The sequence below is a fragment of the Capricornis sumatraensis genome, chromosome 5 (genome assembly GCF_032405125.1).
Source record: "Capricornis sumatraensis isolate serow.1 chromosome 5, serow.2, whole genome shotgun sequence".
NCBI lineage: Eukaryota > Metazoa > Chordata > Mammalia > Artiodactyla > Bovidae > Capricornis > Capricornis sumatraensis.
Window position 1 is genome coordinate 122,563,906 of NC_091073.1, and position 270,958 is coordinate 122,834,863.

At 46.8% G+C, this 270,958-nt stretch overlaps 2 protein-coding genes across 3 annotated transcripts; one reads left to right on the forward strand and one right to left on the reverse strand.

Annotated features, from left to right (window-relative positions):
- Window positions 1-39,656: 39,656 nt before the first annotated feature.
- Window positions 39,657-72,955, forward strand: RNF32 (ring finger protein 32). Its single transcript, XM_068973414.1, has 8 exons — window positions 39,657-39,671; window positions 40,195-40,462; window positions 46,323-46,465; window positions 50,725-50,757; window positions 51,500-51,624; window positions 51,757-51,865; window positions 71,129-71,296; window positions 72,755-72,955. The coding sequence occupies exons 1-8, from the start codon at window positions 39,657-39,659 to the stop codon at window positions 72,953-72,955; spliced, it is 1,062 nt and encodes a 353-aa protein (XP_068829515.1).
- A 14,278-nt stretch (window positions 72,956-87,233) lies between these two features.
- LMBR1 (limb development membrane protein 1) lies at window positions 87,234-216,590 on the reverse strand. 2 transcript variants are annotated; one of them, XM_068972364.1, is made up of 17 exons: window positions 216,525-216,590; window positions 197,512-197,584; window positions 194,999-195,038; window positions 192,622-192,761; window positions 173,549-173,652; window positions 146,151-146,277; window positions 145,587-145,655; window positions 144,742-144,806; window positions 140,170-140,242; window positions 124,504-124,584; window positions 122,223-122,299; window positions 121,529-121,606; window positions 118,438-118,511; window positions 118,159-118,249; window positions 116,938-117,004; window positions 92,208-92,369; window positions 87,234-89,023 (listed from the first exon to the last, which is right to left on the reverse strand). In XM_068972364.1, exons 1-17 carry the CDS (start codon window positions 216,588-216,590, stop codon window positions 88,938-88,940), a joined length of 1,473 nt encoding a protein of 490 aa, XP_068828465.1. In that variant the 3' UTR covers window positions 87,234-88,937. The 2 variants fall into 2 exon arrangements, with proteins under 2 accessions (XP_068828465.1, XP_068828466.1); XM_068972365.1 differs by lacking the exon at window positions 92,208-92,369.
- Window positions 216,591-270,958: the final 54,368 nt, after the last annotated feature.

Below are 270,958 nucleotides of genomic sequence, written 5' to 3' on the forward strand. Positions count from 1 at the left end.
AACCTCAGATATGCAGATGACACCACCCTTATGGCTGAAAGTGAAGAAGAACTAAAGAGCCTCTTGATGAAAGTGAAAGGGGAGAGTGAAAAAGTTGGCCTAAAGCTCAACATTCAGAAAATGAAGATCATGGCATCCGGTCCCATCACTTCATGGGAAATAGATGGGGAAACAGTGGAAACAGTGGCTGACTTTATTTTCCTGGGCTCCAAAATCACTTCAGATGGTGATTGCAGCCATGAAATTAAAAGATGCTTACTCCTTGAAAGGAAAGTTATAACCAACCTAGACAGCATATTAAAAGGCAGAAACATTACTTTGCCAACAAAGGTCTGTCTAGTCAAGGCTATAGTTTTTCCAGCGGTCATGTGTGGATGTGAGAGTTGGACTATAAAGAAAGCTGAGCACTGAAGAATTGATGCTTTTGAACTGTGGTGTTGGAGAAGACTCTTGAGAGTCCCTTGGACTGCAAGGAGATCCAACCAGTCCATCCTAAAGGAGCTCAGTCCTGGGTGTTCATTGGAAGGACTGATGTTGAAGCTGAAACTCCAGTACTTTGGCGACCTGATGCGAAGAGTTGACTCACTGGAAAAGACCCTGATGCTGGGAAAGATTGAGGACAGGAGAAGGGGACAACCCAGGATGAGATGGCTGGCTGGCATCCCAACTCAATGGACATGGGTTTGGGTGGACTCCAGGAGTTGGTGATGGACAGGGAGGCCTGGCCTGTTGCGGTTCATGGGGTCGCAAAGAGTCGGACACGACTGAGCAACTGAACTGACTGAGGCATATATCCCTTCCTTCTTGGATTTCCTTCCCATTTAGGTCACCACAGAGCATTGAGTAGAGCTCCCAGTTCTACACAATAGGTTCTCATTAGTAATCTATTCTATATATACTACTATCAATACTGTACATGGGTCAATCCCAGTCTCCCATTTCCTCCCACCCCCACCCCTTTCCCCCTTGGTGTGCATATATTTGCCTGTAGAGACGTGGATGGACCTAGAGGCTGTCAGAAGGAGAAAGACAGATACCATATACTAACACAGAAATCTGGGATTAAAAAAATAGATGATCTCATGCTGCAAAGCAGAAACAGAGACACAGCCATAGAGAACACCTGCATTTGTAGAAGATTCTTCCCAGAATTAAGAAGAAAGTCTGTGGAGGGAAGGAGGTGTGGGGCAGGCTGACCCCAGCTTCCACAAGGTCAGCGGCACCAGCACTCAACGGGGTGAGCGCCTTTGCCCGGCGCCCAGTGAGGCGGGAGCGGGCTCGGGACGTGGGTCCCGGAGACGGGGCCACGGTGTCCAGGGAGCCGGGATTCAGTCTAGTTGAAGTCAGTTCAGCCACGTTTATCGATGCCCTTGCTGTTTTCCTTGGGGAACCCCGAGTCTAGCAGAGGTGCTGCCACCCACAGTCACTAGACACCCCAGTGCTAAGAGCTGGGGCAGTCATGGAGCAGGCAGGCAGGGAGCTGAGCAGTCTCGTGAGAGGAGGCGGCTCTGGGACTCAAAAGATGAGGACTTGTTGGGGGCGACACAGGCCCTCGGGGGCAGTTCTGACTGTAGCTGCTTTAGAATGGACTGCTCCCTGACTTCTTGGTTCACTGAGTCCGCAGCGGCCCAAGAATTTGCCTCTCTGTCAGTTTCCCACCTGACCCGACGTCACTGATCTAGGGACCAAGCCCAGGAAACACGGGGGCACAAGAGCGGGCACGAGCCAAGGCAGAGGGCCCCGCGACAGGAAGACTGCTGGGCACAGGTGCCTGGGCCCCTCCCCAAAGGCCTGTGAAACCCCCGGGGGACCGTGAAGTGCCCCAGAGGTGACACCCGAGGACCCTGGTCAGGGCGTGAGCTGCCTCTCCCTGCTTCATGTCACTGGTGACACGAGTATTCTTTTTTTCCCAACTTTTTATTCTAGGTGGGAGTCCAGGTGATTAACCATATTATATTCACTTCAGGTGTACAGCCATGATTCAGTCATACGAGTATCTAGTCTTTTCCCGGAGAAGGCAATGGCACCCCACTCCAGTGCTCTTCCCTGGAAAATCCCATGGACGGAGGAGCCTGGTGGGCTGAAGTCCATGGGGTCGCTAAGAGTCGGACACGACTGAGCAACTTCACTTTCACTTTTCACTTTTATGCATTGGAGAAGGAAATGGCAACCCACTCCAGTGTTCTTACCTGGAGAATCTCAGGGACGGGGGAGCCTGGTGGGCTGCCGTCTGTGGGGTCACACAGAGTCAGACACGACTGAACTGACTTAGCAGCAGCGGCAGCAGTCTTTTCCCACTTAAATTGTTACATAATATTGAACAGAGTTCCCTATGCTTTCCAGTAGGTCCTTGTTGGTTCTCCATCTTAAATACAGGAGTGTATGTGTGTCAGCCTCAAACTTCCTGACTGTCCCTTTCCCAGCCATCCCCTCTGGGAACCATAATTCCCCATCAAGGCCACTGATGAGATTTGAACAAGCTGGAGTAAGGAAACACAGCATCAGAGATTTGTCCTCCCAGTTTACACCAGCTCCTTCACAGGTGTCGCATGGACCCTGGGCATGGTACTCGGCCCCGCCCACCTTATCCTCCACAGGTGAGGACCTCCGTCGTCTCCAGCCGCTCTGCAGCCCTCGTCCTGCCAGCACCGGCACCTGCAGGCACTCGGTGTGGGATTTACTGAGAGATACCTGGGAGCCATTAAAATCCTGCCCGTGGGGAATGTCATGGCAGAGTGTGCATTTTAGGGAGATCCTCAGACTGATTTAAACAGGCAATGAGAGATCTCTTTTGCACAGTGGTGACCCTGGTAAAGATAAAGAGAATGTTGGAAGGCAAGGAGAGATGCGAGTTTTAAACTGGAGGTAAGAGCTGCAGGACTCAATGGCAGGAAACTAAGCGTACCGCTCTCTTTGGAGAACATCTGTTGACTCTTAACTTAGCAGTGGAATCCTCAACTGTCTGGTTGATGCAGATTACAGAAACAGCTTTAGGCCTCTCAGTTCTGCCTTTCCCTGTGTCTCCTTTCGTCTTCTTTCTCTCCATCATGAACTGCATGTAGTCTGGCCCCAATGCCATAAAATCGGGCCTCCACAGCAGCTGTCTGTCTTCATGTTGAGGAGACAAGCACTAGATAGACCCACACAGACTCCTGGAAGCACACGTGTGCTTGGTGCATGAGTACCCAGTTCCTGCCCCTCAGCAGCTCACCCCTCACCTGTGGCCTCAGGAAGACCACCCGGGACCAGCTGAGTCAGGAACAGAAAGCTGAGACCTCGTGTGTGAATGGTTGTGTGCGATGGCCTGCTGGTACCTCCCAAAAGTGGGCAGCAGGGGCCCCTGGCCCCACGCAGGCTGCTCCAAAGAGCCATGGTTGAGGGGATCCACCCAGCAGGCAGGACTTCAGGGACAGCGTCCATTCATTCTGCCTGGAAGGAAGCGCAGCTGAGCTTCCCCGAGAGGCGTTGTTGCTGGGCTGGGTGGTCAGAGATTTGGAAGGAAACAGGTGGAGAGTCGACCACGAGGTGTGAGGAGGCCCGTGGAGAGACCTCTGCAGTGGACACAGGAGAGTATCCAGGTTCCATGGAAAGCTTCCAAAGGGCAGCCTCATCTGAGAAGGATGGGTTTGTGAGCATCCGAAGCCTCCTTCCCAGCCACGATGGCCATGTGATGGACGCTGAAGCCGAGTGGCTACAGCAGCAGGGAGGGAGCCTGGGCTGGAGCTCCTCGGTGTCAGCGTCCACTCACAGAGGCCACCGTGGCTATGCCACCCTGAGCCACACGCTGCCAGCAGCAGATGCCAGTGCGGAGTCCTCAGATGGTTCCAGCCCGCAGGGCGACCATCTGCCCCCTGACAGCGGGGGGACAGCGTCTCCATCGTGGGAGAGGTGGGTCTGTCTGTTCTCCGGAACCGACAGGTGCTCCAGAAAGAGATTCGCTTTCTCCGCCCACAATGCTTTTGCCAAAATTGCCATCCATAGAATAATGCAATACCCCTTTCATCCACCGATATTCCTTGTGACACTGCTTCTGGCCAGGGAGACTCATCTTGCGGCAAGCCAGCTCTTGTCTGTGCAGTCCCTGCCCTCAGCACGTCCTCCTTTCCCTGCCTGTCCGCAGGACCAGGGGCGCGGGCCTCCACGCGGGGCTGGGGCAGTGTCCTCCCGGCTGTGCTGGACGCTCTGAATTCGTGGCCAAGGAAGGTCCAGCGTTCGGCTCAGGTCTTTGCTGGTCAGACGGGCCCAGATGTGCATGTCCCGGGCTGAACAGAGTGCCCGCAAATCTCCTATCCCTTTATCATGATCATTACCACACTGGGCTAACATCAGCCACCTACATGTTTGCCCCCCACCTGAAAATCTAAAATGCCCAGGGGCATGGTGCCTGTCACATGCACAACATTTGAGGAAAGGAAGTGAAAGTCGCTCAGTCGTGCCCGACTCTGCGACCCCTTGGACTGCAGCACGCCAGGCTTCCCTGCATATTATATCTCGAGATTCTTCATCATATCCTGGAGTTTGCTCCAAATCATGTCCATCGGGTCAGTGATGCCATCCAACCGTCTCATCCTCTCTTTCCCCCTTCTCCTCTTGCCCTCAGTCTTTCCCAGCATCAGGGTCTCCTCCGAAGAGTTGACTCTTCACAAAAGGTGGCCAAAGTATTGGAGCTTCAGCATCAGTCCTTCCAACGAATATTCAAGGTTGATTTCCTTTAGAATTGACTGGTTTGATCTCTTTGCAATCCAAGGGACTCTCAAGAGTCTTCTCCAGTACCACAGTTCAAAAGGATCAATTCTTTGGCACTCAGCCTTCTTTATGGTCCAACTCTCACATATGTATATAAGTAAGTAAAGTCATTCAGTCGTGTCCGACTCTTTGTGACCCTGTGGACTGCAGCCCACCAGGTTCCTCAATCCATGGGATTCTTCAGGCAAGAATACTGGAGTGAGTTGCCATTTCCTTCTCCAACATATGTATATGACTCCTGGAAAAACCATAGCTTTGACTACATGGACCTTTGTCATCAAAAGAAAAGGTAAGTGACATTATATAAATAGAAAAAGAAGACATGATCAGGGATTTCACAGAAGAGGAAATAACAGAAAGTTATCATATAAGAAGTCAACTTACAAGAATCATTTTTTTGTATATAAGCAATAAACAATTAGAAAAAAATGTAAATAGATATTTACAGTAGCTCCAAAAATCATACATTTAGGTATAAATGCTAAACATATTCTGAAAACTGTAAAACCTTGATTAAAGAAGGAAGATATAATTAGATGGAGAGACATACAATGTTCATGGATTATAAAACACTCTTCAACCATCCTACAGGTTTAATGAAATTCCAATGAACATTCCAGCTGATTTTTGTGTGTGCATTCAAGCTGATTCAAAAACCAATAGGGAGGACTTCCTTGGTCGATAAGCGTCTGCCTGCCAATGCAGGGGACGTGGGTTTGATCCCCGGTCCAGGAAGATCCCACACGCTGAGGAGCAACTAAGCCCGTGAGCCACAACGACTGAGCCAAGTGCCGCAACGACTGTAGCACGTGTGCCTAGAGCCAGGCTCCGAGGCAGGAAAGCCACCGCGGGAGAAGCCACGCACCACGGCGGAGTGCAGCCCTGCTCGCCACAGCCAGGCAAGCCAGTGGGCAAGCAAGGCCCAGCGCAGCCAAAAGCAAACAAATAAACAAGCTTAAAAAAGATAGGGCAAGACAAAGCAGCCAAAATAGCCAAGCAACTGTGAAAAGAAGAGCAAACTTGGAGGACTCCCAATAACCGATTTTAAGGAGGGGGGGCCGGTGGGGGGGAGCGGAGAATATTCGTAAGTCACTTATCCACCAGGAGACTTGTATCCAGAAACCACGATGGATTCAAGCAATGCTTTTTAAAATTTTTTTTAGGTTGTTGAATGTTAAGTTTTGCTTATTTTTATTGCTCGACATTGGCTTCACAATACTGTACTGGTTTCTGCCATGCATCAACGTGAATCAGCCACAGGTCTGTGTATATATAGGTGTGTGTGTGTATCGAGGTACGTGTATATCCTAGGCTTCTGCTGTCTCAGCTGGTAAAGAACCCGCCTACAATGCAGGAGACCTGGGTTCAATCCCTGGGTTCAGAAGATTCCCTGGAGAAGGGAAAGGCCAGCGAGTCCAGTATTCTGGCCTGGAGAATCCCATGGACTGTGTGGTCCACGGGGTCGGACACGACTGAGTGACTGTCACTTTTGTATACACCACGCACACTGGGATGCTGGGAGGAGGGCAGGCAAGCCTACAGCAGCCGGTGCTGGTGAGGAAGTGACGTGGCGGGAACTCGCTGGCAGCATCCCAGGAGGTAGCGCACACTCTCTACCAGACCCCCACTCTTAGATATCGATCTAAGAGGGGAGAGCGCACGTGATCAAACAGAAACCAGCAGATGAGTGTTTATAGGGGCTTTATCCCTAGTTGCCAAAAACTGAGATCAACCCAAATGCCCATTAAGCTGTGAAGGGATTAACAGGGTGAGGCACACTCCCCAAATGGAATGTGTCTCAGCAGTAAAAAAGGAACTCGGCTTGCATGTCGTGACACGGATGAATCTCAGCCACATCACGCTTAGGCCAGACCCAGGAGGTCACATACGGTGTGACTGCATGTACAGGACGTACTGGAGTGGGAAAAGCTGCAGGGACAGAAAGCAGCTGCCTGGCTGCCAGGGGCTGGGGACAAGGGGAAGGAATTTGTTACAATGGACGGAAGGAGACGTTTATGATGATGGGTTGTATGTCTTGATTTTGGTGCTGGTTACGTGATTGTTTGTCAAAATGCATGGAACTGTACAATCAAAAAGGTGTGTGTATTTTTTTACCTCGATATATTTAACTTTATAAATATTCCTGGTGTAGAAATATAAATTTAAAGGAATAGTATTGCTTCAAACAGGAGACAAAGGGAATGCTGAAAAATAATGGTGTGCCTGGATAAATTCTGGTACACCCATACCATGGATTATTTTGCAGCTATTAGTTATATTTGTAATATACAAGCTTGAATTTCCTACCAATAATTAACTCTACAAATGCAGCTTGAAGAGCAGAGCTAAATTTCTTTTACAAGAATCGTAATCTAGAAGAGTTAAGAGTTAAGCATAGCCAAATGTCCCCTGTCCCAGTCCTCTCTCCTTCACCTTTTTATTGATTTGAGCCATTGCTTGTTAAAACCCGAGAGGAAATAGAAGTACAGGGCATCCCAGAAAACAATTAATTTATCTCCCAATATAATCAACACAGGCTCAATAAAAAGAATCTGAAACCAAATGTTCAGATGAAGATTACATGCCTTTGTTTTCCATCCAGTTTTTATGGTGTTGAAACAAGGATTTTTTTTTTAAAGCCTTGACTTTCAAAAGGTCACATGAGCACCATTTCCCTAAATCTTTGTCTGGTCTCACAACAAGTTTCCTTAATGCTGCCGCCCATCAGGTAAAAGCCAGGCCGAGGGGAAAGTTAAATAAAAAGCTATCTCAAATAGCATTTTTAAAAGGCAAACATCAACCTTGTAAGTATTAAAAGCACGTTCTGAAATCCGCTCTGATGACAGTTTAAGAAAGCTGCTTTTATGTGCGGGGAGCCCTGCGGTGCAAGGCCTTTTAAATGCGAGTGTTTACCTGAAGGACCGGCAAGGGCCAGAAGCTGGCCTTGAAGAGGCGCCGTCAGTGGCAGCCGGGGAGCTCAGCCTTGAACTAATAAACTGTCCCGCACCTTTGTCTCGCCGAGAAAGACCCGGCCTGCTCTCTCACAAGAACGTACAAGCCTCTTTAAAGGACTTGGGTTTTCACTCTGCGTCTCTGTACTTGTTGATTTAGAGTTTCTGTGAGTGACAATGCACATCACTGGGTTTTTTTCTAACTCTGTCATCTGTGCTACTGAGTGTACTTTGACTCAGATCAAAGTTGAAAGCTTCTAGAAAGATACACAAACCACAGTGTGACAAATAGCAGGCTATGTTTGACCCGGCAAACAATAAATTACTTTCATCAATCCCGGTAAAGAATCCCATGTTTTCAATGCTAATTCTGAGGTCTGAAATGACAGAACTTTACTACATTCTCAAAGAACGAAGAGCTTTAAATACTAAGGAAAAGATATAAATAAAAGTCACATACTACAAGTACTGAAATTTCCATTGTTCAGAGAACTGTGATTTCAATCTGCCCTTGTCTGAAATCCAGTCGTAAAGTTTAAACGAAGTAGCATAAGTTCCAATAAAACGTGTTAATTTGCCTCTCTTTCCATTGTCAGTCGCTCAGTCACGTCTGACTCCTTGCGGCCCCATGGACTGCAGCTCACCACCCTCCTCTGTCCATGGATTCTCCAGGCAAGAACACTGGAGTGGGTGTCCATACCCTCCTCCAGGGGATCTTCCCGCCCCGGGGAGCAAAACTGTGTCTCCTGCGCTGCAGGCAGATTCTTTATGAGCTGCGCCGCCAGGGAAGCCCTCTCTTTTCTTAGTTGAGAATAATCTGTAGTATGTCCATGGCCACTCAGATGGCATGGAACGACACAACCTTGCTCTCACCCTGTGGACTCACCAGGGATGCTCTGATCAGGAATGGTCATCAAATAATATGGGAACAGGAACACCCGCCACCTGTAACCACTCATCACAGCAAAAACACCAACCGTCCACGAGCACGAGCTACCTACAGGCACTGGGGAAGCGCTCTACACACATTCCCTCAATGATTCCTACAAAATTCCTCACAGTTTGCATATACCACCTAACTTAATCTAATGCAGACATTATTACTCCCATTCACCGAGTGAGGAAACTGAGGCACAGGAAGTTGACTGTGCTGCCCAAGACCACACACACCTCGTAAGGGACAGAGCCTGGACTTGAACCTAAGTCTTTTCACTTCTAAAACCCAAATCTTACTGCATCGCAATAAGAACAGTTTATCAATAATATTTACCGTGCTGTGCTCAGTTGCTCGAGTCAGGTCCAATTCTTTGCAACTCCATGGACTGTAGCCTGCCAGGCTCCTCTGTCCATGGGAGTCTCCAGACAATACTGGGGTGGGCTGCCATGCCCTCCTCCAGGGGATCTTCCCGACCCAGGGATCAAACCAGCATCTCCTGTGTCTCCTGCATTGCAGGCAGATTCTTTACCGCTGGGCCACCAGGGAAGCCCAATAAACAGTCTCTATAACGGTTTAACAATTGACACACGTATCTTTTATTTCAAAATCCTTCTAGAATCAAAGAAAAAAGTCCTTCTTTTTTATCCCTAACTGAAGGTTTAAATTACATGGCTATTCCAGCTTGGAAAAGGATGAAGCTCACACTGGGTTGCTGGATGCCTGCTGTGGGCAGGTTACTGAGCTGTGTGCTGGGAACACCACAGTGAAGAAAACCAAGTAAAACAATCCTCAGTTCCATGAGACTTCTTGTTTTGATTTTTTTTTTTAATGTAGTTTTGGATTCAGATGTCCTGCCAGAATCTAAAAACCAGTAAATTCAAACTGGAGCTAACATTTTAAATTTTGAATAATCCTTGTATCCCCTACAACTACTCAGAAAAATTAGGTGACACAATGTGGGCGACAATTGATAATCACAGAACAAAAATAGGGAAGTTGCAAACTGTGGAATGAAAGCGGCTGGCCCATTTCCATGAGATCAGAAGCGATGAAACGCGCAGGAAGCACTGGGCCGTGGAAACGCCAGAAGTGACAGCAAGGAGCTGCTTTCATTCTTCACTCTCAAGCAAAGTGGACTCACTGGCCGAGCTTAGTGATGCTTAGTTTCTTGGCTGTCGACATCTTTTGTTAAAGTTATTATAGAAATTCCTACAGAAAAAAATAAGCCTCGATTATGAAGCTAAAGCTTTTTTCTCTTCCACATTGAAACCACTTCTAATGAGTCATGATGGTGTGAGAAAACACAGGTAAACCTGGCACTGTGCAGTGAACGTTCTGTCCTGCGCTTCCGCGAACCTGCTCCCAGAGGTCCAGGGTGCCTGGCCCCTCACGCCCGTCCTGGGGGTCTCACAGGGCCCCCTCCTGGCCACCCACGCCCGATGCTACTGCACCCCTTCCCCAAAGCTCTCCCCACCCAGGCTCTCCTATCTGCAGCTGAGCACCTGGGCGGGAGCCCTGCTGCCCCGACTCCTCCCAGCATGGGGCCACCAGGCCTGCCCTTGCGCTGCCCCTCCAGCCCTCCCCTTCCCACCCCGCCTCTCTGCAAGCCTGTCCGCCCTCCCCTCCTTCCATACCTCGGGCCTGGACACACACCTGCCCCGGCTGCTCACCTGCCCTTCCAGGACCTCGCTCTGCACGTGCTGCCCAGATTTCTTCGTCTCTTCTATTCCACTTTCCCTCAGGCCTTCTCTGATCTTGAATTCCCACCCCAAACCCTCGTCATCACTGCCCCCAGCGTCCCCCGACCCCAGCCTCTCCCTCCTCCCCCGAGAGTGGCCGGCAGCTCTTTTTATCTTAATGTCAGTTCTTCACACGCATGCTTTTCTTCTCTTTCTAAACGATAATCTCCTTGAGGGCAGGACTCTGAACTGATTTCACTTCGATGTCACTGGCGTTCTTGGCATCATACTTTCATAGACTAAGCATTTCATAAATATTAGTTTAATGACTAGGCAATCAAACATGTATTTAGAAATAATGGCCATGTAAATTAGTTATGCTGAAAGCAGCACAGGAACCAGCTTTATTTAAAGTATACTATACATGAAAATACTTCCAAACCAAGCCACGCAGAGGGTTAGCATAGAACAGAACAACTTTAGAAAAAGAAAACTCACTCTTTATGTACTATCTTTTATTTAGGAGTTTCTTTTTGTATTTGTACTTACACAAAACTACCTCTTTTTCTGTTAAAGGAGTTTAAGCTTCGTAAAAGTTCTCAACATGACGTTTGTTCCAGCATGGTGTTTATTTCCTGTTCGACACTGCCACAACGAGGCAGCTGGACCCTTTCAGTATTCAACTTCATGCATTGCTGTGTACACAAAACGTGATGTCTTCTTACAAAATTCACACACCTGCTGTACTTAAATATGCTCCAAACTCACTTTCTTTATGATTCATTTTAAGGGCAATAAAGAGACAGTGACAGTTATTATAATAGGATTTAATATGAATGAAAGTATAACGTATGTGTAAGACTGTTGCTACCTAAAGGCTCAGAACTAAGAAATTGAGTGCAGTGGGCAAAAAGAAAAAATCGTGGATACTTCATATAGAAACTTCTAGAGGATTTCAGTAACAGTGAGAATAAGGCGTGTTCCATCTGAATGACACATATGACACTTTCAATTCTCACAAAACATTTACTTCCAAATTATCTCTGAGCTCTGAAGAAACACAGGCAACTGCATAAAAGTAGTTTAATGGACTTGTTCTAAATAATTTCTTGATTAATTAATAAATTCTGGACCCATGAGCTAAGCTTTCACTTAAAAAGTAGTAATGATACGTTTCGCCTGTGTAACCAAATGAACTACCATCAATGAAGCTGTCTTCCCAGACAGTTTCACTTGCCCAGACATAGCGAACGGTGTGGCCCCGCCCCGGGGCCGTGGAGGGGGCGGCAGGCGGGACGCAGAGTCAGGCAAAGCGCTCCCCGCAGCCTGGCCCACCCCGTCTGCGTGCACCCGCGCTGTCCCAGGCGCTCCAGGTGCCACCCTCTGATCCGCGCCCCACCCTGGGCCTGCCCTGGCTGTCAGCGCAGCAGCACGCAGGCACACACGGACCTGAGCAGCCCCGTGGAGAACGCGCCTGGGCCGGCCTGAGAGGCAGTGCTCCTGGGGCAGGACTGAGCGACCCCAGTTGCCAAGGCCACCAAGGCCACTTGAATGAGAGCGCTTTTCGGTTTCTTCCTTAGTAAGTTGCTTGTTCGTGTAAGAAGTCGTCCCCGCCAAGGCCTCCAGCTAAGCCCAGCCAAAATCGCCAACCTGCGGACTTACTCACAGCCCAGATGAGTCTTACTGCTTGAAACCCACTGAGTCCAGGGTGGCAAAGGGCTGTAACGGGTCATCACTGCGACCACAGACTCCGGACATGGGATCGTGGGGGGACTGAGCATGCAGACAGACAACAGCCAGACCATATGTGATAACAGAATGCTGACCCACAGTCTGGCAGCAACCAGCCAGGAAGCCAGCCTGTAGCCTCTGCAGCCATCAGGCCCGGCAGTCAGGACTGATCCACACCGGCTTTGGTGTGTTTTACCCATCCTGTCAAGTCAGGGCAAGGCAGAAAAGCGAAGTGTGCCCCAAAGCAGGCACACCAGATGCCCCGCGTCTGTCGTATGCAGCCCATCCCCAGCTTCCCTGGGCCCACAGCCTCCAGCAGGGCACACTGAGCCTCCCCCGTTTCACTCCTGCCCATCTTCGAGGCTCTGCTGAACACAGTGCTGGTGGCCAACGCCCTCTTGAAAGAAAGCCCTCAGTCAGCAGCACGTCTTCCTGGTCGGTCTTTCTTTACTTCCACTGCACGAGGGAGCAGAGGAGTGTAGACGTCATTACCAGCTCTGAGAGATGTATAACCAGGAGCCAAATGGACAGGTCATAACGTAAATAAAAGCGCCTGGTCAAAAAGCTGTGTTTTCACATCCCTTCACTTCAGCTTTGCCTTTTACAGCAGAGTCTTTCGTCGCAGGTGACTTGAGACATTCCTCACCGTGTGCCTAGGAGCTTCTCTTAACCCTTCAACCTCAAAGCCTTTCTCCTCTGAAGCCCCTTTCCTGGTGATCATCCTCGTCAATCTCCTCGAAAGTCACCACCCAGTCTAAATCCACCAGATCTTCAATCAGCGACGGCTTTCCCCATGAGGCCATTTCCATCAGCCACAGTACGTCCTGGCGCTCACAAGGTCTGTAATCTTAGCTTTGCAATCTCTTTGCCTCATGTCCTTAGAAGTGTTCAGTGTCCGCCCTCAGTCAGAGGTGGACAGAGAAGCTGCGGCAGAGCGGACGGTGGGGCATGGAAGGGACATCTCTATAGAGCTAATTCTGTAAGTGCTTCGGTAGATCAATTCTGATCATGAAGCCAGGAAGCGATACTTCACTGTTTTCATAATCTTCTTGTGTTTTAGAAAGATCTTTTGGAAACAAAAAACATTATGGTAAAAAATTTTATCTAAAAACAACCCTCAATACTTTTTATTTTTTAAACAGCATGTCAAGTGTGATTCCTTGATCACATATTCATTTTTATAGTCTATCTCTTTGTATACATGCATTGGAGATACGGCTAAATGGTATTCACCAAATGTTCATGATAACTACTCCTTATGGTGGGGCCTTAAGTGTGTCCACATATGTTTATACATGTGTGTATATGTTTACTTTCTTCTTTGTACAGTTATATATTATTAGAAGTTGTTTAAAAGGCTCTATGATTTTACAAAACAGTGAAGTTTTTCTTTTTGAAAGCCCAAAAGTTGAAAGTATACAAATAAACATCTATTTATTCAATAAATTACTGACAATTTATAAAAGTAAAAAACAATCAGGGAAGAGTTTAGAAATGTATATATACCAAATAAACAGTAGGTACAAGAAGGCTAAGGGAGTAAGTAAAAAAAATCAGGGATCATATAAAGTAAAAGGTTAAAAAACTGAAAGAACAGATAATGAGGGAGGGAGAAAGAAAAATCACCCAATGAAAGGGAATGGAAGAAAGTAACCCAAGAAGAAGACAGTTATGGGGGAAAAAACAAACAAAACATCTAGATTGGCAATGCTGACTTTTACCTTGACATGTAAGTAGCTTGCAGACATCACTCCCATACTCACAAGGGAAGAGCTGAAAAAAATCAACAACTTTTCTTAGGATGACCAGAGATTAAGATCAGAGGGCAAACCATCACGCAAAAACCAGAGCTGGCTCGCTAATCACTGGAGCGTGGGCTGGCTTAAGAGGTAAAGACCACTGGGGGCCAGGTCTTCCGTGCGCTGTACCTCCAGGAGTTTCATCAGGTTCTCACGGTGAATTTTGCAGGAAGACTCCCCCCCCCCCGCTGGTGTCCATGGCAGTGGGAGGGAACACGCAAGGGAGGAGGCATTTTGAAATACACACGGAGCTTTCTCTTCTTTGATCAGAGACCTGCCCTCATGGGAAGCTTTGCTGTTGCAGCCAGTGACCTGGGGAGAGGACAAGTGGGTGAACCGAGCCCCTGCTATTCTTCCTGCCTCACCCGAGGGAGGGGAAGAAGGCTGACGGGCTCTGCTATTCTTCCTGTCTCACACGAGGGAGGGCAAGGAGGCTGACGGACTCTGCTATTCTTCCTGTCTCATACGAGGGAGGGGAAGAAGGCTGACGGACTCTTGTCAAGTTCACAGCCCGTGGACACCAGCCCATTAAAAAGTGAAGATTTGTCCTAAGACTATAGAACGCTTCTCCTCCCCCATACCCAGCCACCACATCAGCAGGGCTCCAGGATAATCAGAGTGGACTATGACTAAGAAAGACGCGGCAGAGCATCTGTCTAAGAGAGGGTTTCGAGGGAAATCCAACGGCAGTACAGGAAAGGGCAAAGGCCACAGCGGGAATGGAGGTGCTGGTGCCTCCAGCTACAGCAAGGGTCAAACACAGCACAACTCCTCACCAGGTAAGCAAAACCCGTGACGCTGAAGGTCTATGCACCTCCCTTCCTACTACCCAAAGCACATGCCTGGCTCCCACCAAAAATAATAAGACACACAAAAGGCATTTTAAAAACTGCTGTCTGGGACGTCCCTGGTGGTGCAGTAGATGGGAAGCCACCTGCCAGTGCAGGGGGCATGGGTTCGATCCCTGGTCCGGGAAGCTCCCACATGCCACGGACACCACCGCTACTGAAGCCCACACACCCTAGAGCCTGTGCTCCACAGAGGAGCCGCTGCAGCAGGAAGCCCGTGCACCGAGACGAAGAGAGGCCCCCGCTCGCCACAGCTAGACAAAGCCCACAGCCGGCAGCCAAGACCCAGCGAAGCCAGAAACTCAACAACAAATCTGTCTTTCAAAAACCTGAGGGGCAGTCCTAAGATGGCGGAGGAACTGGACGGGGAGACCACTTTCTCCCCCACAAATTCATCAAAAGAACATTTAAACGCTGAGTAAATTCCACAGAACAACTTCTGAATGCAGGCAGAGGACGTCGGGCACCCAGAAAAGCAGCTCATTGTCTTCAAAAGGAGGCAGGAAAAAATATAAAAGACAAAAAAAGAGACAGAAGAGGTAGGGAGGGAGCTCCGGCCCGGGAAGGGAGTCTTAAACAGAGAGAAGTTTCCAAACACCAGGAAACACTCTCACTGCCGAGTCTGTGGCGAGCCTTGGAAGCACAGAGGCAACATACCAGGGAGGAAAAATAGATAAATAATTAAAGCCCACAGATTACGAGCCCAACGGTAACTCCCCCAGCAGAGAAGCACCGCAGACGCCTGCATCCGCCACTAGCAAGCGGGGGCTGGGCAGGGAGGCGCGGGCTGCAGTGCTTTTTGAGGATCGGGTCCGAATGCCCTGAGTGTACCCAGAGCGAACTAACTTGGGCTAGCAAACCAGACTGTGGGATAGCTACCACGCAAAAAGCTCTAACATAAGACACCGCCAGGCCCACGCACAGAACAAAGGACTGAATAGAATTAGCCGGCTGCAGAGCATACCCCTCTGGTGACAGGCAGCCAGAGCCGGAACGGCCGGAAAGGGCCCAGAGAGACATTACCTACCAAACTGCAACCAGGCTTCTTTGCTAACTAAGACTTCTTGGGGTTCTGGACAGTCATCATCCACCTGAGAAGGTGCACCAGTTGTACACCCAGAAAACCGAGCAGCAGGGATGGGAGAGGCGGTAAGTCACAGCGACCACGCTTGCCAAACACCTGAGCTACTCGGACCTGGGAAGGGCACAAAACGCAGGCCCAACCGAGTCTGCGCCTCTGAGGACTACCTGAGTGCCTGAACCTGGTGGCTTAGACCTGGGAGGGGCACGCAGCCCAGGGCCAGCCTCAGACGGTTCCCGGCGGAGCAACCTAGAGCCTGAGCTGTGTGCGCCGTGGGCAGGGGCAGGCCCAGTGTGGCTGAGACACTGCGAGCACACGCCAGTGTTATTTGTTTGCAGCATCCCTCCCTCCACACAGCGCGACTGAACAAGTGAGCCTAAAAAAAGTGTCCACCACTGCCCCCCTTGTGTCAGGGTGGAAATCAGACACTGAAGAGACCAGCAAACAGAAGCTAAACAGAGGGAGCCGCCTTGGAAGTGACAGGTGCAAGAGATTAAAACCCTGTCGTTAGTACCGACTACATAGGAAGGGGCCCATAGATCTTGAGAAATATAAACCAGGCGAAGGAACTATCCGAAAATGACCTGACCCCACACTGCCCACAACACCAGAGAAAGTCCTAAATATATACTATTTTTACAATCATTCTTTTTTTTCTTTTTCTTCTTTTTTAACTTTTTTAATTTTTAAGTCCTTTATTACTCCTTTCGGAGAAGGCACTGGCGACCCACTCCAGTACTCTTGCCTGGAAAATCCCATGGACAGAGGAGCCTGGTAGGCTGCAGTCCATGGGGTCACGAAGAATCAGACATGACTGACCGACTTCACTTTCACTTTTCACTTTCATGCATTGGAGAAGGAAATGGCAACCCACTCCAGTGTTCCTGCCTGGAGAATCCCAGGGACAGGGGAGCCTGGTGGGCTGCTGTCTCTGGGGTCGCACAGAGTCGGACACAACTGAAGCGACTTAGCAGTAGCAGTATTACTCCTTTAATTTTCATTTTTATAACCTACTATTACTTTTCCAAAAAAAAGACCCTATTTTTAAAGCAAAACTTCATATATATATATTTTTTAAATAATTCTTGTGACTTTGTTTTTTTTTTCTTCTTCTTCTTTTCTTTAATATTGTATTTTTGAAAATCCAACTTCTACTCTAGATTTTTAATCTTTGCTTTTTGGTATTTGTTACCAATTTTGCACCTTTAAAAACCCAATCTTCAGCACCCACTTTTACTTGAGAGCGAGATTACTGGCTTGACTGCTCTCTCCTCCTTTGGACTCTCCTTTTTCTCCACCAGGTTGCCTCTGTCTCCTCCCTCCCCTTCTCTTCTCTAATCAACTCTGTGAATCTCTGTCTGTTCCAGACAGTGGAGAACACTTAGGGAACTGATTACTGGCTGGATCTGTCTCTCTCCTTTTCATTCCCCCCTTTTATCCTCCTGGCCACCTCTGCCTCCTTCCTCCCTCTTCTCTTCTCTGTATAACTCCGTGAACATCTCTGAGCGGTCCAGTTGTGGAGTGCACATAAGGAAGTGATTACTAGCTAGCGAGTTTGATTCCACCTCATCTCATTCGGGTCAGCTCTAACTCCCTCCTCCCTCTTCTCTTCTCCATGTAACTGTGAACCTCTCTGGGTGTTCCTCACCGTGGAGAAACTTTTCATCTTTAACCTAGATGTTTTATCAATGGTGCTGTATAGAAGGAGAAGTCTTGAGACTATTGTAAAAATAAGACTGAAAACCAGAAGCAGGAGGCTTAAGTCCAAATTCTGAGAACATCAGAGAACTCCTGACTCCAGGGAACATTAATCAATAGGAGCTCATCAAATGCCTCCATACCTACACTGAAACCAAGCCCCACCCAAGGGCCAACAAGTTCCAGAGCAAGACATACCACAAAAATTCTCCAGCAACACAGGAACACAGCCCTGAGCTTCAATATACAGGCTGCCCAAAGTTACTCCAAAACCATCTCATCTCATAACTCATTACTGAACACTTCATTGCACTCCAGAGAGAAGAAATTCAGCTCCACCCACCAGAATACCGACACAAGCTTCCCTAACCAGGAAACCTTGACAAGCCACCTGCACAACCCCACCCACAGCGAGGAAACTCCACAATAAAGAGAACTCCACAAACTGCCAGAATACAGAAAGGCCACCCCAAACGCAGCAATATAACCAAGATGAAGAGACAGAGGAATACCCAGCAGGTAAAGGAACAGGATAAATGCCCACCAAACCAAACAAAAGAGGAAGAGATAGGGAATCTACCTGAGAAAGAATTCCAAATATTGATAGTGAAAATGATCCAAAACCTTGAAATCAAAATGGAATCACAGATAAATAGCCTGGAGACGAGGATTGAGAAGATGCAAGAAAGGTTTAACAAGGACCTAGAAGAAATGAAAAAGAGTCAATATATAATGAATAATGCAATAAATGAGACCAAAAACACTGGAGGCAACAAATAGTAGAGTAATGGAGGCAGAAGATAGGATTAGTGAAGTAAAAGACAGAATGATAGAAATAAATGAATCAGAGAGGAAACAAGAAACACGAATTAAAAGAAACGAGGACAATCTCAGAGACCTCCAGGACAATATGAAATGCTCCAACATTCGAATTATAGGAGTCCCAGAAGAAGAAGACAAAAAGAAAGACCATGAGAAAATCCTTGAGGAGATAATAGTTGAAAACTTCCCTAAAATGGGGAAGCAAATAATCACCCAAGTCCAAGAAACCCAGAGAGTTCCAAATAGGATAAACCCAAGGCGAAACACCCCAAAACACATATTAATCAAATTAACAAAGATCAAACACAAAGAACAAATATTACAAGCAGCAAGGGAAAAACAACAAATAACAAACAAGGGGATTCCCATAAGGATAACAGCTGATCTTTCAATAGAAACTCTTCAGGCCAGGAGGGAATGGCAGGACATATTTAAAATGATGAAAGAAAATAACCTACAGCCCAGATTACTGTACCCAGCAAGGATCTCATTCAAATATGAAGGAGAAATCAAAAGCTTTAAGACAAGCAAAAGCTGAGAGAATTCAGCACCTCCAAACCAGCTCTCCAACAAATGCTAAAGGATATTTTCTAGACAGGAAACACAAAAAGGGTGTATAAACCCGAACCCAAAACAATAAAGTAAATGGCAACAGGATCATACTTATCAATAATTACCTTAAACATAAATGGGTTGAATGCCCCAACCAAAAGACAAAGATTGGCCGAATGGATACAAAAACAAGACCCCTATATATGTTGTCTACAAGAGACCCACCTCAAAACAAGGGACACATACAGACTGAAAGTGAAGGGCTGGAAAAAGATATACCATGCAAATAGAGACCAAAAGAAAGCAGGAATGGCAATACTCATATCCGATAAAATGGACTTTAAAACAAAGGCTGTGAAAACAGACAAAGAAGGCCACTACATAATGATCAAAGGATCAATCCAAGAAGAAGATATAACAATTATAAATATATATGCACCCAATATAGGAGCACCGCAATATGTAAGACAAATGCTAACAAGTATGAAAGGGGAAATCAACAATAACACAATAATAGTGGGAGACTTTAATACCCCACTCACACCTATGGATAGATCAACTAAACAGAATATTAACAAAGAAACACAAACTTTAAATGATACAATAGACCAGTTAGACCTAATTGATATCTATAGGACATTTCACCCCAAAACAATGAATTCCAGCTTTTTCTCAAGTGCTTATGGAAACTTCTCCAGGATAGATCACATCCTGGGCCATAAATCTAGCCTTGGTAAATTCAAAAAAACTGAAATCATTCCAAGCATCTTTTCTGACCAAAATGCTTTAAGATTAGATCTCAACTACAGGAGAAAAACTATTAAAAATTCCAACATATGGAGGCTGAACAACACACCTATGAATAACCAAAAAATCACAGAAGAAATCAAAAAAGAAATCAAAATATGCACAGAAACGAATGAAAATGAAAACACAACAACCCAAAACGTGGGACACTGTAAAAGCAATGCTAAGGGGAAGGTTCATAGCAATACAGGCATACCTCAAGAAATAAGAAAAAAGTGAAATAAATAACCTAACTCCACACCTAAAGCAACTAGAAAAGGAAGAAATGGAGAACCCCAGAGTTAGTAGAAGGAAAGAAATCTTAAAAATTAGGGCAGAAATAAATGCAAAAGAAACAAAAGAGACCATAGCAAAAATCAACAAAGCCAAAAGCTGGTTCTTTGAAAGGATAAATAAAATTGACAAACAATTAGCCAGACTCATCAAGAAACAAAGGGAGAAAAATCAAATCAATAAAATTAGAAGTGAAAATGGAGAGATCACAACAGACAACACAGAAACACAAAGGATCATAAGAGACTACTATCAGCAATTATACGCCAAGAAAATGGACAACATGGAAGAAATGGACAAATTCTTAGAAAAGTACAACTTTCCAAAACTGAACCAGGAAGAAATAGAAAATCTTAACAGACCCATCACAAGCACGGAAATTGAAACTGTAATCAGAAATCTTCCACCAAACAAAAGCCCAGGTCCAGACGGCTTCACAGCTGAATTCTACCAAAAGTTTCGAGAAGAGCTAACACCTATCCTACTCAAACTCTTCCAGAAAATTGCAGAGGAAGGTAAACTTCCAAACTCATTCTATGAGGCCACCATCACCCTAATACCAAAACCTGACAAAGATGCCACAAAAAAGGAAAACTACAGGTGGATATCACTGATGAACATAGATGCAAAAATCCTTAACAAAATTCTAGCAATCAGAATCCAACAACACATTAAAAAGATCATACACCATGACCAAGTGGGCTTTATCACAGGAATCCAAGGATTCTTCAATATCCGCAAATCAATCAATGTAATTCACCACATTAACAAATTGAAAAATAAAAGCCATATGATTATCTCAATAGATGCAGAGAAAGCCTTTGAAAAAATCCAGCATCCATTTATGATAAAAACTCTCCAGAAAGCAGGAATAGAAGGAACATACCTCAACATAATAAAAGCTATATATGACAAACCCACAGCAAACATTATCCTCAATGGTGAAAAATTGAAAGCACTTCCCCTAAAGTCAGGAACAAGACAAGGGTGCCCACTTTCACCACTACTATTCAACATAGTTCTGGAAATTTTGGCCACAGCAATCAGAACAGAAAAATAAATAAAAGGAATCCAAATTGGAAAAGAAGAAGTAAAACTCACTGTTTGCAGATGACATGATCCTCTATATAGAAAATCCTAAAGACTCCACCAGAAAATTATTAGAGCTAATCAATGAATATAGTAAAGTTGCAGGATATAAAATCAACACACAGAAATCCCTTGCATTCCTATACACTAATAATGAGAAAGTAGAAAAAGAAATTAAGGAAAGAATTCCATTCACCATTGCAATGAAAAGAATAAAATACTTAGGAATATATCTACCCAAAGAAACTAAAGACCTATATATAGAAAACTATAAAACACTGGTGAAAGAAATCAAAGAGGACACTAATAGATGGAGAAATATACCATGTTCATGGATCAGAAGAATCAACATAGTGAAAATGAGTACACTACCCAAAGCAATCTATAGATTCAATGCAATCCCTATCGAGCTACCGGCAATATTTTTCACAGAGCTAGAACAAATAATTTCACAATTTGTATGGAAATACAAAAAACCTTGAATAGCCAAAGCAATCTTGAGAAAGAAGACTGGAACTGGAGGAATCAACCTGCCTGACTTCAGGCTCTACTACAAAGCCACAGTCATCAAGACAGTATGGTACTGGCACAAGGACAGAAATATAGATCCATGGAACAAAATAGCCCAGAGATAAATCCACACACCTATGGACACCTTATCTTCGACAAAGGAGGCAAGAATATACAATGGATTAAAGACAATCTCTTTAACAAGTGGTCCTGGGAAAACTAGTCAACCACTTGGGAAAGAATGAAACTAGAACACTTTCTAACACCATACACAAAAATAAACTCAAAATGGATTAAAGATCTAAACATAAGACCAGAAACTATAAAACTCCTAGAGGAGAACATAGGCAAAACACTCTCTGACATAAATCACAGCAGGATCCTCTATGACCCACCTCCCAGAATATTGGAAATAAAAGCAAAAATAAACAAATGGGATCTAATTAAAATTAAAAGCTTCTGCACAACAAAGGAAACTATAAGCAAGGTGAAAAGACAGCCTTTGGAATGGGAGAAAATAATAGCAAATGAAGCAACTGACAAACAACTAATCTCAAAAATATACAAGCAATTCCTGCAGCTCAATTCCAGAAAAATAAATGACCCAATCAAAAAATGGGCCAAAGAACTAAATAGACATTTCTCCAAAGAAGACATATGGATGGCTAACAAACACATGAAAAGATGCTCAACATCACTCATTATCAGAGAAATGCAAATCAAGACCACAATAAGGTACCATTTCACACCAGTCAGAATGGCTGCGATCCAAAAGTCTACAAGCAATAAATGCTGGAGAGGGTGTGGAGAAAAGGGAACCCTCTTACACTGTTGGTGGGAATGCAAACTAGCACAGCCACTATGGAGAACAGTGTGGAGATTCCTTAAAAAACTGGAAATAGAACTGCCTTATGACCCAGCAATCCCACTGCTGGGCATACACACCAAGGAAACCAGAATTGAAAGGGACACGTGTACCCCAATGTTCATCGCAGCACTGTTTATAATAGCCAGGACATGGAAGCAACCTAGATGTCCATCAGCAGATGAATGGATAAGAAAGCTGTGGTACATATACACAATGGAGTATTACTCAGCCATTAAAAAGAATACATTTGAATCAGTTCTAATGAGGTGGATGAAACTGGAGCCGATTATACAGAGTGAAGTAAGCCAGAAAGAAAAACACCAATACAGTATGCTGCTGCTGCTGCTACGAAGTTGCTTCAATTGTGTCCGACTCTGTGCGACCCCATAGATGGCAGCCCACCAGGCTCCCCCGTCCCTGGGATTCTCCAGGCAAGAACACCGGAGTGGGTTGCCACTGCCTTCTCCAATGCATGAAAGTGAAAAGTGAAGTCGCTCAGTCGCTCAGTCGTGTCTGACTCTTGGCGACCCCACAGACTGCAGCCTTCCAGGCTCCTCCGTCCATGGGATTTTCCAGGCAAGAGGACTGGAGTGGGGTGCCATTGCCAATATACTATACTAACACATATATATGGAATTAGAAAGATGGTAATGATAACCCTGTATGCAAGACAGCAAAAGAGACACAGATGTATAGAACAGTCTTTTGGACTCTGTGGGAGAGGGAGAGGGTGGGATGATTTGGGAGAATGGCATTGAAGTATGTATAATATCATATAAGAAACAAATCGCCCGTATAGGTTTGATGCAGGATACAGGATGCTTGGGGCTGGTGCACTGGGATGACCCAGAGAGATGGTATGGGGAGGGAGGTGGGGAGGGGGTTCAGGATTGGCAACACGTGTACACCCGTGGCGGATTCATGTTGACCTATGGCAAAACCAATACAGTATTGTAAAGTAAAATAAAGTTAAAAAAAAAAAAAGAAAGAAAGAATATTGAGCTTGGCCAAAAGCGCAGAAAAAAAGCAAAAAAATAAAAAATAAATTTAAAAAACCTGAGATCTGGAAAGACAAAGCAAGCATGTGAACCAGACTCCAATATGGCAGAGATTTTGAAATTATCAAATGGGTCTTTTTTAAAACAATGACAAATATGATGATGGTTCACATGGAAAAAAATGAACAACATGCAAGAACAGACAAGTAATTTAAGCAGAGACGGAAATTCTAAGAAAGAATCAAAAGGAGACCCTAGAAATCAAAACTACTACAAAGAACTGAGTGCCTTTGCTGGTTCATCAGGAGGCTGTGGCACATGGCCAAGGAAAGACTCAGCGAGCTTGAAGACATGCCAGTGAAAACTTCCCAAACTGAAATGCAGAGAGGAAGAAGAAGGAAAAAGAAAGAGAACATCCAGTAACTGCGGGACAATTCCCAAAGATTTAACATTTGTGTAGTTAGACCATCGGAAGGAGAAGGAAAGAGGCAGGGAAAAGAAATATTTGAAATAATAATGGATAAGAACTTTCAAAATTAATGGTAGACACCAAACCACAGATCCAGGAAGCTCAGCAACATCAACCAAGATAAATACCAAAAATTGTATACCTGGCATATCACATACAAATTACAGAAAACCAAAGGAAGAGACAAAATCCTGAAAGTCAAGAGAAAAAAAAACTCACCTTACCTATAGAGGAATAAGGATAATATTTACATCAGACTTCCCCTTAGAAATCATGCAAGCAAGCAAAAAGTGGAGTAAAATATTTAAAGCATTGAAAAAAAAAAAACCCCACTAACCTAGAATTCTGTATCTAGTGAAATTATCCTTCCAAAGTGAAGGGGACACTAACAATAATCTGAAAAGGAAATAATTCCATTTTCAACTGCATCCAAAAGAATAACATATTTAGGAATAAATTTATGCAAGGAGGCGTAAGGCTTTTACACTGAAAACTACAAAATCTTGCTGAAGGAAATTAAAGAAGACTGTAATAAATGCAAAGATATCCTATGTTCTTGGATTGGAAGGCCTAATACTGTTAAAATGACTACCAAATGGGTACAGAGATTCATTGCAATGAACCCCTATCAAAATCCCAATAGTGTTTTTGCGAAAATGGGAAAATAAATTCTAAAACTTATAGGGAAGCTCAAGGGACCTAAAATAGCTAAAACAATCTTGAAACAGAAGAGTAAAATTGTAGTCTCCTATGGCTCAATTTATGGCACCTGCATAAGGACAGACACATAGACCAATGTAACAGAATTGAGATTCCAGGTATACATCTATGGTTAACTGATTTTTAACCAAGGTGCCAAGGCCATCCAATGGGGAACAGGTAGTGTCTTCCCAAAAATGGTGCTGGGAAAAATAGATATCCACATGCAAGAGAGTGAACTGTATGTCTGCCTCACACCATATACAAACATTAACTCAAAATAGATTAAAGAACTAAGTGTGAGAGCTGAAACTACAAAACTCTTCGAAGAAAACATTAAGGGGAAATCTTCATGACATTGGATTTAGTGATGATTTCTTTAGTGATGACACCAAGAGCACAGTCGATAAAAGAAAATACAGATGGATGGGACTATTAAACTATGAAATGTCTGCTTATAAAAGAAGATGTGTGAGGGGAGTGAAAAGACACACCACAAAATGGGAAAAAATATTTGCAAATCACATAAATGATAAAAGTTTCATTTCCAGAATATATAAAGATCTCCTAAAATTCAAAAACAAGCATACAAGCCAATTTAAAAATGAGCAAGCAACTTGAATAAACATTTCTTTGAAGACAATATGCAAATAAGTCACCAAGCACACGAAAAGCTGCACAATGTCATTAGGTATCAGGCAGATGCAAATTAAAGTCACAGTGAGATACCACCTCACAACTATTAGGATGGCTGTAACATTTTCAAGTTCAAATTAGCAAGTGTTGGAGATAATGTGGAGAAACTGAACTGGTACATTTCGGATAATGTAAAATGGTGCATCTGCTATATAACAGTGTGGTGGTCATGTATCATATGACCAGTAATTTCCTTCCTGGTATGTGCACAGAAGAACTGAAAACAGATATTGAACAAACGCAAGTACACGTGTGTTCACAGTAGTGCTACCGACGTTAGCCAAAACATGGGAACAGCCCAAGCACCCTAAGAATGGTGAATGGATACACAAATTGTGGCATATACATACAAGAGAATATTACTCAGCCACAAAAAAGAATGAAGTACGGACACATACTACAACATGGATGAGCCTCAAATACATTATGCTAGCTTAAAAAGATCAGACACAAAAAGCCATATAGTGTATGATCCTATGTATATGAAATATCCAGAATAGGTAAATCCATAGAGTTAGAATGCAGACTGGTGGTTGCCAGGGGCTGGGGGAGGAGGGAATGGTATGGGATTTTATTTCCACCATGGAGTTATCAGAATGTTTTGGAACTAATCAGAGGTGGTAGTTGCACATTTTGAAGATGTTAAATGCCACTGAATTGTTCACTGTAAAATGGTTAACTTTATGCTATGTGAATTTCACCTAAATAAATTGTTCTTAAAATAATGGAGAAATATAGACCTTTTCAGACAAACAAACAACAAAAAAAAAAACCTGAAGGAATTTGCTCCCAGGAGAACTGTCTTGCAAGAAATGCCGCAAGTTCTTCAGAAAGAAGGGAAATGACATGGCTCAGAAATTCAAATATACTTTTTAAAATATTTGAATAAAAAAGATGGTTAGAGAAGGAACAGATGAAGGCAAAACAAAATTTTTCATTTTTTTATGTTCTTCACTGATCTAATAGATCTATGGTTTGTTCAATATAATCAACAAAGAGCAATATATTGGATGATTTATAGCTTACAGATAAGTGAAATGACACCAATGTGATAAGGAATGGCAGAGAATGGAGAGTCTACTCCTATCCATGAAGCAACATAATGTTGTTTGAAATCAGATTTAGGTTAGTTGCAAATGTATACAGTAAACTTAGTGAGTGAGTGAGTGAGTGAAGTCACTCAGTCGTGTCCGACTCTTTGCGACCCCATGGACTGTAGCAGGCTCCTCCGTCCATGGGATTTTCCAAGCAAGAATAATGGAGTGGATGGCCGTTTCCTTCTCCAGGAGATCTTCCCGACCTAGGGATTGAACCCGGGTCTCCGGCATTGTAGGCAGATGCTTTACCATCTGAGCCACCAGGGAAGTCTCCACTAAAATAATTTTTAAAGGAGTATAATTGATATACTAAGAAAGGAGAGAAAATGAAACAATATAAAATGTTCAGGTAAAATCACAAAAGGCAGAAAAAGAAGGAAAGACCAAAAAGAAACACAGAACAAATGCCAAAAAAATAGAAAACATATATAGCAATAAATATTAATCCAACTCTATAAGGATCACTTTATAAGTGAATGATCTAAACACATTAAAACACAGAGACTGACAAAGTGGATTAAAATACAACAGTCAACTACATGTTGTTTAAAAGAAACCCACTTTATATAAAGACAATGCTAGATTAACAGTAAAGGAGTAGAGACAGATATACCATGCTGCTGCTACTGCTGCTAAGTCGCTTCAGTCATGTCCGACTCTGTGCGACCCCATAGATGGCAGCCCACCAGGCTCTGCCATCCCTAGGATTCTCCAGGCAAGAACACTGGAGTGGGTTGCCATTTCCTTCACTAATATACCATGCTAGCACTAATCAAAAGAAAGCTGGAGAAACTGTATTGATGTCAAGCAAAGCCAACCTAAGGAGAGGATAATCATCAAAGATAAAGACAGGCATTTCATAATGATAAATGGGTCAACTCTACATGAAGACATAACTATTTTTAATGCGTATGTACCTAACAACAGGTCAAAATATGTGAGGCACAAATTTACAGATCTGCAAGAAGAAATAGATAAATCCACTATTATAAGCCTCCCATCAGTAACTGACAGATCCAGCCTGTAGAAAATCATTAAGGACACAGCTGAGCTGACCAGCACCATCATTCAACCAAATTTAATTGACATTTAAAGAACAGTTCATTCAACAACAGCACAATGTACATTCTTTCCAAGTTCATATGGAATATTCATCAAGATAAACCACATTCTGAAACTAAACTACTAGTTATCAATAACTGAAACAGTTTGAAAATGCTGAAATATTGGGGAAATCAATTACACATTTCTACATAAGACATGAATCAAAAGAAAAAAGTCTCGAGATTTTTTTAAATACTTTACATAACTTTGAAAATGTAATTTATTGAAGTTTGTAGGATGCAGAAAAAGCAGTGCTTAAAGAAAAATGTATAGTATTGAACGCATGTTAGAAAATAAGAAAACTCTAAAATCAAGAATCCTGGCTTCTGCATTAGGAATCTAGAGCAAGAAGAGCAATATAAACCAAAAGCAAAGAGAAGAAAATAAGTAATAAAAATTAGTTCAGGAGCCAATTAAATTGAAAACAGGAAAACAATAGAGAAAAATCAACAAATTCAAAGCTGGTACTTTTAAAAGATCAATAAAATGTATAAACCTCTAATCAAGGAAAAAAGAGAAGACAGAAATTGCTAATCAGAAATTCAAATGGGATGATCAATGGATTGCTACTGAGCCATTGGACATATAAAAATAGTAAGGGGATATTCTGAACAATTTCAACATCCACAAATTTGATAACTTATATTAAACAGGCCAATTTCTTAAAAGATAAAATCTAACAGAACTTTTAAAAAGAAAAAGAGATAATCTGAACAGCCTGTATTTAATAATAATATAGGTGCTAAAAAAATTAAGCAGCAGGTCAAGAGTGTTTCACAACTAGACTTTTAAGAAAGAAATCACACAAATTTTCTACAATCTCAAACAGAAAAACAGAAGCACTACACTGATACCTGCACCAAATAAAGGTATTATAAGAAAGGAAGACTACAAACCAATGTCCCTGATGAAAACAGATACCAGTTTCTCAACAAATTATTAGCAAGTAGAACCCAACAATGCATGAAAAGACTTACATACCACAACCAAGTGAAATTTAATCCAGTAATGCAAAGCTGGCTCAACAGTCCAAAATCAGTTAATGCAATCCATCACATCAACAGGCTAAAGAAGAAAAATCATACGATCTTATCAATGGATGCAGATAAAGCATATGACAAAATTCAACACCCATTCATGACAAAAAACTCTTAGTGAACTAGGGATAGAGGAGAACTTCCTTAACTTGATAAAGAACATCTGTGAAAAACCTAACAGCTAACATCAGACTTTACTGTGAGAAGACAAGTGCTCTATCCCTCTCCTGGGGAAAAAAAAGCAAGAATGTTTCCACATTCCACACCTATTCAACATCATACTGAAAGTCCTAGATAATGCAATAAGACAAGAAAAGTAAACAATAAAAATATACATATTGGGAATCTTTGTTCTCAGAAGATATGATTCTCTACAAAGAAAACACCAAAGAACTAGCAAAAAAGGAAAAAAAAAACAAAAAAAACTCCTGGAACTAATAAGCAATTATAACAAGGCTGCAGGATATAAGGTTAATATAAAAAAGTCAATCACTTTTCTGTATACCAGCAATGAACAAGTGGAACTTGAAATTAAAAACAGAACACCATTTACATTAACTCCAATAAAAATCAAATACTTAGGTATAGGTCTAAGAAAATATGTATAAGATCTACATATGGAAAATTACAAAACGCTGAAAGAAAGCAAAGATCTAAATAAATGGAGAGATATCCCATGTCCAGGGAAAGGAAGACAATGTATTTAAAATATCAGTTCTTCCCCAATTTGATCTATGGACACAACACAACCAAAATCCCAGTGAATTATTTTGTGGGACTCAACAAACTGATTCTACAGTTCATTTGAAAAGGCACAAGACCCAAAACGTTGTTGTTGTCCAGTTGCTAAGTCATGTCTGACTCTTTGAGACCTCATGAACTGCAGCACGCCAGGCTTCCCTCTCCTTCACTGTCTCCTGGAATTTGCTCAAACGCATGTCCATCAAGTCAATGATGCCATCCAACCATCTCATCCTCTGTTGCCCCGCCCCCTCTCCTCCTGCCCTCAAACTATTCCAGAATCAGGGTCTTTTTCCATGAGTCAGCTCTTTATATCAGGTGGCCAAAATATTAGAGCTTCAGTTTCAGCGTCAGTTCTTCCAGTGAATATTCAGGGCTGATTTCCAGGATTGACTGGTTTGATCTCTTCGCTGTCTACGGTATTTCAAGAGTATTTCAGCACCACAATTCAAAAGTATCAATTCTTTAGCTCTCAGCCTTCTTTATGGTTCAACTCTCACATCCGTACATGACTGCTAGAAAAACCAGAGCTTTGACTATACAGACCTTTACTGACAGTGTCATGTCTCGGCTTTTTATTATGCTGCCTAGGTTTGTCACAGCTTTTCTTCCAAGAAGCAAGCATTTTTTAATTTCATACCTGCAGTCATTTGAAAATGCACGAGACCCAGAAGAGCCAACACAAGACTAAAGAAGAGCAAAGTTCAAGTACTACATTATAAAGCTATAGTAATCAAGGCAATGCGGCATTGCTGAGAGGGGCAGATAAATGGAACAGAATAAAGAGCCCGGGGGAAAAAAGGATCTAGACACAGATCGTGAATCTTTCACAAAAACTAACTCCAAATAGATAATACACCTAAATGTAAAATGCAAAACTATAGAATTTCTAGAAGATAAACTGTGAGAGCATCTAGGTGACCTTGGCTTTGGCAATGACTTTTTACTAACAATACCAAAACCACAATCCATGAAAGAAAACAAATTCTAAAGATGGACCTCATTAAAATTTAAAACTCTGTTTTGCTAAAAATGTTGTTGTTCAGTTGCTCAGTTGTGCCCAACTCTTTCCAACCCCATGGGCTGCAGCACACCAGGCTTCCCTGTCTTTCACTATCTCCTGGAGTCTGCTCAAACTCATGTCCATTGAGTCGGTGACGCCATCCAACCATCTCATCCTCTGTTGCCCCCTTCTCCTCCTGCCCTCAAACTTTCCAGCATCAGGGTCTTTTCCAGATGAAAAAGACAAGACACAGACTGGGAGGAAATCTTTGCAAAATGCATATCTGATAATGGACTTATATTCAAAATATACAAAGAACTTTTACCACTCAACATAAGAAGGTATCTTAATTTTTTTAAGTGGGCAAAACATCTAAACAGACACCTCACCAAAGTAAATACCTAGACAGCAAATAAAGATATTAAAGATGTTCAATATCACATGTCATAAAGAAACTACAAATTAAAACAAAAATGTGATGCCATTACACGCTTATTAAAACGCCTAAACTTCAAATAACTTACTATATCAAGTACTGATAAGGATGTGGAGCTAGTGAGGATTCTTTGGAAGACTGGCAGTTTCTAACAAAGCTAAACATGGTCTTCATATAATCCAGCAATCCAAATGAGTTGAAAACTTATGTCTACACAAAAAGTTGCACACAAATGTTTACAACAGCTTTATTCATAATCACTGAAAATACCAGAGCGTCCTTCAGTAGATGAGTGGCAAACAGACAGCAGCATATTGCTCAGCAATAAAAAGAAATGAGGCATCAAACGTAAAAAGACGTGAAGGAAACTTACATGCACGTTGCTAAGTTAAAGAAGCCAGTCTGAAAAGGCTACATACTACATGAGTCCAACTCTATGAAATTCCGGAAAAGGCAAAACGACAGACGGTACAAAGATCAGCGGTTGCCCGTTATTAGCATCCTGCATTTATATGCAACCAATGTTGACACATTCTGATTAGCTGAAGTGTATAGTTTTAAGCATTCACATCTCTTTTTGTATTGTTGTAAAGATTTTGACAGCTGCACCACACCATGTCCACGATTACATTATCACTCAGAGAATTTCATTACCGTAAATATCTCTCCCTCCCTTCTTTGTACTGTCTGTCATTTTGCCTTTTCCAGAATTTCAAGATGTTTACGGTTTTATGGTTTATGAACTCTTAAAACTACACACTTCAGCTAATCAGAATGTATCAACATTGGTTGGTCGTTTGGGACAAACGCAGCAAAGAAATGCAAGATGTTAATGATGGGAAACTGTAAAGAAATGCTCTGTATTATATGCTTAATTTGTCTATAAATTTCATTAAATAAATAAAATGTATTAATTAAAAAAACATACCTGGGTTTGATCAGGGTTGAGTCAGCACTGAATATATCAAAGCATCAGCGGATTCAACTTTCAGAGAAACTGTGCTGTCGCTGCAGTGGTTAGAGACCAGCACGCACCTCTCTTCCAGGCTGCCATGGAGTTTACACTAGAAACCTGGCGATCGTAATGCTTTTAACGGGCTTCCCTGGTGGCTCAGCTGGTAAAGAATCCGCCCGCAATGCGGACGACCTGGGTTTGATCCCTGGGTTGGGAAGATCCCCTGGAGAAGGGAAAGACTACCCACTCCAGTATTCTGGCCTGGAGAATCCCATGGACCGTCTGGTCCGTGGGGTTCACAAAGAGTCGGACACGACTGAGTGACTTTCACTTCACTTCATTAGGGCAGAAAAATCACAAATGTCTGAGCAGCATTGGTACTTGCACCCTCCAGTGAGTAAGCATAATCGCCCTGAAGCGGCTTGTAAAGTGTCTGGGGCAAGAGAATCACAGGGCAGTGGGCACAAATATCTTCATTGTGCCAGCCATTGCATCGTAACAGGACACCCCTCTTCCCCAAAGTGGCAAATCGATTCTAAATATATTGGTTTCAACAACAAAGAATGAATTTGCTCCATTTCCTGTTCAGCAAACAAGTTTTTCAAGGAGCTCTTTGGCTGTGCCCGTGGCTTTAAATTATAGGCAAGGCGCTGAAACACCGCGATCCCTCTCCCACCCTCACCCGCCCCGACGTAGGAGATGTTGCCATTAGTGTCTATCGCTATTTTAACATTAACAGGAATGATGCAATCACTGCACTCTTGTCACAGATATGAAAATACAGATATGCCTTTGGCCAGAAGGGATGAACTAACTCAACCCAAGCTCTTTCTCATTTCTTTATTACAAACAAAACACAACTCTTGTATAATCTCTAGGAAAAGGAGTGTAGAAACTTCCCCCACTGGTGTGACAGCCTTTACAGGATGGCTGCCGCAGGACTCAGAGAGATTGCAACATTTCCAACAGTTGCTGTACCTCACATATTGCAAAATACAGGAGAAGACTTAGTTATTTGGAAAAAAGACTTGGATGGAAGTAAGATAGTTCAGTTCAGTTCAGTTCAGTTCATTTCAGTCACTCAGTCATGTCCGACTCATTGTGACCCCATGAACCACAGCACGCCAGGCCTCCCTGTCCATCACCATCTCCCAGAGTTCACTCAGACTCACATCCATCGAGTCCGTGATGCCATCCAGCCATCTCATCCTCTGTCGTCCCCTTCTCCTCCTGCCCCCAGTCCCTCTCAGCATCAGAATCTTTTCCAATGAGTCAACTCTTCACATGAGGTGGCCAAAGTACTGGAGTTTCAGCTTTAGCAGGAAGTAAGATAAGAATTAGTAATAAATCTTGAAATATTAGCAGAAAGTTAAGGGCGATACTAAAGATTGAGAGAAATATATTGAAGGGAAGGCATTTTTGGTGACAGGTAAACTTGAAAGCTATCCATAAATTAAAGGTGGATTCTGCGCCACTGTTCTTCACTCTGCAGGTCTATTTCCAGCATTAAGGACAGTGCTAAGAGAGGCCGGAGTGGAATATGCATCGAGTGGGACTAAGAATATTCTGCAGGCAACAAAGGAGAAACAGGAGAGCACTAACATTAAATACACAAGGACGCGGAGGAGGTTAAACTAGGAAGCACTGCCCTAAGCCTGCCTAGTGTCCGTCAGCACAGCGTCCGTAGCCTTGGCGGACGGGCAAACTTCACCTGTGTGGACGTACTGAGAACCCAGACTCTCCCACCGCTAGTGCCCAACAGCTTGTCTGCAGTAGTCGTGGGAAAACCTCCTTCTCAACCAGGAGACCAAGTCCAAATGCCACCTGTCATAGCTGGATATTTCCCTGTGTGGAAGAGAAGAACACGCCCAACTCCACACTGACTCTCACCTCTGTGCTCAGTCATGCTGCCTCTGCACGTCTGTAAGAGGACATTGACTATAGCCTGAAATATACACGGGAGCGCTTTCTCAATGCTCTGCCTCCCAGGCTTGACCTTTCCATTTAAGGAGAGAGAAAAATGTGCAGGACAGAAAAATACCAATTATCTGGCTGGAGATTCAAAGGAACATTGTGAACAAAGGATTCTGGCACCAAGAAATATGCAACAAGCCCCTCCTCTTTGGGTTAAAAAAAAAAAAGAACCCTCAATGCTAATTTGGGTAAAATGGTTTTCTGGGACACTAGTCCGCCATCTTCTCTGTCTGTTGGCTTCCCAAATAAAGTCACTATCCCCTTGACCCAACAACTGGTCTGTGGATTTATTTGACTGCCACGCTGCGAGCAGTACCTGCTTGGACTCGGGAATACCTGCATTGCTCCTACACAGACAAAACATAGTATATGATTCCCCCATCACATACATGCTTCTCATCAAAGAGCCAGCCCTTCCCGTCCTTGGCTGCCCCTCCTTTGAGGTGTGTGGACACCACCACCCTTCTCTTCACCGTGTTTATGCCCGGATCACTAAACTACAGCACCACACACAGGAGGCTTCCTTCTTCGGGGCGTGGAGAATAGAGCACAGCGCACTCACCGCAGGCACGTCCGCGTCTTCTCTCCGCATCGAAGCGGAGCGGCCAGCTTCAGCCTGTCCCCTCCACCCACATCTCCTCTCCTCCCCGGTGTCTTCTCCTCAGACCATTCCCAGAACATCCAGTTCATGCTTCTGAAATTCTAAGACATTAATAACGCAGGTGGAAGCAGACAGGGTAGGGGGTCCCCAGAGAAAGGGAACCAGACATGGCTTTCTAGACATAAGAGAAGCCATTTTTGGTCTAAGCCATTTTGAGATCTAAGCCTGGCCACAGTGCTAGCCCTTGAACAGGTCTCAGTCATTAATTATATTAAAAGAAATGAAGAAATGCAGAACCAAAGAAGACGCAATCAAGAAACAATAGTTCACCGATCAAACAGAGTCCGAGTTCCCCCAAAGGGGTGTAGGTAACAATCTGATGCAACCACTGTTGTTGTTCAGGCGCTCAGTCATGTCTGACTCTGCAGCCCCACGGACTGTAGCCCCCCTGGCTCCTCTGTCCATGGGATTCTCCAGGCAAGAACACTGGAATCAGGTGCCATTTGCAACCACTGAGTTCTGCAGGAATTAAGGCCCATCCCCCCACGCCAGTACAGAATAGAATGATGATGTTGACCCTTTAAGACCAAGACTCTGATAAATGAAAACTTGGGCTCTGTTGACCTTCACCTCAATGCAATGCTGAATTCTCCTCTGCTCAGGCCCCTTCACGGACGTGCATGTGAAGTGAAAGTCACTCAGTTGTGTCCGACTCTTTGCAACTCTACGGACTACACGGTTCATGGAGTTCCTCAGGCCAGAATACTGGAGTGGGAAGCCCTTCTCTTCTCCAGGGAATCTTCCCAACCCAGGGCTTGAACCCAGGTTTCCCGCATTGCAGGCGGATTCTTTACCAGCTGAGCCACCAGCTGGAGAATCCCATGGACAGAGGAGCCTGAGCGGGCTACAGTCCACGGGGTCGCAAAGAGTCGGATACGACTGAGTGACTTCACTTAACTCACTTTCACTTAGGCACTGTACTAAGCGGTTCACATACATATGCTGTTTTAGCCTTATCCATACAAGCATGGGGTTCTCCAGGCAAGAATACTGGAGTGGGTTGTCACGCCCTCCTCCAGAGGATCTTTACGACCCAGGGATCGAACCCACGTCGCTTACATCTCCTGCACTGGAAAGCAGGTTTTTCACCACTAGTGCCACCTGGGAGGCTCTGTTTTAACCTCACCAGAGCCCTAAAGCGGCAACAGTATACCTATTCATCATCCGAATTCTTCCCATTACAAGTAACGGAAAGCCAGACCTCAACTGCCTGAAGCTTAAAGGGAAGTTATTCACTCAGGTTAACTGGAAAGACTCAGAGTTGGCTTTAAGCCCCTTCAGGACTTAAACTACCTCACCAGGGCTTGGACTCTGTCCAAATCTATGGCACTTCCTGTTTAATCTCCTTCTGAGGGTTCAGAACAGCCCCCAACAGCTTCGGGCTCTCACCTGGTGAGAAGACAGCCAGCACAGCTGCAGCTTCGCGTCTTTCCTTGCTCCTGCACTCAGCAGGAGGAAGAAAGGAATCTCCCCGTTGCTCCCACAAGTAGGCAGAGTCCGTCTGATCGGACCCGCTCCGTACTACGCTCATGCCAACTGTAAGTCACTGTGGCCAGGACACGGAGACTTTCTGCTGAGCTGAGGCTGGTCATAAGCTCCATCCCAGGGCGCCTGATGGAGCAGGGCTCATGGACGCTGAGGGGAGGAATAAGAAGTGCCCCCTTTATGTGCAGAACCCAAAAGTAAGACCTACTGACTGATCCCAAAGCTCTGGCGCTCTCTCCTCTGTGCTGGAGGGACACTCCCAGTCACAGAACAAAAGGTTCTCAGATCAGTGATCCTGCCTTGCCTCCGAGCCCCATCACCAATCGGAACGTCAATCAAGGTTACAGTGTTTGTTGGAAAAGCTTCCAATAGTATGTTAAGATTAATAAAATTCACTTCATTATGAATTTAATTTGGCTTTACCAAAAAATTTTAGCTGTTTTTAGTCAGTTTCTACAAGCTTCCAAACAAGAGTGGCCACCTTACAAAATTTAATTCCACTAGGAAAAAAATCTTCAATGAAGCTGCTAATTGTCTTGTCTCATCAATATAATACCATTCATCCCCATGTTACATCACTAACGTGGCCTTCACCAATCAACGATCTATTTCCAACCAACTTGGGAAGTTCATTAGACCTCGCTTTCAGGGGAGTGGAGAAAAAGGGACTATTTGCTTTTTGTATGCTGTCTCTGTACTTTCAGCTGAACTTCATTTGAATAAAAGTTGAAATAGTACAACTGAGTCAGTGTCTCAACAAGCTTCTGTTGGTCTCCGGTTGGGCCAGAGTGTGGCGTTAAGTAGGGATCCAAGCTTACCTCTAACAACTAAAAAGCCAAAGAAATGTACGCAACTGGTTTTCAGACGCTGGAAACGGGTAGTGCGTGATGTGATGCTTAGAGAAGGGAAACCAGGGGGCCCAGGCGAGTCCAAGACATAACCGAGGCAGGGCGGCGGCCCGGGGCAGGCGGGCTCCAGGAACCGCGCGGGGCGCGTGGGGAGAGAGCCGCGGGAAGAGCGGCCCGAGCCCGGCCGCGCGCCAGCCCGCCCCGCGCGACCCCGCGCCCCGCGCTCCGCCCGCACGCCTGCGCGCGGGGCCCCAGCGAGGGCCGGGCGAGCGAGCACGCGCGGCGCGGCCTGTGCGGCGCGCGGCCGACGAGCGCGCGCGGTAAGAAAGCCCCGCCCAGGCGTAGTGGGCGCCCGGCAGGGCCGGCGAGCATGCGCAATGCGGCTGCAAGCGGGGCGGGACTGGCGAGCCTGCGCATGTGGCAGAGCCGCGATGGGCCTCCGGAAAGCGGCTCCCGGCCCGGGGCGGCACGGGGCTGATGAGCATGCGCGCTGGTGCTAGCCTGGCGCGGCGGCGGTTGCTAGGCAACGGCGAGCGGCGTCGGTGGAGGGCGTGCGGCGGCCGGGGTCGGTTGCGCCGCAGGTGTGGTCTCCGGTAGGGTACGGGGGAAGGGAGGGGAGGGGACGGCCTGCGAGCGAAAGCGGTCGGCACTGTCCCCAGGACAGCCCACCTGCTCCGCGGCCATCCCTTGGGAGGGCCTGACGGGTCAGTGCTTGAGAATCCGTTACTGAAACGCTTCACGTGTACCGTTGACCCGTGAACTCCGAGTGAGCTGCTGAGTCCTCCCGTGTGCTGTGCGCGGATGTTCTTCAATAAATAACGTGCTACAGCGCCGTACCCTCCCTGGAGGAGGACGGGAGGCGGCGGTGGGCTCCTAGGGCTTGAGCGAATTGGGGACTTGGTCAAACCACTGGTACCCAGGGACCCGAGGACGTCACTTTACATCTGTCTCTGTGCTGGCCAACCTAGGTGCAGTCTCATCAAACACGTAAAAACAAGGGATTCCTGAGTTATAAAACGTAATAAGACAGTGTCCAGTTGTCTTTTTAAAATTGTGTTTCTCTTGTATGCCTGTGTTTTTAACTAGCGTGTTTATAAATTAGCTTAAAGTCACTCAGACAAATTGGTAACTAATTACTTTGGCACCACAGTAGTGTTTTTTTGTTACCAAGTCCTACATCTTTTAACAATGGAATTTACAAAGAAAGAATATTCCTATTAATTTTAGCTCTAAATACTGGCTAAGGATTAACTTTCTAACCCTACCATTGCCACAGACTAATTATATAATTTTGGAGGAGTCAGTAATCTCTGGATATGTTTTCTCACTTTAAAATGAAGTTAGTGTGTGTGCGTGCACGTGCGAGCTCAGTTGCGACCCAAAATGAAGTTGGACTATACCTCAAAAAAAAAGAAATTGGACTAAATACTTGAAAATAGTTTCTAATGCTGAAATTTAATGACACTATAGGACTTACAAGGGGCACCATTTTTAACAGCTCTTATCCTGATGTTAATCACAATGGCTTACACGAGATAAAAGTGTCAACTGCAGATGGTTAGCTGTGATTATTAAACAATTTTCAGGATGATGTAAACTATACTCTGCCAGGTTGTGGGCGTTTTGAAAGTCGAAGATTCTGGGAGTGATCTTTCAGCATTTTAAATGTCTTCTGCCATTTCTCCAGCCTAGACTGTTGTGATGAAACATTGGAAGGAAACTTCCTTCATGCTTCTCTTGATGCCAGCATGTAAGGGGATGAGGTTGCCATGGAAACGGTCACCTCACTTCTAGGGGATCTTGGCAGCAGCTAAGCCCTGACTTTTCTCATTGTACATTTCTCATTCGACACTCTCTCCTTAGGACGTCCATTCTGTGGGACTCACTGGATGTAGGTGTCCATCCCGAGACACACATGAGGGATCGCTTCCTTTCTTCTCTTCCAGTCAGGCCCTCAATACTGCTCCCTAGGTGACCTCAGCAGGATACTGTCTCTCCCCACCCCAATGTATTTTGGTCTCTTGTCTTCTCAGATGGTAAAGAATCATACCCTTGTCTAAAAACTGCCAGGGTCAATTCCAAATTCTTCCTCCAGCTTTGAAGGGAATCGGGCTGTGTCATCTAATCCTCACAGTAGTCCTGCGTGGAAAGTGCTGTGTGTGTGTCTTGAGATGGGAAAGCAGACTCAGATATGCTGCCTATTTCTCAAACAGAGCAAGACTGGAACCTGGCTCACATTCTGTAGTCCGTACTCTAGGCAGGGGGAAGTCACAGAGCGCTCCTCCTCCATCCCGGGGCATCCACGGTTCCCTTCTCCTCTGAAACGCAAACCTCTGCTGAGTTCTGGAGCGTCTTTGCTTTTCTCGTGCTGTGGGGCAGCATGTTCATCGCCCGCTCTCTGTCCTTCAAATCCCAGGTTTAGTATAGTATTATCTCCTTAAGAGGCTTCCCTGATGGCTTAGATGGTAAAGATTCTGCAATGCAGGAGACCCAGGTTCGATCCCTGGATCAGGAAGATCCCCTGGAGAAGGGAATGGCAACCCACTTGAGTATTCTAGCCTGGGAAATCCCATGATCAGAGGAGCCTGGTGGGCTACAGTCCATAGGGTTGCAAAAAGTCATAGCAACTAACACTGACTTTTCAAGAAGTATTTCACTTACAATATTTCAAGAAAGATTTCACTGGTCTTTTAGTCTGAAATTCTGTTGTGTTCACACATGATATCATTATAATTAGCATTGGATTGTTCTTATTCACGTTGATATGTTTCCCCCAACTCACTGGAGAACTGCTTGAGGACAGGGCTTGATCAAAATGCAACTGGCTTGAATTCCTCCAAGACCAGACCACGGAGCACGAGCTGGGGTGGTAGGTGGTCCTGTCACTTCACCATCAATTAGACCCTCAATTGATCTCTTCCCCATAAACTTCACCAGATATTTTATGCACACTCTAACTTTGACTTTCTGTTGACTTTTTTACAGTAGAAGAATTAAAGGACTGGGATATGAAATGATGATATAATTTGATATAGCCAAGCAACAGCTTCTCCTGAATCAGCATGTTAAGAAATAAGGTACTCAATCCTCTTTAAAACACAGACATTGCTTTACTCATGAATATGTTTTAATTCAGCTATTTAATGGTAAAATGGTTTGCAAACCTTGCATCAGTGAGGCACTGTCAGCTGTGGTGCTTGGTGCAAGCATTTCTTAGCTGCAGAGCAATTTTATTTTGTATAAGTTTTCACCAAAGAAACATGCACTTGAATGCAAGGCCCTCTGTAGTATGACAGGAGCAAGCTTTGCCTGGTCTAACCATAGTGAAGCAATGTGCTCGGGCATGCACAGCTTTTATAGGTCAGAACGTATTCACTCTTATTATGATTAAGGCCTTAGTAATTAAGTGAAAAGATGTTACTGTGTCATTAACACAAATGAGACTGGGCTTTGGTCCCCCGACTTGGGTAGCGATAGGTGCAGCATTCTTTACTACTGGGTCTGGTCTGGTATGCCATCAAGGTTGAGGGTTAAAGTGTAAGCTTTCTTGTAACTGAGCCATTAGGTAATGTAACTGTAAGGCTTTTTTCCTGCTTTTAGGGTCGTTCCTCTAGACAGGATAACTTAGCAGTCACTGCAGTGGCTTTACAAGATCACATTGTACATGATCTTCAACTTCAGAATCTTTCGATAGCAGATTATTCTAAGACAAAGGTACAAAAGACAGAGAACGGATCCAAATCTCTAAAAAGAAATGCAAAGGCAATAATAGATACTGGGCTTAAGAAGACCCCACAAGGAGGCCCTAAAGTGGAAGATCCAGAAAAAGAATACGTTCTTGATCCAAAACCGCCACCGTTAACTTTAGGTGAGCTGATCTCATCACTCTTAGAATCTAGTTGAGATGAATAGTACCATTTTCTCTGATACAGAAATTATTTTAATTTACAACCTTGCAGAAAGATACGTGTGTACTAAAGTTTAAAAACAGTGGTGGGGACAGTTTGAGCAAAAATTAAAGATAGTAATGATAAATGAAAGTTGCTTGGTCGTGTCCGACTCTTTGTGACCCCATGGACTAAACAGTCCATGGAATTCTCCAGGCCAGAATACTGGAGTGGGTAGCCTTTCCCTTCTCCAGGGGATCTTCCCAACCTGGGGATCAAACCCAGGTCTCCCGCATTGCAAGTGGATTCTTTACCAGCTGAGCCACAAGGGAAGCCCAGTAATGATAAGTAGACCAAGAATAAGTAAGAGGAGAATACAGTAAATATCCGTTAATCTACAGTGATAGAAGTAAGCCATTGAGTAAATAATAGGAAAGGCTCTTTCTTACAGTCGATTAACAGCTATTAAATACAGTAGGTAGGGGCTAGAAATAGGAAATCACCATCTGGCCAAGACCATAGTGATAAAAAGCAGCCACATCACTTTGCTGACAAAGGTCCGTATCGTCAAAGCTATGGTTTTCCCAGCAGTCATGTACAGATGTAAGAGTCGGACCATAAAGAAGGCAGCAGCCAAAGAATTGGTGCTTTCAAACTGTTTTTCTGGAGAAGACTCTCGAGAGTCCTTTGGACTTCACGGAGATCAAACCAGTCAGTCCTAAAGGAAATCAACCCTGAAGATTCATTGGAAGGACTACCGTGAAGCTCCAATACCTCGGCCACCTGATGTGAAGGGTCGACTCATTAGAAAAGACCCCGATGCTGGGAAAGATTGAGGACAGGAGGAGAAGGGCACAACAGAGGATGAGATGGCTGGATGGCATCACTGACTCGATGGGAGAAAGTGAGGGACAGGAAAGCCCGGTGTGCTGCAGTCCACGCGGGCACAAAGAGTCGGACGTGACTTAGTGACTGAACAACGTCCACAGTGATGGCGGTGGTGCCGGGATGCTGGCACTGGCAGGGAGTGGCGCCGAGACTCGGGCCTGGGCGCAGCCTCAGAGCATCGCCCCAGGGACGCACTCACTGCTCGGAGAAAGCGGCGGCACCTTTCCCGGGTGAAGAAGTCTAGGGCCAGGCTCTCAGAAGGGTGCAGGCCTCTCCTAGACATTCCCGCCAGAGAAGCCTCTCTCAGTCTGCTCTGAGGACATATCAGTTGACCCAGAGGGAGGTTCCTGACCAAGGTGCCAGGCCAGGTCCTGAGGGGCCGAGGGGGCAGGTCTGCTGAGCACATGTGGAATCGGGGTCAGAGCACAAGGGCGTCAGTGAGACTAGAAGGACACCCAGCGGGGCGGACAGATGAATCAACAGCGCTGGATCAACAGGCCGAGCTGGATGGGACCACGGCGCTCAGGTCCCGTGATATGTTAGCATCTGGGGAAGCCCAGTGCAAGGCGCGTTGAGGCTCCTTTACATGGTTTTACAGCATTTACAAACAAGTCCAAACTATTAGAAGCTGCAAACTTAGGAACAGAAAAGGTTTTATTTTTTTTTTCCATTTTTTGCAAGGGAGGTCAGATCCAGCCATGCATACCCAGAAGGAAGCTGGTGAACATCAGCCAGCTTCCGCCATAGATTCACAGGGTTAAGAGGGTCTGTCCCGGCAGTTCCCTGACAGCTCGTTGGTAAATCATCTGGGTGCAATGCAGGAGACCCAGGTTCGATTCCTGGGTCGGGAGCATCCCCTGGAGAAGGAAATGACAACCCACTCCAGTATTCTTGCCTGGAGAATCCCATGGACGGAGGAGCCTGGCGGGATGCAGGACACAGGGTCGCAAAGAGTCGGACAGCACTTAGCGACTACACCACCACCACCACCGAAGAACAGAGGAAGGGTGTTCTTGACGGAGACGGGCACGTGCAGGGCTCTGAAGCAAGGCAGCTTGGGTGGCTGAGTTGCTGAAAGGAGAGTGAGCTGGGGCCTGGTGAGCGAGGGTAGGGCAGAAGGGGAGGCTGGGGAGAAACCGGGAGGGGATGACTAGGAGAGGGTTGTGGTGTGGAACTTTTGCTGTGATGGAATATATCAAGTTTACCCCTTCAGCCATGTTTAAGTGTGCCGTTCAGAGGCAGTAAGTTCACTCCTGCTGCCCAGCGATCATCGCTGCTGTCCGTCTCCAGAGTGCCTTCATCCCCCCAGACTCTGCCCACTTACTCCCCGCCCCTCTCCCACCTTGGCAACCACGAGTTTCCTCTGCATCTCTGAGAATCCGAGCACTTTGGATCAGTCTTGTAATATCTGTCCTTTTGTGTCTGGCCTGTTGCTCTCAGCGTAACGTCCTCAGGGTTCTTTGTTCTGACAGCTGCAGCGCTATCAGAACCTCCTCCTTGTTTAGGCCCGAACGCCATCCGCTTGCCGGCATGCAGCACGTCTGTCCGTTCTGTCGGTGGACACTTGAGTTGTCTCCTCTCAGTTACCATGGATGGTGCTGCCAGGAAGCTTTTTGTACAAGTACCTGTTTGAGTCTCCACTTTCCATTATTTGGGGCATGTGCCAAGAAGAGGAATTGCTGGACCGTGTGGTAATTCTATATTTAATTTTTTGAGGAACCACCATAAAATTTTTTAAATGATGCTGGGCCTGGAGAGGAGGTTTGCTGGGGACCTGGTGGTGGAGGGCAGCTGGCGGGCAGAGAAGGAGCCAGAGGCCTGCTGGCGGGAGCTGCCCTGTGAAGGGGGAGCCCGGGGCCCCCAGAGCGCCATGGACGCTCCGACCTTCTCCCCGGAACTGCTCGCAGCGCTAGTCCCGTCCTAGACGTGGTGTCGCGCGGCAAGTGCGCAGCTTGGAGCACACGACAGTGGTTAGTGACCGCCTTCCGTCTGCACGTGCAGTTTCTGGAAACCATCAGGAGCCTCGGCACCATCACCTGAGGCTGTAAATTACAGCAGGACGAGCGTCCCGATTTGGGATGAAAAAAACAGCTCTACGCATGTTAGCTACTAGTAAGGTGGGACTGTTAGGGGAAGCACGCTGACTGAAACCGCCCTCCCTGGCCAGGCACCACGGTAACCATTTGCATGAGTTGTTTTACGACAGGAGGTCCCAGTAAGGAACACGGAACTGATAAGCCACCTCCCACCAGAAGAGTGCGGGAAAGGTCAAAAGGAGACACCACATGTCCGACCAGAATCCTCCTCTCTGGCGTCCATCTTGGCTGAACAGGGTGTGCACCACCAGGAAGGACCCTGAGTCAGGATGATTGGCTAAAGACAACCCAGAAACTAATCCCATCACTATAAAACCCAAGACTGCAAGCCACATGTGTCTCCTCCGACAATTCATTTCCGAGTGTTAGACAAGAGCCCGGTTTGGGGCCCTGGAAGGGGTCCCCCTTCCTGCAACAGTACCACACGCTCTTAACTGTTGTCCAAACCTAATACTGCTCTGGGGTTCCCACCTTTTCTTGCTGACGTGCTGGAGTTCTCAGCGCCCTCTGTCTGAATCCCGTGTTGACTTTGCCACGGAGACTACCCTCTCCGGGTCTGTGTCTGATCGTACATTTGAACAGACTCTGCAACTACTGTTTCGTCTACCAGTTTTTCTCGTTATCCTTTATGATTTGGGGGGTTTCCATCTTTACCCATCCTTGAGATCGCAAAGATGTCCCTGTCTTTCCTTCACTACTTTTGAAGTTTTGCATTTCACTTAGATCTCAGCCCAGTTTATTTTGCAAATGATTTGGGGGAACATCATTTCATATAACAGTTAAAGTTAGATTCTTCCCTCAAATCATGAGCCATGCCTCCTTAGCTGGCTTGTGGCACCACGTTGTGCGTGCAGTGAGTTTTCTCTGTTTATCTGAGGATGGGGAGGGGGAGTGTGCATGATTTGGGGCTTCTGTTTCTATATCAGTATCTCACTGTTTTCATGCCTAAAATTTTGTAATACGCTATAATAACTCATAGGAAAAGAGCCAAAATCTGTCCCCCAGAATGTCTTCCAAAAATATACTCTCTCAGAACATTAAAATACAATCGGTGACTTTTCATTTTATCCTCATGGAGACATTCCTTCTAGAACCTTCCACCATTCCGCTCGCATCTGGACAGTTGCTCTGCGGGGCTGGTGCAGTGCTGTGGGCCCTGGGCCTCTGCTCAGCGCCCTCCTGTGGACTGCGGCCCTGAGGCTCTCCTGCCCCTTAGCTTTCTGCACCCCGCAGTGCCATTGTAGCAGGGACTTCTGGGAAACAGCGTGCGAGCGGCCACATCCAAGGGAGCAGACAGCAGACTCCTGTGCTCTGCTCGGACGTGGAGTGTGGCTGGTAAGAGACTCTCACGTGGAAAGCGCTGCCTCACAGTTCCGGAGGGCTGCCTCCTGGCGTCTGTGTTGCTGTGGACTCATCCGACGTGCCTCTAGCTCCTGGCACTCTGGGATCTTTTTCTGCCTCTGCAGCATCGCAGTGACCGGACCTGGGTGAGTCCTTCATTCCGGCCTTGCTGGGTGCTCTCTGGCTAGAAACAGGTGTCCTCTTCTGGGAGACGTTTGGGCTGTTTTCTTTAAGTTGTTTACTCTCGAATGCCTGACGTTCAGATGTCAGGCTGATCCTTGAGTTTTCGTATTTTCTGTCTCCTTTGCCGTTTTCTTCTGCTTTCAGATTATCTTAACTTCCTCCTCCAGTCTTTTGGTTGACTCTGGCATTTCTATCGGACACTAAGAATAGAGCTCTTCTTGTACCCTGAGCGGGCCTGACGAGGCCTCCCGTTCTTGTTCCGTGGACCTAGCGCTTCACTCTCCATCCCTGAAGGCAGCCCTGTGGGCTGATGCTGTGTCCACTCAGTGGCCTGGGGCCATGGTGGGGAGAGCGGAAACTGTGCTGACGCCCTCAGCCCCATTCTCCCGAGCTCCTCGCAGTTCCTTCTCCAGAGTGAGTGCTTCTGCTGGCACAGATGCTCTGGTCCTGCTCCAGGATAGACACGCAGAGGATCCTCAAACGTGGCTGAGACAAGGACTAATCCTAATGGGTAACTGTATGTCATAAGAAATTTTTAGCAAGGGAAGAACTGGGTTGATACTCATTTTACAAAGGTCACTGGCAGCAGAAACAAGCAAAATTGGAGGAAGGCAATGCCAAAAGCTGAGAGAGAAGTTAGCTGAGAAATGAGGAGACCTTTGGCCAACACCTATGAAAAATTCGTAAAATAGGATATCAGCCCGGCCTACTTTATAGAATCATTGTGAAAATGAAATAGATATGGGAATTTTTTTGTAAATAAAAACAACATAAGTGTAAGATATTATTCACCTTTGAGGGTCCCTTGGACAGCAAGGAGATCAAACCAGTCCATCCTAAAGAAAATCAACCCTGAATATTCACTGGAAGGACTGATGCCGAAGCTAAATCTCCAATACTTTGGCTACTTGATGCAAAGAGCTGACTCATTGGAAAAGGCCCTGATGCTGGGAAAGACAGAGGGCAGGAGGAGAAGTGGACGACAGACGATGAGATGGTTGGATGGCATCACGAACTCGATGGACATGAGTCTGAGCAAGCTCCGGGAGTTGGTGAGGGACGGAGTGTGCGACAGGGTGTGCTACACTAGGGTGTAGCCTGGTGTGCTACAGTCGATGGGGCTGCAAAGAGTCGGACATGACTGAGTAACACCAAATTATTCTCCTTGACTTCTGTGCACCCGTATAAAAGCAGCATTCTAAATACGGTGGAATGAAGTAAATAATGTGAATGTTTTGCCTTAATATTTGAAAAAGAATGTCATTAAAATGATGCATGAGTTACCACCCTCTAAAATATACTGGACTCACATTCCCTGTTATTTGCACTTCAGCACAGAAGTTGGGCCTCTTTGACCCTCCCCCATTGCCACTGTCTGCGGATGAGTGGGACAGAGTGAAGCAGAGGTCCGTTGAGCAGGGGGACTCCATGCAGCCGTGCCCGATATGCAAAGAGGAGTTTGGACTTCACCCGCAGGTGCTGAACGTGAGCCTTAGATAAGCAAGCCTGCGGGGCGTTCTCCGGTGACTGGACTCTGAACCGGGGATTAAGAGGGTCCATGCTTCTTTTTTCCAGTCTCTTCCTCCTACTTGACCCTCAAAGACTCAACATTTTCTTTTCCATTAGTTAAGTTTGTATATGAGGAAGAGCTAAACACCCTCACTGAACAGTCTTATTTACTGATTGCTCTTAATTCTCAAGTACAGAGTTTGTACAAGACCGTTCCCACTCCACCGGCCGTGTGCAGCTGGCAGCGTGCACAGAGCAGAAGAGTGGGTAACGTTTATGTTGTTTTGATCATTGAAATCCTAAAAGGAAAACTGAGCTCGAATATCTCCAAAGAATCTGTGGGAGGATCTTTAAGTAAAACCCTATAACAATCTTTACTATGGAAGTTTACCATAGTTAAGCCTGATGATAATACAGTTGATACACAGTCTATGTCAAAGGTAGGTTTGTTTTCCTATACATACTTTGTCTAATTATTAAACTTCAGTCTCGTGGAAGTTAAGGGACTCTGCTGTTCCTAGAATCTTTTCTTTGTTTGTTTTTAGAAAAGGACCACCCTGAGTAATTTCTCTCACGTGTAGCATTATGCTTCCTACACAGAAGCACTTGAAACTTTGCTTTAAAAAAAAAAAAAAACACAGCAAATATATTTAAAAGCAGGCTTAGAATTCACAGCCTAGGAATCCCAGGCTTCGTCTACCAACCTAGCACATAAACTCTCAAACTTCATTTGTTTTAATAAGTTTTTATGGTTAATGAGTTAGTTCACAGTCACAAACTTTTGTTCTTTACTAATTTGAACTCACACATTATTTTAAACATACTTATTATGTTCTAGTTCTCTGTCAAGACCTAATCTCTTAGGTACATGAAGGTTGGGTATGTCAGAAAGATTGTGGTCCCTAAAGTGCAGAAGTAGCTCTGGGACGATTTAGCATTTAGTGAAAGAGCTAAAAAAAGCCACGAGGAGTCTTTCTGGCCCCAACAACCTCTTCCTTAATTGTGCTGCAGACACGTGGTCCGACGGTGATGTGAAGAAGGGAAGCTTGAAGCTGAATATCTGAAGAGGGACCAGGGTGTCGCACCCCCGGCGTTTCTCCCGTTCTGCTTTTTATAAGCTTCTCACTGTAACATTTTTGATTATAGACGTAGACGTGTGTCTCTTTTCAATTTCTAGCTACAGTTCTCAGGTTTAGCTTTTTTCTTTGTTGTTGTTTGGTCGTTCAGTCATGTCTGACTCTTTGCAACCCCATAGACTGTAGCCCACCAGGGTCCTCTGTTCATGGGATTCTCCAGGCAAGAATACTGGAGTGGGTTGCTATTTCCTTCTCCAGGGGATCTTCCCAACCCAAGGACTGAATCCCAGTCTCTTGTATTGGCAGGCAGATTCTTTACCACTTAGCCAATCAGGAAGCCCAGTTTTTCCTTAGTCGGCATTTTCCCGACGTTTGATCAGTTCAACTCATGTGTCTCTGAGGTGGGCGTTATATCCCTTAACTGATGAGGAAATAAACAATTCTCATGATCCACAGCAGGCTGCCTTAGGACATGTACTCAGCAGAGCTGGGATCCAACCCTGACTTTGAGGACACTTTCAGTGTGTTTACCACCACTGAGTCATTCAATTTTCTTATCTCAGAGAATATTTGCCAATAACAACTATTCATGAACGTTTAATAGTATATTTTAAAAATACAGAGTTCAGTTCAGTTCAGTCGCTCAGTCATGTCTGACTCTTTGTGACCCCATGGACTGCAGCACACCAGGCTTCCCTGTCCTTCACCATCTCCCAGAGCTTGCTTGGAGATTTGATGGACTCATGTCCATCAAATCGATGATGCCATCCAACCATCTCATCCTCTGTCGTCCCCTTCTCCTCCTGCCTTCAGTCTTTCCCAGCACCAGGGTATTTTCCAGTGAGTCAGCTCTTCGCATCAGGTGGCCAAAGGATTGGAGTTTGACTTTCAGCATCAGTCCTTCCAATGAATATTCAGAACTGGTTTCCTTTAGGATTGACAGGTTGGATCTCCTTGCAGTCCAAGGGACTCTCAAGAGTCTTCTCAACACCACAGTTCAAAAGCATTAATTCTTCAGCGCCCAGCTTTCTTTATAGTCTAACTCTCACATCCATACATGACTACTGGGAAAACCATAGCTTTGACTAGATGGACCTTTGTCAGCAAAGTAATGTCTCTGCTTTTTAATATGCTATATAAATTAGTCATAGATTTTCTTTTAATCTTTAATTAGCTTTTTAATCTTTAAAGAACAAGCGTCTTTTAATTGCATGGCAGCAGTCACCATCTGCAGTGATCTGGAGCCCCCCAAAATACACTGTCACTGTGTCCACTGTTGCCCTGTCTATTTGCCATGAAGTGATGGGACCGGATGCCATGATCTCAGTTTTTTGAACGCTGAGTTTTAAGCCAACTTTTTCACTCTCCTCTTTCACTTTTATCAAGGGGCTCTTTAGTTCTTCTTTGCTTTCTGCCATAAGGGTGATGTCATCTGCATATCTGAGGTTATTGATATTTTTCCCCACAATCTTGATTCCAGCTTGTGCTTCATCCAGCCCAGCATTTTGTATGATGTACTCTCCATAGAAGTTAAATAAGCAGGGTGACAGTATACAGCCTTGACGTACTCCTTTCCCTATTTGGAACCAGTCTGTTGTTCCATGTCCGGTTCTAACTGTTGCTTCTTGACCTGCATACAGGTTTCTCAGGAGGCAGGTAAGGTGGTCTGGAATTCTCATCTCTTGAAGAATTGTCCATAGTTTGTTGTGATCCACACAGTCAAAGGCCTTGGCATCATCAATAAAGGAGAAGTAGATGTTTTTCTGGAACTCTCTTGCTTTTTTGATGATCCAACAGATGTTGGCAATTTGATCTCTGGTTCCTCTGCCTTTTCTAAATCCAGCTTGAACATCTGGAAGTTCATGGTTCACATACTATTGAAGCCTGGCTTGGAGAATTTTGAGCTCGACTAGATGGACCTTTGTCACCAAAGTAATGTCTGCTTTTTCATATGCTGTCTAGGTTTGTCATAGCTTTTCTTCCAAGAAGCAAGCTTAAAGGATGATAATTTAAAAGGACCCACGTTAATGAGTTTTTGCAATTTAGGCTTCTTGGTGGCAGTAAGTTTCAAGGATCGGTTTTAGAACTTTCTGAGTTGTATTTATTTTGATATTTCTTCCATTCTCCCCATTATGAAGAAAAGTATAGACTGAATAAAGGCATGATGGTAGGCTGAGGGGACGATTACTTTAAAACTGGGAGGTTTCCCTCAGGCCAGTGGCCCAGGGAAGGCACGGGCCTGTCCTGTCTCGGAACATGCACTCCTGGCGAAGTTTATCTGCTGCGTCCCCCTCCAGCCCAGCGCCCTCAGAGAGCCTTCAGGAACGCGGAGCAGGGCAGTGGGCTGCATGCTGGCTGCCCTGGTCTCACCCTTCCCTGGCCCTTCCTTCCAGAAGAACCAACGGCCCTTCTCTTCATTCAGTCTAAGCTCCTTTGTTCCAGCTCAGAGTATCTTTAGACAGTCTGGATATAGCATCTCAACCCGGAATATCACAGCATCACCGACTCGATGGACATGAGTCTGAGCAAACTCTGGGAGATGGTGAGGGACAAGGGAGCCTGGCGTGCTGCAGGTCACGGGGTCACAAAGAGTCGGTCATGACTGAGCGACTGAACAACAACGGAATACCATTGTTCAGTGGGAATGTGGGCCACAGAAAGGTGGAATTTTCTGGCGGCCACCCTTGCCCTGCATTTAAAGGAGAAAAAGTAATTCATGTGTCTCTGGGATTTACTGCTCATTAAATTTGAGAGTGCAGTTGAGTTGAACAGAGCCCTAAGAAAAGGTGTTTGCTTTCTGTCCTCTGCACCCCGCCCCCAGCCTGGGTCCCTGCCAGCTGTGCTCTTTCTTAGGATCTGCCCAGAAATACTTCTTTTTTATAATCGTCTGATTTTTAAATATACACTTGTTCTGTAGCAAACTTCGTGTGTTCGTTTGATGTTTCAGATGTTGTTAAGTGTCTCCTGTAGAGCTTATATACCTCCGAATATTGTAAATGTCAAGGCTGTTCATCTGCTTCTTAACTTTTTCAAAGAAGCAACACAGCTTACCTTTCAAAGAGTCAGAACTTTTCTTTTAATTAATGCATTTATGCTGCTTCTCCTTTAAACTAATATAAGCTTCAAACCTCCTTTGTCTTCTCTGAACAGGTGCTGCTCTCCTGCTCACACGTGTTCCACAGGGTGAGGAGCCCCCTCCGCGCCCCCAGGGCCCACGGCGCCCTCCTAGCTCAGAGGGCGGGCCGCCTCTCACTCTGGTGTTTAGTCCCTCAGTTGTGTCTGACTCTTGGCGACCCCATGGACTGTAGCCCACCAGGCTTCTCTGTCCATGGGATTTCCCAGACAAGGATACTGGGGTGGGTTGCCATTTCCTCCTCCAGGGCTCTTCCCCGCCCAGGGAGCAAACCTGCATTGGCAGGCGGATTCTCTACCACTGCGCCACCAGGGAAGCCCTCTCTCACTTTCCGGCTCCTGGAAAGAGCCATTTATGTTATCCAGAGTCACCACTGACGGCTAGAAATATGATTTTAGGCTAGAGCAGGACTCATCCCGTTTTGAAAGTTGTGAGTTCTAGGTGGCGTTAGAGCCGCACACGTCCCTAGGAGAGAGTGTGGTTAGTGGCGTCCGCCGGCGCGGGTGAGCCCCCGCTCCCTCCGAGTTCACTGCCCGGCCGCCTGAACCAGCGACATCCCCCTTCACATGGGGGTTCTCGGAGGTGTTTGATGTGCCTGCATGTACAGTCTTGTAAAATATCACTTTTCATGAGGGAGGTGTTAACGTATGATGAAACTTCTTCCCTTTGTAATCTAAATTGGGCCAAGTCTCATAATTATGCGAGAAAAGAACACTATAATTACATGAGAAGTAAAGTGTGTTGTTTCTACGTAATTACTCGTGAAATTTCAAGTGAAATGTTTTCCTTCAGGCTTGCCTTCAGGCTTTTGAAAAGTTCACAAATAAAAAAACCTGTCCTCTCTGTAGAAAGAACCAGTACCAAACCCGGGTGATCCGCGATGGGGCCCGACTCTTCAAAATCAAGTGCGCGACCAGGTGAGTGGCTGAGCCCGGGACGCGTGCCCGCCGCGAGGGGCAGGCCAGCCCTGGGCGCTCTGGGGGCTGCGGGGTGGGGGGGTCTTCCCTCCCCCGGGGCCGGCCCAGGGCTGACGGCACCCTGTGCCCTAGGATCCAGGCGTCCTGGCGCGGACACGTGGTCAGGAGGTGGTACCGGGACCTGAGGCGGACAGTGCCGCCCGCAGATGCCAAGCTCAGGAGGAAGTTCTTTGAAGCCAAGGTGGGTGTGACCCCGACGCGCCTGCCGGGCCGCGACACCCTGAGCCAGGCTTCAGGTTTAGGCTCTTTCAAATGGTGGAATGCCGGCCCCTTAAACTGGCTTTCTAACCCGGACGGTAAATACTTTCAGATTTCCTTTTATAGTCACCGCATGAAACAGAAGTCACTCAGTCGTGTCCAACTCTTTGCGACCCCAGGGACAGTAACCCACCAGGCTCCTACGTCCATGGGATTCTGCAGGCAAGAGTCCTGGAGTGGGCTGCCATTTCCTTCTGCATCATAAAACTTGTAAAATCGGATAAGGTGAAGTTCAGAGCAAGCTTCTGTGTGTCCACCTTATGACAACGATTTAGATAAGCTCATCTCTTCAGAGAAAAGAAAGGGAACCAGCTCAAGGCTTCACGCCTCCTCCTGAGCAATGGAAGGGCCTCCCGGTGTCACCAAAGTGCAAGAGAGTTTTAGAAATAAGTAACTGCGGTTTCTGTCTTTTCCTTTAACCAGTTTTTACCTGTGTGTGTGTATATATATACATATATTGGTCTGTTTAACAACTTTCCCTTGCACGCCTCATACAGAAAGGCCAGGTGCAGAGGAGGGGCCAGCCCCGACCTGCACCCCAGCTCTGCGGCCTCGGGCGACACCCCGGCTCCTGCCTGGGGCCCCATCTGTGCTGTGAAGGTCGTCGTCTCCCCCGCAGAGCGGAGGGCCTAGCCCACAGTGGGCACCGGAGACCACGTTTACTGTAAACATTACTATATCGTTCAGGTCAGTCTGTGCGCGGCTTTAGACGTAGTGCGATTCCGCATTTTGTAGACGCGCCCTGCATGAGAGGATGGCGTTGTGACAGTGTCACCTGGAATCACTGGGGCAAACCTGCAGTCACACTCCTGTGCCTGTTGTCTGCGGAAGCACCACTCCCGTTTATTTCCATCCTTTCTAAACACATCTGTCTCCTAGCCTGCACTCCCACGTGGGATAATGAGCGATAGGAAGTTACCCTTCGCCGTGCAAGGGGTGCCCTCTCTCCCGCTGTGTGATTCCTTGTGTCCAGAGGCTAAGGACTGAGCCCCGTGTGCTGGGGAGGGGGTCACCGTGGGCCGTCGGCCGACCTCCTGCCCGACTTCAGGCTGCAGGGCTGATGTCAGTGGGTCTCACAACCCCACCATCCTTCTGCGTGCCCAGGGTGGGAAGCTTCTTTAGCTTGACCACAAAACAGCGATCATAACAGATTTTTCTAATGCCCTTCCTGGTCGCTAGGTAACGGTTCCAAGCAAGGTAGCTGTCAGTATGGGCAAAAGAAAATCAGAATCGTGGCTCATGTGACGTCACCATGCCTCAGACTTAATATAGAAAGTGTTCTTGATTTGCACTCAGGAGTAGGACACCAGTAAACGCAGCGTGTGAGCAAGCGACCTTAAAATACCGAGTCTCTTGATGACTCGGGGGTTGACGCAGGTGGAGCGAGCCCTTCTGTGGCCCAGCACGGCCGGCTGGAGCTGCCCCGGGGCCGCCCCCTTCCCTGGCGTGGCAGGGGGGGGGGCGGAAACAGGAAAGAGGCGTTCGGAACCTGGGGCTCCCCCCCCCCCACCTCGCAGGACAGGCGCGGCGGAGGTGGGGCCGGGGCGGGGCCTGGGCGGCTGCAGGCGCAGGGGTGAAAACCCCCGAGTTCCCCGACGCCTGGGCCTTGCGCAAGCATCCCCATTTTACGGGAGAGACAGCAGGTCAGCTAGGACTCCGGATACGGGACTCGATAGAAAGGACACGTGCCGCCCTCGCTGTCCCTGCACAGTGAGCTCAGGGAGCACCATGCTCACCTCCTTAGTAGCTCCCAGCTCCACCGAGTCTACCGGCCTCTCCGGAGAGCCTTGGCCCTTCCCCGCACGGAGCCCCCGTGCTCACCACCCGCAGCCTGGATGGGGCCGCCGTCACTTCCTCCGCAGGCCGCTGCCTCACCTCCGCCGGAGCCGGCGATCCCGCGTGTTGCGGTTCATTCTGAGCCAGTAAGCGACTGCCTCCCATGTTGGCGTTTCCTCTTCCTCTCACGTTCCTGCCATGCTTTTCTGCATTCTTAGTCTGACAGTGAGGCTTATTCTCTGTGCTCCTCTTAATAATTTATAAGACATAATAATAATTATTATATATAATTATTACATAAATATATGTGGGCTCTCAAATCAGAAATTATCATTTCCACTTGGAAGAATTTAATGACAGACTCAACAGTCGTTTTACCTTCTGTGTATGATTTTTTAATTTTCATGCATCAGTTTAACTTTTGAAAGCGTAGACCACCCTTTGCGTTCACACGGAGCTGCGTCGAGTGGCTCCGCCGGCTGCACACACACCTGTCACTCTTCCCCAGAAGCATTTTACCTTAGTGAAGTTATACTCCTACTTAGTTACACAAATAGGATTTTATAATTGCCTCTTTCAGTTTATGAAATCTAGAACCCCCAGCTCTCTCTGCTAGTTTCCTAAATCTTCTCCACAATATTTTCACACCTCACCCCGGCCCACTTATCCCATTTGGCCATGAACAATCGACATCTGTAAACCCAAACCTCACTTTCAATAAGTGAAGACTGAATTTACATCAGGTAGTGGATTGGCAGAAGTACACACGCCTGTCCCTGCTCCTGGTGGCTGATAATGGTAGAGGCCTTGGATACTTAAATGCCTTCCTAGGTGGAACCCAGAGACCGTCCTTTATGATGTAGACCACTTCTTATCATTTATTGAATGACTTGATGGACTCACTTGTTGAGCTGTAAGTATGGTCTTGTTGCTCAGTCGCTCAGTCGTGTGACCCTTTGTGACCCCATGGACTGCAGCACGCCAGGCCTCCCTGTCCTTCACCATCTCCCGGAGCCTGCTGAATCTCATGTCCATCAAGTCGGTGATGCCATCCAGCCATCTCATCCTCCGTCGTCCCCTTCTCCTCCCGTCTTCAGCCTTTCCCAGAATCAGGGACTTTTCTAATGAGGAGTCAGCTCTCCCTAGGGATGGTCTAGGAAATGTTGGCCTACAGCTTTAAGTGCCAGCACGCTTGTGTGGAGTCTGAGAGGTGATGGAACTAGGCCACTGAGTTTCACATCTCCCAAGAGTCTATACTCAGACTGCAAGGATGTACACAGATGGCAGTCTGAGAGCCATCTCAGTAAGTCACTGTGAGCTGCTGGGTGAAAGATCATTGGGGAGCTGCATTTTTCACACACAATCTCGAAGGAATCACCCCACAGATGAGTCAGAATCCATCGAGAGGAGGAGAAGTGCACAGACTGGAAAAGCCCCGTGATCCTCTTCTCAGCCCAGGGGCCACAATGCCAGGCACTGGGCAGACTGACCCCTGAGCCCCTCGTGTGCACGTGGAGTGCTAGGACAGAGCTGTGCCTTTGCACTTACACACCTGGGCCCAGCCACAGGGGCCCCTGTAAGCAGGTGGACCCGGAATGAGCAATACTCTGAAACAGCTGGCTTAACAGAACAGTGTCATAAAGAAAAAAGAGGAATGTTCTGGAACAAAGATACGTGAGAGATATAACATTCAAGTGTGATGAAAAGCCTCTGACCGGCTCCTGGGCCAACACTAAACGTGAAAGGAACATGAAAGCCAAGCAGCTGTGGCAGCAGAGGAGCAGGCTGACCTTCCGAGCAACCGGCTCCAGAGGCACGGAGGCCTGCGGTCCCCATGGGAAAGAACTCGGCGTCTCGAGGAGGCTCAGCGAGCGACCATAAGCACAGAGAAGCCATTCAGCGGTCTCAGGAACACACGCAGAAACACAATGAGAAGCTTAACAGAGTGATAGAAAAAAGAACCAAGCAGATTCTGGAGCTGAAGTATACAATGAATGAAATGAAAAAAAAAAAAGAACTTTAATAGAAGGCCTAAACATTTGAATGGTTCAAACAGAAGAGTGTGAGTTAGAAGACAGAACTTCTGAAACTGTTCAGTAAGAGGAGAACAAGAAAACGAGTGCCGGAAGCACGTGTGACCCTGGGAGTGTGTTAGAAGCGGCAGTGTGTACATCAGCAGAGCCCAGAAGAAGAGGGAGAGGGGGGAGCAGATAGCGTATGAACGAACAGTGGCCGAGAACTTCCCAGATGGGGTGAGATTGAGGCATCCAAGTTGGTAAACCTCACAGGCCACCAAACAAATGCAATTTAAAGAGACGTTCTCCAAGACACATTATAATAACGGTCAAAAATCAAAGACAGCATCTTAAAAGCAGCAAGAGAAAATAAGCTTGTAACTAACTTCAGAAAATGCCCACAGGCTATCAGTGGGTCTCATCAGACTCACAGGCCAGAAGGCGATATATTCAAGGTGCTAAAAAGAGAAAAAACTACCGAGCAAGAATCCTCTGCTAGCAAACATGTCCTTCAGAAATGAAGGAGAGGCAGTAAAGCCTGCCCAAAACAGATGAGAGCTGGGGGCTTCATCTCTAGACCTGCCTCCTGAGAAACCTTGAGTTTTTCAGGCTGAATGCTAATTTCGGGAAGGACTCTGTGGCCCGTGGACTGCAGCCACCAGGCTCCCCTGTCCATGGGCTTGCCCAGGCCAGAACACTGGAGCAGGCTGCCCTTTCCGCCTCCTGGCAATCTTCCTGACTCAGAGATCGAACCCTTGCCTCTTGGCATCTCCTGCATTGGCAGGGGTCTTCTTTACTATTGCGCCACCTGAGAAGTCCAGGTAGTAACATGGGAACATAGAAAAGAAAGCACACTGTCAAATTCAGAATACTCAGTACTGTGATATTGTGCTATATTACTCCCTTGTAAAGGTTAAAGGACAAAGTATTAAAAATAACTATAGCTGCAGTATTTCTCAGTGAATATATTTGTCAGTGCTATAAAAAGATGTCAGTTGTGACGTCACAGACGTAAAAGGGGGAAGTAAAAGGGCGGAGTGTGTGTAGTCACAGTCGTCAGTGTGTACGATGCTGCATGGAAGCCTCTTGGTAACCGCACGGCAAAACCCTACCGTAGATACACTGAGTCAAAGAAAAGGGAAGAGAGCGTTCCACCCTGCAAGACCTTCAGTCCACAAGGGACCAGCGAGGGAGGAAGAGAGGAAGACAGGAACCAGGGTCAGACAGGAGGCAGTAGGGGGCGTCCGGAAGTCCTGATATGAATGCATTAATCTGTCCACTCAAAGGCATAGAATGAGCAGATGGATTAAAAAGCAAAACTGCCTACAGAGAGACTTGCTCCACCAGTAAGGGCACAAATAGGCTCACATTGAGGGGACAGAAAAGCTACTCCGTGCAGGTGGAAACCAAGAGAGCGCAGGGGCAGCTGTGCTTCTGTCAGGTAAAGTAGACGTCGAAGCTGCAGCAGACGGAGAAGGCCACTGCGTGACGGCGGAGCGGCTGATCCAGCCAGAGGGTGCGACCGAGACTAACCCAAAAAGGGCTAAGACTTAAAGCCCGAAACCACAAAACCCTCAGAAAAAAGCACAGGGGGAATCCTGGCACTGATCTTGGCAATGATGGTTTTGGACACAACACCAAAACACAGGCAACAAAAGCAAAAATAAATAAATGGTCCACCTGAAACCACCACAACATTGTTATATCGGCTCTCAGTGCAGTTCAGTCCAGTCGCTCAGTCGTATCCAACTCTGCGATCCCATGAATCGCAGCACGCCAGGCCTCCCTGTCCATCACCATCTCCCGGAGTTCACTCAGATTCACGTCCATCGAGTCCGTGATGCCATCCAGCCATCCCATCCTTGGTCGTCCCCTTCTCCTCCTGCCCCCAATCCCTCCCAGCATCAGAGTCTCTTCCAATGAGTCAACTCTTTGCATGAGGTGGCCAAAGTACTGGAGCTTCAGCTTTAGCATCATTCCTTCCAAAGAAATCCCAGGGCTGATCTCCTTCAGAATGGACTGGTTGGATCTCCTTGCAGTCCAAGGGACTCTCAAGAGTCTTCTCCAATACCACAGTTCAAACGCATCAATTCTTCGGCGCTCAGCTTTCTTCACAGTCCAACTCTCACATCCATACATGACCACAGGAAAAACCATAGCCTTGACTAGACGGACCTTAGTCGGCAAAGTAACGTCTCTGCTCTTGAATATGCTATCTAGGTTGGTCATAACTTTTCTTCCAAGGAGTAAGCGTCTTTTAATTTCATGGCTGCAGTCACCATCTGCAGTGATTTTGGAGCCCAAAAAAATAAAGTCTGACACTGTTTCCACTGTTTCCCCATCTATTTCCCATGAAGTGATGGGACCAGATGCCATGATCTTCGTTTTCTGAATGTTGAGCTTTAAGCCAACTTTTTCACTCTCCTCTTTCACTTTCATCAAGAGGCTTTTTAGTTCCTCTTCACTTTCTGCCATAAGAGTGGTGTCATCTGCATATCTGAGGTGATTGATATTTCTCCCGGCAATCTTGATTCCAGCTTGTGCTTCTTCCAGCCCAGCGTTTCTCATGATGTCCTCTGCATAGAAGTGAAATAAGCAGGGTGACAATATACAGCCTTGACGTACTCCCTTTTCTTATTTGGAACCAGTCTGTTGTTCCATGTCCAGTTCTAACTGTTGCTTCCTGACTTGCATACAGATTTCTCAAGAGGCAGGTCAGGTGGTCTGGTATTCCCATCTCTTTCAGAATTTTCCACAGTTTATTGTGATGCACACAGTCAAAGGCTTTGGCATAGTCAATAAAGCAGAAATAGATGTTTTTCTGGAACTCTCTCGCTTTTTCCATGATCCATCGGATGTTGGCAATTTGATCTCTAGTTCCTCTGCCTTTTCTAAAACCAGCTTGAACATCAGGAAGTTCACGGTTCACGTATTGCTGAAGCCTGGCTTGGAGTATTTTGAGCGTTACTTTACTACCATGTGAGATGAGTGCAATTGTGTGGTAGTTTGAGCATTCTCTGGCATTGCCTTTCTCTGGAATTGGAATGAAAACTGACCTTTTCCAGTCCTGTGGCCACTGCTGAGTTTTCCAAATTTGCTGGCATATTGAGTGCAGCACTTTCACAGCATCATCTTTCAGGATTTGAATCAGCTCAACTGGAGTTCCATCACCTCCACTAGCTTTGTTCGTAGTGATGCTTTCCAAGGCCCATTTGACTTCACATTCCAGGTTGTCTGGCTCTAGATGAGTGATCACACCATCATGATTATCTGGGTCATGAAGATCTTTTTTGTACAGTTCTTCAGTGTATTCTTGCCACCTCTTCTTAATATCTTCTGCTTCTGTTAGGTCCAGACCATTTCTGTCCTTTATTGAGCCCATCTTTGCATGAAATGTTCCCTTGGTATCTCTGATTTTCTTGAAGAGATCTCTAGTCTTTCCCATTCTGTTCTCAGCTATACTCCAACACAAAATAAAAAGTTTAATTAAAAACATAATTAGCTAGAGGGGAAAGGAGGGAAGAGAGGAGAGAAGTTAGGGATGGAAGCCAGATTTCTCTGAAAGTGTTCAGTTTGTGTTTTTATTGATTGAATGTGCATAATAACTAAAAATTAATAAATAAACTACAGCAAAATAAATAGCTTCCGCACATCACTGGAAACAGTCTACAAAATGAAAAGAGACAACCTAAAGAATGGGAGAAAATATTTGCAAATCATAAATCTCATAAGGGGGTTGTATTCAAAATATATAAAGAACTCATACAACTCAATAGCCAAAATAACCCAGCCATCTGATTTTTTTTTAAATGGGCGGAGGCAGTGACCAGGCACTCTTCTGAAGAAGACATACACACAGCCAGCAGGTGCATGAAAAAGGTGTTCAGCCTCAGGAATCATCGGGGAAATGCAAGCCAACACCAGGGTGATAGCACCTCCCGCCTGTTAGAACGACTGTGATGAAAGGCGAGAAAGAACACGTGCTGGCGGGGATGTGGAGGGAAGGGAACCTCTGGGCGCCCGTGGTGGGAATGTGAATAGGTACGGCCTCGGTGGAGGCCGCATGGAGGTGCTAAAGCTTGAGTAGCAGTGGGGCTACCGCTGGCCGCCGCGCCACCCAGCAGCTCCAGTCCTGCGCGTCTGACCAATCTGACCATCTAAGGCGAAACCAAGCGCTCAGGGCGATTTCTGCACCCCCACGTTCGTGGCAGCATTGTGCATGTCGGCCGTGACCCAGGCGCAGCCTGAGCGTCGGTCAGCAGGCGGATGGACGAGGAAGACGGGGTGCGCTTGCAGTGGAATTCGGCCGTGAGGAAGAAAGCAAGGCTGCCACTGGCGCCCGCACGCAGGAACCTCGAGGGCGCTGTGCTAAGCGACGCAAATCAGACCAGCAGGGTGCGATTCCGCTTGTCTGCGAAACCCGCGGAGGTGGAACTGACAGAAGCAGAGCAGGACGGCGGTGGCCAGGGCCAGGCGAGAGGGGCGGGCCAGGGGGGACGCCCGCCAGAGGGCAGCGTCCCGCTGCGAGCCGCCCTGTGCTCAGCCTGGCGGTGGGCGCCGGACGCCTGGCAGCTGCCAGGAACGTAGATCGGAAGTGCCCTCGCCACAGACAGGAAACGGTGCTAACTCGGCCTTCGGTAAGTGAGAGACTCGGGTTGGACCCCTGGAGTGGGACGAGCCCCCGAGGTCACAGCAGCACGCTCCAGTATTCCCGCCTGGAGCGCCCCACGGACAGAGGAGCCCGGCATGGCTGTGCGCTGTGGCCCACGGGTCCCAAAGAGTCGGCTTAGCGCGCACGCCGCCTCCTTGGCCTTTGCTCCCCAGTATGTCAGTGCGTCGCGTCAGCACATCGTACCGGAAACTCACACCACGGTCTACATCAGTTCTGCCCCAATAAGGTGGTAATGAGGTAGCACATCCTCGCTAAACATCAAAATACACATGAAACTTTGGTAACTGAGACTCCTGTGAAACGACAGACGGACGGGCGGTGAACGAGTAGAAAGTCTCCCACCTCAGTGTCCAGAGACTCTAAGTCTACAGGAGGGAGGCACAGCAGAGGAGCGAAGAGAAAGAGCTATTGAACAGGACGGTCGATTGCGGCACTCTTGTGAAGAAGAGAAGCACACGTTGCTTCATGCCTGATCCTCAGAAGAGTCCCGTGTTAATCACACAAACACTTTCCAAGAGAATATATAAAACTGCTAGAAGGCAACAGATGATGCACCGGGCCCTGAGCTTTGCCCGCCCAGGGCCCAGGATAGCGTGGAGACCCGTGTGCACCCGGAGCTTAGAAGACCCTCCTGACGTTGCCGCTGGAGCCGGGGGTCAGCGGCCCCCACCGTGCCGAGGTGCTCAGCAGAAAAGCACCAACACGACGATGGTCAACAGGGTGAAATGATCGTCTTTACCTGAGTTTTTAGTAACATCGGAGCACTGGCTTTTATTAAGACATAGATTGAAATACACATGTTATTCAGGGGTTTTGGGTATTTTCATGTGCTTTTTAAAAGATGTGATCCTGTGAATAGAATAAGTATTTCTCAGTGCAATACCGTAACAACCGAATAAGAGAGATAGTAGACACGAAACAACCGTGAACTCTGAGTAAAGAAAGAAGTCATTGTCCAGAGGTGCCTTTAGGAAAAAGACTTTCATCTCATTTCAAAATGATACCCTATTTTATTAAAGATAATTCAATGGCATTTTTCTAATGGTGGAGACTCTTGAGAGTCCCTTGGACTGCAAGGATTTCAACCCTGAATATTCATTGGAAGGACTGATGCTGCAGCTGAAGCTCCAATACTTTGGCCACCTGATGTGAAGAGCAGACTCACTGGGAAAGATCCTGATGCTGGGAAAGACTGAAGGCAGGAAGAGAAGGGGGCAACAGAGGATGAGATGGTTGGATGGCATCACTGACTCAATGGACATGCGTTTGAGCAAGTTCCAGGAGATGGTGAAGGACAGGGAAGCCTGGCGTGCTGCAGCCCCTGTGGTCACAAAGAGTTGGACACGACTGAGCGGCTGAACAGCAATGATGGAAACAGAATTTTATTATTTTCATCAAGAAACAAACGTGTAAGTTTGAACTGATTGTTTTCCTTTAAGTGTCTATAAAAATACTTTAACTTGAGCTTGTCAGTATAATGAGCCTTTCAAATCTAGAAATCACAGGTTAAGAGATTTAAAATAAAAGAGTAAGTCTTGGTCCTGGATTCTCACTGCCTTTATCTTGACAGTTTTTCAGAACCAGACGTGTGTCCCAAACAGAGCCCAGCTTCAGAGGCATTGGGGTCTGCAGGTTCCAGTGATAGATCCGGTAAAAGATAAAGCCCAGAGCCGCGGCGAGCAAGGGGTTCATCGAGGCCCCAGTGGGCGGGAGGCCAGCCCTGTGGCAGGGACATTCCAGGAGCGCCAGGCGCCTGCACGGGCCTGCCTTCGGCTCTGCCTTCTGATGCCCGCGTGCTCACCCCGTCACCCTCCTCACACAGAAATGTCGACCAGTGCGCCGTTAGGGACCCAGAGTCTGAATGTCAGAAATCGGACTGTTTACAGAGCGAAATGTGCAGTAGCTACGGTATTGAATATAGTGCGTTTCTCATTCTCTGTGGAACCGGGGTCCTTTAAACTGGCGGTGACTTGTGCAACCAGAAGCCGCATTTCTCAGCTGTATCTCCATACTGACCACAGGCGAGAGTCAATGTAAAGTCATCTTAATTTAGTCTAAGAAACTGAAATTGCCAATGACTAAAGAAACCGCGTGACCCACTTCACCACCCAAGGCCGACGGATGGGTGCGTGTCGGCCCCGCCGCCTCTGTGGGCCCGTGAAATCGGGGCGCTGCAGCGGGGTCCCCTCTCCTCGCAGCCCCTGCAGCTCTGTACCCCAGGGGTCTCCAGCCGTCCAGAGTCTGCCGGTGATCAAAGAAACCCTGCCTCCGGCAGGCTCATTACCAACTTTCAAAAACTATTCATTTGGCCAAGTAAGAGTTAAACCCAAGCATCACATGGAGGCCCTCAGAATCATCTCGTAAGACTGAAGGGCTGTTTCAACAGCAGGAAAGCTGGAAGTCCCTGACCACACACTACAGGATATTCCTGGACACTGAATTGTTCAGCTCTAAAAGTTCCACTCCACTGAATTCCCTTTTTTCTCCCCTTGACCGGCCATAGGTGAAAACGCCTCGCCATGCCTGGGGACCACTGGCCTGGTTCCCTTCAGGGAGAGGAAGGCTAACCCACAGAAAGGACAGGCAAAGCAGGGGTGAGACTGTGATATTTTTAGGCACCACACACGAGGAAGAGCTCTTTCCTTTAAAGTTTCAAGACCTCACCAAGATGTATATGTCTTTAATACTCGAGATTAGATTAGCTCCGGCCATTCTATTTTTATAAATCAATCCGTCTTTCTTGTGAAGAACCCTGGCCTTGCCTGCTCGCCCTTCTGTCTCAGGGCGAATAAAAAGGGGGATTTATGAGGACTTCTCCCGCCTCAGTCGTTGTGTGTCTGCCGGGTGTCAGCAGTCCAGCAGAAGGCAGAGGTCATCTCTCTACAGACTGTCACGCTCCCCCAGGCCCAGGCTTTGTCTTGGCAGAGCTGCCTTGCCTGGAATACCCCTGGCACATTCCTGACAAGACGGAACAGGGCAGAGTGAAGCTGCGTCACACCGGAGGTCTCTCAGACACCAGGCAGGGGGTCTAAGGACGGAAGGGGGTCGCCTGCTGAGCCCGAGCCCCCGGGGAAGCGTGCGGAGTGACCCTGCGTTCGCGGCGCCCTCGTCGCAGCGACACTGCAGGCCGGGCGCGCTCCCGCGCCGACGGCTGAACCCAGATCAAAGCAGCCCGGGGAGGTCACGAGAGCCGCCGTGCTCACGCCTGTCACAGTGTGTACAGAACGCCCAAGTGTCGCCCAGAATGCAGTGGTCGGTCCTTGAGTGCCTTTGATCCTTATCTGGGAGTTCTGCTAGCATATGTCATATAGTTGAGGTATGGCCTTTTATTGCGGCAATTAAAACTTTTCAAATGCATTATATTATCTCCACCCGAGCTAAAAGTCCAGGCCATTGTTTAGAAAGCGAGGTGAGGGGTCTGTCAGATGCTGCGGTTGACTTTAGGGACGGCCGCTCCCAGCCCCGCCCCCGGGAGGGTGCTCTAACTTTTTTTTTCATTCCATCTCACCAAACAGCATAATGGTCTTCACGTTTGCTCAGCCCTTCTGACTTCCTTTATCACATAGAGATGGCAAACATTCTGTTGCTAACTTGAAGTGGCTCCAAGCAGCAAGACGGGAGGACATTAAACCAGTAAAAGCTTATCAACGGATTCATTGATACGCTGTAAATTCCAGGCGTTTCACTTTGCTTTTGAGGGCGGCCGTAAGTCAACACATTAGTAAGCAATTGCTGACATCAAGATGGATGCTCAGAGGGGCCCCTGGGCAGGCAGAGTTCACCTGGGCACTTCTGTGAGCCCGTCTTCTTGACTCTTTACCCGGGATGTGCTTGTAAATGACCAGTGATTGCTCTACATGTTGGTTACCTGAAGCCGTAACTGCTTAATTTATCAAATAATATGAAATGTGAGGCTTAGAAAGAGAAATAGAAGATACTCATTTTTAATGGAAAATTTTATGTACTTTGTATGCTTCTGTAGAATTAATATTAACCACTAGCTTGAAAACTAGAAGCCGATCGTCTTCTCGTGTGTGTTCTTGCCTTTCCAACCACTAACAGCCTCTGACCCACGTGACAGTGAGGAGCTTAACAGGGGCAGAAGGATGCTGCTCAGGCAGGAATCTGACCTGTAAGAAATATTTAAGAATAGCTACACTTCGGGCGTGGCCCTGACCCGGCCACAGCATAGTCAGTACCCATTTGCTAATTTAACTTTTTTTAGGATATTATTCTTGCTAACTTTTCAATACTTGAAGCGCATGAGTGAAGTCACACCAGCTCGCTCCTAGAACTGCGCCGCAAGTGCACACGGAAGGCTTTTCCTCGTGTTTATCAACAGGCAAGAGCCCGTGTTACAGGCCAAATACTGATGCTTTACTGAACCTCGGCACTGGAAATTTGTTCAGAATCCTCCCACACCGACAGGGTCCTCTTCTCAGCCCCCCCGAGGAGACGGCAGGGCACTGCTGCAGAAGGTGTACCCTGGGGGCGTGTGGGCCTTCATTCCTCAGCTGTTGCAGATTTCAAGGTGACGTTTTTGTTGAATGCCAAGGGCCTCCCCAAGATGAAGTGGAGGAGCCAAGAGATAAGAAATACACACAGGAAGAAGGAAGGAGCCCCGGCCGGTGACAAGTGTCAGCGGAAGGAGCCAAGAGAGCCCTCTGGGCGGCCAGGCAGAGCGCTAGCCGGGCCGGAGAAGCACGGCGGGCAGCGGGCGGAGGGAGCCGGGCCGGCCCGGGCAGAGGCCGAGCAGGAAGGCAGCGAGGAGAGGCTGCCAAGAGGCCCGAGGAGGGGAGCCGGGGTCAGGGGCGTCTGCCCGCCCCTCCCACCTTCCTGCTGAGCCGGGCGCCCAGCTGGTCAAGGAACCACGTGGTCCCTCTCCCCGCTGGGCCAGGACCCTCTGTGCTTTCACCCCTCACCTGCGAAAGCTAACCAGCAGGGGGAGGGCACAGTGCTTTAGCTTAAACAACCTGCATTTTTTCAATTAAAAAAAATTTTTTTTATTGAAGGATAACTGCCTCACTGAATTTTGCTGTTTTCTGTCAAACCTCAGCTTGAATCAGTCATAGGTATACATACCTCCCCTCCCTTCTGAACCTCTCTCCAGTCTCCTGCCCCATGCCACCCCCCTAGGTTGATACAGAGCCCCTGTTTGAGTTTCCTGAGCCACACAGCAAATTCCCGCTGGCGATCTATGTCACTTATATGGTAATGTAAGTTTCCATGTTACTGTCTCCATGCATCTCACCCTCTCCTCCCCTCTCCCCAGGTCCGTGAGTCTGTTCTCTGTGTCTGTCTCTCCATTGCTGCCCTGCAAATAAAGTCTTCAGTACCATTTTTCTAGATTCTGTATATGTGCATTAGGATATGATATGTATCTCTCTCTTTCTGACTTACTCCACTCTAAATAATAAGTTCTAGGTTCATCCACCTCATTAGAGCTGACTCAAATGTGTTCCCTTTGATGGCTGAGTAATACTCCACTGTGTATGTGTACCTCAGCTTTCTTATCCATTCATCTGTCGATGGACGTCTAGGCTGCTTCCATGTTCTAGCTATTGTAAATAGTGCTGCAATGAACAGTGGGATACACGTGTCTCTTTCCATTTTGGTTTCCTCAGGGTATATGCCTAGGAGTGGGATTGCTGGGTCATATGGTGGTTTTATTCCTAGTTTTTAAAGGAATCTCCATACCGTCTTCCATAGTGGCTGTATCAGTTTACATTCACACCAACAGTGCAAGAGTGTTCCCTTTTCTCCACACCCTCTCCAGCATTTATTGTTTGTAGACTTTTTGATGAGGGCCATTCTGACCAGTGTGAGGTGATATCTCACTGTAGTTTTGATTTGCATTTCTCTAATAATGAGCGATGTTGGGCATCTTTGCATGTGTTTGTTAGCCATCTGCATGTCTTGTTTGGAGAAATGTCTGTTTAGGTCTTTTTCCCACTCTTTGATCGGGTTGTTTGTTTTTCTGGTACTGAGTTGTATGAGCTGCTTGTATATTTTGGAAATTCATCTTTTGTCAGTCATTTCATTTGCTATTATTTTCTCCCATTCTGAGGGTTGTCTTTTCACCTTGCTTATAGTTTCCTTTGCTGAAAAGCTTTTAAGTTTAATCAGGTCCCACTTGTTTCAGTTCAGTTCACTCAGTCGTGTCCGACTCTTTGCGACCCCATGAACTGCAGCACGCCAGGCCTCCCTGTCCATCATGAACTGCTGGAGTCCTTCAAACCCATGCCATCGAGTGATGCCATCCAACCCTCTCATCCTCTGTCGTCCCCTTCCTTCTCCTCCTGCCCTCAATCTTTCCCCGCATCAGGGTCTTCTCAAATGAGTCAGCTCTTTGCATCAGGTTTCAGCCTCAACATCAGTCCTTCCAATGGACACCCAGGACTGATCTCCTTTGGGATGAACTGGCTGAATCTCCACTTGTTTACTTCTGTTTTTATTTCCATTCCTCTAGGAGGTGGGTCATAGAGGATCTTGCTTTGATTTATGTCATCAAGTGTTCTGCCTGTGTTTTCCTCTAACAGTTTTATAGTTTCTGGTCTGACATTTATGTCTTTAATCCATTTTGAGTTTTCTTTGTGTTAGGAGGTGTTCTAATTTCACTCTTTTACATGTAGCTGTCTACTTTTCCCAGCACCATTTATTGAAGAGGCTGTCTTTGCCCCATTGTATATTCTTGCCTCCTTTGTCAAAAATAAGGTTCCCATATGTGTGTGGATTTATCTCTGGGCTTTCCGTTTTGCTCAGCATCTATATTTCTGTCTTTGTGCCAGTACCATACTGTGCTGATGACTGTGGCTCTGTAATATAATCTGAAATCAGGAAGGTGGATTCCTCCAGCTCCATTCTTCTTTCTCAAGACTGCTTTGGCTATTCGGGGTCTTTTGTGTTTCCATATGAATTGTGAAAATCTTTGTTCTAGCTCTGTGAAAACAATGCCATTGGTAATTTGATAGGGATCACAGTGAATCTGTGGCTTGAGCTTGGTAGTATAGTCATTTTCACAACATTGATTTTTCCTACCCAGGAACATGGACTATCTCTCCACCTGTTTATGTTGTCTTTGACTTCTTTCGTTAGTGTCTTACAATCTTCTGTGTAGAGTTCTTTTGTCTCCTTAGGTGAGTTTATTCCTAGATACTTAATTCTTTTTGCTGCAGTGGTGAATGGGATTGATTCCTTAATTTCTCTTTCTGATTTTTCATTGTTAGTATACAGAAATGCAAGGGATTTCTGTGTTTTGATTTTGTATCCTGCAACTTTGTTAAATTCACTGATTAGCTCTAGTCAAATTTATTTTTTAACTGGAGGAAAACTGCTTTACAATGTCATGTTGGTTTCTGCCATCCAACAACGCCAACCAGCTATAACTACACAGAGTGCTGTCCCTTGTGAGCCCCCCTCCCCGCACCCCACCCTCCGGGTATCACAGGTGCCAGGCGGGGCCCCTGTGCTGGCCGCATCCTCTCACCAGCTCTCTGTGTTAATCTGCATTTTAAGTCTCCAACGACCCCTGCAGATAAAGGGATGGCTGTTTTTCTCATTTGTGAAATGCTTCCCATTCAGGCTGAGGAAGTGTGCCCGTTACCAAGTGTGAGAGCGACGTCACGTGAACTGTGCACCCACATCCACACTGACCCTGCCCTCCGTGCCCAGAACTGGGTTCCAGCTGGGGGGCTGTGCCACAGACCCGGCGACACAGGGAGTGCCCCCCGGCCAGGTGCCCCCTGCCAGGCCCACGGCTACCTCTGGGTGTGTCCCGCCTTCCTCAAGGGGAGACACAATCCGTCAGGGTTTTGTTGAAAACATGGATTTCCACCAGTTGTGTCCTGGAGAAAACCCTGGAGAGGTGAAGGGGTGGCAGCGACTTCAGCTGTCCCAGAGCTCCTGGCTGCATCTGCAAAACCGCCACGGCCATTTTCTTCAGCAAGTGCTTCCCCGGTGCCTCGCGTGGCCAGTGCACAGAGCGGCTCACAGACACACAGACGGGGGGCACAAGGGGAAACAGCCCCGCCCAAGCTGGCAGAGAGGATGGAGGCGGTGCCACTGCAGGGCTGGAGGCAGGCAGGGGACGCCGCAGGCGTCCTCACGGGGCCACTGGGACCAGCGCGCACAGCCGCTCCGGGCACACCAGCTCCAGGCATCTCAAGCCGTGAGAGCTCACGCAACACGAGGACAGGCGTGGAGTCTCGCCATCGCCCTGGGCGTGTGTGCAGGAAGAGGAACACACATGTCTCGGCACGCACATGTGATAATACACACACATATGTAAGAAAATAGAAGCGCCCGTGGCCTCCACACTTCCTCTGCCACTCCCTGAAGTGACCCTGGGAAGCTCAGGAGGGCGCCGCACACTTGAAGCTGGGTGGTCCCGTCTCAGGGAAGGGAAGGGAGGTGAAAGTCGCTCAGTCGTGTCTGACTCTTTGCGACCCCGTGGACTATACAGTCCATGGGATTCTCCAGGCCAGACTACTGGAGTGGGTAGCCTTTCCCTTCTCCAGCAGATGTTCCTGACCCAGGAATTGAACTGGGGTCTCCTGCACTGCAGGCGGATTCTTTACCAGCTGAGCAATGTCAGGAAGCCCCACATCTCAGGGAGTAATGACTAAATCAGTGTTAAACGACTGTGACTCCTAACCCTTAATCGGGCAGCTTCTACGAGAGCAGTTCCCATCGCCAGTGAGCATCAGTCCCCTTGCCCCAGGGGCTGTTAGAACACGGATGGCTGCCTCCACCCGCAGTGCTGACCCAGGAGGACTGGGGCGGCCCGGAATCGGCACTGCTAGCAGCTCCCCGGTGAGGCGGATGCTCTGGTGCAGTGGCCTCGCCTGGAAGAAGACTGCAGTCCCCCCACCCCAGCGGTGGGACACCCCGGCACTGCCGTCCCTGCAGGCAGCACTTCTGCTGAGAACTAATGTGAGAGCAAACCTCGGCATCCCAGAGACTGTGTAAGGTCTGCACTGGCAGGGGCTAATTCTGGAGAAAGAAATGATCTTACCTCTCAGCTCTCTACAGGGAATCTCTCATGCTGCATGAAAAGCCAACTCAGAGAAAACCTGACTTATAAGACATTAATTGGAAGGCACCTGTATATGCATTTCCAAGGAATTCTTCCTTTTATAAAGTATAGGGACCTCTTCTACTTTTAATAATAGAGATTATCAGATATTTGAAAGGCTCAGGAACAGAGAAAATGAAGCATTGCCAGTTGGAGCCCATGAGCTTGGATCCAGCTGCCGGCTGGATAATTAGTCAGCAAGAAACAGAACTGGACTCCAAAATGGAAAAGCATCTTCGTCCAGGCCTCAGACACGGCTGAGAAACCACCGCCGGCAAGACCCCAAGACGTAGGCGCCTGGATTCAAGCCGTGGGCTGCCGACCACTTCACAGGCGGCCTTCCCCTGACAGTCGGCACCCGCCCTGTAAGCCCCAGGGACCAAGGCCGGGGAGGGTCAGTCCCCACAGCCCTGCCCCCATCCTGCCCAGGCTCGAGGCTTCTTGAGGGACGGAAGGGAGCTAGAAGGGACCCCTGGGGCCACGAAGGCACCTTCTGATGGAGGTGACCGGCACGGACACGCTGCACACACGCGGTGTCCCGTAGACCGGAATACTTGACACTGGGACATCTTCTGGGCCCGTGGAGAATGTGTTCCACGCATCACACACCTGAAGGACCACGAGGCCAAACTGAGTCCCGAGGAAGGAGGACATAGCTTGTGCTTTGCAGTGAGCCACCGTTAGCCCCCAGTGCCGCGAAAGGCGCGAGCTAAGGGGCGGCACGCCCAAGTCCACGCGCCTCCCACGCGACCTCGGCGCATAGCATTTTACAAACCGCACGTGGCCAATTGCGCCCAGCAAACGTGTGCGCTCATCTTGGCAACCCTGGTTTGCTCAGAGCTGTCGCCCTCAGCGGACAACCACGATTCCCATTACCTCGTTTGTCCTGAGAGCAGAGTGCTTTTCTAGATATCTCTGTACCAAATGCAGACCTTTATAAAGAGGCCTGAGCCTGGGGGAACGTTAGAGACTGTATTTGAGGACTGTGCCTTCAAAGCGAAACCAAAGTTTGCAATAAGCTGTGATAAGCCGCCTTCGTATTTAGGCTGGCAGTGAAATTACGACGGGTAGGTAAGTCCTAAAAATGCGTTCTGTAGCATAGAGACACATGATCATCCATAAACTGATTACCTCAGCTTATTTTTTTTAGCTCTTTAGGCAACAGCGGTGGGTTCAAAATGAGGATTTCAGAGCTTGGTGAGAAAGGCAGGATGAGTAACCAACTCAAAGGGAGGAGATGGTCTTTCCCGTGGATCCCCTCTCTGGAAATGTCCACACTGGAAGGACGGCTCCTGGCCTGCAGCTGTGAGGGACGGCGCTGCGGAGCCAGGGCCCGTGCCATGCTAGGCACCACTCGCGACAGCCTGGCACGGGCCTGGGGGTGGCACTGCCCAGCGGCGGGCCTGTGGGGCTCCGGGGGCGCTGCGAGCGCAAAGCGAGCGTGCGACCCACTGTACCCGGCTCTGGCCCCTCCTCATCTCAACTCCTCACCACCGTGCTCCCTGCCACCAAGCAAGTCTCGCCAGCAGGTGCCCCTTCCTGAAACCTCCGCCCACGCCCTCTGGGCTGGCGAGTGTGAGGGCAGCTGGGGGGGTGCGGGGGACCCCGGGGCGCTGCCCAGCGTGGCTCACGGTGGGCGCGGGCGCTCAGTTCACAGAGATCAGCCAGCGCCTGCTCTGCTCCTTCTGCACGGATATCGACGCGCTCTTCTCTGAGGTGGACCACTGCCTGGCCGCCAACCGCAGTGTCCTGCAGCAGCTGGAGGAGCGCTGTGGCCGCCAGCTCTCCGAAGAGGAGTGGGGCGAGATCCAGACCCAGGTAGGCACGCCGGGCCGGCCCTGCGGCGGGCAGGGAGGGGAGGGGGTGAGCTGGGCAGATCCAGACCCAGGTAGGCGCGGCCAGCCTGCCGGGGGCGGAGGGCCATGCACCGCGTAGAGGGGCCTGGGATGTGTGTCTGCCGCCAGAGGGCCCTGGGACCCTCGTCACCCACTCTGGGGTGAGGCTAAGGGCCTTGGGTGTGGAATTCCGCTTTGATGAAGGCGTCTAGTGAGCAGGGAAAGCACCAAGGTCAAAGGCCTCCCCACGTGCCCCCACCCTGAGCTTCCTGCCAGTCTCAGCCTGTGCACCCCTTGCATCTGAGGAGAGGGACTCCAAACCTGGCAGGGGAAACACTTACTTCAGTTTAGTTCAGTTCAGTCGCTCCGTTGTGTCCGACTCTTGGCGACCCCATGAATCGCAGCACGCCAGGCCTCCCTGTCCATCACCAACTCCCGGAGTTCACTCAAACTCATGTCCATCGAGTCGGTGATATCATCCAGCCATCTCATCCTCTGTCATCCCCTTCTCCTCTTGCCCCCAATCCCTCCCAGCATCACAGTCTTTTCCAATGAGTCAACTCTTTGCATGAGGTGGCCAAAGTACTGGAGCTTCAGCTTCAGCATCATTCCTTCCAAAGAAATCCCAAGGCTGCTCTCCTTCAGAATGGACTGGTTGGATCTCCTTGCAGTCCAAGGGACTCTCAAGAGTCTTCTCCAACACCACAGCTCAAAAGCATCAATTCTTTGGCACTCAGCCTTCTTCACAGTCCAACTCTCACATCCATACATGACCACAGGAAAAACCACAGCCTTGACTAGACGGACCTTAGTCGGCAAAGTAATGTCTCTGCTTTTGAATATACTATCTAGGTTGGCCATAACTTTTCTTCCAAGGAGTAAACATCTTTTAATTTCATGGCTGCAGTCACCATCTGCAGTGATTCTGGAGCCCCCCAAAATAAAGTCTGACACTGTTTCCACTGTTTCCCCATCTATTTCCCATGAAGTGATGGGACCGGATGCCATGATCTTCGTTTTCTGAATGTTGAGCTTTAAGCCAACTTTTTCGCTCTCCTCTTTCACACTCATCAAGAGGCTTTTTAGCTCCTCTTCACTTTCTGCCATAAGGGTGGTGTTAGAAATCACAAAAATAGTAAAATGCATAAAGAAGTTTAGCGGCTACGTAGTGTCAGAGACCGCTTAAGTAAAAGAAAGTCGGTCACAAAGGCTCAGCGTCTGAGAGGCTGTGTCTGAAGTGGGCTCTACCCCAGGTGGGCTGCGGCCCTCCCATGTCTGCAGGAGTGGCACAGCACAGATGTGACCAGCGCTATTTCAGCCCAGGGTGAAACGCCTTCACATTCAGAAGGCCCTCGTCTGGGGTGCCTGGCTCTCACTAAACTCAGGGCACTGCCCGCCGCGGCGTGGCCCGCACGTGTGACCGCCCGCCCCTGTGTTGCAGGCCCTGTGCCGGGAGGCCCCCGACTGCCCCATCTGCCTCGCCGCGCTGGCGCCACGGGAGAGGGTCCTGCTGTCCTGCTCACACGTGTTCCACCACGCGTGCCTCCAAGCCCTGGAGGAGCTCTCCCTGGGGGACAGCGCACCTTTCCACACGTGTCCGCTCTGCCGCTGCTGCTATCAGAAGAGGATTCTTGAATGTTGAATTCACAGGGAAAAAAATTGCATGATTCGGGGGGGGAGTGTTAACCTTATTGTTGGTAGTTGTACGTTAGGAAAGCTGACAATATTTTAAAAGCTCACAAACCCATCCAAGTCTAGTCTTTATAAAAAGAAAACTTCAAATTCATAAGTTGAGTCAGCTGAAGTGAGAAACGGATTAAAAACTTCTATCTTGGAGGCTCTACAGTTTGCTGATTAGCTTGGCTTCTGGTTGGTGGGCTGGGCTGCTCGTGAGAGTACAGAGATTCCCTCCTCAGCCCCTCACAGCGTCTCCCCAGGCCTGCTCGACAGCGGCAGCTCGTGTCCGACTGCAGGCTGAACCCAAACCTCTTAGAGCGTCCAAAGGCCCTCTGCCACTCAAATGCTTGCTTGTAGTTGTTGCTTTATCTCTATGGGATAAGTTACTGTTGATTCCAGCACTTTGAATACATAAACCCAAGATATAAAAATAAGATATTCACTGCTTTCAACATCAGTTCAGCCACTCAGTGGTGTCTGACTCTTTGTGACCCCCTGGACTGCAGCACGCCAGGCTTCACCAACTCCCAGAGCTTGCTCAAACTCATGTCCATCGAGTCAGTGATGCCATCCAACCATCTCATCCTCTGTCATCCCCTTCTCCTTCCGCCTTCAATCTTTCCCAGAGTCTTTTCAATCTGGGTTCTTCCCATCAAGTAGCCAAAGTGTTGGAAGCTTCAGCTGCAGCATCAGTCCTTTCAATGAAAGTTCAGGACTGATTTCCTTTGGGATTCACTAGTTTGATCTCCTTGCTTTTCCAGGGACTCTCAAGAGTCTTCTCAACACCACAGTTCAAAAGCATCAGTTCTTCGGCACTCAGCTTTCTTTATGGTCCAACTCTCACATCCATACACGACTACTGGAAAAACCATAGCCTTGACTAGACGGGCCTCTTTCAGTAAAGTAACGTCTCTGCTTTTTAATATGCTGTCTAAAACAGCACATCATGTATTAATAACTCAGAGCCACATGTTCATGGCTCACATGTAAAGAAATCCATGAATCTTCCTGGGAGCCTGGTCATTCACAAGCACTGACCATAGAGTCCTGGCGAGGTGCCCCAGCTGCTGGGACAGAAGAGGCCCCAGATGTTAGGGACAGAAGCAGCAGCCTGTCCTCCTGAACCTGCCCGCCCGTCAGCAGTGGGAGAGGCCCGAGGAGCTGCCCTCAGTGGCTCCTGGCGCTCGGCCGCTCTGCCTGGGGTCTCCAGCGAACCCTCCCCCGCGCTGAGGAAGAGCAGGCAGACTTTTCCTTTTAACTAAAAAAAAAAGGTTCTTTCTTTATTTGGGTCTTAGTTGTGGCTTGCAGGATCTTCACCGTGGTGCCCGGAGTGTGTGGGATCTTAGTTCCCAGACCGGGGGTCGAACCCACATCCCCTGCATTGGAAGGCGGGTTCCTACCCCTGGGCCACAGGCAGGTCCTGCAGGCAGGCTTTGCGGCCACCCTGGTGCTCCTGGCAGGTCAGTGCAGCCACAACTAACAGCCAGGCCGGGAGGCGGGGACAGACAGGTGGCCAGGGCCAGCTGCACGCCTGTCAAGGTGCACAACAGCCCCAGCGTCGCCTGGGAAGGAACCCCACCACGCCTGTTCCTGTTTATTTCTCATCCCATCTGGGGCGTTTTCTTTACATAAAGCCCATGCACACATGGAACAACAGACTGGTTCCAAATAGGAGAAGGAGTACGCCAAGGCTGTATATTGTCACCCTGCTTATTTAACTTCTATGCAGAGGACATCATGAGAAACACTGGGCTGGAAGAAGCACAAGCTGGAATCAAGATTGCCGGGAGAAATATCAATAACCTCAGATATGCAGATGACACCACTCTTATGGCAGAAAGTGAAGAGGAACTAAAAAGCCTCTTGATGAAAGTGAAAGAGGAGAGTGAAAAAGTTGGCTTAAAGCTCAACATTCAGAAAACAAAGATCATGGCATCCGGTCCCATCACTTCATGGGAAATAGATGGGGAAACAGTGGAAACAGTGTCAGACTTTATTTTTGGGGGGCTCCAAAATCACCACAGATGGTGACTGCAGCCATGAAATTAAAAGACGCTTGCTTCTTGGAAGAAAAGTTATGACCAACCTAGATAGCATATTCAAAAGCAGAGACATTACTTTGCCGACTAAGGTCCGTCTAGTCAAGGCTATGGTTTTCCCAGTAGTCATGTATGGATGTGAGAGTTGGACTGTGAAGAAGGCTGAGTGCCGAAGAATTGATGCTTTTGAACTGTGGTGTTGGAGAAGACTCTTGAGAGTCCCTTGGACTGCAAAGAGATCCAACCAGTCCATTCTGAAGGAGGTCAGCTCTGGGATTTCTTTGGAAGGAATGATGCTAAAGCTGAAGCTCCAGTACTTTGGCCACCTCATGCGAAGTGTTGACTCATTGGAAAAGACCCTGATGCTGGGAGGGACTGGGGGCAGGTGGAGAAGGGGACGACCCAGGATGAGATGTCTGGATAGTATCACTGACTCTATGGACGTATGTCTGAGTGAACTCCGGGAGTTGGTGATGGACAGGGAGGCCTGGTGTGCTGCGATTCAGTTGGACACGACTGAGCGACTGAACTGATGCACATATATCCCTTAATGAGCACATCCACATATCCTGGGGTATGTCCACTTTGCAGTGATGGAGAGTCCCATGAAACAATCTGGAGCCTGACTTGGAGATGATTTAAATGGTGAGCAGACACTCGTTGGACCATTAAGAAGGCTGAGCACCGAAGAATTGATGCTTTTGAACTGTCATGCTGGAGAAGACTCTTGAGAGCCCCTTGGACTGCAAGGAGATCCAACCAGTCCATCCTAAAAGGAAATCAGACCTGAACATTCGTTGGAAGGACTGGTGCTGCAGCTGGAACTCCAATGCTTTGGCCACCTGATGAGAAGAACTGACTCATCTGCAAAGACCTGATGCTGGGAAAGATTGGAGGCAGGAGGAGAAGGGGACGACAGAGGAAGAGATGGTTGGATGGCATCACTGACTCGATGGACATGAGTATGAGCAAGCTCTGGGACATGGTGAAGGACAGGGAGGCCTGGCGTGCTGCAGTCCCTGGGGTTGCAGAGAGTGAGACACGGCTGAGCGGCTGAACAGCAACAACAACCCTGTCATGAGAGCTGGGGAAGGCTGGCTCCCAGACACGGCCCCTCCTGCTTCCCGCCGGTGGCCCCTCCAGCAGAGCACAGCCTGCTGAGGACGAAAACCTGGCCGACCTGATGCCAGCCCCATGCCCAGAGCCTGCAGGGGGGCAGCCAGGGGGCCCCAGGTGCTCAGCGAGCGCGGGGGGCCACTCAGGGACGGCGTGACCGCGTTCTGGGCACGCTGCCCACACCTGGTGACTCTGCCCGCTTCCGCAGCCCGCCTCTCACACTGTCCCTGACTCCGTGAGTTGTGCAGATCCTTCCAGGAAAGGACACAAGCAGCAGCTCCACAGGAGCCTGGGCTGCCGTGGGAAGTGGCAAGTGAGAACCCCGTGAGGGCCCCGGGGCATGTCTCACTCGGCCGGGACTGTTGATGGCAGATCAGGGAACTTCCTTACTGAAAAGCTCTGGAACATGACGCCCGGCAAAGGCTGCAGAGGCCACGCTTACCGGACAGGAAAACGCCACAGTGGGGCAGCCGCTTCTCCGGGCAGACGTGCGCAGGGCAAAAAACCACAGGCACCACGCAGAGGCTATACAATTACATCGCAGTCTCTCTGCGTCTCCTTTGAAAACTGCTCACTGATCAAAAAAGAGTGGCAGCCCAGAGAAACGCAAGTTTGGTGGAGGACTCACTTGTGAGGCTGCCTAAATCCATAGATAATCCCTAAGTTTCATCTCACCTGTCCAGGCAGCTGGGTATTTGGTTTATTCTCATTTCAGTAGTGAATTCCAGTTTCGTTTCATCTGATATATATATATATATATATAATTTTGAAATAATCTAGGTGCACAAAGAGTTGTAACAGTTCCCAGGGAGCCTTCACCCAGCTTCCCTTCATGTTAACACGCCTTAGTAAAACTGTCAAAACCAGGAAACTAGCATTGAAACAACAGTGTTAACTGACCTACAGATTTGATCCACCGTCTCTGGGATGTCTTGTGAACAAGAATTTTCTTTGCCAACAAGAGTGCTAATGTCTAAAAGAATGCATCGTCCACGCTATAAGCCAGGTGTATGTAGGGATGTCACCGTGTCCTGTGGGAGACAGAGGGGAATGAGTCACTGATCAGGGCCCGAGAAGTGAAGAGGGCGAGGAAGTATCCGTAACTCAAAACACACAGTGTTCAGTACATGAAGAGGTGCATATGCTTCAAAACAGTGTGAGAAATACTAGTTAGAGCTCTGAGTTACAGAGTTTAGACGTCAGCCCGATCCTTAAGGACACTGGGTTTATGGAGAAGGCACGAAGGTCACACACTGTTCACCGTACGATTTGCCACAACCCACAGCAGCCTCGTGGGGAAGCAAAGCTGATGGGCGGGAGCTGCGTTCGGGGCTCCGAGCAGACTGACAGCGGTGACCTATTCAATGCCCGCGGGGCGGCCCTGTCCTTGGGAGCCCCGGAGGGCAGGCAGCCAGGTGTGCCCCCAGCGGCTGCCCAGTTCCTGCAACTGTCCCTCCGGAGGGTAAGTTCATGCTTGGAAGTGGCTCGGAGTCCCAGGGGTAACTCCCCTTCACATCCACAGAGCTTCTCCGGGTGGACCCGCTTCTTTGCAGTCAGTCACCTTCCCAGGGCCCCACACCACACGGCTTTTGTTTGCCCCTGAACCGCACGGGGCCCGGGCCCCGGCCGCCTTGCGGGAAGCCACACTCGTTGCTCTGAGCGGCTGTGTGGCAAGTGACAACCACGACTGCATTCCTTTCCTCAGAAGAAACCGGGAAAAGGATGACTGATTTCCACAAAGGAAGCCTTCCAAGCAGCATGTTTGGGCTTCCCTGGTGGTGCAGTGGCTAAGAATCCGCCTGCCAATGCAGGGGCCACAGGTTCCATCCCTGGGCCAGGAAGATCCCACATGCTTTGGGGCAGCTAAGCCTGTGCTCATCAATGCCTGAGCCTGGGCCCTAGGGCCCGGAGCTGCAACCTCTGAAGCCCGTGCTCCGCAATCAGAGACACACGCACACCGCAGGGAAGGGTAGCCGCCGCTCGCCCAAACCAGAGCGCGACCTGTTGCAGCAAAAATAAATTCAGAAAAGTAGGCTGGTTTGAGGAAACGGAAGTGTTCTGGGATTGATTTAGATGGTGGTGTTTGCCCAACCCTGAGGATATACTCAAGGTTAGCCACCTGGGTCACCGGGCTAAAGCCCGTGCTCCCTGGCCTAGCGGCAGTCTCGGCCCCCACCGGAAATGTAACCTCGGCCCACTGTCGGGGGCCTTCCGGTCCTCACCAGGTGGCCTGTCGTGTGGGCCCCTCTGCCCAGAGAGGAAGGGGCAGCCTGCACAATGGCACCCTGGCCGTTGGCCTTCCCCAAAGATGCCTTGGCTTGAAAACGCTCCCTCCTCCTCTGGCTGGTAGCCCCTTGTCCTGCCCCCTCCCTATAAACGAGCACCTTCCTTCTCCTACAACCCTAGACGCTCCCTCTAGCCACAGGACGAGATGCTGCCCGAATCATAAACCACCTAATCAAGCCTTCAGATCCCTGGCTTTACTTGAATTTTGGTTTTGAACACAAACCACCAATGGACCGTACACTGTGGGAGTGAGTTTTATGGTGTGTGGTCAGGTCCCCCCCGCAAGATGGCCATTCTCTTGCTTTCTTGCTGGCCCAGTCCTTGCCTCACCTGCAGCCTACTCACCCACACCCCTTCCCTCTTCCTCGCAGAGCCTGATCAGTACCTGCCCGCACGGCTGCCTACCAGCCCCAGCTCCTGAGCCCCCCAAACTTCCGCCCAGAGGGGCTCCTTCGTGCTGTTTTCCTGACACCCAGCCAGCCTGACATCCCCCACCACTGACGTCTACCCCCCGTCACCCATACCGGGCCCTACCCCGGGGCCAGCCTGTAACTGATCCACACCCCCTGTAGCTGACACGCACCCCCACCCTCCACTCGCAGCCTGAAGAGTCACTCTAGGACCTTGCTTCCGAGGTAAGATCTCTGATCCAACAAACCACTGAGGTCTCTGTTGCCGCCGCCAGCCTCCTCCTTTGGTCTTGTGATGGGGCAGTTACAGGCCCTGTAGGCCTGTGAGGTGCAGCTTGACACGTGGTATGCGAGGTACCGCTCAATGAAAGGAGTTGGGCAAAATTCGGTAAGTACTTTAAAAGCTCTTAGGGAAGTCCTACGTACAATATCAAAAAATTTATGGGATATTATAAACTTTAACTACTTCAAAATTTTAGATTTCCATATAGCAGAAAACAATGTGAACAAGGTAAAAAAAGCAGGGAAAATATTTATGACGAAAAGATAAGCACTTAGCACTGGATAACTGTATAAAAGAATCAGGATGAGAGATATCAAATGTCGGCTACGCATATGTAATAGCCCATATAAGGAGAAATGTAAACAGCGGACTAATGTTGACGCTGAGCTTCCAATCCTTTGGCCACCTGATGTGAGGAACTGACTCACTGGAAAAGACCCTGATGCTGGCGGGAGGAGAAGGGGACGGCAGAGGGTGAGATGGCTGGAGGGCATCACTGACCTGATGGACATGAGTTTGAGCAAGCTCCGGGAGTCGGTGATGGACAGGGAAGCCTGGCGTGCTGCCGTCCATAGCGTTCCAAAGAATTGGACATGACTGAGCGACTGAACTGAACTGAAAAATTCTTTTTAAAGTTCTCCCACTAGTTATTAAAACTGCAAGAAAAAACACCTTTTGCCCATCAGGTTGTCACTAACTTGAAGACTGGCAAAATCCAGGGTTAGCCAAGTGCACACATCTCAGACGCGCTGCTGATATGGTCTTTCTGGAAAGAGTGTGCAGTATGCATCCTCTTGGAACCATTTTCATTTCTAGGAATGTAAGACATTGTGACTTACAATAAGAAATACACATATGGTCTTCCTCCATTTCTGGCACAGAGCTCTAAAGAAAGACCCTCAGAATTTCCTAAGTGATGAGTGTCTTTTGATATTCCTAACAAGCCCCTTTCAACCACACCTGGGCTTATGTGAATGAAGTGACTTTTAATTTCAGGGAAGCTGATTTACAAAACTGTGTTCGTTTCACGAGTACAGCAAACTGATCTGGTTATTCATACATGTGTGTATATGTCTGTATTTACACTTTTTTTCCAGTCTTTCCCACTACATCAGTAACTTGTCCAAAGAAGCTGAATATACCCCCTGTGGTATACCGTAAACCCTTGCGGTTTCTATTCTGTCTACAGTAGTCTGCGTCTGTTAACCCCAGGCTCCTATTTTGCCCCCCGCCCTTCCCTTTGGGTAACCATGTTTCTCTTCTGTGCCTGAACACGTTTGTTTCATAAATAAGTTAATGTGTACTCCTCTTTGGTATCCACCTATATGTGGCATCGTATCTTTCTCGGACTCACTTCACTTAGTATGGAAATCTCTAGGTCCAACCATGTTGCTGTGAATGGCATTATTCCATTTTTTATGGTTGAGTAATATTCCGGTACTTTGGCCACCTCATGCGAACAGTTGACTTGCTGGAAAAGACTCTGATGCTGGGAGGGATTGGGGGCAGGAGGAGAAGGGGACGACCGAGGATGAGATGGCTGGATGGCATCACGGACTCGATGGATGAGAATCTGAGTGAACTCAGGGAGCTGATGACGGACAGGGAGGCCTGGCGCGCTGCGGTTCATGGGGTCGCGGAGTCGGACACGACTGAGCGGCTGGACTTAACATTCCAGCAGGGCCTCCCTGGTGGCTCAGATGATAAAGAATCTGCCTGCAGTGCAGGAGAGCCGGGTTTGATGCCTGGGTTGGGAAGACCTCCTGGAGGAGGGCATGGTAGCCCACTCCAGTATTCTTGCCTGGAGAATCCCAGGACAGAGGATCCTGGCGGGGGCTACAGTCCATGGGGCCACAGAGCTGGACACGGCTGACGGTCGCCTTGCTTCAGCGCTCCACCGCGTGGGCACCGCGCCTTCTTGACCCACTCCTGTGCTGACGGACGTCTGGGCTGTTTCCACGTCTTGGCTGCTGTCAACAGTGCTGCCATGAACACTGGGGTGCATGCAACTTTTGCAACCAGAGTTTTCTAGTTAGATGCGCAGATGCACCCCAGGAGTGGGGCTGCTGGGTCACATGGTGGCTCCGGCTTGTGTGCTTTTTAAGGAACCTCCACACTGTTCACAGCGGCTGCACCGATTTGCCTTCCCATCAACAGTGTAGGAGGGTTTGCTCTTCTCCACACTGAATGGGGTGACTTTTGTAGACTCCCCGAGGATCGCCAGGGGAACCAACCCTGTGATTAGGGGCTGAACTGTCAGCCCCACTCTCGTGACCTGTGGGGAGGGGAGAGGGGCTGGAGCTGAGCTCATCACCAGCGGCCAATCATTTCATCCAGCACGCCTGTAGGGCGGAGCCTCCTCCACACAAACTGCCTCCTGAAGGCATCCTGAGAGCTTCCAGTGGGACCCCCGCCGACGGTGGGGAAGTTGAGCGCCCCCTCCCCAGACCTGGCCTGGGGGTCTCTCCCAGCTGGCTGGTCCTGACCTGCACCCTTTATGGGAGGCAGGTCATCCAGAGAGTGAGCTGCTGCCCCGGGTCCTGTGAGCAGCTCTGGAAGGAGCTGGACTGGATGAGGGAGTCCTGGGCTCTGCTGTGGAGCGGGCCAGGCAGAGCGTGACGGCCTCTGGGCTCCGGATGTGCGTCTGAAGTGGGGGTGGGCAGTCAGGCTTCCTGAGACTGACCCCCTCGGGTGTGGGGCTGCACTCACCAGAACTGCAGGACACCCAAGCAGTGATGCACAGAGGACCAGAGAAGCGCCTGGTGAGGGGAAACCCACACTGGCGGCCAGAGAGGAGACAGAGCAGACAGCGGAGGCTCCCACTGCCAACTCCACGAGCAGTGCCCTAAGGCGTGCAGAAAGCGATTCCTCAGATTCCATGGCAGCTAAGGACCGGAAATAAGCTAGACCCACACGGAGCTGACTAGATGCGGCCCCCACACATCAGGAGGAGGGCTATACAGACATCCCATGGAACGACATTAACCTACACGTCGGTAGGAAAAGAAGTTCATGAGCAAAGGATGTTCCATACACATACGACAATCCCGTGGGGGCATCTGGTGTGTCGCAGAGCAACCACGTGGAATTACTGCGACAGGCACGCTTCCTGCAACGTAAGAGCGCAATTCGGCAGAACATCGGGAACATTTCAACCATTGGACGTCATCGCCATTTCTTTTACCAGCTGTGCCACGTGGCTTGCGGCACCGCAGCTCCCCAACCAGGGACTGAACCTGGGAAGCGAAAGTGCCACGTCCTAACCACTGGACGCCAGGGAACTCCACACTGCCTTTTGTAGACCAAGATTTGACGTCTATGTCAAGGACAAAGCCTCATAAGAAAACTGTACTTAATTTAACACATCTCAACTTTCAAGTTTAACCAGAAGAATATAACAAGGATGTACAGACTCAAAAGTGTTTTCTTGTTTAAAGTTTTCAACATGGCCTACATTGTTCCAAAATCCTCATCACAATTTTAAGACACTAAGCCTTTAAGCAACCCAGTAGCTGAGTCATTTCTGTAAGGATCAGCGAGGACACATTTAGAAAAGCCAGGTGGACCAGACAGACGCGGAGCAGCTTCCGCAGGCTGGTCTCAGCTGTTCCTACAGTGACCACGGCTAACGATTTAAGGCCCACCTTAGCTCCTTATAGGCTCTGCCACAACTGTGACATCATCTTACAAATGTCAAGCCATCATGACGGAACATTTAATTATTAAGAACAGCGGCCAATACTTAAGAGCATCTGATGTTTTGGGCCCTGCGCTACGACAGTGGCCTGGCGGCCCCACCCAGAGCCCTGGGCACAAGGCACACGTGTGCAGGTGAGAAGCCGCCCGGGTTCCCCTACACAGCTCACAGGTAGGATGCCCACTTTCTGACTGGCACAGGTCACGGCTACCGCTGCCTAACCCTTTTCACAAGCACAGGCCCTGCCCGTCTCATGCATGGGAAGGAGTGTGGGATCGTAAGGAAGCCGCAGCTCTGCTCAGCTCACAGTGGGGCTCAGAGCCCAGGTGCCTGCCCAGCACCAGCGGCTCTGCTGAAACCTCCCCAAAGGTGGAGCTCGCTGGGCCACGGGAAACCCGCAGGGCTGAGAGCTGGGACGGGCACAGCAGAACCAGCATCTTTAAGAAATTTTCCCAAACTGTTTTCTTCCTTCCGAGGTGATCAAGCCGCATTCTTAAAGCCTCGACGTCTCACTCGTGGTTCCTTATCTGGCTCACTGTCCTCACTAAGCACCGTAAAAACAGGTAACAATTTTAAACAAGCCCCTTAGTTTGTCTGAGGCTCTGATATTGCAAGGCTCTGTCAACTAGCACAGGGGCTCCCCGTGAAGACAGGTGCCCTCCATCGGCTGTAACTAATCAGGCCGTCTGGGAAGCAAGGCTCACGAAGTGGCGACGGGTGAGGGCTCAGGAGCCAGCTGGCCCGGGGTTCAGACCCTGTGCTCCGTGGGCCCCGGGCGGGTTACCCAGCCCCTCTGGGCTTTAGCTTCCTCATCAGCAAAGCGGGAATACTAACAGTGCTCCTCCCCAGGACTGTCGTAAGGATTAACCGAGCTGTTGTTGCTCAGCTGCTCAATCGAATCCGACTCTTTGCAACTCCATGGACTGAAGGCTTCCCTGTCCTTCACCATCTCCCAGAGTTTTCTCACACTCACGTCCATCGACTCGGTGACGCTGTCCGGCCATTGCATCCTCTGCTGCCCCCTCTCCGCCCACCCTCAATCTTTCCCAGCATCAGCGTCTCTTGTATTAGGTGGGCAAGTCTTTTTAAAAACACCTATAAAATGCTCAGAACAATACTTGCCATAGGGAGGCACTGAAGTGCCTACTGCTATTATCACTGTTGTTACCAATTTAAACCAGTAAGTCTCTTTGCAAGCTATATACGTAAAACTGGTCTCATCTTAAAATGACATCTTAGATACCTACTCATGCTGTCTGTGTAATCTAGACAGAACTAAGTCGGCTTGAGTTTCTGAGGCCATGCCGCACTTCTGCACCTGAGACAAGAAGGCAGTGTTCAAATGCTTGACTCGACACCCCGGTGTTGGAAAATCCCGAACCACCCGACTGGAGTCACTGGGAAATCAGAACCCTTGGAGCAGGCAGAGGGGAGGCGGCAGCGACGCGGACCTGCGCTCACAGCCAGTGCTACAGCTCACCGGCGTGTCCCCAGGCCGCGTCCTCACCTCCCTGTGCCTGGGCCCCCGAGCTCTGGAGCGGAGGGGGGCATCTCCCCTGCCCCCAGGTCTCGGGCTGCTGACAGCAAGGACTCTGCAGCAGCCTCCTGACTTTACCCCCTAACTTCGAGGCCTGATGAGATGCCACGGTGAGGACTAGAAAGAGCAAAGAAGTGGGTCGCTGCTGAGAAGCAGAGGCAGGAGGGGAGAGTGCAGGTGCGGCCGGGGAGGGCCAGGCCCGGCACTGGCGGCTGACCCGTCGCCTCAGCCTCACGCCCACTGCTGAGCCGGCACAGGGGCACTGCAGGCCCCAGGAGGCCGCGAGTCGGCGCGCTGGCTCCGGGGGCACCCCGGTGCGGACGCTCGGTGCCCCAGTCTGCAGGCAGGCCATTCTTTTAAAACAGCAGCTTTCCAAAGGTGAGAGCCACTGAAGCAGTCGCGTCACAGAACACTGCACTCTGAGGAGCTGATACAGCTCTCCTCCTCAGACCCACAGCCGACGTGCGGGCGCCAGCCCCCCGCGTTCAGACGCCCTGGCCCTTCGCTGCCTCTGGTCCTCAGGGAAGAGCCCAGCAGCGGTGTCCGCCTGGCTCCCGTGACCCTGCTCGTGAGAAGCAGGCTTCTTCACGTGCCGGGAGGAGCACACACCAAAGTCACAGCCACAGTGACTGGGCTGTCTGAGTGCCTACCTGATTACGCCTGAACTTGGAAACAACTTTCCTAATTGAATTACAAAGAACTGGAAGTTAAGTAACTTCTCTTGAAAATGAGCTCCCAGCACTACTCCTTCAACACATATGGATCGCTTGGTTTTGAAACTTTATAATCCACGTTTGAGAGTCAGCAGTTTCTACTGACTTTAATGACATTCGTTGCAGGGCAACAAATAATTTTCATACTCAATCTTTTCGCTTCAGAGCATCTGCGATAATGGATTTTACCTGAACAATATTCAAAAGCCAAAACAATTCCTTGTGTTCATCATTCTTTCAGCCAGGAAATGACTTAGTGGTTTCTATCTAATTAAAAATATATATATGCCAAAAAGACACCAAAGAAAACAGGACAGAAAACGGCAGCATGCGTCACACCCAGTAACAGCAGGTCCTATTTCCTTAGATTTTTGCTTGTGTGCATGGAAGTGTGTGTGTTACGCTGTGAAGTGGATTTCTTACTGTGGTCAGAAGTCTGAAAGTCACTGCCAGAGAGGCTTCTGTCAGTGAATGAACCAGATGCTAAGGGCATTTGCCTTCCAAAGACCCTGGATTAAGCTGCCCAGACCACAGTCAAGTATGTGGCTCAGTCCTTCAGTGGAAAAAATCAGAGAAATCGTATCTAAGTAAGTCAAATAAATAACATAACATACATGATATCAATCATTTTAGGTTGCAAGAAACTGACCTACCAAAAACTCCCCAACAAAAAGGACACAAAACATCCACTTCTTCCTCAACTTACCGTTCCATCAGAACAACTACCGCCCTTCGTAAGACACAAATGAACGCAACCTGTACCCTTAAGTTTAGCCATGAGGGTATATAAGATAAAAAACAAAAACACAAATATTTGAGTACTTGTAGACCAAAATATGAAGTCACTTTTTGTAAAACTTTAATTTCTGAAAGTCACACTGAAAGTAATCTCATAGAGACAAACAAGACTGACGATCTGTAAACAAAACACCCTGTAAACAAACATCGTTCGCCAGTGCATCCAAACACTATCTTCAAAGTAACATCATTCCAGTTTTTAAAAGCGTCAATGGTCAGGACTGCATGGATCCGCATCGCAAGCACTGCCTTTATACACTCAGTACACTAAACTGTGCTAGCAACACAGAGAGCCGCCAAGGAGCATGCCGCACGCCCGTGCTGTGCGCAAACAAGCTGACCGCCGGGGCCACAGGGGGCCACCTGCACCCCAGCGAAGCCAGGCGGAAGCCACCACCCCAGGTCAGGGGTGTCTGCACCTTGGACGCACCCAAGTGACAACCACCAGTGAGGTTTCGTTCTCATCTGCTGCCCACCCCTCAGCGTGGCACAGAAGCTGCTAATGTGTGTGCGCAGAGTCTTCACATCAAGTCACACATTTACAGCAGATTTGTTTTCATAGAGAATGTACACAAAGCTAAATAAATTTTAAACCTAAGAAACACCTTGGAAAATCAGTGAAGATCATTACAAATGCTGTATGTGTAAAATGTGTATCCAGCATATTTACATACCACAGAACCAGGAATGAGAAAGAACAGCAGTGCCCACTGCCCCTTTACACTGGTTCCCGGAACTGAGAAAATGTGAGCGGAGCCTTATTAAACCTGTCACTGACGCACCCCACCTGCTCAGGAGCAGGGCAGTCTGGGCGTCTGACTGCGGCACAGGGCCCTCGGGCCTGAGGCCTCGTGGTGCCGCCCCCGGCCACGGCGCTCCTGGCTGCAGCCCGGCTCCACGTGCTGCCCGACACCCCCCTCCCAGCACAGGACCACACACCAGCCTCCAATGTGTCCAAGAGAAGCGCCTGCAATCAGAATGAGCATCTCACTCAGGAATGAGGTTGTGGACATGACCAGGAATACACGGGCTATCTGCAGTCTCAAGTGGTTGTCATTACGTGCAGACCGAGGATATAACAACCTGTATTTGCTCACACAGAACAGGTCTGAGACCCAAGGTTTAAAACCATCCCTCTATTCCACACAGCAATGAAGAAGCACCCAATGAGAGCTTGAGAAATCCACTATACATTTCACTCCTTACCAACCCAAACCTGGCTTAAGTCCTCTGATGGAAAGAAACTTTCAGATGAGCAAAGAGTTGATACAGACATTGAAAAGTTTAATACTTTACTCAAAATTTTTCAGACATCTTACAAATACCCAGAAGCTCTTCTGGATGTGTGCCCTGAAACTGGTGTAAGTTAAAAGTGATATTCTTTTATTTAAAGGAACTTTTTTCTCTTCTCCCCTTGACCTGGTCTGCTCAAAGCAAGCCAAGTTTCAGTAAAAATCAAAACCTCTAACTACTGCTTAAATAGGTATAATTACCAGTAAAACTGAAGAAAGCCATTTTTTATAAATTTTTCTCAGTATGTGGATCTTATGCTAAGAAATTCACCCATACTAGACTGCTTATATTTACTGAGGGTCATTTAGAATCACAAAATGTTCTTTTGTTTTAAAACTAAGCTGCATTTTAACAAGAGAAACTCGGAAGGAAATGGAGAGGTCTAAATTAAGAAGTATACACATGGAGCTGAGATTACTTTTTCTTATAATTTTGCTTCTTCATGGAAATTTTTAATGTCAAATATATACAGCCTATTTTTCATAAATTTCTCTCCCCAAAACCTTTAGATTCAACAATTTGAGAAAACCATTCTTTTGCTTTTGTCTGAACACAGACTCTACTGCCACACACCCAGTGCACGCGGGCACACGTGGGCACACGCGGGCACACGCATTTCTGGAGGCCTCGTGATATGAGGCGCGTGTGAGGGGCCCGCCGCCTCCTCCTGCGTGCACAATTTCTGGCGCTCTAACCTAGCGGAGGGTGACACAGAGTATCATGGCATAGTTTTTACTCAGTGGACTTGAGGTCAAGAACCTGTCCCCGTAACTATTTACAATTTAATAACTGAATGAGTGTGAGGTCATGATACACTGCAGAACTGTCCTGACACCACGAATGTTGGCGGATGCTGTGTGTTCTTGCGTTAAATGATCACTTTTGTAAGTCTGAGGTTTAACTTGGCGTGTGCAGAAGTGACCGAAGGCGAAAGAAGGGGTTTCTACCACAGAGGATTTACGGTTCCATAATGGACACAGGAGCACAGGGAATTACGGGATTCCTGAAAAAAATGTTTTTAAAAAACTGAGTGTACATACAGCCTATAAGGCAAAATCTAAGTTACAAGTGTCTTCAACACTGGCAACTATGTTGTGAGAGGTAATACTGAACTATTTACACATAGACTGTCAGAAAGCATGGTGACATAACCTATCCTACCATAGCTTATTACACTGGGCAGCAGACGGATTCCTGTGGCATTCTACCAAGGCTCAGGTTAGAAGAGTTTTGTATTTTCCCCTTAACTCAAATTCCAGTCAGTATCCGGTAACATAAGTCAGAACTATGCTTTCGTTTTTTTCTTGAAGGAAGCAGAAAACGTCATTTGCAACCATTACAGTTTCAATGCAGCCACTGCGACAACACCGATAAACTTCCATTTTTTTGCAGAAACTGCCCATCTGAGGACTAAGGAAGGATGCCTTTCATGTAGGTGTCTACACTTTGAATGGACTATATAATGAGATTTAAATGAATCCTTAGAAAGCCCCAAAGTCGCCTTTTCTCACATTCTCATGGCTGCACAGCAAGCAAGCATGTCCCCCAGAAGATGCGCTGCCCAGAGGAGCTGTGCTTGGCTGGAAACGACAAGGTCCACCCAAAGGCAAACAAAGAGGAGACGACCTGCGGCAGCCACGCCCTCAAACTGTGAAGACGGGGACACAGACAGGCCCAGGCCCGACACGTGGACCACGGCCAGCGGGACGGCCCAGCTGGCGGGAATGTCACGAGTGTGGAGTGCTTGCTCTCGACTACAGAGTGGTGCTGCGGCCTCACAGTGCTTTCTGATGCCCATTTGCAGAAGGCTTTGCTGTGTCTGAATCCCTTGGCGTATCTGATAAGTGCAGTTTATGAAGCCCTGCAGAAAAATGAAGAAAACGTAAGAACTAACGCACTGCTGAGAGGCTGGGCAGAACATGAGGTGCTCCTGAGGGGACTGCCGCGTGGCCTACTCCCTGCACCAAGAAAGGGCTCTGTGTCCCACTGGCAGCGCCCAGGGCCTCCGCTGAAGACAGCTGCCCAGCGGGAAGCCAAGCCTCCCCTCATGCAGGAGCTGTCCCCTCACCCAGCCTCCCACAGGCCCGGCTCAGCTTCCTCCACTGAGGGCAGAGCCCCTGCCCTCCACACAGCCCCCGTCCTGCCCCACCCTCCACCTCGGTCCCAGGAGCAACTTCTAATGAAACTGCTCCTGCAAGCGTCCTCAAGGGCCCTTCTTGGGGAATAACCTGAAACAAGGATGATCCCGTTTTTGTTTTAAAATACACTCATACATACACACTCACAGGAAACTGCAGGGAAAAACACACTAAGACATTAAGCGTGCAAGTAGAAGAAAAGCAGTGGAGAATATTACCAAGAAGAAGGGAAGGACAAAGAGCAAGCTGAACACAGAGCACACGATTATCCCTGCCTCGTGAGCTGCACTCCTTCCCCTCTATCACACGGCGATTACTCAGCGGGGCACCCGGCACACTGAGCAGTGCTGTGCCTTCCTGGGCAGCAAAGGCAGGGATTTTTAAGAGCTTAACTGGTATTGAAGCTCTGAGCACTTTAACAAAACAAAGTATAAAGATGTTTAAGAACACATAAGTGGCACATCCATGGAAAAGGTTTCCAGGGAACGATTTTCATGAGGCTCAGACATTTGTAAAAATATACTTGGATGACTTTTCCCCTAAAATTTCAGGTAGTTTTCTAGCTAACTTGATATATAATTTTATACCCCTCCCAAGCCAACACAACATGCCAAATTTTTAAATTTCTATCACCTGCACATCTTCATGGAAAAAAAGTGAAACTGAGCCTGTCTATGATGGATGACTGGGAAGGAAAATATAAGTCAGTCAAAAACATGCACGCACACACACGCAAACACAGTCAGTCAAAAACGTGTGTGTGTGTGCGCGCGCACACACACACACACACACACACACACACACAGTTCTGTTTCAGGAGTGGCCGAGCCACTGAGTGACAAAAGGCGCCTCCAGCTGCAGCTGGACATGGACATGGGGCAGCACGCTAACTCAGGCCGCTGCGGGTGGCGGGCAGGCGCACGGCCACCAGGCGGTCAACTCTCACGGAGACTCAGCCCCTGCAGGGGCCATTATTCTGATGAGCTACTTCTCAACCCTGGGGGGGTGGGGCGCAGGGGCACAGGTTATCTATTCGGAAAAACTACAGTGTCTCTCTTCTGTAGAAATCATCACCGGCTCCACCATCACGGCAGCTGAATTCCCAGTGGCTGCCATGTGCCAGAGGCTCTATGAGAAAGACTCTGTGATTCTCAACCCACAGCAGCAGAGGAAAAAGCCCTCCCGTACCACCCCCAACACACAAAAGAAGAAAAAGAAAGGAGATGGTTGAATTTTATATTTTCTGATCAAATTATGATTCTCAGTGAAATCATATTAAGATTTCAGATCACTCACACATAATACACACTTAATGAGGATCTTTTTCTAGCTATCAAGCACTGCCTCCTTAGAGCACTCCGAAGAGTAACAGGAAGCATTAGGAAAGCTGTGCCTATGAGATGTTCTACATGACTCTTGATACCACCACTGCCTCTTATGGTCAAAGAGCCAATACAACACACACAAGCTTTACCTCCGGTTAGATCATATCTTACTACTTTAATAAAGACTTCTTTAGCAAGATGATATCCAAAACACCCAACTCAAATGCTAAATTCACTGCAATTTATTCACCACCATCTCATTTTAGTGACTGGTAAGTAGGAATTTATCTAAGATTATGGGTAACTAATATTGCTGATGCTACAACAAGCTAAAATACGCTACAACAAGCGAAAATATGAACTTATAACTCTAAACATCTGGCTAAGAGGACTGTTTGATTCCCATTTCATCTTTAGATTTTAATCTGACCGGCATTATGGAACCTGGGCATTAAAATCCCCAAGGTGTCTGGGGCTTCAGCTGAAATGAGATGTAACTCTTCCCTTTCTGCCCAGTATTTTATCAGCCACTCTCCTAGGATAAATTCACAGCAAAACAGACATGAGTAGATAATCTGAAGTCCTTTTTCCTTCCCAATGGTCATCCTTTCAAGCATCAGGATTGGAAAGCTTGGTGGTGTGTAAAGCTTTACTGCGGTCTGCCTGGCAGACATCCCTGTACGTGTGAACAGGGCCTCAAGGCACCACCGCCCGCCGCATTCTGCAACAGCTCAGAGCCACAGAGGTGCACGGAGTCCGCGTGCTCCCACGGCGTCAATTCAGGCAAACGGGCTCATGGCAGGACTTCCTAGCAATGGATCACTGCCTTTCCCTCTTTCACAAAATTACACACCCTAACCCAAGAAGGGTTAGAAACAAGACAGTTTACATTGTCCTGGTATTCCCAAAATACAAAGCCTGAAATATGCTTATTACTAATGTTGAAGCAAGCATGAGAAATATGGTCATGGGTGACACCTGTACCTTTTATAGCTTAGCCAAATCTATGAGTTTTTAATACTGGCTCAATGCATATGTCTCAATGCACATGACTCATGGAATACGTAATAAATGCCCTCTCTCTTATTAATGCCAAACACTAATGCTTTTATTCCGAATTATTATCTGACTTATGAAGAGAAGTGTAATTGTGGGTCAGCCTGAAACTTACAAAATCCAATTCTCAAAAAAAATCTTAAACTACTAAGAGGCATCATTACCAGAATGTAAGCCTTGCACCTCACGCTCAGTTCACCGCCACTGCCCTCATCCTCATGAAAGAGCTGCTGCTCCCTGAGCTGTCGCGGGCATCAGGACTTCCCTTAGGCTCTGACGAGAACTGTTTTAGTTAATATTCACAGCAGTTCTGAAGATGATATTATCACTGTTTTATAGATGAGAAAGAGGAAGCTAAATGAAGCAATTTTATACAGGTACATAACCAATAAGCAGTGGGTCAGGAATGTGACCTCGAAGGTCACACATTCGGAAAATGAACAGGTGAAGACTTAAAATCAGCTGAAAAGTTAAAATTATTACAAAGTAGAAGGAGAGAAAAAGTCCCCATAACCCTCAGGATTACCTAGGGCCTTGAAAAGCTCTTCTCGCACAGCGGAGGTGAACTTTCTGACCAGACACAGTGTGGTCACAATGGCAAACAGCAGATTGTAGGATAGCACAATGTAGAAATTTCCCAGCCAATTAAACCTTCCGAAGTCTCCAAGCAGATCGAATCGAGTGATTCCTGTTAAAATAAACAAAACAGCCCTTAATAAATCAGGTACAATATATTTATATAAATTATATTTACCAAGATAAAGTACAAATCAGGTCAAATTCCACGGCCTTCCTCATTTCTGTGAGCGGGAATCCTGGGCTACCACACAGTCATGACCCTGCGGCCAACCCCAGTCAGCCTAAGCAGCTGTCCGTGTCAGTCTCTGGCGGCGGCGAGCAGCGAAGCTGCAACGGGCCATTCGCTCAGCATTTCCCCACGTCCACAAGAAACCCGCCGTGCTGCTCCTGTGTGGAAGCTGGGTGCGGCCCATTCCCCGAAACAGGGAATGAGGGTTGTGTGGAAGAGACACTGACAAACCCCCTCCCGCACCAACCCTCGTCCCACCTCCCTGCAGGGCCCTGCTCACATGCCACCTCCTCCAAGAGGCCACCTGTCTCCTCTACCCTGAACAGCTGACCTGCCAAGGTCCTCCCCCCTGGAAATGTTTCTTCAAGGCACACACTATCTGAATGTTTCTTTTCCTTTGTGGTTCATTTACTGCCTACTTTCCCCGAGAATTATAAGGATAGGGACTCTGTTGTTTTCAGCCCTATGATCCCAGAACCCAGAGCAATGCCCTGCACACACTTAAAACTTCCCACTTAACAAGTAAACAGACAGAGTGGCTCCTTTCCAAGGGGAAGAAAACACACATTCATACGTGAACTGAATGCTGCGGTCTTGTAGAGTGAGTGGCCAAGGCTGACATGCAGTGTCACGCTGCTGTGTATGCTAGAACTGCAGTGCAGCTGGATTATACATGCATCACCACTTAAACACACCTGTGACATGTAAAAAGCAAGCCTTATGTTTTAAAAAAGGCTGAACAGTCATTCTATTCAACGAGCACGTGCCCTAGGCTCAATACTTCTTGGAAAGTTTGCATATGGAAGGATTTTTCTGACTACTGGAAGGTAAATAAATAAGTAAAAACAGCATTCAAATGGTCAGTCAAGTGAGAGATGACGGGACTATTGATGTTCTTTAAGGAAGAAACTGGAGAGCTAATCATGGCCATATAAAATTTTAACCACTAAGGACTTGTATATCCAAAAACATGCACCTTTCATTTTGTGGGTGGCCTAAGAATTTCAAGAACAACTTTGACTAAACTCAACGTCACCTCATCAGCTAACTTTCAAACTTAACTCTCATCCCCACTCAATGCAATCCCATCACCTCCTATCTGGACACTCTACGAAAGCAGCTTGTGCAGATGACAGAAAAATAGCAGGCATCAAAAAGCAGGTCTTGTGTGACCACATGTATCCAGGGCCAATGTATCTGAATCTGAGAGACAAAAATCTGCCAAAGTAGGTTAAGGAAATGCAAGATTAACGGAAATGTACAGTGACATACTGTTTCAGAGAAGGCAGAAGGGGCCCAGACCCTAGTAGCATGCATAGCGCAGGTCACACCACGAGGTCATGGCAACGATCTGGCGGCAGTTTCTCTGAGTGAAGATTTACTAAGACTAACTAAGACTTTGTTAAAAGGAACATATGTCTAATTACATGTATTGTTTTTCAAATGAAGTATCACTTAATCTAACCTAGGGAGTTATCTGTAAACAAGAAGCAGTCCTCCCAAAACACACTTCAGTGGTTTCACGGCCCGGGGATCCCACATAAAGCATCTGTGATCTTCAGAGCCCAAGACTCCTGAGCATCCGTGGAGGGACCCACACGCGTGCACACACAGCTGTGCACGGCATGAAGGGCATGTACAGAGCAGCGGACAAACCCCAGGATAAAAGCCCTCGCCAAGATGCTCTATACGAGTCTGATTTGGTCTCAAAAAGGTTTGATCACACACCACCATTAGCAAAAATGAAATCAGAGCATATATGCCCACTACATGTGTATGTTATTTGTAAACTATATACTCACTGACCTATATATTATTTTATACACAAAATTAAGACTTAAAAAATCACAGCAATAACAATAAATACAAGTTCTGACAGCTTCTCCACACAGCCCAATGACTTACTTTGTGAATTCATGGGGAAACCAACTCCACTTTGGAAACCTCTGCTACATGGAAACTAGTAATTCAGCGTCACCCAGAACTTGCTCTGTGTCACGCACCCCATCAGAGGAAAGCCGGGGCAGTAAGTGAGAATTCACACAGTCAGACTGGAAGGTACGTTATCAACAACAGAAAGGTGCTTTCACTAGAACTTTGCAGTGGGCTCACCCTGGTATCTGGAGAGTCAGGTCAAGACCCAGTGGGAAACATGAGGAGAAGAGCAACCCCTCTTGTTAGAGGCTCTGGCCACAGACACCTCAGGTTGGCCTCAGACAGAAACCCAGAAGCCTGGTGTTACTATGGAGGCACTGAGGCTTCAGACGAAACATCAGAGATTATAGGAGCAAGTTCCAGAAGACACTGTTGTTCAGAATTTAACGTTTTAGAAATATAATATCAGCTAAGTACCCCCAAAAGCTCTTGAATTCTGAAAATCTTCTAATAGACAAAAAGAAGTCTTAAATAAACACTTATCTAAAATGTCTGAGGATTTTGTCACAGTAATAATTAAACTGTAAAATGTACTTATTTCTTTTCGTTTTATTGAAATATAATTTACATATCACTGCATGAGTTTAACATGTACAGCATGTTTTAACTCACATACACCATGAAATGATTATTAAGATCAGTGAACATGCATCACCTCCAACAGATACAAATTTTAAAAGTTTCAAAATTTTTTTCCGTCTGATGAAAACTCTTAGGATTTACTCCCTTAACAACCTTCCTATGTAACACACAGCAAATAATTATATTAGCCATGTTGCACATCACGTTCCTACGGTTCTTCTCGTAACTGGACATTTGTACCTGCGGATGACCTTCATCCAATTCCCCCTCTTCTACCTCCTGCCTCTGGTAACCACACATCTGATCTTTCTTCCTCGCAGTTTGCTTTGAAGTGTCATCAACTGAAAACACTGTGTAAGTTCCCATGGTGTGACACTGTGGTTTGCTATTTCTGTGCATTTCAAAGTGATCACCATCTAGTTACTGACTATATTTCCCACACTGTGCATCTGAGATCCTGTGAGCTTTGCAAATCTCATCTCCTGCACCTATTTCCTTCTTCCACTCACCACCTAGCCCCGGAAACCACCTGTCTGCTCTCTGTATCTGTAACTCTGATTCTTTTTTGCTGTTCATTTTTGTCTTCTAGAGTTCATATGTAAGTGAAATCACATAGTATTTGTCATTCTCTGACCTATTTTATCAAGCATAATACCCTCTAGGTCTACCCATGTTGTCACCAACGGCAATATGTTAGTCTTTTACGCCTGAGTTTTGTGTGTGTGTGTGTGTGTGTGTGTGTGTACATGTACCACATCTCTATCCATTCATCTTTTCATGGGTACTTAGGCTGCTTCTGAATCTTGACTACTGTAAGTAATGCTGCAATCAACACAGGGGTACATATTTACTTTCTAATTAGGGATTTCATTTTCTTCAGAAAGTAAGACTGCTGGATCATATGGTAGCTCTATTTTTAGTTTTTTAGGGAACTTCCATACTGTCCTCCACAATGGCTGCACCAATCAACATTCCCATCAATGGAGCAGGAGGGTTCCTTTCTCTCCACACTGTTTGATGATGGCCATTCTGGCCAGTGTGAGGTGATGCCTCAGTGTAATTTTGATGTGCATTTCTCTAATAATTAACGATGTTGAGCATCTTTTTACGTGTCTTTTGACCATCTGTATGTCTTCTTTGGAGAAATGTCTATTTAAATCTGCCCATTTTTGGACTGGGGTGTTTGGTTTCTTGGCATTGATCCTTTGGATATTTTGGATATTAACTCCTTATTGGATATATCATTTGCAAACATCTTTTCCATTCAGTGGGCAGCCTTTTCATTTTGTTGAGTTTCCTTCATTGTGAAAAGCTTTTTAGTTTGATGTAGTCCCATGTGCTTATTTTTGCTTTTGTTCCCCCTGCCTGAGGAAACAGGTCTCCCAAAAATACTGCTTAGACCAATGCTGGCAAGCACGCTGCCCGCGCTTTCCTCTGGAAGTTTACGGCTTCAGGTCTGACACTTGCATCTCTAGCCTGTGTTGCGTTTACTTTCGTGCGTGATGTGAGAGCATGGATCAGTCTCTTCTGCATGCAGCTGTCCAGTTTTTTCAACATCATCTACTGAAGAGGCTTTCTTCTCCTCATTGTGTATTCTCGCCTCCTCTGTCACAGATTCATTGACCATAGGTGGATGGATTCATTTCTGGGCTTTCTATTCTGCTCCATTGATACATATGTATATTTTTGTGCCAGTACCATGCTGTTCTGACAGATGTAGTATTGTAGTATAGTTTAAAATCAGGGCACACTGACCTCCTTAATCTTCTTTCTTAAAACTGTTTTGGTACTTCAGTATCTTTTGTATAGTTCCACATGAAGTTTAGAATTATTTGTTCTAGTTTTGTGAAAAATGTCATTGGTATTTTGACTGTACTGAATCTGTAGATTCTCTTTGGTAGGATGGTCATTTTAACAGTGTTAATTCTTCCAATCCATGAACACTGTATTTCCCTTCATCTGTTTTTGTTGCTTTCAATTTCTTTCATCAACGTCATGGTTTTCTGAGCATGGCTCTTTAATCTCCTTATTTAGAAATACTCAGGTATTTTGCTCTTTTTGATACAATAGTAAATGGGATTATTTTTTAAATTAATTTTTCTGATTGGTTTTAGTGTGGAGATGTGCAACAGATTTCTGTCTACTGATTGCTATATATTACTATTACATCCTGGAACTTTATGGAGTTCATTGATAAGCTCTAGTGGTTTTTTGGCAGTGTTGGTAGGATTCTATTAGTATATGTCATCTGAAAACAGGATGGTTTTACTTTTTCTCTAATTTAGGTTCCTTTTAGTTATTTTTTCTCATCTCACTGCTGTGGCTAGGTTTTCACATAGTGTGTTGAATAAAAGTGGCAGGAGTGGGCATCCTTATCTTGTTCCTAATCTTTAATGAAATGCTTTCAACTTTTCAACACTGAGTTTGATGTCAGTTGTGGGTTTATCATATACTGCCTTTATTATGTTGAGGTATGTTCCCTCTACCCAATTTGGGCAGACTTTTTATCATAAATGGATGCTGAATTTTGTCAGAAGATTTTTCTGTATCTACTGAGATAATCATATGATTTGCATACTTGAAGTTTCTTAATTTGATATGTCACATTGATTTGCAGGTATTTAACCATCCTTGCTTGCATCCCTGGAATAAATCCCACTTGATCACAGTGTGCGATCCTTTTAATGTACTGTTGAATTCACTTTGCTAAAATTTTGTTGAGGATTTTTGCACATGCTGACTCAAGTGATATTGGACAATAATTTTTTTGTGTGTTGTATCTTTGTCTGATTTTAATACCAGGGATACCAGGGTGGCAGTGTGCCTTCCTAAGCAACTGTTTGGAATGTTTGAAAAGGGCAGGTGTTAACTCTTCTCCAAATGTTTGTTAGAATTCACCTGTGAAGCCGTCTGGTCCTGGGCCTGTGTTTGTTGGAGTTTTCATTTCTGTTTCTATTTCATTACTAGTATCTACTGGTACGTATTTTCTGTATCTTCCTGGTTCAGTCCTGGGAGACTGTACATCCCTAGGAATTTGTCCACTTCTTTCAGGTTGTCCATTTTATTGGGGCATACAGTTCTTCTTAGTAATCTCTTATGATCCTTTGTAGTTCTGTGGTGTAGGTTGTAATGTCTTCTTTATAATTTCTGATACTTGGGCCCTCACATTTTTTCCATAATCAGTCTGAGTAAAGGTTTATCAATTTTGTTTCTTTTCAAAACACCAGCTCTCAATTTCATTGATTTCTATCTTCTTTTTTTTTTAAGTTTCATTTTATTTATTTTTGCTCTAATTTTTCATGACTGTTTCCTTTTACTAATTTTGTTTTTTGTTTGCTCTCCTTTCTCTGTAAGATTCTTTATTTGAAAATTTTCTTGTTTCCTGAGGTAGGCCTGTATCACTATAAATGTCTCTCTTAGAATTGTTTTTCCTGAATCCCATAGATTTTGGCTCACTGTTTTGTCTATAGGTATTTTAAAATTTCTCCTTTGATTTCATCAGTAACCCACTGGTTGCTTAGGAACATGTTGCTTAGCCTCCATATGTTTGTGCTCTGGGAAGTTTTTTGTTTTTTATACACTTTTATTTTCTCTGCAAAGGTGATTCAGAGAATTTATCTTTTGGCTACACCACACAGTATGTGGGGTCTCAAGCAGGGATCAAAACTATGCCCCCTGCAGTGGAAGCATGGATTCTTAGCCACTGGACAAACCAGGGAAGTCTCAGGAATTTTTTAAAGATTGTAGTTGCTTTCTAGTTTCAAAGCATCGCTGTTAGAAAAGGTGCTTAATATGAATTCAATTTTCATAAATTTACCAAGACTTGCTTTGAGGGTTAGCATGTGATCTACTCTGGAAACTGTTCCTTGGGCACTTGAAAAGAATGTGTATTCTGCTTTTGGATGGAACAGCCTATATAAGTATATATAAATACACACACACACATATATATATATACACATACATACACACTCACACATATATATACAGGAGGGAGGCCTGGCATGCTACAGTTCATGGGGTCGCAAAAAGATGGACACAACTGGGTGACTGAACTATAATGTCCATTTGGACTAGTGTACTTTTTTATTAATACCAACACTTAAGAGAAAACAGCAATACTTAAAAGTTTTAACAACTTATTGACCAGAGATGTATTAATATATCTTTTGTTACCCAAACATTGATCAAAGTGTTTCACTATTCACTTACATAACAAATAGTCAGCCACAGGCACAAATTTCTGCAAAAATCCCCTGGGTGAATAATATGTTAATAAGACTTGTACAAATGTAAAACACTTCAAAATCTCTATTTCTGAAAGACATAAAAAGGTACTAAGGCAGCAAATGTTAAAATACTACTAACCATAAGATAATTTTAATTATTTAATGTTATTGAACTGTCCTTGACATGGAACAACAGACTGGTTCAAAATTGGGACAGGAGTACATCAAGGCTATATATTGCCACCTTGCTTATTTGAACTTATATGCAGAGTACCTCATGTGAAATGCCAGGCTGGATGAAACACAAGCTGGAATCAAGACTGCCAAGAGAAATATCAATAACTTCAGATATGCAGATGACACTACCCTTATGGCAGAAAGCGAAGAGGAACTAAAAAGCCTCTTGATGAAGGTGAAAGAGGAGAATGAAAAAGTTGGCTTAAAGCTCAACATTCAGAAAATGAAGGAAGATCATGGCATCTGGTCCCATCACTTCATGGGAAATAGAAACAGTGGAAACAGTGGCAGACTTTACCTTTTTGGGCTCCAAAATCACTGCAGATGGTGACTGCAGCCATGAAATTAAAAGACGCTTACTCCTTGGAAGAAAAGTTATGACCAACCTAGATAGCATATTCAAAAGCAGAGACATTACTTTGCCAACAAAGGTCCGTCTAGTCAAGGCTATTGTTTTTGCAGTGGTCATGTAAGGATGCGAGAGTTGGACTGTGAAGAAAGCTGAATGCCAAAGAATTGATGCTTTTGAACTGTGGTGTTGGAGAAGACTCCTGAGAGTCCCTTGGACTGCAAGGAGATCCAACCAGTCCATTCTGAAGGAGAGCAGCCCTGGGATTTCTTTGGAAGGAATGATGCTAAAGCTGAAACTCCAGTACTTTGGCCACCTCATGCAAAGAGTTGACTCACTGGAAAAGACTCTGATGCTGGGAGGGATTGGGGGCAGGAGGAAAAGGGGACGACAGAGGATGAGATGGCTGGATGGCATCACCCACTCGATGGACATGAGTCTGAGTGAACTCCGGGAGATGGTGATGGACAGGGAGGCCTGGCATGCTGCGATTCATGAGGTCACAAAGCGTCGGACATGACTGAGCGACTGAACTGAACTGAAAATATTCTTCACAATAGACCACAAAATCAGCTCCCTGCACTAGGATTAAACTGAAAATGTCTCATGCATAGTTTCTTGAATAAAAATCTTTTTTTTATCCATACCTTTAAAAGAACTAAGGTACAAAACCTCACTTCAAGAAAGACCTGATTACTCCACCTGCAATATGAGTCAAGAGAATTTACGTTTGTTAGCCCACCTGAGTCAACTTTGACTTTTAGCAAGCATATTCATGTTCCTTAACTAGCAAGAAGTTGTGAGAGAATATATAAAGCTTGACACACTAAAAGGACCATTAAAGTCACTTTCTTAATAAATCATGTTTGCTGGCATATCATACAAATGGCTGCCATGCATATCCATGGCTTTAATGAAAGACTGCCAAAAAGAGCATATACATTTTGCTATTGAAAGCAAATTTATAAATTGAATGTTCTCTGATAAAATATTGGGATTAACATATTTTCCCCTCTCTGGATTCCCACAGTAGTATAAATTATTATCTTGACTAGATTTTTAAATTCCCTTCTCTAAAACCAGGCTTTTGATATAAAATTTACCTATACAGTGTCAAGAATTAAATGTGACTTAAAGAATATAAAATAATAAAATCCATAATTAATCATGAACATCATTAATTTCAGGACTAATGTAAATAAGCTCACTGTAAATTGTTTTATTTATTCACACACAAAAATAAATTCTAAAACTAACAAGAGGTCCCACTTTTTAGGGGTAATGGAAGACAATGTTGTTAAAGGAAAGACTTTAAATCTGACCAGTCTTACTCTGCAAACAAGTTTTCACTATAGTACATCAATTAGAAATATGTTCGTTGACATCAGAGTCCAGCCAAAGCTAAATAAAGGAGACAGCCTCTCACACTGTCATTAATCAAAAAACTGGACAAGATATGCAAACTTGTGGTATTCAAGACCCTGGACATCTAGCAGTGAAGGTCAGTGATGCCAAGAGATGAGAAACAAGCCAAGTGGTCCTCTGTCTGCCATAGCTCCTACCTAAAGAGGGCTTCCTGAATGCAGAGCGGAAAGGAACAGGGACAGAATCCAGCCGCCTCACCGAGGTAAAGAGGTGCAGCTGGAGCTTGGGACAGCACAGTGGCTAGACAGCTGCACAGGGTGGGAACCTGGGAGGGAGACAGAGGACTCTTGAGCATTCAGCTGGGAACTGACGAACACACTGGCTTGTGGAAAAGCAACCAACCCAGAGATGACACAGGTGACAGCACGGGCATCAGGACAGCTGTAGCTGTGTTTCTTACACTTCAGGAGCTAGGAGACTGAACCTGTTAGACAGAGACATGAAAGATATAGAACAGACCTAAATTAACCTTCTGCCGAGAAAAATTACAAGGCAAGACATGACCAACACACGAGATGGAACTAATGACAGATTAGACACTGCAAAAGAAAAGATCAGTAGACGTGAAGACACGATTAACAGACGCTATTCAAAATGAAACAGAAAGGAAAACAAAATGAAACAGAAAAAAGAACACGGCACCAATGACTAAAAAAGAAAATGACTATCTCAACAGAGGAAGAAAAGCATCTGACAAAATCCAATATCCGATCCTGATAAGAACTCCAGCTAAGCAGGACAAGAAGGGAGCTTCCTCAACCTGTAAAAGGCGTCTACCAAAACAAACTAACGAAAACTACAGCTAATAACAGTTAGTGGTAAAAACCAGAATGCTTTCCCACTACAACGAGGAACAAGTCAAGAATATCTGCCCTCATCATTCTATTCAACACCGTACTGGGGGCTCTACACAGTGCAACAGACAAGAGAAGCAAGTGAAAGCGTCTGTACTGGAAAGGAGGAAGTAACGCTGTCTTTATTCACAGACCCATAAACATCCAAGTAAAACATTCCATGAACCCTATAAAACAGATTCAATAGAACTAATAAATGAGCTGAGCAATGCCGAAAAAGATCAATACAGAGAAATCAACTGCATTTCTATGTACTACAAATGAACTATTGGAAACTAAACTTTTTAAAAACACCATTCACAAAAACATCAACTGCGCAAGACGTAAACAAAAAGCTACAAAAACTGGTGAAGACAAATCAGAGAACTAAATAGGTACAGAGTGTTCAGGGGCTGAAAGACTCAATACTGTAGAGATGTTAATCCTCTCCAATTTCTTCTATAGACTAAACACAATCCAAATCAAAATCCTAACAGACATTTATTTGAAAAATGACAAGCTATTTTTGAAAGTTATATAGGAATGGAAAAGGCCTCTGAATAACGAAAACCACTCTAAGAAAAAGAACAAGCTGAAGGTCTCTCAGCACCTGGTTTCAGGTCTCATCACCAGTTCCTCTGCAGTCACTCAGTCATGCCTGACTCTCTGCGACCCCATAAACTGCAGCGCATAAGTAGTCAGTGGTCTGGTGTTCCCATCTCTTTCAGAATTTTCCACAGTTTGTTGTGATCCACACAGTCAAAGGCTTTGGAGTAGTCAATAAAGCAGAAGCAGATGTTTTTCTGGAACTCTCTTGCTTTTTCCATGATCCATCGGATGTTGGCAATTTGATCTCTGGTTCCTCTGCCTTTTCTAAATCCAGCGTGAACACCTGGAATTTCACAGTTCATGTACTGTTGAAGCCTGGCTTGGAGAATTTTGAGCATTACTTTGCTAGCATGTGACATGAATGCAATTGTCCGGCAGTTTGAACATTCTTTTTGGCATTGCCTTTCTTTGGGATTGGAATGAAAACTGACCTTTTCCAGTCCTGTGGCCACTGCTGAGTTTTCCAAATTTGCTGGCATATTGAATGCAGCACTTTCACAGCATCATCTTTCAGGATTTGAAACAGCTCAACTGGAATTCCACCACCTCCACTAGCTTTGTTCATAGTGATGCTTCCTAAGGCCCACTTGACTTTGGACTCCAAGATGTCTGGTTCTAGGTGAGTGATCACACCATCACAGTTATCTGGGTCATTAAGATCTTTTTTGTACAGTTCTTCTGTGTATTTTTGCCACCTCTTCTTAATATCTTCTGTTTCTGCTAGGTCCAAACCATTTCTGTCCTTTACGGAGCTCATCCTTGCATAAAATGCTCCTTTGGTATCTCTAATTTTCTTGAAGAGACCTCTAGTCTTTCCCATTCAATTGTTTTCCTCTAGTTCTTTGCAGTGACCACTGAGGAAGGCTTTCTTATCTCTCCTTGCTATTCTTTGGAACTCTGCATTCAAATGGGTATATCTTCCGTTTCTCCTTTGCCTTTTGCTTCTTTTCTTTTCTCAGCTATTTGTAAGGCCTCCTCAGACAGCCATTTTGCCTTTTTGCATTTCTTTTTCTTGGGGATGGTCTTGATCACTGCCTCCTGTACGATGTCATGAACCTCCGTCCACAGTTCTTCAGGCACTCTATCAGATCTAATCCCTTGAATCTATCTGTCACTTCCACTGTATAATCGTAAGAGATGTGACTTAGGTCATACCTGAATGGCCTAGTGGTGTTCCCTACTTTCTTCAATTTAAGTCTGAATTTGGTAATAAGGAGCTCATGATCTGAGCCACAGTCAGTTCCCGGTCCTGTTTTTGTTGACTGTATAGAGCTTCTCCATCTCTGGCTGCAAAGAATATAATCAATCTGATTTTGGTGTTGGCCATCTGGTGATGTCCATGTGTAGAGTCTTCTCTTGTGTTGTTGGAAGAGGGTGTTTGCTATGACCAGTGTGTTCTCTTCGCAAAATTCTGTTCGCCTTTGACCTGCTTTGTTTTGTACTCCAAGGCCAAATTTCCCTGTTACTCCAGGTATCTCTTAACTTCCTACTTTTGCATTCCAGTCCCCTATAATGAAAAGGACATCTTTTTTGGGCGTTAGTTCTAGAAGGTCTTGTAGGTCTTCATAGAACCATTCACCTTCAGCTTCTTCAGCATTACTGGTTGGGGCACAGACTTGGATTACTGTGATATTGAGTGGTTTGGATTACTGTGATATTGAGTGGTTTGGATTACTGTGATATTGAGTGGTTTGCCTTGGAAATGAACAGAGATCATTCTGTCATTTTTGAGATTGCATCCAAGTACTGCATTTCGGACTCTTCTGTTGACCATGATGGCTACTCAATTTCTTCTAAGGGATTCTTGCCCACAGTAGTAGATAAATGGTCACCTGAGTTATATTCGCCCATTTCAGTCCATTTTAGTTCACTGATTCCTAAAATATTGATATTCACTCTTGCCTTCTCCTGTTTGACCACTTCCAATTTGCCTTGACTCATGGACCTAACATTTCCAGTTCCTAAGCAATACTGTTCTTTACAGCATCGGATTTTACTTCCATCACCAGTCACATCCACAGCTGGGCGCTGTTTTGCTTTGGCTCTGCCCCTTCACTCTCTCTGGAGCTACGTCTCCACTCTTCTCCAGCAGCGTGCTGGGCACCTGCCGACCGGGGCAGCTCCCCTTTCAGTGCCACATCTTTCTGCCTCACCATCACCCCACACTAACCCAGACGGTGCAGCACTAGTGCAAAGACAAGGGTATCAACAGAACACAACTGAGTGCAGAAAGAGCCCCACAGTCACACACAGACGGACAACTGGTTCCCAACGAAGTTTCAAAAGCAACTGAGTGGAAGAGAATTCTCAAGCAGTGGTGCTTCAATAATTGGTTACCAAATGCCAAGAAATAAAGTTTAATTCATACCTCATACTTTATACAGAAATTAACTCAAAATAGGTCATAGACTTAAGTATAAAGCTTTTAGAAGAAAACACAAGGGATAATCTTTGTGACCTTGGTTAGAGGAAGACTTAGTATATATGACACCAAAAGCACGATCCATAAAAGAAAATTTGGTAAATCTGATTTCATCAAATTAAGAATGTCTGTACTTTCTAAAATATTGGTAAAAGAATAAAAGGACAAGCCACTGAATGGGGGAAATATTTTCAAATCACATATCTTGATAAAAAACCTTTATCCAGAATATGTAAATAGCACAAAAAAACTCAACAATATGAAAATCACCCTAATTTTTAAAATGAGCCAAAGATCTAAATAAATATTTCATCAAAGAAAATACACAGATGGCAAATGAGCACATTAGTCATCTGGGAAATCCAAGTTAAGCTCACCACACACCTATTAGGAGGGCTGACAGTAAACTGACTGGCTGCACCAAGTATTCGTAAAGACGCAGAGGAAGCAGAGTTTTCATGCGCTTGCGATGGAGACATAAAAACGGCATGAGCCCTTTGCAACAGTCTGGCCATTCCTTTAAAACTGAAGTACATGCCCAGCCATTCCACTCCTAGTAACAGTTACTACGCAAGAGGAATGAAAGTCTAAATTCCTACAGAGGCTTCAGGTGTGAATGTCCACGGCAGCTTCACTTGTAATAGTGGCTAGGAGCTGTGAACAACCCAAATGTCCTTCAGTGGGTGAGCAGGAAAACAAGCTGTGGCATATACAGACACGGCAATAAAAGAAAATGAGCTGCTGACACATACAAGATGGATTGATCTTAAGTGCAATGAGTTAAAGAAACAAAAATAGTTCATAGCGAGTGATTTTACTTACAAAAAGTTCTAGGAAATGTGAACTGCTTTTACCGTGACAGAAAGGCCAGTGGTTGCCTGGGGACACTGGGGTCGGGGAGGTTGGGGGCGGTGTGAAGGAGGGACTGTCCAGGGCCGGAAGGAAGCATCTGAGGGAGACAGGCTTGCTCGCCGTCCTGACTGCAGTGACAGACTCACAGCCATACACAGTAAGGCAAAACTTACCAAATTACACACTTTAAATGAGCACAGTTTACGATACGTCAGTTCATTTATTTCAATAAAGCTGTTAAAATGTATTTAACAGGCTTCACACTATATCCTCCAAACCGTGCATGGGTATATTAGTGTCTGGCTGCGCCAAATAGATTTAATTAGAAATTCTTTATTTCTGTACTTGCTGTTGTGGTATGAGTCCCATTTTGCAGGATTTTTGAGTTCGTATCATATTCCTAACCCTACAGAGTACTGTAAGAGTCACAAGCAGGTATGTGTGGCATTTATTCCCTTCGGCACGACTAAAGTCCCTGTGCAGTTGAGTAAAATGGAAAACTCAACAGCACACGAGGTCCTCGCTGCATGCACATGTCCTAAACGCTGCACGCACACGTCCTAAACGCTGCACGCAGACACTGGGCACACCCGACCACGACTTTCCTTAAGGAGACCAGTTTCGTGGAGCGAAACGTGAGCAGTCAGAACACAGTGATGAGTGACACGGCAGATGTGCAGAGGACTGAGAGAAGTGTTATGGGAGTGTGCAGGAGGGAGCTTAAAGGGGGAGAAGTTCAAGGAAAACTTTATTTGTGGAGTTAATGGCCGAGATGACTCTCGAATGACATGTTAGGTCATGCCAGGGAATCGGTGGTGATGAAATTATTCACCACAGACAAAGTGGCACATTCAACGACATAATGGACAGAGCTGTGTGTGCTTCCTATGCCAACACATCTGAAGAGCACCCCTGGTACAACCTGAACCAGGCTGAAGCGGGACACAGGTGGGGCTACGTATAAAGGTCGTGTTGTGCCACCTTACAGAGGCTGGAGATTAATCTAAGGGCAGAAGCCTCCGAAGCACTGGGAGTAGGAACACATTTCCACTGCAGGAGAAAGAGGGGTGCTGAGCTATCCGTCAGAGCAAGGGGTGCTGGGCTATCCGTCAGAGCAAGGGGTGCTGGGCTATCCGTCAGAGCAAGGGGTGCTGGGCTATCCGTCAGAGCAAGGGGTGCTGGGCTATCCCTCAGAGCACGAGCAAATGCTGAGAGGGGAGATGGGAGAGGGGTGAGGATGTGCTCCAATAAGATGAGCCCAAGCAGACCCAAACCAAGCCACATTATTACTAAAACATTGAACATTAAAGAAAGGCTCGTAAAAGCAGCAAGAGAAAGATAACTAGTCACATTCAAGGGAACCCCCACAGTTCAGCTGGCTTTTCAGTATGACCTTTACAGGCCAGAAGAGCCTCGTATAATATATTAAAAGTACTGAAGGGAAAAGACTTAAAACCAAGAATACTCTAACCAGCAAGATTATTAGAACTGAAGAAGAAATAATTTCCCAGATAAGCAAAAGCTAAGAAAGTTGGTTCATCATCACTAAACTGGCTTAACAAGGGACTTCATTACAGGGAAAAGAAAAAGCCATAACTAGAAACCAGAAAGTTATAAAAGAAAAAAGCCTCACTGGTACAGGCAAACATAAAGGTAATAGGTCAGGGGCCTAAAAAGCTCGCGGGCGCGCACGCAGGCATCTCTCACTCTCTGCAGCCCCATGGACTGCAGCCCACCGGACTCCTCCATGTACAGGTTCTTCCAGGCAGGAATACGAGAGTGTGGAGAAGGAAATGGCAGCCCACTCCAGTACTATTGCTTGGAAAATCCCATGGACAGAGGAGTCTGGTGGGCTACAGTCCATGGGGTCACAAAGAGTTGGACACGACTGAGTACGCCAAGTTTATAAAGATATTGATTCTCTTACTTCACTGAAGGACTTTTATTATTTCTTTAGGACAGATTCTTAGAAATGAAATTACTAAGTGAAACGTATGCAAATTTTTAAGGCTTTGAATACACACTGCTGGATTTTCTTCCAGAAAGTCTCTTCTATAAATGTGTACACCCTGCTTCATGTCTATCCCCTCCCTCCCTCTGGTATACCCTCCAGTACTGGGTGTTTTCTTATTCTTTTCAAATTAGATAAGTTAAACACTAAAAAAAAAAAAAAAAGAATATGAGAGTGGGTCGCCACTTCCTCCTCCAGGAGATCTTCCCAACCCAGGGATCGAGCCCACACTCCCTGCACCGGCGAGCAGACCCGTTACCACTGAGCACCTGGGAAGCTCCAATAAAGCCAGTATAAAGGGTAAAAACAAAAGTAGTGAAAACATCCACAAATAGTCAAGTGATCCACAAAATAGAAAGATATGAAATGTGATGTCAGAAACGCAGAGGAAGAGGAGGGCAGGACGCAGTGCTTTTAGAGACTGCTCAGCCTGTATCATAGTAGCCTCAAACATACAAACAGTAAAAACACACAAAAGCTAAACAGAAGGAAATACAAATATAACATTAAATAAAGTCGTCAAATCACAAGGGAGGAGAAGAAACGAAGAAACACAGAACTACCCAAACACCTGAAAAACAATTAACAAACTGGTAATAAAAAAGTATCATAAAGAATTATTTTAAAACAGATAAATGAGCTAAATGCTCTAATCAAAAGGCACATGGTGGCTAAAAGAAGAATTACAAGGCCCATATATATGCTACTCACTAGAGACGAATTCAGGTCTAAAGGCACACACAGACTGAAAGAGGTGGAAAACAGTACTTCATGCAGACAGAAATGAAAAGAAGGCTAGAGCAGCAACACGCTAATTCAAAATATACATGCACCTCGATGGTCACCGCGGCACTGTTTACAACAGCCAGGATACGGAAGTAACCTCAGTGTCCGCTGACGGATGGACAAAGGACGCGTAACACGTGCAACACATATATGGTCATATACATACAGTGCAACATTAGTCAGCCACTAGAAAACCCCGAAATCCTGCCATTTGCAACACACGGATGGATGGAGAGGTGGCATGAAACAAGCCAGACAGAGAAACACAAACACCATATGATCTCACTTCTATGCAGAAACTAAAGACGAACCGAAATGAAAGCAGACTCACAGATACAGAGGACAAGCAGGTTGAGGGGAGGCAAGTGGGAGCATGGGTGCAAGCCTCCCATTATTAAATAAGTAAGCCACAGGGACTTAATATACTGCACAGAGAACATGGTCAGTAACACTTTGCATGACACATGCTCCCCCTAAGCTTATGGTGGGGACCGATGCATCATGTACATAAGCATCAAATCACTGTGCGGAACATCTGAAACTAGTATTGTATGTCAGCTATGCTAAAAAAAATCAACAAATAAAAACTTAAGAAAAAAATTTACCCTTGGGATTAGATTACAACTCAAACCAGGGGTAAAGAGAGCAGGCACTAGCCACCATCTCGACCTAGCTGCAGCACATGCCTGTCACTCCCCAGCCCTCTCCACTGCCCCTCACCTCTGGCCACGGCTGGCCCACTCCCCGTCTCTACGGGCTCCCCGCTCTGGATGCCCATGTGAGCGGAGCCACAGGCTATGCAGCCTTCTGCGCCTGGCTTATCCACTCTGCACCGTGGATTCTAGGGTCAAACACACTGGAGTATGAGTCCAACGCTTCATTCCTTTTTCTCTTTTTAATTTTGGTAAAACAAGTGTAACACAAGGCTGAAACAAGAATCCAATACACCTTTCACATGTGACAGAGGGTCTGACCTGTCTTTACAGAATGACAAGACTTGGAGAGGCAGAGCAAAGCTGGAGAGAGGTTTGTGGGAACAATGCGAGCCAGTGTGGGGTTGGAGATGGGAAAGTGTGCTTGTAAATATCAAATCAATTTTAGTCATGACTGTTTATATGCTACAAATGCATTTTGTCCCAATGTGAAGGCAATTTAACTCAGTAGTCCAGATGAACTAATGTATATGAATTTTAATACAAACTAAAGTTAAATATGCCAGCAAATTTGGAAAACTCAGCAGTGGCCACAGGACTGGAAAAGGTCGGTTTTCATTCCAATCCCAAAGAAAGGCAATGCCAAAGAATGCTCAAACTACCGCACAATTGCACTCATCTCACACGCTAGTAAAGTAATGCTCAAAATTCTCCAAGGCAGGCTTCAGCAGTACGTGAACTGTGAACTTCCAGATGTTCAAGCTGATTTTAGAAAAGGCAGAGGAACCAGAGATCAAATTGCCAACATCCGATGGATCATGGAAAAAGCAAGAGAGTTCCAGAAAGACATCTATTTCTGCTTTATTGACTATACCAAAGTCTTTGACTATGTGGATCACAATAAACTGTGGAAAATTCTGAAAGAGATGGGAATACCAGACCACCTAACCTGCCTCTTGAGAAATCTGTATGCAGGTCAGGAAGCGACAGTTAGAACTGGACATGGAACAACAGACTGGTTCCAAATAGGAAAAGGAGTATGTCAAGGCTGTATATTGTCACCCTGCTTATTTAACTTCTATGCAGAGTCCATCATGAGAAACGCTGGACTGGAAGAAGCACAAACTGGAATCAAGATTGCCGGGAGAAATATCAATAACCTCAGATATGCAGATGACACCACCCTTATGGCAGAAAGTGAAGAGGAGCTAAAAAGCCTCTTGATGAAAGTGAAGGAGGAGAGTGAAAAAGTTGGCTTAAAGCTCAACATTCAGAAAATGAAGATCATGGCGTCTGGTCACTTCATGGGAAATAGATGGGGAAACAGTGGAAACAGGGTCAGACTTTGTTTTGAGGGGCTCCAAAATCACTGCAGATGGTGACTGCAGCCATGAAATTAAAAGACGCTTACTCCTTGGAAGAAAAGTTATGACCAGCCTGGATAGTATATTCAAAAGCAGAGACATTACTTTGCCAACAAAGGTCCATCTAGTCAAGGCTATGGTTTTTCCTGTGGTCATGTATGGATGCGAGAGTTGGACTATGAAGAAGGCTAAGTGCCGAAGATGCTTTTGAACTGTGGTGTTGGAGAAGACTCTTGAGAGTCCCTTGGACTGCAAGGAGATCCAACCAGTCCATTCTGAAAGAGATGAGCCCTGGGATTTCTTTGGAAGGAATGATGCTAAAGCTGAAGCTCCAGTACTTTGGCCAGCTCATGTGAAGAGCTGACTCACTGGAAAAGACCCTGATGCTGGGAGGGATTGGGGGCAGGAGGAGAAGGGGACAACAGAGGATGAGATGGCTGGACGGCATCACGGACTCGATGGACGTGAGTCTGAGTGAACTCCGGGAGATGGTGATGGACAGGGAGGCCTGGCGTGCTGCGATTCATGGGGTCGCGAAGAGTCGGACACGACTGAGCGACTGGACTGAACTGAAAGTTAAATGAAAGGGAACTATAATCATAGTCCAAGAACAAACCTAAAGTGCTAATTTTAAAACAAGTGCAAGTTTCAGATCTCCAACAGAGACCCACGCACTCTCTTCCTAGAGAAAGCCTCCCGAGCCGGGGGCCTCCAGGGTGGTCTCAGTGCCACGTCCTCATCTGGAAAGTGAGCTCTTCCCTGGTGCTCTCAGGGCTTGCCAGGTGGCGCAGCTGTAAGGAATCTGCTTCAATGCAGGAGATGTGGGCTTAATCCCTTGGTTGGGAAGACCCTTTGGAGAAGGAAATAGCAACCCAGCCCAGTATTCCTGCCTGGAGAACCCCATAGACAGAGGAGCCCCATCGGCTACAGTCCACGGGGTCACAAAGAGTTGGACACGACTGAGTGACTCACACTGGTGCTTCCGCTTGGGCTTCACTTCTCGCTCTGTGCTCCTCAAAGAAAAGAACGTGCGTTTAAAACCCAGCTCATCAACAACCCTTCACAATGAAATATTAAACTAAACTCATACACTCAACTCTCTGCTTTGATTACTTGATAAATAAGTCTGATTCTTTTCACTTTTCTTTCAGTAAAGGAAATGGAAAGGCAGAGTGAATGTGAGACAATTTTTTTTCTCTGTTGGTGCTCTGTGACATGTGGGATCTTAGCTCCTGACCAGAGATCAAGCCCATGCCCCCTGAATAGAAGCACAGTCTTAACCCCTGGACCACCGATGTGAGAGCGATTAACAAGATGAAAACAGGCAGTGCCGCTAGGTGTTGGCACAAGATGGTAGAGGTATCCAACTCCCAACCCTCTGGTTTGGTGTGCGGTATAGAAAGTGCCTGAGGACTAAAAGGGAAGGACAAGGGGTGGGGAGACAAAGAGCAGGAGGGGGTGAGGGCGGGAGGGAAGGAGCGGGGAGGGCAGACACACGCACAGGCGCGGATGGGCCCTGCTGTGGGAACAAGCCACGTGAGGAGCTGCAGGACGCCACGTGGAGGACAGGGCTGCGGCCGCCTGCCCCAGCTCAGGGAGGGCGGCGGGTGAGAGGAGCGGATCAGGGGGCGGGCAATGAGAGACAGTCGAAGAACGGCCGGAGGAGGAGAAAAAAAGGGGCGCCCAGAAATGAAGAGAGAGGAGATCTGAGAAGAGGGCTTACACAGCGCAAGTGTGGCAGAACAATCAAGACAGCAGCAAAACCCACACAGCTGGGCGACTCGGAGGCCACAGGCGATCTGAGCAGGAAGAGGTACGCATTCTGGTTTGAAATTCATTTTCAGCTGACTGAATTCTGGTGCAAGAAATGAGTTCGAAACCTTCTCTTCTTCTAACTCCTACTGGGTAGACACGGAAGTTAGGAGTCACACAGAGTAATACCCAGGGGAGAATTTTCAATTTTCTACACCGTGCTGTGTCTCTGTGTGTGTGCACCCAGAAAAAGATTTTAAATAACTATCTACATTAAACTGGCTTTGGAAACTCTGAAGAGGGGACTGGGATTGAAAGTGGTGGTCACAAGGAAGTCAAGCCTGAGAGCTAATTCTTAATATCCTTTATAAGTGGAATTTGCTCATGTACATACTTATTAAAAACTAATTTTAAAATAGAACTTCCTACAAAGAAGGAGATAGTCTGTTCCTCGGTCTCAATGTACAGGTGTGCTCTTAAGTATTCTCAGCCAGGTTGGGAGGGTCTTGGTTCTCAGTGCAAACTATAACCTTACTGTGGTTTACATTTAAAAAACTACACCTTCCATCTTCCAACTGAATAATCCTAACTGAAATGATCTTCATATGAAAAAATATTTTATATCAAATTAAAATTCAAGGGCTTTGAATGTATGTCAACAGCCGGCTAAATTCTTTAGAATGTGTGGCCGACACAACCTTCTCTCAGGCAGGAGGGACTCTGGAATAAGAACAGCCTCAGAAGGGCACGACATGTGGACGCTGGGAACGAGAATGCTGAGGGAGCGAGCAGTAGTGACTCTCCGAATTCTTTCAGACATGTGACACAGAATGTTCTCTCTTTACTATTAAAAATCCTAACTAGACATACAAATGTATTGCTCAGTTATAAGACCATTAGTAATCAATCAAAAGTTAGTCACACCACTCATTTATTACTCTCTTCGATATAACAGAATATAATGAAGTCATATACAATTTTTTGCTAAAAATTTTCAATACAGGGCTTAAGAGTTACTTTTACATGAAACTCATAATTAGGAATATATACCATGATTTATACTTTTGAGTTCTCATTTGTCATGTTTAAGGATCGTTTCTTTCTGATTCACACTGGGGAGGGAAAGCTTGGGGTAAAGATTAGTAGTACATTCACAAAATCCAAATAAAGACCTCTCCCTCGAAGGACCAGCGTCTAAACATGCTCCCTCCATCAAGGAACAAAAGAGAATAATCCACTCCATCTCCTGCGGAATGATAGGCTAGAGAGGACCCAGATGAGAAATGCATGGAAATACCAAAAACAGATTCAGATTCCAGCAGACTTGGAAGAATGAGTCGGGGGTTTTTGTTTTAATAGAGTAAGCATCCATTTAAATTTATATATATATATATATATCTGTGCTTGGGCCTTGAATAACTTAAAATTTACAGAAAGAATTTTGAGATGAAACCATAACTATAAAAATAATTTCATAATAGAAATTAGTAACAGTATTTCAAAGTCTATTGGTTGTATCTGAGAAAACTTTTCCTGTTAAGAGATTTCAAATAAAGAATAAGGTAAAAACTGTCAATCCCTCAGTTGTTTCTTGATTAAGAATAACAAAGAATATGTCCGCAATCTCACAAAATTTATTCTCAAATTCACTGCTGCCTTTAAAATATTTTATTATGAAAAATCTGGACATCTATAGGTAATTTATTACATTTGGCCCTCTTCTGTTTTCACTTTGTTAGTCAACCATCTCTAATCATCTTGAGAGTTCATTATATCAAAGAGTAAACTGATTACTAAAAATATGGACATCATAGCCTCAAAAACGTTGGAGTCTTCAAAAACTGCACACTATATATAGGCAGCAAAACAGCACTGTAGAAATCACATCCCCAGGCATGGCGTCACTTGTAAAAGGTTCTAAAGAGTTCGAGTGAAAAGTCTCAAGCACAGATCGATCCTTCATGTTTCCCATGGACAAAACACTATTCTATTAATTTCATTTGGCTAAGAATACATGGCCAAAATGCTCCTCACAACCTAATGCTTTGTGGTTAAGTGATATGCTTCTAAAATCTACTCAGTGGCAATTTTTAAAATTAGTACAAAATCTTCTCTATTTAAACATAAGAAGCTATTTCAGAGGAATTCTGTAATAAGTCTGTCGTATCACACCAGGCATTCAACTCTAAAGCTATATTTTACACTTACGACGCAGCAATAGCAATTGGCAAATTACACTGTTTAAAAAATATTTTCATTTTTGAAGCAAAAATATCATCAAATGAATTATTTATATAGGATTCAAAATATTTCTAATTTACAATTAAACTTATCATTACTAAAAATGATTAAAATAAGAGAAAAACTGAACTCATACAGGTAAATGATAATTTCCCTTGTTCCTTGGCTTCTTATTTAACTGAGAATGCTGGCTAAATTCACAGAAGCAAATGAGAGCACCCCAAGGTCAGGACTCCCTTGTGAGAGGCAATGAGAAAGAGCGAAAACTTTCACAGCTTGGAATTCGGTTGTTAAATACATCCTCTATTCTAGTCTTATAAGCTTTTCAGCTAGTAAATCAAAATCCCGTTATACACTAGGATAATATTCATGACAATTCTCTATATTTTATCTTCTTAAAATCAAAGACTCAATTCTGAAGGGTTAATAGAGGAATGAAAAGTAACTCTCTAGTCTGCATTTCCCATAAGACTAAAATGAAGCTTTCTCTTTTAGTCTAGAAATGTGCTTTTTCAATACTGTGAAAAGCCTCTATGAATCTGTTTAGCGTATTTATTTCTTTTCATCTATTCAGTGCCACCGGGCATAACATGTAATGCAGTGTGTGTTGATATTTTGCAAAGCGCCACATGACTCACTGTACCCTAATACACTCCATTAATCCTGTTTGGACAGCTGGGGCCAGGCGTTTGTTAGCTGCATTTTAATTGTCCCATCTTTCTTTTTCTTCTTTTTATTTATCTCTATGGCAAACTACTCAGGAATTTAATGTGTTGATCTTCAAAAAGCACATTTTGCCATTAATTTGTTTTCTTTGTATTAAAATGGTACTCAGCATGTAATTTTCTTCCATAAAATCAGTATATGTTACTATTAACAATTAATCTTAAATAACAGTGCACAGTGAATTTCATACAGGATAAAATGGTAGGTTGGCTGTATCAACAGAGATTGTTGGACTTCCATAACAAATGACAACAGCTACAAATCAACTTACAAAAGTGCATTTTTTGGCATTTCCAAGATTAGCACACGATAAGCAGACGTCAAAACAATAACAAGTCCTATAACGCAAACACAAAGGAAATAAGACCTCTTAAGTGAATGAGCTTTGTGTCAGTCTGTGGAAAAGGCAGTCCCTTTGACACTTACACTTAGATTCCACTTTTTACTAAAATACGGAATTCTCTGTAAGAATCATGAAGATCACTATGACGCTTATACTTTCTTGGCACAGCCTGCGTCCCTGAGAGCTATGAGTTTTGAATAAATAATGGAGGCAACATAAGAGCTAAAACAAAAGCAATTTAAAGTTACTTGCAATTTTTGTCATTAGCTAGTTGTTAAGGTTGAATAATGGGATTTAAAAAAATAATTTGTGAATACTCAAGTCAAAATCTTAAGACTAGAAAATGGAACAGAACTGCCTAGTGGAAACTTTTGTCTGAAATAATATTTAGCCAATAACTGAGAATATAGTCTGCTACAGTGTTTTACAAAAGAACATCAAATGAAGACTTATTCAACTATTTCAACGACAAAGTGGAAATGTTTTACTTTTAAAAGATGACCAAAATATTCTTGTACATCAAAAAATTAAGAAAACTATATGAATGGCAGCAAGTAAAAACTAAGGAGCTAAAGTATACCCTTTAAGTCCGTGCGGGCATGCCAACGCTCTCAAACATCTCACCACTTTCAAGTCTGTGCCCTGGACATGAAAGCAGCGTAAAGTACATTCTACAGATTATCAGTTTTTTAAACCACATACTAAATTATATGTTTTTAAAAACATTTCATGTAGGAAAAAATTAGTTTAATATTTTCTAGACATTAAACATTGTTTTATTCAAAACAAAAACTTAACAGTTTCCTCACTAGAGGACTCAAAAGTTTAACCAGTCAGTGAAAAAAAATAAAGGCTACTGTTTGGAAAGGAATATTTCCAAGCAGTTGAAAAAATCAATGGTCTTTATTTGATAAAAGTGCTTGTTTTGGTACAACCCTATATACAAATAAATTATAGAAGCAAAGGTATAAAATAACGTGGGAGGAAATAATATATTTCAAAGAGTGATCTTTTGGGAAAAGTTTAGAAGTCTAGAAAGTTTAGAAAAGACACTGGAAAAGGTACAGACTTTACGTGAAAAGTTCTCATTTAAACTTACCCAGTGTTCTTGACATCACAGGCAGCGCAGAGCTCAAAACCAAGATTGACACACAATTCCCAATGATCTGTTATGAGAAATCAGGAAGAATATTGGGCAGCTACACAGTACACGCTTAAGTAAAATCCACTCACATACTGGCAAGTTACTGTACATTCTAGTTACCTATGGTACTTTGCTAACTTCTTAATGATACTATTCAATACAGAAAATAAAGAGAACCAGAAAGTTTTTCTACAAGCATTTAAAGTTCTATTGGTAAGTTCTAGAAGGTATTTACAGTACCTGACACAAAGAGAAAACTGCATTTTACATTACTGACAGAGGTTGCTGATTTCAAAGATTCACCTTTAAAGCCAAGACTACTGCTCAAAATATGTAATATCTACTTCTAATGTAAACTAAGATTTAAAGCCAAAAAACTAGAAATCTAAAGCACCTAAATTCTAGCAATTCTATTTCAATATATCCTATGCTTATTCTTTCATATAAATAAAAGATGCCAAAAGCACAGATTAGTACTTATGTTTAATTATGCTAAATATCTCAAGAAGCTATAACATTTTAAATAGACAGATAAAGATATGTAAAAATAACATCTCCCCTTTAGAATATGCTGAAAATAAGGAAAATCTGATAAAAGAAGCCAGCCGCTCCTGTGATTCTTCATTGTCAGCCTGTGGGAATATTTTACAAATGCAGTCTCTATATAAGATAACAGCCTTTGTTACTCAGAAGCCAATGACATATTGTAGAAAGTCAAATTAGCCTCAGACTACACAATGTTTCTGAACAGAACTCTTCCGTCTTGCTTTAATTATTCAAATTTGAAATACTTTGTCTCTACTACTTGTAGCAACTAAGTTCTTCAGATTTCAAACAAGCTCCCTGAAGTACAGTCAGCGCAATCAAAGTTACTCATTAGCAATACGTTTTCTTTGCAGGAAAAAAGGGTCCTTTCAGGAGCCTTCTATAGCTGGTTAACAAGCTCTGCGGTTCTCTGCATTTACAAGTGAATGGACACCATCCAAATTAAACAGAGCACATCCTTTTCCCACTCATTCAGCATTTTGAAAATCTTCCAGTGTGTGTTTACGCAACTTACAAACAAATACCTAGAACCGCAAATGAACCATTCAGGGCGATCACTAAATAAAACAGTCCGTTTGTCTTGGAAGGCAAAAGAGGGGCACAGCCACCTCAGACTTAAAAGTGCCTTACCTTTGTCATAGTCGTGTCATCCTTCTTGGGAATAAAATTTCCAAAAAATCGGAGGCTGTAGAAGCCGACGACAGAGGACACCATAAGATAGCTGTGAGAATCAAGGAAAAAACTCTCCAAAGAACGTTTCCTCGAGTTCTCAACAGGCCCACAGGAAAACAAAACCTGGAGTGCTTGAGGAAGACTTAACTTGCTTTTCTTCCAGGGAAGTGTCTTAGTGAATTACCACTGTCCCAGAAACCTTGTTAACAGGCAGAACTTTAGGTAAAGAAAGGATACAAAATCAAAATGATTTCAAGCGCAGCTCCCACAAAACCAAAAGCAGAAAGAGAAGCATTTCCTATTCCAGGCCCCTGGAGGGGGGAAAAAACACTTTTCAGAATTCAGTGACACTATTACATTTGGTTTCCCTAAAATTGCTGTTCCATAAATATAGGACAGTTGAAATTAGAAATGTTTAATACCCTGGGATAACATCTAGACTTTCAACGGAGAATAAAACACGGCATGAGGCTGAATTCACCAACGAAACCAGCCACATGTTAACACTTAACAAGCTCTAACATTTGTTTCATCTCAAATATAATTTAAGTCGCTTATCAAAATAACATGATTACATGTGTGTGCGTGCGTGTGTGTCCAACTCTTTGCGACCCCATGGAATTTCCTAGATGAGGATCTAGACTCTCCTCCAGGGGATCCTGCTGAACCAGGGATTCAACCCGCTCTCCTGAGTCTCCTGCATTGGCAGGTAGATTCTTTATCTGCGTTTATTGTTAAATCCTAAATACTCTTGGGAAAAAAATCTTTAAATATAATAGTACAGTAAGAATAGAACATGTAATTGTCTGAACCCTGAGGCAACATATAAAAAGTATACAATTAAAGTTCGTCAGGAGTAAGCTAAGCAAGGGGAGACAGTGAACACACGCATCCTGTTACTGCTCCTGAAAGTTTCATCTCCCTAAGGAATTCAGGGATTTAATTAACACAGATTTTTCAAATGCAATGCTGCACATTGCTTCCTAAACATTATATCTATTCGCAAAATCCACCTTTATCTGGAACTTAACAAAACAAGCAAGAAAAGCAGTATTTATTAAAAGGCCAGAAAGGCAAAAAATCATTTCCTACTAAAGCAGGGACAATTTTTTCCTAAGCTTACTAATTAAAGAAACTCTCTGAATACGAACTACTATTCTGGTATCAGCTTCAATGACATGTAACAGATATACGAGGATAATTGGGAATATAAAGTCAGCCTAATGAAAAAAACAAAAAACAATAAATAACACTATACATATTATTTATACAACCTAATTTAGGCATACAGAAGTGAGAATACTCACTGAAAATTCATACATAAATAAGGTAAGGGACAAAGAATGTGTCAACTTCTGTCAATCTTTTGAAGAAAAATAAATAATGCTAATAGAAGTCTTATTAACTCGGATGGAAAACACCTTGGAAACATTCTCTGTCTCAAGAGAAGGCCTACAGGCAGGATTAAGATGCTCTGATTTTATTACACAATCATAACAGAGCCTACCATGTGTATGTCCCCGTCTACCATGCACGAAGGGAATGGTACAAAAGTGTGTCGTGGGGCTCGGCCCTTACCCAGTGTGCACTACAGGAAACTGGGTTAGAAAGAAGCCGGAGGTCAACACGGTAGAGGACTCCCTGCTCAATAACTGGACCTGTGTCTAAACAGTGACGAGGACGAGGCTGTGGGTGGGAGAGGGCTGCCCCCTGTTGCTGTCGGTTGGTGGATCAGGAACCTGGAGCAAGCTGGGAGGCTCCAGCAGTGAGAGGTGACCAGGCGCTGAAGGGGCTGGGGGCAGGGAGCTAAACTGAAAATACTGCCAAAGAATTCACTTCTGCATCTCGGACTGAAGGAAAGGAATTAAGATAAATGTTGGCTTTCTCCTAGGAGACAAAAAGTGGGTCATGTGGTGCAGAAAGAGTGGCGTGTAGGGAAGCAAAGTCTGCTACCCCAAAAGGCATCTCTCTGGCAAGGGTCACTTCAGGCTGATTGTTTTTAAGAAACAGAAGACAGCCGGCCTTCCACTTTAGCCTGCTTCCGCTTCACCCCTTAACTGCCTGAAAGAGTGTGGACAGAGGTCCTGGTCCACGACGAGCACCATCGCCAGGCCCTCCAGGGTCAGGGCTGAGTGCGGTCCCAGGAACCTGGCAGGACCTGGAGACCAAAGTCTGTTCTGGGTCCAGTTGTTTACCAAACGGCTGCTTCTCCATCTCCAGGAGAACTGCCTTCATTCCCCCCGAAGTCCCATGCCCCTACCCTCTTCCTCTCTAAGATGGAATAGAAGCCTCAGTTGCCCAACTTGTCCTGGGGTCTCATTATTCTTACAGCGCTCCCTTACACACATAATTGAATAGTTTTCTTCTGTTAATCTGTCTCATTTCAATTTAATTCTTAGACCAGACAGAAGATCCTAGAAAGGGTTAAGGAAATTCTTTTTCCCCCCAAAGAATGAAAAGTCTGGAAAAGTTTTGAAGTCATTTCTATAGGGAAATGGCAAAGGTGCTAACTTCAAAAAGGATAATAAAATGTCAAAATATAAAGGCTACTTTAAGTATCCAAAGGTTTATAAAGACACCTAGAAAAAGAAAGGCTTATATGAGTATTTAGTGGGAACTATTTTCCATATGGAAAATATATATAAATAGACTAACTTCTGGAATTTAATAAAATCATTAATTTTTTAAAATGAAAAAATTAAGTCAATTTGTGAAAAGATGTACATATGACTCCCTCCAGCAACTGAACATTTTGATTCAAGTTCACACAATGTTTAACTCTTCTGAAGCATGAGTCCTTACAACCATATTTGGATCTTTTGCAAACTCAATGAATCCATCTAAGAAACTCTTTCAGTTCAGTTCAGTCGCTCAGTCGTGTCCGACTCTTTGCGACCCCATGGACTGCAGCATGCAAGGCATCCCTGTCCATCACCAACTCCCAGCGCTTACTCAAACTCTTGTCCATAGACTCGATGATGCCATCCAATCATCTCAATATAAACTCTTTATATTTCACTATTTCACAGAATATACATTTTCATAAAGGATCACAAATATGAATTTTAGTAAAACAAAGATAAACTCTAATAAAAAGTATAAAAGGAAACTCTGATACTTGACACAAGGCCCAGACAATCTAAAATAAGAAATCAGAAACAAAAGCATAGTTTATAAACACTGTTTATGAAAGCTCTTGCATTAAGCAGCTCATACAGCTTGAAGTGCATATACGCATGAAGGCGGGCGCTTTCATCCACCTGTTTGGGACACTCAGGCCACACACGGACACTCCATCAAAAGAAAGACAGTAAGCGCTTTACTTTACCCTTGTTCCCTTCGGCATTGCTGTTTCATCGACCAACAGGCAAAGAATATTACAAGCCACCAAGAGGACAGAAATGGACTACAACAGAAAAAGTAAGCCATCAGTTCTGAATCTCGGAGACATTTTGCCAATATACATATATTAAAATCTCAGTAACCAACCAAATGTATGCTTCAAAAATTCTACATATAAACCTGAAACAATGAGACCATAAAAATTTCAGAATAAATTCTCAAAAATTCTGCAAAGTACTGTAATCTCAAAGCTTAAGACAAAAGCTAGTAACATAGGTCCATTTATTAACCAATTTCACCAACTAGAAAGCCCCAACTGCACATACTTAACAGATGGTTAAAGTGTTATCAGAACGAATGCAGTAATCTTCACGCCCTATCACAGAGCTTGAGCCGGGCATCAGCAACACCAGGTCTCTTCCTAATTTTCAATTGAAACAAAAGAATGAACTTCCTGCTTTTATGAGGAACAGATAATCTTGAGAACTTTTTAAAAATTCCCCTTAATTTTAATTCTTGCTCTATTGAGTTTTTACCAAAAAAAAAAGCATACATGGATTTTAAGCCTGTTGACAGAAAATCAGTTGACCTGAAAACATTTAGCTAGGGGAATTGCCATACACAAATGCTAAAGTAAATAGAAAATAATTTGCTTTATTTAACAGCAAATGAACCCTTACTGTCTCAATGAGGAGAAGAACCATAACCGCAGGATACACCAAGTTTCTCTCCCATGCTGAAGCCTTTTTGCGCCTCTCTATTTGAAGGAAAGACAAAATAGAATGAACGTTTCAGCAATTTCTAAAAACTCTCTCCAGATTTACATTTTCATTCCCTACTGCTACAACCAGTATGTATTATTTTTACATAAATATTTTCCTAAAGCCATAAATTGTTTTGAATTTTCTTCCACAAACTACTTTTAAAACCAGTTTGCTACATTAAATACAGCTCAGTCCTATGATGCTCAAATCTTAACACTGCTAGGTGAAGTGAAAGTTGCTCAGTCGTGCCCGACTCTTTACAGCCCCATGGACTGTAGCCCGCCAGGCTCCTCTGCCCATGGAATTCTCCAGGCCAGAACACTGGAGTGGGTTACTGTTCCCTTCTCTAGAGGGATCTTCCCAACCCAGGGATCGAGCCCAGGTCTCCTGCATGGCAGGCAGATTCTTTACTGTCTTGCACCAGGGAATGCTGCAAGACATTTCAACTATTAATGAAATATATTGTGGATATACAGCTTACTCCTGAAAATACAGTTATCTCTGTATATTTTTTAATTTACATATTTACATACTGATAGTCTGACATACTGGCAGAGATCTGGAGTACCAGGTAACATGGGTAAGAATCCCCTCTAATCTCACACCTAAAGATAAACACTCCCGGTTTCCTGAAGGCTGGAAGCAAAACTCTAGCGACTAAGTCTACCTTGTATCACCCCGATCCTGACGCCACAACTGGAAAAGCTGGAGCACATTTAATTCTTTAAAAAGCAGTGTGTGTGAAGAGAGCACAGAGCTGCCATGACGACGGGAGCTGAGGGCCATTCTCTGCCAGGTGAGCTGACGGGGGCCTCAGTGCGCACCACGCTCCCTCGCACAGCGCTTTCCAAACAGACCCACACAGCTCGGGGAGTAACACAGACGCTGAGGGCAAAGCTTCCAGCATGTTCAACAAAGCCAGCGAGACACAGGAGGGCTGGGAGCTACCAAGGCGGCCAGAACTTGAGAGGCTGTGCTCACAGGGAAAGGAAGGGGCAGAAGCCCTCAGCTACTTTCCCCTTCAAGGCGTCAGCGGCTCAGAGGCTGAGAAGAGGAACCGAAGGCGGCAGCAGGAGGCAGAGAAGCCGAGCACAGCCGCTGTCAGGCTTACACTGCATGAAGAAGACGCGGCCAGAGTCGACAACAGGACAAGCAGGCTTTCAGCTGGACCAAGGAGGAAGGACAGATCGGAAACAGACAGGCCCTCACGAAGACCAAAACCCAGTCTCAAATGACTTTAAGCCCAGACAGACTAGACTGACCTGTCCATACTCTAACTGCCCCTACTCTAACTCTAACCAGAAGTGAGAGTAAATCCTCTCAATAAGAACAAAGCATCATGCAGTCTCTACAGCTTTAGATGAGAAGTGCTCCCAGGAGGTAGGACAGAGAAAAAGAAGGCAACAGAAGCAGCCTTTCAGCAGATCCTGACACTGGACACGGAAGAAAACAACTTTACAGCAGCTATTAATAACTGCTATGCTCAGTATGAGCGACAAAATGGAAAATGTCACAATTTGAATCCAGAAAAATAACCAAATGGAAATTCTAGAATGGGAAAACACTGTAACTGAAGTTCAGGGTTCAACAGATAGTTCTGACAACGGCTGTAACATGGCTGAAAAGAGCGAAATGGAAGGCAGATCAGTAGGAAATATCAGACCAAAGCACATAAACTAAAAAGGAGAGAAAACGAAAGATGCGGAGTGAAAAGGTCCAGCACGTCGCAGCTGCGGTCTGGGGATATAAAGGACAGGGACAGCTGCAGTACCTGCTGAGACAATGACCAGCAACTGCCCAAGCGGGCGGAAGGCCTCAAGCCACACACTCTGAAACGCCCCAGATCTCAAGAAGGATACATACGAAGGGGAAAAGGCACGCAAAGACAGGAGTAGCAGAAGATTGCTTACCAGAAACAGTGCAAGCGAGAGAGAGTGGAGTGATGCATCTGAGCAGCAGCATCTATGGAAACTCATTTTGTGCACATACAAAAGAGCGACTAACAAAGTGAGTGAGTCCATGCCCATCCTTCCTCCAAACTAAAAGACATTCTTTATTAATGGCTTTAGGCAGGCTGAAAGCTTGTGACACAGAGATTCCATAACTTTTAAAAGCATTACAGGCTACAGTAAAGTCTTTAATAAGAAACAAAGTCCAATACATAAGTCGAGGAAAAAAGGAAAAAAATGTACAATACCTAATTTTTTCTTCAGAATCTTTACATTTTCAAGTTCTTGTTCCAACTCTGTTACATTATATTCCACTGATGAAGAGAGTCCTATGAAAGCAAGCACATTTTAGAAGTGGAACGGCAGGGCCCAGAACAGGCAGCCTTCATATTTAATGAAAATACAAAAAAACACATTGCCAATCCTGATTACTGATAATGAAAACAAAGGCTGCTGTGATTCACAGAAACATACATCCCCTTCTGTACCCCGAAAAACTTCCAAGTGCTTGCTGATTAAACACTACATGATTCCTAGAAAATGTCTTCTCTGGTAAAACTCTTATTTGATCTATTATTAATTTTTTAATTAATTACAAAAGTATCACATGCTTGTAATAAAGAGTGAAAGAAGATCAAAATTGCCTCCTCATCATCCCACCTCCCGAACGGGACAATTTGCCAGCAGCTTGGGTGAGGCTTTCTCCATCTGCAAGGACATACTCACAGATACGTATTTCATCATATTCACAGTCTTCACTATATATTTCATAAGAATAGGGAAAATCAGACATTATTTCACCACCTGCTTTCCTAGTTAATGATATGTCCATGCTGACAAATAGGCCCAACTTAACAGCTGAATAAATATTTGAGTATGGACATATGTCAATTTTATCCAGAATTATTCTGTTTATGAATATTCAGGTTTTCCTCATTTTTTTTTGCCACTATGAACATTCTACTAGGCACACACAGCACATTCTGGTTTTATTATTTCTGTAGGACAGATTCTCAAAATTTAGACTGCCGAGTCAAACAATATGAGCATTTACAGTTTTAAAAGATATTTAAAGGTTACTTCCCCCTCAAATGTTGTGATTATAGTAAATTATCATAAAGATTTATATTTCTAGCAACACTTCATCGTAACATGTCTGACATCAGATGATCTGGCCCAACTGTAGGCTGACATAAGTGCGATAAGCACAGTGCTCTGAGCACCCATTTTAGGGAGGCCAGGCTCAACTGCGTTTGGTGGGTTCGGGATTTTCAGCTTATGATGGGTTCATCAGGAGGTAACCCATCATAAGTCAAGAAGATCTGTGCTCTCCAGTCTTCCCAGCAGTGGATACTGTGACTCCTGAAGTTTCGCCAGGATGAAGGGTAAATGACGTTTCCCCGGGGTGCCTTTGACGTGCATGCCCTCTTCGTATTTTCTGCTGCTTCTCCAATGCTTTGTACAGCTCCGTGCGTGCATGCTCAGTCGCTCAGTCGTGTCTGACTCTTTGCAGCCTTATGGACTGCAGTCCGCCAGGCTCCTCTGTCCATGGGATTTTCCCTGCAAGAATACTGGAGTAGGTTGCCATTTCCTTCTCCAGGGGATCTTCCCAACCCAGGGATTGCACCCACATCTCCTGCGTTGGCAGGTAGATTCTTTATCACTGAAACACTTGGGAAACTCATTTCTATTTTATTTACTAAATTCTGAAATGAGCAAACTAACAACCCCCTGCTACACCTGTACTTTGGTTGATTAGCTTTTTCTCAATTTTTAAGATTTTTTTTCATTATGTATTTGCTAAGATTTTGGGGCTCCTATAAAACTGTAGCATGTCCCTCACAAATCCCGCCTTTTATCATTACATCCTGATCCCCACTGTCTTTAATGCTTTTCTTTATATTCATCTCCGCCTTTCAGACATCATATTGATAATTTTGATTAGCTCAATATTCAATGTCTACATTATTACAATACAAATTTTATCCACTGCTTACCCATGTAATATACTACCATTAGCTTTCTTTTCTTCCAAAACATTATTACTCCCAGAATTAATCTTTTTTTCCATTTGGTTAGCTTTTTATGCACTTACCACTAATTAAAAGCTAAACTTTCCTCCCAAATGTCTTTATTTCTTCCAGCAGCTTGCAAAGAAAGATGAATGGGAGGTAATTTTTTGAAACTATCCAAGTCAATATTAAAATTTGGTGAAACATAAATTAGTTTTTCATTTAAAAAACATAAATGAGGATGACAAGGCGTGTGACTTACAGAGACTGAGATTCTCATCTTCTGTAGTTGTCAAGCAATAGTTAATGCAGGAAAACCAAGAAATCGCAAGGGAGCCTTTTCCTTTGGTGTTTACAGATTTATTATTATTTATTGCTAAGTTGCTTCAGTCGTGTCTGACTCTGTGCGATCCCATAGACGGCAGCGCACCAGGCTCCCCCGTCCCTGGGATTCTCCAGGCAAGACCACTGGAGTGGGTTGCCATTTCCTCCTCCAGTGCATGAAAGTGAAAAGTGAAAGTGAAGTTGCTCAGTCATGTCCGACTCTTGGCAACCCCATGGACTGCAGCCTTCCAGGCTCCTCCGTCCATGGGATTTTCCAGGCAAGAGTACTGGAGTGGGGTGCCATTGCCTTCTCCATTATTATTTATTAGCCAGGTCAAAACTACTTATCCATCAAGACTGTGATGCCATTGCTCCACCATCTGCCAGCTCCCAGTGATAGCCCTGAGCGGTGTGAAGCTCTTTTTCCTGCTGGGCCTGAGTGTGAACTGCTTCTCATTTCCCCCAGAGAACAGGTGGGCCCTTGTCCAGGTGTCGGGAGTCACTCTTGTCCCCCAGGCTGGGCCCTGGGTGAGCACTTTCAACCCCCGAGTTCCTGTCCTTTAGGACTGGGACATCTGCTTGATTTTGTCATCTCCTCCACCTCATTTTCTCTGCTCTCCCCACTTGGAATTCCTATTAGTTGGATGTTAGATGTCCTGAACTGGTTCTCTGATATTCTAACTCCACCTCATTTCTGCCCATTTTGACCTGTCTTCTTCATCTTCCAATCCTTTAGACATATCACCATTTCTCACTTTCAAGGAGCGCTTTCTTTCGCCAGCTGCTCCATTTTTGCAGGATCCTGGCCTTTCTCGTGGACGCTGCCCCAGTCTCTCACAGAGCACTGATGACAGGTTTGCTTGTCTGCGTTCTCATCCTGTGCGTGCTCTGTTCTCCCCCAGCACCCTTTACTGTGTGTGTGTCTTGGTTCCTGCTTTCCTGGGAGAAGTCTTCCTCTTAAGTCTGGTGAGTCGGAGTTGTCGGTTCATACTTAGGAAGGAAGCATTAAAATGATAATTTGATTTGAAACTCTGCAGTTGCGACAAGACTTCCTGGTAGGTGCTCCAGCGGGTTCTTCATGGGCACCCAACTGCTAGGAGCCTGGGAGGCTCTCCTGGACAGACGGAGTCCCCAGAGAAGATTCCTCTGATCTCCTTCTCAGGGTTTTAGAGCTCAGCTGTCCCAGCGAAGAGAGCCGGGCACCCAGGCATTTAGTCTGTAAGAACTCATCCATCCACTACTCCCTCGACCCATGCCCAGGCCACAGGCTTCCCTTCTCTGGAAAATAACTCCCTCTACTGCTGGGGTGGGGGAGAGGCAGTGCTCTGAGACCCTGGATAGAGGGGAGAGATGGGGGATCAAACTCTTTCATGAGCAGGCTTCTCAGCCAGCCCTCCTTGTCTTAATTCGTCCCATTCAGCCCCATTTTGGCAGGTGTCTGCTGCTGCCACTTTGGGGACTTTCAGGGGTTGGGGTATTAATCAAGGACAGATGGTGTAGGATTCAGCTTCCTGGGGTCTGCTGAATTAGTCACTTCTAAAGTTCTCTCAGGTCTACTAAATTTCAAAACATTTGTGCGGCCTTCTCTGTTCAAGTTCTCCTTCTTTTAGGTCTGTGTTTGTCTGAAAACTCACCTCAAAAATAAGGAGACAGTTTCATGTAACTGGAAGTTTGCACACCGAGCGGGCTGCAAGGCAGGTGTTCTAGCAGCGTATCAGTGACCCCCAGGCCCCGAGCCCCGCTGCCCACAAGCTGGCTGGTGACCGAGTGATGCCCTCCCCCCTTTCACGTGATTTCACGATTCCTGTTTATTTTAGTTTCCTTATCATTTCTTCTTTCCCCAGCAAGTGGAATTTGTTTATTCTTTTCCCTCATGTTAATTTGACACTTCAGTGGTTACTTTCTCATTCTGAGCACACAGACTTAAGACTTATATTTGTTTCAACATAAAACCCCACAGGAAACCTTACTAGGTAACTGATCCCCCACCAAGGTGAAATTTCACAATGCTTTCTACAAACCATTCTCTCACTGCTTTCCACCCACCCCTCCTAAACCATGGTTTGTGCTGAGGTGGTTTTAAAAATACTTAGTTTAAGATTATTACTACATTCTTCCATTGGTATGGAGCTACCATATCCTTAATGACTAGAATAGTACCTAGTCACTACATATACTACTCTAAAATGAATAAATAAGTGAATGCCTTTTTCTGTCCTAATAGGTACATGACATCTTTAGAAATGCATAAATTTTTAATTGCTATATTCCCTGCACCCTTAAGACTCCAGAGTACTCAATAATCCTTAACAGGTGATACATGGGAAGTTTAATTCTTTTCTCTCTCTCCTTTGTAAGTGACTCTTCTATGTGAAAGCCAGTAAACCTTTTTTTATTATCATTATCATTATTCTTAGAATTCACGAATCTAACAGGATAACTGGATCTTTTGAATTTCTTGCTATAATCTTACCTAGGACTCTGCGACCTTTTTGATGTACACTCAACGCTTTCCTCAGCTCATTGACTATTTCTCTATTATTTATGTGCTTTTTTCCTAGCTGTTTTTTCCTCCCTCTGGATGTTACTTAGACGAGCTCTATCAGCTCTGTAGTCCACGTCTATTATGTCATTACTCATTTCCTCCTCTCTGCACTTTCCTTTCTCTCACTGGATTCTACCAGATGACTGATTCCGTTTTCAGAAGGACTGTATCATTTTTCCACTGCCGCTGTAACAAACGACCATAAACTCAGTGACTTGAAGCAGCACAGACGTCTTGCCCTCACTTCCGGAGGCGGGGCAGGACCGCGCCCTCTGCAGACTCCAGGGAGAACCGGCTGGGGGAGACGGCCGGCTCTCCTGGGCTCGGGGGCCTTTCCTCGGGCCAGTCCACCCTCTGCTTCTGCGCCACGGCCCCTTCTGTGGCCGCCTGCCTCCTCACTCACTCCTCACGCTGCTGTGATGACACGGTGCCTGCCCACCGGACCATCCAGGGTAATCGCAACCCCTCCCTGAAGCAGTGCGCAGGCCCTGTCCCCCTGTAAGGAGACGTGCGCACAGGCTCCGGAGCGGAGGACCGGGACGCTTCCGTGAGACCCTGTTCTGTCTATCACAAGGACTACCTCATCTCTCGTCTACTAAATTTTAAAACTTGTCCCCGCATTCTAGGCAGTCTTTTTTTCTGCTCTAGTGATATCTCTTTGATAACCTGTACCGCTCTGGGGGGCTGAGTACGAATTCTCCTTAGTCTCTCCCAACAGCTGACTCCAATCAGAAGCACGATCTCTAGATGCTCACCTTGGCCCTCACGCTCGGCCCTGAGCAAACACCACGTCCAGGTCTGCTGTCCTTGCTCCCTCACCCGTCTCCGGGCAAACCGGCCCTCAACCAGTGATGGACATCTGCAGGGCCAGTAAGTGCAGTTCTTGGGGACTAGGGATGAACCGGCCAGAAATACCGACTCGGGAGGAGGAAGACTCAGTGCTCTGGCGTCTCTCAGGGTACAAACAGCACTCCTTTCTTAAAGGGAGAGACTCAAGAGAGGGTTCAGGCCAACGACACAAGGCAGCGCAGCAGGCTAAGCCCTCCTGTGGAACCAGAAAGCTCCCGTCTTACCTGGGTCTCTGGGAAAGGGCGGGGCCGTCCCACTGCACCTCCGCTCTCGCCACTGCCCATCACTAAAGAGACAGAAACCCAATCCTCTCCCCCTTGCAGAACCCGAGGTCTTGAAAGCGCTGAAACGGTATGCACTATTTCCAGAACTCATGAGTTTTTTTGCTTCCCAATGTACAGTTGATTAGAGAACGGAGATAAAGATAGTAGAGAGGTATTCAGGTAGTGTGCCCCCAAACTACAACACTGCTACTGCAAATCCAGAGCTTCTGGCAACCAAAGCAGAAGACAGAGGCTTAAGTCACAGCATCAATGGACACTCTGTACACCAAAGAGATCTGCAGGAAGACGGCACAGCTTTATAAGGTTTTCAAGTAGCTGTGAATTTAATAGTCTCAGAGGTAAGAACATTTTGCTTTTCATCCCATTTCTTTATAAATTATACGGTATGCATCTGTAGCTAATGCTCATTTAACTTCTACACCTAATAAATTACAAATACAATCCCAAACTATGTTTCATCCCCTATGCTTGTAAAGAAAAGCATAATTCCAGTAACCAGTTCACTGCTAGAAATAATAATCTGATGACTATCCAGAATTTTGAAATGGAATCAAAGTAGATAGTATTCCTGCGGTTAATGTAAAATTAAAAGACATAAATGCCTACTTTGTAGGTGTGATATCTAAAAAGCTCAGTACAGATGTCCAAGCCAATCAAAGTTTTCAAAGGAAAATAACTAAAGTGATGTTTCTGTAACACTGTTTTTATTTTTTTTGATGGCACAATGCTAGGCACACAATAGGTAGTTTAATAAACACTGAGTGACCTGCACACTAAAACCAAGATTACATTCTTATTGTCCTTAAAAGAAATTATCATTTTACTAAGTGACTAGATTTTCATCTGGAATAACAATTTTCAAAGACACCACCACCTTTTACTGTATATCTCATTACCTACGTGAGAAAAGTAAGCTTATTTGGGCAGAATATTCCAGTATAAAAGGAAAAGATGGCTCTTGTAAGGAGTCATGACACTCCGCAAACAAGTACTGGAATGTTCTACAAATTTAAATTATACCAACAAAATCATCAAAATATCCTGAAGAACTATATTATCATTACGTTATTTCAGAATGAATCTAAAATGTTCAATGTCAGCATTGTCTAGTCAATAAGTCAGATTGGTAGGCCAAACCTGTTTGGACTAGCCATGAAAAATAAAAAGGGATTCTCCAAGAAAACCACAAAGCAGCTCATTTAAGGTCAATTTAACGGTATTATTCTGTTTTCCTTCCAGCCTCAACATAAGACTTCACTACCTCAAAGGGAATCGTAAGAGTATCTATTTGCACTCCCCCTAGGTGATTGGCAGCTCACCACCAATTAGTTCAAAATTACACTGTTACTAGCATGCAATAAAAACAACACCTTTCATCTTTCTTACACAGGTAAGAATACCTTCAGAGCCAATAACTTTGATCAAATGAGTATTTTTGATCCTGCCCCACCCGTCTCTTTGGATTCAGGAAAACTAATAGCTGAAGGCAACTTTTCCCAGCTTTATTCTTAAGCTGAAAAACTAGTGTGGCATTGAAAATATTTTCCTCCCAAGATAACAGAATTTCCCAAAGTCCAGCATTTCAACAATTAGGCTGTCTTCACACCTTTTCTTAATATGTAAGACAGCCTTAACGGCCACGTATTCATATATTAAAGGGCAGACACTATTTACTGTACAATATATAACGCTGCATTTCTAATAACCACTATAAATCTCCAAATGATTATGTAAATAACTCAAAGAATATGAAGCAACAGAACAGTCTCCCTAAACAAATCAGCACCCTAAACAACCCAGGGCCCTAAACTTAGTCTCTAATGATTACTACTTGAAAACAGACGCCTCTAGTATATACTGTTTCATTTAACTTTCAAATTTAGTGTACAGACAAAAGAAAGCTCGTTATAAAATCTATTATCTAAGCAATTCTTTAAATTTTTGATTATATTTAGTACTTTGAACTGACCAAAGTTATCTCTGTCACCAAGAATGTGAGGTCACTCAAATACTTTTCATTATTCCTAGTCACTTAGACAAACGAGTTTGTTGTTAAAACCCAAGACTCCTAATAATTCATAGAATGAACAGTCTCCATCCCCTAAGCAAACACCAATTACTATACACCATAAAGCCACTGGTGATTAGACAGACCCCACAAAGCTTTTGAAAACTGAAGCCTGGACATGCAATCTCTAAAACATCTACCTGGGCATGAACAAACACTGTTACCATCTACAGAGGAGACAGACAAGTCATACACTCAAAAATTCTACTTCCATTTCTATTCCATTCGCAATGCTACCATTTGTTAAAAGTTTGTTTACTTCTGACATATGCACAAAAATATGGCTAGTTACTGAACCAAGTAATATGAGATTTTTTTTATATCCAACACAATTTTGAAAATGCAAAATACTTTCATTATAAAATGATCACAGGCAATATGCAGAATATTAAACAACTTTAGAAACATTATATGAAACTGTGTACAATGAAAGGTTTGGCCCTTTTTTTTCCTACTTTAGCTACAAGGCAGTGGTGTACCTCAAGCCAGATGAGGTGTTAAGATTACTTTACACGTTACTCTTGGGAACACCATCATAACCTGGGTGTGGTTACACAAGCAGCTCACGTGCCTTAAACTCATCTCCTGCTAACAAATCTAGACGGTCTACACAGAGCAACCTCTCTCTCTCAGTTTCAGAGAACACACTTGATTCTTGAATTCTGCCAAAGTATTCTCCACCTCCTGGTGCTGTATCTCTTCAGTCACCTCGTTTCATCCCTTCTTCATCTCACTATTTGGGCCATATTTTATTGTCATGGAAGTGATTCTATGGCCCAAGAAGCTGAATAAACTGTAACAAGATGTCTCCTACAGTTTCAGACCCTCGGACCCAAATGTCGGTGTCTTACTAAAAGAAACCATTTAATTAGTATTACCAGTAGAATTAATATTCTTTTCTGTTAGTTCATAAAGTCAAGATATTACTAAATCCTTTCTTCTGTCACAGTATTGCCCCCAAAGGGGTCATTCAGTGTCAACAATCTTTGCTATGCATGTTCTTGATGAAAGTCAGTATCTGATCAACTTCAGACTGTCTACGACTCCCAGAGTCTGGTAATCTGAGTTACTCTTATATCAGTGGTATAACCAAAACAATAACCATTGCTAGACTATAAAGAACGCTGAGGGCAAGTCAAGATGAAAATAGCGCTGAGGACCTGAGATGAAGCCCAGCGTGTCCTTACACCGCGGAGGGTGGCATGTGAGAGGCATTCCCCAGCCAACCACGCTTCCCGTGACGACGGGAGAGCCTCTGACAGGATGCCGCCACTCTGAGCAAGCACAGACTGCCTGGTAAACTTGGCTGAGGGATAAACAACAAGATTCTAGGACTACAGGTTACTGAGTTCCACAAAAAATGAGGACGTGTGGGAGTTTTTTTCGATCTTTTACTTTTCATAATACAAAAATACAGCAAAAATGAAATCAGTACATCTTCTGTGCTCTTGAGTAAATAATTAGTACAAACCTCAATGGAAAAAGCTTTTAAAAAGATTAGAATGAAGCAGGAAAAGTAATTGCCACCAAAGGTGATATACTAACATTTTATCATGAAGATGAAAATAGTACATAAAAAATGGAACTGAATCATTAAGTTCAAAGGCTATATTTTAAAATAAATCACATTAAAAGAACTGTGAAGGTTTTGAACTTAACAAAAAATAATTCCTGTTCATTAGGTACTTCTAAAGTTACCCAGTACACCCATAGGCTATACACACGAAAGCTAATTATTTCAATTAATGCTGCTGTGCGACTTAAACATTTAAACAGGCTAATGTATATGTATCTTAATCCTGGGAAGGAATTACAAAAGATTTTCTACTAAGATTAATGTAATGGGACTTGCTGTTGGGCTACTCTTCAGGGGTCCTGGAGTAGAAATGGGTTGTGACTGCTCCAATTTCATGGCTTAACAATAGAGGGAAAATGGCTCTATTTCTCTTCCTTCACTAACACCAAACACGCGGCCTCCAGCTCCTCCGTCTTGGCTTGTCTCCAGAGGTCTCTACAGTGGGCTTTTCTAAACACTGCTCCACGCGGTGGGTTTCGTGCTATCACCAAATTTCACTTCTTCATTCTTCACATCCTGGGTAAAATGACAGATCACTGTGTGTGCTTTTCATCTGTCCACTTACTCCCAACCCACCACACGCCTGGTGCTATCAGAGGGTCAGGAAGAAAACCAGCCTACAGCCGTGCCTGCTGAGTTCCTGTTCCAGGCAGGGAGAAGGGCAGTATGAGAAATGAGCAGTACATCAGTGACCAGAAAGTGCTGTGCAAACAAGGAAGGGGAAGGAGAAAAGAGGTGCCGGTGGGGGAGAGGCAGGCCTGGCAGCACTGGCCCGGAGGCTCACCCACGGGAAAGCCCATGGGGAAGGGGCCCCGCAGGTAAAGAGCTGAGAGGCAGAGGCAGGGGCAGCAAGGCGTCTACAGGAGTCGGGGCAGCCGGGAGCCCGCGAGTGAGGGAGGGCTGACCCTCAGCGCTCTCCTCCCTCGCAGGCCGAGGATGGGTGCAGGGAGGGGATGGGCAGCGGTGACTGGCCGTCGCTCAGACCCGGGAGGCGGCAGGGCAAGGGGTAAAGCGTGGTCAGATGCTGGAGAGGCTTTGAAGCCAGAGGCAAGAACTTTGCGAAGGAATCCACACAGGAATGAAGAGCCGCCAAGGAAACTGCCTGGGCACCTAAAGATCGGGTCTGCCACCTGCAGGGACAGCTCCGTGTGAATAGAGGCCGACTGAGCTGATTTCGAACGAGATGTGTTCAGGACGCCAACTGGACAGCCCAGTGGAGTGTGCACAAGCCACCCGGCTCTACAGAGCTGGGGGCCAGCAGCCGCGGCGCCGGAGGGCCGGCCGAGAGGGCGGCAAACAGACAGGCGCGCCAGGACCGAGGCTCATGGCAGCCGATGTGAGGGAGGGGGCCGGGAAGACCCAGCCCCGCAGGCTGAGCAGCAGCAGCCCATCAGGCAGGAGGGCAAGGAGCGCGTCGGCGGAGCGGCAGCATCCCCAGGAGGACGGAGCAGGAGGGGGGCTGCCGGTCGCGGCCAGCGCGGCGCCGGCACTTCGGTAGCCTCGGAGGTGGGAGGGAGCCAAGCCTCACCTTTGAGCAAGGCTGTGTATGTAAACTGGCCCTAACACGTCACTGACGTACCGCCCTGGCTCAAAACTCACACAACTGTGCTTTGACCTCTAACAGGAGGGAAGGAGCTTTCTGAGAGACTGTTGCGAAGGTGTAATCCTCCATCGGGCTCGGTGAACGCTTTCCGCTTCCTTCTTAGATCAACTGTCCCTGAGGACACTTCCTTTCTTACTCCTTCCCTTGCTCTTTCATTCTGTTGAGAAAGATCATGGTACTTCCCTGTGCTGACGGCAGTGGGCCAGCTGCCTTTGGGAGAGGCGGCAGCCCAGCCGGAGCTCCGTCCTGCAGTCGGGGAGAAGGGGTGCGGCCCGCTGCACCGGGGAGGGCCGGCCGCAGCCTCGGCCCAGCGGCGGGGCGGCCAGGCGCCGCGCGCGCAGGCAAACCCAGGCGAGGGGCCAGAGTTCTGACACGAGAGCTTTTCTGCTTTCTCGACAAAACAGGAAGCAAAGTATCAGCTGAGAGTGACAGCGAAGGAGGTCTGAGAAACGAGAAGACGGGAGCAGTCGTCTAGAGACTGTCTGCTCAGACAGGCAGAAAGGTCAGGCGGCCACAGTCAGCGGTGAACCGCCATGCGGGCAGAGGACGTGCAGGGCGGGCTGGACCGAGGCCGCGGTCTCGCCAGCCGTGAGCACAACACGGGGAGCGCGAAGGGGCCTGAGAGCGCACACGAGGCACTGGCTGTGACGACAGCCTGGCACTAGTGTAACTGTGGTGAAGCCTGGGGACGAAGGGAATGCGGGGGCAAGCGGCGGTGGCGAGAAGTTATGAGGGTGAACACACAGCATGTGTGAAAAGTGTCTGCTCTGAGCGGCTGCGGGAAGTGAGCTGGAGAAGCCAGAGCTGGGCGGCAGGTGCCGAGGTCACGCCAGCACAAGCGCGTGCGCACGACGAGGCCCGCGCTCGCATGGCGGCAGTAAGCAGCTGGGCGGCGATTAAAAGGGAGGGCTCCAGGGGCTTCCCAGAGGGGGCACGCCGGAACCACCGAGGACTGGCTGGCCCGGCGGAGAGCGCGCTCGTGAAAGAGCAGACAGCGCGCGTCCTCCCGCAGGGAGCAGGCCGAGCCTGGGAGGGGAGGGTGGCTGGAGAGAGGAGATGCGCTCAGTCAGGTCAGGGTCTGCAGACACGGATTCGGCGTCTGACACAGCAAGGGCAGCCCAGGCAGGCTCCAGGAGGAGTGCTGGCGGGCGGGCGGCAAGCGGGACCCCGCTGGGGGCTTCCGGGGAGCCGAGACTTCAGACAGAGGGGAGGCCGTGCGCTGTGGGCCTGCGGCCGGCCTGTCCGCGCTCCACCCCAGAGCTGGCGCAGGGTGTCCCAGGGGAGGGGACAGCAGGAACCGGGGGCCGAAACGGCCCCAAGGAGACGTGCGGACCAGAGTCTGAGCCCACAGGACAGCCCCGGGCCGGACCAGAAGGAGGCCAAGGGAAAAAGGCACTGTCACTGCTGCCCTCTCCAGTGCGGGTCTGCAGGCTCCCTCCCGCTCCAGAAACGCACACAACACCTTCCTCCACGTCTTGTCAGGTCCTTCAGCACTGGACGCAGCCTTCACGCAGTCTCACCACGTCTCTTCCTCTTCTTCAGTTAACTAGCCCCCGATCTCAAGACTCGGGTTCTAAATTCACCTGCACGATGTCTGGTGCTTAGAGAAAGAAGCGTGGTGAACAGAAAAGGGAGGAGAGAGTGGGGCAGGCTGGAAGCAGGCCTGCTTCTCCATAATAGTGTGCCAGTTAGCTTTGTTACTGTCTTTTAAGCAATAGCAACACTATCAACAAGCACAAAACCTCTAGCACCATCAAGTGTCAAGGAGGAGCAGTGGAGAAGTCAGAGGCAGGCAATGCATGCCAAAGCTGTGCTGATAGCTCGGACGCCAGCATGGAAGCCGAGCTCAGGCACATGATGACTACAAGTCATCTTATCCTCCAGAGCAAAATAGTGTTAGTCCCACAATTAAGTCCCTTTTGACATCAAGTATCATGTTTCATCAGGTAACCACAAAGCTGGGATCAGAACAACCATGCAGATGTCCCCAAGCTACACACAATGCCCGTCAGCCAACGCGCGCCAAGCAAGCACCACCAGTGTGCCCTCAGCAAACAGCACCACGAGTCCTGGGTAGACCAGCACTGTAAGCAAGCACCGCCAGTGTGCCCTCAGCAAACAGCACCACGAGTCCTGGGTAGACCACCACTGTAAGCAAGCACCGCCAGTGTGCCCTCAGCAAACAGCACCACGAGTCCTGGGGTGGACCACCACTGTTAGCTGCAGTGTTTAAAATCTGTTACTCTACCCTGAAATTCTTTTTACTAGCCCAGAGTAAAAACTTAAGCTTCACTATTTAGGCATAATTTGAAACCTACGACAACCATCACAACACAGCATGCGTGGCCGAGTGCTGTGTTATACACTCCATGGGGTGATCGCCGTCACTAACCTCCTAGCAGTGAGTGTGTGTTCAGTCGTGTCTGACTCTGCAGCCCTCCGGACTGTCACCCACCAGGTTCCTCTGTCCACGGGATTTTCCAGGCAAATGCTGGAGTGGGTTGCCACTTCCTCCTCCAGGGGATCTTCCCGACCCAGCGGTCAAACCCGCACCTCCTGGTCTCCTGCACTGCAGGCAGACCCTTTACCCGCTGGGCCATCAGGGAAGCCCTGCCAACCTCCGATGACCTATGTTTTCTTAAACAGCAAATTACAGAATAGGGCTTTGTGCCATCGTGGCTTTTCTTCCCTCCGCACAACTGAAAAATATACTTACTGAAGCTCGTAATTCTTAACCTGTCTTAATCAAAATGTCCATTTTGCTTCAGAACCCCCTATGTTCCACCTTCAACAGTCCACAGTGCTAACCAGCTGCAAAGAGCAAAGCGACAGCTTTATCCCAACATATCCCAACACACAGTCTCACTGGAAAGATTCTTAATGACCACCGACAGAAGTAGTGCATCGCCTCCCAAAATGGCAGAAAATAAAAGTACACTTATCATTGGCAATCATATCATCCTTTTTTTTTTTAAGTCTTTACTGAATTTTTACAATATTGCTTGTTTTACCTTTTGGGTTTTTGCCTGCAGGGCACCTGCAATCTTAGTTCCCCGACCAGGGATCGAACCTGCGTCCCCTGCATTGGAAGGCAAAGGACTGCCAGGAAGTCATAGATCATATTATTCTCAATCCCCTGCAAGCTATACCATTACTGTGTTAGCTGGGATTTTGGCTTTGGCTCATTGTATACTACCTTAAACTCCTGGCAAGTGTTTCCTCTTCAATTTCTTTAGCTGTAACGGAGCCACTTTTTATTTGAGGAGCTAAGGATCTAGAGAAACTCTGGAGAGACTTTTTTTCTCCACTGTTGAAGGACAAAGTGAGAAAACCCTACATTTTGGCGTTTCTTTTGATTAGCCTTATTTCAAATTCTTTAATTCACAGAGCTCTGTATTTCACCCTTCCTAGATCTGAGCCTCCTGATCTGTAAGACAGAAGTGGTATGTATATAGGATGAGACATAACCCCATGCTGCAGGGGGCAGCTAGACATGGATTCTGAATGATCCAGGCAGATTTAGTATACAATGGCGTGCTTATCTAGATAAGACAAGTTCATTACAATATTAACTACTTTAATGAAATATCAGAAAGCTGACAGTATTGATTAAAGTTATAATTCTTAAGTTAAATAGGTTTAAATGTTAAAATAGCTTTAATAAAGTTAGAAGAATAAAAGATACATGTAGTTCCAGTCTAAAAGGTAACAGTATCAAAGTATATAATTATTACCGATAAGAATTCTCTAGAATAGATACAATCTGAAATTCTTTGATCTAAGAATAATATCTGATATCAACATTTTGGGGTTGATGATTTAAATTCACTATCTATAACTGAAGAAAATAGGTATCTTTCTTCCCATTTCTCAATATTGTGTAGTTAAAGTAACCTTCCATTTTATACCTACTCTTGAATTATGATTGTAAAATATAGTTAGCTACTAATAATCTGATCTCAGTGGTAAGTTTTCAACATTTAAAAGAAAACTGCGTAGGAGAAAAGAGTGCAGGGTGAAAATCATCTGAGTAAATAAATTTTACCATGTCATTTCTCTGTTAAACTGTCATTACTCTATTCTTCACTGGTTCATCATTTGAAGCTAAAACTGATCAGTAATGAAAATTTAAATTTTAAAGTCTCTGACAGGCTTATGTGGTTATCAGTTGGTAATGAACAGAATCCCTAAATGAGGACAGAGTTCCTGAGTACAGCAATCTAATCTGGCCCCTTCTTATAGAAGAAACACTGCTTCCTACCACACATTCGCGATTTCAACAGGAGAGACACAAGGAAGGGATGTTACAGCCGCTAAGACAAACCTGCAACACGCCAGGAACTCTGAGTCCTGACACGCATCGCATGTGAGCATCTGGCGGAGGACAGGCACGCCGAGTAGCCAGTGTCTAGGCACTGAACGGACCCTGCCAGATCACAGCGACTTTCAGTGAGGGGGGCCTGGCCCGGCGCCGCTGCTCCTCAGCACTCGGGCCTCACCTGGGAAGTGCACAAGCTCCTCCGCCGTCTCAGCCTCGGGCACCAGCACAAGGGCCTGAGGGGCTTGTCTTTCTCCCCTCAATTATCTGTCTTTTTAGAATTAACTAATGTTGTATTCCGGTCTAAATACGCAATAAATATAACAAATACATACCACTGAGTCGTCTCTGGAGTGCTTCTTCCTCTAGGGTAATGATATAAATTTGCTCATCCAGGTCTTCAAGAATCTAAATGTAAACACCACACTATTGAATAATACATTACAAAAGCAGTGTTTATGAGAATATTTAAGCTACTTGGCCTATAATTTAGACAATTATTCAAATTAATGGGAATCTAAAATAAAAATAAACTATTCTACTTGCAAATTAAGTAAAAAAGTCTTGGTACAGAACTAAGCGAACTGAAAGCTGATTCTCACAAAATCTACAGACACCTAAATTGGGGTTGTTTCAGTTTAAAGAATGAAAGAACTCTGCAGCTCTCTCAAAGGCACACAAATGCAAGCATTCTAAACATCCAAAAAGCTGAATGCAGTGGTCTCTTCGTGCCCAAGCCCGTTCTCTGGAGCTGGAAGGAGCGGATCTCCCAGTCCAATAATGGCTTCTCATCTATTATCACTTCAGCCTGTACAATGTGTAGAACAAGAAGTCCGCACATGAAATCGCTGCCATTCATACTCTCCATTTACATCATCTTTATATACTAAAAGATGTCCACAAATATTAAACACTGGGATTATGAAAATCACCCCAGACCGAACCCTACCGAGTGCTGAAAACACACTCACTACCAGAGCATACAACATTAGTAAAGTCAACCACCAGAAAAACCCACTAATCAACAGCCAATTTACACGGGCTATTCTCTGCATTGTCTTCATTGCTGATAAAATCTAAAGGCTTTACTATCACAGGTGGGAAATTTATTATCACTCTGGCCACCTGATGAAAACGACTGACTCCTTGGAAAAGCCCCTGATGCTGGGAGGGGCTGGAGGTGGGAGGAGGAGGGGGCGACAGAGGACGGGATGGCTGGATGGCATCACCAACTCAACGGACACGAGTTTGGGTACTCTGGGAGCTGGTTATGGACAGGGAAGCCTGGCGTGCTGCGATTCACGGGGTCGCAAGGAATTGGACACGACTGAGCGACTGAACTGCACTCATCACAGCTGGCCTCCCTGAGCCAATCCTAAGTATCTTCCTAGCTCTGGGAAAACTCCAAAAGAAGCCCAGAGCTGTTATTAATGTTGTGTGCTTCAACCCCAAACTACTTATTTCTCAGCAAAACAATAAATTGTGAGTTGATGGACAAAACAAAATGATGGAAATCCTATATATTAATACATATATCCTTTCAGAACCCTGATGAGGCATTTTCAGAAAAAGGAGTTTCAATCATGCAATCCCTATCAAGTATCAAGCAATCCAATAATTCCCAGGATTTGAACAAATTTATGGCCAAGAGCTGAAAACAAAATAAAATAATAAAATAAGGATATATAGTAAGAAGCAAGTGATTATAAGAGATGGCCATCTCGCAAGCCCTGGAGGAACAGGAAGAAAGGGGGGTGGCCCTCCCGCAGAAGCCAAGGCCCTGACACTCCAGTCTCTGGAGGAAGAAGGGTCCACGGAAGCCCCAGGGGGAGGCCAGGAACGGGGCTGAGTCATCCAAGGTAGATTTTGCCTGAGGAGAGCATGGGCCACACCTCTGTGGGCCACGATACAAAATTCCTTTTCCATCAACGTTCTCACCACTTTCTACTGTTTGGACCACAATAGACACTTTCTACTCTTCTCAAGGTCTAACACATACAAAGGGGCCCTCCCTGGTGGCTCAGCCAAAAAGAATCTGCTTGCCAAACAGAAGACCTGGGTTCAATCTCTGGGCTGGGAAGATCCCTTGGAGAAGGAAATGGCACCCCACCCTGGTAATCTTACTGGGAAAATCCTATGGACAGAGGAGCCTGGTGGGCTACAGTCCATGGGGTCACAAATGAGTCAGAAATGACTGAGCAATTAAAGGACGGTAACACACACGAAAGGATTCCTTCTGGCTCTGCAGCTGCCCACTGATGGCTCGCCACCACAGGGACGGGCTGGTGTGAGTGAGCGACGCAGATGAAGCACAGAGAGGCACAGATGTCTGCGTGACGGCTGGCATGCTTCATCCCATCACTCCACAGCAACCCTGTGAAAAACAGACTCTTCTCACCCCACCCTGTAACAGCCACCAAACTAAGGTCTGGCAAAGGAAAGTTATCTGCCTTCAAAGCCTGTGCTCTTAGCCAGTCTGGGCTGATGGGGACCTAACTATGGATCTGACTTAGTCCTTGACCTCAAACAGCTTATATTCTATGTTCAGGACAGACATGAAAAAAAATTATAGAATTGAAATCAAAGGCATAAATGAAGCTAAAATAAAATGTTACAGAAGTTCACAGGAAGAAAGATTCCCAGCTTCTATTTGGGAAGAAAAAAGTCTTCACAAATGTTTTTGATGGTGGTAGCATATTACCTGGTAGCTTCATTTACCAAAAGGAGAAGAGGCATTCCAATCGGAGCAGAATACCCAGGTGGGGAGGTGCAAAGTACACTCAGCAACAGAAGGGCTCGACTCGCGTTCTTCATGCAGAACAAGCGGTGGCCGGAGTCCCAGCTCCGAGAAGAGCCTCTGGGTTCAAGCCCGCCCCAGCCTCTCAGATCTGTGATCTTCTACAAGCTAATTGATCTCCCTAACTGCAGACAATTCAACCATAAAGTAAGAACACCATCACCAAACTTATGGGCTTCTCATCAGGATTAAATGAAGTTATGAAAAATGAAATTAAATGAAGTACTCAGTGTACACATACAGCAAATACTTAATTACTAAATAAATAACCATTATTATGAGATGTTAGGAATAAGAAGTCTGAAGATGTTATTAATAACTGACAAGTTTGGGAGCAAATAAGCTTGCGGAGGGGAGATAAATGAGTAGTTTGATTCTTTATCTGTTGGGTTTCCAACTCCATGGGGCATTCAACTATAGCATTTAAAATAAACTGTAGTTTATGCTCGTTATCTTTTTCTCACTAGAAACATTTAGAAGTGAGGTGGAAGTGGCAGAAGGCTCAGGAAAGCAGAGCAGAGCACCATTAGCCCAAGGACAGAACTTGAAACATTCACCTATTTTAGGAGGCAGAAAGTAGAAAGGGAGAGAGAGATAAAAAAAAAAAAAAAAAAAAAAATCCAGAGAATTAGGAAGAAACTAAACGAATACCATGTCACAACCTCTTTAAGAGGAAAGCAAATTTCAAGATTTAACAGTATATGTATTATATTTGAGTGTGTGCACATTTACATAGCAGGTAAAAAAATCCGTTATTTTAAAAAATATGAAGATTGCCATTAAAAAAAAAACTTTCAAAATTAAGCAAACATTTCCTAAAAGAATGTCTACTATGATATTCTCTGCTTCCTTCCCTTGATGAATCACCCTGACAGGGAAGAAAACATATAACCATGATAATTTAATAAGTACAACTAGTGAAATACAGACAAAGGGGCATATGGAAATGCAATTCGAGAAGCTTCACTGTTGCAGCTGAGAGAAGTGAGGCAGGGCTCGGAGCTGGCGTCAGAGCCAGGGCTCCAGGACGCTGCCAGGTGCCCGAAGCAGGTAGGAGGCAGTGGCGAGGGAAAAGGGGAGAGCCCAGCATGCTCGGGCACAGCACACCAGCTGGGAGGCTGACCGGAATCACAGACACCGCGGAGGCCACGGCGGGAGGGGTGGCTCCAGGTAAGCTCAGGGCGGGCCGGTGTGAAAGGCCTTCTTACATGTGCACAGCTCAGACGGGAATATGCAGGCAATGGTGAGCCATGAAAATGGTGGGCGTGACAAACTCTCTAGGCACAGGTGAGGATCATTCCAGATTGTCAGACACTTGACACAACAGCTGGAAGCCAAAGCGTGCGTGTGTGTCCAGTCGCTCAGTCACATCCAACTCTTTGTGACCCCATGGACTGGAGCTCACCGGGCTCCTCTGCCCATGGGATTTTTCTGACAAAATACTGGAGTCAGAAGCCATGCCCTCCTCCAGGGGACCTTCCCAACCCAGGGATCAAACCTGCGTCTCCTGTGTCTCCTGCACTGCAGGCAGATTCTCTACCGCTGGGCCACTGGGGAGGCCCCGAAGCCAGAGCAACTCAGGAACAAATCATCAAAACTACTATCAACTGAGAATTATTCTTAAATGAATATACAGTATTTCTGAGATTAAAGGGGAAGGTATAATTCAATTAATCAAGATACAATATGCAGACAAATTATCAGGAAATAACTGCTTTGTAATTCGAAGGATATATATAGTAAACTTGGAAACATAAAAGAGTTTCCATTTGATATTACATCAGTTCCGTTCAGTCGCTCAGTCGTGTCCGACTCTTTGTGAGCCCATGAAATATAAGACAATGGACACTTAAAATACCTCTAAATATTTGTACATTTTGTCTTCAAATCTGTTAGAAGCATTTTCACCTGTGTGCCTCCACTTTGCATTTTAAGAGCAAAAACAAATTTGGTTTCCAAAGATGACAAAGATGAAAACAAAAGAGTAGCAATTGGGGCATCAATATATAAAAATATTCTCTGTTTCTGAACGCTAGATTAGAACCTGGGAGGTGTTCAAGTGTGGAAGTGTTCATTTAACAGACAAGACGCTTCACGACAACATACTCACTGCTGGCTTCACCAACAGCTGCCCCATGACAGTGAACATGCGGGAGAGGCCGACCGGAGTGCACACTGCGGAACAGAGAGAGCTTCCTTCAGAGTCAGGGGAGGCCGCGGGCCTGAGGCGAGCAGCTCAAGGGCCGCTGCCGCGCCGAGACGCGCATCGCGAGCCTGGGTTTTCTCCGTGCCTGTCCGGGCTCCTCAGTATCACCGCTAGAGAAGCTCTGGGGGCTGGCCCGCGGAGGGTGGGCATTCTTGCACTTAAGGGAGACTTGTGAGGACCAAGGAGGGGCAGGAGATGCCAGAGTCCAGCTCACTTCAAAGAAGTCAAAGAAAACCAGCCAGAAAACAGGCTGCATTTCAAGCGTCAATGCTGACTAGCTGAGAGTGGCGCCAATAAACTGACGCCGTTTTACCTGCACTCATCTGCTTCGAACACTGCTGAGACGTGATGTGACGCTTTACGTGCAACAAAACAGATTGTGAAGGAAAAAAAGACCACAAATGCATCAGACAGAATTTTACAGCTACCACTCAGAGACAGAGGGCAGTGCTGGGGCCGGGGCAGGGGCAGCAGGGAAAGCTGGGGAGCCTGTCTGATCGTCTCCCTCCCATTCGCTCTCCAACTCCGCGCAAGAGGCTTTCTTTAGAGAAAACCAAAGGTATCTTATTGGTTCAAGGTTTCAGTGTATCAAAATTTATCTTGAACATACAAAAAAAGTTAAGAGCCAACTTAAAAAAAAAAAAATCTCCAAGCTGTTAAAAGAATCTCATCAGGAAACTTGCCCATAATTTTCTAGAACACAGAACAACTCTGCTTTAACATCAATATTATGTCAGAAAAATACTTACAAAGAAGTAACAAGCATCCCATCAATGATATACAGGAATATAAATAAGGTAGGTAGAACTCCCAGAGATCTGTTAAAAAACGTAAATATTTTAGTACATCTGAAATACTGTGCATTCAGACATAGGCTGACTATAGATTAATGCACAGCAAACACCGTAACTGCCCATTTCAGTCCACTAAACCATGTAATTTCTCAACTGGACAATAAAAAGATCTAAAACAGAAGAGCAGGAAATAACTCTTTTGCAAAACCTGTTTAGAGGGAGAAAATAAGCCTCCACGGAATTTTAAGAACAGAAACCAATTAACCAAAGGGGGGAAAAAAAGTCTGAAAAGCTGCTTGCTCATTCTATATACAAGAAACACAAAAACATTCATTTCTTTCCTTAAACATGTCAAAAGACTTCTTAATTCTGTAAATTAACAATATGGATTAACTATACAAGGATTATTGCATAATAATATACAAAGAATTATTAAAATGTTTTAAAAAGTGAATGTGTAATTATATTCCAAACCATAGTCTCCCTTAGAGAAACTGGTTTACACAAGTCAATCCACACCATATAAAGATTCCATGCTGGCAGCGTCATTGTCAATGAGTGCTGAGGCTACCCACACGATCCCGAGAATAAGCAAGGCCAGGAGGATGAGCATGACCAGAGTTTCTAAAATTCGGGCTCGGATTCCCTGAAAAAAACAACAAAGATTTAGTTTTTTTACTTTAACACGTGAACAATTGGGCTTCTGTCTATGTGAAAACAAAAACTCTTTGGAAGGGGAGGAAATTTATACTTCTCAGCAAGACAAAACACACTAACTGCTTACTGTTTGTAATGTTCAGACTGACTTTCTTTTGAAAATTATGTAAAACACCATTAAGCTTTGAAGAAAGTACCCAAAAAATTCTTTAAAAAAACATTTTGCAGAGCCATTTTAAACAATTAATTACTTTCCTAACACTTTCCACCACGAGAGTAGATTAACGAATTTTCATTTGTGATTCTAATCAAGGGATTATAAGGCTAATTAAGGCATACTGCCCAGCAGTTCTGTGAACACCCAACTTGGTGAGAGCACAAAGCGCCATCTACTGGAGAAGGCAGGAATCCCGCCGGCTCCCCACAGCCTCCAGCGCCCTCTAGCGGCCGGATGAAGGCCTCTTCACGGTGACCCAGCCTCAGAAACCATGGGGACAGACGGTATCCATATTTCTATCAATTAAACATCACTCCTTTGTCCACATTAGATTGAACTTTTCACTAAATCCACCAGGATGGAATATAATAAAGAATCACTGTGTGCAATTTTAAATGTATAAAACAAATTCTGACCTCAGGGCCAAACAAGAGGCCAACTCAAATTTGAAACCTAGGGGACTGGGCAAAAAAGAATCCTTTCTCATATTCTTAGGAAGCCACCAGATGACTGGGTCTGCACTTAAATGCAGATATTCATATTGTTCTTTCATACTGTAACATAACAAAATTGTAAGTATATCCATGCTTCTCAAATCACATAATATTTCCTTTCATATTAAAAAGTCTAAAGATATGAGCTATATATATAAAATCTAAAATATGGACTTATTTCCATTTTGCTCTAAATGTTACTTTCTAATTTCTGATTTACAGAAACAGGTTGCTCCACAAATTCAGTTAAGAAAGGAAATGTCCTAAAGCCACGGCCAAGCGTTCACAGCCTGAAGTGATGACTCAGACTTACCTTACCACAGGGTGGCCCCTCGTAGGTGAAAACATATCTGGTAAAGAATCCGCCTGCAATGCGGGAGACCTGGGTTCAATCTCCAGGTTGGGAAGATTCTCTGATGAAGGGAAAGGCTACCCACTCCAGTAGTCTGGCCTGGAGAATTCCATGGACTGTATAGTCCACGGGGTTGCAAAGAGTCGGACATGACTGAGCGACTTTCACTTCACTTCACTTCTTAAAAGTTAAGAGTCAGTGCCCCTTACGTGCTCAAGGCAAGGGAGGCTGGTGAACCGGAGTGATGGCAACCTGCACCTGGCTGAACACATTAGCTTTCACAGTAGCTATGACTCAAGTGAGAGGAAACAAGAACAGTCACAAAACAAACTACTAAAAGACACACTTCTACTTTGCTGGACACCAAAACACGACCACTACCTTTTAGCACTGGTTTCTTTCTCCCCCTCTTCCTCTAAGCAAGAACTTTTTAATTACACCTTAAATATGATCTGAAAGTCTATAAATAAAACAGATTAAAAGAGTAGGCTCTGGAGTGTATTTATTACAATCTCAGCTTCATCTCTTCCTGCCTCTGAGTGAAGTGAAGTTGCTCAGTCGTGTCTGACTCTCTGCGACCCCATGGACTGTAGCCAACCGGGCTCCTCTGTCTATGGGATTCTCCAGGCAAGAATACTGGAGTGGGTTGCCATTTCCTACTCCAGGGGAACTTTCTGACCCAGGGATCGAACCCAGGTCTCCCGCATTGTAGGCAGATGCTTTACCGTCTGAGCCACAAGGGAAGCCGCTGCAGCCCACATCCTGCCAGCCTCCAACTAGCCCAAAGGAGCACCTAAGCTCACAGAACACGTCACACGTGTCTGAAGCGTCATCATATATGAGCTAAAGAGCAGTGTTACTCAGAACTATGAGACTTGATGTTCAAAAACAGGGCATTTTACTACAATAATATGTTACAATTATACCCAGCAATTACAATAATGTAACAGTACGTTACAGTGAATGCTATAATGATAATAAATTTGGGGAACCAGTCACCAGTAAGACTTACAGACTTCTGACATTTTGGTAAGAACTGGTGGTGATTTAGTCGCTCAGTCGTGTCTAACTCTTGTGACCCCGTGGACTGTAGCCCACCAGGCTCCTCTGCCCATGGGATATCCCAGCCAAGAACACTGGGGTGGGCGCCATTCCCTTCTCTAGGAGACCTTCCCGACCCAGGGATCCAACCAGAGTCTCCTGACCCTCCTGCACCTGGCAGGTGGGTCCTTTCAGCAGCTGGGCCACCGGGGAAGCCCACGGGAAGAACTGCTTCTTAGCAGCTCAACCTGCCCTCATCACATCTGTGCCTGTGTTGGAGGCGATGCTCCGTGGTTCTCTCCCACGTCTGAGCATCTCACCAGCAGAGGTGGGCAGTTCTCATTCTGCACCATCTTTTCAAGGATATCTGCACAGCGAACGGCCTGGGAAGACACAGACACCGTCTCTGCAGCAGAGGCACGTCTGCCTCCTTTACAGCGTCAGAGACGAGGTCGCCCCACAGAGCAGAAGCCAGGCAGGTGTGCTGCAGGGTCCCCTCGGCGCAGGGCTCCGCAGCTGCGACACGAGCCCTCTGCGGGAACAGCTCCCACAGGGCCGCGTCGCCCCCGTGGGGCCCAGGGCCTGGGGAGCTGGCAGGAAGAGCAGGCTGCTACACTTGCAGGCTGAGGCATGAAGGCCCCTGCGTCAGACCCAGGAGTCTGTGTCTGCAGCCAGTGTCTGTGAAGCTGGCCAACGAACCTATCGCCTTGGAGGTACCGTAATGTCTCAGATCCCGGCAGTTTCAGACAGCTTTGGGCAGCTTTCTGGGAGGAACGGACAAGGGCCCACACGTTTGGGTTCAGGGCCAGGATCGAGCCGTGAACCCTCTCACCCAGGCCTCAAACAGGCAGAAGTAAGGGGCCCCCACCATGGCCCAGCAGCTGGCGCACAAGGGGGCTGACCCCTGGCCCGTACAGCTCCTTCTCCCCTGAGCGGAGCAGGAAAGGGTCTTCTCGTGACCCGGTAAGAGCAAGCCCTGCCAGGCCGGCTGACAGGAGCGTCCTGCACATGCCACGGCTACAGGGAGCTACTTTTCTGTACGCTTGGTGCCCGGTCATATTTTTCCAACATTTCTAGAGTGGATGTGTATGACTTAAGATACAGGAGAACAGACTAATGTTATCTTTAATTTTCAATATTTTCTTAAAATAATAAATGCCCAAGAGTCTGGAACCCGAAAGAATAACTTTTTAAAAATATCCAAGTTTGGTTTCTGAGACAGACAGTAGAACAGGCTTGTTAAGAGCCCCAACCCAAGTAGCAGACCGCTGAGCTCAACTCCTGTTTCCATGCCTGGCCCACTGTGTGACCTCGGCCTAGCGCCTAAAGCCCGCTGTGCCTCAGCTTCCTGCCTGCAGCATGAGTTTGCTAAAGACGCCCCTGCCTCACGGGTGGCTATCAGGACCACAGGCGTGGACGTGTGCGGCGTGCAGAGCGCAGTCTGGTGTCATGCCTCACACTGCTGCCTCTGCGTCTGGAATCTCCAAGACTTGGGAACTCACCTATCACTCGTGCTTCTCGATCCAATGGAGACCAGCCTTCAGTGCCAGCACGCTCCTCTTTTCCTGTCTACCAGGTACAGCCTGGAAGAAACCAGACTGACTTCCTTGCTATGTGAACACCCAGCTCAGCAGAGCTTCTGAGCGCATCCCCAGCCGCCGAAGGGCCCGAGGAGCTCACACCGAGCCCTGTCTCCATTCTGTGGCTGCCCACGCATCTAACCGGACCCCTCATCTCTCGGGCCCGGGGCAGCTGCCCCCTCAGTCCAGGACCTCCTCGTCTCCTGCGACCTCTCCACCCTCTAACCTAGCTCTGGGTCTTCCTCCTCATCCTCCCCCGTCCTCTGAGCCTCCCAAGCCCTCCAACCAGTCTTGCTCTCACTGGTCTAAACCCCACAGAAAACTAGCACCTTTTAGTGAGAATTCAGTATCAGTAATGTTCTAGTATTCCTGGCCCCTTTAACTTCCACCAGTTCGATTCCACCTGGAAGCTACAGCGTCGTTCAAGAAATTTACAGAATCAAGAGAAACTTTGATGCTACCCTTCACAGTGGGACTCCAATGTCATCCGGCAACCCTCATGGTGATCTGTAGCTACTGATTCCCTCAGACACATGCAAACGTCTTCTTGGCCTTGGTCCTAGCCTCACGCCCTGTGTCCTTCCGTGACAGCTGACCTTACTGACCCTTAGGGAGAGCCAGCTGGCGACCTGCACGGCCCTCAGCTCCCCACCCCTTGGGCTTCGCTGCTGTCTCCATCCCTACGTCTTCCATTCTGTAAAGAGAAGTATCTCAGACCCTTTCCTCTGATGGCCCAGTCTTCAGTGTTCAGCCTTTCACAAGCGGTATCAGGGCTTCTCAAACACTGACATGCGCAGATTTACTGAGGGGCTTGTCAATCTCTGCGTACCAGCCCCTGTGGCTCCTCGGCCCATATTTGTGAAGGTGCTCCCCCAGACAGACTGCTCCCTTCTCTCCTGGAGGATCTTGCCTCCTCACGTGGCCAACAAACCTCAAGTTTATACCTTTAGTCCAAATCACACCACAGAGGCCAAGGTCCATAATCTTAACCACCACCTCACCTTAGACACCTCACAGCAACTTTCAACTGAACCTGAAAATCAAACTCATCACTTTATCCCCTAACCCTGCTCCTACTCAGTGTCACATGCCTCAATAAACGGCACCGCTATCCACTTTGTTGTTTTTGCCAGACACTCTGGAAACATCTGTATCACCTCCTTCCTGCTGCACCCTACCCCACCCCTCCCCAACACACACACACACACACACACACACACACACACACACACACACACTTGATTCTTCCGCGTCACTTCCTTCCTGCTGCACCCCACCCCTCCCCAACACACACACACACACACACTCGATTCTTCCGTGTCACTTCCTTCCTGCTGCACCCCACCCCACCCCAACACACACACACTCACACTCGATTTTCCCATGTCACTTCCTTCCTGCTACACCCCACCCCACCCCAACACACACACACACACACTCGATTCTTCCATGTCACTTCCTTCCTGCTGCACCCCACCCCACCCCAACACACACACACACACACACACACACACACACACACACACACTCGATTCTCCCGTGTCACTTCCTTCCTGCTGCACCCCACCCCACCCCAACACACACACTCACACACACATCTGGACGCTGGGCCAGTCCAGCACCAACTCCTTTCGATTCCTCCGTGTAATTACAGCTCAAATTCATCCACCTCTTTCCACTGCCACAGCATCTGTCTGGATGACACCCAGCCTCCTAGCTACACCCACACTCCTGTCTCTCCCTGACCTGCCGCCTATCTCACATGGGAGTGTGTATCATCTCAGAATGCAAATCTGATCACTCCGCGCGTACTCACAGCTTGCTAGCCTGGGAAACAGATGCATTACCGTGACAACAGACAGCAAGGCCCGAGCCTCCTCAGCGCCACTCTCCACCTGAGGGGCTGCGCAGGCACGTCCCTGAATCTGGGCCTCGCTCCTCCTTCTGCTGTTTAAAGAGTATGCAAGATAACTAGCGATACACACGAACCGTTCATGGCTAGCCAGCACGGCACAGCACTGCCCGACAGCTCTCTCTGTGGTCGCGGAGGCGCGCTGCTCCACGCCAGCCACCGCATGTGCACAGAGCACCAGAACAGCAGAATGCAGCTCCGGGGACTGGAGAGCTGGTGTTTAACTTTAGTGAAGTTTAGTTACCTTAGATTCATATAGCCGCACATGGCTACTGGTTACCACACAGGTCAGAGAGACTGCTGGCAGCCTGCTTCTGACAGAATCTCATGTTTAGCGCACTCTGTACTCTCAAGTACTTTCTGGCCGTTTTCCTAAATTTAACCTTGATATAAAATTCTCTGGACAAATCTCTCTGTGATTAACAACTATATGTGAAAGTTCTTCTTAAATGAAATAAGCTGTATCATTCCAAGAGGATGCTTTATCTATTATACATTTATGAATAAAATCAAGAAGAAACATCTGAAATGTACACTCACATGCTTCAGCAGCCAAATAAGAAACATTTAACCAGATAAACCTCTGCATTCAAAGCACATGCACTCTTCAAAAATTCACTGATCACCGTTTCTTCTGAAAGCAACAACTCATAAAAAGGAATTTTTCTCATTCTCAGTTATTAATCTAAGTTTTTAAAAAGAGTGAATCAAGAATTTCAGAAAAGGCTGCCACAGAGCAAGTCACTGCAATTACAGAGTATGGTTATACTTGTTTATGAAACACTGAAGATGACTGACGTCATCAGAAATAACTGTCACACTGACCTGATCCACTGTGAGGCGAGGATGCCTGATTTCCTTTTGTTAATTCTATTCCCTTTTCATGATTAAATGGGACAAAATCAGCCCAATATGAAATCAATTAAGTATCACATTTATGAGCTTTAGCAAAACCAACAGAAAAGCATAACAAATCTGTTCATTAAATGCAATGTGGCAGATTTTCCACCTTCAACAAAATCAGAAGAGAGAGAGAAAGGGTGAAGGGACTATAAATAATCAGACTTCATTTGTTCATTTAGCATCGACTGGCTCATGTCTCAAAAATACACAAACTGTTATCACTGCCTTTCTTTAGAACACTAAAATAGTGCAAAGCCTAAAGAGTACAGGCTTTGTGGCATGTAGTGTGGAGTTTTTTAAACTTTTGTGTGTGGCTCTGTTTACAAAGAAATGAAAAGCATTGTGAGAGCTTTTATCACTACCATTAATCACCAGCAAGACAGCATATAAGCAAAAAACTAGGCCTACTGCTCATCTTTCCATTAGGAGTCAGAATCAGGGGCTCGGACGCCCCCAGGGGAAGGTCCCTATCAACTTCATTCTTGCATAAGCTGAGCTAAAAGACGTGCCAGATGTCAGCATAAGGGACTGAAGCATCCTGCAATCGACAAAGTGGCAGACACTGTCAGAGCGGAAGCAGGCTCCCACTGTTCATCCTAGAAAGTAAGAAACGTCTCCAAAACATGAGATCACAGGACTACTCACCATCAACAGTAACACTTGCTCACAGAATTCTGAATGTTGTACCATGCCATACAGTACTAGGATTTCATAAACTTTATAACATCTTTATAAACACTTGTCTAACCCAGCCCCAAAAAACATAAACCTCAGTTACCTTAATAAAACACCATCCCTTTTATTGAAATCATAGTATAATAAGCACTCAGTGTATTAGTAAAAAAAAATAAAATAAAACTTCAAAACAAACTACTTTCTTTCTGCCAAGGAAACATTGTTTTTAAGAAAAGTAAGCTATATACTTAATTACTTTAGTTTCATACCAGTTTTATTCTGGAAATTACAATTATCTCAACATTTAACAGTTTAAATTAAATAGGCTAGTAAAGACTAAACACCAAATTTTGGTGCTGGTCAACTACACATTAAATGCTCTGCACTGAACATCAGTCAAGTGAAAACCACAATGTATGTACAAAAGCTCTGCTAGTAAACTGGCATGTTTCTATGGTGATGAACATTTAAACAAGACTCTGCATGGACATCTTGACCTCTTGGAAGGTATGTAAACACCACTTCATATACTATGTCTCCACCCAACAGAAAAGCCTGGGAAAATTTCTACATTCACAGAACATTTAAAATAAATATCAAGCCATTGTTTCCATTTAACAAAAAGGGTCTCTAAGTAACATTAAGATAAGGTTTGCTCAGCATGACATCAAGACAGCACCAAGCATACACGCAGTCGTCTGGGTAAGATCGATAGAAGTACTAATAAAGAACAGAAAATAAAGGCAGGTATTAATTATTTTCAACCATGAAAAAACTACAAACAAGCATCCCTAGAGAGTCAAACATGTCCCCCTTTGCTCCCAAGTAATCATTAAAAGGAGAGACAAAAAGAGGTTTGGTCCCAAGTCAGAGAAAATAGCTTTATGGAAAGCACTGTTAAAACTCTGGAGTGAAATGCTTTTCAATGTTAATATTTTCTGCAGTTTATTATATATACACATATTTATTTAATATAGTCATACAGTAGGAAAATTGAAAATGCTAAGACTCAAGGTATTGAGACTTGACAAAAAGGAAGTATTTTAGGGTAAGTTAAAATAATAACACCAACACTGCCAGTTCATTGAACTAAGTTGTTCACTAGATTTAGATTAATGGGCAGAAATTCTCAGGATTTTAAACAAACAAAATCCTCCAGATTGCAAGTAAAATAAATAGATACAGTGAATTTCCAACATGTAAATGAAAGAACTGAATTGTAAAAAGACTGCAGGGACTTTCCATCAAAATGTTTAAATATAACTCTAAATTGGGGAAAAAAACATTTCTCAGTACACTTGATCACATCAAAATAAACTAACGGTTGGCCAGTAACGATCTTTTCTAATACTAACTCTGTTCTAATAATTCTTTAGTAAAACTTGACGGAAAAGGAAAGAAGGGAACTTTTTGCAAAGCTCCTACTATGTAGTTGCTTTATATGTAATCACTGAATATTCAAAATAAAGGCAAATTTATTATAAATGAGAAAGCTCACACCCAAAAAACAAAATAATCAGCCTATGGTCACTCTGGTCAAGGCCTGTCAGAACTCTTTAATTCAGGTCTGTCAGCTTTTGAAGCCTGTGCTTTCTACCCTCAACAGAAGACAGAAATAAGACCTAAAAGACAAACTGACATGGAAAGATAAGATAGGGGGAGAAGGCTTAAAACACACTAACAGTTTTAGGCAACCTATAATTTTAGTAAAGAAACTAAAGCAAAATACACAAAAGCTTCTTTTACTAGAATACCAATTTTTCAATTCCATTTCATGCTGAGCAAATGCTCAGTCCTTTAACAGAACATTGTAGCCATTACCTTACTAGTCCTTTCATAAAACACCCAGGCACAAGTTTCAATACAAACAAACTGAAAGAAGGATCATTAGGTTTACCATTATATTACATTAGTACAGTAAAATGTATAAGATGCTAAAGGACACATTATAATATGAAAGCAATTCCACGTGATAATTCAGGTAACAGTGTCCTATGGCTTTTGTGGCAGAAAGGATCCTTACACAAAAAGCACCAGGAATTCCCAGAAACCACAGAAAGCTACCCTTAGGGCACTGAACTAGGACTTACAAACTAGAGAGAAGTCAAGGCCTGGCTTCGAAGCTTCAAAGGACAGGATGGCTCTCTTAATGCCAGTGATGACTAAGTTGAAGGCAGTGCTCACTGAGCATCTGAAAGTCCTAGGCCCTTGAGAATGACGCTAAACCTCTCTGCCCATGCTCTGTGAATGGACAAAGCCTGGGTGACGGCACACCTGTCGGCAACATGCTTTAATGAGCGTTTTAAGCCACTGCTGAGACCTACTGCTCAGATCAAAGTGAAAGTGAAGTCAGTCAGTCGTGTCCAGCTCTTTGCAATCCCATGGACTGTAGCCTACCAGGCTCCTCCGTCCATGGGATTCTTCAGGCAAGAATACTAGAGTGGGTTGCCACTTCCTTCTCCAGGGGATCTTCCCGACCAAGGGATCGAACCTGGGTCTCCCACATTGCAGGCAGACGCTTTACCCTCTGAGCCACCAGGGAGGATTCCTTTAAAGAATCACTGCTCACTGACAACGTGCCTGGTCACCTAAGAGCTCCAGGTGAGATGTACAAAGAGATTCCAGCTGTTTTCACGCCTGCGAACACGACATCCATCCTGCAGCCCACGGGTCAGGGAGTAATTGTGACTTTCAACCCTTGTTATTTAAGAAATACACTCTGTAAAGCTTTGGCTGCCATAGACAATGACTCCTCTGATGATCTGGGCAAAGCTATTTGAAAATTCTCTGGAAAGGACTCACCATTCTAAATGCCATTAAGAACATTGGGAAGAGGTCAAAACACCAATATTAACAGGAGACTGGACGAGGCTGGTTCTGACCTTCACGGATGGCTCTGAGGGGCTCAAGGCTTAGTGGAGGAAGCAAGGGCAGATGCGGTGGAGACAGCAAGAGAGCCAGAACCAGCAGTGGGGGTAAGGATGTGACTGAATTAGCGTGGCCTCACGGTTAATTTTCACAGAAAAGCACTGCCTCTTAGGCACGAGCAGAGAAAATGGTTTCTTGAGATGGAATCCATTCCTGGTGATGACGCTGTGAAGACTGCTGAGATGACAGCAAGCGATTCAGAGTCACACAAACTTAGGTAAGGAGGCAGCAGCAAGGTCTGCGAGGCCTGAGTCCAGTTCTGGAATAAGCTCTACTATGGGTCAAATGATATCGAACAGCATTCATGCTGCAGAGAAAGGAAGAGTCAATTAAGGTGGCAACCATGGCCAACTTATTTTAAGAAACTGCCACAGCCACCCTCCTTCGGCAACGTCCCCCTGATCAGCAGCCAGCATCAAGGCAAGACCCTCCAGCAGCAAAGATGTGACTCACTAGAGACTCAGACTATGATTAGCATCTTTTTAGCAAAGAGGTGTTTTTAAATTAAAATACGTACACTCAGACAGAAAGCTATTGCGCATGTAATAGGCTGCAGTATGGTGTAATCATAGCTTTCATATGTACTGGGAAGCCAGAAACTCATGTGGCTCGCTTTCCTGCAACAGTTATTCTCTTGTGGTGGTCTGGAAACAAATCCACAGTATCCCCGAGGCTGTCAACCTGTACATGGTGTAGGTGTGTCTATTAAATACCTTCGGATATCCACCCAACCTAAAGGAACGTCGCCACAACCGCTGTGCACCTGCGTAGCCCTCTGAACCATGCACACCTGCAGCGCCAGCCTGGTAACCCCCCATCTGAGCTGCTGTGCTCACCATTTACTCTTTTTGGAAAGGCAGAGAAACCGGAGATCACAGTGCCACGACATCCACTGGATCACAGGAAAAGCAAGAGAATCCTAGAGAAGCATCACTTCCACTTCACAGACCACACCAAAGCCTCTGACTGCATGGATCACAACAGACTGTGGAAAATTATTAAAGAGCTGGGAATGCCACCCCACTGTACCTGCCTCCTGCAAAACCTGCAGGTCAAGAAGCAACAGTCAGAACCAGACATGGAACAATGGACTGGTTCCAAACTGGAAAAGGAGTACGTCAAGGCTGCTTATTTATATAACTGATATGAAGAGTACATCATGCAAAATACCAGGCTGGAGGAAGCACAAGCTGGAATCAAGACTGCCGGGAGAAATATCAATAACCTCAGATATGCAGATGACACCACCCTTATGGCAGAAAGTGAAGGGGAACTAAGGGGCCGCTTGATGAAAGTGAAAGCAAAGAGTCAAAAAGCTGGCTTAAAGCTCAACATTCAGAAAACAAAGATCATGGCTTCTGGTCCCATCACTTCATAGCAAATAGATAGGGAAACAATGGAAACAGTGACAAGACTTTATTTTATTGGGCTTCAAAATCACTGCAGATGGTGACTACAAGCCATGAAATTAAAAGACGCTTACTCCTTGGAAGAAAAGCTATGACCAACCTAGGCGGCATACTAAAAAGCACAGACATTATTCTGCCGACAAAGGTTCGCATACTCAAAGCTACGGTTTCTCCAGTGGTCATGTATGGATGTGACAGCGGGACTATAAAGAAAGCTGAGCGCCGAAGAATTGATGCTTCTGGACTGCGGTGCTAGAGAAGACTCTGGAGAGTCCCCTGGACTGCAAGGAGATCAAGCCAGTCAATCCTTAAGGAAATCTGTCCTGAATCTTCATTGGAGGGAACGATGCTGAAGCTGAAACTCCACTTTGGCCATCTGATGCGAAGAGCTGACTCTTTTGAAAAGACCCTGATGCTGGGGAAGATTGAGGGCAGGAGGAGAAGGGGAGGAGAGGATGAGATGGTTGGATGGCATCACCGACTCAATGGACGTGAGTGTGAGTAAGCTCTGGGAGATGGTGGAGAGGGAAGCCTTGGCGTGCTGCAGTCCATGGGGCTGCAAAGAGTCAGACACAACTGAGCAACTGAACAACAATGTGTAACATAAAATTTACCATTTTAACCATTTTTAAGCGTACAGCTCTGTGACATTAAGTACATTCACAGAGTCATGCAACCATCACCACCATCCATCTCCAGAGCTTCTTATATGCTCAAGCTCTGCACTCATTCAACACTCACTCTCCATCTGACCCCAGCCCACCCTCCATCTACTTCACGTCTGTATGAATCTGACCACACTAGGCTGCTCATATAAGTGAGATCCTAACAGTATTTGTCTTGTTGTATCTGATTGTATTTCACTCAGCATAATGCTCTCAAGGTTTATCTGTGTTGTAGCATGTCAGAATCTCCTTCCTTATTAAAGCTAATAATATTCCACTGAATGCACAAACCACAATTTATCTATTAATCCACTGATGGATACTGGGGCTGTTTCCAAGTTTGGTTGTCTATTATAAATAACCCTTCCATGAAAATGGTGTATATATTTATCTGTGGAGTCCTTGCTTTCAATTCTTTTGTGTACATACCCAAACCTGGAATATCTGGATCATATTATAATCATATTTTTAATTTTTTAAACAACCACTATACTATTTTCCACAGTGGCTATTATCATTTTATAGTCTGACTGACAGTGTACAAGAGTTTCAGTTCCTCAATATCCTCACCAATACTTGTTAGTTTTTTTTTTTTCCCCTAGTAGCCAAATGGGTGTGGAGAAGGATCTCCCTGTGGTTTTGATTTCCATCCCCACTCCAGTACTCTTGCCTGGGAAATCCTATGGGCGGAGGAGCCTGTTAGGCTGCAGTCTATGGGGTCATGAAGAGTCGGACACGACTGAGCGACTTCCCCTTCTCTTTTCCCTTTCATGCACTGGAGAAGGAAATGGCAACCCACTCCAGTGTTCTTGCCTGGAGAATCCCAGGGACGGGGGAACCTGGTGGGCTGCTGTCTATGGGGTCGCACAGAGTCGGACACGACTGAAGTGACTTAGCAGCAGCAGCAGCAACGCCTAGTGATATCAGGGTCTTCTCCTGTGCTTACTGGCCACTTGTATGTCTTCTTCAAAGCAGTGTCTATTTAAGTCTTTTGTTCCTTTTTAAGGATCTGATAGAGTAAGATCCATCACTGTGTTCTTCAAAATTGTTTTGGCTATTCTTGGTTCTCTGCCTTCCATAGAATTATACTATCTCCTTGTCACGTGCTATAAGATAACCTTAAAATTTTTAGCAGAGTTGTATTGACTCTAAAAAAACCTGAAAACTGGTATTGTTATCATATAAAGAAATTCATAGACATAAAAAAGCTACCTATTTACCTAGGTCTTTAACATCTTTCAACATGATTTTTTCTTTCCGTATATTATTTCAGTAAGTTTTAAAAAATCATTTGTTGGGTTTATTTCAATATACCTTAGTTGTCTTGCTATATAAGAGATATCTGTAATTAGATTTTCTGTTTGTTGTTTTTATTGATTTTTCTGTATTAATGCTACATCCAGCTTCCTTGCTAAATGTTCTTATTTGATTTATAATTTATCTTTAGATTCTACAAGATTTTTCAAAAGATAACGTCATCTGTTAATCAAGACTGTTTCATTTGTTCCTTTCAGTTCTTCCTTTTCTGGCCTAACTGTGGCTGGTAAAGAACTCTCCTACAGCGCTGTCTGTCACTAGAAATAAAAGCACTCGAGATGGCTCTGCCTATAAAGTGACCGCTTCTAACGCCTGACTACTAAGAAGTGCCCGCGGCGGGGTCAGGGCAGACGCCCACGCAGCGCAGCGCTCCCTCAGCTCTCGGTCTGCTCTCTAACCGCGATGGTCGCCCGTTCCACGGAAGTGCTCTGCCTCTTCTGAGGCGCTCACTTGAGTCTTTTCTCTCATTCACTCTCCTGATAGGAATGACAGTCATAGACTTTCCAGTGGTAAACCAGCCTTGATAGCTGAAATAATTTGTTAGAATGATGATCTTTTGCAATGCATAGTTGGATTCAGCTTACTATCTCCTGATTCATAAGAATTCATGAATAAGAATGGCTATAATGTTCCTTTCTCATACTAACCGTGTCTGCTTTCAGCATCAAGATCATACTAGTTCCATAGAATACAACTGTGCGTGTTCCATCTTCAGATCGCTGGACAAATTTGATGCAACTGCAGTTCTCCATTTTTTAAAGCCTGTAGAAACATCCTGGAAACTGTCTCAACTTTTTTTTTATCAGAATGACTTAACATAACTTTCATTTCTGGCAATACTGAGAACAAGGCATCTTAATTCCCTCTGCCAAGACAAGTCTAAACTGCTACATCAAATCTTTTCAAATCTCTCTGAAATCTTCTTTCTATCTATTAACTCCGAGCAGTACATCGATTTTGGTACCTCTCACAATGTTGACTTTTCCCAGTTGTCTGGTCACCTTCTGAGTCCCTGCTCATGTTTAACACACAAACCTTTTGTCCTACTGCTTCTTCCTCTACCACCTCCTGCCTCTGGTGACGCTGGGTCTGAGAGTGACTGGGCGAGGCCTCTCAGGACCCTGTGTCCTGGCGGGCCTGTAAGCGTTTACCGGACGATCAGCCCCCAGGACCACGGGCTCTGTGTAAGTGTTCCTGGAGCTCACTGACGGCAGCTCCGCTCTGAGCACCTGGCCCTTCCTGTTCTTCACATCCTTCAGCACATGGTTTTAATTTCTGTTAAAACCAGGTCTAAGAAGAATTTGAGGAACACACATACTTGGATATCCAGGAATATTAAAATCAACCTGCTAACAGATGCAAAACTGGGTAACACCCTGTGGGACAATGAAATGGAATGCTGGGTGCTATCTTTTGTACAGGGAAGAAATCACTTACAGTCTCTATCAGACAAATTAATTTGCATCGGGCTCAGTTTCCTCCAGCTTCACTCTAAGCCTAAGGAGATGAAGCACAGCCAGGTCAACAGAACGCAAGCCAAGGGGCACACCCCTGAGGGTCGCACAGTCCCCAGCACCCACTGGCAACACCCAGGGCCACCTCCATCCGTTTCCAAGTCTTGGACAATTTTCCCTGGCACTAGAAAATTTATGTACACAAAATAATTTATTAAAATAAAGGCATAAAATACATGTACACACTAATTATGATTACACAATAATCCAAGTACAAATGTTGAAAGGTAATTTGGAATGATATAAAATACAACATGGGGTTAATTGGCTTTCTCTAAACTTGTTTAAATTATAATTAAAATATTAATGAAAAACCGACAGAAGTCAAGATATACAGGAGAATCAGCCAAAATCATCAACCTTGTGAATATGCTTCATGCAAGCAAGTAAGAACCAGGAAAATGAAACGTTAAAGATCCTGGAATACAGACACATTTAGGAAAGGTTTACATACATTTGCAGAAATCATCTTGGAATCCTGAGAAGGATTTTCTAAACACTAGATTGGAAAAGATCTTCTTTAAGCAACTTTAAGGTCACGAGGTCCTAAAGGTCCTAAAGGAAATCAACCCTGAATGTTCACTGGAAGGACTGATGCTGAAGCTCCAATACTTTGGTCACCTGATGTGAAGAGCCAACTCATTTGAAAAGACCCTGACGCTGCAAAAGATTGAAGGCAGGAGGAGAAGGGGACAACAGAGGATGAGATGGTTGGATGGCATCACCAACTCAATGGACTTGAGTTTGAGCCAAGCTCCAGGAGTTGGTAATGGACAGGGAAGCCTGGCGTGCTGCAGTCCATGGGGTCGCAGAGAGCAACTGAGCAACTGAACAACAAGGTCATGAGAGGCCAAAACAGCTACAAAGCTAAAGAGGAGAGGCCAAAAGAAAAGACTGTGCCACACACTTGCTGATGGAATCAGAGCCAAGCCAAGCAGAGACCACAGAGACTCCGAGGTCTGGAAAAATGAACAAAGAATGCCCCCAAATTAACAAATCGCTGAGTTTCACATGAAGGGTCCGTAAAGCTAACAGGTAGAGAGACAGAGGAATCAGGGACATCAATTCAAGCTGACAGTTAACAAACACTTCTTGCCACAGGCAACAGGGAAAACATGTGATCAATAAATGACCGATCGGTTGCACTGTCCCCGCAGCAGCCATAGCACCTAGCATACAAAAAGTGGTCAGCAGGAATTGACTGAATGAGCTAGCAATGCCAGAAGACACTGCCACCCACAGAGCGGCAGCGCTGAGAAAACCCTGAACGACAGAAAGCAAATGGGATCAAGTCTACAGAGAAATGTCCGGGGGGGGATTACTAAAAGATAGAAGGAAAATAAGAAGAGAACAGTGATTCCAGGTAATGCAAGCTGCAAACAGTCCAAAACTATGTGTAGCCATAAGATTTAAACATTAATATTAAAAATAATAGGTAATAGTAATATTACTGTGTACATTTCTTTAGAATAACTGAGTTACAGAAAAATTTATTTAGCTTCTCGCTTTTTAATTACCTCACAAAATTAACTACAGATAGATTTAAATATTAGATCTTCGTAAAAACTCCCAGAAAAGATAGCTAAAATAGAATCGACTATATTACTCATCCTTGGCTTTGAAGGAATAATAACACTTTAATAACTTAAACCAATATCAAATTACTAAGAAAATGTAAGTGTAAAACGGAAAAAAGCGAGGCTAAAATGAAATCAGGTTTTGTTGGCCTAGTTGTATGTTTGTTGTCAAGTAGTAAAGAATCTGCCTGACAAAGAAGGAGAGGCAGGAGACGTGGGCTCCATCCCCTGCATCAGAAAGACGCCCTGGAGGAGGGCATGGCGACCCACTCCAGTACTCTTGCCTGGAGAATCCCATGGAGAGAGGAGACTGGCGGGCTACTGCCCATGGGGTCACAAAGAGTCAGACATGACTGCGCACATATACACACACTACCTGAGTTTCTCATACAGTTAACTGAAAGGCAGTATCCCTTGTTATTAATAGGACCAGCTCAAAAGTTTCTAAGTTTTACGAATCTTAAAGCATATTAAATAAACTTTCTAATGTTTTAGAAACCAACATTAATTATATATTTATAAACACTTAAAATTTAATTAAACATTATGCTAAACTGATATTATACATCAGGCTGGGTGATAAAATGATACATCAGTTCAGTTCAGTTGCTCAGTCATGTCCGACTCTGCAACCACATAGACTGCAGCACGCAAGGCTCCCCTATCCATCACCAACTCCCAGAGCTTGCTCAAACTGATGTCCATCGAGTCAGTGATACCGTCCAATCATCTCATCCTCTGTCATCCCCTTTTCCTCCCGCCTTCAATCTTTTCCAGCATCAGGGTCTTTTCCAATGAATCAGTTCATTGCATCAGATGACCAAAGTACTGGAGCTTCAGCATCAGTCCTTTCGATGAATATTCAGGACTGATTTCCTTTAGGATTAACTGGTTTGATCTCCATGCAGTCCAAGAGACTCTCAAGAGTCTTCTCCAACACCACAGTCCAAAAGCATCACTTCTTTGGCACTTAGCTTTCTTTATGGTCCAACTCTCACAGCCATACATGATGACTATAAAAACCATAGCTTTGACTAGACGGACCTTTTTCGGTGATGTCTCTGCTTTTTAATCTGCTGTCTAGGTTTGTCACAGCTTTTCTTCAAAGAAGCAAGCATCTTTTAATTTCATGGCTGCAGTCATCGTCTGCAGTGATTTTGAAGCCCAAGAAAATTAAGTCTGTCACTGTTTCCACTGTTTCCCCATGCTTTTGAACTGTGGTGTTGGAGAAGACTCTTGAGAGTCCCTTGGACTGCAAGGAGATCCAACCAGTCCATTCTGAAGGAGAGCAGCCCTGGGATTTCTTTGGAAGGAATGATGCTAAAGCTGAAACTCCAGTACTCTGCCCACCTCATGCAAAGAGTTGACTCATTGGAAAAGACTGTGATGCTGGGAGGGATTAGGGGCAGAAGGAGAAGGGGACAACAGAGGACGAGATGGCTGGATGGCATCACGGACTCCATGGACGTGAATGTGAGTGAACTCCGGGAGTTGGTGATGGACAGGGAGGCCTGGCGTGATGCGATTCATGGGGTTGCAAAGAGTCGGACACGACTGAGTGACTGAACTGAACTGATGGGACCAGATGCCATGATCTTAGTTTTTCGATAGCTGATAATTGATAAAACGTTGAAAATTATACATAATACTTGGAAAAAACTGTCAGGCTAATTTCTTGGCTTGGTGTCCCTCAACAATACAGGTAGTAATATCGAACCCCAACTCCTGTGAGGTAGAGGCCTGTGGACTCACTTCTGCTCAGAGCTAAGGCTGACAGACATTCCCTTTGAGAGAGAGAGAGAAAGAGAGAGAGAGACAGAGAGAGAGAGAGAGAGTGTGTGTGTGTGTGTGTATGTGTGTATGAAACAAGTCTGAGAGAGAGACAGAGAGAGAGAGAGAGAGAGAGAGAGAGAGAGAGAGAGAGAGAGAGAGAGAGAGAGAGTGAGTGTGTGTGTGTGTGTGTGTGTGTGAAACAAGTCTGCCCTTTTGCTGAGGGCTTTCAGTGGGGCTTGTTTCAACTCCCAGCCTGAATGTCCTGGACCACCTGTAACTACCTCCCTCCCCTGACAGGATATCACTTTTCCAGTTACCACTTAAGTTTCCTTGTACCTGTTTGATTTTAGCCCTTGGAGATTTTATGGAGGTGAGTTACAGACACAGTATTATTTAAAAGCAATGCTAGCAGGCAGTGTGGAAGCTACTTCGTGGCAGAATGAAACTGGAAGCGGAAAACACGGACAGTGGCTTAAATAATCCAAGTAAACAATGATGAAGCTTGAACTAAGGCAATAACAGAAAGAGATAAGAATCTTGTTCAGGAGACTAAACGTGTATTTTAAAAGTTATATAATGCAGGTTTTTATCACAACATAAGGTACTTCATTAAATCTCTTCTGAAAAAATCAGAAATATCATTTAATTCTAGGCCTTTAAGAAAGAAGCAAAAATCATTAAGAGATAAGATTTTCTGATACTTCAAAAAGGATTTTTTTTTAAATTTAAGTCTTCCACAAGTCTTTTTAAAACCAGACTGCTTAAAATTTAATACTTGTTAATTAACAAGAGAAACATTAATATCAAGTAATCCCAGTAAAATATCAAAGTAAAAAAGCATTTAAATCCAACATTATAAAAACTTAAAATTTCTTCATGTTTCAAGAAAGATGGCAAGAAATGTTTCCTTTAAATTGACCATTTCAGTACATTTAATTCTTTTTCTGCTGTTGATGTATGCTTATTTTTTTGTTTTTGCCTACTCATCTTATTTTTAATGACTAAAAGAACATACATTTTATGTATTTTTAAATAGTTCAACTGCTTTCAAAGTCAATCAGTCTGTAATAACAGTAAGAGCTTGTCTTTCTAGATGAGAATTTCTTTTCCTTACCAGAAAGTGTGCAAATCAATAAATTTTCTAGTGTAACTATTAGTGACTTCAGTTTTAAAGAAAAGTAGATATACTACAACCTAAAAGATTACTTCATATTAAAATTATCAAACAATCCTATTGCTTTGGATGTGTCTGAATACACAACTTTTATTCTGGTACAAATGGGCCAAATAAACAGGCTGTAAAGTGATGCTATCGGGTCCCAGCTGTACACGGTGCACATTTCATAGGAATCACAAGATTTCACTGTGGCAGGCTAAATAAATGACTTTACAGACAAGTAAACTGTTGCTCAGTCGTGTCTGACTCTTTGCAACCCCATGGACTGCAGCCAGCCAGGCTCCTCTCTCTGTGGAATTCTCCAGGCAAGAATCCTGGAGTGAGCTGCCATGCCCTCTCCTCCAGGGGATCTTCCTGACCCAGGGATGGAACCCAGGTCTCCTGCACCGCAGGCAGGCTCTTTATCACCTGAGCCACCAGGGAAGCCCAAATAAATGTGAGTTTAAGTGCCCAAAACCAGAAGATTCTAGCAACCCTAACTAGCCGCTGGGCGAGCTCTCGTCCTATAGACCTGATTATGTAAGACGCTCTCTATAGTCAGCATTGAACCTGGCATTTAACTTTACTTTCAAACAAAATTCACTACAACCAAGGGTAGCCAGTTTCCAACTTTCCCAGAAAAGCTTTAGAAAAGAGACTCTAATTGATGATAATGATTCTTCCTATAAAGCTTTTATGTCTATCAGAAGTATTAGGGCCAGTCTAATTAAAAGTATCATTAGCTTAAAGTCTGAACCTGGTGATTTTTTATTTCCTCCTTACCTAAACTTCTCAGTTAACAGATTATGAGACATTCGTTGGTGATTTAATTATCATATAAAATAAAGTTTAAAATTCAGTTACCTATTAAATATAATACCTTTTTTTATGACCTACACTGTTACAAGATAAAAACACTTCTATTTCAAAAAGTAAATAAAGCTGTGTTGGTTGACGCCACTGTAACCTCTTATATCATTTGCTATCACATGTGAAGCAACCCCACACAAACCTTCCTGATGCCTCATCACTGACTTGCTCACAGCTGGTGCCTCGAAGCCTCTGATGATGGCACTTCTATCTGCACCTCGGTGCTTTACACTCGGGTTAGGTGAGGCACCCGGAGGGTGAGGCCAGACTGCAGTCCACTGTACAGATGGAGACACTAAGAAGCGAGCCTGGACGTTGAGGTCAGCAAAGAAGACTCAGGGGTTGCGTCCGGGTCTTCTGAATGCCAGCTCATGGTGCTGCCACCGTACTACCAGGCAAAGAAAGGGAAAATCCAGCCACACAGCAAAATCTCTCCCCTTCCGATAACTGGAAAGTGTCGCATTATTACAAAGTGTGCGGGAACCGAGCAATGTGCTCTAAAAGCACCGCTGCTCTTTCACAGCAACTGATACCACCACTGACATCATGACCTAGTTGCCTCCATCATGCAAGTGTACCAGGAAGAGTGATGAAATTAACACCATTCCATTAGCTAAATGATTTTTAATTCAAAATCGTTTTAAACTCAAATAAGTTTTAAATAAAATAAATGCAACCTTTTCTTCAAAATAACACTTTTATACGTCTTCCTCTGAGACCCCGCATGTCAAGCTCCAATGTCTGAAGTGCTGTTTATGTTGTTATAACCACACCTTTCACAGCAGAGTCACGATGCCAAAAGGAGCCTTGTACATAACAACACTGCCAGAGCCCAGTGTTCTGAAAATAATCAGTGTTATCCATATTGTTTCCACAGAAAAAATCAGACCCTCAGCTGAAGGAAGGTAGAGGAATTCTTTTAATAAATTAACTGAATGATTTTCTTTTCTTGAAGGTGTTGGGAAAATCAAATTAGCACATAACAATAGCTAGTGAGATATGACTCCATTTTCTGTAATAAACACCAAGATCAAAACGAGACCCAAGGTAAATTTCCTTGAAAGGGCCCCAGCAGGAGCTTCCCCGTTTGCATGTGATTTCCTCTCACCCACAAAAAACAGGCCAAATATGCGCATGTGCCGCTAACACTAAGCAGTACTTCCTCAATCACTCATTCCCAGCAATTTATGGATGATCAGTGGCAAAAACGAGCAAAAATAATGAAAGAATGCAACGGGCTTCCTACTCATTTCTGTGTCTTTTTAAGATGGAGGCCTGATACAAATTAGCCACTGGAGGGAAAAGTCATCTGGTCATAAACTACAGTACAAGGCCCCTTTTATGTAAGTTTTGCCAAAAGGGACACAAACCAGGACGACTTCAAACTGTGACACAGGATAGGAACATATTAAAGTGATGTCTGCTGCTCCTCCACTGTGCTGTCACGGTGCTCAGCTTTATAGGCCTTGCAAGCACTGGCACCCAGCTCTTCGCTTCCACCTGGCCAGCCTAATTAATTAGGAAAGGAAGTTACCTCAGATTTTGTCCTTTCTGCTTTTATTATCAAGCACTTTGTTTGAAGTTGGAGGAGTTAACCTCTTAATCCTGCAGACCGTGTGCTATGTTCTGGACATTTGGGGATGTCTGGATGGCTTCGGTAATTGGTCAGGATGTTGCTGTCACTTATGTTAAATTTTATGCCGCAACTTCAAATCAAAGATGGGCATTAACGTGAGGCACAGTATAAAGTTACTCCCAGAAACATCTTTGGTTCATGAAACAATCTGTCATCGAAGAGATTTTTTTTTTTTTTTACTTTCATTAAGTTGTTAAATTTTTTTCCTCATGACACTTTATTTTCTTTATGACATTTTAATTCAAAGTAAGATGTTAAGATACAATATGAAACAAACATATTCCTAACTCCCATTTAAACTCTGGCTAGAGATCACAAAGAGTCAGACACGACTGAGCGACTGAACTGAACTGAACTGAGAGAGCAGACTGGTTGATTATGCAATCAAAAAACATCTTCTGACATCATCTGAAATAATCCAGAGGTCCCTCTGAGGCAGCGTGGGGAGAAAGAGTTACACAGGTGACCTGAGTACGACAGGAACAGGCGCGCGGTCAGCCCCAAGACCCTCACACTCTGGTACATGACTGAGCGGACAAGACAAAAGCTGTGGGAAAACATCTCCACCACAAAACAAAGACAGAACCCCAGACACCACCTCTTCATCAGAGCTGAGACACAAAATGCAAGCAGAGGACAGGCTCGAGTACACGTGAGCACAGGTAAGGCTCACTGCAGCATAGACAGGTGACCGCGGAATAATCTAAACACACATGAGCCCAAGTAAGGCTCACTACAAGACAGATAGGTGACCGTGAAATAACCTCGGCTAACTACTAACAGAATTCCAAGGTAAAAGTTACCTTCTTACAAAAACAAAACAAAAAAACCTGCTTTATCAAAACCACTTATATTCTCCTACCCTTGAGAATTATATAGAAGGGAAATAGCTAGGAGATGGGCCCAATAAAAAAGAAACAAAGGCCAAGGCCAGGAGAGAGAAGAAAGGCGATTTAAGGCCCTTAAAAGGACATGGTCAATCCCCCAGGCCTAAAATGTCCTGTTTGAATTAACATAGTGGTTTAATTAAAAACTAAGTAGAGAATTCTGCTTAATTTGATTCTCAATTCGAGCTCTGCATCCGCCATGGCCAGTGGCCAATTTCCGCATCTCGGCACGATATGCAAGGGGCTGCTTTAAAATCGACTGCCCAGGGGAATCAATGGGAGTTTGGTGGGGCCATGTGCCATTCAGGGGCTCCGCCAGACTTTGACGCAGTAAAACAGCACCAGGAGGGAGGCCAAAGGGACAAAAAGGAAATTTCACTTAACCATATTACAAGTTTGTCATTACTCAAATTATTGTGCTCAATCTACCAATTACGGTGCTTTCTAAAGCTCTCCTCAAGGTCGCCTTGGAAGTAGATGTGTCAAATGTAACCAATGAACAAAGCGCTTTAAAGGGACCCATGTCAAAATGTCAGCAGCCCACCCCCTGCATCAGAGCAGTGGAGTTCCTCACTGCGGTACAGCCTATGGCAACACCACCTGTGGAAAGCACTGGAGATGCTTCCAAACACTGTTCAGAATCTGTGCAGTAGATACAAGTGGTCGTATATAACGGGACGGCACAGTGCTGCAAGCACAAAGATGCCTAACACATTAGACTGAAACAGACAATGCTAATAACAACCCCTGAAACTTCCCTGTGACTGGAAAAGGTAAACATTGTGAATGACATTCCATGATTACTCAGACTTTGAAGCTCTCTAAACTCCTAATAAGGTCTAGATGACATTCTTTTTAAATTTTACTGAAATATATTTGATTTACAATGTTGTGTTAATTTCTGCTGTATACCAAAGTGACGCAGTTATACATATATGTATTCTTTTCCAAATTCCTCTCCTTAGGTTTATCACAGAATATTGAATATGGCTGGAGGGACTCTTAGGCAGTTTTGATTCTGCTTCAGTACATGCCATTTCAAAATGGGAAAAATGATGTGGAATCATAAAATTGTCTAATAATACGTGAATAATTAAGAGCTGACTGCTGTATTTCTTTGCTTCCCAAATATCTATGCATGTAACACTGATGTGTTCTAGAGTACTCAACAGTCAAATGCACGAAGCTCTAAGACAGTGACACAATACCTAACGTTTACGGAGTTCAACCCTGGGTTATGTGTTTCACGTGGACAACCACTTCTCATTCAGTCTTCCAGACGGAACGGTGAGGTAACTATCATTACTAGACCCACCCCACAGAAAGAAAACCTGAGGTGTAGGTGATGCCGCCAGCCCAGGCAGCCGGACACTAAAGACAGACTCTCCCCCATAGTCCTGCAGCCTCTCCTCCACAGCCCCGCCGCCAGCACCAAGAGAACTATTCTGCCTCTTCTCCTCCAAGCCGCAACCCTCCTTCCTTCAGCAGCATTTATTAAAGACCACACACTTTAACTCGGTCTCTGCAACTCCCATTCGTCCCCCAGCTACCAGAGTCTCATAAACAGGAGCCATCCTGAGCTCTGCAGCCCTCCCTTTAAATCCTGGCTGTGTCTGGGAATTAACAGGATGGGTCAGGCCCACTGCATCCTGCAATCCCTGGGCACATTAGTCCCCTCGGAGACCATGCAGTGTAGCTGGTGGCTGGAGGGACTTGAGGAGACATACTCAGAGATGCACCCAGAAAAGGCACTCTCTTAATCATGTACAAAGAGACTAGAAGTAAAAAAAACTGGAAGGAAGAACTGCTGTCTAACTGTAGGTGCAACATCTCTCTACTTGCCTTCTTACACCGCTCCTCAAGCTGTCTCCCCTCTGACCTCAGTGGACAAGGGGGAACAGAATAGTAACTCCTCACTGGGTTTTTGCATCAACTGTTTTTAATTCTAGAGATGGTGCTACCTCTGCTCCGACAGTCCCTTTTCCAGTTGGTTAGTTCACAGGAAGGGAGGACAATGATCTGGATGCAAGAGGTCTGTCCATACTGCACACTGTTTTTAAAATAATCTATTTAACTAATAACCAGATTTTTACATAAAGCATAACCTAGGGAGCATACCTTTAATCTCCAAATATGAAAATACATTTATAACACTGAGCTTTATGTAGTTTCTGAACTTGATAAGATACCTCATGAGACAGACGGGGGGTGGGGGGAACTCTGCATGCATGAAGCAAGCAGAGACAAGGCCCTTTTAGTGGCTCTGTTTGAGAGCCGGGGCGTGACTGATTTGGGTGGTAGTGTCCCCACAGAGTGCTCTGCATGCGCTCTGCTCTGCTCTGTCCCCCTTCCCCAGGGCGCGTGCTGACACTCTGATGCATGCACTTACCTCTAAACGCACTTAAACAGAACAGCAGATGCAAAAGTCTCGTCAGCCACCCTGTGCCGACTCCCCGGTGTCGACAGCATAGAACCCAGGCTACGTGGCAGAGGACGCAGGCTTCGGGGTCTGGTCCTGGCCAGTGCCCTGTCTCCATTCTCCACTCGGAGTTAAGCGTCGGCCACTCCCTAGTTCAGGCAGTGTCTCGGCCTTTGCTCAAGCCTGGATGCTCGCCTGCAAGTCTCAGCTCATGGGCAGGATCACTCCTCCCTGAAGTCTTCCCAATTCTCTAGGCAAACCAAGACATCCCTCCCAGAGCAGCCTGCTGGGTCGAAGTTCCTCCAGCACCTCTGGCATCTCCCTGTGTGAACCCTCGAGGGCAAGAGCACTGCCTCTCCGTCTCCGTGCCCGCAAGCCCCTCTAGAAGCACAGGAGTCACTGCTCAGCAGGCCTAGAGACTCTGCCGGGTGAGTCCTGCCCCCACAAGGCCCCCACGCTCGACAGAACGCGCTCGCTCGAGCGCCTCCGACCGCCCCGCTTCTCTCCTCCGATGACCTCTTTCTTCTCCGTGACCGAATTCCTTCCTTTCGACCCCTCTGTGACGTTCTGTTCCTCGTTCCAGTCTCCTAGAGCTCCATCTTTCGGTTTCCAGACCACACCCGCTCTGTGCACTACCACCTGCCACACCCCTGCAGCACACCCCTGCCCCCTTGCAGCACGCCTCTGGTCCTCCGCCCCTGGGCCCCTGGCCGGCCGCTGCCCAGCGGGCACCCTGCCGGCTGTGCCCACGCTCCCCAGTGCTGGCCTGTGAAGACCTGCGCACTCTAGGAAGGCAAGAAGCAAGCCGTGGGTCTCAGTGCCAGTTCTGCAGTGGCAGACATGAGGCTCTTAGACAACTCAGTAACATTAATGCCCGTGCATAGAAAAGGAGACTTTGAACTGAATCCCTTTCCACAACAAACCTTTCTATGATTCTTCAAGAAATTATGTTTTTTATTTTTTGGTTTTTTTGTTATGTTTATTTGTTTAAACTGAAACTATACAAGTTGTTCCCATTACATGGATGACAACTAATTTACATATATCATTATAAAAAACAAATCCAATATATAAAAGACAATGTTCTCAATGCAGGTTTGACCACCATACACAACCACTCACTCTGATCTCAGTAGATTCACCAAATATGAAAGCAACCATAGACCACAGTATCAATATGAATAACTCTAACTAAAAGTTAAAAAGGTGTAATGTGTCTGTAAACTGTAACACTAGAACTCATTTCGTTAAGTTTTAAAAGTCACTCAAAAAGTATTAACTACTGAAATCCTTCCATTATAGTCCAAGCTTTCATAGCAAAGAGCTCCACAAGCTATAAATGGAAATGTTCCCTTCACTTTAAAATGTCCTACTATTCAAGGACAGAGGGAGTGATTCCCACTTACAAGGTCTGGGTTGACTGTCTAAGATGCTGGCGGTCTGCTCTCGGCCCACTCCTCAGCCTCCCACACTCAGCTCGCAGGAAGTCACGGATCCTGGGAACCTGACAATCCAGGGCAGCCTGGTAAATGCTGCCCTCCTGCAGACACTGGGTGTGAAACCACTTCTACATCAAGATATAGCTTAAGACTTTTAGAATTTCATGTCATGCTTTACAGTAAATGACAGTATCGAGGAAAAGAATAATAGCTGTTGTATCAGGCTTATTCAAGAACACTCCACCAACTCTGCACATACTATAAAAAGCATTCAAAGGTCAAACAATGACTTCCTTCCTGTGGACACTTTTATTAACTCAATGTGTAACATTATTAACATTATTGTAAGAGCATTATTAATATTAATAAGGCATTGCTATTATTAAATATTTTACATTTTAGTAAAAGTTGCTTAAGCCTACTATTTCTAGCTCAACAATGAATGACATTTACTTCTTCATTTAAGAAATTTAATTCTAAAACATCATTTACTTACCTTTTTCAGACCAGCAAAACCTTCTGATTCCAGAAAGAAAAAGGCAAAGGGCATCAACACAAATAAACAAAGATTGGAAAAGAGAGAAGCAAGGTTCCACAAACCTGTGAGGATAACAATAAAGGAAAGATGAGTTAGATACTGACAACCTTGTCAAAGAAAACTTCTGTGCTAAATTGTGCTATCAGTCAAAGCTCTGTGCTTTTTAATAGTGAAAAATAAACATAAACTTAATAGAGAGGCCTAACAAAGGACCTAAACTGAGCAATCAGAATAATAATTACACATTTCTGTAAAATTTTTATAACTCTGCAACGTGTACTATTGGGAAAAGTCAATAGAAACTACGGATTTTTCCCCATGCTCTAAAATAAATCCACTAAACATATGACATGTGCCACAGTCCAAAGACACAGCCTCTTCAGACACATTGGCACCTGAATATTTAAATGAGAGCCAGCAGCACATACTGAGCGCTTAATAAACGCCAGATACTCCACTAACCATTTTACATGTATTATCTTGTTTAATTTAAGCCTCATAAAACCCTAAAAGTAATAATTAGCATTTATTGAGCCCTCATGTGCCAAGCACTGTTCTAAATGATTTACAGATATTATACAAACTCATTTAGTCTTCACAGCAATCCCCCAACATGACAGAGGCTGGTTATATAAAACCCGCCAAGCCTGCAGAGCCTACGTGGAGCTACACTAATTCCCGGGATTTTTTAAAACGACCGCATCAGAGAAGTTTAGTAAGCAACTCCAAATGGGAAAGAAAATTTGAGAGGCAAGCAAGTTTACATCACCTTTTCCCTTTCTGGCACATTCTACACTCATAAAATCACAATAAAAAGCAATTGAGATGATAGTAAGAGTTGATTTTTAAAAATACAGAACTTTAGGTATCTCACTGGGATATCTGGACCAGCAGCTCACTTTTTATAGGTTATACACCCAACGTTAAAACTGATGGCTATAATCGTCATTAAAATTTATACAATCAAAGATAAAAATTATGCTAAGCATAAATTCAACACACTACATACACTTAAAATCCAATGCTTTTGAAAACGGGCAACTGATGTTCTTCCGAGACCCTTACTTATGTGGCACTGTTCCAGGCATTGGAGATGCAGCAATGGAGGAAAGACACACCGCTGCCCTCGGGGACCTTCCACTTCAGACACACGGAGATCCACACTGAGCCCTCAGGGAGCCAAGGAAGACAGCTCCCAACTGCCCTGGTTACAGACCCACATGCACGTTTCATAACACCCTAAACCCTCTCTGGAACAGCACGGAATGTAGACAAAGGGATGACTGCAGCACTCGCACGAGTTGCCTAGAGAGAGGCCCCTCCTTTAGTGAACACGGCGATATAACTGAAGACCAGTTTGCTGCTTCTTATTCAAAAATCTAGATAGGTTGAATGACTTTACAGTACATATTCATCTTAGCAGGAAACAGAATGTTTTACAAAATGTCTTCAAAAACAATGTCTCATATCTTTCAAAGGGAAAAACTTTAATTTGTACTTGTAAAAATAAAAACTGTTCTAAAATGCTTAACCACTTTTCAGTCTTAAAAAAAATTAAGGTGCTAAAAATCTTAATCTTCTTCAATCAGAGGGGTTATAGTTACAGCCAACTGTATTGTGTTAATAACCAGGAAAGACACATAAGGATGGTGACCAAATGGACACACAAGACCTCCAGACAGACCCGAGTTCGAGCCCCTGCACTTCATGTGACAAGCCTTCCAGGTCACAGGTTCGTCCTCTACACGAGGCTGAGGATCACGTCTGTAGGTGACGCTGAGAATTCAGTGAAATAATGCATGGACAACCAGCACATCTGTCACAAAACAAGCACTTAATGACTTTTTCCGTTTAATAACCATCGCATCCCCAGAGGCTACTAACACACGGTGCTAATTAGCTCCCGTACCAAGCTACCAGACTCTCCGAGCACCCGTGTTCACTTGGTAAAAAAGCAGGACATAGATAAAAAGCAAGAATATTAATCTGTAGCAAATTTGCTGAGTTATTATTGCTATAGTGTGTATAATTTATTGACAATTTATGACTTTATTGACACAAAGTGTACAATGTCATAAACTTTGACAGTTACGTCACCGTAACCAAGACAACAAATGCAACCGTCACTCCCAGCTTCCTTACCATTTTATCATCTCTGCCTCCTGCACTCTCTACCCTACTCCACACTCCAGGAGTCAGATTCTGCACTTTACAAAACACTACATTTTTTATAAAAAAATTAAAGTTTTCTATGCATGGCAAATGTAGTATATGCTCTTGTTTCTGTCTGGCTTTTGCCACCTGGCGGAAGCCTGCTGAGGTTTCTCAAGCTGCGGCACATCGGTAGCCTGCCCCTCTGTATCAGGTTGCATTCAGTTCACCACACTCCACCCAGGTCCCTGCAAACTATCCGAGCTGCGGTTCTCACAACTGAAGCTGTGTTTAGTTGTGTCTCACAACCAAAGTTGTAGTTTATACAACACAACTTTATACATAAACTTGAGTTTTATACACTCAAGCACAAGTCATCATATGGACACAAGCTTTCCTATCTTTTGGGTAAATACGTGAGCGTGCAATGTCTGGGTCATAAAGCAGGTGTGTTTCTTAACACTTAAAGAAACTGCCAAAATGTTTTCCAAAGTGGGTATACAATTTCACATACCCACCAGCAGAGCTGAAGTCTCGTCCACATTTGACAAAAAAGGGGTCTTTCCAGCCTCAGTCGTTCTCACAGATGCACACTGGTATCTCGTCACTGCTGTAAGCTTGCATTGCCCCCATGAATAATCACGTCAAATCTTTTCATGAACTTATCTGCCATCCATTTACAACTTCTTTGCTAAATGTCTCTCCAAATGTGTTGCCCACTGTTTCACTGGGTTGTACTTAGTGAGTCTGGAAGCTCTTTATATACTCTGATTACAAGTCTTTTATAAGGCATATGATTTCCAGATACCTTCTCCCACTCTGTGAATTATCTTTTCATCTTCTTAACACCATCTTTCAAAGAACAAGATTCCCAATGTTGACAAAGTGCAATTTATCAATGTTTTCTTTACAGATCATGCTTTAGCTATCTTGCCGAAGAAACTACAGCCTAACCCAATGGCAAAGACTTTCTCCTATATTTCCCTCTACAAGTGTTACAGTTTTACATTTAAGTCTATGATTCTTTTGCATCACTTTCTGCCAGACATGGACTGAAGTTCATTTTTAAACCTATGACCGACTATCCAACTGCTCCAGCACCATTTACTGAAAACAGCCTCTTCTGCCAAACTGCCTTTACATCTGTGTGAAAATGAATTTACAATGTGTTTGGATGTATTCCTGGGCTCTGTATTCCATTTAGTTAGCCTACCTGTCCATCTCTGTGTTGATGCATGTGATTTTTGAGCCCCCCAAAATAAAGTCTGACACTGTTTCCCATCTATTTCCCATGAAGTGATGGAACCAGATGCCATGATCTTTGTTTTCTGAATGTTGAGCTTTAGGCCAACTTTTTCACTCTCCTCTTTCACTTTCATCAAGAGGCTCTTTAGTTTCTCTTCACTTTCTACCATAAGGGTCGTGTCATCTGCCTATCTGAGGTTATTGATATTTCTCCCGGCAGTCTTGATTCCAGCTTGCATTTCTTCCAGCCCAGCGTTTCTCATGATGTACTCTGCATATAAGTTAAATAAGCAAGGTGACAATATACAGCCTTGATATACTCCTTTTCCTACTGGAAACCAGTCTGTTGTTTCATGTCCAGTTCTAACTGTTGCTTCCTGACCTGCATATAGGTTTCTCAAGAGGCAGGTCAGGTGGTCTGGTGTTCCCATCTCTTTCAGAATTTTCCACAGTTTATTGTGATCCACACAGTCAAAGGCTTTGGCATAGTCAATAAAGCAGAAATAGATGTTTTTCTGGAACTCTCTTGCTTTTTCCATGATCCGGCAGATGTTGGCAATTTGATCTCTGGTTCCTCTGCCTTTTCTAAAACCAGCTTGAACATCTGGAAGTTCACGGTTCACATACTGCTGAAGCCTGGCTCAGAGAATTTTGAGCATTACTTTACTAGCACATGAGATGAATGCAATTGTGAGGTAGTTTGAGCATTCTTTGGCGTTGCCTTTCTTTGGGATTGGAATGAAAACTGACCGTTTCCAGTCAGAGAGCATCTTTTATGACTTCAAGTATTGAAATTTGTTTAATGGCACAGAATATGGCTTTCTTGGTTCACATTCCCAGAGTACTTGAAAAGAATGTGTATTCCATGACTGTTGGGCAGTGTTCCATAAATACAACTTAGGCCAAAATAGTTAATTTTATTCAGGCCTTCTATATCCTTAATTCTTCCTGGCTACTTGTTCCATAAATTATTGAAAAAGGGATAGTTACATATCTGAACATAATTGTAACTTTGACTATTAATCCTTTCTTAAGTTTTTGCTTCATGTGTTTAATAGCGAAAGTCGCTCAGTCGTGTCTAACTCTTTGCAACCCCATGCACTGTAGCCCACCAGGCTCCTCTGTCCATGGGATTCTCCAGGCCAAAATACCAGAGTAGGTAGCCATTCCCTTCTCCAGGGGATCTTCCCAACCCAGGGATCGAACCCAGGTCTCCCACATTGCAGGCGGATTCTTTACCATCTGAGCCAACAGGGAAGCCCGTGCATTTCATAGCTATGTAGTAAACAGGCATTTTTTCAGTAGATGAGCTTATTACTATGTTCTTTTAATGAATGAACCCCTTCATCATTATGAAATGATCTTTATGCCTATTAACATTTTTACCTTTCTCTGATAATAATATACTAATTATTTCATCTTCCTTTTCCTTAGAATTAGTATAGTGAATCTTTTTTCTCCTATTAACCAGTTAACCAGTGTGTGTGTGTTTACATTTAAAGCAGGTTCTTACAGGCAGCATATATTTGTGTTTTCCTTTTTAATTAATATCTCTGCCTTTTAATCGAATGTTTAGGCCACTGATGTTTACTGACATGAGCAGGCTTAAGTGCATCCTTCTGCTCTTGGTTCTGTATTTGGCCCACTGTTTTGTCCTCCCTTTGCCTTCTTTTTCTGTGACCCTTTGGATTAACTGTTGCTGTGATCCCATTCTGTTTCTTCTGCTTGCTTATTGACGGTATCTCTCTTTGAGATACTTTAGGGTTGTTTGGGGTTCATCACATACACCTTTAAATCATCCCGACCTGCCTGCAAGAGGCACAGAAACACTTCACAGACAGCATCTAGGACGCTTACAGCCTGCCTCCACTTCCTTCCTCCCGCCCTCGTGCTGCTGGTGGCATGCGCTTTTACTCACACGTTATAAAACTCACAACATCTTGTTACTGCTTTTTATTTAAACAGCCAATTCTTTTCATAAGACTTGTATGGTAAATACTCTTTTATATTTACCCAAAAATTAGCCGCCTCTCGCGGTCCTCATTGTGTCTTACAGGTCCAGGTATCTGTCTTCTTCCGCTCTGCCTCCGCTTGGAGGGCGCCCCTTATTTTTGGCAGTATAGGTCTGCAGTGATGACCTTTCACCTTCTGTATATCTGAGCCTGTCTTTATTTTGACTCTGTCGGGAAAAATGTCTTCACTGGATATGAGACCAGGTCGGCAGGGCTTTCCTCTTTCGGAACTTTGAGGACGCTGCCGCTCCGTCATCTGCCCTGCATTCTCCCCCACGAGAGATACCCTGCAGTTCTCATCACTGACCCTCTGTACTTTACGTCTTCTTCTCTGACTTCTCCTTATCGCTTGTTTTGATCAATCTGATGATGTATCTTGACAGGTCTTTTGTAACTGGGACAAGTTGAGCTTTTGGATAAGAGGGTTTGCAGTTTTCATCTAATCTTGAAATTTTTCTGCCATTAGTTTTTCAAATATTTTTCTTAACCCTCTCTCCTTCAGGAACATCAATTACATCACTGATGCCCTGGTTTTTCAGTCATTTTTTTCCTGTTTCTTTTTTAGACAGTGTTCTATTGCTGTGTCTTAGAATCCACTGATCTCTTCTACATCTACTCTGCTTTTATCCCATCCAGTACATTTCATGTCAGATATTACAGGTTTCATCTCTAGCAGTTTATTTGGTTGTTTCTCACATCTTTCATGTCTCAATATGTTCAGTCTTTCCTCCAGTCCCTGGAACAAATGAAACAGTCACAAGAAACGTTTCAGGGTTCTTATTTACTAATTTCTAATCTGTGTCACTTCCAAGTTCTGACTGACTTTTCTCTTCATTATGGGTTGTATTTTCCTGCTTTGTACGCAGCTGTAGGCTCATGGGAGGCAGAGCAAATCCCCAAAGATATTCACGCCTTAATCCCTGGAGTTGTCATCCAGTATTATTAGTGAATATGCTACATGGTATATTCGTTTTTAGGGCTTCTGTAACAAAGTCCCACAGACTGGACAGCTTCAAACAACGAGACTTTATTCTCCCACCGTTGTGGAGGCTAGAAGTCCAAAATCAAGGTGTCAGAAGGACCACACTCCTCGCAGAGGTTCTAGGAAGACTCCTCCCTTAGAGGTGGCACACTCCTGGCCTCGTAGACACATCGCTCCAACCTCTGCCTTTGTCTTCGCATTCTTCCCATTGCGCAAGTCTCTGTTTTGTCTTCTTGTAAGGACACTAGTTATTGGACTAGGGCCCACCCTAATTCATCGTGGCCTTAATTTACTAACTATGTCAGCAAGGGTATTATTTCCAAATAAGGTTATGTTCTGAGGTTCTAAGCATTCGCGAACCTGGGGGAAACACTTTCAACCCAATATACATGGAGACAAGAAGCTGCAGACACAATTAAGGCTGTGGACTTTAATAAAGACAGACACGGACACCATCTTAGGATAGGCCAGGTGGGTACAACCTAACCAAAGGAGTGCTTAAAAGCAGAGAACTTTCTCTCAGAGGAGTCAGAAATGCAGCAGAAGGGTAAGTCAGGGAAGAACTTGACACAACTTTGCTGGGGACTGGAGTGGGGGTAGCTGTCACATGAAAGCCTGAGAAAGAGGCAGGTAACCTGCAGGGCAGATGGGCGCCTCGCTAACAGCTAGCCAGGAAACAGGGGCTCAGGCCCACAGCTACAGAGAACCAAGCTGAGCCACAGCGTGAATGAACCTGGAAGCAAACTCTTTCCCAGAGCCTCCAATAAATATGCTATCAGGAGAACCTTCACTTCAGCTCATGAGATCCTAAGGGCTCATGAGATCAAGAGGGCCCTTTTTGGTCTGCCAAAAAGAGAACATCTATTTCACAAGATTTTCTTAAGGGCCATGTTTAAGCTGAGAATATGATAGCCCGTTAATTCTATCCATTTCAGGAAAACAAAATGCTTAGCTGAGCTTCTGACCAGTTTGGAAAACACTAAAACAGAACACTTTTGAACATCCAAGCCTAAAGATACCAGTATGTCTTTCAAATACAGAAGGTCTTTAACCACCCAGACTTCAGTAAAATGCTGAACGGACTCTGTGCATTTAGCTCACAACAAGAGACTCACACGGCTCATGGTTTAAGGCCTTCCCAGGCCTGGCAGCAAATGTCTAAGTGAGGGGCACTTTATGTCTGACCAGCCTGGGTTTGCACCCACCAGCTATACAAGACCTAGAAAAGGGACCTGAACTCTGCCGTCCTAGTTCATGTATAAACTGGGCTAAACATAACTCGCAGCACACTTGTGAACAACAGGAGAGAAATCACAGATGAAAATGCTAAATTATCATCAGTGCCTCTCTCTGCCCTGACTCAACATAATGCAAATGGTTCAAAATCTTGAAAATTCCAAAGTACATCAGCAATTACGCCAGACAGATGGTGCCAGTGTTTAAAAAAAAAAACAAAAAAAAAACACCCATCTGCCAATGCAGGAGACATAGAGATGCAAGTTCAGTCCCTGGGTGGGGAAGATCCCCTGGAGGAGGGCAGGCAGCCCACTCCAGGATTCTTGCCTGGAGAATCCCATGGACAGGGGAGTCTGGCGGGCCACAGTCCATGGGGTCGCAGCTCTCGATCCTTTCCTTAAAGAACAATTCTCAATTACGCCAAAAAAAAGCTTACACATCAATACTCTGCATTCTAATATAGCATTAAAAATACATGAAAACAACAATGACCAAAAAAAAGGCTCAGAAAATAAACTGCAAAGAAATATACCAAATTATTAACAATGTGAACACAGCAGAATTATGGATGACTTTTTCTTCCCACTGGCCTACACGTTCTGAGCCTTCTATAACGGGCATATAAAGACTCTTAAAAATCATATTTAAACTCCTTTGTGAAACTCAAAATCCTCCACACCACAGTATCAAATAACTTCCCCACAAAATGCCTAAGAAAGGCAGAGAGCAGCAAAGCCTAACTGAGATGCAGATGCTTGCTGGGCCACCGGTCACAGATCTCAGATCCTTACTTTTTGGCCTCCCTAAGCACAGCTCACATTCTACCCTCTGCAAAAGCACAAATTATGGAATGGCAGCAGCTTCAGAGGCTGCACTCACACAGTCTCAACCGTGAGTATAAACCTTGAATGCTTCACTATGCTTTTATAATCAGGGGGACAATTTTATTTAGGCTTTGTAATTTGAAACAATTATCATCCATGTTATAAAGGAGACATTATTACTGTTGATTTCTAAATATAAAAAGTATATATACTTCTAGAATTTATCCTTCTGATCATTATGTGTCCCTTTCATATAGTGAAAAATACAAATTCAAATTCTCTAGAAATCAAAAGTTGAAAAACGAAAGTCTGCCTTAGGCACAAGATCACAAATCAGGAAAAATTTATCTATTCTACCTAACTAACACACTTAAAATGAAGATAGCCATAAAAATGTAAACAAAGAAATCTTTATCAATAAGTGAAGAAAATAGGATGATCACAAAGATTCTGAATAACAATTCATTTACGTTTGTAATGAAATTGGTGTCTTCTTTTATGTACTGAACTTTATATATTACTATAACACATATAATTTAATTTTTTTTATTTTCCCCCACTTCCCTCTTTCCAGGAAAGTCAACATTACTGCTGATGGTTCTACCAACCACAACTGCAAAAAGAGATACCCTCCACCACATTTATTTTTGTAAGAAAAATTCAGTTAACACAAAGAATTTGAGAGTTGATGGTAATATACTAGGTAACAGTATAATCACCTATGTAAATTAAATGCAGAAACTTAAATTTATTAACCAGAATAAATGTGAAAGCTTCAGACTCAGCTCATTCTAATTATCAAATTTGCAACATATAAGAAAGTTAAAGTTACTATGAGAACATTTAATTAGAAAAATAATAAAGCTACTGTACACTAAGTTGTCATTTTATTTTTGAAAACTGTAAAACTTAACAAGTTTTCAGCATTCTGCAAACATATATCAGACATACACACATAAACATCTCTTAAGAATATGGTATAATTTTGATAAAATGTTCTTAAATTAAAAATTAGGACTAATACACTAAAGATACTACTACTACCACCTTTATTATATTATATATTATTACTTATCAATTTGTAAAAGAAAAAATGTTAGCTAAATTTCTCTACTTCAGAAAACTAAAATCATATGCTCCAACACAGTAGAACCCTAAAAATCCAGAAAACTTGCAGTTTATCTAAATCAGTTGCAATGACAACTGTTTTGAAAGATATTCAATATCTATCCCCAAAAGAGGTAGCTAAACAAACAAACGCTATTTAACAATTCCAGAATACTTAATTCAAAACTCAACCCAACCAAACTGAACTGCCAGATCACCAATGGATACATTACCTTCTAGCTCCATCTGCTGGAGTCACAAAATATTTCAATACAAAATATAACACTATGAAGCAAAAAAAAATCAATCACTTTTTAATCACACAGACAAAAAACTTCATTCTTTTAAATTAGAAAATTAATTCAAGTTCAGCCATATTCAAAAATTTCCAAAGCGGTAAAACTAAGTTAAAACCATATTTCACTGGAATTGAAGATCTAACCCAATTGCCAAAAAGTGACATATAATAAAAAAAAATCTAAGAAAGCATAAGCTTTAAAGGAAAGACTACAAGTTTGCTCTTGAATAGTGAGTGTTGTGAGAACCTCACAAGCATAGCTTTTGCTTCTGTACTTGGAAAACAAAACAAAAAGAACAATTTCAGCAACAAGCTGTGAAACATTTTAACTTTGTTGTTAAAATTTAAAAAGCAATACGCATCTACTGTAAAAATATTATAAATGCAAACACAAAAACAAAATTTTTTATAAAATATAAAGTTTCTGTATTATATGATCCTACCACTCAAATAAAAACATTTTTTTTCAACATCTTTCTCTATAAACACATATTCGTCTACATCATCATCTATAACGGTAAAAAAGCACTCACTGTTTGGATCTACCAAAATTTACGCAAATTTCCTACTTAGGTTGCTTTTTATTTCACCATTATATATAATAAATATCAAGTAACTATACAACTAGAATAGTGCACATTATAACAAATGGCTGAATTATTGAGACCAATTAACTAGAAACTGTTAGTAATATTTGACTAAAAATGATACCTTAAAATTTAGTAAGAGCTAACTTTTGATTTAATGTTTATACATAAGTAAACATGATACCTATTTTTCCTTTTTAAGTTTAATTGCTTATAATCTAAAAGTTTGAATTGTTTGACCTTCTGTGGGTCTTGAAAATGTATAAAACAAAGATGAATTGGGGCTGTTCTTGGATCATGTCCAAAATATCATACTGGCTCTTCTTGCTGACAGATCGAAATAATGCACACATGCCTTGCAGAGCCCAGCCAGGTTCACCGTGGTTATCCTTCAACAGGCAGAATCTTAGAATGGTCAATCATATTATAAATGTGTATCTTTCTCTGTCTGGTCATAAGTGGGCATAGATAGCTTAGCTGAGAGAAAATGCCTCAAAAACTGAAGAATTATTTCCTTATTTAAGGTTATAACTTGATTATATCCAAAGGTATATGAAAGTTTCATTTTCATTTTAAACTCACATACATAAAAGTATCGTTTTGAAGTGGAAACTTCAGCGGCATTTAGTGTGTTTACAACGCTGGGCAACCAACTGCCTTCATCCAGTCCCAAAGCATTCTCATCACTCAAGAAGGGAAAGTCACTAAGCACCTGAATGGTGCTTCATCTGGGGAATTCCGCACTCCTCCACTTGCTCTCTAATAGTAAAGACTCAGAAAGCGAGCACAATAGACACTTTCTTCTATTTTTATTCTTTCCCTATTTTAATTGTAATAATAAATTAGAATTAAAAATAACACAATTTTAGCTACCATTTTCATTTGTCCTCTTAGTCCCTTTTGGACCATCCTATACTAAACTGTAATCACTGGCACGCCATGGCCCACAGCAAGGGAACAATGAACGCTGTCGCTCTTAGCATCCAGCTGACAGTGACAAAGAGCCCCAGCTAAAACCATCCATGAGCAGAAGACTATCAACCTGACCCACTCCAGCTCCAATACCATTTCTATATTATGTTTTTGAAGAAAGTATTTTCATAATTCTCTCATTGTAGACACAGCTACATCTTACTGAAAGATAGCAATTTAGAACTAAGTTAAATATTCTATTTATTCATGTCACTAAATTTTGGCCCAGAACCCTGTAATTCCAAGGTAATACAGTTAACATGAAGCATTTCAAACACATGTCCAAGATCCAAGCCCTGTATTCAAGCTAAACTGAATACATTTATAGATATCAAAGCACTGTCGACACATACTTTAGCCTCTAATCCTCACGTGACTTACACATTAAAGGCACAATCATTCCATACTGACAACTTTTCAGAATAAGCCGTTAAATTCATTTTCAAATTAAGCCCACTCTGGCAAAGTATCCCTAATGACACAGTTAATGGCTGTCACTCACCCAATCAATGAGCCTTCACTTGTCCCTGTGCAAGGACCGGGGCAGGTGCCCCATGGGAGACTAAGAAAATCTAAGACATGCTCCCAGGCCTCAGAGAGTTTAGCGTGAATTTATGAAACGTTTAACAAAAAAGACAGAAAATGATTCAAGAAAATCCCATAAATGTCACAAGACGGCAAATGATTAACACGTGAATTCGGATACCATCACTGCCCTGGGGTAAGAGAAGTCATCAGACATTCGGGGACTACTAACTCTGACTCTGAAATGACTCTACCTCCAGAGGACCCAAAACATCACCCCGGTCAGAGCAGGGGCTTGTGGAGGTCAGGGGTCAAGGGAGTTTAGCTCAGGCTGCACACGCCTCACAGTGGGTCCCTGAACCTGTGCCGCAGTTTTCCCCAGGTCTGAAGTGCCTAACCGGAATGCACGTGCTCAGATGCAGGCAGAAGCCCCACACAGTTCCCTGACCTGCAGAAAAGAGCTATCACCGTGAGAAAGGCCAAGCAGAAGCCACTAGAACCACCTCTAACCTGGAAACCATAACCCACAAGAAATCCCACGTTCCTGAAGGTAAGGGGGGGAATGAGAGGGGGTTGACTCTCACATCCCCAAGAGGGACCTTGGAGAATGACTGTAGGTTCTTAGCAGCTTAACCAGAGAGCGACTGTCAACCAGCGGGTGCTACGTTGAAGCTGCGGCAGCAGACATGGCTTCACTGTGAGGGCAAATGAATACATGTCCTGGTACCTGGTATGCCTGCTGCTGCTGCTGCTGAGTCGCTTCAGTCATGTCAGACTCTGTGCAACCCCATGGACTGCAGCCCACCAGGCTCCGCCGTCCCTGGGATTCTCCAGGCAAGAACACAGGAGTGGGTTGCCATTTCCTTCTCCAATGAATCAAAGTGAAAAGTGAAAGTGAAGTTGCTCAGTCATGTCCGACTCCTAGAGACCCCATGGACTGCAGCCCACCAGGCTCCTCCGTCCGTGGGATTTGCCAGGCAAGAGCACTGGAGTGGGGCGCCACTGCCCTCTCCCCTGGGATGCCTACCGATGTGACTAAAGCTCTTTCCTCCATCCCTGGCCATGAGGCCTGCACTAGCAGGCGGGTTCTTCACCACTGGGGCCACCTGGGAAAGCCCACCCGTGAGGCCCGCCGGAAGCCGTCTGCTTTCAGCTGGCAAAGCAAACAACTCAGCTTCACCGTCCTGACTTCAGGGCCCAGCTCCTCCTGGCCCTATGTCACAGCTGAGTTTGAGGGATCTCCTTCACCATCCCCTTCCAGGGGACTGCACACCACGCCCCTACCCAGATGACAGGACGCTAGTCAGACCTAGTGAGTGAGCAGCAGCAGCAACCTGAGACTTGTCGGAAGACACTCCAGGGCCCAGCAGTCTGGGTCACAGCTCTTCTGGGTCACAGCCCTTCTCCTAAGCCAAGCAGAGGTGCACTGCTCAGGGCCTTCTTGGGATTTGAAAAAGGAACATGCTCCTCGCATGGGTGTGCCGCTCCGGCCAATTGCTGAGTGATACAGAAGGCTGCTGGTTTTGAGCAGGGCTCAAAACAAGAGAAGGCTCTGTAGCAGGCCCAGGCAGCTCTGCAGGCTGCTTTGCCCTTGGCCTTACGACCCAGCAGATCTAATGGTGCTGGAAGTGTCGGCAGCAGAGAGGATGCTGTTCAGAGCCCATGACAGACCCTGGAGGGGAATCACAGCAAAGGCCCTCGGGATTTTGGAACAAAGTCCTGCCATCCCCCTGCAGGTAACTACTACCTTCCCTCTGAGAAAGTTACTGGCTTGCTGTCAGGCTTGTGGGTCACCAAGTCACCATGCAACCGGAGTGGGCCACCATGAGCTGGCGGGTGTGCCAAGCCATAAAGTGGACGTGCACAGCAACACCCAACTTCAGATGCAAGTGGTGATCGTGCCGAGCAGGCCCTGAAGGCAGGAGTCAGTCACGTGAAAGTGGCCCAGACGCCACGATCCCCCCTTCCCTCCCCTAGCTGGACTGTACCTGTGGCCTGATGGGCATTCCTTCTCATCAGCTGGCAGAGGAAGAGAAGATGGGGCCTGGCTCGCAGACAGGTCTGCCAAACATGCAGACACTGCCCCGGGGGGGTGGGTGGACAGCCCTCCCTGGGACATCTACAAAGGCCAGCAGTGACAGGGAATCCTCCCAGTGGACAGGACTGTGGGCAGTGCGCAGAAACGGCCAGACACATAATTACACATTCATACTGGCCTATGGCTCAGCTGGAAGGTCGGGGACTTGGAAGGAGTGTGACTGGAAACCCGATCACAAGGAGGTTTGGAGAAGAGGCATGCAGACAGCCAACTCTGAATGGGAAAAAAATGTGAACTGATTTGCATCTCATCAAAGGGAGACCTCAGCAGAGGAGCCTCATAGTAAGTGGACAGATGGCCTTGTCCTAGTCTCAGAGATCCCATCAGCCTCCGCCCCGAGCCACCCTGCCATCTCCCAGGGAGCTCATCAAAGAGCAGCCACAGTGCCCAGGACGGAGCTTATGTGCAGCTGCAGCAACGCGGACGTATACTCTCCACAGCCGACCCGGCCCCTGTCACCACCGCCTCAGCCGCACACTGAACCACACCCTGGGTGCCACACCCTGGGTGCTCCCTTGACAGTCTGGCCCCATTAATGCTCATAAGCTTTAAAAAACAAAGAAGCAAACATATCTAAGGTTGGCGAACCTTCAGCCCCAAGACAATCTAAGGAGACAAACACTCCTGGGATGTCATCTGCAAGATTAAACACAGCTATGAATTCAGAAGAGAAAGATAAGACGTGAAGCTTCATGAAAGTCACTGCAAGCAGCTCTACCAAAACACCAGAAGCAGAAGTCAGGCTCATCAAACCCTCGAGAACAACGTCCAGCTCTGGTGGCTAGGACTTCCTAAGACCTACTGCAAGAATGTATCCAGAAGCAATGACGTAACTTAGGGGCTCCTCCTCTAGCTCCCCAACCTTTAGCAGACGTGGTCACTGGAGGTTAAAGCTACTGTTTGCAGCCTACCTACTCATTCAACACGTGTTTACTGGGCTGCCACTATGTGGGGAGTACTTCTCTAAGCCCTGATTCATAGACAAAACACAATGCCTGAGCTTAAACTCTTACACAATAATCAGAAAGGCAACCAATGCAAACAGATACATTTACTTCCAAGGTTAAGACTCCAGCATAAATACACAGCACACCGTGTGCTGATAGTTCTTACTTTCAGTCCATAAAAAGAACAAACAAATGGCTATGACTAGAGCACGGACAGTTCATTAAGTACGTCATGCACTTTCTGTTTCGTAAAACTGGAAACAAAGGCCAGCTCCCTCAAAATTCTGGTTAGCCTGGACTGAGACCACCTGCACGTCCGGGAAAGCACCTGGAGCCCAATCCTCAAAATGCGCGCAGCACAGACAGCAGCATCATGAAGGGGAGGGCCGAGGGAGCAGCCTCACCAAGCGTTTCCGACACGTGCCGAAGCCACGCACAGTCATCTATGAGCTACCTGCTGGTCAGCAGCAGACTGCTGCCTACGCGTGTCCGCCAGGAGCACCACTGGTGCTGAGCCGCGCGACACAGGCCGCTCTCCCGGCTCCCGCGCGGTGTCCCACCGTGCGCGGTGGCCTCCCAGCGCATGGCCTACTTCCTTGCGTCAATTTCAGTAAAGACCTTAATTTGCTTGAGTTCAATTGCTAAGCAACAAAAATGGAGTAATTTCTTGTTGTTCACTTAACAATTAGCCCTGACTTTACTGAGTTCATGTGCTCTTCAGGGCATCAGTGACTCCATTTGTTTCCAGTTTCAAGTCTGACAGAAAGCATAAGCCCAGTGTAAAATACCCGATAGACTAAGGGGTCAAAATTCTTGTCAAGAAACAGGATAAGCAGTATTAAAGGCCAGCTGGGAAGGAAACGTTTGCAATTAACCTGACAGTTAATAATTTAAATATTGCAAAAATGGACACAAGAAATACAGGGGGGCAATTTACTCAAGAACAAATGCAAACGACCAATAAACGTGCTTTGTGAATGCTACCCTCACTAGTAATTAAAGAGATGCAAATTTAAGAGGGGAAATACCTCATCTACTGAATTCCATTAGGCTTCCATTTCATTATTTATTTAGTTTATGTGTTCAGATGCACACACAATATTCAAGGGTTTCAGTTCAGTTCAGTTCCGTCACTCAGTCGTGTCCGACTCTTTGCGACCCCATGAATCGCAGCACGCCAGGCCTCCCTGTCCATCACCATCTCCCGGAGTTCACTCAGACTCACGTCCATAGAGTCGGTGATGCCATCCAGCCATCTCATCCTCTGTCATCCCCTTCTCCTCCTCCCCCCAATCCCTCCCAGCATCAGAATCTTTTCCAATGAGTTAACTCTTCGCATGAGGTGGCCAAAGTACTGAAGCTTCAGCTTTAGCATCATTCCTTCCAAAGAAATCCCAGGGTTGATCTCCTGGGAATGGACTGGTTGGATCTCCTTGCAGTCCAAGGGACTCTCAAGAGTCTTCTCCAACACCACAGTTCAAAAGCATCAATTCTTCGGCGCTCAGCCTTCTTCACAGTCCAACTCTCACATCCATACATGACTACAGGAAAAACCATAGCCTTGACTAGACGGACCTTAGTAGGCAAAGTAATGTCTCTGCTTTTGAATATGCTATCTAGGTTGGTCATAACTTTTCTTCCAAGGAGTAAGAGTCTTTTAATTTCATGGCTGCAGTCCAGTATTCACAGTAATTCTCTGGGTTGTGAAACTGTGATACTAATTTTCTTCACTATAAATTTTGCTTTTCAAATTTTCTACAGAAAATATGTATTTCTTTAAACACAAACACAAAGGGGTAAGAAAAAAGGTAGTTATCTGTATAAACTCCAAATGGATTAAACAGCTACATGCAAACAAAACCATTTTTTAAAGAACAAGAAAAAAAGGAGTATTTGTCATCTTATGAAGGGAGATCATCTTCTAAATACAAAAACAACTACAGAAACGAAAGGAAGAAAAAGACTGGATACATAAAAAGCAAAAATCCTGCAACCAAAAACACAGTTAAAAAGCAAGATAACCAGAAAAACATATTTACAAAAATCTGATAAACAGCTGATGCGTTTCACATATACAGAGATAACATAATTCAATATGGAAAAAGGTGGGCAAAAGACAATGAAACACATAGAAAGATATGTGTGTTAGATCTTTGTACATATTTCACAAATTAAAATGTCCTACCTCATTTAACATTTCCAGAAAATCGCAGAGCCAAGATTGAAATTCAGATCTATTTTGCTTTAAAGCAATATACCACATTGCCAAAATAAGTCATTATTTTTTAACCACATTAATTTTTAAATCAGTTTTCACGCCAATCCCAAAGAATGGCAATGCCAAAAAATGTTGAGAGCTACCATACAGCTGTGTTCATTTCACATGCTAGCAAGGTAATGTTCAAAATCCTTCAAGCTAGGCTTCAGCAGTAAATGAAAAGAGAACTTCCTGATATACAAGCTGGATTTAGAAAAGGCAGAGGAATCAGAGATCTAATTGCCAACATTCACTGGATCATAGAGAAAGCAAGGAAATTCCAGGAAAACATCTACTTCCGCTTCACTGACTATGCTAAAGCCTTTGACTGTATGGATCACAACAAAATGGGAAAACCTTACAAGAGGTGGGAGTACCAGACCACCTACTTACCTTCTGAGAAACCTGTATGCAGGTTAGGAGGCAAGAGTCAGAGCCAGATATGAAACAATGGACTGGTTCAAAATTGGGAAGGGAGTACCTCAAGGTTTTATGTTGTCACCGGGCTTATTTTACTTCTAGGCAGAGTACATCATGCAAAATGCTGGTCTGGATGAAGCACAAGCTGAAATCAAGATTGCCAGGAGAAATAACAAAAACCTCAGATATGCAGCTGATACCACTCTTATGGAAGAAAGCCAAGAGGAACAAAGAGCCTCTCGATGAACGTGAAAGAGGAGAGTGAGAAGCTGGCCTAAGATTCGACACTCAGAAAACGGGAGATCATGGCATCTGGTCCCATCACTTTGTGGCAAATAGAAGGGGAAAAAGTGGAAACAGTGAGATTTTATTTTCTTGAGCTCCAGAATCACGGTGGACAGTGACTGCAGCTCCTTGCCAGGAAAGCTATGACCGACCTAGACAGCGTATTAAAGAGCAGAGACATCGCTTTGCTGACAAAGGTCCACACAGTCAAAGCCATTTTTCCAGCAGTCATGTATGGATATGAGAGTTGGACCATAAAGAAGGCTGAGTGCCGAAGAATTGATGCTTCTGTAATTGTGGTACTGGAGAAGACTCCTGAGAGTCGCTTGGACAACAAGGAGAGGAAACCAGTTAATGCTAGAGGAAATCAGCCCTGGATACTCATTGGGAGGACTGAGGACAAAGCTGAAGCTCCAATACTTCGGTCACCTGATGCAAAGAGCTGACTCACTGGAAAAGACCCTGATGCTGGGAAAGACTGAAGGCAGGAGAAGGGGGCGACAGAGGAAGGAATGGTTGGATGGCATCATCAAGTCAGCCAACATGAGTATGAGCAAACTCCGGGAGACAGTGGAAGGCAGAGGAGACTGGTGTGCTGCAGGCCATGGGGCCACAAAGACTGAGTGAGACAAGACCTCCCAACTCAGCCACAACACAACAGATTTTAAAGTCCGTCCTTGACAAAACAGTTTTTCCCCCTTCTGTCACACATTCTGAGATGACTAAAGAAATGAACAGCAAATAAATAAAATAGAAACTATGGTAAGCTTTTGTTTTTTTAAGGTCTGAAATGGAGGTTGTGTTCTGACATATCCAGATAAATCAAAATTCTCTTGCCAAATAATTAAATGAAAATGTATCTATCAAAATCACAGTATAAATGCTGCTTCCTGTAGAAAAGCTTTTCACAACTAACAATCAGACTAGTAAGTAAAATCTGATTTTCTGATTTTATGAAGGACTCAAATAGTTTACTGAAGGAAGACCCATATTTGTATGGAAAATAAGACATGGAAAAATTCTAAATACAGCGCAGTATAAAATGAAAACACTGCTTGTGATCATATTAAGACACATACACTAACCATGAATCAGGGAGCCATTCAGCCACTGAATATAGTAGTTTTGAGGAAAAGAAAGCAGGATTTCGTTGCTGATTATCGAGAAGGGTAGAAGCAAGACCGCTCCAGCCGACACTGCCAGGGTGAAGGTGCTCAGAAACAACCTGGAAGGGGAGAACAGCGTCAGCAGGGGCTGAACAGGCAGGGGCTGCAGAAGCCACCAGAACGCGGGCCAAGCTCCGCAGCCCCACATCTGGAAAGAGCGAGCATGCGCCTCACTGGGCATGTGCAGCTGGGAGACAAACGGTGTACACACGGTCCCAGAAGCTAACCTAGACCAACTCTAAACTCACCTGTGAAAAGACCACTGAGCCCACCAAGTGGGCCTAAAGCAGACAGGCTGGAGACAGCGCGCTTCACATGCTGATGGAGGATAAACGGAGTCTCACTCCTCTTTCAAATTCAAGCATTTATTTCACAACTGCAGTTAATTAACAATGCTGGCAATATATGCCAGGAGCAATGCAACAGCTGTTTCAGGTGACAAAAGTGCTTGTGAAAACTGTATGAAAAATGACTTGAGCTAAAATGGTTATTTCTGGAAGAAAAACTTCCAAAGCCATTGGTCTACTATCTCTTAAAATAGGTAAAGGTTAAATCAACTATATAATAAATTGTAGGAAACTAACAATATTTAGAAGATGGTTTTGTCATTTTTTAAAATAGGATAGCTCAAAATGTGTAATATGGAAAACGCCTAAAAGTGAAAAAGGAAAGGCACAGACAATGAATATAAGCCATGCTCTCTCCCACCCTCTCCCCCAACAGGTATATTTTCACACAGGAAAAGAGGTGCATTAAAAAAAATCTAGCATGATATATAACACCTCCTAGGAGAGGGCCCATAAGGGGCTTTCACTTTCTCAGTTATACACATCCAAAATGCTTAAAATTTTAAGATCTAATTTTTAAAGTTTTTTGAAGACTATAATGACAAAGGAAAATGGAACCTCCCTCATTAAAATTAGAGATGAAATTTTAATTTAATATCCATTCCATTAAATTTAATGTAGAAAGAATGTGAAAATACATGTAAGGAAAAAAAATCATACTAAATGCACAAAACACATCTAATAGAGTAACTGTGAGGCCAGTGCCATCTTGTGGCAACCAAGAGAAGTGTTTTCCTACTTAAAAGCCATAGATAACCTCCCCTGTTTAGCAAATGACTGATAAATTTTTAATGTAGACATATGATACATGTCAAAAATACAATTCAACTCTGGCACAGGAGAAGGCTTACCAAGTGGTTTTGCTGGATATTCAGCCTGTTTGCTGGGAAAAGTGGGGCCCCAGCTCCACCCCAGTGTACTGCCAGCTCGGGCACCTACCCCCAGCTGACCTCCTGTGACCTCATCTCTGTCCTCCACCTGTGACAGCCACCTCTGCTCCCTCCGTCGCACCCACAGGCCCCGCCCCCAGGTCCTGCACGAGACTCCCAACCCACCCTCCCAAGCCCCCCGGCCACGACAGGGCCCACACACTGGCAGGCTCACCCACCCTCCTCACAGGGAGCGGGCTCTCAGGCCCCGTGTGTCTGGGCAGTCGGCCCTCTCCCTCGGGGCCGCTCTGCGTCCTCTGGCCCATGAAGCGTTCCCAGCCCCTCTGCCTCTTGGCCCTCAGCACACTGGCCAGCAACCCAGCTGTAAAGGCCCACTGTGGCTTCCAAGTCTGAAGCTAGGAGGTGTATGTGACCAAGGAGCAAGTGTATGAGGACATGCCAATGTTTTTGAAATCAAAAGTTACCCAGAAATCCTGAATATATAGTCACCATAAATATAACAGTGAACCTTACATCAAAAACCTTGTAGAAGGTATCGTGACTGGCCTTAGAGATACAAACAGGGTCATACCATCCGCTGCCCTTGAGTGGCCAGAACCAGCCATAAAAGGCTGGTGCGGCACAGCTAAATGCCAACAAGGGGTCCTCAGAGTAGGGCCTGGGGTCAAGCCAGAAAACGCAGACATGGTGGCTGCTTATACAACTGCAGAAGCGCTCCTCAGAACTGAAGGCAGTTCTAGAAGCGTCGCCTTCTGAAATGCAACAGACTCTGGCGACAAAGCCAGCAGGACTTCCTGGTGTGGGCTGAGAGAGGCCGAGGGACGGCCAAGACCTTCTGCTGGCTCCTCAAGCAAGCAAATTTCAACAGGTAATCAGGCCACAATTACCCACGTGTTTGCTTACATGTACTTTCTTGAAAAAGCTGCTGTAATACTTTAAAGTTGCTGTAATACTTTAGGTGAATTTTTTCCATATTTCTGCCCACAGGGCAGTATTAAGTTTTGAAAATTCATGACTCTAGAATTAGAAAACAGGAGAACTGAACATTAAAATACATACGAAATCCTGTTGACTATGGCATCTTCATCTTCTTGTTCATCTGCAAAAATGTTCAAGGCATTAATATTTTTATCTTCCAACAAAATGCTTCATTAATTTAATGAAACATAAAATATAAACCTGAAGAAGCAATTTTCCAACTCTAATCTCACTAAATCAGATAGGATAGAATACGGTTAAAGAACAACAAGAGTCTTTGGACTGATCAATCCTGATTAACAAAACTCTCATATGAAAATCAAAATCTTCCAAATCTTTAGTGCTCAGGGAAGTAAAGCTCAGTAGAGCCTTGGAACCACATTCAAGTTGACTGTTATACGAAGTCAGTGAAATTGCTAATGGATGAAATTTTCTGGTTGATAATGTGTATTAGCAGCTCAGTTGTGTCCAATTCCTTGCGACCCCGTGGACTGTGGCCCGCCAGGCTCCTCTGTCCATGGGATTCTCCAAGCAAGAACACTGGAGTGGGTTGCCATTCCCTGTTCCAGGGGATCTTCCTGATCCAGGGATCAAACTCACATCTCCTGCATTGCAGGCAAATTCTTTACCATCTGAGGCACCAGGGAAGCCCCTGGTTGATAATAGCCAAAAAATAAAAATTTATTATGAAATTAAAATTCAGAATCTTTGAACTCACACACTTTTCTGTACTTTGAGCCTATTGTTAGTAATGGTGAGAATGCGGATTTCACCCTAAACCACCCTGTACACCACTGCCTTGACACGGAGTCATTTTGTTCCAGTCACAGAGATACCCCACGCTGCGTGTCTTTCTCAAGGAGCAGATGGCCCTTGCTCTGGTGCTGCCTCACCCTAGCCTCTCCCTCACTCATGGCGGCTGGCCATCTTTTTAGTCCTCCCACGTAATCTTACCAGCTAAGGAAACGATGATCCGATTACAAAGATATTACACAACACCCCAGCCCTTCTTTCTCCTCAATACCTCACTGGGGTTGTCCTCAAAGGCTCTCTGTGTGGGTCTCTGGAATTCTGAGTACCCACCGGCTTCAGTGACAATGGCATATTTGGGCCATTCTCTTAGTCCAAACTCTATTCTTAATTACTGGCTGCCCAAAATACTTCTACAACCAGAGAGACCACAAAGTACCAATTGTCACAATTAATTTTTATATTGTTGTACCTACATCTAATCAACCACAAAATCTTGAAGAGTGTTTTCATAGCTTCACATCCATTTCAGTTCTATTGCCAATACTCTATCAACCAGGGCCAGGGTCTTCATTACTCTTCTGTGATTACTCTAAAAAACATCTAATAGATCTCCGGTTTTCCTGCTTATCATCCCCTAATTTCCTCTAAAACAATGCATTGTTCATTCATTCTCTCTCTCTCCCTCGTTCAATGCACATAATCTATGAAGCTTGACGCCAAGACATCTTTTAAAGCAGCTAAGACACTGTCTTGGATCCCAGTTCTTCAAAATTTTGAGAGACTAAGGAATCCAAAGAGTATTTCAGTGCAGTCACAAAGCCAAGCAGTGCACTGCAGCAAGCCCTATTTCCTGATTTCTTTAAAAAGTCCTCAAGTTTAACATGATAGCATAAGGAATCTTTAATATATGACACCCTTAAATATTCACATGGCACCTACTATTAGCCTTGCATCACAAGTAGAAATCTTGTGATTTCAAAGAAGTAGCTCAAATTTAACAGAAGTCAGTAAAGTAACTAGTTATTTTATTTAAAAAAAAACAATGGTTAGTTACTTACAAAACTCTGGCATAAAAATCTGTGACTAAATCAGCACAAAATTCATTTATAAAAAAGATATAATGGTCCCCCAGTGAGATAAGGGTACATATGAAAATGAAAGAATAACATGATACACAATCGAATGCTAAATGGTATTATGCGTATGTGCTAAGTCGCGCCGGTCACATTGGACTCTGCGACCCTGTGGACTATAGCCCATCAGAATCCCCTTGGCTCCTCCGTCCAAGGGTATTTTCCAGACAAGAACACTGGAGTGCCACACCCTCCTCCAGGGGAGCTTCCTGACCCGGGAATCGAACCTTGTCTCTTTGCATCTCTGCGTTGGCAGGCGGGTTCTTTACCACTAGCACCATCTGGGTATTATGGACACTCTAAATTCTGTACCACTTTAGAAAGAAACAATATTCTGGTAGTGAGAGAAAGAATGGGGTAGGGGTGACGGGGGTGAGTACGTTCAAATTCAGAGCCAAGGAACCAAACGTCCTCATAAACTCTGGAATTTCCCAGACACTGAAGAGCCCTGGGCTATTCTTAGTTGAATGTAAGAATGAGGATAAAAAAGGGCTCAGGGCTAAGAAGTAGGCCTGGTCTGACTACTGAGCCTGCAAGTAGTCAGATTCCCTGAGGTTATTTTTAGTGCTCTCAGTATCAGGCTGCTGCTTGCTGCAGTCACGGGCATAATGAACACACCAGCCGTGCGGACGGGGCCATGCGGCCACGGGACACGTCTCGACTGCGCGGCACTAGAGGCAGGGCTGTCGGCGGCGGGCGTCTGCTCACCTGACTTTCTCTTGTACCTCGTGATGATGACGTAGGAGACGATGTAGAGAATGGCGAAGAGGAGGAAGCAGATCTGAAACGAAAAATCGAGCGCAGTTACAGCGTTTGCATACCTTCTAAGTAAACCAAAATACATCTTTGGTATTTGTAAGGAAAAAGAATTTAATCTATCACATAGTAAAAATTTTAGCTAATAGAAAGTATTATGAAGTGTTAACTTACACAAGCTAGTCAACTCAGTTTAAAATCATTCCAGAAAAAAAGCCCAATGAACATTTTTCTTTTCATAAATTGACCAAGTTGTTTTTAAATCTTGGAACTATTATTAAGAAAGAGACCATCACTGACAATTTTGAAAAGTAAACTCATGAGATGCTCCTATCCCCACCAAATATTAAAACACACTCTGAAGTTTCGATAACATTTAAAGAGTATGCCGGCACCAACACCTGACAGTCAATGAGAGAGATGCAATTACAGGAGAATGTGGACGTCCCTGGTGTTACAGCGGGTAAGAACCTGCCTGCCAGTGCAGGCGACATGGTTCGATGCCTGGTCCAGGAGACACAGGCGCCGTGGAGGAGCTAAGCCCACACACCAGCACTGCTGAGCCCTCGCTCTCGGGCCCCAGGGCTGCGAGTCCTGAGCCTGTGCGCCAGAGGCTGCGAGGCACAGCCACTGAGCCCGTGCCCCGGGAGCCCACGCTCCACGAGAGGAGTCGCCGCGAGGACAAAGCCTGTCTGCCACAATGAGGGGCAGCCCCTGCTCACTGCAGCTAGAGAAAGCCCATGCAGAGCACCGAAGAGCCCCACACACAGCCAGAATCAAGACAGGATTTTTTTTAACTTTTTTAAATTTATGTACCATGGTTATACATACAAGAGGCCTCACAAATCAATGTGGGGGTGAGGATTACTCAATATTACACCACATATCAAAACAAACAGCAGTTGCACAAAAAAGTTTTTCAATATTAAAGTCCTTTTAATTTCTATCTTATCTAGGGTATGGCAGGCAAAAAAGGATGGGTGAAGGAATGGGACATCTCATGACAGGTAATGACCAAGTATGCTTGAAATAAAGGCTTAATGGAACTGTGGACCACACCAGAAATATTTTGAAGACTTTCAAATGAAACCATTCCAGAGGATGATAAAGCTGAGAGATCTCCCTTGTATGTGGATTTCTGAAGAAGGGCTGGAGGCCATAAGACGAAGAATGACCTTGGACTAGGCAGTAAACAGCTGCGGAGCAGGGTAGTGACAGGATCTGACATACTGCAAAGGGTTTAGTCCAGTTACAGCCTGGAAAATACACTACGAAGGGGAAACAACAGGAGCAGGGAGAACAATCAGGAGTCACTCGACAATCCGGAGGAGAGGTCACGTAGACTCTGCGGTGGAGGTGATGAGGCAGGAGGTTCCGAGAGCAGGCTTGACAGGACTTGCAGGGATGAGCATCGGGCTCTCGGCCTGAGAAACTGCAACGGGAGAGACGCCGCCTCCTGCGTCAGGGAAGATCGCAGCAGGAGCAGTTTGGGGGTAGAAATAGGAAGGCGAGTTTACACTGCTGAACACGCAGCTGGATGTAAAAATCCGCAGAGTCCAGTGGGAGGGTCCAGGCTCGGGGCAAGAAAAGGCTCAGCAGCAGGAGACAGCACTTCCCGCCGTGCGACCGAGCGCGCTGCCCACTGCAGTGGGGCTGCAACGTAGGAGAGAGGCCTAAGGGCAGAGCCCTGGCCCCCAGCATGTGGAGCCAGCTCGACACAAGGACACAGAGAAAGCTGCCGGAGAAGCAGCGGCGAAGAGGCCGAGGCGCTAAAGGCCAAGTGGAGAGCTTATCTAGGACGACAGAACCACCGACCGTGCCCCGTGCTGCTGACAGGTCAGGTAAGATGAGGACTGAGGGCTGACAGCCGGGTTTAGCAGCGTGGAGGTCATGGGCAACCTTGACAAGAGCGGTCCCTCTGGAAGGGTGGAGACAAAACCCTGACTGAAACGAAATGGATCAAGAAGGGAGAAAACCTGGAACAAAATGACAGCAGTTCTTTTCAGGAGTTTTATAATAAAGGGCAACAAACAAAGGCAACGTGGAGCAGACTCCTGAGAGGGGCTGCCTTAAGATGAGAGCAGCTACACAACCGTTGGGATGGCCTACTGCTCACTCGCTGCTGCAGGAAAGGCGGGCTCTCTGCAGAAAGGCGTTCCAGCGCAGGGGCCACAGACACCAATTTACGCACAGTGAGGGAGCAGGAGAGGCAGGAGCCGAGGGCACCGAGTCCCGCTGCAGGCGGCAGGGAGACGGCGGCGGCAGCGCGGGCAGACTATATTTTCTCAGTGAAAGAGAAGCAAGCACGTCAAATGAATTGCCCATGAGGGTGGGATAAGACATACACACGTCACACAGGATAATCGGACGTAAACGCAGTGGAGAAACACCACAGAAGTGGTGTTTAAACAAATGTGTAAAGAAATGGTCTTTAACATTCCAGGCAAGCCCAAGCCAAAACTCAAACCAACACAGGAAGCCTGACGATGTAACACAACATGAGATGAGAGCCTGATCCTCCGATGCTGAGGCAGAAGTAGGCTGAGCTCCCCTAAACCATCACAGGCGTGAAGACTCTAACAGGTACCTGTCTCGCTGTATTCTCCCTGTTCACTGAACCCATGGCAGGCAAGGCGCAAGCAGGGAAGCTGGAAGACAATTCAGGGAGTCGCAGGAACCGCAGACACGCTCACGCTCTCCTGACTGGCAGAGCAGCCGCAGCAGCAGGCGTGTCCTCGTGGCTGACCCAGCAGACACGCCGTAACGCGGGCATGACGCACCACAAGGGCTTGTTCAGGAGGAGCTCATCCACGCTTTCCGAACGACAGCGGCCAGCGGCCAGCGGCCAGCGGCCAGGCGGGCCCATCACGGTGTGCACGTGCAGAGCTCTAAGTGAGCTCAGCTGTTACACAAGCACATGTCTACACAACATGGGGCCAGGAAGCCTGACCACCGCCACCTGGCCAACTGCCCGCTCCCTACATTCCACCCCCTCAGGGCCTCTCACTTCACAATCTACATACAGCCTCTCTTCCGCAGTCTTCCCCTGGCGAGGAACCCGGACCTTACAGGACACGGCCTTCAGAGTACACTGCTCTAGGTCTGGGACAGGCCTCCACAGGACACCTCTGCACCAATCAGCCCACATTTGTATCTGTGTACATGGGCTTCCCTTGTAGCTCACTTGGTAAAGAATCTGCCTGCAATGCAGGAGACCCAGGTTCGATTTCTGGGATGGGAAGATGCCCTGGAAAAGAAATGGCAATCCACTCCAGTATCCTTGTCGGGAAAATCTCATGGACAGAGAAGCCTGACGGGCTGCAGCGCATGGGGGAGAAAAGCGTCGGGCACGACTGAGTGACTAACACTTTTCCCAGAAGGCAACCCTCCCAGCTCAGGCCCCCTTCGGGCTCTTCACACTTTCAAGATGGGGTCTCCCATGCTACCCTCTACTTCTCTCCGTAAGGACCCACTAAACCCTCCACAGGCACCAGGCCCATTCCTTCACCTTCAAAGAGGGGGTTTTTGCGGGATTCACAGCGCACATCACGAGTCTGTATCCTCGGGGTCACAGCCCACGTGGCGAGCTCGTGTTCCCGCCCAGCCTCTCGCTGCAGGCGCTGACACTGCCGCTCCACTGGGCTGCACCACGGGCCTCACTAATAGGCAGGGGTCTGCAGTCTCGTGAAGTTCCACAACCTCTGCCTCAGTGAGGGGTGAGTGCTCATAGACGCCAACCATTCCATTTCATACCCAGAACAAATGATACTGTCCGCCCCTGTGCTGAGATTCACAAAAGCCATGCTGCCAAGGGTTCCCCTTGCCTTTGCTGAGTCCACTTACCCGAGTCGACCAACTCCAGCTGAGTGCATGGTCGACACATCGTGAACCCAGTCACACTGGGGGCCCCTTGAGGATGCCCCCTCGAGGACGCGCCTTGGGCCACAGGCTTCTCATGCTTCCCTTTCTGCTGCACCACAGGCGTCACTGCCAACCGGGGACCCGCGGGCCTCACAATGCTCATGGTCATCGTCGCTCATGACTTCCCTGTCAGAGGAGCTGGGTCCTCAGGGCCGTGCACCTCACGCCCCAGTGCACGAAGTCGCTGCTCCAGCGAGTCTCTGCAACTGGTGCAGCTGCGCAGCATCACAGAGGGCACCATCCAAACCCGCCTTCAGGCCGGTCGGGAAAATCCACCTCAGAGTGCCAGCAAGAGAGCTCACTTTAGGCAGGCTGGTAAGGAGTCCACGTGGGAGGCCCGTTTAAGGAGGAGGTAAACATTCTTTCTATTTCACATTCTTTTACCTTAGACATGCAGGCCTTGTAGGCAGCAGTATCTCTTGTTCAAGGACAGGCTCTTTTGGAACTCAGAACGTTCGTTAAGGGGGACAGTCTGCGTAAAACCTCCACAGCCTTGGGCTCTGGGTTAACCGGTTCCTTCTGGCTAATCCTGTGTTGGTGTCATCCCAGGATGTATGTTACGGGAAAGGGTCTGGGCAAAACTTTCACAGCCTTCAGGTATTTTTCCTACTCTCAGCAGCTAGCAGAAAAGTATGTAATGCTCTGCTTAAACTAGCAAGGCAGGTGATCTTCCTTCCCCCTTCTTCTGTCTATGTCAGCAGCTTTTTCTGCCACTGTCACTCTAATAAAGTTTCTACCACACAAAGCTCTCAGTGACTGAGACCGTCTTTGGTCCCAGAGTTAAATCTTCTCCTCCGGAGACCACAAATTGGGTGGGAAACCGTTCACTGCACGTGTAAGCTATCACTACCATCTCGGAGGCTCATCCGGGATCCCAAGACAAGGTACAGCTATCATTTTGGGGGCTAAGCTATAAGCCACCACCAGCAGCAGTCCGTGCCACCTCGCTGAGCAAACAGGAACTCCCCGCTTGCAGCACCTTTTGAATGGTAGCCAGTGAGCCGTCCGCTGCTCCCCCATCTTGCAGCAGGGGCCGTGCCGAGAGGGCCACGGCCACCTGGCGCCACACCCGCTGTGGCGGCCGCCGGTGGCCTCCATCCGCCGGTGCCTCGGGCTGCTCCACCTGCTGGCTGTCCTGCGGGCCATGCCAACCATCTCGCTGCTCACCCTGTGCGCGGAGCCCAGGGTGAGCGCGGCGCGAGCGGGGAGGCTGAGGAGACGCGAGGAGCTGCAGGCACTGGAGACACGCTCGTTCTCTGATGGCAGCCCAGCAACCGCAGGCAGCCGCGCTGCACTTCCTCGTGGCCGACCTGCCACATCACAGCCATAATGCGCACACAGGGCTCTTCAGCTAGAGCTTCCACATGTTTACAGGACAAAAGCGGCCCGTGACCCAGCAGGTGTGTCACGCCGCGCCCGTGCAGTGCTGTGAGCGCTCTGGGCTGTCACACAACCAGGCACTTACAAAACAGGCGAGAGCGAGGGGCTGTGGGGCAGAGAGCCCGACATCACAACCTGGCCAGCCAGTCCTCTTTCCCCCCTATACCCTGCTCTCTGTCTCCCCTTTACGGCCTCCACTCGTGGACTTCCACTTTTCACACCGCTCACTCACTCACTCTTCCAACCACTTAGCTCACTTCACACCCACTGACCAACTCAAAGCACTTCTGGCAGCAGGCAGTGGTGAACCAACAGCCAAACCACACTTCATGATTTCACCTGCCCTGTGAAGGGCACCCTGACATCAGCGAGCTTCCTCCTTCTCTGACTCTTCTCCCAGACTCCATCACTAACTGGCTTCCCTTTTCCTGCCGGCCTTTAAACATTCTTCTTGCCTATGATTTCTGAGTAGAGCCAGAATCTTCTCCCAGGGTTTTAACCACCAACCCTCAGAAACCCCTAGACCACTATTTGAGAACCACTGCTTTAGGGCATCAGCAAGAGTGAGTGAAATAATGGGCCATAAAAGCTAAGTGGATTTGGGAGAAAAGTGAACCCAAGTGACAGATAGGAGTGGACATGCCAATCCGCTGAGGTTCCTGGGAAAGAAGCAGCTGCAAAAAAAGGACTTGCCCAGGGAAGTTGGAAGAATAGAAAGACATGATTAAAGCACGCTTTAGAATTTTTTAAAATTAGTAAGTAAAGCTGGTAGTAGAAGAGTAGTCTCAGGAGTCCCAAGATGTTTGTGCTGCAAAGTAGTACATGAGAAGTCATGAGCGTTAATGGACAAACAGAAATCGAGGAACCAAAATGCATGGCATGAGATGAACAAGACTAATGGAAAGCAACCCCTCTGAGAGCAGAGTAAGGCTAACAATTATAAAAACAAACGGACATTTTACTACTTTGGAAATAAAAGTTTCTATGAATATAAACTGTATCAGACTGGAACAAAACAGTCACAGAACTGCTCAGACTATTTCTCTAGCTCCAAAGACGGGTCCAGGAGCAGGTGCTCCTTCTCAAATGAGCACATCTTTAGCAGAGACAGACCCACAGGGACGCGTAAAATGAGAACAAGGCACGGCGGGGCCTCCTATTCTCCTCCCTCCCAGGGGACAAAAGGAAACACCTAACAAAAAAGGGGGCACCGCAGCTCCTCGCCACGAGAAGTGAGGCGTGCCGGCAGAAAGGGAGAGGACGGCTCCAAGGGCCCTCTGAGGAGACAGAGCTCCTCTCCCCAGACAGGGTGGGGAGCGCAGGGCTAGCTGAGCCTGCAGCAGCAGCACGTGCGCCTCTGTTCTCTGCCAGCCGCCCCGCAGCAGCCCCCACTGGGGACCCGCGGCCTCAGTCCTGATGTTGAGCAAGAATGGCCAGGCATCTGGAAGCTGAGTTCCCAGCCACAGGTAACCTAATAGAGGTATTCCTAAAGTCTGCTTTATATCACTTCAGCTTTCGGAAAGGAAAAAAAAGTGAGAAGCAAACATCTCCTTCAGCTCAGCATGTCTTACTGAGCTACACAGAGGCAGTGTCCATCCCAACCGTGAGCAGTCCCGCCCAGCTCCTGCCTCCCCGGGAACCACAGTCAGCATCCCAGCATTGAGCCATAGCAACTGTGAACTGTGTCTGTGAGTATCTGGGCTTCATCGGTTTATTCTGTGTGTCTGTGAGCAAGTGACTGCTTCTCTGCTCTGTGCCATTTCAGCTTAGGAAGGCTTTCCTAGGACGCTCTTCTTTCACATGTTGGGAAAAATCTATAATATTAAACTGTTACAAGCAAATATATTTTAATTCCAGGTGTAAGATTTGAACCTAAATTCAAACTAGTGCATTAGAATCAAACTGTACTACAAGTCTTTCATTTAAGACTGATGGGCTTCAGCTAATTTAAGATGACTACAGGCATAAACATCGTTTAAGAGTAATGGGTACAAATGGCCTCGAGGAGAGCTACCACTGAAGGGTTTCTAACAAAATCCTGGGAGAGGAGACAAGTAAACTGTAACTAAGCCAATAGTCTCATTCTACAGCAGGGCCAGCAGACCTGGCTTTATCTTAAAGTTGCGAAATCAGAAATCAGAGATGCTTAGTATCCTTTAAGTGAGCCAAACAGTAACTAAAATTAAAATCATAATGCTTTCAAATTACCTTAAGGGCCAGACTATGTAGTGAAACACAAGAAAACACAAATAGTTACAAAAATAATAACATAATAAAGACGAAACATATTAAAATCATAACTGTAAGTAAAACAAACTACTAAAAGGAAACTCTCAGATTAAGACATAGCTAAAAGAAAGTGACTCAGAAGGATGAAGACAAAACAATAAACAGAGACATACCAAGCTAACAACAAAGAAAGTTAAAATGCCACATTCTTTTCCCCTCAGACAAGGCTGCATTAAGACAAAAAGTGTTAAGACAAACTGGGGCCCTCTGCCAACAATGGGATAACCCATGATAAGGAAAGAGTCTTCATGCACCAGAAGGCGCAGCACCAGAATACACTCTTTAAAACTAAATGTGCAACGAGTAATAAAGCACTGCGTCGCGAGCACGCTGAGTCAGTCCTGGCCGACTCGTCATGAGCCCGCAGACTGCAGCCCGCCAGGCGCCTCTGTCCATGGGGATTCTCCAGGCAAGAGTACTGCAGTGGGCTGCCACGCCCTCCTCCAGGGGACCTTCCCGACCCAGGACTGAACCCGGTCAATCCGCACTGCAGGCGGGCTCTTGTCTGAGCCACCAGGGAAGCCCCACGTGCCCCCCACTCTAGCACTCCACTTCCCAAGCCCCTCACAGCCAGGAGAAAATTCTAGCTCCGTGGACTTGCCTATTTTGGATATTTCATACAGAAGAATCATACAATATCTGACTTTTTGTGTCTGGCTTCTTTCACTAAGCATGTTTTCAAAGTTAATTCATGTTGCAACATGTATAAATACATCATTCTTTCAGACTTTTTATAGTAAAATAAACCCCTACTTGATGAAAAACACATTGCATTCTTGTTGCTAGCAGCTGCAAGCATTCTGTTCAGATCTACTTGCATATGTACACAAGGATATATGTACAAAGATGTTCACTGCTTCGCTGTAATTGCAACAACCACCTTTCAAAACAGAGACGACAAAATGGCCAGGGCTCCATTTCCACACTTAATCTGAATACACAGCACATGCTGATATCTACTCTAACAGCAACTAACTAGGCCTATCACAGTAAACTGCCCAATGCCTTTCAATTTGTGCTTCAACAAAGAATAAACAGTATTTCCTCACAAAAAATAACACTTGAGACATTTAACAAAGAGTAAATATTCCATCTCTCAAGATTAATGCAGCAAATTTCTAGTTCATTAATGTCATCTACAATATTACACTTTATTACTTGTTCTTGAGATTTTTCAGATTCTATACATTCTTACAACGCGAGTCATGAGCAAGAAGTCCTTTAAATCCGTCTGAGAAAACGCGAAGGAAGGGCGGTGTCACTTGTCCTCCGGGCTCCTCCTCCCACTCGCAGCCCTTCCAACCACACAGCCTCCCGCCTCCTGGATCCCCACAAACCCCTCGTCCACAGGCTGGAGCACAGCAATGATCTCTACTGAACGCTTCATGGAAATAAAACCTGTCTCCTAAATCTCCTAAACTATGTATGATACTTAATATATTTTAGGTATACTGGAGGTACTAACACAAATAGGAACGATCTTGACAATCTCCTGAATCCTGCTGAGTGCCCTGACAAAATTTTAAAATAAACTGAGTAAATCACACTCCCTTTCCACTGCTAGTTTCTCAGCCTCAGTCAGGTATGATCAGGGAAAAGGGAAGACACTCTGAACTGGATGAAAGGTGAGCGTTTAGATGAGACTGGACTCAACTGCTCAATAGGTGAAAGTGACTCTAAAGCTGTAAGATGAGCCCCAAGCTGTCATCAGGGGTATGGTACAAAGATCCAACAGAGCCCCGTTGCAAGCAGCAGCAGAATATTCAGCTTCTTTATAACTGTTTCCTAGACAGCATGTTACAAAACAGACCCATCACTTTGCCAACAAAGGTCCATATGGTCAAAGCCATGGTTTCTCCAGCAGTCATATATGGATGCGAGAGTTGGACCATAAAGAAAGCTGACCACTGAAGAATTGATGCTTTTGAACCGTGATGCTGTAAGGAGATCAAACCAGTCAATCCTAAAGGACATCAACCCTGAATATTGGAAGGACTGATGCTGAAGTTGATGATGTTCCAATACTTCGGCCACCTGATGCAAAAAGCTGACTCACTGGAAAAGACCCTGAAGCTGGGAAAGACTGAGGGCAAGAGGAGAAGGGGGCAATGGAGGATGAGATGGTTGGATGGCATCACTGACTCAATGGACATGAGTTTGAGCAAACTCTGGGAGATGGTAAAGAACAGGGAAGCCTGGCGTGCTGCAGTCTGTGGGGTCACAAAGAATCAGACACAACTGAGGGACTAACACTTTTCATAGGTATTTTGCGGATACTCTTTACCAAGCTGAGGAAGTTCCCCTCTACTTCCAGTTTACTGAGAGTTTATCATGAATGGATGCTAGATCTTGTCAAATGCTCTTTCTGATCTACTGATACCATCTTACGGTGTTTCTTCTTTAGCCTGCTGATGTAACAGACGACACAAAGTGGCTTTTGTAGTACAATCCCAACAGCGTGGAGTTCTTTTGTACACTGCTGGAATCCACTTACCAGTATTTTCTTGTAGATTTGTGCATCTATGCTCATGAGAGGCATCAGTCTGTAGTTTTCCTTCACTACAGTGTCTTTGTCTGGCATTAGGGTAATACTGGCCTCACAGGATGAGTTAGGGAGTTTTCCCTCTGCTTCTATTTTCTGTAAGAGATTGCAGAGAATTTATATCACTTCTTCCTTAAATATTTAGGAGAATTCACCAGCCAAACAATCTGGCACTGGTTTTGGAAGGTTAACAGTTGATTCAAGTTCTTTAGTAGATACAGACCTACTCTATCTGCTTTTCCTTGTGTGAGCTCTGGCAAACTATCTTTGAAGGAATTTGTTCATTTCATCTTAAGTTTTCAAATCTGTGGGCACAGAAATGTTCATAATATCCTGCAGTATCGTTGCAATGCTAATGGAATCATCTGCAATAGCTGCTCTTTCATTTCTGATTCTAGTAATTTGTGTTTTTCCTGTTTATCTTAGATAGCTTCAGTTCAGTTCAGTCATTCAGTCGTGTCCAACTCTTTGCAACCCCATGGACTGCAGCACTCCAGGCTTCCCTGTCCATCACCAACTCCCAGAGCCTGCTCAAACTCATGCCCATCGAGTCAGTGATGCCATGCAACCATCTCATTCTCTGTCGTCTCCTTCTCCTCCTGCTTTCAATCTTTCCCAGCATCAGGGTCTTTTTCAATGAGTCAGTTCTTCACATCAGGTGGCCAAAGTACTGCAGTTTCAACTTCAGCATCAGTGCTTCCTATGAATGTTCAGGACTGATTTCCTTCAGGGTTTCTTCTCCTTTCCGAGTACTTCAGAGCTCCCCAATGCTGGGTTACTAATCTGTAGTCTACCTGGACTGTGGTGTGAGAGCAGACGTCGTGTGGTTTCTGCTTTTGAGGTGCGTTATAAAGTGTGGCTCATCTCCGTGAATGTTTCATGCAAGCTTGAGAAGAACGTACATTGTGCTATTGTTGGATGAAGGCGTCTGTAAATGTCAGTTAGATCCAGCTGACTGATTGTATTATTTAGTTTAACTATACATGTATACACTTACTGATTTTCTGCCTACTGGATCTGCCCATTACCAACAGAGGGGGTGTTGCAGTCTCCAGCTATGTTAGTCGGAGAAGGCAATGGCACCCCACTCCAGTACTCTTGTCTGGAAAATCCCATGGACAGAGGAGCCTGGTGGGCTGCAGTCAATGGGGTCACTACGAGTCGGACACGACTGAAGTGACTCAGCAGCAGCAGGAGCTATGTTAGTGGATTCGTCCGTTTCCTTTGGCAGTTCACTCAGTTTCTGCCTCAGTTTCAGTTTGATGCTCTGTTGTTATGCGCATACACATTAAGGACTGTTATGTCCTTTAGGAAAGCTGACCCTTTATCATTATGTATTGCTCCTTTTATTCCTGACAATCTTCCTCGCTCTAAGTCCACCTTGTCTGAAATTAACAGCTACTCCAGCTCTCTTGATTAGTTAACACGGTCTATCTTTCTGTATCCCTTTACTTTTAATGTGTGTGTATGTATGTGTGCGTGCACACGCACGCACATGCTCAGTCATATCCAACTCTTTGCGACCCCATGGGCTATAGTCCCTGTCCATGGGATTCTCCAGGCAAGAATATTGGGGTGGGTTGCCATTTAGGAAATGGGATCTCCAAGGGATCTTTCCCACCCAGGGATTGAACCCATGTCTTTCACAACTCCTGCACTGGCAAACTGACTCCTTACCGCCAGCACCACCCAGGATAACACACTTTTAATATAGCTGTATCTTTATATTTAGTGGATTTCTTATAGACAACACACACTTGGGATTTTTAATTCACTCTGACAATCTTTTAAGTGACTTATTTAGACCATTGAAGTAATCACTGATATTGTTGCTTTACTAGTTATCATAGTTTTACCAATTTCCTATTCATTGGCCATGCTATTTAGATTTTTGCCTTTAGTCTTTTTCTGCCATCTCTGGTTTAAACTGAGGATTTTATGTGATTCTATTTTCTCTCTTCTGTTAGCCTAACAGTTACACTTCTTTATAAATATTTTTGTTGGCTGCCCTAGAATTTACAATTAAATACACTATACTGCTTCATAGGTAGTGCAGCTACCTTGCAGAGTTTTCCCAATTTCTTCCAGCTGTCCTTATAACGTTACTGTCATTCATTTTACTTATCCACAAGCTAATCACTGGATACACTGGTGTTATCACTTTCAATAAACTGCTATATGCTGGATTAAAAATAAGAAATTTACTTAACCTTAATTTATTCAGAATACTTTTTCTTTTTTTATGTAAATCTGAGTTTCTTACCTAATTTTCCTTCTCTCTTTAGAACTACTTTTAAAATTTCTTGTCAAGCAGGTCTATTAGCAACAACTTACCTCAATTTTTGTTTGTACTATATAGCACAGGGAACTATCTTAAATATCTTGTAATAACCTACAATAGGGGTTCCCCGGAGGCTCAGGGTTAAGGAATCCCCTGGAGAAATGGCAACCCACCCCAATATTCTTGCCTGGGAAGTCCCATGGACAGAGGAGACTTGCGGGCTACAATCCACGGGGTCACGAAAGAGTCGGACACGACTTAGTGACTAAACAACAACAGTAACCTATAATGGAAAAGAATCAGAAAAAGAAAAGTAGATATAACTGAATTACTTAGCAGTACTAATTGATTGAAACTCATACAAGACTATTGTAACTTTAATGGCATTTTCGACTATGAAAATCGTATTTTCATTTTGTACTGGGCCCCAAAACTTAGGTAGCCAGCCCTGGAAAAATTTGAAAACATGGAACTTCCTGGACAGCAAGTACAGAATATGAAGGAGAAAGTCCCCATCACCTTGTTCTTTTAAAATCTAGACATTAAGTTAGCAAAGCTACATCAGGTTCTCTTAGTAACTAGAACTCTGAAACTGGCCAGCTACTCACAGCCAGGTACTCCTAGCTAGGACTTGATTCTCCCATGGAAAATAAACAACTTCAGAAAACATTAACATCAGAGAAGGCCACTCTGTGACCATAATGGATAAAGAATAAATAAGATCACTCTGTAGCTATGTCTGAACAAAGACAAAAAATGTGAACTCTGTCCAAAGCATAAAAATGACTGGACATTCCTCACCCTGGCTAATCTGAATGACTTGCAGCTTTACCAACTGCAGCATGAGCCTCACTCAAATCTTTTTTCATCCTGTGTGCTCAGCTGCTCAGTCGTGTCCAGCTCTTTGCTACTCCATGGATTGTAGCCTGCCAGGTTCATCGGTCCGTGGAATTTTCCAGGGAAGTACACTGGAGCGGTTTGCCATTTCCTGTTTCAGGGGCTTGTCCTTCTACATATGACCTATTCAGATATCCAGTCACAGGGCTTCCCTGGTGGCTCAGTAGTAAAGAAGCCACCTGCCAAAGCGGGAGACACAGGTTTGATTCCTGCTCCAGGAGGATCCCACATGCCTCAGAGCAACTAAGCCTGTGTGTGCCACAATCACTGAGCCTGTGCCCCAGTCCGAAGGCGCTGCAACTGCTGGAGCCTGTGCGCCCTGGAGCCTGTGCGCCCTGGAGCCTGTGCATCGTAGAGCCCGTGCACCCTGGAGCCTGTGCACCGTAGAGCCCGTGCGCCCTGGAGCCTGTGCGCCCTGGAGCCTGTGCTCCGCAGCAAGAGAGCCACTGCAATGAGAAGCCCAACTCGAGAGGAGCCCCCACGCTCCCCAATGAGAGAGAAGGCTTTGAGCGACAAACACCCAGCACAGCCAAAAATAAACAAATAAATGTTTTAAAAGAGTGATCTAATTCTGTGCACCTGAGGTCCAAAAGGAAAAGGAAATAAAAAGACAGCAAAAAGAAGAAAGGAACTGGATCATTACCACCTCACAGTAGCAGCTAAATGTGACCATTATAGTAATTGACAAGAGAACTCTGAAATATTCATAATATTAAAGATTCATAATACTAAAGTAAGATTATTACATGAGCTTTTAAAAATTAAATACTACACCACATACAAAAAACTAACTCAAAGTGGATCAAAGATCTCAAAAATGTCAATTAAAACTATACAACTCTTAGAAGAAAACATAAGGGAAAATCTTCATGGTACTGGATTTGGCAATAATTTCTTGGATAGAACACCACAATACAGGCAACAATGACAAACAAGTGGAAAAAAAAAACAGGGCTTCACCAAAATTTAAAACTTTAGTCCACCACCTTGTAGAGTAAAAAGGCAACCCACGGAATGAAAGAAAACATTGTCAGATCACAAAGGGATTAATATCTAGAATATATAAAGAACTCCTAAAACTCAACAACAAAATAACCCAATTCAAAAATGGGCAACGGGCTTTCGATAGACATTTCTTCAAAGAAAATACACAAATGTCCAAAAGCACATAAAGCGATGCTCAACATCACTAACCATCAGAAACACAAGTCAAAACCATAATGAAATACCACCGCACACCCACTAGGATAACTACGCCTTTTTAAAAACCAGAAAGCAGCAGGTGTTGGTGAAGAGACAGAGAAACTGAAGCTCTGGCACATCACTGCCAGGAATGGAAGACGGTCCGGCCACTGTGGGAAGCAGGACGGCGACTCCTCAGAAAACTAAGCGCAGGATTACCATGAGATCCAGAAACTCAGACTCTGGGCATATCCCTAAAAGAACTGAAACCAAGGCCTGGAACAAGTATTCATACCCCCATGTTCGCAGCAGCATCGTTCACAGTAGCCAGGAAACAACCCGAAGGTCCCCTGATGGGTGAACGGATGAGCAAAACAAGGCTGTACACACAATGGAATTTTATCCAGCCTTAGAAAGGAAGGAAATTCTGACACGTCCCTCAACATGGATGAAACCTGAAAACATGCTAAGGGAAATAAGCCAGACACAAAAGGACAAATATTGCACAACTCCACGTACATGAGTTACCTGGAACAGTAAAATTCAGAGAGACAGAAAGTAGAGCGATGGTCACCGGGAGCTGGAAGGAGCGGGGAACCAGTTTTGATCGAAGGGAACAGTTTCAGTCTGGAATGGCGATAAAGTTCTGGAGATGGATGGTGGTGATTCACAGCAGTGCAAATGTGCTCAGTGTCACTAAAGGCACACTCAAAAATGGTAAACTGCAAGCTATGTGTATTTTATCTTTTTGGCAAAACAAAAAAAGTTGAATAATGTAAAGAACTGGCACCATGGCAGTCAGAGAAGAAAACTAACAGGAATCCAAAGTGGAAAAGAAGTTAAAACTGTCACTATCTGCAGACGACATGACATTATACATGCTGCCGCTGCTGCTAAGTCGCTTCAGTCGTGTCCGACTCTGTGCGACCACAGAGACGGCAGCCCACCAGGCTCCCCCGTCCCTGGGACTCTCCAGGCAAGAACACTGGAGTGGGGTGCCATTTCCTCCTCCAATGCATGGAAGTGAAAAGTGAAAGTGAAGTCGCTCAGTCGTGTCCGACTCTTCGAGACCCCATGGACTGCAGCCCACCAGGCTCTCCCGTCCCTGGGGTTCTCCAGGCAGGAGCACTGGAGTGGGGTGCCACTGCTTGCTCCGACAGTGGAACACCACTCAGCCATGAAAAAGGATGGAATGACGCCACATGCAGCAACACGGATGGACCTAGAGACTATCGCACTAACTGAAGTCAGAAGGCGCAAGAAAAATACATTCCACTTATAGCAGAATCTTAAAAAAAAAGATACAAATGAATTTATTTACAAAACAGAAACAAACTCACAGACTGCAAAAACAAACCTACTTTTCAAACTAAATGAAAAAAGAATTGGTGACAAGTCCTAGAGAAAATCAAGCATTTATACTCACTCTAAATATGAGCACTTCAAGGAAGGAAAGCCAAAGACCGGAGGCTCACTAAGCTGGGCCACTGTCTGCACTGGCTCCGCAGCAGCAGCAGAGTCTATCTGCCATCCAAGGGTCCTGGGCCAGGAGAGGTAGGGCTGAGGAGGAGCAAAACTAAGGGATTCTAGAATCAGTGTCAAAACTGAGCTGTTTCCAGGCTAGTGGACCAAAAAAATAAAGCTCCTGGATACTAAAATATGGGTACTTTTCCCAATCCAAATAAAAGAATATCTGATTAATCTAAAATACAGCCAAAACAGACCAATGGAACTGCACAGAGTTTCAATTAAATCCCACAAATATACAGTTACTTAATTGTGTGATTGGGCTTCCCTGGTGACTCAGATGATAAACAATCTGCCTGCAATGCAGGGGACCTAGGTTCAGTCCCTGGGTTGGGAAGATCCCCTGGAGAAGAGAATGGCAACCCACTGCAGTATTCCTGCCTGGAGAATTCTATGGACAAAGGAGCCTGTTAGGCTACAGTCCATGGGGTTGAAAACAGCTGGACACGACTGAGTGACTTTCACTTTCAATTTGTGACTAAGGTCATAAATACTGTTGAAGCAATCAGACATCCAAGTGAGAAAAAAAAAAACATCCCTCCTACTTTATAACACACACAGAAAATGACTCCCAGATGAGCCACAGGTTAAAGAGGAGGTAGCTGCTGCTCAGTCACTAAGGCGCGTTCTGCGCTTGGCAACCCCGTGATGGGACTGCAGCGCGCCAGGCTCCCCTGTTCTGCACTCTCTCCCGGAGTTCACTCAAACTCATATCCCTTGAGTCAGTGATGCCATCCAACCATCTCGTCCTCTGCCGCCCCCTTCTTCTTTTGCTTTAAATTTTTCCCAGCATCAGGGCCCCTCCGATGAATCAGCTCTTCGCATCAGGTGGCCAGATGATAGAAGGAGTAAACCAATGAAGCATTTGGAGAAAAGCACAAGAGAGCATCTTCAGAACCTCAGAGTAACCAAAGATTTTTTTAAACAGGACATAAAAAAAGTCACTAGTCAGAAAAGAAAAAATTCTGATAAAGTGAACTATATTAAAATTAAGAATTTCTGCTCATAAGATATCATTAAGTGAAAAGGAATCCACTGAATGAGAAAAAGACTTACTATACACATACATATATATATACATATACGTGACTAAAGGATCATATCCAGAAAACACAAAGAACTCTTGCAATCACTATTAAAAACATAAACAAGTTTAAAAATGGGGAAAAGACCTGAAGACTCGTCACAAAAGATTTCCAAATGGCCAAAAAAAATATGAAAAGATGCTCAAATTATTATCATCAGGGAAATGCAAATAAAACCTTCTGTGCAATAAATACCATGACACTTATCAGAATGGTTTTTTTTTAATGCTAAGTATTTGTACAGATGAGAAGCAAATCAAACCTCTTCTACAGTGCCAGTGGGAGTGTAAATTGGTACAACCCACTTTGGCAAACTACTTCAAAGTATCTACCATAGATGAACAAACCCCCAACCTATAACCTAGAGGTTCCATGCTGAGTGCAGACCTAACAAATGGATACACACATTCACCAAAAGCCATGTACAAGAACACTGGTAAACAGGGCCTGAACACGACTGAAGCGCCCACCAACAGTAAAATAAAGATAAACTGTGCTAGAGCCACACAGCTACAGCATTATGGATGAATCACAGTCACATACAACACAGAGGAATTTCACAAGCGCTGATGAGTGAAAGAAATTAGACACAGGACAGAGCATACCATAAGGTTCTGTGTCTGTGAGTTCAAAGCTAAGCCCAGCTGTTAAAGCCAGGAGAGTAGCTCCTCCTGGTGGAACAGAGAGGACCCAGACCAGGAGAAGGGACGGGCCTCTGGGACGCTGGCCGCACTGCTTCTCAGTTTGTCTTTGGGACTGCAGCAGCGTGCTTAAAGCGCCTCAGGCTGGGCATGGATGATTACGTGCTTCTGTTTATTTCAGCTTCAAGTCACAAATTTAAACTAAAATGCCGTATCAGAGTCTACCAGTTCAGAACTTACATCTCTTTATTCCAAGGTATGACTTGGCAGAGTGTTCTCAATTTTCTAGATCAGTAAGTACCCAAACTAGGCAATTCTCAACCAGCATTTTCCACCTAAAACCAAGAGACTGACTGAGTTTGAGGGAAGGGAGTTAGAAGAAGGAAGAGGTAACCACAAATACCCCAAGTTTACATATTTTACATTGTTATGAAAACACAAACACACACAACCATAACGTGCTCCAGTGCCATCAGGAAAAGGTGAAAACATCAAAGGAGGTTGCTAAGGCCAAGCCTGCTTCCCGACCCCTGGCAGCAGCACAGGACAGGGGACCAACAATGGATGACTCCCTTCAGATGCTGCTTCCAGAGCACAAAGGACTTCTGCTCGGGGCCCTCAACCCCATAGACCTTGGGTCTTCACACCAAATGCCAGGTTTCGGAAAGGTGTGTGCTAACCAGGACGAGGGTCCCGGCGGGGCTAGGAGACAAGCTTGGCCATCCTGCTGGATGCCCGCCTGCACACTTGCCTACTGTGCCAGGCCACAGGGGGAGCCGGGCCACGGGGGACCCGGTCACGGGGGAGCGGGTCACGGGGGAGCCAGGCCACAGGGGGAGCCGGGCCACGGGGTGCGGGCCACGGGGTGAGGCCACTATGGGGAGCCGGGCCACGGGGTGAGGCCACTAGGGGGAGCCGAGCCACGGGGGTGCGGGCCACGGCTGCAGGGTGGGCTGCGGGGCCGTCGTCCGCCGCTGGGAGGGTGACCGGCTCAGGACGAGCCCGAGGCGAGCAGGACGCAGGTGGCACCGAAGCACTCCCGGGGGCGGACAGGTGATAGACGGAACCGCGCCAGGATAGGGAGCAGCTGGGCGCGCGGCGGGGACGGGGCCTGGGGGAGAGGCGCGCCGCGGGGACCCTAGGGAAGAGGGGAGGGCCGGAGGGGAGGGCAGGTGGACCGAGGCGGGGAGAGGCCGACGAGGCGGGCGGGGGGCGCTCACCGTGGACTCCCGCACTTGGCTGTGAAAGTGCTGCTCCCGCGCTGACACCTCGTCCTGCCCTTCCATCCTCCTTCATGCCCGCCGCCGCGCCGCCCGCGCGCTCCGCCGCACCATCGCCTACCGGCTCGAGGGGCTGGACGGCCGCCCCGCCGGCCGGGACGGGAATGGGCGGACAGTCGGCCGCTACACGGACGGTGACCTGAACCCCGGCTGCTGCCACAGCCGTCGTCTCAACCGCCGCCTGAGGAGAAGCCGCTCGGTGTGCGGAGGGCTGGCGCGTCGCGGGCTGGGGCGGGGCGTGACGTCAAAGGAAGGCGCCGCGCGTCAGAGGAGCGCGCCGAGGCCCCTGAGGGGGCGTGAGGCCGGGGGCGGGGCCTGGCGGGTGGGACTTGGGGCCACGCCCCCCGCGGGAGCCGGCAAATTCCAGCCTAGAGCCTGGCGAGGAGCTAGCTGTTGGGGTCGGGTCTCGCGTGAGCGCGGGCTAACCGGGGCGGGCGGCGCGCCGGGGACGACCCTGTGTGGCAGCTGCAGTCCGCTCCCCTCACCAGCACCGAACCGCCAGTTCCCTGGGCGGTGTCCGCTGGGAGGTCTCCGGCGGGAACCGTCACTCCGCCCAAGTAAGCCCGGAAACGTGGTTTCACTGGATCTGACCAGCGGCCGGGCTGCCGCTGGCCTGGGACCTCTCCACCGGGAAGACGTAGATAGCCCTGCATGTGCGGCCCTTGCCGGTCGGAGGGCGGGGGTGTTCTCGGGGCCCCCAGAGGCCCCCCCACCCAGCAGTGAGTTTGCGGACCCTCAAGGATTCCAAACAGAGGGAAAGTTAATCGCTCAGTCGCGTCCGACTCTCTGTGACCCCACGGACTGGAGCCCACCAGGCTCCTCTGTCCATGGGATTCTCCAGGTAACAGTACTGGAGTGGGTTGCCATGCCCTTCTCCAGGGGATCTTCCCGACCCAGGGATGGAACCCGGGTCTCCTGCATTGCAGGCGGATTCTCTACCATCTGAGCCGCCAGGGAGGCCAAGCATCTGTAGTCCTGTGTGGCAACTGCAGGCCGCTCCCCTCACCAGCGCCACCCCGCCAGTTCCCTGGGCGGTGTCAGTCCCCTGCAGAAGTTCTCCTCCAGTGCGCAGCCCCTAAGTCCAACAGAGCTACCCTAGGTGTCCCGCTAACACAGTCGGCTGTATACCACTGCTTTGGGGGCTGCCCTGGCGGCTCGGACAGTAAGGAATCAGCCTGCAAAGCAGGAGACTCCGGTTCGATCCCCGGGTTGGGAGGATCCCCTGGAGAAGGGAATGATTACCCACTCCAGTATTCCAGCCTGGAGAATCCCGAAGAGTCAGACCCGACTGATCCACTAACACGCAACCACCACTGCTTTTACACTTGCTTCCGGAGGTCCTGGGCTTGAAACAGACGTTCTGTGCCGCTGTACCCTACACAATTTTGTGAAGCACACAAAAGCACAGCCACTTGTACAGGATGCGCGCAAGGAGCAGTGTAAGCCAGACATATGAACTAACATCCCCGACTGGACATGTGAGCACAGTTTGCATTTGGAAAGTTCACAACCGGAAGGCTCAGTGTAGGGGCCTTACTGTAGTTTACCCCCATTCTGCCTTAAATACCTTTTTGTTGCTGTTTTCCAATAAAGATGACTTCAAAGGAATGTTTCATTTAACTTTTAGATTTTGGAAGTATGAGAGCCACTTAAATTGCTATTGTCTGTGAGCTTTCAGCATCTCCAAGAATTCTTAGGAAATGAGACCATCTACAGATTGCTTGCAGATTATTTTTATGATGTAAATTTATTTTGAAGTCTCTTTTTGTGATGTTGAATTAAAATTTTTTTCAAGACTCCAGCTCTTTTTTATGGCCCCTGAAAAGCTTCGAAGGCCTCCAAATACTGTGTATAGAGTGCCTCCTGCCAGAAAATGGTGGTGAGGACTTGGAGAGTGTGAAACTCGTCCTGAGCCAGTACTGCTACTGTCATAGGCATATAACAAACCAGGGACTACTTCTAACTAATTAAATCCTGTGTCATCTTTATTTTGAATAAGTCTCAGTGCCCTAAAGAACCAGGGAAAGACAAAGAAGTATCTGTTTTCCTGAACACCCAGCTTCTGAGAGCTGAGTTAAATACCTGCCTGAAATGACCCGGATAATTTCTGGAGTAACGTCTCCAAAGCAGAGATTAATGAGATCCAATTTAAGATGTGAGATTTAGACACATATTCCAGAAAGTCAATATATGTGGTATTTCTGATCTTTCAACACTCCAGCCATCTAGACCTTTTAATTTCCTTTTATGCAGCTGTCTGCACAGGTTCGCTTACATTTGATCTGAGTTGTTTCCCTGTCTTTGGTACTTACATCACCCAGGGGAGTAGACCTCAAAAATGGCTACAAGCTTTTCCCTCTACTGTCACCCCTTTCCCTTGTGGCTTTCCCCTCCTCCTAGCAAGGAGCAGAGCCTATTTTCCAGCCCTTGAATCTGGATCTGAACGTGTGATTTGCCTGGGCCAAAGGCACATCAGTAAATAGGACACTCTTGAGCAGTGCTTGTGTATTTGGGCTTGCCCCTTCTGACAGTCCCTGGGCGCCCTCCAACTGCCACTGTGCACTGTCATCCCGCCGGGTTGGAGGCATCTCTGTCACTGCAGCTGACACTGGCTTTTCTGCATCCCCCTAAAATAGGAAGCCCACACGCACAGTTTTTCGCCTCTGCTGGAAGCACTGCAATACAGTGTTCTCATTAACTGTAGAGCAAAAATCAAACTCCTTCACCAGCACCCAAGACCTTGACTTTGGGACCCCATCCTGCCCTTCCAAGTCCTCCCCACTTCTCTGCCTAAAGAGCCCTTCCCTGCAGCCTGGCTTCCTCCTCTCACCACCCCCCTGGGTCTTCCCATTGCCAGCCCCTAGAACGTTCACCACTTCCATGCCCTCTTTCCTCTTCTTCAGATTCAGAGCTGCCACTATTTACTGTCCACACCGAGACCTTCCTTCCCCACGAAGTCTTTCCTGGGCAATTCCAGTCTCTACTCACTCATTCATTCAAACACACGAACACACAATGGAAAAAAGACAGCTTCAGTCCCTGCTCTGGGGGAGCTGAGAGTCCAAGAGAACCGAGGGCACACAGCATTCATCTGACACTTGGCACACACGTCCTTGTATTTCATCTCAGCATTTCACATATCTGTATCCACCCACAGTCAGAGTGCAAGCTCTGTGAGGTCTGGAGTATCTCTTCTTGCACTCTGTAAATTTCTGTGTACTTCCTATAAAACTCTTAGAAAAGAAGAAGTGAACGCGAAAGTCATGTCCAACTCCTTGCAATCCCATGGGCTATACAGTCCATGGAATTCTCTAGGCCAGAATAATATTGGAGCGGGTAGCCATTCCCTTCTCCAGGGGATCTTCCTAAGCCAGGGATTGAACCCAGGTCTCCCGCGTTGCAGGGGGATTCTTTACCAGCTGAGCCACCAGGGACGCCCAGTATCTATTGGAATGCTTTGACAAACATAGACGCTTCACAGGTGTTTATTAGCCGGTAGGCTGGTTACCCTGAGAAACTTCAGGAAGTCTTCAGATTTGACAAACATAGACGCTTCACAGGTGTTTATTAGCCGGTAGGCTGGTTACCCTGAGAAACTTCAGGAAGTCGTCAGATCTACCGACATAGAGAATTGTGTGGTCGTTTCCAGTGTGTTCGCCGTGATGACTTACGTGTCCACAGGTGAGAACACTGCTCCTTGCTGTGTACTCTGGTTTCACTGTCATGTCGGGTCTTTGAACCTGCCAAGATTTGGGATGGTTCCCTTCATTCCACTAGACCTTGCTTTGATTCTAACTTGATCAAAATGAGATCAAATTTCTAAGACATAAGGACATAGAGACCAATTTTTTTTTTCTTTATACCCCATACAAAACCCAGCCAAGCAACATTCACGTATAACCCAAGTTCCTTCCCGCCTCTGTTAAAGGGCTTCTTTCTTTCCCTTTCCAAGCATTCACAGTGGAGAGATAAACAAGCAAAAATCTACTAGCAAGCCAGCTGTCTATCCCCAGTGAAAAACACAACAAACTGTGATATGTTCACGAAACAGAATTTTACCCTAGCATGAAAAACCCTCAAACCACAGCTGCAAGCAACAATACGGGTGAGTCTCTATATCAGCACTGAACAGAAAAATCTCCCCCCAGCTTCCCAGCTCACTTAGAATCAAACACTAATTCCTCACTGAGACCTCTAGGGACCCGGGAACCCACCCCTGCCTACCTCTGCAGCCCCCTACCACGCCCCCATTGCCTTTGTCCAGAACATACTTCCCATGGATCACTACTGTGCCCTCGTCACTTAACATCGCAGTGAGGATGTTATCAACACAAACCAACCCAGAGGCTTGTTCACTTCACCTTGTTCTCTTTTCCTCTAAACAGGACTATTGTTTATATATGGTCTCATTTTCTGTCCAGTCTCATTTGTCTGGTTCGCTATTTTCCAACACCAAGCACAGTTCCTGGCAAATACCAGGAGCTCAGTAAATCTTTCTTAGATCAAGAACTAATCGTTCTAATGCAGCTAATCGTGTGCATGAGAGAGAAAGAGAGGTGACGGGGGCGGGGGGGGCGGTGCGGATAAAGAGAGAGAGAGAGATGGGGCGGCATCTAGCTTTTGTAGAATAACCACCACACTGCTGGCTTCTCGCGTGCGTTGTATAACTCAACCATCACGGCAACCCTGTGAGGTAGGTGCTGCTGGCTCTGTTTTACCGCTCAAGACCCTGAGAAGAGGGTAAGTGACCCGACCTGTTCACACAGTCCGCATCTGAACTCAGGTCCGTCCGATCACTAACTCCTGTCCTTCCCACAGCACAGTCGCCCCTTGTGCTGTTGGACTGTTCCTTGGACTATACAGTCCATGGGGTCGCAAAGGGTCAGCCACGAGTGAGACTTTCACAATTGCCCCTTGCCACGCAATAAAACCACAGCCTGAGCTCATCGCGGGTGACCCAGAGGAGCACTTCTAGGCCCCTCTGTTGGAGATTCTGCCCTAACCACTCACCTCCCCTCCCCTGAAGTTTTCCCGCCCTTACGTGCGCCTGAGTGCGCACTGAAACCCACCGGTCCGTCCAGGCTCCCTCTGCCCAGGGCTGCAGAGGTGGTGTAGTGCTTAGGGCTCTCCAGAGGAAAAGAGCCAAGAGGAGGTACAGAGAGACAGACACGGTAGACAGACACAGGAAAGACAGATGGACAGATAGATAGAAGGATAGGCAGATGGACAGACAACATAGATAGACTGATAGACACAATGGAGAGATAGACAGATGGATAGATAGACAGATATGATGAATAGATAGACACGACAGACAGACGGATAGGCCAAATGGGGGGATACACAGATAGACAGACAGATGGCCACATGTGGTTCCTGCCTCCATTCTCTTAGAAAAAGCCAAAGTTCCTTGGGGAAGTGGTTGATTCTAGGGCTGAGGCAAGAAATATACAAGATAAGCCAGGAGCATCTTGTAGGGCCAGCAAAGAAGGTGATCAGGGAGTTCCCTGACAGTCCGACGGCTAAGACTCCATGCTCTCACTGCCAGGGCCCTGGGTTCAATCCCTGGTCGGGGAATTAAGGTCCCACAAGCTGCAGGACACAGCCAAAAGCAAAAGGAAACGTTGATCAAAACCCGAAACAATAAAGGTGTGGGGGTGTGACAGGGGGACATGGGCATCAACCTGAGAGTTAGAGCAAAAATAATCTGAACATAAAAATAAACAGCAAAGTATTGGGTTAGCATCAAAGGATAAAATAAATATTCATGAGTCAGTATTGATACAAACAAATATTAACTTTGTTAAATTCTTCCCCTTGAGAAGTGGAGCTTACCTCCCCACCCCTAAGCATCACTCAGTTTATTGACCTGCCTCCGAAAACCAGACAAAAGGAGGAAAAGTCAAGTAACTGCAGAGGAAAAACCTGGGGCTCAGTGTGAGCACCAGTAGGGGTGAGTCACAGTGGCAGCATGCCCCTTGATGTGCTCAACGAGAATGGCCCTCCGCCCGTGAGGTCTTCCTCCCCGACACATACCCTCACTCCAACCATGGGGAAAATGTCAGACACCCAAATTGACCTGTGTTCTACAAAACACCAGACCAATACACCCCAGAGTCGTCAACGTCATCAAAAACAAGGGCAGTCTGGGAAAGTGTCTCAGTCCAAGGGAGGCTCAGGTTGACAGTGTATCAACACTGGCTCATTGGTGGTGATAAATGGACTGTAGTAAGACGAAGCAAGGGAACTTGGATATGGAGGACACGAGGGCTCGCCATCTTTGCAACCTTTCTGTAAATTGAAATTTTAAAGTTTATTTTTTTAATAAGGAAGAGAAAGAATACCAGGTAGCTTTCAAAATCTCCAGGAGGATCAGAGAAACAGACTTGAAGGAATGATGCCCCAGTCAAAAGCTGGTCCCTTGAAGACACCAGTGCACCATTTCTGAGTATAAACACAGCATGTCCGCAACTTACTTGATGGGAATCACTTTTTTTTTTAATTTGACCGCATCATGCAGCATGTGGGATCTTAATTCTGCAAACAGGAACCAAACCCATGCACCCTGCATTGGAAGCAAAGAATCTTAACCACTGGACTGCCAGAGAAAGCCCCGACACTGTTACAGGTGCAAGCTCACTCTGCTCCCCGCACAGCAAGACCTTAGGGATCTGAGAGACAAGGCGGCCGAGAAGACCACTAGTCTGTGACATTAGACACTAGTCTGTCTCTCAAAATAGCCATCTTACGGGGCTCTGGCTGCCAGGTTCTTGTATAGATCAGAGGTGAGGGAGGTGAGGACACAAGAACGTCACTGTCAGTCACTCGGTGGTGCCCAGCTGCTTGCGACCCTATGGACTGTAGCCCACAAAGCTCCTCTCTCCGTGGGATTCTCTAGGCAAGAATACTGGAGTGGGCAGCCATTTCCTTCTCCAGGGGATCTTCCCCACCCAGGGATCGAACCCAGGTCTCCTGCACTTCAGATGAATCCCTTACTGTCTGAGTCACCAGGGAAGCCCAATAAAGGCCAAGCCTCAGGCAGGAGATGTGTTAATTTCTTTCTTCCTGCCATCCACAGGTGGACACGGTTCTGAACAAAGGCACTTCAGTTTAACAGTTAGGCGGCCGGGCAGAATTCTCTGAGGCGGGCCATTATGTATGATGATAATAGCAACAGCAAAGAAAAGCAGGTTAAAGCCACAGTTCCAGCATGGAGGCCATTGTTGTTGCTCAGTTGTGTCTGACTTTTCAACTCCGTGGACTATAGCCCACCAGTTTCCTCTGTCCATGAAGTTCTCCGGCTAAGAATACTGGAGTGGGTTGCCATTCCTTTCTCCAGGGGATCTTCCCGACCCAGGATCAAACCCGGGTCTCCTGCAGTGCAGGTAGATTCCTTACTGTCTGAGCCCCCAGGGAGACCCAACATGGAGACAGAACCGGCCTTTCCCTGCCTTCTAAGGCTTCTCCTAAGTCACTTCTAAGACCTTTCCTCTCTGGACCCTGGCAAATTGGCAGAGCCTGGGTCATGAGCACACATCTGAGCAGCAAAGGAAGGGAGAGATGTTTTCCCTTTGTCTCACGGGAAGGGTCCCTGCTTCATAGGGAGGGGAAGTCCCCTGACAGGAAGGGGCTTCAAACATAGTTCAGCCAAAAGGAATTCTATGGTCCAAAGACAGGGTTCTCTACTGGCCCAGTGTGACCCAAGCATGAAATCTAAATTGTAAAGACACGAATGGACTTCTGAATTGTGGTAGGTGATGACCATCCAGTGGTTTGCTGGAGACCCCCAGCACTGGTTTGTGGAAGCCAGTGTTTGTTTTTAGGAATTTCGCAGTTATTAAACACAACATTATTTAAAACTAAATTATATAAACTTTGTTGTTTGTTTAGTCATTAAGTCGTGTCTGACTCTTTATGACCCCATGAGCTGCAGCCCACCAGGCTCCTCTGTCCATGGGAGTCTCCAGGCAAGAATCCTGCAATGGGTTGCCATGTCCTCCTTCGGGGGATCTTCCAGACCCAGGGATCAAACCTGGGCCTCCTGCTTGACAGGCGAATTCTTTACTGCTGAGCCACCAGGGAAGCCCTGTATAAACTCACACTTAACTGAACTATATTTAAAAGGTAAAAGCTACTTGAAAGGTCAGGGCGAGGTCAGGACGAAAGGTCAGGGAAAGGTCAGGCGTGCTGAGGCATGCCCGGGCATGTAGGGACATGCCCCGGCAGAGGGCGCTGCAGACACACACCGGAGACGGGCCGGCAACCAAGCCGACCAATCAGGAGCCGACACGAAGCCCTCGCCGTCCAATCAGGAACCGACGCGGAGCCCTTGAACACCAATCACCGCTGAGCCCGCGTTTTCTTCCTTATATGGGAGCCCCGGCCCGGGCTATAAAACCCCTTCCCCGCCCCTCACACCTCGCAGATTCCACAGACTCGCTTTACCCCGCAGACTCCCTTTGCTTCGCAGACCGCCCCCCTTGCTTCCCTGCTTACCCGCCCCTGGGAGTTCTGCCCGAGAGCAACCGCCCAATAAAAGGCCCTGTTCAATGGTCCATAGGGGTGGTTCCTTCTTCCCGAGGCGTTTCTTACATCTGGCGCCCAACGTGGGGCTCGAGGTGAGGGCTTCCGGCACTCGCCGTAGAGGCCCCCTTGAGCTCCACTGCCGCGGTAGACCCCCGGACCCAGGCGGCTGGCCAACCCCCCCCCCCGACGGCAGGATACGGGGTAAGTCCCTTCGGCTTTGGAGCCCGCCCTCCCTGGCGACCACTTCCTGGGACCCGGTAACCAGTGGCCACTTACTGGGTCCTCCCGGTCACCAGCTCGTGAGGGAGACGTCCCGAACGGCTGTGTAGGCCTCCGGCTTCGGCCTTCCTCGGTCCCCCAGTACGGGAGGAAGACGTTCCGAACGGCTGTGCAGACCCCCGGCTTCCCTTGGCACCCGAAGACGTTCGGGCAGCGAGGGTTAGTCTCCGTTTGGTGATCGCCATGGGATCGACGGCCTCCAAACCCGATCCCCAATATTCCACCCCCTTAGAGTGCCTGCTGGCTAACCTGCAGACCCTAAAACTAAAGGGATATATCCGCTCCAAGCAGCTCACTTTCCTGTGTTCACAAGCCTGGCCTCAGTATCCCCTAGATAATGGCTCACAATGGCCAGCCACAGGGACATTTGACTTTGACGTCCTCCGTGATTTAGATAACTACTGCCGGAGAACGGGAAAATGGTCTGAGGCCCCCTATGTTCAGGCCTTTTGGGCGTTGCGCTCTCGCCCCACCCTGTGCACCACGTGCACTCCCTGCCAAATCCTGCTTATCCTGGCTCCCCCTATTCCACTCTCCCGGGCCAAACCAGCTCCTCCCGTCTCTGAGTCCTCTGCTTTCTCTGTTCCCCCGGAAGATCTGGTGGCCCCTCCTCCCTATACCTCTCCCACGGCCCCCTCCCCCTCCACTCCGGCCGCTCCAGCCCCCGAGACTCCACCGCCGGCCCTGGATCCTCCGGCCCTTAACCCTATCTTGTATCCTCCTCTTCCCCCCGTCACTCCCTCCCCTTCCCCGGTTAGCTCCCACACTCGCTCCCGCAGCAACCCTCTGGGAGCCTCCCCTCCCCCTCCCCCAGCCACGCTATTCCCTCTCCGACAAGTAGCCAGAGCTGAGGGTCTAGCCCAAGTCCATGTCCCCTTCTCTCTCCAAGACTTAGCACAGATTGAGGCCAAACTGGGTTCCTTCTCCTCCAACCCCACTCAGTACATTAAGCAGTTTACTGGTCTGACCCGCGCCTACGCCTTGACATGGCAGGACATATATGTTATCCTGGGGTCTACCACCACCCCCGAGGAGAGGCAGGCTATCTGGACGGCAGCCAAGGCTCAGGCCGACCAGCGGCACTATGCCAACCCCTCCCCCAAGCGCCCCCCAGGGGCTCAGGCGGTTCCTGACACTGACCCTGATTGGAACTACCAGGAGAGGGGTGGCGGCCAGCTGCGAGTACGCTATATGATCGAGTGTATCCTCGACGGGATGGAAACGTCCTCTCATAAGGTTGTAAACCTCCTCAAACTAGATGAGGTGACCCAGGGGCCCGACGAAAACCCAGCCATGTTCCTTAATTGGCTGACCGAAGCCCTCGTCCAATACACCAGGCTGTCCCCGGAGTCCCCCATCGGGGCGGCCACCTTGGCCAATCGTTTTATCTCCCAGTCTGCCCCCGATATCCGGAAAAAGTTGGCCAAGGCCGAGGACGGCCCTCAGACCCCTATCCGAGACCTGGTAAAAATGGCCTTTAAGGTCTACCATGCCCGCGAGGAAACTGCTGAGGCCAGCCGAAAGGCAAGGCTCAAGCAAAAGGCCGAATTTCAGGCAAGCCTCCTAAACCAGCAAACCCAGGCCTTGGTAGCGGCCCTGCGGCTGGCGGTGGGCTTGGGGCCCCAAAACCCCCCTCTGGGGGCCTGCCTCAAGTGCGGCCAACAAGGGCACTGGGCCAGGATGTGCCCCAATCCGCGACCTCCTTCCAAGCCGTGCCCGTTGTGCAAACGACGAGGACACTGGGCTGGTAACTGTCCCCAGGCCTTTCGGGCCTCGACCTCTAGGGTCCGGGGACCAGAGCGCCCCAGGGAGACCTCCTGCCCTCCTTCGGCTTTGGAGCTGCTGAACTTCGACGGTGACTGACGCCGCCCAGACTCAGGGACCCCAATAACCCAAGCCGAGCCCAGGGTAACGCTCCAGGTAGCGGGTAAGTCCATCAGTTTTTTGGTTGATACGGGGGCTACCTATTCGGTCCTTCCCTCTTTCGGAGGCACTTTACGTCCTTCCCAGGTTTCGGTTATGGGCATTGACGGCCAACCCTCGTGTCCGCTCCAAACCCAACCACTATCCTGTCAGTTAGATTCCTGTCTATTTACCCACTCCTTTCTGGTCGTTCCCTCCTGCCCTACTCCTCTCTTGGGAAGAGACATACTTGCTAAGCTGAAGGCCACTCTTGAGTTAGCTCCAGGATCGGCTCCCACGTCAGGGGCCTTCCTAATGCTACTGGTTGACCCTCCAACCTCTTCTGTTAATCCTGAGGTCTGGGACACCCGAGTCCCGGTGGTGGCTCGGCACCACCCTCCAGTTCTCATTCGGCTAAGGGATCCTACCTGTTTCCCAACCCGGCCCCAGTTTCCTTTATCTACTCGCAACCTCAGGGGGCTAAAGCCCATCATCGACCGTCTCATGGGACAGGGTCTCCTGATCCCCACGACCTCCCCCTGTAACACGCCTATCCTCCCTGTTCGGAAGGCTTCAGGAGACTACCGGCTAGTGCGGGATCTCCGCCTGATCAACACGGCGGTGATCCCTGCCCATCCACTTGTCCCTAACCCCTACACCATCCCTTCTTCCATACCTCCTCAGACTTCTCATTTCACCATTGTTGACCTCAAGGACGCCTTTTTTACCATCCCACTCCACCCCGACTGCCAATTTCTCTTTGCGTTCACCTGGACTGACCCCGACACCCAGCTGACCACACGACTCACATGGACCGTACTCCCTCAGGGGTTCAGAGACAGTCCCCACTACTTCGGGCAAGCTCTGTCCCGGGACCTGGCTAGGTGCTCGCTCCGCCCTAGCACCCTCCTCCAGTACGTAGACGACTTGCTCCTTTGCAGCCCCTCAGAAGAGACCTCCCGACAACATACTGCAACCCTCCTCAATTTCCTTGGTTCCCAGCGTTACAGAGCCTCACAATCCAAAGCCCAACTGGCTCAGACTTCTGTCGTCTATCTGGGTCTCCAAATCACTCCGACCACTAAAGCCCTGACAGCCGACCAGTGTAGCCTCCTCCGGTCCATTTGCCCTCCGGCCGACGGAAACCAGATATTGTCCTTCTTAGGACTGACGGGATTCTTCCGACACTGGGTCCCAAATTATGCTACCCTGGCCAAACCTCTGTATGCGGCAGCCAAAGAGACTCCCACAGGGCCGCTGTCTTCCCCCACCGAAGTGATTCGGGCCTTCCACACTTTACGCTCAACCCTATTGGCTGCACCCCCTCTCTTTCTCCCAAATCCCAACTATCCGCACCATCTATACTCTGAGGAAAAGGGAGGGATAGCCTTTGGAGCCTTGGTGCAACCGATTGGTCCCGAATTGCTGCCTATTGCTTACATATCCAAACAACTTGACCCCACAGCCAGGGGATGGTTCCCCTGCCTGCGGGCACTAGTGGCAGCGACAACATTGTACGCTGATGCAAAAAAGCTGATTCATGACCAACCCCTGACCATCTTCTCGCCTTACCGTCTTGGCGACCTTTTAGCCTCTAGATTTCTTTCTGAACTCAGCGAGTCCAGGCTCCAACAATTTCACCTGGTATTTCTGGACAATCCTCAGGTTTCCGTGGGCCGCTCCCCACAATTAAACCCGCTTTCATCGCTACCCTCACTCTCTCTCTCCTCAGAACCCCCAACCCACTCATGCTCAGAGGTCTTTGAGTCCCTTATGCAACCACCCCACAACCTGTTCTCCAAACCTCTACCAAATCCAGAGCTAACTTTGTTCATCGATGGGAGCTCAAAGCGAGACCCCAATGGAAACTGAAGGGCGGCCTATGCTGTGGTAACCACCCGGGAAGTCTTGGAGGCTCAGCCCTTGCCACCCGGGATGACTTCTCAGAAGGCTGAACTAACAGCCCTGACTAGAGCCTTACACCTAGCAGAAGGAAAAAGGGCCAATATTTACACAGACTGCAAATATGCCTTCTTGATTGCCCATTCTCACACGGCAATCTGGAAAGAACGGGGCTTCCTGACCACTAAAGGATCCCCCATCTGTAATGCCCCCCACATTACTCGACTGTTGGATGCCTTATCCCTGCCCAAAGAGGTCGCTATCGTACATTGCAAGGGACACCAGAATACTCATGACATTGTCGCTCTGGGTAACAACATGGCAGATCACGTGGCTCGACAAATTACCTTACAACAAGCCCCCGAGCCCCTGCTGACTTTGAGATCCACCCTCCACCCAGATTATTCGAGCAAGGAAGCCAGAGCCTTGCTGGCGCAAGAAGGGGCACAGAGGCACCCGTCGGGATGGATACTGCTCCATAATAAACCGGTGCTTCCTGAGCGCCAGGCTAAGACCATAATATCCCAAATTCACAATACCCTCCACATCGGACCAAGAGCTCTCTTTTCCTTTCTCAGCCCTGTCTTTTCTCCCCCACATCTCAGACAGACCATATATGCTGTCCACCGATCCTGCCTAACATGTGCCTCCACCTCTCCTCAGGGAGGGCTCCGACCCCCACAGGAGACTCACCAGTTGAGGGGACATATGCCCGGGCAGGATTGGCAGATAGACTTCACCCACATGCCCAGACATCGAGCCTACCGCTATCTGCTGGTCTTGGTGGACACCTTTTCAGGATGGGTCGAGGCCTTCCCCACAGCCCGGGAGACGGCAGTGGCAGTGGGTGGAGGTCTTGACAGCCCATCTCATTCCCAGGTTTGGGTTGCCAAACTCTCTCCAGTCTGACAATGGGCCTGCATTCATCTCGCAGATCTCTCAGCAGGTAGCTGCGGCCCTAGGTATCGGCTGGCATCTCCACATCCCCTATCGGCCCCAATCGTCAGGCAAGGTAGAGCGGGTGAACGGCATCATCAAGACGCATCTGACCAAGCTAGCCTCAGAACTGCGGCTACCTTGGGTTGACCTCCTTCCTCTGGCGCTCACTCGCATTCGCACCACACCACACTCCAAAACAGGTTTGACCCCTTTTGAACTGCTCTACAGCAGGCCCTATCTCCTGACTCACCTCCCCGAGGGAGAGGCTCCTCCACTCGCGGGATACCTCCCCCTCTTCTCCCTCCTACGATCCTTGCTGAGGGAACACGCAGATCGGGTCCTGCCACAACCGACAGACGACGCAGGGCCCACCCAGCCTCTGGCCCCAGGAGATCGGGTACTGCTGAAAACCCTGAGTCCCAGCCCACTACAGCCTCGCTGGACGGGACCCCATACTGTAATCCTCACCACTCCTACAGCCGCCAAACTCCTGGGACACGAGCCCTGGTACCACCTGACCCGACTCAAATGAGCTCCCCCAGGTCTCCCAGAGACAGGGGTGGCCCTGGCCCCGACCCCTCCTCCTGATCACTCCTACCGCTCCACCCTCACGGGGCCGACCAAACTGACCATTACCCGAACCCCTCTGTCGCCGATTCCTGAGTGACTGAGAAACCACCGTCCAAATCTTTTATTAAGAGGAGAGGGAGGAACACCTTAGGGAGAGCACCCGAGGGAGAGGGCAGAAGGAATAGGACAGAGAGGAGGAGACGCAGAGAAAGGAAGGAAGACGAGGGAAGGAAAGAACCAAGGGAAATGGAACCAGAGAAGGAAAGAGGAGAAAGTCAGAGAAAGCAAAAGAAAGTCAGAGAAAGGAAAGAGAAGAGCTGAAGAGCAAAAAGGAGAGAAGGCAAAAGAAAGTAGGAGAGAGAGATAGAGTGGCGGAGAGAGTGAGAAAAGGAAGGAAGAGAAAGACTGAAACTGAAAGAGAGGAAAGAGAGACAGAAAGGAATTAGAGAGTGTGACAGAAGAGAAAGGAAAAAGCAAGGCAGAGAAGCAGAAAAGAGAGACAGAATCGAAGGAAAAGAGAGAGAGAGACGAAGGCAGAAACTGCCAGGAAGGAAGGCAAAAGGTGAGAGAGAGAGAGGCCCAGCAGGGCTGGTTCGAATCCTGGTTCCAGAGCTTCCAGAGCTCCCCTTGGCTGACAACTTTGCTATCTTCCCTAGTGGGACCGATCATCATTCTCCTACTGCTCCTGACTTTCGGGCCCTCATCAAACAACGGCTCAACACGGTCCAGCTGATGGTGCTGCGACAACAGTACCAAGCTCTTCCAACAAGCACTCCTTGGCAAGATTAACGGCAGACGCCCCCTGTCATCCCGACCGTACCCTACCCCATCCCGGCCGTACCCTACCCCTCGTCGCCCCCGTTCAGCAGGAAGTAGCAGAGAGAGTCGGCGCCCCTTGTCCTATATCAAAAAGGCCGGGATGAAAGGTCAGGGCGAGGTCTGGACGAAAGGTCAGGGAAAGGTCAGGCGTGCTGAGGCATGCCCGGGCATGTAGGGACATGCCCCGGCAGAGGGCGCTGCAGACACACCCCGGAGACGGGCCAGCAACCAATCCAACCAATCAGGAGCCGACACGAAGCCCGCGCCATCCAATCAGGAACCGACATGGAGCCCTTGAACACCAATCACCGCTGAGCCCGCGTTTTCTTCCTTATACGGGAGCCCCGGCCCGGGCTATAAAACCCCTTCCCCGCCCCTCACACCTCGCAGACTCCACAGACTCCCTTTACCCAGCAGACTCCCTTTGCTTCGCAGACCCCGCCCCCGCCCCGCTTCCCTGCTTACCCGCCCCCGGGAGTTCTGCCCGAGAGCGACCGCCCAATAAAAGGCCCTGTTCAACGGTCCATAGGGGTGGTTCCTTCTTCCCGAGGCGTTTCTTACACTACTGAAAATCCGTCATGTCCTAATTGCTTTATTATGCTTTCCTTGAGTCTACTTACATCTTCTTTACAATGATGTGCTGCCCCTTATGCAGTGACCTCTCACTGGTAGCTGGGAGCGGCCATGCCAGGAGCCTGGAAACCAGGAAATTTACACCATGGAAACCAGGAACCGCTGCAAAGAGCCTTTCCTGACCCCTTGTCAAACTGGTTATGGTTACAGCACACCAGTGAAGCCAGAAAGATTTTAGAAAGAGCCTAAAATGAAGATTTTCCATTTCGTGGGCTGAAGTCAAAAAACAGCTGGTCAGAGTGGTTACCCTTTCATGGAAACAGCGAAACTTGCTGATGGGGGTCATCTCAAGTGTCTGGAGCACTGGACCAAGGGGCCTCCTGGGGAGAATCAGGAAGACAATCCTGAGTCTGAGAGAGCACGTAAACGCTGAGAAACGCCTGTTACTGCAGGCCAGTGAAGCACCCGCAGCTTGCTTACTTACTGGTGTTTTAGGGGGCAAAGTCAAGTCATTCTTCCCTAATGAAGGAGGGCAGTGTGCAAGTCCAGGTGAAACCATGTACCTGAGATTGGGACTTGAACCTAGCCAAAACCCTGTGTGGGACTTGAACCCATGGGACTGGGACTCAAACCCAGCCAAAACCTTGCTTGGGACTTGAACCCACATGGCTGGAACTCAACCCCAGCAAAAAACCATGGTACCTGGTTTCAGGACCTAATGAAGCTCAGGTTCTTAATGTCTCATCACAGAAAGAATTCAGTGAGAGACAGAGCGACAGGTAAGAAGTGGATTTATCCAGATTCAGAGAGAAGCACGCTCCACAGACAGAGTGCGGGCCATCACAGAGGGCGAGCGAGGCCCTGGAATTTGCGTGGTTAGTCTTTATAAGCTGAGTGATTTCACATGCTAACGAGTGGGACAGTTATTGCAACCATTTTGGGGAAGGAGTGGTTTCCAGAATTTGGGCCACTGCCCACTCCTTGGTCTTTCAACAGTGCCTTGGAACTGTCATCTGACAGATGACCATTATATCTACTACTGTAGAAATAAAGGCAGGAATCCCTTAGAAGAAATGGAGTAGCCACCACAGTCGACAAAAGTCCAAAATGCGGTATTTGGATGCAATCTCAAAAACGACAGAAGGATCTCTGTTCATTTCCAAGGCAAACCATTCAATATCACAGTTATCCACGTCTATGCCTGAACAGTAATGCTGAAGAAACTGAAGTTGAACGGTTCTATGAAGACCTATAAGACCTTCTAGAACTAACACCCAAAATAGATGTCCTTTCCATTATAAGGGACTGGAACGCAAAAGTAGGAAGTCAAGAGATACCTGGAGTAACAGGCAGAATTGGCCTTGAAACACAAAATGAAGCAGGTCAAAGGCTAACAGAGTTTTGCCAAGAGAACACACTGGGCATAGCAGTGTGTTCTTCCAAAACACAAGACTCTACACATGGACTTCACCAGATAGCCAATACCAAAATCAGATTGAGTATATTCTTTGCAGCAAATATAGAGAAGCTCTATACAGTCAGCAAAAACAAGACCAGGAGCTGACTGTGACTCAGATGATGAAGTCCTTACTACCAAATTCAGGTTTAAATTGAAGAAAGTAGGGAAAACCGCTAGACCATTCAGTTCAGTTCAGTTCAGTCTCTCAGTCGTGTCTGACTCTTTGCGACCACATGAATCGCAGCATGCCAGGCCTCCCTGTCCATCACCAACTCCCAGAGTTCACTCAGACTCACGTCCATCGAGTCAGTGATGCCATCCAGCAATCTCATCCTCTGTCGTCACCTTCTCCTCCTGCCCCCAATCCCTCCCAGCATCAGAGTCTTTTCCAATGAGTTAACTCTTCGCATGAGGTGGCCAAAGTATTGGAGTTTCAGCTTCAGCATCAGTTCTTCCAAAGAAATCCCAGGTTGATCTCCTTCAGAATGGACTGGCTGGATCTCCTTGCAGTCCAAGGGACTCTCAAAAGTCTTCTCCAGCACCACAGTTCAAAAGCATCAATTCTTCGGCACTCAGCCTTCTTCACAGTCCAACTCTCACATCCATACATGACCACAGGAAAAACCATAGTCTTGACTAGACGGACCTTAGTTGGCAAAGTAATGTCTCTGCTTTTGAATATGCTATCTAGGTTGGTCATAACTTTTCTTCCAAGGAGTAAGCGTCTTTTAATTTCATGGCTGCAATCACCATCTGCAGTGATTTTGGAGCACAAAAAATAAAGTCCGACACTGTTTCCACTGTTTCCCCATCTATTTCCCATGAAGTGATGGGACCAGATGCCATGATCTTCGTTTTCGGAATGTTGAGCTTAAAGCCAACTTTTTCACTCTCCACTTTCACTTTCATCAAGAGGCTCTTTAGTTCCTCTTCACTTTCTGCCATAAGGGTGGTGTCATCTGCATATCTGAGGTTATTGATATTTCTCCCGGCAGTCTTGATTCCAGCTTGTGTTTCTTCCAGTCCAGCGTTTCTCATGATGTACTCTTCATATAAGTTAAATAAGCAGGGTGACAATATACAGCCTTGACGTACTCCTTTTCCTATTTGAAACCAGTCTGTTGTTCCATGTTCAGTTCTAACTGTTGCTTCCTGACTTGCATACAGATTTCTCAAGAGGCAGGTCAGGTGATCTGGTATTCCCATCTCTTTCAGAATTTTCCACAGTTTATTGTGATGCACACAGTCAAAGGCTTTGGCATAGTCAATAAAGCAGAAATAGATGTTTTTCTGGAACTCTCTTGCTTTTTCCATGATCCAGTGGATGTTGGCAATTTGATCTCTGGTTCCTCTGCCTTTTCTAAAACCAGCTAGAACATCTGGAAGTTCATGGTTCACATATCGCTGAAGCCTGGCTTGGAGAATTTTGAGCATTACTTTACTAGCATGTGAGATGAGTGCAATCGTGCAGTAGTTTGAGCATTCTTTGGCATTGCCTTTCTTTGGGTTGGAATGGAAACTGACCTTTTCCAGTCCTGTGGCCACTGCTGAGTTTTCCAAATTTCCTGGCATACTGAGTGCAGCGCTTTCACAGCATCATCTTTCAGGATTTGAAACAGCTCAACTGGAATTCCATCACCTCCACTAGCTTTGTTCGTAGTGATGCTTCCTAAGGCCCACTTGACTTCACTTTCCAAGATGTCTGGCTCTAGATGAGTGATCACACCATCGTGATTATCTGGGTCATGAAGATCTTTTTTGTACAGTGCCCAACACGCTACTGGAGATCAGTGGAGAAATAACTCCAGAAAGAATGAAGGGATGGAGCCAAAGCAAAAACAATACCCAGCTGTGGATGTGACTGGTGATAGAAGCAAGGTCTGATGCTGTAAAGAGCAATATTGCATAGGAACCTGGAATGTCAGGTCCATGAATCAAGGCAAATTGGAAGTGGTCAAACAATAAATGGCAAGAGTGAATGTCGACATTCTAGGAATCAGCGAACTAAAATGGACTGGAATGGGTGAATTTAACTCAGATGACCATTATATCTACTACTGCAGGCAGGAATCCCTCAGAAGAAATGGAATAACCATCATGGTCAACAGAAGAGTCCGAAATGCAGTACTTGGATGCCATCTCAAAAATGACAGAATGATCTCTGTTCGTCTCCAAGGCAAACCATTCAATATCACAGTAATCCAAGTCTATGCCCCAACCAGTAACGCTGAAGAAGCTGAAGTTGAATGGTTCTATGAAGACCTACAAGACCTTTTAGAACTAACACCCCAAAAACGATGTCCTTTTCATGATAGGGGACTAGAATGCAAAAGTAGGAAGTCAAGAAACACCTGGAGTAACAGGCAAATTTGTCCTTGGAATGTGGAATGAAGCAGGGCAAAGACTAATAGAGTTTTGCCAAGAAAATGCACTGGTCATAGCAAACACCCTCTTCCAACAACACAAGAGAAGACTTTACACATGGACATCACCAGATGGTCAACACCAAAATCAGATTGATTATTCTTTGCAGCCAAAGATGGAGAAGCTCTATACAGTCAGCAAAAACAAGACTGGGAGCTGACTGTGGCTCAGATCATGAACTCCTTATTGCCAAATTCAGACTTAAATTGAAGAAAGTAAGGAAAACCACTAGACCATTCAGGTATGACCTAAATCAAATCCCTTATGATTATACAGTGGAAGTGAGAAATAGATTTAAGGGCCTAGATCTGATAGATAGAGTGGCTGATGAACTATGGAATGAGGTTCGTGACATTGTACAGGAGACAGGGATCAAGACCATCCCCATGGAAAAGAAATGCAAAAAAGCAAAATGGCTGTCTGGGGAGGCCTTACAAATAGCTGTGAAAAGAGGAGAGGTGAAAACCAAAGGAGAAAAGGAAAGATATAAGCATCTGAATACAGAGTTCCAAAGAATAGCAAGAAGAGATAAGAAAGCCTTCTTCAGCAATCAATGCAAAGAAATAGAGGAAAAGAACAGAATGGGAAAGACCAGAGATCTCTTCAAGAAAATTAGAGATACCAAGGGGACATTTCATGCAAAGATGGGCTCGATAAAGGACAGAAATGGTATGGGCCTAACAGAAGCAGAAGATATTAAGAAGAGGTGGCAAGAATACACAGAACAACTGTACAAAAAAAAAAAAAGACCATTCAGATATTGCCTAAATCAAATCACTTAGGATTATACAGTGGAAGTGACAAATAGATTCAAGGGATTAGATCTGATAGACAGAGTGCCTGAAGAACTATGGGTGGAGATTCATGGCATTGCACAGAAGGCAGTGATCAAGACTACCCCCAAGAAAAAGAAATGCAAAAAGGCAGAATGGTTGTCTGAGGAGGGCTTACAAATAGCTGAGAAAAGAGAAACTAAAGGCAAAGGAGAAAAGGAAAGACATACCCATCTGAATGCAGAGTTCCGAAGAATAGCAAGGACAGATAAGAAAGCCTTTCTCAGTGATCAGTGCAAAGAAATAGAGGAAAACAACAGAATGGGAAAGACTAGAGATCGCTTCAAGAAAGTTAGAGATACCAAGGGGACATTTCATGCAAAGATGGGCTCGATAAAGGACAGAAATGGTCTGGACCTAACAGAAGCAGAAGATATTAAGAAGAAGTGGCAAGGACACACAGAAGAAATATACAAAAAAGATGTTCATGACCCAGATAACCGTGATGGTGTGATCACTCACCTAGAGCCAGACATCCTAGAATGAGAAGTCAAGTGAGTCTTAGGAAGCCTCACTACGAACAAAGCTAGTGGAGGTGATAGAATTCCATTTAAACTATTTCAAATCCTAAAAGATGATGCTGTTAAAGTGCTGCACTCAATATGCCAACAAATTTGGAAAACTCAGCAGTGACCACAGGACTGGAAAAGGTCAGTTTCCATTCCAATCCCAAAGAAAGGCAATGCCAAAGAATGTTCAAACTACCATACTCATATCGCATGCTAGCAAAATAATGCTCAAAATTCTCCAAGCCAAGCTTCAACAGTACATGAACCTTCCAGATGTTCAAGCTGAATTTAGAAAAGGCAGAGGAACCAGAGATCAAATTACCAACATCCATTGGATCATTGAAAAAGCAAGAGTTCCAGAAAAACATCTGCTTTATTGACTATACCAAAGCCTTTGACTGTGTGGATCACAACAAACTGGAAAATTCTGAAAGAGATGGGAATACCAGACCACCTGACCTGCCACCTGAGAAATCTGTATGCAGGTCAAGAAGCAACAGTTAGAACTAGACATGAAACAACAGACTGGTTCAAAATAGGGAAAGCAGTACATCAAGGCTGTATATTGTCACCCTGCTTAGTTAACTTATATGCAGAGTACATCATGCAAAATGCCAGGCTGGATGAAGCACAAGCTGGAATCAAGATTGCTGGGAGAAATATCAATAACCTCAGATATGCAGATGATACCATCTTTATGGCTGAAAGTGAAGAAGAACTAAAGAGCTTCTTGATGAAAGTGAAAGGAGAGTGAAAAAGCCAGCTTAAAGCTCAACATTCCGAAAACTAAGATCATGGCATCTGATCTCATCACTTCATGGCAAATAGATGGGGAAACAATGGAAACAGTGACAGACTATTTTTCTGGGCTCCAAAATCACTGCAGATGGTGATTGCAGCCATGAAATTAAAAGATCCTTGCTCCTTAGAAGAAAAGCTATGACCAACCTCTACAGAATATTAAAAAGCAGAGACATTACTTTGCCAACAAAGGTCCATCTAGTCAAAGCTATGGTTTTTTCAGTGGTCATGTATGGATGTGAGAGTTGGTCTATAAAGAAAACTGAGAGCTGAAAAATTGATGCTTTTGAACTGTGGTGTTGGAGAAGACTCTTGAGAGTCCCTTGGACTGCAAGGAGATCCAACTAGTCAATACTAAAGGAAAGAAATCAGTCCTAAATATTCACTGGAAGGACTGATGCTGAAGCTGAAACTCCAATACTTTGGCCACCTGATGTGAAGAATGGATTCCTTGGAAAAGACTCTGATGCTGGAAAAGGTTGAAGGCAAGAGAAGGGGACAGCAGAGGATGAGATGGTTGGATGGCATCACCAACTCAATGGACCTGAGTTTGAGCAGGCTCTGGGAGTTGGTGGTGATGGACAGGGAGGCCTGGCGTGCTGCAGTCCATGGGGTCGCAGAGTCAGACACGACCGAGCGACTGAGCTGAGCTGGAACTGTCATGGCGCCTCTGGGTGTGTCGTTTCACTTGCTCACTGAGGACCAAGGTCCAGTGTTGTCTGCCGTCTTGGTCCCATTTGATTCTAATCGGTTTATGTTGCGTCCTTGGGCTATGTCATTCTTTCACAAGCTGTGCCCTGCCCCTTTCCCTACTGTTACACAGGTGCAGAGAGGGGATAGCGGTGCTGGTCTGCGTCTATTCATTTCCCTGGGCCACCATAACAAAGTACCCAGGCTGGGCAGCTTAAGTGAAGTCGCTCAGTCGTGTCCGACTCTTTGCAACCCCATGAACTGTAGCCCACCAGGTTCGTCTCTCCATGGGATTTTCCAGGCCAGAGTACTGGAGTGGGTTGCCATTTCCTTCTCCAGAGGATCTTCCCGAACCAGGGAATCAAACCCCAGTCGCCTCCATTGTGGGCAGACGCTTTACCATCTGAGCCACCAGGGAAGCCTAGACAATAGGAATGTATCTTCTCACAATTGTGGCTGCTGGAAGTCTGAGATGAAAGTGTGGACAGGGTCATTGCTCCATGGCCTGCCTCCTCCTCCTGTCCTCACAGGGCTATCCCTCTGTGTCCATCTTGTCAACATCACCAGATGTCAAATGGGATAGGAATGTGGTCTCAGATCTCACAGTCCCGGGTTTGAATGTCAGCTTCACCACGTCTCAGGTTCAGGACCTTGGACAGATACGTACCAGCTCTGCCTTTTCTCTACAAATGGAGATGGGCTTCCGAAATGACCAAGATGCTTTCCTGCTGTGGGTGTTTTAACTACGTGACACATCCATAAAGTGCGAGGACGCTGTAAGAGTCAGCTGTTGTCAAGTTCACCCTCATCTGAAAAGCCGGGGCCCAAGCGTGGACTGCGCTGATGTTTACACGATGGGTTATGTATTTGTGAAACAGTCACAAATTTCTACGAAACTCATGCCAAACTTGTAACTCTTGTGTAGGAGACTAAAGACTAAAGAATGCTTTTTTAAATTTTTAATAATTTTCGGCCATGCCACGAGGCATGCAGGATCCTAATTCCTTGACCAGGGATTGAACCCACACCCCGGCAGTGGAAGTATAGAGTCCTAACTACTGGACGGCCAGGGAAGTCCCTGAAAGGATGCTTTAAATGGTTGAAAGTAGCTTTAACTTGCCAAGAAATCCTCAGCTATAGATCTGTAAGAGCTGAGACTTACAAGGACTAATCAGAGGAAACAAAGGGGCGTGGATGAGAATTAGCCCCGGGGGACTTGCAGGGAATCATGGGGATTTAAATCCACAGCTAAAAATAGCACTCTCTTCCACTTCCTCTTCAGCTTTTGGTGTCAGTTTCTGATTTTAACAAGATTCTGTCTTAGATAAATCATGTGGATTTCACCCATCCCTCTCTAACTCTCACTGCGGTATAGATAAAGAGATGATCAAGAGTCTACTAGCAGCAGAAAGCAGAGAAGAGGCCTGAATAATTCCTGTGTGCCCAGAACTGTCCTTTATTCCCCCTCTCCCTTCGCCACGGGCTGTTGGCTTTCCTTAGTGTATACCCGCAGGCCCCAGCCTCTCCACAGTAACCATCCGACAGCCCCGGACACAGGACCCCAGGAATTCCAAGACAAGAAGAGACTTGCACAGACGTCTTTAAGGTTTGTCCCAGGCAGTGTACACACGAAAGCACTGTACCTCTGATCGGGAGGAGGGGAGCTTTCCCACCCAGGAGCACGCAGAACGGCAGGAAGAGAAGGAGCAGGCGAAGAAGACGAGGTGCCCCAGGCCAGCGATCGGGGAGGGGGACAGGACGCACAGGGGCGGAGCACGCGTCCTGGGCCCTCCGCAGACCGCCCGACGAGAGCAGCTCCGGCCCCCGGAAACGCCCGCCAGCCAAGAACGGAGAGCAGGCCCCCACTCCCCCGAAGTCCTGTCTGCGCCGGTCTTTTCCGGCCTTGGCACAGGTGACCGCAAAGAAGCGGCCTGGTTGAGAAAGTGTTCTTGTTGCAGAACCAGCTCATAAACTGCTCCTGGAAAGGGCAGTGAGAGCTTTGCAAAATGGATGCTGAACTTTCAGGACTTTTTACACTAGCTTTTAAATTGCTTTCTCAAGAATTGCTTAAATTGCTTTCTAAAGAAGAAAGGGTATACAGGAAGCAGTGACCAAAACCATCTCCAAGCAGAAGAAATGCAAGAAGGCAAAGTGGTTGTCAGAGGAGGCCTTACAAGTAGCTGAGAAAAGAAGAGACATGACAGGCAAAAAAAGAAAAGGAAAGATATACCCATCTGAGTGCAGAGTTCCAGAGAGTACCAAGGAGAGATAAGAAAGCCTTCCTCAGTGATCAATGCGAAGAGATAGAGGGAAAAAATGGAATGGGAAAGACTAGAGATATCCTCAAGAAAATTAGAGATACTAAGGGAACATTTCATGCAAAGATGGGCACAATAAAGGACAGAAATGGTATGGACCTAACAGAAGATATTAAGAAGAGGTGGCAAGAATAAACAGAAGAACTATGCAAAAAAGATCTTCATGACCCAGATAACGATGATGGTGTGATCACTCACCTAGACCCAGACATCCTTGAGTGTGAAGTCTAGTGGGCCTTAGGAAGCATTACTATGAGGAAATCAACTGGAGGTGGTGTAATTCCAGATGAACTATTTAAACTCGTAAAAGATGATGCTGTTAAAGTGCTGCACTCGATATGCCAGCAAATTTGGAAAAGTCAGCAGTGGCCACAGGACTGGAAAAGGTCAGTTTTCATTCCAATCCCAAGGAAATGCAATGCCAAAGAATGATCAAACTATCACACAATTGTGCTCATTTCACATGCTACCAAGGTGGTGCTCAAAATCCTTCAAGTTAGGCTTCAGCAGTATGTGAACAGAGAAATTCTTGATTTACAAGCTGGATTTAGAAAAGACAGAGGAAGCAGAGATCAAATTGCCAACATCCATTGGATCATAGGGCTTCCCTGGTGGCTCAGCTGGTGAAAAATCCGGCCACAATGCAGGAGACCTGGGTTTGATCCCTGGGTTGGGAAGATCCCTTGGAGAAGGGAACAGCTACTCACTGCAGTATTCTGGCCTGGAGAATTCCATGGACTGTATAGTCCATGGGGTCGCAAAGAGTCAGACATGACTGAGCAACTTTCTCTTTCACTGGATCATAGAAAAAGCAAGGGAATTTTAAAAAAACTTCTGCTTCACTGACTATGCTAAATCCCTTGGTTGTGTGGACCACAGTAAACTGTGGAAAATGCTTAAATACATGGGAATACCAGACCACCTGTCTTCTGAGGAACCTGTGTGCAGGTCAAGAAGCAATAGTTAGAACCAGACATGGAACAATGGACTGATTCAAAATTGAGAAAGGAGTACGTCAAGGCTGTATATTGTCACCCTGCTTATTTAACTTCTGTGCAGAGTACGTCATGCAAAATGCCAGGCTGGATGAAGCACAAGCTGGAATCAAGATTACCAGAAGAAATATCAACAACCTCAGATATGCAGACACTAATGGCAGAAAGCAAAGAGGAACTAAAGAGCCTCTTGATAAAAGTGAAAGAAGAGATTTAAATAGCTGGCTTAAAATTCAGTATTCAAAAAGCTAAGATAATGGCATCTGGTCCCATCACTTCATAGCAAATAGAAGGGGAAAAAGTGGAAACATTGGCAGATTTTTTTCCTTGGGTTCCCAAATCATGGCAAATGGTGACTGCAGCCATGAAGTTAAAAGATACTTGCTTCTTAGAAGAAAAGCTATGACAAACCTAGGCAGCATATTAAAAAGCAGAGACATCACTTGCCGACAAAGGTCCATATAGTCAAAGCTATGGTTTTTCCATGTACAGATGTGAGAGTTAGACCATAAAGAAAGTTGCATGCTGAAGAATTCATGCTTTCAAATTGTGGAAAAGACTTCTGAAAGTCCCTTGGACTGCCAGGAGATCAAAACAGTCAATCCTAAAGGATATCAACCCTGAGTATTCACTGGAAGGACTGATGCTGAAGCTGAAATTCCAATAATTTGGCCACCTGATGGGAAGAGCCAATTCACTGGAAAAGTCCCTGATGCTGGGAAAGATTGAGGGCAGGAGGAGAAATGGGTGACAGAGGATGAGATGGTTGGATGGCATCACTGACTCAATGAACATGAGTCTGAGCAAACTCCAGGAGATGGTGGACAGGGAAGCTAGGCATACTGCAGTCCATGGGGTCACAAAGAGTCAGACACGACTTCGTGACCGAACAACAACAAAGAGGAAAAAGAGGGAAGTATGAGGAAGACATGTTTAAGGAGTCAGGCCTTTTCCTGTTCCTTTTTTTCCTCTGGGCGCACCCAGGGGAGTAAAGCTATCTCGGCTGTCTTACAGGTACTCCACCCTTCTCACCACGTGATGAGTCATCCACTGACAAGCCCTTATTGCATGTATTTAACCAGTCATATGTGGATAGACATTCAGGTTGTTCAGAGTTTTGTATTCTTATGTAAATGATGTTGTACAAAGATCCTTGTACATATTTATTTGCACACTTGTCCAAACCTTGGAGGTGGTCCCCCACCTCCCCCGTGGGAGTTTCTTCTCCTTTGCTCCCTCCTGGGAGTTTCCAGATGAAGTCAAAGCAGCCCCGGTGCTTTTGGCAAAGGCATCATGCCCAGGCCGCCTCCCAGGAAAGTGTTCCATGGGGGACCTGGGGGAGTCAGAGCCAGAGCTGCCTGGCAAGGGGGTGGGTCACATCTGAGTCTCCACTCGCCACCAGGTCTGGGAGAGGAGACAGTGCCCATAGGCGAGTCAGGGAACCCACCAGGAGGACGCAGACCTCACCCGGGCGTCCCCAGGGGCTGCAGCCCCAACCACAGGTCCCCTGAGGACAACTGCCTGCCTGGATCCGCAGCCTGCAGTGAGGCTCCTCCCCTGCCGCTGAGCTGTAGCCGTGAGAGCCAGGCTCAGGAGTGAGCGCGTGGGGACGGGGAGTGGGCTGGGCTGAGGCGGCTCCACCGAGAGCCTCGGCTTGTCCCCGTGCTGTGCTGCGCCACGTTCCTTCCACACCTTTACCTTTCCAGATCAGCTTTGCTGTCATTTGTTGTTATCCCCAACCCCTCCACATCCTCTCAGTCTTAGGTTGGATTTGAGTTACGGAGAATTGCTGTTGTTTTTTTTTTTTACATTTGAGTCTTCCTGTTTAAAGCAGGGAATAGTTTTGTGAGCATCTAAGAGAACGGACATCTTTGTGTTGGCTCTTGGCTCTGGGGTTGCAAGCGTGCCCAGCAGCCAGGACCCTGCGAAGCTTCTGCAAGACCCCTGCTCGCTGCAGTCTGGTCTGCCCAGGGCTCCTCGCACCCCAGGGGGCAGCCTTTGCACATAGTGAGCCCAGGGTCACTCACAGCAGAAGATGCCCCACCAGGGCCCCTCTGCCAGGCGTTCCTGAAGGAGCTGGAGGGGCTCACCTGTGTGGCTTGTAAACCTGGTCAGAAATATCTTGGCCACCTTTATGGGCTCCTGGGTACTGGCATCGCTAAACATCCTGCTACTAATGTTCTTTTACAGCATTTTTAAAGCAAGTTTCAAGTGAGTGTCATAAAAATCACTCTATCCAGGAAGTCAGCACCATGATCCCCAGACAGAAAGTGTGAAAGCAAGATGGAGAGTGCCGCGGGGCCACCTGACGTGCCTCCAGTCTGAGCGCAGGTGCCAGTTCATCAGCAAGCCACCAGGGCGTAAAAATGCGCCTCAGGACCAGTGTGAAGAGGGCCCGGGTCACAGGTGGGGCCTGGAGGGCGGTGTGAGGAGCTGTGACCTGGGAGGACAGCAAAACACTCCCTCATTAGCAGCGCTTGCTACTTTCCAGAGCTGACCTTCTCGGGAGGTTTCTGTGATTGCAAACATCGAGACAGGAGACCTCCCTGGTCGTCCAGTGGCTAAGACTGTGCACTCCCAATGCAGGGGGGCCTGGGTTCAATCCCCAGTCAGGGAACTAGATCCTATGCATAGCTAAAGATCTCTGGCATGCGGATGCTGCAGCTAAGACCCCGTGTGACCGGACACATTGATCAAATAGATAGTGCACATTTTTTAAAAAATCGAGCCAAACATACGCGACCAGCCTGAGCCCCTCGCATTGCGTGTGCCTCACTGTGCCGTGCGCGCAGGAATTCCTGACGTGGTGGCGGTTTTTGTGCGTTTGTCTCTCTGAGCATCAGTTCTCTAAGGGCAGCACCTGCGCCTGCAATTTCCCTCTCCAGCGCCTCACACCTCCCAGAGCGTCTCCGCAAAGGCCTGCTGCGGACCACGACCCGGGAGTCACAGTGGGAACAGGACCATAGAGGGGACTGTTGCTGTTGTTCAGTCCCTCAGTGGTGTCCGACTCTGCCACCCCACAGACTGCAGCACGCCAGGCCTCCCTGTCCATCACCAACTCCCAGAGCTTGCTCAGACTCATGTCCATGGAGTCAGTGATGCCATCCAGCCATCTCATCCTCTGTCGTCCCCTTCTCCTCCTGCCTCGATCTTTCCAGCATCAGGGTCTTTCCCAGAGGTAGCTGTTTGTCTCCAAGTCAGGAAATCTCAGGCGCTGGCGGTCTAGTAATTAGGACACCCCGCTTCCTGCAGGGGGCGCGGATTCAATCCCTGGTCAGAGAATTAAGATCCCACATGCCCAGCGGCCGAGTCAAGAAATTACAAAAAAAGCTCAATGCAAGAACCAAACACAAGCGTTGCTTTGGAAGACGCTTCAGTAACCTCGTTTGTCTGATGGGAGCAGTGTGTGTTTGGGCTTGAGTGTCAAAAACGTTAGCAGCGGTTGGGTGCCACTCCGCGACAAGTCCCCCGCGGTCCGCAGTCGGTCCTCGGGAGAGCGTTCTGAGGAGGCGCCCCGGCACCGCTAGGGGGCAGGCGCGCCGAGCGAGACGCGCTCTGCCGAGTCCGCGCCGGGCGCCGGCGGTTGGTCCTCCCTGCTCGTGGGCCTCCGAGCCATCAATCGCTCACCTCGCCAGGGTTCCAGGTCTTGAGCACCGGAGCCTGTCACAAATCACAGGACTGGCACATTTTGCACCAAAGGTGATGCTATGGATCCTACTTATCTTTACACTGCATTTTTCCTGAATCATGGGCGTACCCCGGGTCTTAAGGCGATTTCTTTCAGTGAAATCAACCGACAATGTTGGTTTCACTAAAAGGGACCGGTTGCGAGTGGAGAGAGCTCTGCTGTCCGGCCCCTGGTTCCTCCTTTACAACCCACAGATTCTCCCAAAGTGAAAAAAGCCTAATAAGCTACAGTCGTTCACTGGAGAAAAAGCCTTAAAATGAGAATCTATCCTAATGTATTAGCACTTCCCAAACTGGACTTGATTTATCACTAAGAATGTTTTATGTGGCATTTTGTAGCTCACAAACCACATGCTATCCATTATTTACAATAACCCAACAGGATAAACTAGGATGAGCATCCCTTCTTAACAGAGGAGGAAAGAAATATGATGGGGTGAAGTAACTCCCCAGTTAGTATAGCAGTTAGCAAGTTAAAATAGTTTGCACGGTGAATAAACCATGGCGGCAATACCTTCAGATCTCAGTTCCGAGTCCAGCACTCGCTCTCCCGTTCTCTGCAGCCGTCCCAGGAGAAAGAGTGAGTCAGAGGCAGAGACGGAGTCACGGTGCGGACACAGGCAGATGCAGGACTACCGCAGCCAGGGGTGTGGGCGGAGACGCTGGAGACGTGGTTGTGGCTTGCTGTGGATGTCAGCATAGATGTGGCGATGGTCGCAAGTGTACAGGTAGGTGCCCAGTTGCTGGCCAACAAGGAAGGCTGGCGTGCTGCAGTCCGTGGGGCCACAAAGACTCAGACACAAACTGAGTGACTGAACTGAGCTGAGCGGGCCGCATTAATAGTTCCAGCATGCAGCTAGAAGACCCTGGGCCTAGATGCTCTAGTTCCAGGCCATTCCCTCTGTCCACAGAAGGTCTGGTTTTAGGGAGACAATGCCGTGGAAATGATGTCTGCCAGGCTGGAGGGTTCTGGGAGTGCAATTCTATGTACTGAAAGGGATGATAAAAAATTCCCTTTCTCTTGTTCATCAAAATCAGCCTTTAATATATTTAGAAATTTTGGAGCTTCCTGGCACAGTCTAGGATATTAGTTTATACATAATCCTACTTTTTCCTTACATATCTGAGAATAAAAGATTAAACTCAAAGAAAAAAAAATGAACAGTTAAAAATATGTTATATTTTTTACTAGTATGAAATTAAATTATGTTTTAAGAGTTCCAATACATTTCTAACTGTGGTAGATTTTAAGGTAATTATGTGTCTCTTCGGTAATATATTTGCTATCAACTTATTGCATAAAAGGATTGCTTGTGAATGTAAGATTATTTTTAGATTTATAGCCCTTTCAAGTGAAAAAGAGGTTTTTCAGGAGTACTTCCGATTTCCAGTGTCTGGTGAATTTTCCATTTGCCATCAATAATACCGCCTACAGAAATCCCCCTTCATATAAATCCAGCCTGACATTCCTATAATGCACAGTGCAAAAGAGTGCTCTTAGGGCAAGAAATAATCTGTGTGAATTATATCAGGCCAGCATGTTGAAAACATTCATCCCGCAATTTATGAATTCAGATGCTCCCAGAACACGTTTTGGTACTCTAACGAGATGTAGGTGTTTTCATTGGCTATCTTGATAAATGTTTTTTGTGGGCACAGTGAAAACTGCTGATTTGAAAAAATATTTCTGTAATCATTTTTTTGGCCTGCCTCTAATGTTTATTACTCACATGATCAAAACTGTATGGCACTGTTACCCAGCCTAGGGCTTCCCAGGTAGCTCAGTGGTAAAGAATCCCCCTGCCAGTGCAGAAGATGCAGGAGGCACGGGTTCGATCCCTGGAGAAGGAAGTGGCGAGCCGCTCCAGTATTGCTGCCTGGACGACTCTACGGACGGAGGAGCCTGGCAGGCTACAGTCCGTGGGGTCGCAGAGCCAGACACAGCTGAGCAACTGAGCACACACATTACCCAGTCTAAGGTGGGTTTTGTTGTTTTAACTTTTCCAATGAAAAACACTGGTAAAGGCATCAGGTGAAGCTTTGCAATTTGGCCATCTCTGCGGGTGTATTGGAGGCCTCGGTGTCCATGGGCCGCTCCACTGTTGCCTGGCTTCAGTCTGCCCAGCACGGCCTTGGAGAGGACCTGGGTAGGTTGCAGAGGCCCCGTCAGCGACACCACTGTGCGTGCTGCTGCGTCGTGTTGCCTCACGCGGCCTTGAGTTGCTCTGGGTCCCAGTGCAGCTCCGCTGCGCTGTGTACTATGTGCTATTGCGTCACGTTGCCCGTGCTCTATGCCATCATGTCACTGCACTGTGCTGTTTCAGGCTATGGAGCTATGACTGCAGCATCTAGAAATTCTAGTTCTGTCTGAGTTGAGGGTGGAGTAAGTGTTTGGGCTAAATGGTACTCTGACCACACCGTCTGTATTCCCTGGACAGTTGGTACACTCTTCACCTTCTGGGTTTTGACTTGTTCAGTTGCCTGTTTTGAAAATTAAAGGCTGAGAACTCAATGATTGCCCAGCCTCCTGCCTTTATGTAAGTGTGTGTATGTGTGTGTGTGTGAGTGTGTGTGAGTGTGAGTGTGTGTGTGTGAGTGTGAGTGTGTGTTCTTTATGTAAGTGTGTGTGTGAGTGTGTTCTTTATGTAAGTGTGTGTGTGTGTTCTTTATGTAAGTGTGTGTGTGAGTGTGAGTGTGTGTGTGAGTGTGTGTGTGAGTGTGTGTGTGAGTGTTTTTTATGTAAGTGTGTGTGAGTGTGTTCTTTATGTAAGTGTTTGTGCATGTGTGTGTGTGTGTGGGTGGGTGTGTTCTTGAAGATCTCAGAGGGCTGGGATTCTGTTGGGTTGGCCCAAAAATTCATTTGGGTTTTCCTATCCAGATGAAGATTTTGGCCACCTCAGTGTAATTGACCTTGGTGACCAGCCCTCCTGACTGAGCTCCTGAGTCATCAGCCGTCATTCACACAAATGCAGAGGCTGGAAGGCGCTCTGACTTCCCCTCTAGGGCTGCCCGATCAGTGCTTCTCACGATGGTGGCCGTCTCGCTTAGCTCCTGGCTTGTGTCATGGGAGTGGAATTTAGTCTGTTATCTGAATTACAATTACAAGGAAAAAAGCATGCAAATAGATGTGTAACATAAACTGAGGGGTTATTTTTGAAAGTCACCCAGCCAGCTTCTACAGTCAGGTCACTGAGGAGAAACCATACACTTGTTTGTGAAAGATTGTTCCAGAAGCATTGGAAATCCGAGTAGGAATAAATCAGATTAATTTTCAAAATTCACAGGGATAAACTTTTTATTATGAAATCATGAATGTTCTATTTAAATTCAGATGCGGTTCACTCCTTTTAGATATGTTACAATAGTAAATAGTAGACTGAGGGGGTGGCAGTGAATATCCTTGATCCCTGTAAATAATTAACTTGGTCAGCTTATAGAGCATAATGTCTAACATTGTAAAAATCCCAGTCTTCTAACTCTGTCTCATTAGCAAAAGTAAATAAGTCTGTGTTAGGCCCACAGACTAATACAGGGACCCAGTATTGTCCCAGGACCGGCCAGACAAGGGGAGCATGCTTGCTGGTGGTAGTTATCAACCGGGTTTCTTCCCTCTTCCCACGAGGAGCCGGACGTGAATAGGTTAGCCGCTCTCGCAGTTATTCCGGTGGTCCATAACAGCCAACAGCCGAGGGGCAGACAAAGGACCTGGTTCTCCGGAGCACCCCAGAGGGGTGGCAGAGAGCTTCTCTGCTTCCCCGAGATGGGCCATGGGGCTTCAGTGAGGTGATGCCAGTGGTCAGTGCGAACGTGGCAACGGCCCAGCCAGGCGCAAGCTGCCCAAGCTCCTCACCCTAGTGCTCCCAAAGGCGTACCCACACCCTCACTCTTGCCTCGGGCTGTTTACAGAGTCACGCTGTCATCGCCCGTCCACTGATACCTGCAGAGGAGGAGAATCACGCTCCCTCTGTGCACAGCGTCTGCACATGCCTGATCCATCCTAGGACATAGGTGTCCTTCCTTCGCGTTCTAAGCAGCATGACCAGATGTCTTGCTTGGGGTGGAGAAGACGTTCACAGTCACCCTCTTCTTTTTCTTTCTAGTTTCATCCATTCAGCTCACCAGTATTGACTTTCTCTGTACTCTGCGCTATTCTGCAAAAAAAATAATAGTGAAAGTCATTCAGTTGTGTCACTCAGTGCAACCCTATGGACTGTAGCCTGCAAGGCTCCTCTGTTCATGGGATTCTCCAGGCAAGAATACGGGAGTGGATTACCATTCCCTTCTCTAAGAGATCGGCCTGATCCAGGAATCAAACTCCAGTCTCCTGCATTGCAGGCAGATTCTTTACTGGCTGAACCACCTTAGGCACTTAGAATATTTGCATAAATAAAATTGGCAAATAGATACTTACATAAACAGACAGCAGTGCCTACAGCTCAGCTACCCTATGCTTGAAGCGAAAGTGAAAGTCGCTCAGTTGTGTCCGACTCTGGATTCTTTACCAACTGAGCCAACAGGAAGTCCAAGAATACTGGTGTGGGTAACCTATCCCTTCTCCAGCAGGTCTTCCCGACCCAGGAATCAAAGTGGGGTCTCCTGCATTGTAGGCAGATTCTTTACCACCTGAGCTACCCAGGAAGCCCAAAAAAAGTGAAAGTGTTAGTCGCTCAGTCGGGTCTGACTGTTTGCACCTCCATGGACTGCAGCCCACCAGGTTCCTCTGTCTATGGAATTCTTCAGGCAGGAATACTGGAGTGGGTGGCTGTTCGCTTCTCCAAGGGCTCTTCCCAATCCAGGGATCAAACCTGGGTCTCCTGCACTGCAGGCAGATTCTTTATCATCTGAGCCACCAGGGAAAGTCCCATGCTTATACTTTAGGAAAAGGGCAAATGTAATTGATAATTATAATTCATCAGTTAAGTATAGGTTATGATTGATAAATGCTGTACAGAGAATTAAAATGGGGTCTTGTGATAAAGAGCCGATTAGGTCTAGGAAGACCCAAAGGAGAACTCTGAAAGATGGGCAGAGGGAAGCAGGTTGGTCAGGGGCCCAGGCTGGAGGGACACTGGGCCAGGGGGTCGTCTCACAACCCCCGACCAGCAGCACAGGTGCCAGGCCGGGCGTCTGCTGACCCATAGCCCTGAACAGGAGGCGATCTGGGTAGGCTGGTCCCACCCCCACGACAAACGGGAGTTCTGCCCCCTGACAAGACCAGGTCACCCAGAGCATCAACAGGGGACTGGCCAGAAGTGGCCAGAGGGTACACTCTGCTCACACCTGGAGACACTGGACGCCCAGAGGCCCGGCGGCAGGGCAGGGAGGACCCGCCATCTGGGCCAGGAGACACTCTAGGCTCTGGGGCTGGGGACTCATCTCCTTGAGGCATTGGGTGGCCTGGCCTGGGGAGGACTCCCACACCCGCTCAGATGGCCGCAGCAGGCACCAAGCAACAAGCAGAGTGAGCACGCCAAGCATCAGACCACCGCCGGAACCGCCGCCCAAGGGAGCAAGCCAAGACCTGTGTGTGGACCTAAACGCAGTGACCGCCTGCTGAAATAGGAGGCCCAAGTGGCACCAGCCTCCCAACACCGTGACTTCAGTGTCCTGGACACAAGTGAAGACCGCACGTCATCCAGAAACTAGGAACATCACCACCGGAGTGGGAAACAGCGATCAGACAGAGCGTGCCAAGACCAGCTCAGATGCTGAGGTCATCGGGCAGGGCTGTAAAGCAGCCCTGAGCGCAGACGCACCAGTGAGGAGCCCCAGGCTCTCTGAAAATGGACGGAAGGTGGAAACCTTGGCAGAGAAACAGGCATTATGTTTTAAAAGAACCAAAGAAAATTACAGAACCGAAAGCTACAGTAACCAAAATAGAAAACTCGGTGGCCACCCTCAGTCGTGGAGCAGGGACAACAGAGGCCAGGATCAGTGACCTTGAGGACAGATCAGCAGAGCCTACACGATCTCAGTAACAGAGAAAATCGACTGAGAGACGTGCGCAGAGCTCAGGGCCTGCTGGACAGTACTCAGAGATCCCGCAGGCACCACGTCAGAGCCCAGAAGAGAGCAAAGCGGTGGAACTGAAAGAAGGCTCCCCTGGTGACTCAGAACCTGCCTGCCAATGCAGGAGGTGCGAGAGATGCTGGTTTGATTCCTGGGTTGGGAAGGCACCCTGGAGAAGGAAAAAGCAACCCACTTCAGTAGTCGTGCCTGGAAAATTCAGTGGACAGAGGAGACTGCTGGGCTGCAGTCCATGGGGCTGGAAAGAGCCAGACACAGCTGAGCATGCTCAGACACCAAAAGAGGAGTCCACGGAACGGTGGCTGAAAAATTTGGAAACGTGGTGAAAGACATACACCTGCAGATTCAAGCAGCGGAGCCTGTCCTCACCAGGATAAGCCCAAAGAAAGCCATCCAAGACATGTCAGTTAAATTCAGGAAACTCAAGACAAAGAACCGGGAGAGCAGCCAGAGGAAAAGCGCGAATTGCCGACGGATGGACATCAATTCAACGAGAGCAGCTTTGTCGTCTGAGACCCCAGAGACCAGAGAAGAAGGCACGACACTTGTCCAGGGCTGGGAGAATGACCTGCGAGCCACAAATCCTACAGCCTCAGCAAGGCTATCCTGCAGGGCTGAAGGGAAAGAAGGCGTTCTCAGAAGAGAAACTAAGAGAATTTGCTGCTGATAGCCCTGTGTGCTCTGTCGTGCTGACACTTTGCCACCCCCAGGACTGTAGCCCGCCGGGCTCCTCTGTCCACGGGGTTCTCCAGGCAAGAATACCAGAGTGCGTTGCCGTTTCCTACTCCAGGGGAGCTTCCTGACCCAGGGATTGAACCCGTGCTTCCTGCATTGGCAGGCAGATTGTTTACTATGGAGCCCCTGGGGAAGCCCCAACAACCCTTCAAACATGGCTAAAGGAGGCTCTTCAAATGTTACGGAACTGACAAAAGAAGGGATCCTGGAGCATCAGGAAGGGAGAAGGAATGGCAGAAACAGGGGTCAGCGCAACAGGCTTCCTTTTCCTCGTGAGTTTTCTAAGTCACGTTTGATGATTGCAATAAAAACTGTGATGCTGTTTGATACCCAGAACCAGGATGCGTAACAGTGGAGCCTAAAGGAAAGCAAGGTTCCCACACTTCACCTCCTCGGCACCCCAGACCCTCCCTAGGTGCTCGTGGGAGGAAGCTGACCCAGAGCTATCACGTGGCAAGGTGACACCAAATTGGGGGAAAACGCACTGACGTGTGCACGAGTCGCGCTACATAGCTAAGATCCGATGCTCCTTCGAACCCTAATTAAAATGTGAGTCCTCCCAACATGCGTACAGAAAAACCCTTCATGCTTATCCTTCCTCCGACTCAACATCAGTCAAACCTGCTAATTCACAAGTATCCTCATCTGATTACAGAGTCGGTGCCTTACATCACGGCAACTGCCCAGGTTCGCAGTCATGAATTTAAGACAATCAGGTAAAAAGCCATCCTTCTCCAGCACACACATCCAAAAGGTCTGATTCCACTTTGACAGTGGTTAGTGATTTTCTGTCTTATCTGAAGCGTTGCCTCCATTATTCATTTTATTCCAAAAGCAGTAGAGCTGCTGCTGCTGCTGCTAAGTCACTTCAGTCGTGTCCGACTCTGTGCGACCCCATAGACGGCAGCTGCTACTATCTGCCAAACTGGCCACCGAGAAATGGAGACTTGGCAACAAATGAGAGAATGGGAAAGGAGACCACGGATACTAAGAGAAGATAGGGACCAGGGGGCAGCCGTGACGATGGGGCCCAGGCTGCCCAAGACCCTGGGGTGGAGTCGGAAAGGGAGGTGGCAACCCCTGCCCCCCCCCCGGGACCCGGGGACCCGGGTACAGCCTCTGCACGTGACCTCCCCGCTCACCCCCTCCCGTGACGGAGTGGCCGTTTAAGCGGGTTCTTCCTCAAAGAGGCAGCCTAGGAGGGGACCCTGGGGAGGCTGGCGTAGTCTCAACCCATTCATTTCCGGTCACCCCACTCCTGCAGAGGTCCGGGCTTGTGTGTATCCCCTCGTGACAGTTCAGTGGGTCCCTGCTACGTGAGCTGTTTGTCCCCAGGAGGACCCACCTGCCCCGACCCCCATGCCTTTCCCTGGGTTTATCTGGCCACCTGTGTCCACTGCCTGCCTCTCCCTCAGTGATCCCGGCCCCGAGAGTCAGCGCAGCCCACTGTGGAAGAGACAGTGGACCCAGAGAAGGACGGGTGCTGTGTGTGTGTGTGTGTGTGTGTGTGTGTGTGTGTGTGCGCGTGCGTGCGTGCATGCACTCAGTCATGCCCAACTCCTGGTGACCTCATGGACTGTGTCCCGCCAGGTTCCTCTGTCCATGGAATTTTCCAGTCAAGAAACTGGAGTGGGCTTCCATTTCCTTCCCTATGGGATCCTCCCAGCCCAGGGATGGAACTTACGTCTCTTGCATCTCCTGCACTGGCAGGCAGGGTCTTTACCAGCTGAGCCGTTGGACAGACCCTTGGGTGGTTCCCTGAGCTGGCAGCATGTCAGGCAGCCGTGGAGACTGGCTCTCCTGCCCCCTCTCATCCAGCCAGCACAGGCTGGAGGAGGGACGCCTGACCCCTCGCCTTCTGAACCGAGGAGCCTAGTCCTGCCCCTGCCTGGGCTCGGACGGCACTCCTGATGCCCCAGCAGCTCCAGGCCCCTCTCACCCACGCGCCCAAGGGCTTCTGCTGCCGTCGAGTCCCTGAACCGCGAAGCTCAGGGCCAGAGCCTGAGCCATGGGAGGTTTCCCGTGTGGAAGAAGGTGCCCTGGGAGGCCTTGCCCGGGAGAGGTGCTCTTGCCCGAGCCGGAGGGTCAGCAGGACCAGCCCCTCCGCCGGGGGAGGCTGCCAGGAAATGAGTCTCAGGACCTGGAGGAAGACTGTAGGGCCTGCACGCGCCTCCCTGGGTGGTCCTGGACACACCGAGGGCCCGCGCGGGTCTCGGGGAGCCCGGGCCCCCGCCTGCTCTCCCTGGGCATCCTGGTTGAAAGCTGCCGGCCACAGACAAGCCCTGGGGCCCGAGCTGTGCCCCACCCCCACCGCATCTTCTTTCTCCCCGCTTAGAGCACATCGCCACACTCCATGTGAATCCTCTGTCTCTCCTTGCACAGAGCGGTCATGCCACAACCAAACACTAAAGCGGGAGCGTTTTGGAGAAAAAAACAATCCAGAATATTCTGAGCTGCCTAAGTTCCTCCGGGAAAGCGGAGGGAACAGCTGTGGGAGCATCAGTAGCTGTGCTCTGTTTAGACTTCACACATTGAGTTTGTATGTGATCGTGAAATATGTACAAATGGAGGCATTTCCATAATTCTATCATAATTTACTACTTGACCAAAATAAACTAATAAGATAAATAAATAGAGCCGCTCCTGCCCAACTGACTAATATGACCCCACATAGAAATAAAATATTGGATGAGCTGGAGATGCCAAGTTTAAACCAGATTAGGGACAGGGTCTCAGTGGGCTGTTTCGATATAATTAACGTGATGATTTAATATGTTTTTAGCTCAGAACCATCGTGAGAGGTTTTTTTTTTGCAATAACGTAGAAATGAAGACACAGTCATCTGAGCTGCAGAGGAATAAAAGGTTGTAATATTTTTGAGTTCTCTTGGCAGAGTGATCCATTCTCATCAATCTCAGGCGCTGCAGGAGAACATAAGCATGTTTTCCTCCCAGTCACTCATAGCCGTTATTTAATGTGGGGTAGCCACCACAGTCCTCATTAATATATTAACCTATGGCTCAAAAAGGCCTCGCAGTAAACCAGCTGAAGCCTCCTCCTGGCAGCTTTATGTCACAGGGCCAGCAGACATTAACTACTGGGAACACTGACCTCAGGGATGAGCCCAAAGTTAACAAGCAGTCTGAGCCGGCAAGCAGAAAGAGGGAGCCAGGAAGCCCACCTCGTGGACACGCACACAAGCTGTTCGGGACAGAAGGGCAAGCCCACGTGTGATGCAAGCTCGTTACAGAGCCTTCTGCAGCTTCCAAAGGAAAGATCTGTGCCTATGTGTTGCAAAGTGGAACCAAGTGCTAAATATATGGTTACGTTAAAAAAAAAAATGAAGATAGTACGAGGAAGTACCCCTTCTTTGCTCAGCGTTCTAGCACTGAGGGGTCCCTGAAAGAGCGGCCGATTCCTGGCCTGATGGCCCTGCGGTCTCCCTGGGGACACAGCACACGTTCTGAGCTGCCCTGGACTGGGGTTCGGTCGGGGGAAAGCCGCAGATCCCTGGCAATACGGGAGGAGAAAGCGAAGCTCCCGTCTGGACCCTGCTCCCCCGTCTCCAGATGACTCCCGGGCAGGTGTCATCCCATCGTAGCCCCGGGGCTCCCACCCCACTCCCCTACAGTGAGCCGGGCTCGGGTGAGCCCCTGCAGGACACGAGAGCCAGGGCCTCGTTTGTAGCCTGAAGGTCAACCAAGATGGACCAGACCTAACTGGGAAGCCAGCAACAGGAAGGAGACGAGCGAGGGAAACAAGAAAAGGAGGCAAGAAGCCATATGCACCTATGACCCCGCGCTGACTTAAGATGCACAGAGCGTGTCAGAGGAAGACAAACAGCGCATGATATCACTTGTGTGCGTAATCTAGAAAACAAACCGCACAATGAGCTTGTTTACAAAGCGGAGACAGACTCACAGACACAGAAAGCGAACCGATGTGTATCAAAGGGGATGGGGGGAGGGGTAAATTAAGAGTTCGGGATTAACAGATCCGCACTGCTAGACATAAACCAGAGAGGACCTGCTGTGTGGCACAGGGAGCTATATCCAATAGCTTGCAGCAACCTACAACAGGAAAGAATCCGAAAAAGAACAGAGAGAGAGAGAATTCCCTGCTGGTCCAACGGTCAGGACTCAGCGCTTTCACTGCCGCGTCCCGGGTTCAGTGCCTGGTCAGGCAGCTGGGGTCCTGCAGGCCTTGCAGCACAGCCAAAAGAGGAAGAAGGCATACTCAGTTCCATGTGTGACACGGGAGCAGGGGATGGCAGTCACTCAGGACTCTTGCCTGGAGAATCCCATGGACAGAGGAGCCTGGGGGCTACAGGGTCACCAAGGAGTCGGACACGGCTGGGGGGCTAGAGAGATACGCATAGAACACAAGCTGCTGTTTAGTCGCTCACTCGTGTCCAACTCTTTGGCGACCCTGCAGCCTGCCAGGCTGCTCTGTCCATGGGACTCTCCAGGTAATAATCCTGGAGTGGCCGCCATTCCCTTCTCCAGGGGATCTTTCCGACCCAGGGGCTGAACCTGTGTCTCTTAACGCTGCAGGCGGATTCTTTACCACTGGCCCATATGACCAAATCACCTTGCTATACACCAGACAGCAACACAAGGTTGAAAGTCAGCTCTACTGGAGTTAAAAATAGATGAGGTGCCTCGAATAGCCAAATTCATAGGCAGGAAGTACTTTGGTATTAACAGACACCAGGGGCCAGGGTCAGGTTGGAGGGGGTGCCGGATGGGGACTTAGCGTGTACCGGGTGATTCTGATGCATTGATGTGGCTTCACCTCTAGTAAAGAGTGAGCCATCTGGTGAGTGGCGTCAGTAGAGGGGCGTCTGCGCGTGTGGGAGCAGCTTACTCCAGGCCTCAGGACTCTGCACTCCCAAGTTCATTGCCACATCAGTCAGGATGTGGAAACAGTCTGTGTCCATCAACAAGTGGGTAAAGGAAATGCACGCACACAAGCAACCACAATCCAATCCTGAAAAAGAATGTCCACTCTCGTCTCTTCCGTACTACAACCGGGATGAGCCGGGAGAACACGATGGCAGGTGGAATGAGCCAGTCACAGAAGGACAAATCCCGCGTGATTCCACTCTTCCGAGGAGTCTAAAGTCATCAGACTCGAAGGACCAGAGGGTGGGACGGTTGAACCGGGGGCTGGGGGAAGGGAGACCTATCAGCAAACAGGCGTAAAGTTCCAGGTGTGCAGGAGAAGCAGCTTCCAGAGGTCTGCTGCACAGCGTGGTGTCTCCACTGAACAATACTTTATCGAATCCTCAAAAATTAGCTGAGTGTAGGTCTCATGTCCAGTGTTCTTACCACAAAAAAAGAGAGGGGCGTGAGGAGTTGGGAGGTGAGGGGTAAGCTTGCCGACTGTGGGAATGGGATCCTCTCCAGACTCACCAAATTCAGTACATCACATAGGTGTGTTTTCATATGCTCATCATTCAGTTCAGTTCAGTTCAGTTCAGTCGCTCAGTCGCGTCCGACTCTTCACGACCCCATGAACCGCAGCACGCCAGGCCTCCCTGTCCATCGCCAACTCCCAGAGTTCACTCAAACTCATGTCCATCGAGTCGGTGATGCCAACCAGCCATCTCATCCTCTGTCGTCCCCTTCTCCTCTTGCCCTCAATCTTTCCCAGCATCACAGTCTTTTTCAATGAGTCAGCTCTTTGCATCAGGGGGCCAAAGTATTGGAGTTTCAGCTTCAGCATCAGTCCTTCCGGTGAACACCCGGGACTGATCTCCTATAGGAGGGACTGGTTGGAGCTCCTTGCAGTCTGAAGGACTCTCAAGAGTCTTGCTCATCATTGGTTCCTCAGTAAAGCCTCCCCTGGTGGCTCTGATGGTAAAGCATCCACCTGTAATGCAGGAGACCCAGGTTTGATCCCCGGGTGGGGAAGGCCCCCTGCAGAAGGGCAACCCGCTCCAGCACTCTCGCCTGGAAAATTCCATGGACAGAGCAGCCTGGCAGGCTACAGTCCACTGGGCCACAGAGTCAGACATGACCAAGCAACCAAGCGCGCACACACACAGGCCGACAAGAATGCCTGTCTGGGTGCTGGCGTGATGATGCTGTTGTAGCGGTTCTCTCGACAGTAGCGGAAGGGCAGGTTTAGCTGTGTCCTGAGGCCCCTGGAGCACAGCAGTGGTTCTGCACTGTTGGCACGAAGGAGGGTCTCCAGTTTAGTTAATTTCAGAGGCCACATGACCAGCTCAGCTGAGAACATTCTCAAGTCTCCCGATGTGAGAGTCGTGTAAAACAGAGCCATCTTACCATAATTAAACACGGGATTTGATGTCAGGGGGCCGCTCCTGCCCACTCAGATTTCCTCAGTGACATTATGACAACGGCAGAAGGCGCATTAAAAGCTTTGGATCTATACTGAGGTCGTAAAATCTGGCCCACAGACAGTTCCTGTCTGGGGATTCATATGCCAGAAAAAGATCAATAAATGCTGTGAGAAGTTCTACCAGCCGTTCCATAAACTGAGCGAATACTCCCTAGCTGAACACTACAGTGTTCCCATAATTCCAGTACTAAACATACCACTTACTCAAATGAAATGATTTGTTTTCTATTTATTTCCTTTGGGGAAATCAACTGAGAAACAAAAGGTTCACCTTGCCTCATTTTCCAAGTAAAATCCTGAAAACAGCCCCAGGTTAACACCAAACCCAGAGAGGCGCCCTTCCCCACCTGCCCAGTGGACACCAGAGGCTTTTGGTCTTGAACGCTCAGGTTCCAGTTTGATGCCATGAAGCTCTAGGGGTGATGCGGCTTGTGGTCAGAGAAATGCCTGTCTCCTGGCAAGCCAGCTGTTACCAACTGACCAGAAGGAAGACAGAGAAGCAAAATGCACACCGGTATAAATGTCCACTCTTTAAAAGCCTGTAGAAAGTGCTCTCTGAACGACCGAGGTCTTCAGACAGGTGGCAGGTGGCGAGGGCCAGCGGGCGTTGCCCGGGCGAGGGGGCCTTCGGGTGCATGCTCCCGCTCTCCACAGGGAGCACTTTCCTGGCGCCCGAGAGATGAGCCACACTTTCCACAGAGGAGACCCGCGGCTGTAACACGAGGCTGTGACCGACACTGGTCTCCCGATTCACGGGTGTGACTTTTGCAGCCACGCTGTTTAAGACATGCCCCGTTGAAAAGCTGGTGTTTAGGCAGCGTTTGACTGTTGCTAAAGATTCACTCTATATTAATAAGAAAATTATGTTGTCTACACAGAGTCCCGGATCTCCCAAGCCACGGGTCCAACTTCCAATAAATCGCTTGCCAGGTGACAGATAATGGTTTTCTTCCGGGTAGTTATTATTTCTTTGTCTATTTTTTTTTAATGCAGTGTAAACGTTCTGGAAGCAACATAAGAAAGATGTCTTGCAGCAGCAGCATTGCTGGGTGAGTGCAAAGACTTAATCTTAAACACCTAATAAGTCTTCACACGGTGAATAAGTGTGTTTAGAGGGACCCATTTTTTTGCCAGCATAACACCATTCGAGCAGCGTTTGGTCCTTCAGGGAACACATGGAAAGGCCCCTGTAGTCCCCGGGGAGCCCCAGCCGGCGCCGGCTGCACTGACTTGCCCAACCCCGCCCCCTGCATGCTGAGGGGTGACCACAGTCCTGGTCTGTTGCACCTCCTGGGATCTTGGGGACACTAAGTAAACTGACGGGTTTCCAAAAGTTTAGACTCCTGCCCAGCTCACGGTAAACCCACCATGACTGTGAGCAATTACCTTATTGCGACTGACACGGAACAGTTACAGTCTAAGCTCATTATGTGCTAAGCAGCATTAGCACAAGAGTGTAACACACACACACACAAAGAGTGTAATACGAGACCACTTAGTAACTTTTTTTAAAGGACCTGTTAAAACTTCTCCCAGAGAACGAAAAATGCTGTAGTGTGGGTAATTAAGATAATCACAGTGAGCCCACAGCTTCCCGTGGGACCCTCGAGAGCCAAGCGACTCCACCAGGGATTCCCCACCCTGCTGCTGTGGGTACTGACAACCTCTCCACTTCAGCCCACCCGGGGATGCGTGCTTTCTGGAGGGCTCTAAGGAGTCAGACGAGTGTCTCCCAGGTCCTGTCCTTGGGGGGAGACAGGCAAGGGCCGACATGCAGGCGCCGGGGGAATTCTGACCCGGGGAGACGTCTGGGGACGTGGAGGAAGAGATCCAAAGTCAGTTTCAAAGCAGAGGTCCTGTCTGGTCGGGGCTGGGTGGGTTGAGGCGGTGTCGCTGTGAGCACGGGGCAGGGCGGACGCCCTGGGCAGAGGGAAGACCAGCAGGGAGCTGGGGCTAGGTCTGCTGGCTCTGGGCTCGGAGGGAGAAAGAGCTGCCTGAGATGCCCAGGGGTGTGTCTGTCTGCCAGCCCGGGGGTGAGTCCATTCTCTGCTGGACCCCATCCTCACAACTGGTCCGTTCCCCGGGCATGTGAGGGCTTCGGGAAAGAGAAAGGACAGAATAGGACCCCACCCTCCTTCTCCCCAGAGTGTGTGTGTGAGTGTGTGTGTGTGTGTGTGTGTGTGTGTGTGTGTGTGTGTGTGTGTGTCCTTGGTGATTTCTGGATCACTGTTTGATGCTTAGCAGTAGGTTTTGTTTCTTTTAACTGCTCTGGTGACCTCGATTCTTCCAGAAGCAGACCTCGAGACAGGGACCTCAGCAGGTCAGGTCTGATGGAGGTCTGAGTGCGGTGGGGGTCCGGCCAGGATGGTGAGCACCCCGCTGAGGGTGTGCGCAGCTGGACGTGCCCAGTGACCCTCCAATCCCGCCCGGCTGGGGAAGAAGCCGAGCTGGCAGCTGAGGGCTGCCCCTACCCTCTAGGCTCCCGCTCACCTCCATGCCAGTGGGGCCCAGGACAAAGCCCCTTGCTCGAGGACGCCCAGGCACGAGCCACACACTGGGGCACAAGCAGTCACTGACAGCAGCGGCTTCTCCCGCCTTCTTTTTCAAACTTTTTGATAGTATCTGAGAATTTTACTCTGATAAAAAGAAATCAAACTATTTCCATTTAGAAAAAAAAAATGTCTGGTTATTATCACAGTCCCAGGTTTTCTGAGTGGAGAAGACGGTATCTGCATTCAGGCTGGGATCTGCGTAACCTGGAAGGCTGGTCGTGTAGCCAGTAATGACACTGAGCAGCATTAGGCAGTTTGAAAGGGCAGCCTTCCAGGAGGTGTGCGTGTGTGCGTGTGTGTGTGTGCGTGTGTGTTTTACATCCAAGGTTTACCAGCCTGCTCTAATATGAGCAGCATGCGCTGTGACCAGGATCAGTGTGACGGCTGTCTAGGATATAAGCAACATGCAGTGTGACCAGGATCAGTGTGACGGCTGTCTAGGATATAAGCAGCATGCGGTGTGACCAGGATCGGTGTGACGGCTGTCTAGGATATAAGCAGCATGCGGTGTGACCAGGATCGGTGTGACGGCTGTCTAGGATATAAGCAGCATGCGCTGTGACCAGGATCGGTGTGACGGCTGTCTAGGATATAAGCAGCATGCGGTGTGACCAGGATCAGTGTGACGGCTGTCTAGGATATAAGCAGCATGCGCTGTGACCAGGATCGGTGTGGCGGCTGTCTAGGATATAAGCAACATGCAGTGTGACCAGGATCAGTGTGACGGCTGTCTAGGATATAAGCAGCATGCGCTGTGACCAGGATCGGTGTGGCGGCTGTCTAGGATATAAGCAACATGCAGTGTGACCAGGATCAGTGTGACGGCTGTCTAGGATATAAGCAGCATGCGCTGTGACCAGGATCGGTGTGACGGCTGTCTAGGATATAAGCAACATGCAGTGTGACCAGGATCGGTGTGACGGCTGTCTAGGATATAAGCAGCATGCGCTGTGACCAGGATCGGTGTGGCGGCTGTCTAGGATATAAGCAGCATGCGCTGTGACCAGGATCGGTGTGGCGGCTGTCTAGGATATAAGCAGCATGCGCTGTGACCAGGATCGGTGTGACGGCTGTCTAGGATATAAGCAGCATGCGCTGTGACCGGGATCGGTGTGGCGGCTGTCTAGGATATAAGCAGCATGCGCTGTGACCAGGATCGGTGTGGCGGCTGTCTAGGATATAAGCAGCATGCGGTGTGACCGGGATCGGTGTGGCGGCTGTCTAGGATATAAGCAGCATGCGCTGTGACCGGGATCGGTGTGGCGGCTGTCTAGGATATAAGCAGCATGCGCTGTGACCGGGATCGGTGTGGCGGCTGTCTAGGATATAAGCAGCATGCGCTGTGACCGGGATCGGTGTGGCGGCTGTCTAGGATATAAGCAGCATGCGCTGTGACCGGGATCGGTGTGACGGCTGTCTAGGATATAAGCAGCACGCGCTGTGACCAGGATCGGTGTGGCGGCTGTCTAGGATATAAGCAGCACGCGCTGTGACCGGGATCGGTGTGGCGGCTGTCTAGGATATAAGCAGCATGCGGTGTGACCGGGATCGGTGTGGCGGCTGTCTAGGATATAAGCAGCATGCGGTGTGACCGGGATCGGTGTGGCGGCTGTCTAGGATATAAGCAGCATGCGCTGTGACCAGGATCGGTGTGGCGGCTGTCTAGGATATAAGCAGCATGCGGTGTGACCAGGATCGGTGTGGCGGCTGTCTAGGATATAAGCAGCATGCGCTGTGACCAGGATCGGTGTGGCGGCTGTCTAGGATATAAGCAGCATGCGGTGTAACCAGGATCGGTGTGGCGGCTGTCTAGGATATGAGCAACATGCAGTGTGACCAGGATCGGTGTGGCGGCTGTCTAGGATATGAGCAGCATGCGGTGTGACCAGGATCGGTGTGACGGCTGTCTAGGATATAAGCAGCACGCGCTGTGACCAGGATCGGTGTGGCGGCTGTCTAGGATATAAGCAACATGCAGTGTGACCAGGATCAGTGTGGCGGCTGTCTAGGATATAAGCAGCATGCGCTGTGACCAGGATCGGTGTGACGGCTGTCTAGGATATAAGCAGCATGCGCTGTGACCAGGATCGGTGTGGCGGCTGTCTAGGATATAAGCAGCATGCGCTGTGACCAGGATCGGTGTGGCGGCTGTCTAGGATATAAGCAGCATGCGGTGTGACCGGGATCGGTGTGACGGCTGTCTAGGATATGAGCAGCATGCGGTGTGACCAGGATCGGTGTGACGGCTGTCTGGGATATAAGGAGCATGCGCTGTGACCAGGATCGGTGTGGCGGCTGTCTAGGATATAAGCAGCATGCGGTGTGACCAGGATCGGTGTGGCGGCTGTCTAGGATATAAGCAGCATGCGCTGTGACCAGGATCGGTGTGGCGGCTGTCTAGGATATGAGCAGCATGCGGTGTGACCAGGATCGGTGTGGCGGCTGTCTAGGATATGAGCAGCATGCGCTGTGACCGGGATCGGTGTGGCGGCTGTCTAGGATATGAGCAGCATGCGCTGTGACCGGGATCGGTGTGGCGGCTGTCTAGGATATGAGCAGCATGCGCTGTGACCAGGATCGGTGTGGCGGCTGTCTAGGATATGAGCAGCATGCGCTGTGACCAGGATCGGTGTGGCGGCTGTCTAGGATATGAGCAGCATGCGCTGTGACCAGGATCGGTGTGGCGGCTGTCTAGGATATAAGCAGCATGCGCTGTGACCAGGATCGGTGTGGCGGCTGTCTAGGATATGAGCAGCATGCGGTGTGACCGGGATCGGTGTGGCGGCTGTCTAGGATATGAGCAGCATGCGGTGTGACCGGGATCGGTGTGGCGGCTGTCTAGGATATGAGCAGCATGCGCTGTGACCGGGATCGGTGTGGCGGCTGTCTAGGATATGAGCAGCATGCGCTGTGACCGGGATCGGTGTGGCGGCTGTCTAGGATATGAGCAGCATGCGGTGTGACCAGGATCGGTGTGGCGGCTGTCTAGGATATGAGCAGCATGCGCTGTGACCGGGATCGGTGTGACGGCTGTCTAGGATATAAGCAGCATGCGCTGTGACCGGGATCGGTGTGGCGGCTGTCTAGGATATGAGCAGCATGCGGTGTGACCGGGATCGGGGTGGCGGCTGTCTAGGATATAAGCAGCATGCGCTGTGACCAGGATCGGTGTGGCGGCTGTCTAGGATATAAGCAGCATGCGCTGTGACCAGGATCGGTGTGGCGGCTGTCTAGGATATGAGCAGCATGCGCTGTGACCGGGATCGGTGTGGCGGCTGTCTAGGATATAAGCAGCATGCGCTGTGACCGGGATCGGTGTGGCGGCTGTCTAGGATATAAGCAGCATGCGCTGTGACCAGGATCGGTGTGGCGGCTGTCTAGGATATGAGCAGCATGCGCTGTGACCGGGATCGGTGTGGCGGCTGTCTAGGATATAAGCAGCATGCGCTGTGACCGGGATCGGTGTGGCGGCTGTCTAGGATATGAGCAGCATGCGCTGTGACCAGGATCGGTGTGGCGGCTGTCTAGGATATGAGCAGCATGCGCTGTGACCGGGATCGGTGTGGCGGCTGTCTAGGATATAAGCAGCATGCGCTGTGACCGGGATCGGTGTGGCGGCTGTCTAGGAGACAGAGTTCAAAGCCAGGGCTAAGGGCAGGAGACTCCCTTGTCCCCGTGACCGGAGTTGCCCGCAGCGCTGACTTAGGCTGGACGGTCTCGTGCAAGAGTGTTCGTGGGAAACAGGACGGGGAGCCCCCTGACCACACAGCCTGCTGTGGCGTCAACAGCAGAGGCTTCCTGAACGGCAGTGAGAGACCGGGGACTCCCCAGTCCAGGGGCTAAGACTGTGCACGTCCACCGCAGGGGCCTGGGTTCCATCCCTGCTCTGGGAACTAAGATCCAGTGGCCAAAAGAAAGATTAAGAAAAAAAAAAATAGAAATCTTACATGACTAACAAAACAGGCTTAGCTTTTGCCAAGAAGATACAGTGAGCCACGTCAGAAATGTGTGTTGTTGTTTAGCTGACAAGTCGTATCCAACTCTTTGCGACCCCATGGACTGCAGCACGCCGGGACAGGCTCCCTGTCCCTCACCATCTCCCAGGGGTTTCCCAAGTTCACGTCTCTTGAGTCGGATGCCTTCCAAACATCTCACCCTCTGTTGTCCCCTTCTCCTCCGCCCTCAGTCTTTCCCAGCATCAGGGTCTTTTTCAACGAGTCAGCTGTTTGCATCAGGTGGCCAAAGCACTGGAGTCAGAAATGTAACCTCCCTCAGTTCAAGAGCATTTCAGTCATGTGCGCTCCACAAGGGAGAAGCATCTCCAGATAATAGAAAAATACACTGAAAATGGGTAAAAATATAGAAAGAACAGGAAGAGCTAATGAAAATTGACGACCCAGCTGGACTCCAGCCAGAAGTGGATGTAACTTTATGTTACTCACACGCATAAGCGCTGACCGAGGCAGCCCACGCCAGGGAACAAAGGTTCTGTAAGGACTTTGGTAATCCGGAATGAAATTGATAACCACGGTGAAAGCCGCGACATTAATAAAAAAGGGCTCAATGACACAGACAAATATATTTACAGATCATCGCCTCAACTTGAGGCCTGCAAAGACCCAGATGTATCACTGCCTTCCATTTTATTTATAGATCAGTGTCTTAATGTGATGAATAGTTGGCTTGTAAACTAAAAATACTGAAAATCACAAAGTACAGCTACGACTTTTTTCCCTTTGCTTTACTCGGCAGAGATGTCAGCCCAGGTCTGCGACCTGGGGGCAGCTCCTTGGTTCTCTGTGAGTGGGTGTTGCCTGCAGCGAACAGAACAAGCTACACGCTCTGGCCCAAGGACGAGCTTGGCTCAGAGGCCTGCCTTCATCGGGAGACCCTCCCCCGGGGGTCTCCCAGTCCATCTCACCCCTTTGCTCAAGCTCACTTGGCCCCCACTGCTCTTGGCGAAACATGCAGCTTAACAAGCACGCATGTGTGCTAAGCACTCAGTCCTGTCCGACTCTGTGACCCCATGGACTGTGGCCCGCCAGGCTCCTCTGTCCGTGGGATTCTGCAGGCCAGAATACTGGAGTGGGTGGCCATTCTCTTGGTGGCCAGGGGCTCTTCCTGACCCGGGGACTTGCGTCTCCTGCATCGGCAGGGGCTCTCTACCGCTGGTGCCACCTGGAGAGTCTTTCTCTTAGCGAGGTGAGAGGAGAAGCCTGAGGATGTGAAGGCTCACCTGTCTGGGCCCCAGGAGAACCTGAAGGCATTCACTCGCTCATTTACTCACTCATTCACTGCCTGCTTTCCGCCTGGAGCTGAGGCAGCCGCTGGAGCCGGAAACAGGCCACAGGAAGTTGAAGAAGCCAGAATTAAGCTGCTGCCTCCGCAGACGCAGAGACCACAGGATTCCCCTGGGACGGGGGTCCCACGGGAGCAGCAGGCAGGGAGACAGCTCCAGCCACCGCCGGCAGACAGGGCACACGGGACGCCAGGGAGGCCAGCCCCAGGAGCCCCGGCAGAGGGGGCGCAGAGGGGGCAGCGGCTGTCAGGGGGACCGGAAGGGCTGCCACGGGCTCTCAGGCCGAGAGTGGACTGCAGAGGACGAGGTCAGGCCTGGGCCCGGGGCAGTGGCCGGGCAGCGGGCATGGGTCTGGCTGGACAGTCTCGATCGGAGTCGGAGGGCTGGCTGCTGGGGAGGAGGCGGGCTGGTGAGGGTGCTGCAGAGGGGTTCGCTGACCTGCCACCTGTCAGGTGGGCCAAGAGGACCCCCCGGGCAGGTCCCGAAGGGGACCACCTTGAAAGCGAGACTCCATCTTGGGCTGGACAGCGGACTTTGAGCTATATTCCCAGTATCTATGGAAACGACACACCAGGTGGAAAACCAGACCCCCTGCCCCCCGCCCCTGCCACCATGGAAGAGCCCCAGGGCTCCCACCTAGACTCTCCGTCCTAAGAGAATACCCTAATTATCTGTGTGACCGGATAGAATCTTAAATTCTATTATGCTTATTGGGGTATGACCACAGGGCTATTGATAATTGTCCGCTGTTAACTACCTAGGCTTAAGGCATACGAATCACGGGTTAGCTTTGATTCTTTCTTTTCCTTTGGTCAGACTAGTTTCAGGGAATTTGGGGAGGCGGGTTTGAGCACGTACACTTAGGGTATGGACGGTTTTCACAAAAACTGGTCGTGTCCTTGGCTAAGAGGAGACTCTGCCCTGGGCCCGCCGGCGTAACAAGCTGCTCTCCGCCATCTGCATTGTCCTTCTAGTGAGTTTGCTTTCCGGAGTGTGTGGCTATAAGGCTCACACTCTATTTGGAGGAATTGGCTCAGGTTTCTGGTTGGAAATTGACATTATCCGTTCATTCAAAAAATATATTTAGACAATTTCCCTAAGCATGGCACCCCACTCCAGTACTCTTGCCTGGAAAATCCCATGGATGGAGAAGGCTGGTGGGCTGCAGTCCATGGGGTCGCTGAGGGTCGGACACGACTGAGCGACTTCACTTTGACTTTTCATTTTCGTGCATTGGAGAAGGCAATGGCAACCCACTCCAGTGTTCTTGCCTGGAGAATCCCAGGGACGGGGCAGCCTGGTGGGCTGCCGTCTATGGGGTCGCACAGAGTCGGACACGACTGAAGTGACTCAGCAGCAGCAGCAAGCAGGGCTTCCCAGCTGGCGCTAGCGGTGAAGAATCTGTCTGCTCATGCAGGAGATGTGAGGGATGCGGGTTTGATTCCTGGGTTGGGAAGATCTCTTGGAGTAGGAAAAGGCAACCCACCCACGTGCTCTCGCCTGGAGAGTCCCAGGGGCAGAGGAGCCCGGAGGGCTACAGCCTGTGGAGCCGCAGAGAGCCGGACACGGCTGGAGCAACTCAGCACACACACGCCGAAAAAACGTGTAGGGTGATAACTTCGTAAAACACTGAACGGTCCCCCCCCACACACACAGGAATATTTGTGTGGCACTGTTGGATAGCGCCGTAGGTATGTTTTTAAAAGGAAACGAATATTCACTATTAGCAGATTGGTTCCATAAACTATGCCCATAAACCCACCCAGAAGAGTGAGGGACCCAGAACCAGCAGGTCTCCCAGGCTCAGTGCTGGGGGGTGGCTGGGACCCTGGGAAGCCGGTAGGTGCAGACTCTGGGCCCGGGGTCTGGGAGGACCCGCCATGCCGTGCTTTCAACAGGACCCCAGGCAGCGCTGCTGTGGAGACGAGGTCACTGAGGTGGGAAACCCTGAGCTGTGCCTTCAGGGGCAGATGGGCAACGTTCCGCTGGTGAAGAGCGAGCGTGCCGCCAGTTAACACGTGCACTGACTCTCTGGGAGGAAGCGGGTTTCGGGGAGGAAGAGCTGGAGGCAGCCCCCCTTTCTCCAGTATTTATTTCTGTGCCCGCGCCGGGTCTTAGTCGTCTGCACCAGCTCCTACTTGCAGTCTGCGGGTTCTAGTTCCCTGACCAGAGATTTAGCCCGCGCCCCGCGCCGGGAGCTCAGAGTCTCAGACACCGGACCGCCGCGAAATCCCTGGACGCCCCTTTCTTCATTACACGTCTAACCATGGTATTTCAGGGTTTCATGGTGAACAGGAATTATTTTTGTACCTGAAAAAACAATATTTAAAAATATTTTTTTTTAATTGTTTTTTTAAAACAAAAGTTTGGGAAGCTGAGTGTTCTGGACTGAATGCTGTGTTCCCCTAAAGGCGTGTGTGTTGGGGGAAGGTGTTAGGAGGTGGGGTCTCTGGCAGGTGATTAGGTTGTGGGGGTGGGGTGCGGACGATGGGGTTGGGGTCCTTATTCCCGGGTCCACAGACGGGCCCGTAGCCTCCCCCGAGGCGGGGACAGCGCCTGAGGATGGCCACCAGTGACGTGGGAAGCGAGTCCCCACCAGATGCCAGGCCGGGGCACCTGGACCTCTGGCTCCAGACCCAGAGGCGCGGGGAGCGGACGACTGAAGCCTCAGCCGCGGTTCACGGCGCTCTGTCGCACGAGTCCGCACGGACTAAGACACGGAGTGGAAGGTTAGACTTCGGCTGTGCATCATCTTACTCTTAATAGATCATCCGTGCTATTATTTTAAAGAGCTGTCAGCAGCCAGCAGTTTGTTCCAGGCCGGGGAGCGAGCGTCTGATGCAACAGCCTCCGTCCACCCATCAATTCTGAGTTGCCGCAGGCAGCCCTGCCAGCTGCCCGGCCATAGCTTCGAAACGCAGCCCCGTTCTGGTCACCCAGCCTCTGCCCACGTTTTCAGCGGCTCCCCACTGCACCCAGCATCAAGCCGAGGCCACCCCCCAGGCCTCACCCACTCCTCCAGCCCCACCTCTGGCCCGCACCTGCACACACACATGCGCACACACGCACACACACACACACGCACGCACGCACGCCAGCACCCGGCCCTACCACACGCACACACGCGCGCACACACACACGCGCGCGCGCGCACGCACACACGCGCACGCACGCCAGCACCCGGCCCTACCACACGCATGCGCGCGCGCACGTGCGCACACACACACACGCACACACACGCGCGCGCGCACACACACACGCATGCACGCACACCAGCACCGGCCCTACCACACGCTGTGGCCTGTGTGGCCCACGCATCTGCCTGTGTCATCTGTGGGCTCTCTCACGTTTGCAGCCAGATGCCCAAGCCCCCTCATCCGCCCGGCCGGCCCCTCTCACCAGAACCAGGGGAAAAGGCACGAGCCATCCAGCACCCCCAGGCCTGCGGCCCTGTTGAGGCTCTAAGAGGCGCGGCTCCCCCAGGTGGGAGCAGACAGAAGCGCCACAAAGGCCGCCTTCCCCGAGGATCCTGCGGCTGAAAAGCACCCCCAAGATCCCCCCTACGTTAAGCCCCGACAAGGTCTTCAAAGTCGTGACTTCAGAGCAAGAAAACTCCTGAGCAAAAGCCGGGCTCCGGTCGGAGCAGAGGCGGAGGACGTGGGAGCCGCTGACCCCAAGCCTGGCCAGGTACCAGCCCCTCCCAGAGCACCCAGCGGGAGCAAGTGATGGGAGTCAGGTCAGGTCAGGTCAGTTCAGTCGCTCAGTCGTGTCCGAATCTCTGCAACTCCATGGACCTCAGCACGCCAGGCTTCCCTCTTTCACCAACTCCCGGAGCTTACTCAGACTCATGCCCACGGAGCCGGTGATGCCATCCAACCACCTCATCCTCTGTCGTCCCCTTCTCCCGCCTTCAGTCTTTCCCAGCTTCAGGGTCTTTTTGGTTCCTGTTAAAAGGGGTGGGCGCAAGGCTGGCTGGCGCCCTCCCCCAGTCAGCACCAGAGAAATTACTGGAGGACAGAAGAGCCTGGGGAGGGGGGCCTGCCCCTGGGCCCCTCCCGCTGCCCCTCACCCCCAGGCCCGGGGTGCCAGCTGGGAGGCGGTCCTCCCTCTCTTCTCTCCAGGAATTGAGGACACTGCTCTGGGAGGTCTCCGCTCCCGGCCCAGCCTTT

Coding starts and splice junctions, on each gene's coding strand:
- LMBR1 (XM_068972364.1), bottom strand. CDS start 216,590: ATGGAAGGGCAGGACGAGGTGTCAGCGCGGGAGCAGCACTTTCACAGC. Junction 192,762..194,998: donor GCCATAGTCAACAGGATTTC/GTATGTATTTTA, acceptor CTCCCCTTCCAG/GTTGTTTCTGAGCACCTTCA. Junction 145,656..146,150: donor CAGCATGGAATCTTTATATG/GTGTGGATTGAC, acceptor GTTTTTTAACAG/ATCTCTGGGAGTTCTACCTA.
- RNF32 (XM_068973414.1), top strand. Junction 46,466..50,724: donor AGTTTGGACTTCACCCGCAG/GTGCTGAACGTG, acceptor TTCTCTGAACAG/GTGCTGCTCTCCTGCTCACA. Junction 51,625..51,756: donor AAAATCAAGTGCGCGACCAG/GTGAGTGGCTGA, acceptor CCTGTGCCCTAG/GATCCAGGCGTCCTGGCGCG.